Below are 282,331 nucleotides of genomic sequence, written 5' to 3'. Positions count from 1 at the left end.
CGCACTTTGGCCGGGTATTAGACGGGCACGGTTTTCCAGGCTTTGGTGCAAATGCGAATGCCATTGACAGCCTCGCCTCAGCCTCGCCGTCGGTCTTCCCCTCAACATCCCATGTGGGGCCAAGCTCCTCCGCGGCGAGGCTGAAGGTGGCACGGAGGGTCCTGGACTCAGGCACGGATTCTCCAGGAGAGCGGCCCGAGCAGAGGGGACGCCCGGAGCTGGCCTGCAGGCCACGCAGGCGACAGCCGGGCCGCCTCCCTGCGATGAGGTGTCCGAGAAGCTCAGTCTCCGGAGACGTTCTCTTAGCCATCGTGAAGAAGAGTGATGTGTGTCAGGACACACACAGGCCAGAAAAATGATGAATTTAACATGGATCTGGAAAGAAGCCCCGAAAACCAAGGAAAGTCAGCGGGAAGGCCAAGCCTCGAGAATATTCGGAGAAGGAACAGAGGACTGTGGCCGCGGAGGGTCCCAGACGGCCGGAGGGCTGCCAGGGATGCGCGCACGGCAGGCCAGGGCGCGGTTGTTCCGCTGGCCGCGGGGCAGGTGCAGTGCGGGCTGGCAGGGTGCTTCCTCCCCTGCAGGCCCCAAGTCTCAGGAGGTCCCGGGCGGGGCACTGAGCGTGGACACGAGCCATCCCCCGCGGGGTGTGGGGTCTGTAGACTGCAGCATGGTCTTCCCTGTGTTTGAACCCTGACGGAGGGCTTCTGCTGACCTGACTCTCGTGGGGTCCCACCCTCTGCAGTCCTGAGGCGGGGACCGGTGGGATTGCACGTCCCTCCATGTCCTGTGCCTGGCCGAGCAGACGTGGGACTCAGAGGAAGCAGCGCAGGGGCGCCAACCTCCCCTGAACTTTTCATTTATTTAATCTCACCTCCAAATTCTGCGGGTGTGAGCCTTAAGGACAAGGGCACTCAGTCCCTCCGTAAGCACAGCTCAACTTTGAGACTAAAATCACATGAAGACATGGTCACACAGCCCACAAGACCTTCATATTCTTGCACTGCTGTCGCATAGGACCGTGTGTAGCCAAACAACCATTTCTCCTGGTTGGGGCTCCACCCCAGGAGCCTGTTGCATGTGTTTGAGCTGTGGCAGGACACCCCCCAAATACCTCCTGGAGCTGAGGTTCCTGCTGGTACCTCGAGGCATCTGTCTGGAGGGTCAGGAGCTGTGGGCCCCACCTGCTTTAGGGCACCCGCCACGTTTCTCCATGGGAAAGCAGAGGTTGTAGTAGGTCCTGCTGCCGCCTTAACCAAGGACCTCAGACTGGGCCACTTAAAACTGCAGAAATCTCCTCTCCTGCCATCCTGGAGGTCACAAGTCTGAATCCCCGTGTTGCAGGGCCTCACTCGCTCTGGAGGCTGCCCCTTCCAGCTCCCAGGGGCCCGGGCATCCCTGGCTGTGTCTGCATCCTCTGCCTTAGCATCACGGGGCCTCCCACTGTCTGAAATCTCCCTCTGCCTCCTTGAGGAGGACACAGTGAGGGCCCCATCCGGATCATTCTGGATAACCCCCTCGTCTCATGAGGATCACTCACTCCATCACGCTCGTGGACACTCTTTCCACATAGGGCCCCATCCACAGGTTCCAGGCCTTAGGGCCTGGCCATCGGTTAGTCAACCACGGCAACTAGAAGGATTTAGTGAAATGCCTTAGGAGCCTGTAAGTGTCCTTCCTTAAATTTTATTAAATTTCATGGTCACTGGGCAGCCCAGGTGGCTCAGCGTTTGACGTGATCCTGGAGACCTGGGATCAAGTTCCATGTCGGGCTCCCTGCATGGAGCCTGCTTCTCCCTCTGCCTGTGTCTCTGCGTGTGTGTGTGTGTGTGTCATGAATAAATAAATAAATAAATAAATAAATAAATAAATAAATAAATAAATTCTAAAAAAAAAAATTTCATGGTCACTAAATGATGATTTTTTCCAATTCTCTCAGTTTTTTCCTTCACGTATCAGTGAGTGTCCTGCTGTGAGGAAGGGATTCTTTCTCCTCCGTTTATGCATCTGTATCAGTATAGAGTCTTGGGTTTTCATTTCATTTTGTGGGTTATATTCCATTACTATTACTATGTATTTTGATGCTGAAATTGTCCAGACTCAGCCAGCGGGACCCCTTCTGACTGATTTGCGTCTCTTTGACACGAACGTCATTCTTTGAGAAATTCTTTACTTTCTGTTAAAATTTTTTAAAAAGTTATTCCCAGCTTATCTTGTGCTTCCTCTGCCACAGCCCTGCCACTCAGTATTTTTTCCAAAAACCCTCTTTTTACTGGTAAATGGTCTTCAGAAACCCAGATCTGGGTGCTGGGTGTGCTTGTTGCCACTGGAGCGCTGTTTCGAGTGCTTCTCTGTGGCTTGCGTAAGAACAGGTACGAGAGGACACACCTGCATCTATACACCCTCCCCTGAGTGGCTTGAACATGCGCAGGAGGCCATGAGTTCACACCTAGACTGCCAGTTCCAAACTCAGACCTCCAGGTCCATCCTTGTTCCCTCCTTTCTCCCATAGGGAGAAACTTGGTGTCTGCTATCCTCACTGTACAGACTTACTTGCTTGATCCTGGAATAAACAGAAAGTAGTTTCAGGATTGCTAAGCCTGCAGCTGAGAAAACCAAATGTATTACCTGGAGTTTATTGTTTCTTACACTTCTTTTTGTCTTTAAGCAAAATGAGTTTTCCCCTCCCCAAACGTTACTCCTTTGAAATAGTTAGGTTCTTTTGTCTCTGTGGTCCTTGAGAGCCACCTCCACATCTTTCCTCTTTTGAGTGTGTAAACTGTGGACACAGCTCCCCGGATGACATACAAACACACTCCAAGAAGTGCCTGCACCTCTTCCAGCTTGTCACCTGCTTCCTACAGACAAACTGTCTCGTGAGCTTCTGTTTTTTTCTTCCTGTGCTTCACTTTGCAAAATTAATCGTATTTTCCTCCCTTATTTTCCCCTTCCTTTTACCCAGAAGATGACATACTATGGGTAGTCTTCTGCATTTTTTTTCACATGAGAGCACATCCCGGAAGTCACTCCATATGGGTTCACAGAGGGCGGCCTCATTCTTTCTTGCAGCAGTGTGGAGCTCCGTGTGGATGCGCCAAGCTCGTTCAAGCACAGCTCTGCCTGTGGGCACTTAGGTTAGGGTTTTGCCGTGAATGACCACATGCACATGGGCTTTCACACTATCCTAGGTGTGGCTGCAGAGCACATCCCAGCAGCGAGATTGCTGAGGCATGGTGAATGCATGCGCAGCTCCTTAGACTGTACGCGGTTCCCTCCCTAGGGATCCTGTAGGTTTGCGCTCCTACCAGCGAGCTTGGGAGTGCCCATTTCCCACAGCCTTGACAACAGGTGTCGGCAAGGATGCGTTTAAATTGCTGGAGTCCTAGACGTGAGCCTTGACTCTGCAGGGTGGTGTGATCTGTACTTCTGTTGTGAATGATGTGAACAACTTCATGTGTATAGTGGCCGTTTTTATGTGTATAGTGGCCGTTTTTATGTGTTTTGGGTAAATTTTATCTTCATGTCTTCGCTCATTTTTCTTCTGGCTCTCTGGTCTGCCTCCCACCTCAATTTTTAATAGTTCCCTCTACAGAAGGATATTATCCCTGTATTTTGATACATTATATATATATTTTTCCTAATTTGTCATTCACCCTTTGAATCTCCTTAGAGCACATTTTTTTAGAGCACATTTTTTAAACCATGAAAATGTTGCTCTTTTAAAAGTATTATTATTTTTGCTGTGTACTTCACTGAGAGATATTTTTTATATTTTTATTTTTTTAAAAGATTTATTTACTTATTTATTTATGATAGACATAGAGAGAGAGAAAGAGAGAGGCAGAGACACAGGAGGAGGGAGAAGCAGGCTCCATGCAGGGAGCCCGACGTGGGACTCGATCGAGTCCCCAGGATAGTGCCCTGGGCCAAAGGCAGGCACTAAACTGCTGAACCACCCAGGGATCCCCCTGATAGATATTATTTAGAGCACTTTCAGTTTCCCAGAAAACTTGCAGATGGGCAGCCCGGGTGGCTCAGTGGTTTAGCGCTGCCTTTGACTCAGGGCATGACCCTGGAGACCTGGGATCGAGTCCCACATCGGGCTCCCCACATGGAGCCTGCTTCTCCCTCTGCCTGTGTCTCTGCCTCTCTCTCTCTCTCTCTCTCTCTCTATCTCTCATGAATAAATAAATAAAATCTAAAAAAAAACTTGCAGAGAAGGTACCAAGATACATAATACCATAAATATATATAATATAAATATATTATATATATAAATATATTCCTTAGCCTCTCCCCTACAGGCACAGCCTCCCCATTATCAACATCCCAGCCAGAGTGGCACTTTTGTTACAACCATGAACCCGTGCTGACACATGCTAATCCCCCAAAGTCCATAGTTAACCTTTAGATTCATGCTAGGCATTGTACATTCTGTGGGTTTGGACAGATGTGTCATGACATGTGTCCACCTTTATAGCATCACACAGCATATTTTCACTGCCTTGAAGGTCCTCTGTCCTCTGTCTGTTCATCCTTCTCCAACCCCTGACAACTGCTGATCTTTCTACTATGCCTCACCTGTGGACAGTGGAATGTCAGGGGTGGGATCCTACCGCACACAGCCTTTCACACTGGCTTCTCACACTTGGTGATGCGCATTTCCGTTTCCTCCACGTCTTTCCGTGGTGTGAGAGCTCATTTCTTTTTAGCACCGAGTAATACCAACCATTGTCTGGATGGCCCACAGTTTATGTATTCATCACCTACCAAAGGACACTTTGGTTTCTTCTGAGTTCTGACTCTTAGGAATAAATTTGCTATAAACATCCATAGGCAGGTTTTTGTGGGGACGTAAGTTTTCAGTGCCTTTGGATGAAATAACCAAGGAGTGTCGTTTCTGGATCTCATGGTAAGAGCATGTTTAGTTTTGTGAGAAGCCGCCCAGCGTCTTCCAAAGTAGCCACGTCATTTTGCATTAATGAGAGTTCCCGCTGCTCCACGTCCTTGCCAGCATGCGGTGGGGTCAGTGTTGTGGATTTTGGCCATTCGGATAGGTGTGTAGTGGTGTTCCCTGACTACACGTTATGTGGGTCATCTTTTCAGATGTTCCTTTGCCTTCTCTTTATCTTTAGTGCGGTGTCTGGTAGGGCCTTTGGCTCATTTTTAAAATAGGTTTGTTTTCTAATTGTTGAGTTTTGAGGGTACTTTGTGTATTTTGGATAATAGTCCTTTATTAGATTTTTCTTTGGCAAATATTCTGTTCCAGTCCATGGCTTGTCTTCTCATCCTCTTGACAGTGTCTTTCACAGAACAGACGTTTCTCATTTCCGGATATCTTGCTGATCCGCAGTCTCTTTCCTGGATCGTGCTTTTGGTGCCACGTCTGAGAAGTCATCACTGCACCCAAAGTGGCCTGGGTTTTCCCCATGTCATCTTAGAAGAGTTTTTAGCTTTGCATTCTGCATTTAGGTGCGTGATCTATTTTGAGTTAATTGTTGGGAAGGGTGTGAAGCCTGTGTCTAGATGCATTTTTTGGTGTGGGGATGCCCAGTTGTTCAACGTCATTTGTTGAAAAGACTGGTTCTTCTGTGTCATACTCCTTGGCTCTTCTGTCATTGATAAGTCAACTTTATTTATGGGGGTCTGTTTCTGGGCTCTCTGTTTTGTCTCTGTTGACCTGTTTATCTCTTCTTGTACCAAGACTACACTGTTTTGAGTACTGTAACTCTAAACTGAGTAGTGAGCTGAGTAGTGTTGTAGAAGCCCTCGACTTTTTTCTTCTGCTTCAATATTGAGTTGGCTATTCTGAGGCTTTTGCCTCTCCATATAAACTTCAGAATCAGTTTGCCAATATCCACAAAATAACTGGCTGGGATATTGATTGGGATTCCCTGAGTCTATAGATTGTTTTGGAAAGAACTTATATCCTGACAATACTGAGTCTTCCGATCCATGAATGTGGAATATCTATTTAGTTCTTTAATTTTGTTCATCAGAGTTTTATAGCTTTTCTCATGTGGGTCCTCTGCATATTTTGTTAGAATTATACTAAGTATTTCATTTTGGGGTGCTAATGTAAATGTTATTTTTTATTTCCTTTTTTTAAGGATTTATTTTCGAGAGAGAGAGAGAGAGAGAGAGCAGGAGGGGCAAGGGGAGAGGGAGAGAGAGTCCCAAGCAGACTTTGCACTGAATGCAGAGCCTAACATGGCTCTCAGTCCCACAACCTTGAGATTATGACGTGAGTTGAAACCAAGAGTCGGTCACCTAACCAACTGCACCACACAGGCATCCCTATATATTTTTTTAAATTTCAAATTCCACTTGTTCATTGCATATATATAGGAAAGGAATTGACTTTTGTATGTTAACCTTGTATCCTGCAAGGATGCATTAATCACTTGGTTCCAGGAGTTTTCTTGTCGATTCTTTCAGACTTTCTACATAGTCATATCATCTGCAAACAGTTTTATTTCTTTCTTCCCAATCTGTATACCTCTTATTTCCTTTTCTTGTCTTACTGAATTAACTAGAACTTCCAGTTTGACTTCAAAGGAGTGCTAAGAGAGAACATCCTTACTGTGTACTTGATCATAGTGGGAAGGCTTCTAGTGTGATGTTAGCTTGTAGCTTTTGGCAGATAGTCTTTATCAAATCCGAAAAAAAAAAAACACATTATTTTCTTACTTTACTGAGAGTTTTATCACGAATTGGTGTTAGATTTTGGTCAACTATGTTTTCTGCATCTATTGATATGGTCATGTATTTTCCTTTGTTAGCATATTGATATGATTGATTACTTTAATTGATTCCTCATATTGAGTCGCTCTTACATATCTAGGTGGAGTAAATCCCACTTGGTTAAGGTGTATGATTTTTTTTTTTACACAATGTTGGATTCAATTTGTTAATGTTTTGTTTCAACATTTTTGCTTTTGCATCTGTGTTCATGAGAGATACCAGTAATGTCTTTATCTGGCTTTGGTATCAGGGTAATGCTGCCACATAGAATGAGTTAGGAAGGATTCCCTCTGCTTCCATCCCCTGAAAAAGATTATAGATTGACTTTTCCCTTAAATGTTCAGTAGAATTCACCAATGAAACCCATCTGGGCCTGGTGCTTTCTGTTTTTAAAGGTTATTAATTACTGATTCAATTTTTTAATAGATAAGACCTATTCTGATGTTTGTTTCTTCTTGTGTTGGGTTTTGGCAGATTGCATATTTCAAGGAATCTGTTCGTTTTATCTACATCATGAAATTTGTAGTCATAGAGTTGTTTGTAGGTTTCCTTTTTTTATGCTTTTAATTCTGTGTGACCTGTGGTGATTTGTTTCTGATATTAATTTGTGTCCTCTCTTTTCTTAGCCCAAGGCTTACTGATTTTATTGTTCTTTTCAAAGAACTAGCTTTTGTTTTGTGGTTTTCTCTATTGATGTCCAGTTTTCAGTTTCACTGATTTCTGCTCTAATTAGTTTTCTTTTCCTTCTGCTTACTTAGTATTTCATTTGCTCTCATTTTTCTAGTTTCTTAAGATGTAAACATAAATGACTGGTTTTACCTTTCTTTTTTCCTAATATGTGCATTCAATGCTATAATCTTCCACCAATTTTTGCTGCATTCCACAGATTTTTGATGTTGTATTTTTATTTTCATTTCACTCAAAATATTTTTAAATTTCTCTTGAGACTTCTCCTTTGACCCATTTGTTACTTGCAAGTGGGTTATTTAATGTCCACACATTTAGGGATTTTCAAGTTATCTTTCTGTTAATGATTTTTTGTTTAGTTCCATTGTGGTTTGTATTCTTCAAAAAATAAGTATTTCAAATGTGACTAATATGCCACGTAGCTCTAGGATTCTACAATATGCCTCTGGTGTGTATTGGGTTTTGTTTGTGTGTCTATTTTCCCCAGCAATTCATTTAGCTGAACAGATGCAGGCATAGTTCAGGTGTCCGACAGGGATTTGGGCAGAGTTTATACAAAGCATTTTGGTCTCTCTCTCCGCTTTTGTCTTTCCCTGGATTTCTCCCACTACGTTCCATCTCTAAGATCTCTGTAAACGTTTCCCTTGCTTTTTACCCTAGGGAGATTGTACATCTTCTATTGCAATGTTAGCTGTCAGTGTGGTGGTAACTGGGTCCTGCCATGAGGCACAGCCCCATAAAATGGAACCGACCCCGTATCATCCCCTTCCTCCATGGCAGACTCTGTACCAGCCTCTGCCACATTCAGTCCTCCCTGTTCCTTCAAGCACTGTGTTCCGTACTTTGGTGTTGGCAGTTACTTGTGGGAGGGTGAATCTTACAGGGGCTCGTTCTCCATTACCATAAGCAGGATTTCAGTTGTCTCACTTTGAACACTGGTTGGTGCTGGTCTAATATATTTGTTTAGCCTTCATAGGTTGTTTGATATTTTTGCCCAGAGGAACTGAGATTTTTTTTCTTTATCTTTAATTCTGATAGTTTCACTCAGGTGTGTCAGAGTCCATCATTCCAAGTGAGGTCTTCCAGGTACCCAGTTGATCCAGGCATGTAGATTCAGATCTCTGTTTCTGGAAGGTTTTATCACATTTTCAGAGATCCTGGTTATACATGTTGGCTGTCCCGGCCTGCCTTTTCTCTCAACCTTTTTTTCTCTGATACTTTTTGCTCTTTGACTTTATCTCACTTCATTCCCTTCGTTGATTTTCCCCCTCTCCTTCAATGGTATCATTACATTTTCATTCAAATCTGCTCTTGTTTGGGCACCTTTAATTTAGTCTTCGTTTTATTCATGATTTTGTCTTTTTCCTTTATTTCCTTCTGGAATTCTCAGTAGTTACTTCACTTCTTCCCATGTGTGTGTGTGTGTCCATTTGTGTCTTTAGTTTTTAATTTACAGCTCAAAGTGATTATCATAATCTCAAATGCTTGTTTGAGAATATTTAATTTAGTTTGGAATGTAATGTTACTGTTTTCTTCTGTTTTATTTTGTTTGGAGGGGGTGCTGGATTTTAATCATTTAAAATGTTTTGATCCTCTTGCTGACAGCTTTTAAATTTTTTCTTTTTGTTTGAAACAAAAGTTCATTTTTCTATCTACAGTTCTTTTTAAATTTTTGGTATTCTTGGGACGCCTGGATGGCTCAGTGGTTGAGCATCTGCCTTTGGCTCAGGGTGTGATCCTGGAGTCCAGGGATCAAGTTCCACATCAGGCTCCCTGCATAGAGCCTGCTCCTCCCTCTGTGTCTCTGCCTCTCTCTATGTCTCTCATGAATAAATAAATTTTTAAAAATCTTTAAATTTTTGATATTCTTTGTCACGTGGGTACACTGACAGCATGGACTTTGGGTGGATTTGCCCTTATTGAGCTGTGTGGTTTTTAGAGGGTATTTAGAAAGATTCAGATTTAGGTGGCCACTCTTATCTTGACAGCCAGGAAGTTTCAACCCTTGCCCCACATCTTTTTAATAGGGAAATATTCATATCTTGAAATGAGTAAACTTGGGGGAAGTACTGAGGTTATTTTCAAATAAAAAGAGTAAAGAACTTGGAAGGAAATACAAGGGAATGTGTGTCCACTCAAAACTAGCCTGCTCCATAAAGAGGCTGTGTTCCCTCTGAAGGGATTACGGGATCGCCTCCTGACAAGGGCGTGCGGGGCTCCTCCATGGCTCACAGCAAAGATTTCTGTTAAGAGGACGCTCTCCGAGAAGGTTCCATTCGCTTTTTGCTTCACCTTTTTGGAAGCTACAGTCTCCAGATGAGAGGAATCAGGACCGCTCCTGGTTCAAATCCATAGCCCCTGCCCCCATGACTATGGATTTCTCTGCCTCTCCTTTTACTTCTGTTGACTTTTTGTTGAATAAATACAAAGTTAGGATTCTAATACTTTTCTGCTGGATTAGCCATTTTATCACGAGGAGGCGACCCTATGTGCCTCTGGCAAGGCTTCCTTCTTTGAAGCTTCATGTGTGCAATGTTAGTTCAGCCAGCTTTCCTTGCTTACCATTTGGATGCTTTTCCATTCCACATGTTTCTCTTTCGAGCTTTCTGCCTTATAATTAAGGTATGTCTGCTGTGATCAGTGTATAGATGGATTTTGGTGTTTATAGGTTTACCTAGTCTTTAACAATCTCAGTTACTAAATTGGGCTAGTCTCTTTGCATTTAGCGAGTTACTGAGATATTTGGATTTCTGTCTACTGTATTTTTTTTCTATCTGACTCATCTGTTTTATATACTCTTTTCTCTCATGTTTTATATACTCTTTTCTCTCATGTTTCTCCCTTTTCCTTTTGTAGATCAATAAAATTTTAATTATTCCACTATTTCCCTCTTTTAGCTTTTACTAGTCCTCTAGTGGCTACTCCAGATATTAAAACAGCCACCTTTATTTATTACAGTCCAATACAAATAATCACCGCCTCCACTCCCTGTTAATGCTAGAAATGTGGAATAACTTAACTCTTTAAACCCTCTGCTTCTTGTTCATGACCATACATTTTAATTCAACACATACTTTAAATGTCACAATTCATCCTAATCATTGCTTTGTGCATCCAGGCTTTGGGAAATGTTCATTTGTATTTATCCATATATTTGCCTTTTCTATTGCTTCCTGTTCCTCCCTGAAATTCTGTGTTTTCCTCTGGGGTCATTTTCTTTTTGTCTGAAGAATTCTCTTTAGGATTTCTTTTGAGACAGCTTTTCTAGAAACAAAGGCTCTCAGTTCTTACTTTCCTAAGCATGTCTTCATGACACCTTCATTTCTAGAGGGTAATTTAAGGAGGAACAGAATGCTGGGCTGATGGATACAGTTTTAGCATTTCAAAGATGTTATCTTATTGTCTCTGAACTTCCATCATCTCCATAGAGAAGTTGGCTGCCAGTCTCATTACTGTTCCTTTGAAGATGATGAGTCTTTTTCTGGCTACTTCTAGGATTTTGTCTTTGTGATGTGCCTTAAGTGTGACTTTCTTAGTATTTTCATGCTTCTGATGTTGCAGGTTGAGGGGAGTTTGTTTATTTTATTATCTTTCTAAGCATTGCTTTCCTGTCATTCTTTTTTTAAGATTTTATTTATTTATTCATGAACAACACAGAGAGTGGCAGAGACATAGGCAGAGGAAGAACCAGGCTCCTCACAGGCAGCCTGATGTGGGACTCGATCCTGGACGCTCAGATCACACCCTGAGCTAAAGGCAGACATTAAACCACTGAGCCACCCAGGGGTCCCACTTCCTTGTCATTCTTTCTCTTCTTCCAAGACTCTCATTACTACGTGTTTACCCCTTTTAGCCACATCCTGTTTCTCTACAGCATTTTTTGCATTAATATTTTTCTCTTGCTTCCATTTGGTTGTATTCTATTAATCTGTTTTCCAGTTTACCAATTCTGTCATCTGCTCTAACTTGCGTTCTTCCTTTGTGGATACTGCATTTTTCTTCAGTTCTAGAATGCCTTCTGCTGAGCTCCTCTTGTCTTTCCTTCCATTTTCTTAAATGTACTCAGCATGGCAATGTTTAAAGTCTTTGCCTTCTAAATCTGTTATCTGGATCACTTCTGGGCCTGTTTCTAAGATCTGTGTTTTCTCTTGGTTTTTGGACATGTGGTCCTGTCTTTTGTCATGACAAGTAGTTTTTTATGGAATGCTAAGCATTGTGAGTAAAGCACATCATAGAGGCTTTTGTTGATGCTGTTCTCTCTGAGTGGTCCTCTCTTCCCTCTACCCTGCTAGGATGACTTCAGTCCATCAGTACTCTGCTAAGTTATGTGGGACTGCAGCCCTGACAGCTCTGTCTCCCTCTGGTCCCTTAGGGTTTTCAACAGAGAGCCTGGTGTGTTCTTTCGACCCCTCCCTTTGGTAGATCCTGGAGTCTATACTTTGCTGTGACTGCTACTCCAGAGCTCCCCACATATCCCATTTCCACATAATTCCAAAATTCACCCCATGACCCAAGGGACAAACCAGCCAGTTCTTCTGACCTCCCACATCTCCACTAAGTGTTCCACTGATTCTCTGCCCTTAGCAGTAGCCATCTAGGTGCAGCACCACGGGGCTCTCAGCCTCTGGCCAATGCCTACAAGTGGCAGGTGCCCCCAGAAACAAAGTGGGTATAGGAATTAGCTTGTCTCATTTGTCCTCCCTCTGCAAACCCCTCCTCCTGATGTCTTCCAGCAGGCAGTCCCGCATCCTGGAGAGGTCTCTCTGGTTGTTCTTAGCTGGAAGGGTGGCCTCACACTAGTTCTCATTCCCACCTGCAACCTGCTGTTGGGATTCTGAAGTGGGTAGCTCTATGGGCTCTGATGTGTGCATCCTTCAATGAGGCTAGGAAATACTATGGGCCAGAAGCTATGTGGGCTACATATCACTCCCCACTGTGCTGGAAAACCTTGAGCATTGCTTCTAAGTGGAAAAACTAATGGGTCTTATCTCTGCTGAGGTACCTTGGAGACTCCATGAGGAGTGAGTGTAGTGAATCCCAGACTTCTCACAGCCAGAGAGCAATCCCAGCCACTCCCTTGTCCCACCCAGTGCACTGGAGGCAAGTGACAATCCGATGAGAATTCAATGATGGGGTGCATTAGGGGCGTAGGTGAATGGGGTGTTCTCATTCAGTGCTCATGAGCTCTGGAGCTCCTTGACTCATGTAATTAATCTCATTAAATTCTTGTAACAGCTGTGAAGCAATTACTGATACATCCCATTTCACAGATGGGGCAGATGGGACAGATGGAGCATGCAGGCTGCATTGCTTGCCCAGACTCAAATTGGAGTCTGGGTCTATTGGCTCTAGGGACCGAGTTCTGAACCGCTGCATGTACAGCTCTCGGGATGGCTGTGGGCCATGAACACCCTTGAACTCTCTGGGACCTGGCCTCCCAGACCAGCCCCGCATCTTCTCCACCTCCAGCGCTTGGCTGGATTGGCTCCTGCTCACTGCTTCCTCCCTTGAGCCCACAGATTTCCACACACTTTGGCCAAGATGCCTCACCGGTCCAGCCCAGCCACCACCCTGCCAGTACCCATCCTGCCAGGTACCAGTCCCTGAGTGGTCTGGGAGGGACATCAATCAGAACACCAGTGTAGACACTGGGCTGGGATTGCCTTTGATCCACACTGCTTGGTGAGTATTTGCTCCATGCCATGGGCATGCTCAGATGCAGCAAGACATGCCCGGAGCCATGTTACACGTCATCGGTAAAGCAGAACTTGGGGTGAGGCCGGCCAGGGCTGGCTTGGCCACAGGATGCCATGTCTTCCTAGCATTGGTTTTCTTGTCCCTGAACCCACAAAACCAGCTTCCCACAGTTGCAAGGGCCTAAGGACAATGACACAGAGGAAATGTTTTGTCACTTGTAAAATGCTCTTGGTGGCATCACTGTGCTCTGGCTGCTTGGGCCTCCTCTCCAGTCCAGCAGTCTCCCCAGTCACATGCACATTATTCCCTGAGTGCTTCAGGACCAGGTACAGGGCTTCTACAAAGAGACAGGAGGTGGCCACTTGCAGAGGGAAGGGAAGACTTTGCACACGTCCTCCAGACTGTGGTACTTTCAGCTCCAGCTGGGAGCCCCTGGCCAGCTGTGTGTCCAGCTCTGTGTGTCATCTGAGGCCAGCTTGAGCCCGAGCATTCATGTCCCATGGTGACCACACACTGTGGCTGAGAGCAGCACATACCTACTCCCTCCCAGTCTGGAGCTGGAGTCTGAAATCAAGTTGCCACAAGGCTTGTTCCTCCTGGTGGCTCTGAGGAAGGGCCTGACTCAGTGTTCATTGGTTTATTTTTTCTTAAAGATTTTTTATTTAGTTATTCATGATAGACACACACAGAGAGAGAGAGAGAGAGAGAGAGAGAGAGACAGAGGCAGAGACACAGGCAGAGGGAGAAGCAGGCTCCAGGCAGGGAACCTGATGTGGGACTCGATCCCAGGACTCCAGGATCACGCCCTGGGCCGAAGGCAGGCACTTAAACCGCTGAGCCACCCAGGCTGCCCTACATGTTCACTGGTTTAGATGCATCACTCCAACCTCGGCAGCTTGTCCTAGGGCTGCTTGAGTGTCTTCTCTTTCTCTTCCTTATAAGGATGGGGAGTGTAGGGCCCACCGGAATCCAGGACGACCCCATCTCAGTGTCCTTTACTTAACCTCAAAGACCATTTTTCCAGATAAGGTCACACTTACAGGCTCTGGGCATGTGCATGTCTTTTGGGGCCTCCACTCAAACCAATATTTCTCACTTTCAAGCTTTTTGACTGAGTAAGGAATGCCTTTCTTTATCTTGAGCCTAAAGGCACACACTCACCACCAAGGATGGAGCACAGCTTCATACGCTACTACTCCCATCTTCTGTGACACGTGGCAGTGTTTCCTATTCTATTTCTTTTCCCCTTTTTCCATCTCATTGCAGACTTACTAAGTTGACCTCCACAACCTAGTCGTGGCCTCCAGCCTGGATCAAAGCCTCCTTTCGGGAGGGGCCAGGCCCTCTGTGTAGCCCCTGAGAAGTCGGTTCCACACCAAGGCAGCAGTATTGATTGGTGAGGGGGGGTTGAAGCCAGTTGTGTAAAACCTCACTCATGCAGGTGAGAACCTTCCACATAAAGGTGTTCACAGCAGCAATGTTTTTAGGAGGGAAGGATGGGGTGGCCCGTGTGCACTAATGGAGGAGGTCTCACCAACTATCATGCAGTCCCTACCCCCATGGCCAGAAGTGGGTTGGGTGAAGAGCTTTAGAGAAGGGGTGCCAATGGTCTGGCGCTGCGGCCACAGGGCCCAGAGCAGCACCTGGTGAATGGGAGACAGCTGATGGTGTTCACCGATACATCAGTGAGTCTGGCAAGCCCACCCCCTTCCTGCTGCCCCCTGCCCATCTGCCACGCTGGGCCAGCCTGGTGGGTGCCTCCTGGCCACGCCTCCAGGAATGCGGGGCATGCAGTCCTCAGCTGGGGCTCCCACAGCCCCGCACCCTGGGGCCAGCACACATGGATGGCAGGATGATGGATGGTGGCAGTTCGGATGCTTTTATTGCTTTCCTTGTTTGCTGGATGCCATGTAATGTGGGTCATTTCCTTTCAAATGGAAAGTGTTTATTTTTCTATGTTTGAAACTGAACAAAATGGCATGAAGAAGCTGTGTCCCACACCCCGCGGGCCCCAACGGGGAAGCTGAGCAGAACTCCCCCATCCCCCCGCCGGGCACACCGGCCATATGGTGCACCGATGCCCAGCACCCCCGCCCTGCCATCCCTCCCCCGCGATGCGGGCCATCCTCTCCTGGTCCCGCGGCATCGAGGCCCGATGCTAGCAGGCCACACAGACTGAGCCGGGACCCTGAAGCCCCTGTGAAGAGTCATTTCTTCCTGCTGGGACGCGGCCACCCGCAAGGCTGTGTGTCAGGCCTCATTTCTGTGGTACCTGCCGGATGGAGTCTTCCTGCCCAGGTCACACCCACTTCAAACCCTGGGTCGCCACTGCAATGACACTAACGTGTCTGCACCCTGTGTCCAGGGCCTGGACACGGTACCTCCCACACACAAACCTGTGTAGCCCTGGTCTTGTCCTGGTGAGGACAATGAGGGACAATGAGTGAGGGAATGGCAGCCCCACTGTAGCAGGGAGGTGGGGTTGTGGCTCAGAGAGGTAAATGGTCTGAATGAGGCCACATAGCAAAGGGCGTGCCGAGCAGGACCTGGAACCCAGCTTTGCAGCCAGGCCCCCTTGGCACCTCGTCCGGCAGTCCTGAGCAAAGAGGTGGGCGCCCAATGCCACCAGCTAAGCCCCTGCCATTGGCCCACACCTGCATCCTCCTTTTTGTCCCTTCCCCCTTAATCCCCAGGGTGGGGAAGGGGAACCCCAAGGTGCTGGGTACGCCAAGGCTGTGTCCTGGCAGGTGTCACACCTGACAAGGCCACAGTTCTTACAATCCTTCCCACTTGCCCACAAGAGTGCCTCCCCAGGTCAGCCCTCCGTGGGGCCATCCTCACTCACTCAGCGCTGATCTGTGGTCTGACCTTGGGGCCCAGGCAGGTTCTTGAGCTGTTGTCCAAAATGCAGAGATTGGAGAGGGGTCATCATTACAGACACAAAAATGGGTCATGCTTCCCATATGCTATGGAGCAGAGGAGAGCGTGGCATTCCAGCTCCTACCAGGAGCTGACAGGGCAGGTTGAGACAGGGGAGTCCTGGGTGGAAGGTCCCAGGGCTGCCAGCCCACTCGAGACCAGCGCAGTGGAAAAAACCATCAGTCAGGGATGCACAGTTGACATTCTGAGAAAGTGTATCCAGTTACAGCACCAGCACTCGGTCTGCGACTGTGCCTAGCGTGGAAAAAAGAGGGCATTTCAGAAAAATGTGCAGTGTTTTGTGGAAAAATCATGATGATGAGAGCTGGGTGGGAGGAGGACAGAGAAGAGTACATGTGTGCATGGTGTGTGCGTGGGTACATGTGTGTGCATTCGTGTGAGTGTATATGTGGGCATGCATGTGTGCATTGAGTGTGATCTTGTGTGTGCCTGAATGCACAGATGCATGTGTGTGTGCATGTGTGTGCACATGTGGGTGGGTGTGCGTTGTGTATATGGTGGTGTGCATGTGTGCATTGAGTGTACTTTTGTATGTGCATGGGTACCTGAGTGCATGGATGCATGAATGTGTGTGCATGTGTGAGGGTATTCACGTATATGTGTGTGTGCATGCGTGTGACCTTGTGTGTGGGTTCATGTGCATGTGGTGTGGGCATGACTGTGTGTGCACAGGTGTTTGTGTGTGCCCTGGGCTCTTGGTCCTTGACCCCTGTTCCGTGAAGCCTTCCACATGTCTCCTGCTCCTCTTGGCCACTTGCAGGAGCGGAGCTGGAACAGGTGTGTGCCCACTTTGGAACAGGAGGACACCTTGTCCTTGGTGGCAGGATGGACACCTAGCCTCTGCTGCACATCTGGGGCATCCCCACCTGTCCTTACCTGTCCCCTCCTGGTGCCCCAGGTGCTCAGACTCTCCTGGCTCTGACCCTGCCCTGATCCCCACCCTCACCCGTGCTCCCTGCAGCTTCCTTGGTCTCCTCCTTCAAGTGGTCTTCAAGTTTCCTTAAATATTTTAAAAATCCCTCTGGATGGCACCCTGGTAAGACTTCGCTACTGGCTCCCGACGCCGCCCGAATCCTGGTGGAATGCCCATGTTACTCGATGCAGATTTCCCCAAGGTTTGAACTGGAGGCACATTCTTTACTCTTATCCTAAAATCTTGTTCCGTGTACAGCACTTGAAGGGAGGGTGGAGATAAAGAGCTGCTTTGGAAAGAAGAGGATGAGGTCAGGGACATGCGGGAGATTCTCCGGCGGGGGGGTGCGAGGTGGCTGCCATCTGGGGAGCAGACGAGGGCACGGGGCAGAGTGTGGCACCGGCTCCCCACCCGGAGCACGCTTTCTCTCCAGCGCCTGGCGGGCTGCCATGTGCCCGCCCGTACGACGCTCCGTCCCCCCAGGGCGCGGACCCAAGGAACCACAGCCAGAGGCTTCCCCCAGGTGTGCGGTGAGGGTTCCAAACATCTTCCACCTCGCCGGAGCCCTGACTGTCTGGACAAGTGCTGAGGGCTGACTGGTGCCCCCCCCCCCGTGAGACACATTCTGTTCCTAACCCCCACACCTGTGAAGGGACCTCTTTTGGAAATAGGGTCTTTGCAGGTGTGATCAAGGTAAGATGGGGTCATTAGGGTGGGAGCCTTTCTGGGGAGAGTTCTCAGAAGCTCAGGGACACCAGGAGTGGTTCTTCCCGGGAACTCCCGATGGCAACCAGCCCCACCGACACCTTGGTTGTGAACTTCCAGCCTTCAGACGGGGGAATAGGTCTCTGGGTGCCGGCCACCTGGTCTGGTCCCTTTGGGGCACACCAGCCCCACTCCTCTGACGGCCCCTGGGGAGAGGATGTGGTCACTGAGACAGCTGGCCCCTCCACCCGGGCCCATGTGCCCACTGCGCCCTCCACAGAGGGACACTCCGCAGCTTGTGGCATAGACCCACCCACCTGCTTCTTCGCCTCTCCCTCCTCTGGCACTTCCGTCATATCCGCACTTATTTCCACCCCCACTCAGTCCACCTTCGAGTCTAGGGGCGTGGATTCCAAAGCAAAGGCCATCGGGAGAATGATTACACTGCAGGGTTGCAGAGTTGAAATTCCATCCCTGGGAGGGAGTTCTCACCAGCTCCAGAACACCCTGCACCCCCTCCCCTTGGGAGCCCGCACACTTTGTGGTGCGGTTCACGTGACGGTGAAGGTCCCTTTGAGGGTGATTCTGAAAGCTGCTTGTCCACATGGGGTCTACAAAGCGGGAGTCTCCTTTGTGCCTAGGGCTGGGGCAGTGCCGAGCCCATGGCAGGGGATTTGTGGAAGGGGATCCGTGGTGCTCAGAGCTGTCTGGCACTAGGTTGTCTCCACACCACGTCTGTGCAGCCTTGCTCACCTGGCCCAGGTGGTGCACACAGAGCACATCATCCCTCTCTCTTTCTTGCCCTGAGTCCATAGGAGCATCTCTGAGGGACCCTAGCCCCTTCCTTACTCGATGCCCACATGGCTTGAGAGTGTGTTGTGTTCTGGGGCTGCTGTAACAAGGGACCACTAGCTGGAGGCTTATAGCCACAGAAATGCCTTCTCTCAACATTCTGGAGGCAGAAGTCCAACATCAAGGTGTCGGCAGGGCTGGTTTCTTCAGGGTCTCAACTGTGGCCGCATTGTCCCATGGCCCGGTGCAGAGCATGCATGTAAGCCATCTGGGACCCCAGCCACGTGTCTTTGGGCCTCATCTTCCCATCTGGAAATGGGGGTCCCAGCGCCTGCACCCTGAGATTTCAGCAGGACCCTGAGAAAGGGGCTCAGCCACCACTGGATTCTTGTTCTGCTGTGAGTTGGTTCACTTGGTAGCATATTTGGGAGGATGACCCTGAACTTTCTAAACTTGCAACTTCTGTTTTCTGTAACACATTCTCCTTCTCAAATATCTGGAAAACACAGAAAAGTAGATAAAGAGCAAGAAAGACACCCAAGGACAGCCGTTATTCATACTTGTTGACTTCCAGCATTTTTCCCTATGAAATGTTTCAGGAGTGGGGACTGACCCGGAAAACAGTCTTCACACTGCCCGCGAAAGGCATGCTGGGTCAGACACCACAAACGGGCTTTGTTTTTCACAACAACATGAAGGTGTGGCAGCAGGTCCTGGTGTGCTGGGGCCACGGGTCCACGGGTCCACATTCACATCTGAGGATAGGCTGGCACAGGCCCCACAACAGTGCCCGTCCTCGACCCAGCTGGAGCTGCACTGTCGGCGGCATGTGTGTGCAGCTATGTGGGTGTGCATTCATGTGTGCCTCTGTATGCATGTGTATGGCTGTGTGCATGGTGTGTAGTTTTGTGTGCACATGTGTGATGTGTGTGCATTGTGTGACCATGTGTGACCGTGTGCGGTCATGATGCAAAGCTATGGTCTCTTCTCCTGGCCTCACCAATGTGCTGCTCCTTGGAATAGTGGTGTCTGCATGTTTCCTCTGGCTCCTCTGTGGCACTGAAGGGGCCCAGTGGCCATCCACGTGCCATACACCCCCGACCTGCTGTCCCTGGAAGGTCCCTGGGAGGGAGGGAACACGGGCAGTTGGCCCTTCCCTGGGAACACACTGGACAGCTCTGGGCTGTGTTGGTTTAGTCTGGGATTGCAGCAACAGGCCCCCTGTGCTGGGGCCCCTCCCATCTCCCGTCCTGTTCTGCCCCTACTTGGGAGACTCCTCATGTCTGTGCCTCCGAGGTTCAGTGATGACAGAACTGAGGTTTGGGTTGCAGCCCTTCTTCCTGTCTCCTCCCTGGGACTAAGGAGGAGAGGTCAGCAGAGCTGTCCCCATACCTGCAGCTGAGACCTGGAGGCGGCCGGGCCCATCACAAGGTGCATTGGCTCCTTGCAGAGAAACCACCGTGGTGGCACGTGCTGAACCTGAGAACACTCTCCTTGGCCACTGGGTCAGGCACGTGTGGCAAAATTCCCCTGAATACAATGGATGTGTCCTTGGGAAAAGGTCACCATGCTTTTTCTTCTGGAGCCCCCAACCAGGTGGCATTTGGAGGTGCTTCTCCGGGCTCTGAGGATGTCACACCCTTGTGCCAACATCCTTCTTAGATGGGTCACAGCCAGGAGCAGGTGCATGTGGCTCATGGTCTGGCAGCAGAGCAGGCCAGTGTGACCCCTCCCAGCCAAGGGCAGGCCGGCTGGGGTCCAGCTGCCCTGAACCTCTGCTAACCCCGGAGTTTGCTCAGCCTCCCGCCACCCTGCCCCTGCTCACCATCCCAGGGTGGGGGGAAGCTTCCAGGCCTGGGGGACTAGAGTCCGCACAGCTAGTAAATACCATACTGGCTGCCTACACTGCCACACGACCAGTGCACCATGGTGGGGACACCCTGAGTGCCTAGTTCTGGAGGTTTCCATGAGAGGGAAGGTGTGCACACAGGTGCCCACACAGCAGGGAGACTCCCTGGTGATTTGAAAGTGTTTGGTGAAGTTTATAGAGAACTCTCCCAGCAGGGCATGAAAGGGGAGCCCAGGCCTGAGCCTGTGACTGGCCCGCCTCCTCCCCAGGGGAAGGCAGGCTTAGGAAGTGGCCCCTGGTCTGATGTCCAGGATGCTCAGGAGGCAAGACCACCTCGGAGGAATGATTCTGCACTGTCGGTGGTGGGGCCATCCCTGATGGGACACGGGGACATGGGAAGCCAGCCAGGGCCTGTGTGCTCATCCGTGTGGCAAGGGGTGCACTGCTGTGGTCCATACCCTGCCCTCCTGTGGCCTCCCTAGTCCCAGGACCATGAGAACCCTTGGAAGTTTTGACACTCGACTTAGAGGGTTTGGCCCATTTGTGAGTGGGTTTTCCACTTGTGGTTTTTGTGAGGACTTCTGCTATTTCAGTGCTTTTCTGAAAGATGAACTGATCTTCTTTGTGACTGAGTGAGCTCACTGGTGCTGGCGGGGGGGTGGGTACACTTCTGAACCCATGTGGCCACTGAAGACTCACGAGGCAGCACCATGGGCTCCTGACTTCACTGCTTGGTGCTCAGATTAGCTTCCCCCCACGAGCACCAAGATGCTGAGAACAGGCAACTTTGCACATTCACATGGGCTTGGGTTCGGCATCCACGGAAGCCAAGAGCTGGCCTGACTTGGGCATGGAGGCTCCTGCTCTGAGGGTCAAGGCAGGGCACAGCTCAGGCCAGGGCCCAGGGTGCCAGAGGGACCAGCAGGGTCAGCCTGTGGGGACTGGGCTTCTTGTGTGGGGTCAAGTGGCCTCCAAAGCCCTAGTCTACCTGTCTGGGAAAGGTTGCTCAAAAATGCCCCGTGCACACGGGGTGTTAGTGGGAGTGTCTCAGAGCCTCGCTGTCACTGATGATTCTGTTGTGTGTCCTGAAGCCTGGACAGTCCCTGCATGGTCTGTGGAGCACATGTCAGCTCGTGGGACTCAAGGGCAGGGTATGAAACAGGAATCAGTCAGTAGCCGGGGTTGTGCTTTCCTGCTGGGCTGCCCTGCGCTGCCCTCCCTGCTCCCCGGCACGCCCACGTGTGTGTGCATGGAAGATGTGTGTGCTCAGGGCTCTGTAGGACGGATGCCTCAGCCAGGATCGCAAGCCCCCCGGCACCCCCCTGATGCGCGAGCACCTGTGTGACACTCTGGGCGCCGTCCTGCAGCTCTCGGTGGCTGCTGGCCCCAGCCCATTCCTGTCCGTGTGTCCCTTCCAGCCTGTGGCCTCTGGGGCTGAGCCCCCACATCTTCTTTCCTTTCTCATAGCTCGTGTCTTTGGGTTCATCTCCTGTCAGGATCGGGCCTGGTTCCACCCAGGAGCCACCTCCTCTGCACACACCTGAGCTCAGCCTGCCCTCGGGGTCCCTGGCCCTCCCAGGGCTAAAGTCTTTCCTGCCCTGTCCAGACCACGGATCTGGGTTCGAAGTCAGCCCATGGGACACACAACCCTGTCCCCAGCACCCCTTCCCCTTCTGCTGTCCTCAGCTGAGGGCTCACTAGAGGGAGATGGACCTCTGCCGCTGAACCAGAGCTTCAGGTGATCTTGGTTTCTGAGGGGAGACACCAAACCAGTACTCCTCGTTAGGACATAGTAGGGCGCAGGCCACGGAGCAAACCGCCGTCTCTTGCCTATTTTCCCTCAATCAATAGACTTCCTTTTTCAGACTTTCAGTTTTCCAATCAGTGAGCAGAAAGTCCAGAGGGCTCCCACATACCACTTTGGTCCCCTCCGCCCTCTGTCCCCATAGTGACATCTGGTGTCAGAGCCATTGCTGAGCGGATGGTGACAGGCTGCTGTTGGTGGTTCAGACAGGTGTGTAAGGATGCGCGTCACCATGGAGGTGTCATTCCGTGGGGGGCCCCGTGCTCCGCCCTCCCTCCCACCCCCAGCCCACCCCTCCTGGCAGCCCCTGATCCCTCTCCCACCTGCAGAAGGTCCACACTGGCTCCTCCGCACTTAGTGATACGCATTTTCCTATTTTCCGTTTCCTGCTTGCTTCTCATGACTTGAAGGCTGGTTTCTCCTTAATGTAAATACTATTCTGTGGTTTATCTGGATGGACCACGGTTTATGTGTCCATTCACCTGCTGGGGACGCGTCTTGGCTGCTTCGGGGTTTTGGCAATTGTGAATAAGCCCATCTCTCTGGTTTTCCTCTGTCTGGTTCTCTGTGGCCCTGGGGTGGGGGCTCCCCAGGCTGGGGGCTCCCCAGAGGGGTTTGGACACATCCGTGTCCGCATGCCCAGAGGCACCTGCTCAGAGGGAGACCTGGCAGCGGCTCCATCAATATCTGCTGGACTGGATGGTGGGGGATGGAAGAGAGGGCAGTCTGACTCGAGGAGGGACGGAGAAGAGGCCCGATGCCCTGGCATGGGGATGTGGAACCATGGCAGTTGCAGTCACGGAGGATGGCTGGAGGATGGGGTCCCAAAGGGAGGGGCAGACCCCAAAGAGACTCCCTTTCAGGCGGCTACTGAAGCCTCTCTCAGCTCAGTGCCAGCCCCCTGATTTCCTGGGGCTGGGGGCTGGGGTTTACAAATCCCCACTTCATTCCGACTCTAAAACGTACAGATCTGAGAGCGGCCAGGGCCCAAGGCTGCAAAGTGAAGTTGGTATTGTCCTATCTCCACTGAAGACAGCCTAGCTGTCCCTGCTCTCTAGTAGTGGAGGCCAGAGCCAGGGGCGTGAACATGACCGTGGGCAGAGCCCCCAGAGCCCACTGTCCTTATTGAGAAAAGCAAGCAGCTGTGTTTTGGAGCAGAAGCGCCAAGTGACGTGCGTGCTCGCTGGTCTGCAGACCTGGCCACCGCTCTGTGCCGCCGCCATGCCCTCTGGGGCGTCAGCAGACAGGTCCACCTCATCTGGGAAGTCAGCTCTTCTCTGATCTTCCTTGATTCAGGGTCAGAAGATGGAAGAGTGACAGGCTTCATCCTGCAGGTCGGCTGGGTCAATTGGCTGTGGCCGCTCAGAAGCTGCGTCCACGCTCATGGTGGACCAGACACGTCTGCCCTGGCGCTGGTGGGGGCGGTGGTCACGCACGAGGCTCCGCAGGATGCTCCATGCTCGCAGAGCTCCTTCTACATGTCCTTCGGATCTTTGTTTGTTTTACGGTCCAGAGCTATAAGTGGGTTGAGCAGGCCAGGAGAAAATTGAGAAATGGTTACGTTTTGTCCTCTTCTGTGGTTAGAGAAAGCAAGGAAGATTATTCACAATGATGACTCGTGCACAAGGCGTCCAGGGAACCACAGGATGCCTTTATCTGCCCCTCTGCCTTCAGATAAGGCTCGGGATGTGATGTCTGACTGCGGCCGGGGCTGCTGCTGCATTTCCCTGCGTTCTCCGTGGCCCCTGCAGGCTCGGAGCGCTGCCACCGTCGTGTCATCTCTGCTTCTGGTTGCCCAGAGTGTGGGTGTTAGGGCCCTGGTGTGGAGCAGGGGGGTCGGTGGGCTGGACTGGGAGGGGCACCTGCTGTGGAGCACTGCCATTTGCCCCCTCCTGAGCCACCTGCTCCCCATGCCGGGTGGATGCGGAGCCGGGGGACGCTGCTGTCCTTAGAGGCCTGTGGGACTGTTCCCAGCGCCCCCTCCCCACCCTGTCTTCCCCAGCTGTGCCAGTTGGCAGGGAGGGCAGGGGCGGGGGGTGAGGGGATGTGCTGGAGCGAGCTGTCCCCCACCATCACCACTCCTGATGTGTGGAAATGACCCACTGGAGGGACAGTGGGACAGATTCGAGGACTTCCTCCAGTGTTTGTGCCTTGACGTGGGGGGAGATGGGTTTGGGTGGGAATGAGAAGTGGGAGGGGGAAGGGAGGTCATAGCGGGCGGCCCCAGTGCTGGGGGTGGGCTGCCGGGTTTTCCAGTGTGAGTCAGCTGTCCACTAGGCCTCGACATCTGTTCTGCACCAACCGTGTGCCTGGACCAAAAGGGGAAGACAGTGGTCCACACAGCACAGACCCCAGCGTCCAAGGGGATGTAGCTGCTCTTCCAAAACATGCAGAAAAAAGCTGCATTTCTTCTGAAATTGGGACGGACGTGCACTTGAAAAACCAGGCAGCACAGAGGGGCCTGGGTGACTCCAGTGAACCCCCGCTAATGGAACCTGGCTTTAGGCACACTTGGAGACATGGTGCATCACCTGCCTGCAGCCCTGAGGCCTCCTTGTGCAGGTGTCAGGTCACTGGAGAGGGGCGCTGCTGGCATGGAGAGACCCTCACGAGCCCAGTCTCAGACCCTTCCCCATTTGCACCAGGAACCCTCTGGCGGTGGCACAGGAGTAAAACACGCCAGCAGCCTTCACCTGGCTCATTTGGGGGCTGGCGCCAGCTCTGTCCTCTCATAGACACCGCCTGCATCAGCGTTCCTGTGGCCTTGGAGCTGCTGCTCACATACACATCTGTCCATGGCTCACATGAGTCCTCCTCATGCACGTGTCATGCATCCACTCACAGGCACGTCTGCACACCATGTCAGCTCACACGCTCAACCGGGGACCTGCATCACAGGGCAGGGGCGCAGGTTAAAGCATTTCCATTGCTTCCAGAGAAGTGTGTTTGTTAGGGACCTGGGAGGCTCAGGGAAGGGACCCCAGACATCACATGTCCCCCCCTTGTGGCTGCCTGTCTGCTGTTAAGGGGGAATTCAGGACTTCTCAAAGCTCAGGTGAGAACCAGGGACCAGAAGATGGACATGCCGTTAGGATGGTGGCTTCTCTCATACGTGTGCCAGGCAAGTATGTGCCTGAGTCCCCCAGACAGGGAGAGGGGGTACCAAGGCACCCACATTCTCCCAGTCTCATGGCTGATGTCCCTCCCCATCCTGCCATGGCAATTCTTGGGATCTCGGCCATGCGGACCTGGAATGAGACCAGTCCTGAGGTGGACGGGAGGTGACAGGAGCAGGGCCTGTCTGCCCACCAGCTGGCAGGCTGGGGAAGGGGCCCGAGTCCTGGGGGGCTACAGGCTGCACCCTCCTCACTGCAGGAGACTGACCCACCCAGACATGGCAGGACAAGAGGCTGGAGAAGAGGTGGAGTGTTCTAGAAATGCCTGGGTTGTGGGAGGAGCTATTGGCCTATGTGCAGCCACCCTGGGGATTTTACTCAAGGAAGGCCATCCCTGGGACTCGCACACTTTGGATGGAGCAGTGTGGGCCTCCTGAAGCTGGGCTGGACATGGAGCCCGGGGGCCTCTCCCCAGAACCCCCAGTGTGCATGCAGACTCGGAGCCGACCCATCCCAAGGACCTGCTTCCAGGAATGCCTCACAGAGCAGGGCACCTCTGTACCACAGAGCCTAGAGCAGCCTGCTGGGGTCCTGGGGCTCTGCTCTCCATCCCTTCCCGCAAGGACGTGGTGCACCCAGAGACCCGTGGTGGCATTCTGTGAGCATGCCATAGAATGTTCTCCGTGAACATAGACCATTCACATCGCAGGCCAAGAGGGGATATCAGCCTCCCTCTTCATGCCCCAGCCCGGCTGTGGACAAGACAGGAAGCCAGGCCTGCTCCCCAGCACCTGATGGCCCACACTTCCCACTTCCTGACTACAGGGCAGTTGCAGCAAAGCCGGACAAGGTGTGTAGATGCCCTGAGGACAGGGCCACCCTTTCCGGCTTCTGGCCAGGCCTTCCCTTGGTGTCCCCGCACCCTTGGAGGACGGGACCATCTCCTAGAAGGACCCCACAAGAGATTCGGGGGGATGTTTCCAGAGGTGTCTGAATGTGGGAGGGGCCAGCTTGGGCCAGGCTTAGGCCAAACCCCAGGAATGCCTGGTCTACTTCCAAGGGGCCCTGGAAGTGGTGGTGACAGTGGGCAGTGAGCCTGTGCCTGGAGCTGCGTGCTTTGGGGTGGGGGTCCCAGAATGCCACCCCCTGCACAGCCCCACTCTACAGCTGGGGCAGTGAAGCCATTTGGGGCCTGGCTGAGTAACTCAGAGCACCAGCAGGGGCCTCCTTGCTGGGAGCCTTCGGGCACTCGGCAGGGCTTTGTGCAAACAGGACAAAGGCTCCTTCCCCAGGGCACAGCACCCTCACAAAGATGCTGGCTGGTGACAGGGAAACCAGCTCCTGCCATCCACTGGAAACGACTATTGTGATTATAAACCCTGCACCACACCACATAGCCTCCTCGCCCACCTGCACCATGGCCCTGCCCACACAGTGGAAGATGTGATAGCGCCATTTACTGGTTCCCTGCAGCTGCCATAGCCACAGACCAGGGTACTAGGAAACAGCACAATCTATTGTTTCCTAGGCCTAGAGGCCAGAGTCTGAGACCCAGGCGGGAACGCCCCCCCGTGAAGGCTCCTGGGAGGGCCCTTCCTGCCTCATCCAGCTCATCCTCTTCTCTGTGTGCATCTAGCCAACTCCCCTCTTCTGCTAAGGACCTGTCATTGGATTTAGGGCCAAGCTTGTCTGAATCACACCTGCAAAGACCCCATCTCCAAACAAAGCCACATCCATAGGTTCTCAGGGTCATGACCTGAACAACTCTTTTGCGGGGACACAGTTCAGCCCATAATGGGCCCCAAATGTCAGCAGGGTTGAGGCTGAGAAGGCTTGCCCTCCATTGAGAAACCTCGTCTGTGCCCGTCTCTCTTATGAGGGCTGCCCATGCATGTAACCAGGAGCCGGTCCACGGCACCCACCTGAGTCCACCGGTCCCCACCGGTAGCTCAGACCCATCACGGAAGATCATGTCATCCTCGAACAGTGGCCCCAAGGGAGGGTGCCTGGAGAGGATCGGGTTGAGTGTCATCTTTTGTGTGTGACCTATTGCAGCAGTGGGTAGCATCTGCCTTGGAAGGAGGTGGACAAGGGTCCGGAGGTCCTTCTGTTCTCTTCCCACAATGCCTAGCCCTGTCATGGGTGTGCAACTCCCAGCAAGAATGGCTGATTCTCCGTGGGAAGCCAGAGCTCCACTTCTATCCATCTGTGCCTGCCCCGTGCGATGCCACTGCTGAGTGAGCATGCCAGGCACATGTCCAGGTCCATGGCAGGGAGAGCCCAGGGAACATGAGCCCTGGTGGAAGAGAGGCCAGGCCGACACAGCTCCTCTTTGTCATGTGTTCTAGGACTTGCCCAGCTTACTCCCTGCCTGGGCCTCTGTGAGCTGCTGTCTCCCTGGGTTGGAGCCAGGCTGGGTGAGGGACTTACCACCCATTCATGAGTGTTGTGAGAGCAGGGCAGGCCTGTGACCTTCACAAAGAGGAAGGAAGGACAATGTATTAGTCAGTACAGGCTGTGTAACAAAGCACCGCACACTGGAACTTAAGCCAGAGATAGTTGTTTTCCCCCAATCCCAGAAGCTGGAAGTCTGAGATCAAGGTGTGGGCAGAGCTGATTGCTCCTCAGGCCTGTCTCTGTGCCTTGCAGGTGGCCACCTTCTCCCCAGGCCCTCACATGGTCGTTCTTCCGTGTGTGTCTGTGTCCTGATCTCTCTTAAAGGGACACTCCCTGTTATATTAGATCAGGGGCCACCCTAATAACTTCATTTTAACTTTATTACCTCTTTAAAGAACTTATCTTCAAATATGGTCATTCTGAGGTACTGGAAATTAGCACTTCAACATACACATTTTGGGGGGACATGGCTCAGCTCATAACAGGTGGATCTCAAGCTCCTGCATGACCAGTGGCTGCTTTCCCAGGCCAAGGTCCCCAAGAGTGGAGTGAGAGTCAGACCTCACCAAAACGGTCAGCCTGGCTTCCCCAACCAGGATGCCAGGCATCGCCTGAAAGCAGGAGGAGACTCCAACACACAAGTTTTGGCAGTTCATCTTTAAAAACCCAGGGTGTTTACACATTCCTGTAATGAAGGAAAAAACCCAACAAGCAAAAACCCAGAGCAATTATTCACTCTTGCTTTCTTAAGCTGCAGAAGGAGCTGGTTGGGAAATCATGAGTCAAGTGAAATCCTTTATGGAATGAACAAAAACAAAAGGAACAAAAGCCATTTGACTTGCTCACTGAGCAACCCCCCAACCCCCTGCAGGGAGACGCTGACTGGGGCTGGGAATGTTTACCATCCTTGCCGCCCCCAGCTCCCTGCCCTGTCCCAGCCCTGGCTGTCTGCATTCCCCTGTATCCTCTATCCAGATGCTTAAGTCACTGCTTATAATGGCACAAAATGTCAGGAGGTGGCTCTCGGAGTCTGGAAAAACAGTGAGTGTCCTTGGCCGGCAGCTGACTCATTGGCTCCACACGGAAGCTCCATCCCAGGGCGCCCACCTGGGGCAGTTTGTGTTGTGCCATAGATGCTGTGCTGAGCAAGTCTGTTCACAGCCTGCAAATGTTCATCTATGATCCTATCCTGCTGAGCTGTCCTGTGCCCACACAGAGTCTGAGCCCTGTCTGCAAGTGGCTTCTGACTCCATTTGAGATGCAAGACATATATAACCCTTTCTGGAAGTTTCCTTCAGTCCTTCCAGGAAGAATGAGTGCCCTTCTGTTGTGTTCAGGTTTGGCACAGGTCCCTGACTCTGCAGCTATTTGCTGATGGACCACCCAGGGACTTCATTTCTCAAGGAGATAGAGACACATCTCATCCAACCTCTGTTCAGGAAGAGCATAGATAGGGAACAGAGTATGAGTATGTGTTCCCAGTGCAGGTGTAGAAAGTAGTGAAGAATAGCTGCCTTGTATATGTTTTGGGTTAGAGGGTAGGTAAGTGGATGGATGGGTGGATGGATGGATGGGTGAATGGGTGGATGAGTAGATGGATGGGTAGATGAGTGGATGGATACATGGTTATGGATGGGTACATAGATGGATGAATAGATGAGTGGGTTGATGAATGAGTGGGTAGATGGATGGTTGGGTGGATGAACATAAAACAGTTACCTGACTGTGACAAGACCATATTATGTGTCCAGTGGTATGGGTCAGAAAGTCCATAATCTGGGAAAGCAGAGAAATTGGCCATTCCCAGAAGACCTGAAATTTACTGCCAGTGACAAGTAACACATCACTGCTAATAGGAAGACCATGAGCCAATCACATGACTTACCATAAGACTAGACTTTGCCCTCCATTCACACGCATTTGGTCTCTGAATGATGTCACTGGCCTTATTGAGGTTCTCACTGCATGAGGGAGCAAAGGAAGAGGGATGGGTTCTGAGGGAACTGCCACCCTTTCTGATGAGGATGTCCTTATGGGATCAGCAGAGGCTTACTGTGGCCCAGGGAGCTCAGGGCAGACACAAACATGGACTCTGGAATGTAACAATGAGTAAGTAGTGAGAAGACTGTGACTGGTCTCTAGCTGTGGAAGCAGGGCCATTTCTCATGGCCCAGAGAGTGGGTGAGAGGATGTGTCAGTGCCTGGCCTTTCCTACCCTGGATTGTGTCCTCCCACGGCCCTGCTACTGTCCTTCTGTGGGTCCTGGAGATGTGTCCTAAGGCTGGAAGGTCAGCTGCCCGGGAGGAATCAAAGGCCTCCAACAGTTCCCAGATGAGTCACCATATGGCAGTCACCTTCCTCATCCTCCACAAGCCCAAATAAGTCATCTCCAGAGAGAGGAATTCTGGACCTAAGTCTCCCTTCCCCCCATGAGTCAAGCCTCCTGGCCTATTTTTGGACCATTTCTCCAGATTGTCATGGCAGACAAGGCTTGTTTACCCTGGATCAAAACTGCTCTGGGAACCACACATCCAAGCATGGACCAAAAAAGAGAGTGAGGAAGGACAGAAGCCATGTGCCCTGGTGACAATGGCAACCTGACCTGACCACAGAGACTAGGGCTGGAGCAGCCACATGTCACCTGGACATCCTCCAGCAGCCAGAATGGTTGCTTTGGCTCACCCAATGAAAGTAGTTAGGAAGTGCCTGTCCAGGCACTGTGCAAACATCACTGGACATGGAAGGGTCAGTGGGTGCTCCCAGAGCATCCACCCTGAAGCCATCAACCCTGGCCCTGTGACCCACAAGGGCCCCATCCATTTCTTCTCCACCTCTTGTGATGAACTGAGAGCAACCCTTTTCCCATTCATAACCCTGGTTCTCATGCCAGAAAAGGTGCAGCATGGTCCCAGTTCTCTCACTCATTCCCTCATACATTTCTTCATTCGCTGCACATTTGTGCACCTGCTATGTTGGGTGTGGGTGCCTTTCTTAGGATTTACCTTGGAAGACAAGCAGAGACAGGAGTAATAAGTATCATAGTGGAGGAGGCATGAGGGGCTGGGGAGCAGGTAGTCACAGCGAGATCAGGGAGGACAGCACTGGTGAAGGTGAGCAGACAGGACATGAGAGTCTGCCAAAGGGTTCATCAAAACACAAATGGCTGGGCTTCAGCCCCCAGGCTTCTAAGTCACATTTCTGATGAGTTCCTAGTGCTGGTGCTATGGGTCCAGAGTCTAACTTTGAGAAGCTCTGTGGTAGAGAGAGAAAGCAGCGTGCCCAAAGGATAGAGGTGACAGCGTGAGTGAGTGAGTGAGTGAGTGAGTGAGTGAGTGAGTGAATGAGTGAGTGAATGAGGGTGTGGGTGAGTAAGTGAGTAAATGGATGTGTGAATGAGTGAGTGAATATACGAGCAAATAAATGAATGAGTGAGTAAGCAAATTCGTGAATGAGTGAGTGGATGAATGAGTGAGCAAATGAATGAATGTATAAGTGAAGGAGTGAATCAGTGAATGAGTGAATGAGTGAGAATGAATGAATATGTGAATGAAGGAATGAATGAGTGAGTGAGAGAATGAATGAGTGAGTGAGAGAATGAATGAATGAGTGAATGAGTGACTGTGCTAGGATTGGTTTTCCCATGGGGTAGCTGGGACTGTGTGGATCAGTCTCCTCCTCGTATTTGGTGGACAAGATTATGCACAGGGGCCTCATAAGGCGCTGGTGACCATGTGAACCACACAGTTGGAAGGTCAGCCTGGACTGGGTGTCTTAACCCCACAACTAAGGCCAGCACCCCCCAGGCAAGAGTGGGGGTGTGCACGCATCTGTGATGTCCCCAAGGGGACACGCAGAGCCTCCTCTCTTGTTCTCCATTAGCTGAATTTCAAGCCTGCACGTTGGGCAAACAGCATCCCTGCTTGCACTTGTTGACCTGCAGGACCAGCTTCAGGGAAAATTGTCACCAAGAACGGGAGGGCTGTGCTACTTCCCAGAGAAATCAGTGGCTCCTCAAACCAAGATAGAAATGATGAAGATGGAGGGGCGCTGGGGAAGCCCAAGGTTAGGGACCCCTCTCCTGGCCCAGGCAAGTCAATTCAAAGCAACTGTGTGTGCCCTGGGAGCAGCTGGTCCACTGCTGTCCACCTTCGTGAACTGTGACCACTGCAGTGGTTGAGGCGCCTTCACCAGACATGTTCCACAAGTTCCTAATGGAACCACTCAACAAGATTGGGGAGTAAGCCATATTTCCAATGATAAAATCTGTATTGGCCTAAAATTAAAGCTCATTTGGAAACCACAAGGCAGGACAATGTAACAAAACTTTTTTTTTTAATGTCCACGTTAAGGACACTACCCACTTGTCTCCCCAGAACAACAAAGTTACCAAGTGGGTAGTTGGCTGTGGTCAGTGTCAGACCCCAGAGACTCATGGGCCAGTGAGATCACAGAGGGGAAATATCACTGGCCACATTTCAAGGACAGAGAAAGTGCTTGCCTTGGAGAGTGAACTTTGCTGAGACATGGAGAGGCATTGAGAAGACACTGTGGAAATTATCAAGAAAAAATTTCATGGATGAATTGGTCCAGATAAAGGCAAACGTGAGTGGGTCAAGGGCCTCTGTATCTGATAACAGCCTTGAGCAGACATTCTTGGATCTTGTGTAATCCCCAGGACAGTTCCAGTTTCTCTCTCTCAGTCACAATCCTCTTAAAATTCTCTACAATTAATTTTATTTACATAAAATTTATAAAGCTGAATGTGTGCTAGAATATGTAGGCAGGCTGATTGTGAACCGACATGATGTAGAGGGTATGGCTGGAATGTCTGGGTGAATTCAGTGCAGCCGAATGCAGGAGCTGGGAACTTTCGTGATCCTTAATCTCAGCCCCTGCATGTTATGCACAAGGAAACAGGTGCCCAGAGACACAGCTACCTGTGACGGGAAGACAGCTGGGCTGAGACTGTCCCCTTCTCTCTGCAGTATGGTACCTTGAGTTGGTTTCCTTCTCCTGCTCCCATGATCTTGCCAGGGCCCCATCCATACCCAGTCCTATTGTACTCTGTCTGTCTGTCTGTCTGTCCGTCTGTCTCTCTATATTAGGTCTTCAACACATTACAAATTAAGGTTTGTGTGCAGAGTGGGGTAGAAGTTCACTTTCTTTTATCTGGATGTCCAGTTGTCCCAGTACCATTTGTTTAAAAGACTCTTTTCTCCATTGGGTTGCCATGACATCTTTTGGAAAAATAAATTAATTATATGTGTATGTTTTATATCTGGATTCCTTATTCTGGTTTATTCTTCATTCTGGTAGAACTGCTTCCTACCCATAATCCAACACAATGATTTGTTGATTATTATGGATTTATAGCGAGACTTAAAATCAGTGTAGCAGGATGCCTGGGAGGCTTAGTGGGTGAAGCATCTGCCTTTGGCCCAGGTCATGATCTTGGGGTCCTAGGATTAAGCTATACTTCGGGTTCCTTGCTCAGTGGAGAGTCTGTATCCTCTCCCCCTGACCTTCCTCCCTCTTGTGTTCTCTCTCTCAAATAAATAAATACATACATACATATCATACATACATACATAAATACATAAAATATTAAATAAAGTCAGTGAAGCTCCTCTGAGTTGTTCTTTTTAAAGACCTGTTGGCTATTCTAGATCTTTGGCATTTCCATGTAACTGTGAGGAACAGCTTATCAATTCTACCCCCCCAAAAAAGTCATCCAGGATTTTGATCTGCCTTGAATCTATAGATAAATTGGGGGGAGACTGACATGATGGCAATGGCGTTGAGTGTTGGAATTCATGAACATGGTATATCTCTCCATTTATTTAGGTTATTTTTAGTTTTTTTCAATACTATTTTGTAGTTTCAACGCAGAATTCTGCATGGGCTCCTTGAGAAATAATAACCTAAGATATGGGCCTTGTTTTCAGGTTGTTAGGGACTGGCAGGGGAGAGAAGCCCCAAACTGAAATATCAACCCCATGCAATCCGAGGCCTCTTGTCATTCACAGTGGAGTTGTGTGTTGTTCTTACCAACAAGTAGGCTGTACATGTTGCTTCATTCATTCTTCAAATACTTATCAAGCAGCAAGTTGCATCCAAACACTGAGAATATGGCGTTAAACTGGTCCCATGGGGAAGGAAAGGCAGTAACGATGATAATTCAATACCATCTGACACACACTGTGCGCACAGCATTGTCCGCGTGCCTCCCTCGTGTTCTCTCCATTAACATCTGCCATGTCATTTCTGTAGCAGATAAGGTTTTAAGAGATTGAATAACTTGGACAGAGTGCCCAGCCAATCCGAAAAGGAACCCCAAACCTTGCTGTTATCCCCAGGCCTAGGCTGAGCATGGCTTTTTGGAAAGTGAGCATTGTGTGGGACACTAGAGAAGGTGCCAGAGCCCCTTTCTTGAGTCCAGAATCTCAGACAGATGGCCCAGGGGCTTCCAACTCCGTGTGCACTCTCTGATCACCGTTCTCGGATGACACAGGGACTCTGGCGCCCTCTGTGGAGCATAAGGCAACTCATGGCATAACAAGATGTGCAGTCGCCCCAACCAGAGGTTATTTCAAGAGAACCTAGTACAGACCAATACAAATAGGCCTCAATCATTTTGTGGGGAGACAAACAAGAGACAAAGATTGTGTGTGTGCGTGTGTATTCACTATGTTTTACCTGTAGGGAAATATAATCAGGTCTGAATTACTGGGTCACTGAGGAAGGGGTTCAAGACCGAGACTTGGATAATGTTTAATTATTTTGTTCGAGGGATCCCTGGGTGGCGCAGCGGTTTGGCGCCTGCCTTTGGCCCAGGGCGTGATCCTCGAGACCCCGGATCGAATCCCACGTCGGGCTGCTGGTGCATGGAGCCCGCTTCTCCCTCTGCCTGTGTCTCTGCCTCTCTCTCTCTCTCTCTCTGTGACTATCATAAATAAATAAATAAATAAAAATTGAAAAAAAAAAATCTTAATTATTTTGTTCGAGGAAGGTTTTGTGGCAGCGGAGGGATAGCCTCTGCGTGACAGCACAGCTCAGCAGGGCCGAACGCCTCAACTCGCTGCCTGGGGGCTCCATCCTTCACCACGATCATCTTTCACAGTTGGGGCCCCAGAGCCATTGGCTGGAGGACGTCCAGCCCAGAAGGGGTCCGAGTTCACTCAAGGTTCTGGGCTTGAAACTTTGGTCATGAGGGAAGGCAGACTTCCTTAGGGGTAGAGCTAGCTTTGGGGGATGCTAAGCACTGTAGCATTTGGCATGAGTCCTCTGCTTGTTTTAGAAGCTTGGAGATGGATGAGTTTGGGTTAACAGTGATGGTGGTGAGGAAGCTGCCACCAGAGAGCTTGCTTGGAAAAGGTGCCCCCACCTCCTGGAGCTCAGAGCCTCACCGAGGGAGAGGGACCCGGAAACAACGTTCCTCTCTAGTCCTGGATACCGGTATTGTTCTCACAACTATTTCACGCCCAGGAGTCAAGCCTCAGAATTACATGGCAGGTGCTGTGGCGCTGGACTTGAGGCCCCCACCCCACCCCGCCCCGACGTCCGACAGTGGGGTGAGAGCCCCTGCCCACCGTGTCCAGGTTCCAGGAACACTCAGCTATGGGATGATTGAGCAGCTCCTTCTCTGCCCGACTTAACCCTTCAAAGGACTGGAGAATGGCGCATCTGTTTCTTCTTCTTTAAGCAAAACTTACAAAAAATAAGTTAAATGAAAGTCATGCCCACAAAGCAGAAGAAAGTCTGTCTGGGTTCCGGCCTCATGGCTGCCCACTGGCTGCTACAGGGACACTGTGCCTCCCTGTGAGGCACACAGGGACCCCACCGGCATCTGAGTCTCCCCCCAACCTCCCTGCCCTGCACCGGGCCCTCTCCCACCAGGAAGCCAGCCAGGACGTGTAAACAGCCAGATTTCTCAGAGACTCCACAAAACAAAACCACCATTGTTTCTGTCCAAGCTGCTTTCAGGAAAAACAACAGGTTTTTCCACTTTGGAGTCTTTATAGATGTAGATATACTGCATGCTTTCTCCTCTAAGGCCTGAAAGTTGTGGTCTTTTGTTCATCTGGTGAGGAAATACTCTTGGAACTTGGAACCACAGGACTCTTGGAGCCGGTGGGGGGGGGGTGCCAAACTGCCCTCAGGACAGAGCATCTGGGGACCCTCCTGCCTCCGAACGGCCACTCCCCAACCCCCGGGATGACCGCAGGCTTCTTGTTCCCTGTGATCCTCAGGATCCACGTACCCCCTAGGATCCCTGTGACCCCCATGCCCCCAAGGAACCCCCATGCCCCCCAGAATCCTCATGACCCCCAGGATCCTCATGACCCCCAGGGTGACAGCCACACCCTTAGCGCACACTCTTGTGTCCTCCAGCAGCTTCCATTCCATCTCCTATCCCTGGCTCCTCCCAGCTTGCTGGTTTGCACCTCCTCTAACCCAAGTCTCCAGGGGCACCAAGCACACTCTTCCTGCCGAAGTGCCCCAAGGCACCAGATGCCTTACCCCCGGGGGTGGGCTTCAGGGCCCTGCTGAGGGATATGGGAGGAGGACCCTGTGACGAGAAGGCCATGCAGACAGAGGCAAATTGGAGAGCCGTGCCCATAAGCAGGGGCTGCCTGTGGCCTCCAGAAGCTGGAAGAGGCTCTCTGTTGGGACTCAGCGGAAGATGGGGTCTCGAGCCAGCATATGGGGGTGTCCTGCCTGCCTGCAGGGGCTTCCTGGCCCTGTGAGTGGGGAGGGACCAGCAGAGGCTAGAGCTCGCTGCAGGGGAGCCAGTTCCGAGGCACTGTGGATGGGCCGTGGTAACTGAGGGCATGGGGATGAAGGCAGCCTCACTCCAGCCCACAGGAGCAGGAGCCCAGAGAAGCCGATGCTGCACAGGCTTCTTTCCTTCTTGAGAAAAGCCCTGGACCCTAGCCTGACCCACCATTGCCCTCTCCTTTCTTCACCCTGGCAGGTGTGGCCCCAATTCCCATCTTGGGGTGTGGCTAAGCCAGGGAATGCTCCTCCTGCACAACATGGCCTTCCTCACAGCCTCCACAGTCTAGAGGCTCCAGGGCTGACCCCCTTACCTCCTGTGTGAGTTGCAGTCATTTGGGAGGACGTGTCCACCCATGGTCAACCCAAGTCTCCACCTCTTGGAGCCATGAACCTGCCCTGTAGGTGGAAGTGTGGGCATGGAGTCATACCCCCGTCCTGGCCTCAAAACTCATTTCCACAGGATGGAAAGCACAAAGAAGGCCTGAAGCTGCCCCTTCCCAGCCCTCCCTGATTCCTACGGCTGGGAAGCCCCTTGCTGTGCACAGAGCAGGGGCTGCCAGAGGACTGCGCCATGCCCTGGGCTGCTGGGGGCAGTGGGGCCTGGACCAAGAGGAGCATAGAACGCCCTGGATCTGCCGGATGGCTACCCTTTCTTGGGGCTCCCTGTGGGCTGGAAGGGGGGACCTTCCAAGAGGCAGTTGGTGAGCTGTCTACTCCGTGAGCTGGGGAAAGCCCTCACACCGGGAGGACCGCAGAGCAGAGGCCGGAGGCAGGCTCCTCCCGAACCAGCTTCCTGCATGGCCAGGCCTGGTCTGCAGACCCAGGGGCTCATCGACCCCCACCCCCCACCCCCGGCGGGCTGGGCCACCTCAGCACCACGCCGACATTTCCAGCCGCACACCACCGCCCACCCTCACATTCTTTTGGATCGTATAGGCTATTTCTGCCCCAAACCACACTGGGCTTTATTTAAGGAGTGGGGATCGTGAGATTGTGGGAATCCAGTAAGAAGGCCGTTACCACCCCGGTGGTAACCCAATGGAAATCTGTGCTGGAAGTAAAACAGCCTGAAATAACACGGGAACTGGGCCTTCTCCAAAGGCTTTTGGAGAAAACGTTACCCAAAGTGGGAAGGGCAGCTGGTCATCAAGAAAGCCGAGCCCTGGGACATCGGGGAGTCAGTCCCACAGGCTCGGGGCTGCGAGGGCAGGTGCCCCTAGCTCGAGCAGCTGGACTTTCACGGGGGCGGGGGGAGCAGGCTGAGCTAGCCTGTACAGTGCATCATGGGAGGAAGACAACAGGGCTGTGCTCTGGAAGGTCCCTTATGGGCCCCCCCTCCTGCCCCGGGGGCTTCTCATTTGGGGCCTTGGATCCCTGAAGACCAAGAACATGCTAGTGACCTCACTGCTCAGCTGAGGTCCCATGAGCGATCGCAATGGCAGGAGGAAGCTACTGGGGGTTTTGAATACTCATAGCAGATCAAAGAATCTCATAAACAAAGGCCTAAGTGCTTACCCGGAAACTCTCGGGGGTTTATCTTAGGAAATTATTCAAAGTGCAATAAAACGGAGGCTTCTGGTGAAAGAGATCTGCGCATGCAGTGGCATGACCGGCACAGAGCCCCCGCAGCCAGGCTCCGATGCATATAACTGGGCTGGATTTCTCCGTCCAGGAGCATGCGTTTCCTTAGAGACAGCTGGAGACCACCATCCATGAAAATATACCTTTGGCCCCTAGGAGAACCCGGTCTTCCAACAATCAGGACCGTGTAAGGGCCCCATGTCTCCAAAGGACCCTGCCTGAGCTCCTGTGAGTGGGGGGCTGGCTGCCCTGTTCTACCCCTGAGGTCATGGAGACTTGGGGTTCTTGGCTGTCAGCCGTCCCCACTGCCCGAGGCCTCACTGGCTTGTTCAGCAGCAGCGTGCTGTACACCTGTCACTGGCCAGGCTCTGCGAGACAGCTGCGGTGTCGTGGGGGTCCCATGGAGGAGTAGGAACAGCTGCTCCCGTGTCTTCCCAGAGGGGCCGTCCTTGGCCTGCGTCCGACTCGCTGAGAGCTGTCTGAGCCCAGGGACCTTGAGGCCACTGCCTGGTGGATGGCAGGGCAGAGGGAGAAGGTGGCCTGCTGGGCAGGCAGGCGCACACCTGTTGGGGCAGAGGTCCCGCCCTCCTGGGGAGTTGGCCATCATGCTGTCTGCAGCTGGGAGTCCTTCGGAGCTCCTGGAGGGAAGTGGACAGCTTGAGAATTACCTCCCAGGGGACCCTGGCATCCGTCGTACGGCCTGGACCCCATCAGCGGGTGCAGCAGATGGATACAAATGCTGCACAGGGAAGCTGAATGGGGGTCCCCGAGAACAGGTCCCAGGGCTGGGGCTGTAGGGAAGCCTCTTCTGCAGAGAATCTGGCGGATCTCAGACAGGCAGTCTTTCTGGCCTCTGACAGGACCCCAGTGCCCTTCCTGTCCAGGGAGCCTGAACACATAACTCACAGCATGAGATCGGGACGGGAGGTGGGGGCAGCTTGGGGAGAGTTCTGGACTCCAGTTGAATGGGAAGCCAGGCCATGTACAGCAACTTCCTCAGAAGCCCATCCTCAAGGCTTCCCCCCAGGTGCATTTGGTCAGTGGCGGAGGGGCCCCCAGATTCCCTGTCTCCCTTGATGAAGGAGCTCCCAGTCGTGTTCCTGAGGCAGGAAGAGCCTGGGGCAGGGCCCCAGGGTCCAGGGTTGAACGCACGTGGGGACCTGACCTGCCGACACTCTTTCTGTCCCCAGGGAGCCGCAGGCCCCTGCAGTCGTCCTTCAGAGTGACCCCAGGGTCGCTGCTATGAGCCCCCAGAGCCCAGGCCCCAGTCCTGTCACATTGGGAGGTCTCGCCTCTCACCCTGAGGGAACTGCCTGCCATCCCTCTGCTTCCGGGGAGAGCTCGCTCCTCCTCCCCCAGGCAGGCACCAGCAAAGGGAAGGGTCGCTCCATTGTGCCCCTGCCCCAGCCCCCCATGCAAGCCCTGTCTTTCCCACCCACACCCACTTCCTCCATCCTGCGTCCTTCCACGGCCCCTGCACAACAGAGGCCACCCAGCCTGGTCCCGCCCTTCTGGCCGCCTGGCCCTGAGGCCCTGCACGGCCCCTCCTCCCTGGGCCCTCGGCCTGGGTCTCCAGGTTCCCATCTTCTTTCTAGAACTTGGCCCAGGCCCTCATCAGTCCTGCACCCACACGGCACACAGCACTGCCTCCTGGTGCTGCTGAGCTGCGTTTCTGGCGGGATTGTGGGAGGTGGGCACACGGCCTCCCTGTCCTTCCTTCCTTCTTTGCTCATCAGACCGACCTCTTGCCTTCCTGCAAGGCTTCCCTCCCACACTGGCCAGCCAGAGGCCCAGGGGTGAAGGGAGAGGAGGGGTGGGGAGAGTCCTGCGCACCCCCTCTTTTCCTGCATGGGACACCAAGGCGTTGTCTTGCCTTCCAGTGGGGTGTGAGGAGCTGGCCCCCGTGGGCCATCCCCGGCCGGGTCTGGAAGCACCCCATTCCTCTCGTGCAGCTGACTCACCATCGCTGTCCTCCAACAACCCCCACGTGTGACTTCACCGCCTTGGCTCTAAGATCCAATATCCTCCCAAGGAAGAGGATCCAAGTAGTCAGGGAGCCTGCCAGGCGCCCCTGGGACCTCTGTGACCCTGTGCACTGGGGAATCACGCCCGCTAGCCATCCGCCAGCCGAGCCCTGGCCTCAGCTCCAGGGCAGTCAGAGCACTGCCCAAGCCCAGCTCCTCTGAGCGTCAGTCTTCCCAAGTGAGCAGGGGGACCCTGAGACCCCCCAGCCCAAGTCACGGACCACCATGAGGACAGCCCACAGGGGTTGTGCATGGGTCTGTGCCCTCTGGGGTGGGCAGGGAGGTGACCTCAACTGCCCCCTCCAGCGAGGAGATGCACGGCTCCCCCACCTACCACCACTTAACTGCCTTGTCCAACCCCTGTGGCCACATGGAACAGGTGGAAGACCAGCCGGTGTCCCCATGAGAAACAACTCCACCAACTACAGCCATGGTACGCGGTTGGGTCCTTCGCCAGGGTTAGCGTCCAACCTTTAGTGTCCATTTCCATAGCTACTTAGGTCACTCCTCTCCTCTCCACCCACACAGGGAGACTGCTGAGCATTCGTAACACAGTCAGGTCCCCGGACATAGACCCTCCTGGGATCTCCCCCCATCCTGGTTGGTTTATTTCTACTTTGTACACATTCAAGCTCAGTCTTTGTAAACATGAAGTTCTCTGGGCAACAGGTACTTGGGGTCATGTGTGCAGCACCCAGTTTCCCTACGTCTCCTGAGACAGCCTCCTGCATGTCTCTGGAGTCAACTGCTGTCCCCCCACTGGCCCCCCCCCACCGGCCCTGGGCAATCACCAGCCTGGTGTCCATCCCTGCAGATCTGCTTTGCCACATGTTGCAAGAATGGAATCATACAATACATGGCATCTGGGTTCTGGCTTCTTCCACTTAGCAAAGCACGTTTCTGATGCATCCATGTTGGGAGTCAAGAGCTTGAGCCTATGACGGGGACACCATCCTATTGCGCGGATGCACACACTCGTCTCCGTGGATCTGAGAAGGGCATCTTGGTGGCCTCTGGTTTGGGGCCATTTCACATAAAGCTGCTATGAACTTTCACATACAAGTGTTTGTGTGAATATAAGTTTTCTTCTTATCAGGTTCAATATCTAAAAGTGCAAATGCCTGCTTGTGAGATATGTCTGTGTGTGGCTTCATAAGGCACTGCCAGACTGCCTTCTGGGGTGGCCGTGGTGTTATACCCTCCTGCCAGCAGCGAGTGAGCAAGCGAGCAAGCGAGGGCTCCTGTTGCTACACGGTGTCACCAGCCCCGGGTGCTGCTGCTTTCTTGGGTTCCAGCCTCTCTGATAGGTGAATAGTGGTATCTTCATGTTTTAACCGCCACTCCCTACTGGGTGGCGTCGAGCATCTTTTCAGGCACCACCCCTAGCTCTCTGGTCAAGTGTCTACTTAGATCCATTGGAACTTTTTCACTGGCCTGTTTATTTTCCTGTTGTTGAGATTTAAGTGTTCTTTACATATTCTGGAAACAAAGCCCTTATCGGAAATGGGATCTTGGGCTGTGGCTTGTCTTTTCAATATGCCTTTCACAGAGCAAATCTTTAAACTTTAATAAAACGCAATGTATTGTTTTTTCTTCTTTCATAGATCATGCTTTCAGTGTCCACGTTTGCATTATCCGTGTTGTGTGTGACCACGTGGAGCTGCCTCTGCACCCCTGCAAAGCTCTGCTGACTGGATGCCATGGGGCCGGAGTGTGGACTGTCCTCACCTCCCCATCCCGCCCTGCTGGTCCCTGTGCCCGTCCTCTGCCGACACACATCATCCCCAACCCCACGGACACATTACTGGGCAGCTCTTCCCTTAGGAGTGAGGTGAGCACCTCATTTCTGTGTGAAGCCACGTCTGTGGGACCCTGTGCATGCCCTTTACCCCCGTTACCTCTTATGGTGTTTTCCTTACAATGCTAGGTGCTTATTAATACATTCAGGGGATATCTATTACCTGCAGACTCAGGTAGGTGCAGCGGCTGTGTGCGAGCCCCGCGCCGTCCACGGTAACACCCCAGTGACTTGGCACCACTCATCTGCCTGGCCAGAAAGTGCACGATGTGGAATGAAGGGGTGAGCTGGGGGGCCTCTCACTTTCTAAAAAACACACAGGTTTTGCTGACCTGGTTTCTCTAATCAAAAGCTTCTCAGCAGCCTGTCGTTTTTGAAAAAGCTGGCACAGAGCCCCAAAACAAGCTCTGCTGCCCTTGTGCCACCATGGGGGAAACAGTAGCCTTGCCAGCATCTGCCACCTCCACCCGGGGCCAGATGGCAGATGCTGGAGCACGAGGCCAAGGGGGACCGCAGGCAAGTCCCACCACGCTGTCTGGCCAACTGCAGCGCTGGGTGGAGGGGGACAGAGGGTGCCTCACTCTGGGCTTCAGCAGAGTCTGGGGGCTGTGGCCCTTGGAGGTGTCAGTTAAGTGAGGGCAGGGGGACAATGCGTTGTCCCAAAGACTCCGCAGCGCGGAGCAGGGGTCCCACAGGCACCATTCAGTCCCGCGCTGCGCCCCAGCAGCGAGGCTTCCCAGGGGCAGTTCCAAGAAGCCCCGCCCACACGGCACCACCCACTTCCAGTACCTGGTCCCCTCCTTGCGGCTGCCATACCAGCTTCACAGCGCCTCAGACCCTCCAGGCTAATGAGAAGAAGCCAGGGGAGGAAGTGGCAGTGCCGAATAATTTAGACCAAATTGCCCACTGGGCTCCGAGTTGGCTCGGCCCAGGGGAGGGGACACCAAGCAGGGGGATCACAGGTCTGGAAGCGCCTTGCTCATCCAGGATGGCCCGTCCTGCAGCTTCCAGGGGTTCTGAGTCCGCGCCCCACACAGAGGGGGAGGAGGCCCTGGGTCCTCCCAGGGACGGGGTGTGGGGGTGACCACGTGCTGGACTTGGGGTAGTCTGGCGGGGACAGAACGGTGATGCAGGTCCCGAGGACTCCTGGGGGGTCTCGGGGGCGGCGTGTGCGCTGCTCCAGGAAAGGGAAGCCCACAGCCGGCCTCCTCCCTGGTGTGGACGCCACGCCTCGCCCCGAGGACCCTTGGTCTGGGTTTTCTGAGTCTGCGTCCTGGGTCCCCGACCTTGGCGCGCTGCCGCCCACACTCTGGCTCTAGCTGCTGCTGCTTTGTTGCCACGGCGCCCGACTGACGCCACGCTCACCCCCCTGTGGGTCCGTGTGACTGTGCCGTGGTGGCTTCGTGACTCCAGTCTTCTGCCGAGACTTTGCCAAAGCCTGCTGTTTCGTTAGATAACCTTTGGGGCTCCCAGTACATTTAGTGGACAACCCGAGGGAGGAGGGGGAGGCGACTGTGCCGCCATCTGTCGGGTCCTCCCCCACCCCGGGTGGGTTGGCCACGTGTCCCGGGGCTCCAGGGGTCCTGGGTTTTACTGGATTCCCATCTGGGATTTTGAGCAGTCTGCCCCCACCGACCTAAAGCCTACGAGGCCTCTGCTCGGGCACCAGATGGGGGCAATGGTCACGCAGAGGCAGCCACGCCCCCAGCCTCCCTGGATTTCCCCTGTGACTCGCTTTTTCTTCCCGACTGTCACCCTGTCATCCTTACATCTGCCTTTCCTCTGTGTTTACATAACCCCGGGAAGAGAACCGCCTGGTTCTCCCATCACCGCTGGGCTGTCTGTTCACGGTCCCTGTGTCCGTCTCACGTCACCCTGTCTGCCCCTCACCCCATCTCCCTGCAGCATGCAGTGTTGATGTCCTTTCTCTGACATCTGTTCCTCGGCATCCTACCGTAGGGAGGGGCCACCTGCCGGCCCCCGGGGGTAACCTGTGTGTCTCCTACCAGGACGGACACTAGGGTCACTGCATCCTGTGCACCGTGCTGCTGCCAACGCAGGTGCTGGGGCTCATCCTCCACCCTCCCTGCCCCAGCACTCGGGGGGACTGTCTTCTAGAACCCAAGACTGAGACTCTGGGAAGGCCCAGACGCCGCTGTAACTAAAAAGCATACATCAGGACACTTCCCCGCCGTTTTTCCAGCATGAGAACCATCGGCCAGAGTTGGCATCCGTCACTGGTTCTTTTCCTGCTCTGGAGGCAAAGTGAACACACAGAGTGGAAATCCCATATCTTGACAGCGCTATTGGGTTAAGTTCTGCTGTGTGCACCCAGCCAGCCGCCGTGGAGAAAGCGGCCGTCAGGATGAAGCTGCCTGGGGCCCTCACCATCAGCCCCACCACCGACTGCATGCAGGAGGGACATACACCCCTGCCCCCTCCAGCCCCACCCCCCCCCCCAAGCCCAAGAGGCTCAGCGGACATCTCCTCCCCCCGTACCCTGACACCTATGTCCACAGACTCCAGCTGGGTCGGTGCCCTTGAGGGCGTGAGGACACACAAACCATGGCTGGCCCCAGAGCCCCTGACCTGGGGCAGTTCCGGGGCCAGGTCTCATTTCCAGCAAGCTCCCAGGGGACCAGTGCTGTTGGTGCTGGGACCCCATTTGGGGAATCACAGCTCTAAACACAGCTCTTAGTGCGAGTGGCCAAGGGCAGTGCCCTGCTGGCGGAGGCCCTGATCCTCCTGAGATGAGAGCTGACCCTCCACCCACCACGATGGACCCCCCAGGAAAGGAAGAGCCAGCACACAGTCTCCCACCCTCAGGGGCCTCCACCCCCGGGGTCTCCTCACACTTGGGGCACCCCCCTTTAGGGTCCCCATTTTTAGGGTCCTGACTGAAGTGTTTCTCAAAGCTCAACCCTACACCACCGAGGAGGTTGAGCAAGTACAGATCCCTGGGCCAGCCCCTAGGGCACTTGCCTCACCAGGTCAAGCAGGGACTGGGTATTTGTACATTAAGGAAGCCCCTTCCCCACAGGGTTCTGGTGAGCAACCTTGCCTCCTGAGCTCACCCCATGTCCAGCCTGGGCTCTGCCCCCACCCCTGGGACTCCCCCCCATCTGGAGTCCCATGACACTGGCCCCCAATAAGCTTGGGGAGATTCTCAGCTTTTGGTAATTTGGGGGCCTCCTCCTCACCCACAACAGTGAACGAGGCAGCCCCGCACCTGGGTCCCAGGTCTATCCTTGCCCTAGTGGGACCCTGGGAGAGCAGGCTGGAGCCCCCTGCACGGTGGGCTGCTGGGGAGTGCCTGCCGACCGCAAGATGCCCCTCAACGTGCACATGTGCATTGTGCACACGGGTGTTCACACATAGGTGCATGTCACATGCATGCATGTGTGTGCTGATCTTCGAGGATCTCCCATGCACGGGCACCAGGGAGGGTCAGCAGCACTGCCTCTGAGGCCACACTCCATTGCTTGACATGCTGGGGGAGAGGCGTCAGGAGGAGCTGGTGCCAGACCCTGAAGTCCCCTGTCTCCGTGTCTGGGCCCCCCGTCCCTGCACCTGTCTGGGAGGCGCTTCCCTGGCTGGCTGTCCCTCCCTTGGCACTGCTGCCTGGGTGCCTTTGGACCGGTCAGGCATCAGGCAGAGATGGTTCTATGTGGCCTGTGATGTGCCATGGCCTTCCGACCACTTCTCTCTCGGCCTTGTCTGTGCTGTGACATGACATAAGGATGCCTGGGTCTGGGGTCGCTCTAGAGATTACAGGACGTAACACCCCATGTCTGGCATGAGAAGTGCTTCCTGGATGCTGGCTGGAGCCGTCAGGGTGCATCCGACTCCCAGCCTGCCCCTGACAGCCAGGAAGCGCAGTGCTCGGGGGCAGCCACCCTGCTTCCCAAACTCCCTGACCCTTACTTACTCTATGTCTGGTGCTTCATGCCCAGCTGACACACGGGACGAGGTCTTGGTTCCACCAAGGCACATCTCGACATGCCTCCCCCGCAAGGCCCTGCAGGAGAGCTCCACTCCTTCATGGGGAGCCCCAGAGCCAGGCAGTTCCCCAGGGGTCCCCTGGGAGGGCAGTACCTGCCCCTCAGCACCCGCATAGCAGAAGAGGGCAGGCACCTGCTCAGCGTCCTCACTCCTGTCGCCGCTGGCTGGGGCGGCCCACCAGGGCCTCTAGACAGAGCAGACATCCAGGCTTGACTGTGGCCTTCCAGTCGTGTCCGAAAGCCCAGGGCGGCAGCAAGAGTGCCCGGCTGTGTCCCCTCCCCTCGCCTCCTCGTCTCATTTTAGCCTCGCATGCTCTTCAGCCCAAAACTCTGTCCTCAGGCCTAGGGCACGCCATAGCCGGAGTCCCCGTGCTGCCTTCTGTGGACTCTCCCTGTTGCTCTTGACACATACCTCACCTCGTCACTACAAACAGAACTGCGGCCCGTGTGCAAGACTTCCCACAGCCCCTGGGGGACACTGAGGCCCAGTGGGGCAAGGCCCAACCTGGGGCTCTCGCCCCGACATCCTGACATCCCCCCACTCTGCCCCCGGCTGCAGCCCCTTCCCCAGCACAGATGGGGACACACAGCCAGCCCACCATGCTGCCCTCGGGCTCTGGGTGAGCGCCAGCCTCCCGTGCCTGCAGAGTGAGTGGGAAGTGGGACCGGCCCAGGGTCCAGGCATGGGGCCTGTTTGTCACTGTGACTGCTCCCTGGCCTCTGTTGGCCATTACATTTTGTCCTGCAGTAGGGGAAATGGAATGTAGATGACCCGATGTGTCCCAGCTGCACCTAGACACCCAGTACCCGAAGCAGTCACAGTGGCTTGAAAGAAAGTGTGCACGGCTGTGTGCCTCTGCTCAGTACACGTCTGGCTTTTGCCTCCTGCTTCTTGTCGCTCCTTTCCGGGAAGGAAAGGCGGCTGCTGGGTGGGCCGTGTCATATTGGGAGGCCCCATGCGGAGGCTGACTTCAGAGCCCTCTGGCTTTGAGACGGGGGCTGATGCCTGAGCCCTCTCTCATTCCTTGGCTCATCTATTCTGGTTTTCAGCCCCGGGACGTAGTTTGGGCGTGGTCCCTGTCCAGGGCTGGAAGCCTGGAATCCTTGCTGTCCTTACTCGCTGTGTGGTTTGGGGCGACTTGCTTTGCCTCTCTGAGCCCCAGATGAGGGGTTCTCAGGAGTCAGTGAGACAGGCCTGGAACGTCCTGCCCAAGGCCTGGCTCCCAGCAGAACTCAGCAGTGCAAGCCACCGTCATCTTGGTTGTTGTTAGTAACAGCTGACCCCATGGTAGCACTGCTGTTACAGGTTTGATGGAGCACACGGGGGAGCAGGGACAGGTGTGGCTGTCACCAGGGAGGGGCGGGCAAGGGGCTTCGGTGCCTTCAGGGGTCATGGAGTGTGAGCCCCAGGAAGGCGGTGCAGCCAGGACCAGCGCAGGCACAGGTGCACGGCCAGATGCTCCAGTGCCTGGGGAGTGTGTGCATGCAGGGCGGGCTCCTGGCTAGCCCAGGGGAGGTTTGCACTGTGGGGAAGGGAAGCCCAAGGGAGGGGGCGAAGCAGGGACTGTGTCAGGCTCTTTAAGCCACACAGACTTGCGATCCTGGGTGAGTAAGTGAATGAATGAAGGAAGTTGCTAGTGGAAGCCATTAGGTGCGATCGGCCTGAGCGTGTGTTAGGGAAAGAACTACCTTCAGAGAAAGACCAGGGTGGCTCTGACCCTGATAGCGCCTTCTCCACACATACTCACCCAACAGGGGCCGTTATGCACAACACTTGTTTTTTAGGAAAAGACAAACACCCCAAGAGGAAAATGGACAAAAAGGTTGAATATACATTTCACAGAGAAAAGATCCAAACCAATAGTAAACGTAGGAAAAGGTGCTCCCGTTATTAGATCTCAGGAAATGTGATGAAAACCCCCTTGAGACACACCGTCCACTCACCAGGAGGCCTGGGGTGATCGGCCGTCCCCAGCATCCAGGGGACACAGAGAAGTGGAAGAGATGTGCATGCCCAGAGGGTGTGAACTGGGAAGCCACACGCCTTCCCTGCCCACTCTATCCGTGGGGGGAAACACCTCCGTTAGCCCAAGCTGGACACCACCTATACGCTCATCAATAAATGCACAGACAAACTGTGTTCACACCATAGAACTTACATGCAGACGTGGGCAAATCTTGCACATGGAAAGATGCTCCACATCCCTCAGAGTCAAGGAGACACACATGAAAAGCACCGTGAGACCCACGATCATGCCCATCAGGACAGCGCTGTTAGGAACACTCCAGAGTATGGGCGAGTGTGTAGAGAAGCTCATCCTCGCATCTGCTGCCGGGGTGCGAAGAGGGGCAGCCGCGTGGGAATGGTCAGCGATTACACTTCTGGTGCACCCCAATGGAAGTGAAAGCAGGGTCTCATGTTTGCTCACCCACGTCCACAGCCTCTTAATTCACAACAGCCAACAGATGGGAACACCTGCATCCATCGATGGCTGAGCAGGTCCGCAGAGCATGCTACGCACTGGGGGGAAGAGGACTCAGCCCTAGAAGGGGAGAGGGCTTCCAGCCCGGGGGACAGCGCAGGTGCGCCCCAAGGTCATCAGGCATGCAGAGGTCAGAGCGCCACAGCCGGGCAGATCCCATGGGATTCCACGTATGCGAGGTCGCTGGATTCGTCAGATCTGTAAGCACCGGGAGCAGACAGTGGAAGCAGGGCCGGGGAGGAGTGTGCAAGCTTCTGCTTTACAAGCTGAAAAGTCGGGCTGTGGGGACCGTCAGGGGCATAGCTGCACAGTGTCAGGAATACACTCAGTGCCACCAAGTCTACTCCTAAATATGGTTAGGATGGTAAATTTTATATATGTATATTTTACCACAATTATAAATAAGAATATTGGGGTGCCGGGGGCTCGGTCAGTTAGATTTGGCTCAGGTTTTGGCTCAGGTCATGATGTCAGGGTCATGGGCTCGAACCCCATGTGAGGCTCCACACTCATCGGAGAGTCTGCTTGAGGATTGTCTCTCCTCCCTCCTCCTACCCCCAGCTTGCACTCACTTGCAATCTCTCTCTCTCTCTAAAAGAAATAAATAAAAATATGATGACTCTCACAGTGGAATGACAGGAGCCACGCTGATTCCACTAAGAACAGGGTGAGCACCCCACCCTCCATCGGTGGTGGCCTGGCTCCAGGGGGCTCTGCTTACAAGGAGCGCTCCGCGTGTGGAAACACAACATGCTGCGTGCTGCACGCTCACTTGTCTGTGCGTCTGCTACACGCGGGAACATCTCAACCACACGGAAGGGCTCTCATAGATTACAGGCTGCAGCTTCAAGGAAGACTCACCACGTTGCCTTTGGTCTCTGGCCTCCACGGACTGAGAGCATGGCTTCTTGGGGCCGATGGGGCCCTCAGTCCTGCACTGTGGGAAGCTGGCTTACCGAGCACCACCAGGCCCCGGGGAAACAGTGGGCTGTTTATAGACACATCCATGCATGCACGCACGCCCTGCGATGAAGTTAAAAGGAAGGGGGTCTGAGAGCCGCTCGCCCTCCCTCAAGGTCTGGGGCCTGGAGCCACTGGGCCCAGATGTCCCCGCCCCCCAACCTCGGTGGCCGGGAGACTATGAATTAGATGGCCGATGAGTTGGGAGTCCATACCATATTTGGGCTCTGAAAGCGGCTATATTTTTTGTTTTACTGACAGTTGAGTGATTGCAGATAAAGTAGAAGAGGGTGCAGGGAATCAGGAGCACCTGGGAGGACAGACATGCAGGCTTCATGAGGACACAGCTGAGGCCTAAAGACCAAGCCCAGAGAGTCAGAGGAGAGGACCTCTGGGGCCTCTTCAGGTCAGAGTTGGTTTGCAAGACAGGTGCCAGGAGGACACAGGAGGGGCTGTACCCCAAGAGCACCCTTGGAGCCATGGCGTCCCCAGCCACACAGGCACAGCCGGAGCTGGAGGGCTCCCAGACCGACCCAGCAGTACTTCTGGAGACCCCACAGCTCCATTCCCCCTAGTGGCCACCCTGGGAGGAGGCTGGCACAGCTCCTGTGTTGGCGTCCTCAGTGGATGCCCGGAGGCTCTAAAAGGCGGGCAAAAGACAACTCCCTGGGAGTCTACCCAGAGGCTGGATGGAACATGGGCTCCCAACTCTGAGTTCTGTGCAGGTTCAGAGTACATGTTTGTCAGGGTGTTGCTTCCCCCACCCTCCTCCAAGGCCTTCTGGAACTGTGGACAAGGACCAAGTGTCCTCTTGGCATCCAGCTTCTTGCCACTTTTGCTGTCCAGCAAGAGGATGAGCAAGCTCAGAGGACCAACCAAGAGGGTGGGGGACCCCAGGAGGTGCCCAGAGCACAGCTGCTAGCCAGGAGTTCCAGTGTTGACTCAGAATCCCGAAGCAGGGCAAGCGGGCTGGCCAAGCCTCAGAGACCCACATGGACAAGGGTCCACTTGCAGAAGCCTGCAGAAGAGCCCCTCCCTGGGCAGGGAGCCCTGCACAGGACAGTGGGTGAATGCCCATGGTGAGGGGGGCAAACAGGGACATCCCTCCTCCCAGGGACGCTGTGCATTGACCACAAGAGTACATTAGATTTCTGCCCAAGGATTTGGGTGAGAGAAAGAAGGAAAGTATGAAGAAGGCAGTGCCAGAGAAGCCTGATCAGGCTGTGCCTGCAGGCGACTTCTTATGTCTTGTGTCCACAAGTGTCTGCATGTGACGGTGGCAGCGTGGAGGGAAACACAAACACTGCTGGGTTGCAGATATGGAGTTGGGCAGGCACAGGGAGGGTGACCCTGGGGAGCGCCATCCAGTAGGGCCCTTTCCCTCTGCTCCGGGGCCTGAAGTGTGGTGGTTCTGAGGCTGGCAGGCCCTGGTGCTGCTGCGTAGGCTTTTCCATCCTAACACCAGCTTAACCTCCACAGGGTCTGCTGGTGGCTAAGAGTCAACTGCGTGGACAGTGTCCAGCGGAAGTAGCGTCTGTGACTGGGGATCACAAAGGTAAGGAGTGTCCTCTTCTCTCTGCAGTTTGATTTGGTGCCACATCCTGCCTTACTTTACAGACACTCATTATTAAGGGTTATACTATGGATGGTTATTGTTGCACCAGTGCTGGCGCCTGGTCAGCATCGAGCTGATGCTGGTATGTGGGCAGGTTTCATGTAGATGCTGGTGTGTGGTCAGTGTAGAGCTGATGCAGGTTCATGGGTTAGTTTTGTGTAGATGCTGGTGTGTGGTCAGTGTGGAGCTTATGGGGATTCATGGGTTAATTTTGTGTAGATGCTGGTGTGTGGTCAGTGTGGAGCTAATGTGGGTATGTGGGCAGGTTTTGTGTAGATGCTGGTGTGTGGTCAGTGTGGAGCTGATGGGGGTTCACACTGTAGGGTGGTCATGGACAAAGAGATGTGAGGCAGACATTTGAGGGATTCTCAATGGCATGGAGGGCGTCCGTCTTCAGCTGGGTCCGCGGCGAGTGTCAGGAGTGGCGTGGAGCAGTGCTGGCTCTGTCCGCAGGAGGGCGGAAGGCGGCCCCAGGCGAGCACTGTGGACCACAGACGCCGGCTGGACATCATGACTCTTGGGTCTGTGTTTTCACCCTGAACTCCAGCTGAGCCATGGGGGTCATGTCAAAAGCTGGGGCTGAGCACCAGGTGGCAGCCACCTGCTGCTCAGTTGAGAAGCCCCCAGGGTCGCCTCTGGGCCTGGACAGGAGGCTGTGCCTGTATTGCCTGCTGTACCCTGGCCCCTGGCCTCTGCTTTTCAATTTTCCTTGGGAAGGGAATAACCCTCTGATGTCCACCAGCTGACAAGCCTTTGGGGACATCTGGAGCTAGTGTGCATGGCGGGAGCATGTGTAAGACGTGGGGGGTGTTGCTGGGTCTGAGCGGAGCGCACAGCCAGCCCTCGTCCGGATGTCAGCTTCCGACCCAAGATCCTCATCTGCAAGCCGGTCTAAGTGGCCGCATGTGGTGGGTTAGGTAAAGCACCACGAGAAAGCACTCCACCATACATTTTTAAGGCTGTTCTGCCCACCGTGGGGGCCGGGGATCTCTGCTGTGAGCAGCAGCCGCATCCCGGGGTCCCCAGGGTACAACCCTATCCCCAGGAAGCGGCTGCCCAGGCTCCCTTCTGATAAGGTTCATGAGGGGGCACATGGGGTCCAGGGCTCCCCTACTTCCTGGCAGGCACACAGGATCCAAAGCATCTTGACCTTGAGCATAAAGGGCATGAGCAGGGCACATGGGATCCCATTGGGAATGACCCAACAGTCACTTCAGGAGACTTGCCCACCCACCTTCTCATTTCTGGGGATTCAAGACATTGCTGCACAAATAGTCTGCTAGCCTTGGACATTTGTCAGAGCAACGCTGAGTGGTACGCAAGCAGCTGGCCATGTGATGGGCCTTGGCGGGTGGTGGCTGGGACACCTCTCTGGAGCCCTGGAAACCATCCCGACCCTGGCAGGGTTCGAGTCACACCAGGCACCTCTGTCAGACCCGCTGACTGGCACACTTATAGTGCATTTCCCCTAAAAGGAAGCCTTGAGCAGATGCTGAGCTCTAGTTACGCACCGCGCGCGGGAGGGTTTGGGATGGTGCATGAGGCTGCTGCCCTTTCCTTTGAAATGTACCGAAAACTAAGATGGATCGATGGGCAGACAGGGGTGGCGAGGCACACAGATCTGTAGCAGGCGACGTGAGCTGTGGGGGTGAATCTGTGGCTCCGTCACACCATCCTTCCAGCGTTCCAGACTCGGAGCCCAAACGATGCCTTCGGGGTGTGGTTGTCACCTGCCCCCGAGCTTTGCTTGGGCTGCCCCGTGTTACCACCACCCAGGGCCAGGGGCGAGGGCCAGGCGCCTGTCTCTGGACCAACCCGTGGTCTGCGCGGAGGCCAGGCACCTGCTCCTGCACGTGGATGGGGGCTGAGCGTGGGGTGGGGCTGCAGCCACGAGAACGGCAGGGCCACAGGTGTCTGTGCCAAAAACACCTGACCCGACAGATACAGGGCCTCCTGGTGACTCACGGTCAGGCCACGCATCCTGTGTCATTTGCCTGGCCCACTGGAGACGCACAGTCTGAGAGGCCTGCATTTCCTTCTATCTCTGAACTATCTCCGCACGTCAACACCGGGTCGTCCTGGTCGGTGGGCCGGGGATGTGAGTCTCCTGCAATGACCATGCCTTGGTCCTTGGGGGTTTCACTCGTCCTGTCCCTACTGAGGTGGATGAACTCCTCCATGACATAGGTCCCCAGCTGGTCATCTGAGAAGCCCCATCCTTCCCCACAGAAGCCTTTACAGGTTAGGACTGAGGATCCACGATGCCTTCCCATGTGGCACAGAGGACTGGCTCCTTGAGTCCTGGGACCATGGTCCTAGTTGCCAAAATCTGAGGTTATGGGTGGTCTCAACCCCCAGGTGCTTTCTGCACCTGCCTATTCGTGGTGACCTCCCCCAGGAGCCAGCCCCCCACACTCCTGCTGGGCACACGGGGGCTACAGACAACTATCCCCTCACACCTGGCTTGGGACCCTGCTGGCACTTTGGAGCAGATACAGGAGAGGATGCAGCGTCTGCACTGAGGATATGGTGTCTCTTGCCCGATGCCCAGGTGAGCCGCTCTGATCTCAGGAAGGAATGAAGAAATGCCCTCATGTCTCTGGTGCCACGCCCAACAGGGCCCCGTATGCCCCCAAAGCCACCCTCCATGCTCCCAATGTGGCCCACAGCACAGGCTGCTAAAAGGTCCATGGCCTGCCCTCTTTTTACCCAGCCTGTTATGGAATGTTTGCCGCATTCAGGTGGATGCACGCAAAGCCAGGAGAGCTGGGTGCCCACCCCCCAGCCAAGACACAGACACCAACCACCCCATTGCAGCTCCTTGGGATTCACCTGCCCCCAGCTTTACCCCTGGAGGTAACCAGACTCCTAATGCTTTTCTTTGGTTTTACCGACAGTGTCCCTACCCCTCCGCACAGTCTGCCTTACTTGTTGTGAGTTCTGTTACCACGGTGTCATCCGGAGGGCGGGGGGGTCTCATTCTGGCCTCGCTCTATTGCATTGGAGAACATTTCTAAGGTGAGTCTGGGGAGCTGTCGGTAGCATGTTCACTACTGTCTACTGTCCCGTTGGGTGAATCACCAGGCTTGTTTACCCCATCCTCCCACCTGTGGACACAGGGGAGCTTCCAGTGTTTCACTGCAGCCTGCAGACATGCTAGGCGCACCCCGAGCCCCTGACGTGCAACGGTGTGTCCGGGTGTAAGCGTGCTGCAGATGCCGCATGCAGAGGACGTGCGTGCACAACCATGCCAGCCATGCCCCATGCTTCCAAAGGGGCTGCACCACTGTCCACAGCCACCAGTGGGCAGCTCCGGCTCCAGGTACCACCAGGGCACCACCTCCTCTTCTTCAACAAAATGGTGGCAAATCTCACTTTTCATTTAGTCTACCTTTTTGCTGCAATTATAAATACACGTCATTTAGGAGAGGAAAGAGTTCTGTAAGGCTTGGATGAGAAACACTAACCTCCCCAACCCCGACACCATTTCCCATCCCCTCGTAATTACACTCAGTTCATGGCGCTGATTCTCGTGGCCTTTGCCTCTGTGTGTGATGCCCTGTGGATTGCTACCCCTTGAAGTTCCTACCTGGACACTATGTTTGACCTCCTGCACCCCCGGTGAGGCCCATAGCAGTGCTGACGTCATGATGTTCACGCAGCCAAGATTCGTGGCTGAGCTTGGTCACATCTTTCCTTGTCTTACACCTTGTGTTGTGAGTATCTTGGGTTTGTGCTGGTTGGTTGGGGTGGGCTGGCTGGCCTTCCTGCATGCTGATCACTTGCTCAAACCCAACTCCCTCCCTGTCGAGGGAGTCCCGTACCAACACTGTCACACCCGCAGATCATCTCCCATCTCATCCCCGTGAGAAAATCTCTTCTGGAGGTTTTGCTGCACCAGCCTTGACAAGACATCCTCTGTACCTGGTGCCCGAGTGACGCTCTGGGAGCCTTGTCTCCCCATGTTCCCAGAAAGTGTCCCCACCTTGCTCTCCCGTCAGATCCCCTGCTTCTGAGATCCATCATTCACTTTGCACTATCCCATTGTTTTCCCGGAACCTCCCAGGGTCAAGTGGCCTGTCTCCAACATGGTTATTCCACACCGTCACTCAGGCCCCTTGGTGACAGGACCTGCTTCTGACTCATTACATGCATCTTTACTCACTATACTTCTCTTGCCTAGAACATTATCTCCTCCCCCTACACACGTCCAAATCTTTTGTCTTTCAGGCTAAATTCAACTGCCACCTCCTCCAGGAAGCCTTCCCAACTCCTCGGTCCTGAGCAGTTGCTTTTTTCTTATAATCCTTATACTTATTATCTGCATCATTCCTTTGGCGCACATGCTCGTATTTATTCACTAGTTCAGCCTATGTTTCTTGATTACCTCTTATATGTGCAGTAGTCACCATCCATGGAACCTTAGCATACACAGGCCACAAAGACTGGTGCCATCGGGGACCGGTATTACTTAATCATTTTACCAGTGAAGAAACTGAGGCAGAGAGAAGAGCCTGGCTTATGAGAGTGGTGGAGCTGGGGCCGAGCTGCAGGTGTGACACTCTGGAGAGAGGCATGTGCGGGCCAGCACGTGCCTGGGTCTCTCTTGGTCTGTGCACCTCAGGATCCTGATAGCAGATGCTAGAAGTGCACGAGCCAGCAAACTCCATGGCAGGGTCTGCAGACCCAGTATGCAACCTTCCAAACCACACGCCGGTCTCCCGTTTTTGTGTGGTGGGGGAGGGGACCCCTCGCAACATTGCCTACCAGGAAATAGTTTTCTCTGGCCAAGAAAACACTCTGTCATTGAAGGCGATGGGCATTCCTGAGTGTCCGGAGCCTGGGGCGTCTCGGAACACGGGGTGGGGGCAGCTCCCATATGGGGACTGCATGTTCCCAAGGCACAACCGCCACACGCTCCCCTGGAGCTCCGACGGCAGCAGTGGACACGGGGTGGCCATGAGTGGGGTGACTCCATCCCAGAGAGACGGGGCATTTCCCGCAGACAGGGGGCCGTGGCCGTGGGCTCCTTCACGCCAGCAGGAACTCATATGCGCTCTGAGCCATGGCTGAGGCATCCGCTTGGCTTCGCATTTCCTCCGCAGCTGATGGATTTTCAGATGAAAGGCAAAATTTCCTGTGCTCTTGATCTCACAGTTGTCTCTTGGCTACTTCCCACTTCCTCTTGAACTGTGCCCATGAGGGCGGATAAAGATACATTTTTTTTTTTTTTTTTGCAGAAAAGGGGAGGATGTTGGAAGATCTCCCTGCACAGCAGGGAACACCCCTTCCCCAATGGACCTGTATCCCTGGACTGCACTCAGTGTCACACAGTGAGCTAGTGGGGTTCGGTTCAAAGAGCCCTGAACAGCTGCATATTCAAGAGGGACTCTATTCCTAAGGGATTCTTCAAGATTCTAGGGCTCTCTATCCTTTCATATATGATTTCACTATAGTGAGCGTTGAGAATATAAACAATCCCAGCTCCCAGTGGGACACATAAGTCATTGTTGATACAGGTTCCTGTCTGGTCACAGCCCCAGGCTCTGCTGGGTCTGAGCTCATGCAGCCCTGCAGCCTCAGGGGCCTCAGCACCCCATGGGTTTTCAGCCCCCGTCTGGGGAGTGAGTGAATGAAAGAATGAAGTAGTAGCTGGTCAGGTGGGGTGCTGAGGTGTGAACCGGCGTCCCCGTGGTCATCCCAGAGCGAGAGGCGGCCTCCCTGGGCCTCTGCTCTCTGGTCGATGCAAGGGTGCTGCCAGAACTGCCACACAGGGCCACGGTGGGAAGTCAGAGTCACATGTGTGGCGGCACCTTGCAGAAAAGCGCTATGTGGCAGGCAGGCAACAGTGATGGACCAGACACGGGATGGCAACCGAGGGAAGGCAGAGATGAGATGCCAGACATGGGGATTGGTGTGGGGGAAGCGGCACCCCGTGGACCTCAGGTGCACCTCACTGAGAGGCCAGACCCGCTACTGAGGTTGCTTCTGCTGCACAGCTCCTGCTGTGTGCCCACACTGTGTCAGGGAAGTAGTGTCCAGGGCTCTCTGGTCACTACCCTACGCTATTTTTTCCATATATAAGCACCTCCAGCCTATTATAAAATATTTTCTTCTAGCTAAATTTGATTTTCATACAAACTTACTTGATTTAATTCTCTGGTCCTGGATGGATCCTTTAACCGAAACTGGTCTACTAGACACAGTCCTTCTGAAGAGCAATCATGACCGTTCCAGCCCAGGGATGGCAATCGATGGCAGGAACCCTACAGCTGCCAGAAACATTCTGTTCTCCTGCATTGACTCACACCTGTGGATGGGTAGATGGGTAGGTGGGTTGATTGATAGATTGATCAATCAACTGATAGATCAACTAGTAGATTTGTGGGTGGGCCAATGAGTGGATATATTAAGATAGATGATAGATAGATGATAGATAGATAGATAGATAGATAGATAGATAGATAGATAGATAGATAGACAGTTGGATGATTGAATGTGTGGATGAATAGGTGGGTGGATGGATGGATGGATGGATGGATGGATGGATGGATAGGTATTTGAGTCAATGGATGGAACCCCATGCTGCCTCCCTGCTTTCCCTGTGGTTTAGGGATGTAAACTTGGCCTTTTGTGCCATCTTGCAAACCCACTCATTCAATGCCCATCAAAAGCCTTTGCCCAACAATCTGCTGGATCTGTGACCTTCAGAACTCCCAGTGTAGCCAAGGACTCAGGCAAGACACACAAACTTGCGACATTGGGTGGCATGCTCTTTGAAGGAAGAAGTTGCCCATTCACAAAGCCTTTCCTGGTGACATGACTCCCTTCCCAGAGCATCCTGAGGTCCAGGGGCTGAAAACAAACACCTGCTTTTTCTCAAAGGACCCTTAAACCTGGGCCTTAGCCATCTCCACTGACTAGTCCTTAACACATAATTGTCTGTTCAGTGAGAGAGCAGGGCGGAGGTAACTTAGTACACCAAAGGTCACTTAGGCAGTTCTCTCAACACTCAAAGGCCATCACAGAGAAGACTGGCAACTATGTTTTTAGGATAAACAGCTGGTCCTTGTAATCACTGAAGAAGGATTTCCCATTGAGTACAGCCCAGGTTGGTGGGGTCATCCCGGGGCACAGTGACCATGAGAGCCCCTCAGTCCCCAGGATCAGCAGGGCCGAGGCCCATGGAGGATGTCAGTGGCTTTAGATGTCCCTCTGTTAAAGAGTTGGCTGTGACAACTCTGTTGCTCGTGGGTTAGGTTTAGAGTTGCAGTCTGAGAGCGTTGGCCTGCAATGCAGCCTCTCTGCTGTGCGCACTGACACTGTGCCCCATGCACACATGAGAGATACACATGGGGAGGGGCCCAGACGAGGCCCCCGGGGTCAACCTTGTCCACCACTATGCTTTGTGGCACTGAGAGCGCTCATGCCATGAGAGTCATTTCTCCAAGACAGAAGACAGACGTGACATGACTGTCTGTGCTCCCTGCATGCCGGACCCGGCAGCAGATATGGATTCTGCTGTCGATGCACAGATTCCATCTGGCATGGGTCCTGCAACCTGCATCCAGGCAGCCTGGGCTCGCTAAGCCTCACCTCAGGCTCTGCTCTGCAAAGGATATTGCCTCTCGAGGGCAGGAAGTGGCCCCGCCTGGCGGTGCCTTCACAACCTCCCTTCCTCAAGCCGGAGGACCCTGATGTGTTGCAATAGCCCTGAGGCTCCAGAGCAAGACATCTGCTGGCTGCTCCCAGGGCCCAGGGGCGCGGGTCTGCTCCAGCTGCATGGGGGTGGGGGCACAGTGCCACTCTGATGCGGCTCCACATGCCGCTGTTTAGGCATGGGGAAATTTGGTGCCGATTAGGTCAGAAGTGAAAACACCGCTGTGGGATCAGCATATCTCCCAAGCTCCAGTTCTCTGGAGACAGCCGCCTGTCTGTCTCCCACCCACCAGCAGCCCCCCGGCCCCGGACACCCTTTCATGGGCGAGGACCAGACTCCGCAGGAGCCCTGCAGCCTGCCCTCAGTGTGCATGCAGGCCCGCTGGCCCAGGAGGGACTGGCATGAGGTAGAGCTTGAGCAGGTGCCCCGGCCAGGGTGGCTCCCCTCGTCTTAAGGACAGCCTGGAGCACACAGCATGTTTGCAAGAGGCTGCAGTGCTTAGCAGGCGCCTGACAGGGCAATGGCCCCAGAGTGACAGGCCCACCCGCCATCCACTCCCACTTTTCCTGCAGCTTCTCCTGAGCATGGGTTCGCAAGCATGCGTTGTCATGAGGCTCCCCCTTGCGCCTCCATGTATGGCCCGGGGGTCACAGGTCTGCCCTGGGCCCTGTGTACCTCCCCCAGCACACAGCAAGCTGGCACAGAAGCTGTCTCCCCTGATTCTATCTACACCTCTCCTTCATCCTGGCACCCAGAAAGAAGGTCCTGCTCAGAGCAGGTGGACAGAGAGGGAGAAGGATGAGCATGGGGCAGTAGGGGCACATGGGGCCTGCCACCCCAGAAAGCAGGTCCTTCTCTGTCTTTTCAGATTTGTAAAAGATCCAGATCCTTTAAAACCATACCCATAAACAGGACTTTACTGTCCTCTGACCTACCACCCACACGGCCACAGCGCCCAGGGGTGGGGACTGCAGCACTCTGCCTGGAACCTCAGGCTCCCCACACAGCCCCACCTCACTGCCCCTAAATTGAGGGAGGGACTCTGGCCCAGTCCCCAAGTGGCAGCCACCCGAGGGTGGCCTTCCTCCAGGGGTGGACTCTCCAAGCGCCCTACTCAATTACAATGCCTATGGATGTCCCCGCCCGGCTCTCAGAGCCAGGTGTCACCATGCCCTCCCCCACCCCATTCCAAGGGGAGCCCTCTGCTGCCCAAGACCACCTGGGGAGCTCTGTGTAGAGCTCCATTTGACCTGTGTTGTTTGGGGAAAAAGAACTGGACTGTCTTCACTCTGTGGCTGGAGGACTTCCCTCGGCCCGTGGCCGCTTTGATTTCAACAAAGTTGATGACTTTCCTACAGAGACTGTGGGTAGCAGATGTCCGTGGATGGACCCACGTTCAGAGCAGGGTCCCCATACACACCAGCAGCCTCACTGGCTTTGGCCTCATTCTGGATACAAGGCCTTCCCTTCGGCTGAGCCAGAACCCACACAGAGCAGAGGATGCGTGTTCTTCGGTAAATCTCGACAGTGCTCGATGGCGCTGCTGGGTCTTGCACACACAGTGCTTTGGCAGTTGACCGGTTATATGTGTCCCTGGCAGGGAGGGTCGGCATCCCTTGGAACGCCTAACATGCGAGTCTTCAGTGGCTTTCCTTGTAAAGTCCCAGCCCTGTGGGGGCCTCCACAGTGACCCCAGGAGTACTCATTGAGGTGGGGGACACGGGCCTTGCCTGTGTACTGGCCAGTTGTTCTTTTGGAAGGCGTCTGCATGCAGCATGTGGAGGGTCTGCAGTCAGAAATCCCCAGGCACCATAGAAGGAACCTTTTGGGGGGTTGGGCATCCCTGGCAAGGATGGCTTGGTCTCTGCACACCCTCTCAATGGTCGGTGGGAACTGGGTCTGAGCCCCGCCTCCCTGACCTCCACAGGTCCCACCCAGGGCTCAGAGTCCCTGGCGGGGGATTAGTGTCAGGGCAGCAGTCCTAGCTCAGCAACTACTCCCAGGCACTTATCCTCACAGGAGCACTTTGATGATGGTACAATTGTACCCATTTTAAAGAGAGAGAAACTGAGGTTCAGACAAGCTCATGGCTCCATATGGGTGTGGCCAAGCCTCGCTCAAACATGGCCTCTCCCTGTGGAGCCCACGGAGAACAAATGCCTCTGGAGATCTTGACCAGGAGGAGACCCCGGACATCACCGACACCAGGGCATGCATCGGAAGTGGTGGGGCAGAGGTCTGGCCCCGTGCCGTCTGATCCACCTCCTTGCCACTGCCTGGGGAGGCCCCAGGCCCGCACACAACAGTTACATCTGCGCCCAGACGGTATTAATGGTAAAAATATTTCATCTCTGAATCTGGCTGACAGAGTCTTTCAAGATAAAGTTCATTCCTTTTCTGTTTTTCTAAGAGCAAATGTATTTAAATGTGCTGCTTCGTGTGTCCTAAAAAATCTATTTCGGCGGTTGCTTCCCTTGGCTGAGTAAGTGTGGCCCACCCTGCCGACTTCCCAGCATCCCGGCTGCCGGCTTTCTTCCATTATGAGGAAAGCGCATCCCGCCACCTCCCTCTGCTCACAGCTGCTCGTGCTCCTGGGCTCTGCGGTTGGAAAGGCGTCATCATTCTTCTGCAGGGGGGACTTTGGAACAGGACTGTGCATACAGAAGGTGCTCACAGCTGCTCGTGCTCCTGGGCTCTGCGGTTGGGAAGGCGTCATCACCCTTCTGCAGGGGGGAAGCTGGGTCAGGGCTGTGCATACAGGGTCAGGGCTGTGCATACAGAGGTGCTCACAGCTGCTTGTGCTCCTGGGCTCTGCGGTTGGAAAGGCGTCATCATTCTTCTGCAGGGGGGACTTTGGAACAGGACTGTGCATACAGAAGGTGCTCACAGATGTTTTGGCCAAGGGCGAACAGACCTGGGGAGGAAAGGAGCTGGGCACGCTTCTCTTTCCGGGCTCAGGATTTCTGTGTGGATGGCGAGGCCTGCCTTGCCTCACGGGCCCTCCATCTGCCCGCTGCCCAGAGACCCCAGGCCTCTGCCTCCCAGCCCGGCTCCGTGGGGTCTGAGTCCCCTCGGATCCCTCCACCTGGAACTGGCTGCAGCGGGGCTGCCACCAAGGCGAGGCTCAGCGGCCATGGCAGAGCAGGTGTAAGAGGGTTCAGAGCCCCATCCCCGAGCGCCCCGTCCCTAGCATGGCATGGACCGCCAGCCTCCACAGTGTCCTCGCTCCAACTGGAGGGAAATGGAGAGTCTCCTCATTCCCTTGGTCTCTGTCAAGCCAGCATTTTCACCCCCCTGAGCCTGGGGCCCCATATTAAAGCCTGAAATTCTGTCAGAGTAGTGGCCACTGGCCGCTTGTGGCTACTGACATGTAAGTGAATTACAGTGAAATAATGTTAAAATTTTGGGGGCGTCTGGGTGGCACAGTTGGTTGTGTCCAACTCTTGGTTTTGGCTCCAGTCGTGATCTCAGGGTTCTGGGATCAAGCCCCATGTGGGGCTCCGTCATCCCTGGGGAACCTGCTTCTGCCTCTGCCCCACCCCCTGCTCTTTCTCTAAATCAATCAATCAATTCAAAAATTTCTCTCCCTCAGAGTGCTTGGCTGGCTCTGCTGGTACAGCCCACAGCTCCTGAGCTCAGGGTCATGAGGCCGAACCCCATTGGGTGACATAGAGTTTACTTAATATAAAATTATAAAAAATGTTTAAAAGTTCACATCCCCAGTCACACTGACCACCTTCCACAAGCTTCATCACTCAAGTTCCACTGACTGAACAGACGGTTGAGGTCTTGGAGATGGGTGCTCTCCTGCTCTGCAGCTCTGTGAATGCCGTCTGTGTGGTGGGGGGCCCCGTACCCTGGTCTCTGCAGGCCCTGCTGCCCTGCTCCCCCAAGCCTCACAGCCGTGGACACTGTACACCTGCTTCCCAATGCAGCTCTGAAGAAACTCTCAGCACCCCACAGTTGGAAAGGATGTCCGGGCTCCGGGCTCAGCACCCTCCTCCCGGGGGATGCCTCCAGCAGGCCCACAGCCCCCGTCCACCTTGGGCTGACCTCCCTCCCTCATGCTCGGGCCGGAGCGCACAAGCTGCCCCCCAGGCAGACACAGGCTCCCTGGCCCTGGCAGCTCTCACCACATCCCACACCTGCTCACAGGAGCCACGTCCTCCTCCTGGGGGTGTCACACAGGTCAAACATGAGGTGTCATCCACTCTTGTCAGAGGTTGCTGACAACATCTGCAAACTGCCCTGCTCTTGGTGTAGAGATGCCTTTGTATGAGGTGCTGGCCAGCAGGGTGCCATCCAGGGTGGTGGGCTATGCCCGCAGCTCCAGAGTTGTAACTTGGCCAGGGTGAGCTCAAGAAAGGGTCCACATGAGACTTTGAGGACCGGCAGCCCACTCAGATGGTGTGGAGAGGGCCCTAGGAACAGGACGCACTGGGTCTATGGCCCTACTTATCTGCAGGTCATAGCCCCATAGCCCAGTGCAGTGGCCCCAGCCGCACCCCAGGGAGCAGGGGCAGCTGAGCCCACACACTCCATGCAGCAGCCTGGAGCCATTTGGGAATAGAAATTGAAGGAGAAACAGACGCCGTGTGAGCACCGGGAAGGTTGTCCAGATGCCCCCTGAGCAGCGGGATGGGCGTGAGACTTGTGTGCCCACACCCAGCCAGCTGCCCTTGTGTATGTCGCATTCTCAGCCGCTAGGGACTGAAGCCGCAGAACAGGACAAGCAAGCATCAGCCCTGCCATCCTCCTTCACCTTGGTTTTATCCCCCCAAACCACATCTGACCCTGATGTCACAAAACCAGATTTGGGCTTTGGGCTGATTCTCTAGGGGATTTGTTTTGCCTCCTCTGGCTGAAGTGGAAGTTGTAACACATGTTGTCCCTGAAGGAAGGGACCCTGGTGCTGCCCATGCCTGGAGACCGATGGACTTGTGTCTCCTACAAGGGTCTGGGGGCTGGTTCTGGCTCCTCCAGCTGCCGTTCTAAATTCTGGGCTAATACAGAACATTCCATGTTCTGTCCCAGAGACACCACACAGCTGCTGCATTGTGCAGGAGCCTCCTGGGCGCCAGGGCAGCGTGGGCCAGGCCAGGAGCAGATGGGTCTCTGACACCCACCTGAGTGGCGCCCTGGAGGGTCTAACGCCCTGGCCTGGCTGTGGGCAGGACAAGTCCAGGCGCTGCTGCATGTCCAGTGTGTGTGCACAGCACACCCACGCACACAAACATGCACAAGCATGAAACATACGTGTGCATACCACACACACATGGCCATGCACACAAGCACTCACACACACATCACTGCACAAAGATACTCCATACCCTTTAGCCGCCATGCCCCATTGCACCTCCACTCTGGCCCCAATCCCTTCTTTCCCACTTGGGGACTCTGTGGGCTCCAGCCTGTATGGAAATGCAGTATAACAGGTGCACTTTGGTGACTGGCTGCCTTCCATTTGCATGTGTTCAAGATTCTTCTATGCTGTGGCGTGTGTTAGCACCACGTGCAAGCTACACAATAGTCCTTGTATGGATGCACTGTGACAAGGTTACCCATTTCATGTACCGATGGGTGTCTGGGGTGCTTCCACTTCTTGGCTGTTGTGATTAATGCCGCTGGAATATGCATGTGCAAGTGTTTCTGTGGACCTGGGTCTTCATCTCTCTTCAGCACACACTCAGGAAAAATAACATCATGAGGAGCCGCCAGGTTGTCCTCCAAGGTGGAGGTGTCCCTTTACACCTGCCCACAGGACAAGGGTTCCGACTGCCCTGCTTCTCACCTACACTTGTTCTCTGTCTCTTTGATTCTAGCCATGCTGGTGGGTGTGAGGTGGGTCTCACTGTGGGTTCCATTTGCGTTTCCCCATGACTAGTGATATTGCACATCTTTTCACGTGCTGATTGGCCATCTGCATATCTTCTTTGGGAAGATATCTATTCAGATCATTTTGCCATCTTTGCCAAGATTTTCCATTGGTTTTTTTGCATATTTTATCATTGAGTTGTAAAAGTTCTTTCTATATTCTGAATCCAAGTCCCTTCTCAGGTAGATGTTCTGTGGGATGCCTTTTTACAGACTTGGTGACATCATTTGTAGCAAGAAATTTTCAATTTGATCAAGTCTTGTTTTTCTACTTTTTCCTCTTGCCATTGGTACTTTTGATGTCAGAGTCAAGAAATCACCGCTTAGCCCAAGGTCATGAAGATTTCTTTCTGCTTTCCCCCAAGAGTCTCACACTTTCATCTCTTATATTTTGGCCATTGGTGCTTCCGTTAATTTCTCTGTGTGGTAAGAGGTAGGGATCCAGCTTCATTCTCCCATATGTGGACAAACTGTTGGCCCAGTACCTTTGACTGGAGAGACCGTTCTCTCCCCACTGAGTCACCTGGCTGCCTTGTCAAGACTCACTTGACTATAAATGTGAGCATTTGCCTCTGGACTCTCCACTCCACTCCACTTACCCACATAGCTCTCATCCCAGCACCACACCATCGCGGCCACCGTGATCTTTGGTTAGGCTTGAAACTGGGATGTGTGAGTCTCCCAATGTTATCCTTCTTTTCCAAGATTGTTTTGGCCATTCTGTATCCCTTATATTTCCACATGAGATTTGGGATCAACTTGGCAATTTTTGGTAAAAAAAAAAAAAAAAAACCACTGGATAGGGATTGCATTTAATCAGAAATGGAACTTTACAGTTGTATGATACTTTGGGAGATTTAGGGGAGGCCCGGGGAGTCTTTCTCCAATAATGAGTTAAAACTGAAAGGTTGGTGCCCAGCCCCATGGGGTGGGTGTGCTATGCCATCTCAGAAAGAGAAACCCAAGATCCACAGGTGCACCACTGGGGGCAGCTGCCCATGGCCACAGACCCAGCAGGCTGTGGCCATTGCCGCTCCACCATCTCAGCCACATGGGTGCCTGACTCCTGGCTGGGCCCTGCAAGGTGGTGCTCACCCCAACACCAGGATCCATAAGAGTATATTTATTCCTGTGACCAAGGGAGTGACCAAGTGGCATGGAAGACAGCCAGCAGGCTCTCAGGCTTTCCTGTAGCCACAGAAAGCAGAGATGAACACCCTGGGGACCCCCAACCTGAAACACCTCATCTCTCTTTCTTGCCAGAATTTCCAGGCAGTTTTGTCTTGTTTGGTTGTAATGCTGCCATCCTGATCAGAACAGGCAGGGGTGGGTCCAGCAAGCCTTGTGAGGGGGCCAGGCCAGACACTTTGCCCCCAGTCCTCTTTGGTGGCCCTTCCATTCTCTGCCCCTGGCTTTGCTCATCCAAGAAACAGGCATAAGTCTAGTTGAGGGGCTGTTGTCCATGATGCAGAGACACAGATCACCCCCGACAGCAGGCCAGAGCACGGTCACCTCCACCAGTGAGCACAGAACACACATTTTAATGGAACACTTCATTCCCTGTCAGGCTGGGAGTCAGCTGAAAGCTGGAGCCTCTCCACAGAAAACGTATTAGCAGATAAAATTCCAATCCCTCACACATCCAAGCCCCGAACTCAGAGCTTCTGGCCTGAGCCTTCCTCCCCAGTAACGCTTAATCCAAATAAATACACCTTGGATGGCGGGGTTTGGACGGAGTCGTGGGTTAGTGGGTCGGAGAATTTAGGGGAGCGGTCTTGCTTACGGTCTGAGAGGATCAAATCAATCCCAGGGCTGAAGCCCTTTACTCACAGGCTGACCTGGCCTCTTCCCAATCAGGCAGGACGCATCCACAGAATGTCACCTCTTTTGGTCAGCAGAAGCAGAGAATTGAGGAGCCGTCCATGTGCGCTCCTCCAACCTGACAAACTTCCACTCCTATGTCAGAGCCCCAGCCAGTCATCACCTTTTCTATGCAGACTTCTTCCTTCTCCCCAAGGCGGAGCACCCACAGCCCCTGGCATGTGTCTCCTTTTCTCATGTGCAAAGTGTGGCTTTAGAGGGTCCATGTGTCCACCTCACCCCCAGTCCCGCTTCCCCTTTGCACACCACAGGCAGAGGGTAAGGCCCTCAGGAGAGACTGGCTGGTGAACTGCTGGAGATTTGCATCCCCTCAGAGCAGAGGGAGGAGCACATGTGTGATCTGCAGAGAGTGCCCCGGGGTCTGCCCTGCACACCCCCTGCCCTGCTGCAGACACCACTGTCCTGTGGTTTCAGGCCTCACCCACGTCCCCTCGTGCCAGCCCTGCATGTACTGGCCCTGCCTGGCCCCTGCCCTGCTCAGGCTTATGTTTTTCCCACTGATTCCCCGCTGCACATCTTTCCAACCTCAGGAAGTCCGTGTGAATGTTTTCCCAACTTGTCCTCACTGACCATTACCCCAGTCCCCAGGAACTCACAGGAACTTTCCAGAAATCTCCCTTTATCTCCCAGAGCCCATCTGGTTCCGTTTAAGGATTCACCATATTTCCTCCTGTTTTCTGAGCCGCTGAGCCTGGCCTGTCTCCGAGCTGAGCTGCCTCTTTCCGGGGCGGTGAGGAGCCCAGATTTCATGAGCTGCCGTGGGGGGCTCCCCGTGCCTGCACAGGCAGTGGGGCCACCTCGGGGCTGGCAGGCAGGGCTCTTCCTCCCCCGCCTAATCCAGTGACTGTCCCAGCCCCAGGCCGGACGCACAGGCCCTTCATCACAAGGATTGACCACAGATTCCAGCATCAAAGGCGTGTCCCCATAGGACGAGAGGGACCTTCCCTCCCCCACCCCAGAGGCTCAACTGCGGCCCCTACGGGTCTGGATGGCCGGCTGGCAGCAGCCTCCATCTGACCAGGCCCCCTCTGCCTCCCAGAGCTGCTGGGCCAAGCCAGGGGGACGCTCCACAGAGTTACAGCTGCCCCCCTCAAGGATTAGGACGCTGCAGCCACCCCCTCTGCTTGATGCTCTTCAGTCAGCCGGGTGAGCAGGGAGGAGCCTCGCCGGCCAGCATCCTTCTCACTGGCTTTGGGACCAGAAATCGCATCATGAGATCCAGTGACCTTCCTCCCAAGCCCTTTAGGAAGTTGAGATGCCATGGTTGTGCTGACAGCTGGCAGGAGCATCCGGGAAGCAGGCCTGCTCTGTGTTCCGTTCTCATAAAGGAGATGCCTGGGCCCATCCCTCAGCTACCTGGATGCGCTGTCCCCAGCATATAGTGGACAGGGCAGGACCAGCGTCTCAGAGTTAGTTGTTGTGCCACAGGGAGTGTCTCACGTGACCATCTTTGGAAAAGGAAAAGAAGCGTCCACGTAGAAGCATGCAGAGGCCACCTCTGGAGGGACCCGTGCCTGAGGGGGAGCCCTGCCGAGGCCCACCTCTGCACTGGTCAGGGCGTGGAGCAGACCGGCACCCACCCGGTCATCTCACGGAGGCTGGGAGGGACCTGCAGGGACCGAGCAAAGCCCAGGGATATGCCGATCTTTGCAGGGAGTCCAGGTTTATGGGGGAAATCAGACCATTTGGTGTGTGGGTGCTGAACCAGCCCAGCAATCTGGTGTCCCCAAAGGACCTGGGGACAGAGTCATGTTATTTGCTGCCAGGCTTCGGTGGGGTGGCTGGGAGCCTTGGCCTCTGGGGTTCTTTGAGGGACGCACAGCTGTGTCCTGCCTTGGGTGCTGGGATGCTGGATTTGGGGTTCCAGCTGCTGGGAGGCACACGGGTAGAGGATCTGGGGCATCCAGATAGGGTAAGCACGTGATCCCGTACCAGGTCGTCCTGAACCTTCACAGGGCAGTGGGCAGGGGTGCCTGGGGCAGGTGGCTCAGGAAAGCTGGACTTGCCGTCCCCACCCAGCTGAGGCGTGTGGGCAGGCCCAATCCACCAGTAAGTAATCCAGACTGGGAACCCGTGTCCTGTTGGCCTCAACTCAAATAGGGGCCATGGAGACAGTAGGACTGGCCCCCAGTGTTCTCTAAATAGGGTACACATGGGATCCCATGGTGCTGAAGAAGGTTAGGGAGTCCCCTCGGGCAGAGCCGTGTCTGGGGAGGAGGGTGGCTTTCTGAGGCCTCCTGAGGGAGGTAACCCACCTGGAGGGGGGCAAATGCCCACCCACCAGCCAGTCCCAGCTACACCCTGCCCCTGGCCTTGGCCAACACCCTCCTCCAGCTCCGACAAGAGGTGGCAGGGTAACCCTGCCCAGACACGGTGGGCTTGGTCCCCCTCCTTGTCGCAGTGCCCCATCCCGTCTCCCCCTGGCACTATTTCAGCCCCTCCCTGATGAGCACTGGCCCTCATCAGCATCAGCATCTGGTTCTGTCTGGATGCCCCCTGCCTGGCATGGACCTTCCTACCAACCATTAACAGGGTGCGGGACCCTTCCCGCCTTGTGGCTGGGAGACCTGAGGTTCTGCAGCTTGGAATTTGTGCCGTGGGTCAAGGGTCAGAGGTGAAAGGCCGCTCTGAGACTGTCCCTCTCAAGGCTTTTGCTTGATAGACAAAGAAACATATAAAGTTCTTTAGAGACACAGGGTTCCGTCGTCGCTAATCTTTACCGCTGCACAGCCCTAACTGCACGGAAGAAAAGGAACATGCTAGAAGATGTCCCAGGCAGTATTGTCAACAGAGTCGGACAGGAGCCCGGGCACAGGCTGGCGGTCAGTGGGCCCCATCCAGGGCGGGTCCGGTCGGCCTGAGGTGCGCAGCCCGGCGGGAGACGTCGAGGTGTCCTCTGTCAGAAGGCCAGGGGTGCGTCACGCGTGCTTACTGAGGGAGCTCGCGGAACCGCGTCACACCCCCCTTGGGATGTGAGAGTGTGAATCCCATTTTCAAAATGCCTCTGCTGCGTGGCATCGCCCTCACGGTGGAAAGCATGCACTTCTCAATACTTGGTGTTAATAGTGATGCCGTCCATGTTCATCATTTTAAAATGCGGACCCTGAGGGTCTGCACGGAGACACCGTGGTCTTGAATTCCGTGTTGGCTCGACGGCCGTGTGCATACCTGTCCGTGTTAGTGAGGGGACCTCCCCAGCCCCGGGCTGGCAGGCAGCCCCCTGATGGGACGAAGGGGATGGGGGGCAGGGGGCTGCTAGTCACACCTCTGGTAGTTTTAGAAAAACAACATAACAATAAAATAGCTAGCCAGCTGGTCGACCAGCTAGCCAACAAACACGGGCCTGGAGGTGTTGCCAGGTGACCTTGGGTGTCCCCAGAGGGCGCTGGACTGACTCATCTCTGATGTCCAGGTGGCTGTGCCTGCCTCAAGTCAACAGAGGGCTCGATCAGGCCCCGGGGCTTTGCAAATGGGCAGAGTGTGTGCAGGGTCAGGTGAGCAGTTGGAGGAAATGTTGGCCGGGAGGGTCCTCCTCACTCTGTCCTGGACTGACCAGGCTGTGGAGCGGGCCCAGCCTCCCGGCTGTGGGGAGAGGGAACACATCCCGATCTTCCAACCTCACACATATCTGATCACACAAGCCTGATCGTGAGCAAGAAGAGGTCAGGGCAAGAGGTGGGCTGCCCCATGCAGCCCTGGGGGCGAAACTGGCTCCGTGGGAAGTCACAGGGACCAGGCTTGTGTCTGGCAAGCCCCCAATCTGTAGAGCAGGGTGGACCCTCCCACAGGGGCTGGTGCTGCAGTCTGCAGGCAGGATTTCTTCACCTGGGGGAAATCTCCATGTTTGTTCCTACGGCCTTCACCTGACTGGGCGAGGCCCACCCTCACTGTACTGTGACATCTCTCAGGGTCAGCTGATGCTAGAAGTTACCCAAGCACCAGATACATCACGGCAGCACCCAGATGAGTGGGGGCGATAGCCTGGTCAGGTTGACACACAACCCTGACCACTGCACCCTGTGAGGCAGGATGGGGCAGCAGGCGGGCCAGCCACAACATCACAAGATGACAGGCCACAGGAGCCGCAGGCCCTCTGCCCCTCCCCAGGCCCTAGCCTCTCCCTCCTAGCGTCAGGTGCCATGTCCTCACATATGAGGCCTCAGAACTTCAGAGCTGGGTCCCCCCCACCCACATTGCCCCCAGAAAACCAAGGCCCCTCAAAGAAGAGACTTGCCCTGGCTGCCACAGCCGGTATCGGGCAGACCTGGGCCGCATCTGCGGCACCCATGCACATGTCGCAAGAGGTGCACGTGAGGCCAGCCTCGGGGAGCCATGCTCATCTGCTGACCTCTGCCTGGCCCTCTCTCACATGCTCTGGGCACATGGACCCTTGAGCCCTTGGCGGGAGCTGCCCTCAACTGCCCTTGCTAACAGGGAATACCAAGTCATGGCTTTCTCGATAGCAAGCAGTACTTCGTGGCTCTGGCCCCAGACGGCAGGAGCAGCCACAGCCAGTCCACTTAACCCTGAGGGGCACGTTTACAGGGAGGGTTTGTGCGGGGTGGACTGAGGCCACCACTCCCAGGGACCCGGCCACCGCCTCGCTGCTGTCCCAGCTCCGTGGCATGGAGGTGAGCTAAGCGTCTGCGGCCCCCAACCTGGGAGAGCGTATAACCGACGCGGTGCAAGTACATACAGGCCCAGGAGCATGAGGCCCAGAACTAGGTGACCCCAGGCAGTGCCCAGGAGAGGGAGCTCAGCTCCCAGGACCAGTGTCCCTGTGAGGATGAGACAACAGGACAGGCCATCTGGCTGCAGCCCTACAGCTGTTAGGGCCATTGGGGCCAGGCAGGGCTTTGGTGTGCCCTGTCTGCGGAGTGGGGACAGCCACCCCTTAGCCACTTTCTTGGCTTTCACACTGCACAAGCAGGTGCCAGGCTAAGTGACCACCTGCCACCTCTAACTCCAGGCAGCCACCCTCAGGCTCTCTGCGGGGCTCAGTGGGGATAGCCCCCGAGTCCTTCTATACTCTTAAGTCCCAGGTCTTCTGAGTCCTCTGTAAACTGTGAAGTGCCAAGCAACTGGGGGTTGAGGACAACTCCTTCTCCACCACCGCAGTGAGCACTGCTGCCTGCACCTACCACCTGCCACCACACTAATCAGGCCAGTGTCTCAGCCTTGCAGCAAGTCAGTAGGGCCCTGTCACGACCTGAAATGGCGACTGCTTAGCCAGTGAACCTGAAAAGCCTGTGACCACTCCCTCACTACCTACTCTGCATTGCGTTTGGAGAACTTCCCGTGTTGTGCAGCAGCATGAGGCATTGGGTCAGCCACGGGAGCCTTTGTGGGCAGGAGGCTGCTGCCATCACAGCAGCCTTAAGAACACAGGAAAGAGGGGCACCCGGGTGGCTCAGTGGTTGAGCATCGCCTTTGGCCCAGGAAGTGATCCTGGAGTCCTGGGATGGAGTCCCGCATCAGGCTCCCTGCATGGAGCCTGTTTCTCCCTCTGCCTGTGTCTCTGCTTCCCTCTTTCTCTGTGTCTCTCATGAACAAATAAATAAAATCTTAAAAGAAAAAAAAAAGAACATGGGAATGTGGTATCTGCAGTGCCCAGGAAAGATCAGGAAAGCAGAGGTCTCCCCACCCCTGCCCATGGGGGTGGCGGTCATGCACGAGGATGGGCGCAGTCTGTCCCAGGCACACGCCAGAGCCCCTTTCACACACCCCACCCCGACCACCTGCAAAGGCTCCTATTATTTCCATCCTACCGGTGAGGACAGTGAGGCACAGAGAGGGCAGCAAATTGTCCCGGGTCACACAGCCAGCATGATGGAGCCCCGATGGGTCCCATGATCTTGGCACTGGGGCCCGTGTCCCTCGATCTTCGCCACCTGAGTGGTCACCTGACAAAACACCCTGAAACTTCACTGCTGACGACAGCAGGAGTCCTTCCCATGCTCACCATCTGCCCGGGGCAGGGCCTGCGGGGAGCAGCCCTCCTCTGCACCACAGAGCAGCTGGACAGGGCTTATAGGTCCTCCTGCAAGACGGCGGCCCCACAGTGGGCAGGCACGTGGTGCTGGGTACTGGGGCCTCTGCAGAGTCCTTCCTGGGGGAGCTAGGACCCCAGGAGGCAGGTTTCTCAAGGCCTGGGCCTAGGTGCCTACTTGGGGCACTTCTGCTGCTCTGTTTGGTAAAGTCCAGAAGTCCCATGGAAGGGGACAGAGGCCCCCCATGCCCTTCTGTGGGGGAGTACAAGAGAACGGGAGCTGCGTCCATCTGGCCACCGACCTGCCCAGAGATCTGCGGGTGGCAGGTGGCCGAGGGAGGGCCTGGACCTTTGGTCCTATGGCAGCCTCATGCATCAGCCTTGTCAACTGTAAGACGGTGGAGGTGGGGGGCTGGACCTGTTGCCCCGCAGACAACTCGGGGTCCCAGCTAAGCATATTGCCATGTGCGAGAGTCAGAAAGGGTGGAGAGTGTCGCCGTGCCAGTGAATCTGGCTGCCACGGCCCCGCCCTGACCGCCTGCCAGGGGCTGCTGCCCACAGGTCCACCCGAGGCAGCCCACGCGCTCTGACGGAAGCCCGGGCCCTTTACCTGCTGTGTCCGGCCTCAGGCACAGTGAACTGCAGGCTCCCGCCCACACCGCAGGGAGGGGGTCCCGGAGCTCCCCAGGTGCGTGACACGGAGCCCGCTGCAAGAGACGCCACCCCCACCACCACCGAAGCCTGCCGGGAGGTGGCCACCTGCTGTGGGTGGAATCATGCAAAACCTGTTGACAAGTCTTCCCGGGGTTCATTTGGGGCAAGACCCCCAGCACCGTGTCCACTACAGGATCTCGCTGAATAGTGGCCAGAGAGGGGACACGGGCCTGGCGTTTTGTTCACTGGGGATATTTTCAGGGCTTATCTCCACCCCAGGACCAGCTGGTGGCCTCTGAGGGTCCCGGGAGGGGACGAGGCCAGGGGCCACAGAGGCACCCGTGGGGGTCATCCTCGGCTCGGACCCCAGCCCCCTGCCCAGGCGCGCTGGGCCCCTGCTGCACACCTGATGCTGCCCCTCTGCCCTGCAGGCTGGGGCCCGAAGGCAATTGCCCAGGACAAGCGTCCACTCCAGGTCCTGTTAAGTCACTTGCCACAGTGTAAACAGGAAATGGCATTAGCAGAAGGTGTGGTGCCATAGGAACCAGCCACAGGACAGCCACGGCCTCCCCGGGGCAGCTCCCCAGGCCCGGGCAGCACTGCCCACGGCCACTCAGCACCTGGCTGCCTGACCGCCACCTGCTGCAGCCTTGTGTGTCTGTCCTGGACTCTGGGTGTTGGTGGAGGCCGGGCTGGACAGCCCCGCTGCACAGACACGAGACCGAGTGTCAGAGCCTCCCACCCGGAGCCGCCATCTACAGGCGAGTAAGAGTCCACACCGCGCGCTGGCCCTGCAAGTTCCACCTGCAGCCTCACCGCTCCCTGCTCACACTCTGACCACCGGCCACACAGGGTGCCCACGCTTCAGTTCACCAGAACTTGATAAAATTGTGGCACCGCACCGGCCATATCCCAAGCAGCCACCCATAACTGGTGCAGATCTAGAACATTCCATCCTCACAGAAAGCACTGTGTCTCGACCACGGGAGAGGCCCCCCCCCGCAGCTCCATGTCCTGGGGCTCCCTGGCTCAGTCCCATCCATGACCGCAGTCCTTACTAGTGGGTGTCAGGCACCACCACCACCCCTGCCCTGGGTGAGGCTGAGGCCCAGCTCACACCTCTAGGCATCCAGAGCACTGGGCTCAGACCGGGGCCATCCTGCAAGGCCACGCAGGTCAGTGCCCACCTGGAGGTGGCTGTTGGGACCACAGTGGGAGACTCAGGGCTTCTCTCAGAACATCTATTCTCCATTTGTGCCCAAACGGCAGCAAACACACTTCCCCAGTCGGACGGCAAGGCCCAGGCGCCCTGGGGTCCAGGAGGGGATGTGGCCCAATGCCAGCCACCAGGGGCACTAAGAGAGCCTGGCCAGGGAGGGCCTGGGGGTCCCTGGCCCCAGAGACAGGAGGGGCCTGCAGGGCTGCTGGTCCTGACCCAGCTGAGGCCCTAGGCCTTCCCCAAGGCCACCGCACAAATCCACAGGAAACCAGGCCGCCTCGTTCCACGGGCTCCACACACACACGCTTTCCAGATGCAAACCTACCCTCACCTCTGTCCCATGCAGCCCACAGACAGAAAGGCAGAACTCTCGGCCCTCCTACACCGCGACCTCCTCTCCCCTTGGGCCTCGGTCCCTTGGCTGTGGGTCACTCAGCAGCAGTGCCTGCAGTCATGGAAGCTGTGAGCCCTCGTGTGTCGTGCAGTGGCTTTTGCTCCTGCCATCACGTCCCCCTCCCACACAGAGCATCTGGGGTCACAGGGATTAAGATGAGTAACCTGTGTCTGACTGCGGCACCTACGCTAAGGGCAAGGGGTGATGACAGGGCCCGGCTGCTCCCTGGGGGTCCTGGCCTCAGGGTGCAGGTGAGCCTTCTCGCACTCGAGGCTCACACTCCCATGAGGCTCTCCCAGGGCCAGCGGGGAGGCCATCCCTCGTGCCCTCCTCCCACCACAGGGCTGATGGCTCTGTGCATACACAACACCCCTGCTTCCCTCCCTGGGGCTGATGGCACCCCCAGACGAGCCCACCGTCTCCACCCCACACGCACACCCCTGTCTGGCCAGGCTGTGACCCGTGCACCCTGGTGACCCTGGCAGGAGCAGAGGGCAGGAATGCTGATGCTGGGTGGTGACTCAGCACATGGGGTGCCTTTGTCCCGTCACCTCCCGACCCTAAGGCTTCTCAGCAGCTGAGCGGAGGTGGGCCCTGGGTCTGGGTCGGCTTCTCCGCGTGGTCGGTGAGCGCATCCCTGGGTCCCTGAGCACACAGCTCGGAGCCAGTGCTGGCACGGTGCGGCTGGGACCATGTGCCATGTGCCACAGGGACAGGGTCTTTCTGCCGTGACCACCCTCCTCCTGACACACTGGACTCGTGGCTGCTCCTGAGAGGACTCAGAAGGGAACACGTTGCAGAGGGTCTGGGGTTGGGTTTCCTTTGGTAAAGTCCACGTAACGTAAAATGAACCATCTTAGTGATTCTTCCGTGTCCAGAACAGGGGTGTTGGGTACATTCATGTCACTGTGCAACCACCGCATCGCCCATGGGCAGAGCCTCCTCATCTCTCCAAACTGGAGCTGGGTCCCCATGAAGCTCTAATCCCCGCCAGCGGCTCCTCTCCCAGTCCCCACGCCCTCTGGTTTGATGCCACGGCCCCACAAGGACAACAGCGTTGGTGTCCTACCCTCCTGGCATCCTCCCGCTGGCTCTCCGGGGCCCACGCTTCATCCTGCCAGGGGGCCTGAGCAGTGGTGAGGGGGGACAGTGGGCGGCCCCGTCTCAGGTGACCTGGACCCTCAGAGAGGCTTTGTCCAGGGAACCCAGCATTCCAAGTAGACAGTTAAAGGTTCCCAGGGTTCGTTGGATGGAGACAGGATTGCTCTGATCCGGGTTCCCTCCTCGGCTGCCGATGGGGGAGCCTGACGGACCTACCCCTTCTCACACCAGGCCTGGGCTGTGTGGAGGTTTGACCCGCAAACAAACGGGGATTCAATTCCAGGAGAGAGAGCAGTAAGGTGTGGGGGTGCCCAGAAGTGCGGGAGCTGACACCAACCTGGAGACGTGTCCCCGCAGGGACCAGGCTCCCACCGGGCTGGGCCGCTTGGCCTGGGACAGCCCATCTGGGATGTGGGGGGAGAACTGGCCGTGGTTCTTGGTCACTTGAGTGGCATCATTGAGGGGCGAGATGGGGCCAGGCCTTTGTGGGAGAGGAGTGTTCACATCTGACGTCCTGGGGCCAGCTGGGGCCACACCATGTGCTGCCACCGATACGGGATGGCCAGTGTGGGAGGGGGCCACGCGGGCACAGCGAGATGCGTCCTGCGAGACTGGGGTCCCAGTCGTGGCACCAAGTCCGCTCCTCCTGTCCTCCCGTCTGTCCTCATGCTGCTCCCGCCCGCCTTATTTATGCCTTCTGAAGACCCTCAGGAGGACCCAGCACCACTGTCGGATGTGGGTTTGGGGTTTCCTTGTGGAAACAGCTGGCACACACAGCAGCAAGAGCACAGCGTGGAATAGCCGTTCAGAAGGCCAGGCGTGTGCATCGTGCTCAGCATCGAGTGTCCCTGACAATTCGTCACAGCCCCTAACCCCACCTGCCCACACAAGGGACTCCCTGTGGGGTGTTACACAGCGACAGACACACTCTGCCACAGCAGCACCTGCACATGGTGTGACTTCACGGTCCCCATGTTGAGAGGACGTCAAGGAATCTGCAGTGTGACAAGCCACCAGGAACGTCCAGGGCAGGGAGGGGCGCCGAAGGGCAGTCCAGGCATCCTGGGGGCTCAGCACCTTCTGCTTCTCGCTTGGAACAACCAGCCGAGTGGACGCCGGAGGAGGTGTGCCCCTTTCTGTATGCATGCTATGGTCTGATTTTAAAGATTATCTAAAATGTTTTTTAAAAGAAAAAAATTCTCATCCCACCATCGACCTTGACCTTGGCTAAGCCACATAACCTCTCTGAACATCCACTTCCTGACCTGTGAAGAAGTGGGAATAATGGCAATGCCTTCTTCACAGCACCTGAGAAAACATCACAGGCACCCCCCCGTCCAGGCACCCCCTGTCCAGGCGCCCCCCGTCCAGGGCCTGGCCAGGCCAGCTAACATGAACAGATTTCAGTTGCCACTGAAACAAGCCTCTCCAGCCCCAGCATGAGAGCAGCAGTCAACTTGTTCTGCTTATCAGTCTGAGCAGATGGCACCTAGGGGCCAGCACAGCATCTCCAAGGTATCCTGAACCCTAGCGGGTCCTCCCTGATGCTCTTGTTTTTGCAATCCCTGGCTTTACCTCATGGTGCAAGATAACTGCTCAGCTCCTGCCATCACAGCTCCTCTCCACTTCCCCTAATCCAGATGCAGGCAGAGGAGGACAGCACTTGGTGTCACACACATCACTTGCACACACTAACCAGAACCAGGCACATGCCATATCAGGTTGCTGGGGAAACCAGAAGATGGAGTCTTCCTCTGGGACAAGGCCTGTGGAAAGTTCTAGAACGAGAGCATGGGCAGTCGTCACACCACACTCTCTCAGTGACAGCTGCAGTTACTCCTACGACAACCACCCGGTGGTGGGCACCAGAGGAGGCAAACAAGCTCTGGGGAGCCGGGCCCAGTGGGGGAGCTGGCCCGAGGCCGGGGAGGGCTCCCTTCCAGCCACAGCGAGCACCGGTGTGTATTGGCTGGAACTCAGACACACGGAGGAGAGGCAAGGCTTCTAGGAGACAACTTCCCAGACGAGGTGATGGGTGCGGAGGATAAGCAGCTCCACCGAAGGGGCTGCGGCAGCAAAGGAAGGAGGAGAGCGGGGCACAGGGGCCTCCTCACACTGCGCGCTTCCCGCTGCTGCCTGTAGCGGGGTGGGGGGTCTTCCCAGGAAGCTCAGAGACTTCCCACCTCTAGACTTCCTGTGTTTGTTAAAATCCAAGTGTCTGGGCCCTTCTGCTGCCCGTGCCCCCAAGCCGACCCGAAACACTGGCAATGGGGCCTGGGGTCTGCTGCCTGTGCTGGGGAGCCACTGAAGACACAAGAGCTGGGCAGTGGCACGGTCACCATTGTCTGTGACCCGGCTAGGGTGGGACTGTGGCGCCCAGGCTCCCAAGGCCCAGACTGTCTGCTAGGCTCTGCTCCCTCAGCTTTGCAGAGTGTGTGGATGCACTGCTAATAGGGCAGGCCTGGTGGACGTGGGTCCCCGTGTGGACCCGGCCAGCGGATGAGAAGGCAGGATGCCTGTGATGTGATTATATCCCCCCACTGATCCCTTGTCCAGACCCAGTGGGGTCATCCTCTGGTGCCCCAGTGTGGCAGGGCTGGGCGTGTGCGGGGTGGAGGCAGGTTAGAGAAGCAGATGGGCACTCAGAGAGGGGACGCCAGGGCCTGTGCCCCTGGTCCTCAGAGGCAAGCGCTCACTGTCCCGGGATGGGGCACCCAACTGCACCTGCATCCCAGGAGCCCCTCGGTCCCAGACAAGGCAAAAGGTCGGTCACTTGGGCTGGGAGTTGGCTCTCGTTGAAAACAGCGCTCTCAGCTGTTTCATGGGCTGCAGTGGGAGAGAGTGCCCAAGGCCAGGGAGAGTTCAGAGCTTACCCAGCGTGCTTCCAAAGCGATTGTGAGCCAAACACCAGGAAGGAATGACCCAGAGGTCCGTGGACCAATGCTAAACAAAATGCAGCACATTCGTACAGTGGAATTCTATTCCATGCAAGGAAGAAAGCGTGACACAGGCCACAGCGCAGATGAGCCTCATAAATGTCACACTGTGCAACAGAAGCCAGCACAAAGGACCACGCTGTAGGGTCCCATTCCTGTGAAGTGTGGGGGAGGCAAACTCGCAGAGCCAGAAACCAGGTCAGTGGTCACCAGGGGCCAGGGGTGGACCAGGGGCCGAATGATGGAGAAGTTCTGGAATTCCATGGCATTGATGTTTGCCGTGAACTGTGCGCTTGGAAAGGGGGAGTTTGACAGTCTGCAAATGATGTCTCCATAATAAGCAAACCAAAACCAAATTAAAAGAGTTAAAACTGCATGATTGCTCATTTCTGGCAGGTCATGGGGCTATTTCCCCAGCGAGCACACCCCAGGGACCACCTGGGGCAACGACAGATGCAGACCTCCTGGCATCCTCCCTGGGCCCCTCCTGGAAGGCCCAGGGCCACCAGCACGACCCGGCCCCGCTCAGCAGGGAGGTCCCGGATACCACCTGCCTTCCTGAGATGCCCTCACGCTGCCAGCAGGCAATCAAGGTTTTGAAAATCATACAAACTGAAATAGCAATGATAAGAAGCCCTAAACTGCTCACAGCATTTCACTTGGTAGCAGAGAAGCCTCCTTTTTGTAGGTTGGACATTTCCTCCTGTGGAGTATGACTCTGGTTACCTTTAAAGTCACAGAAGAGTGAGGTCCAAGTGAAGGAATACACCCCATGGCTTTGGTGTGTGCCAGGCATCCAGCCCAGGCCTTCCAGGCCAGGTGATGCAGGAGCTCACATCCTCCTTTCCCACTCTTTGTTTTGGCAAAATAACTAGGAATTCTGCTAGAAGGAGAGAATTCTAAGAATTTAGGAATTTCTAGCCTGCATCAGCCTCTCACTTTCCTGGGTAGATGGCCTGGCACCCTGTGGCAGAGACCCAAGCACAGAAGCAGGTCCTGAGGAGCAGGTCCTCAGAGGGATCAGCTGCAGCTCCAGGTCCCGGGAGACGAGGGGCGGAGGTTGGTCTGTCCCTGTGTCCATCCTCCTGATGCCCTCAGAGGCCAGCTGCACCCAGGTCTGTGTGGCCAGGTCTTCAAGGGCTCGGTTTCAGCATCACCCTCATAACTGGGGGCATGGTACCCCATCCCAGGCCAAGGGAATAAGACCTCAGGTGCCTCTTGCAGGGGGGTTCCCTGAGGGCCACAGAAGGGACTCTGGCCCCGGTTTGTCTCCAAGGGCCTCATTCCTTGGAGACCACATCAGTTCTCATTTCTGCCTTTCAGTCAGCAAGTATCCAGCTCCTGCTCCATGCCCGGCACTTTGCATGCTGACCAGAGAGGCTTGGGCCCTGGTTACTTGGGGCCTGGCTGCTCGGGATGCTGAGCCACCTCAGCCCAGTCCCAGGCCTCTCCCCCAGTAAGCACCCTCCTGACTGGAAGCGGTTTCCCCAGAGCAGGTGGCAGAGTGGTGGTTGGTTGTTGGAACGCAGGCTGCCCGCGTTCCCTTCCCCTCACCCAGGGACACCGTCTCCAGGCAGCCCTCCATGGGCTTTGCTTCGGGAGAGCCCGTCCTGCTGCAAGAAAACCCAGATTCTGCTCTGCAAGTGCTGACATCTCTGAGAAGACTCCTGACTGGTGACTTCGTCCCAGGAGGGGCTGATATTTGGATGATTTGTGGTCATTTTCCTTTTAAAGGGACCATGACTGCTTCTAAACTGACAAGGACATTCCAAGAGCCGGGAGATGGGCTGGATGCCGACGGACGGGCCTCACTGCTGGCCCCCATGGCATCCCGGATGTGGAGACACATGTGCAAGGTCAAAAGGAGACTGGCCCCGAGGGACACAGTGAGATTCTCCATATTCTGAGATCTCTGAGAAGTCCCCCTGCCCCCACGCAGGCAGGTGGGCAGTGAAGAAACACCCACGTGACAGCTGTCGATGCGGGGACCCTGGATTGGCAGCCCCCCCTGAGGAGCAGGCCAGAGACAAGCGCTCACCAGACCCTCAGAGATGCCAGCAGGGTCTTCCCATTGTGGCGCCCAGGGATGTGGGAGCTGAGTCACTGGGAGGGTTCCAGTGAGGCCTCCACGAGCCTCCCACGAAACCATCCCATCAGTCGTCAGAGCCCTTGGAGTTTTCCTGAGAAGAGTATAGAGAACCAGATGGTATCTTGGCAGCCACCTAGTTGCAGGGGTAGCAGCCATCTAATCATGCATCCTGGGAGTGGCTGCACATGGGTTGGGGGCTGAGGGTCTTCCTCTTAGGAGCCCCTGTGGCCAGGCCATCACATCACCATCACCACCATCATCACCATCACCAGATCATCACCATCACCACCATCACTATCACCACCATCATCACCATTACCATCATCACCATCACCACCCCTATCACCGTCATCACCACCATCACCATCACCCCTCTGTGGAGACACCCATGAGTCCTGGAACCTCAGGTCACAGGCTTTGGGGCAGTCCCCTCTTTGTTCACAGGAAGACAGAGGCCCAGAGTGGCAGCACCTTGTCCCCTGGAGCTGTGCCTAGCTCTGGCCCCTTAGCCATGGGCCCTCCCCCCAACATAGGCCTTTGGAGTTCCAGGGTCTCTTTCAGCAGACAACTGTCCTCATGGTCTTGGGAGCAGGCACAGGGGATGGGACTCTTGCCCCCCCTTCTTGGTGTTTGACTGTCATCCACAAAGCCACTGAAAGAGTATTTCGGAAACAAACAAAACTGCATTTTCTGACAGATGAAGGATGGAAAATGAGTCATAGGGAACAGCATTCCAAATGCGCTGTCCCAGGAGGTATTATGGGGTCGGGTTTCAGAGTAGTGTCCAAGAATGCTGCGGCTCATTGCAGGAGGGTGACGCCGTCCGTGCAGGGGGCTGGCCGGAGTGCCTGGGGCCCAGAAACACCCGTGGGAACTCTTGACACAGCTGTTGGCGCACACTCTGCCCAGCCCGAAGGCTCTCATGGCTTCACAGGCACCTCCTTGCTGGGCACAGCCTTGCAGTCCTCATGAGCCTCGCCTGGGGCTGGCCTTGGGTTCCGCTCTGGGTCTGAATCTGGGTTGTCTTGCAGAGTCCATTTAGTAGGACAACACCCTTCTGTGTGCCTATGGCAGGCGGCCACCAGGTGCATGCTGTGGGGGTGGCAGCAGGAAGGCCTCCCTGCTAAACCCCGGGACACATGCATTGAGAAGGGGCAGACTGGAGGAAGGGATGGTGGGACCCTCTCCAATACCAAATGCCCAGGACCATGATGCCACAGCTTCAAAGTTCTCCCATGGAGGATCTACACAAACCACCTTCGATGTGGGTACTGCTACCCCATTCCACAGATGAGAAGACTAAGGGTTCAGGTTGTACCTACAGTCTGGGTGCCCAAGATCCAGGGGTCCTGCCTCCCCACCCACAGCCCTTCCCGTGCCCTCAGAGCCCCTCAGCTACACTCCCAACAGGTGATGCCCACCCAGGCGAGCTACTGTCACCCCATCTGCCGTCGCAATTTGGCTGTGATCCTCAGGATCCTCACTGGAAGGAGCCTGGATGAGCTTATATCACGCCCCCAGCCACACTCTGGCCCTAAGCAGAACAGGCATCCTCATGTCCACCATCTACCCAGGAGCCCTCGCTGCCCCGTCCTGGGGACCAGTGGGTACAGCCAGCTCAGAGAGGGCTTTTGATTTGCTGGTCATGGAAGAGGGGTCCCCAGGTGATTCGGGGTGATGGTCAAGAACTTGGGGCACTTCCTTCCAGTCTGATGGACACAGGGTTAGAGACGTGCCAGGAAAGGGGACGCTTCTGCACGACCCTCTCGGCCACACTGCCCACCTTCAGAAGGAAGGAGCTTCTGCTCCCCCAATGCTGCAGCCCGGGAGGCTCCGTGTCCTGCCGCCAGTGCTGGGGGCAGGGGCCTAGTGGGAAGGCGTGACACTTGGACACTGAGGGTCGGTGTGAGCTTGGAGGTGGTTTCAGTGCATGTGTGAAGGGGAAGCAGCCAGGACGTTTGAGCCACTTTGCTCTGTGTCACAAATGTCATCCCCTCTTCCTGGGACACTGGGGACATGAGACACGGTCAAGTACTGATGAGGCAGGGCTGGCTCCCCTGGACATCCCACGGCACCCTGGCCTCACCCTCAGCACACACCCGGCGGCCATGCTCTGCCGCACACACGTCGTGGGCCATGTCCCAGCCGAGTTGTGACAGGCCTTCGAGATGTCATGGGCTGCCTGAAGAGCCCATTCTCGCCCAGACGCTGAGCCTTTCAATGTGTCACATTTTGCTGTTGTGAAGGACGCTGTGGCCAGTCCCATGAGCTTGGGATCCTCTGTTCACCATCCGCTTCTCCAGGTGGGATTCAGATCAAGGTGTTTTAAAAGCTGCAGGTCTGCTGACCCAGCTCCAAAAGTCGTGTTACAACAACACGACTCCGCCTGGCCGCGGAGAGGCCTGAGCCCCGACCCAGCTAGTGCCTTTGGGGACTCACTGCAAGAAAGAAGGGTCAGAGGCCAAGCAGCCCAGTGGAAGCTGGACCCCCGGTGAGGCCAATGGCACAGGTTGGGCTGGCAGAGCGTGAAAGGTCACTCACATGGGACCCACTGGGAACAGTGAGGGCGTCAGCCACCTTACTTTGGACCCTCCGTACCAGGCCTCAAAATCAGTTCTGGGGGTATGACAGTAGGAAAACAGTGAGAGGGATCAACCGCCCGCTGGGGAGACGCCACCTCACCAGGGGACCAGCAATGCCACACAAGGGTGTGCATAGCCCACGAAGCTGGGAGCCATGAGCCAGACCTGCAGGGGGCCTGGGTGGAACCATGCCCTTGAATGCACGTCCAGATGGAGGCTCAGCAGGTGCCTTTGCACGGTGTGATAAAGGTAAGCATCTTGAGATGAGACAACACTGGATCAACATGGGCCCTAACTCCAATGGCAGGTGTCCTAAGAGGCAGGCAGAGGGAGCTTGAGACATAAACATGGTGGAGGCAAAGGTGGAGCTATGGGGCCACAAACCCAGCTAGGAGAGGTGGGAAGGAACCTCCCCTGGAGCCTCTGCAGCGAGCACGGCCCGGGACACCTGGATCTCAGACGTTGGCCTCTAGAACCTGGAGCAGATGAGCTTCCATGGCTCCGAGCTGCGACGTTCATGGTGCTTTCTAGCGGCAACCTCAGGACACTCGCGGGGGTCAGCTCACTCAGCCGGCAGGAATGGCCGAGTCCAGTCCTGGGTTCTCCTTGCTGCAGAGCGACCTGGGGACACGTCAGCCCCAAAAGGTCCTTGGTCCAGGATACTGTGGTAGGAGGGCCTGGAGCCCATAAACCTTGGAGGCAGCCCCCCCAGTGCTTGGCAGCAGCCGGAATCCACACGCACCTTGGGGGCTTGAGGACTTTACTGCCCTTCAGCTGCTCCTCCAACAGCCACTGCTGCTGGTCCCTCACCGGTGCCGCGGGTTGAGTCCCTTGGGTCAGGACATCAGTTCCCAACTCTCGATGACATGCATGCTTCTTGGTTTTGCTCACCCCTCTCATGAGTATCCTTCTTGGGCTGGCTGGCAGCAGGGTGTCGTTCCCATGGCAGTGGTGAAGGCCAGGGTTTTCTGAGCTGGGACAGGCCAGCTGTAGCATCCACACACAGGGTGCTGTGTGGGAGCCGCTTCAGCAAATACCTGGCCCCACAGCCCTAGGAAACAGAAATCAGCCTTGGGCTTGCTCACGCAGCACCCATGTGGCCTTACGACCCCTAATGGGTCGCCTGAGGGTGTCTCACTCCTCAGTCAAAGGAAGCAGCCAAGAGCCCAGCCGTGTAGCCACTGGTGGTGGTGTCTCTGAGCCACCAGCACTCCCGCTTTTCTTTGTCCTGTGGTGCAGATTTTTCAGTTATGCAGTGTCCTCTCCCACCTCCGGAGTCAGAGGTGGGGTCTTTCCTTGCATCTCCTCCAGCTTCTGGAGTTGCCTTTGGTCCTTAGAGTTCTGTGGCCTATGGCCTATCTCCCACGGCCTCCTTGCGAGGACACCATCATTGGCTCAGGGCCACCTGAGGTCCAGTGTGATGTCATCTTAACTGAAATCCATCTGTGAAGATTCATAAATGACACCATGCTCGCAGGTTCTGGGTGGACGTGAATCGTAGGGGGGACTTCACAGGTGTGTCAAGGGAAGATAACCCACCCCGAGGCCAAGGCCTGAGCTCCCTGGGCAAATCAGAGGCCCAGGCAAGACCAGAACCCAGGACTCTGGCCCCCAGCCTGTGACCTCACCGGCCGACCAGGCGCTGTAGCTCCCAGCTCACCCAGCTCACCCAGTGACCAGGTGCAGGATACACACGTGCTTCCGCTAGCTTCTGTGCTTGCTTGCGTGAGGGCGCGGCCTGCAATAGGAGTGGAGCTTGCAGGCCAGCCTCCCCGGGCCTCCCCGTCGGTCTGCGGCTTCACTCAGCACCGTCCTGGCAAAGTCATCAGCTCGGGCTGTGCCGCCTCTGCTAACGATGATGCCTGATGTCGGCCGGTCACTTTACAAAGTATTCTCCCAGACCTGTCTGCTCAGCCCTCAGCCCCTCCCCGTGTCCCCTCCTGCCTCCCTGGCCTCACCCCAGGCCCTGCTCCTGAGGACAATCATCACGGCCCCCTCAGGGCTGGGGGGGGCATGCAGGTGCATTCTCTTAGGCAAACCCGAAAGGACTGAGCACTAACAGAGCCACACAACCCAGCATGCTTCTACCTGCTGGAAATGGGCACCTGGGAGCCATTTCTGGAAGCACCACAACTTTAAATGTTGCATGTGATATTGTTGTGTTTTCAGATTAGTGCCAGGGATGGTCGGTCTACCCGCCAACCTCACATGGCACGGTCCCTGCCTCCACACGCAGGAAAGGAGGGCAAGCGATGGATTGGGTTCACTGCTGTGTAACAGCCACCCCAAAACTTAGCCCCATGATCGCCCATGTTACAGTATCCTTTGGTCCTATAGCAGGTCAAAAGCACGGGGAGGAAGGACAGGTTCTTCAGCTGGTGTTGGTGACGGTCACTCCGTGATGGGCAGGGGGCAGATGGGCTGCTCTGGAGGGTCCATGCACACTGGACTGGCCTGTCACCTGGGGCCTACAGCATGGGGGCTCGGCTGTCAGACCACCTCCATGTGTCAGCCAGCGGGGAGGGCTTCCTTTGGGGTCCTAGGGATTACAATCCAGAGACTCAGAGTGGACGGAAGGGAAAGTGTGTTCCAAGTTGCAGCAGGGAGAGCAGGCTGTAAACCGATGAGGTTCCATACTTGCTTCCAAGGAGTGAGGGTGGCTGCTGACAGCCTTCAACCATCCTCTAGTCGGTTGGCTGTTCAGGTGACACATGGCTGTAGCTCTGTTTCACCCCGGGGAAGGGCCTGCTTCCCCAGCACCCTCCGGACCCTCTCTGAGCAATGCCTTCCTCACCTGTCACCCATCACTTGTCACTCGGGCATCTTCTCTCACAGCAGGTGGCTCAGACTCCCCTAGTGAGCCTCCCCAGGGGCCTACAGATGACCGGGTGCTGGTACCTCCTTCCCACACCCCACAGGTCAGACACAGAGACCAGGAGGAGGGGAGGGGGAGGGGAGACCCTCCAGAGGGACCAGGGCCTGGGGGAGGGGGAAAGAGGAGCAGGGAAAGGAGGAAAGGGGGAGAAGAATGGGGGGACCCTCCAGAGGGACCAGGGCCTGGGTTGGGTAGGGGCTGGTGTCCAGGCTGGGGAACATGGCTGCAGGGCTGCTGGCTGCCACCCGAGGTCCTCTCCCCCTTGGCCTGACCGCCCAGTACCTTCCTTCCTCCTAGAGGTTGCAAACTTTTCCTGTAAAAGGCCAAGGAGTGATAAATCTTTAAGGCTTTGCAGAATACATATGGCCTCCGTCACTTTTTTTTCTTTTCTTTTTTTTTTACAATCCTTTAAAACTGTAAAAACCATTTCTAGCTCACAGGCCGTATGAACAACAGCCTTTGGGCTCATCCCCCTCCGAGTCTGCCGGCCAGCTTGTGGAGCAATTGCAGAGGGCTCACACCCTTCACCTCCCGCCCGGCAGTGACCGGCTCCCCTCGCTTGCTGCCGTCACAAAGGCGCTGAAGCTGCCCTCCTGGCACCTGCTCCAAGCCCCGGGCAGAGACCCCACCATTGACCCGGGGCCGGGTGGCCAGAGGCCATGTCACAGATGGTTAAAATGAGCCCTTTCCTGCCTCAAACTCAACCAGGGGAGGTGACAAAGGACCTAAGACTTTCCTTCCCCTGGAGTGAGAGCACCGCCCCCAGCCCCACATGAAGTCCATGGGCCGAGGGAGAGGGGATGTGATGGGGCATGTGGTGCCTTGCTCTGCACCCCAGTGTGGACGTGCTCTCTGGCCCAATAGCCCATCCAGGTAGCTGCTTCTCCCAGCAGATGTCCGGGGTGGGGGGCTATGCCAGGCCGTGGGGTGACAGAGGTTACATACCCACTGTGGTGTCGTGTGCAGCAGTGCGAGCCTGCAAGCAGCCCCAGGCAGCCAGGGAGTGGCCCAGGAAGGCTTCCTGGAGGAAGGAGTTGAGTAGTCAATAAATGGGTGATAGGGACCCAGTTCACTGCTCCTTCTAGGCAGGCATAGAGACTGCAGCTAATCTCTGTGAGCATTTCATTTCTAGAGCGTGTCTGCAGAACATTCTAGGCATCTTCTGACCAACACAGGGCTCCTGAGGCCAAGGAAGGACTGTGACTCACCTGGGACACATGGAAAGTCATGGCAGAGCTGGGGCTGGATTCCAGGTTCCGGGCAAGGGGCTGCTGGCAACTCACCGAGGGCCCACCCTGCTCAGAACCTGGGGGCCAGTTCCAGGGACCTCGTCAGGGGGTTGGGGAGACTTGGATGTGCCTCTTGCCATCCTGGTCTCACCTGGGGGGCACTGTCTCCAGCAGTGGGACCTGGGGAGTAATGCCCTAAGAAACCAAGTTGGCCAGAAAAGCACATTTCCTTCCTCTGGGCTTCCTGCCGCCTCACAGGAGGAAGAGCAGGAGACCCAATGCTCATGAGGTTACATGTCCATGAAGGGGATCTTATTTTTCCTGACAGACCTGGAAGGGGCAGCCCAGGGCGTGGGTGGGCTGCTTTCCCAGTGTGTTCTCGTGGGGATGGAGGGCTGCCGAGTGACAGCCAGTGGGAAGCTGGGCAAGGGACTTGGGGACCAAGGTCATGGCAGTGCCAGGGGCAAGGGGCTGCTGAGGGCAGGAGTGGAATCGGGGTGGCTCAGTGTTGACATGTGGGCCTGGAGACATTGGAGATGGCCGGCTGGAGAGACAAGATGGGAGAGGATGGAGCCAGGGAGGACACGGGGAGCGACGGCCTCAGGCCGCAGCAAGGGGTGGTCCTGATGCTGCAGGAACTGACCTCAGAGAGCCCCCATGCTGAGGCAAGACCTGGCCCAGGAGAGAGGAAGAAATGGGGGGAGGAGACCACAGGAGGTGGGGAGGATGGGCTCCCAACCAGGGCCCCTCCCTGCACAACGCTCCCCGTAGGAGGAAATGCTGGTGTGGCCAGCCCTGCCCTGGCTCCAGGCATGCACAGTTACAGGGTGACACACGCTCTGGCCGGAGACCCTGGTGGGAACCAGCCCCACTTACCTGGATGGGCAGTAGGACGGGCAAGGCTGGGGCCTGAGCCCCTGGCCTCCAGTGAGCCCAGCAGGCCGCTGTCCAGAGTCCCCCTGTCCAGTGGCAGGTCAGGAGGTGCGGGAGGCGGCCGGGGCATGGGCATGCTTGCCGTGTGACACACCGCGCTGGGGCCCCCAGCTGGGTGCACTCAGGCCTGACACGGGAGGCCTGCTCCTCCCGGGGAGAGCCTCTCAGTTCCTCGGCTTCCAAAATGGGCTTTACGAGCCGGGGAGGGGCTGACCCATGAGACCGGAGAGTGGCATTTCTACCAGACAAGGGACACGCATGAGCCTCATTCTCTGGCTGGCCAAGTCATTCCCCTTGGGGCTGCACGCATCCCCGGGCTGAACAAGTGTGCGCATGGCTGGCGGGCAGGCAGCCAGGACCTCATGGCTGGGGGCAGGTGGCAGAGAAGCGCAGGCCAAGCTGGGAGGGTCCGCTGGCCCTTGATAGGACTTGCAGCATCCGCGTGATGGCGTGTGCTGCTGACTCGGTTAAGGAAGGAAGTGTGGACTGTGTGTAGACACCATCAGCACACGTGTGCATGTGTATGCGTGTGCACTCGGGGCCATGTGCACGCCCGCTGCGCTGCTGGGACAGAGGGAGGACGTGTGAGTGAGGAAGGACCTCAGTGCCCCTGTGGCAGACGCGTGGCACCACCACCCAGTGGGCACAGTGAGGGAGCTGGAGGGCCAGGTGGGAGTCTCCACACCCCGCTTGCGACTTCTCAGGAAGCCAAAAAAGGTGCAGAAAGTAAATGCTTATTTAGGAGCCGGGGTTCAGGGAGTGTGTCGGGCATACGGGCCAAGGTAGGCCCTCTGCAGAAACGAAGTCCGTGAGCCGCCCAGCCTGGGGGTAGGATCCGCGTGAGGAGGGGCGCATTGCTACGGGGGGCTCAGACTGTGTGGGGGCTCTGCCTCTCACTGCTGTGTGCCCTCAGGCGGGGCCCTCACCCTCTCTGGGCCTCTGTGATCACAGTGCATGAGGAATGTGGGGACAGCTCTCCCCAGGCCATGATGGATCTGGGATACAACCAGAAAGTTCCCCCAAAGCATCCGAGCTCTGGAGAGGAGCTCCTTGAGGCTGATGTGTGTAGATGTGTGCCCCTGTCCCAGTGGTGAGGCCAGGCTGGCCCTGCAGCTTCCCCCCAGACCATCTCCCCTTGCACCCACACCTCAGCCCCAGGACCCAGGCAGCTTGATCCCCTACATACTGCCCCTCTGTCACCCTGTCTCCATCACCCAGCTTCTGGGATTTCCCGGGGCAGTCTAGACTTTGATGTGTGGCCCCGACAACCCCAAGGGGACAGCTGTGTCTGTCAGAGCCGTTGCCAGCTGGCCCAGAGACCCTGCAAGGTTCTGGAAGAGGCTGAGAAGACCACTCATCTTCTGCATCACCCATCCTGCAGGTGACAAGCCTGAGATGGGCTGCGAGCTGACGTGGAGACCACGGTGCTCACGGTGACGGAGGCTACAGAGCTCACAGTGGCCAAGGCCGCGCTGGCCCGTGGGCCCTTGGGGCAGCCAGATGGCTGGCCTGAGTCCACACCCACAGGACGGAACTCCCTGGGGTGCCAGGACTGTTGCATGTGTGTGCACTCTAGCGCGCAGCCACCAGCCACAGGACGCGTGGAGCACTTGAAGGGTGCCTGGGTGAGAGAAGAATGAAATTTGCAGTTTTATCTAATTTAATCAGTTACATTTGAATCGCCACAGGTTAGCTAGTGGCCACCATATTAGATGGTGCTGGCGCACCGGCTGAACACGTGCACTCCGGGGACACATACGTGGGCTCGGATCCCAGCTCTGCCCTTTGTGGCCACGTGGCCTTGAGCAGCTCACTTCCCCAGTCTGAGCTCACTCCTCCAGTCTCAAATGGAGGAATAGCTGCTCCACAATAAGGAAGCGGGCCTACTGGTTTAAAAAAAATGAATATATTTAAATAAATATAATTTTTAAAAAGGACATACAATCAGATGACCCCTGCAAGAGCGGGTATGCAGGAAGTGCTCTGCAGACTCTAGCTGCCCTCTCTCCCTGTGCCCACAGTCTTCACCAGCTCTCGATCGATGTCCATCAGCTCTGGCTGTGTAACAAGTAAGACAGGAGTCTCCATGACACACGGCAATAACCGTTTCTTCTCACTCACCCATCCCTGGGTCGGCCGTGATGCATCTGACCTGGACTGTGCTCGGTGGAGTGCGGCTCTGGGCTGCCCACGTCCTTGCTGGTCTGTGGGCCTCTAGGGCTTGCTCCTGTCCCAGACGAGGTCAGGAGCTGCCCAAGGAGCCCAGACATGCAGCTTCTCCTTAGAGCCCTAGGCTTGGGGCTCACGCGTCATCCCGCCCACCCACATTTTATTGGCAAGGACAAGCATCCAGTCCTACCCCAGAGGCCAGGGAGGACGGAATGCATATTCGCTGAAAAATCTGACCTTCCCATCTGGTGTATGCTGATGAGGTCAGGTCACAGGCTCCACTTTTTCATCCAAAGGATGGTGCCAATTTAGGGGGATGAAGAGTGAGGAGCCCCGAGTAGAGGTCCTCAGTGACTGCGTAGCAGTGACCAGGGCACACGGCTCCCCTGGGGACCCCAGGCCCACCTTGTAATGAGGGGCTGCTGGCACACGGTCCCAGGACCCCTCCATGTCAACATTTCGCAGCTCAAGCTCAGTCACTGCAGTCCGCTATTACCTCCCTTGGCCCCTTGGGGACCCCCCCCCACATGGCCTACTTTATGCAAATTCACCAAGAACCTCAGGATTACGACGCACATAGGGTCATTTTCCAAGAGGCTCAGTGGAACATTGGCTGGACTTCCTCGCATGCTGATGAAGCTCCCAGGGCCTGAGAGGAAGGCGGATTCTGCGAGAGAGGTTTCTGGCGGGAGCTACCAGTGCCTTCGCCCCCGCCCACCCCTGCCGGGGTGTCACTCACCCTCCCCCCCCCACCCCCGGCAGTGCCCCTCCTGACCTTGCCTCTGTTCACCTGACCTGTCCTGCTCTTCCCTGACCACTGCAGCCTTGCTGTGCCTCCCGGTCGAGCGACACCCTATGGCCTGGCCAGGCCACCCCGGAAGGACGGGAGGCAGATGGCCTCCTCCCTTCCTAGGGCTCTGGGGCGCCAGGGTGTGTGAGAGGTGGGGTTCTGGAAGGAGCCATGGTGTGAGCGCTCCACTCAGATTTCTGGCTAACGTGCTGAACTTAGCAGCCGAGAACATTAAAAAGGGATTTTTATTCCATTTGTACTCTTCCCTTGCTGGTGCCCAGCTCATGTCTCCGGGGACAGAGATTCTTGGCTCCAACCCAGGCGCGCGTCTCCAGATGATGTCCCCACCCTGGGCCCCGCCCCAAGGCACCGGGCAGGGAGCGAGGGTCTGCTACCCGGTCTGCTGGCTTCCAGATCACAGGCTTCCGGCACTGGCAGGGCGCTCTGGGAAACCGCGCCAGCATGCCAGGACCTCCCCAGCCTGACCCGACCTGGGCCCTCCACAGTATCACCTCCCAGCCAAGGCGAACCCCCAAGGCAGGGACCAGGGGCTGCATTTCCAAGAAGAAGTGAGGGCTGCCTCGCCCACCCTGTCTGGCCCTGGGGCTCTGCACACCCTGTTCCTCCTGCTTCTTGACTCCTGGTCTCCGTTCACATCTCCTCCACCCCAGGGGCCCTCGGCAGAAGCCCAGGGCACAGCCACTGCCCCTGGGCTCTGGGGACCTGTGGAATTGTTCCAGTCCCCCTGAAGAGGCTGGGAGGGAGCAGCAGGCCCTCTCATGCTTCCCAGAGATAGGCCAGCATCACCGCTGACCCCAGGGGCCTGAACGGACCTGCCACACTCCCCACCGCTGGGGGCAGCCTGGCTCAGTGGATTGTAGATCTGGATTCAGTGCCCCAGAGGGCAGCAGGTGTCAGCATTTCTGCTCCCCCAGGAGGGAGGACAGCCCCCACACTGGTGGAAGTGTCCTGGGGCTGCCTAACAGAACAGCACAGGCTGAGGCTTAGACTATGGGCATCTCTTCCCTCCTAGTGTGGAGGCCGGGGTCTGAGATCCAGGTGGGGCAGGGCCACACTCCCTCGGGGGCTCCACAGGAGGGTCCTTCCCACCTCTTCCAGCTCCAGGGGGCTCCGGACGTCCCTAGACCTGGCCACATCCCTCCAGTCTCTGCCCCGTCTTCATGTGGCCTCTCCTCTGTGTCTGTGTCCTAACCTCCTCCACTTACTGGGTCACTGGTCACAGGATCAGGGCCCACCCTACCCTCATGTGACCTCATCGTAACCCGGTCACATCTGCAGAGACCCTATTTCCAGGTATAGGCACCATCCCAGGTACCAGGAGGTAGGATGGTGACACATCCATCAAGGGCACCCACACACACACTGACCTGCCAAGACTCACTATTTGCCTTACACTTGGGCCAGGCCATGGCCCCCCGGGACAGTGGGTGAGGGGCAAACCCTGTCCTGAAAGACCAGTCAGATGAGGGAGGGACAGCCCCGAGCCGAACACAGGAGCTGGTGTGCTGACCTGAGCCCGGAACCCTCTCTGGCACCTGAGCCCCTCCCAGGCAAACAGGACCCAGGGGCCTCCTGATGGTACCGTTTGGGACTCAGGACCTGGGGTGGATGTAGGGGAGCCTTATATGCTCTCCTGCCTGACCTGAGACCCCAGGTATCCAGGCAAGGACCTCTTCCTTTCTGCAGACCCCAGATCTGTGGGAAAGGTCACAGGGGACACCACAGGGCCCTCAGCATCCCAGATGGGCACGTGCACATGTATGTACCCATGGGCCTTTCTCGGGGGCCAGGGCTAGCCCCGAGGAGGCCGGGGTGTGAGCCTGCCAGTTCCTCCCTCCCAGCTGTGGGCCCCGGGCAGATGGTCAACCCAAGCCCGGTTTCCATCACTTCACTTGGAAAGACCTGAAGGCCCCCAGATGCTGCAGGGCCAGCATGGCCCCAGCCAGAAGGCAGAAGAAGCTTCCAGCAATCTGGAAAAAGAAGCGGGGCAGCCACTGGCTGCCTGCTTGCCAACATCTCAATTCCAGATACACAGCCTGTCATCTGAGCACGCCCCCACTGGACAGAGGGAAACTGAGTCTGAGAGTGAAAGGTCCTGCATCTCACCCTAGGCGCTTCAAACACGGCGGCACGTGCCACATGCCACACATGCTATTTGCATGCACTCCTCTCCACGCCCCACGCTTGGGGGGGACCCCATCCCAGAAGCCAGCAGGGCCCCTGTCGGCAGGCAGCCTCTCCCTAGCAAACCCCATATTCCAGATGGTTCCTTCCCCTCACCCCCACCATAGGTGCTGATGGTGTAAACACAGAGCTGCTTTAGTTACTGCAGGAAAAATACTTTCCACATTTGAGGAGAAGACAGCCAGCCGCGGCCCCTCTGACTGCCTCCTCAGCTATCACTGCCTGCTCCCGCCCTCCGGGCCCAAGGGCGGCTTCCTCACCAGCCTCCCCCGACCCCCTCGCCGGGCAGCCCGGGTCCACACGAACCTCGGCCAAGCCACTCACAGCTGCGCTGGGCAGCTCACCTGGCCGCTCTGAGCCTGTTTCCCTTCGTGGAATGGCCACTCGGGAGCCTGTGGATGTGTGAGCGCTCACGCCAAACGGGCTGCAGTTAAGTGAAGATATTGAGACAGTCGTGTAGGACGGGTGGGTGCAATGTCCTCACACGGTCCTCACGGAAGACGCAGGAAGGTCAGTGTCGGAGGGAAGGACTCACGAGGATTGAGGCCGGGGTCGGGGTGACACAGAGCCACCAGCCAAGGATGCAGCGCCTCTGGACGCTGGACGAGGCAAAGCAGTGGCTTCTCCCCTGGACCCTCCAGAAGGAAGCAGCCCCCACCCCGCGGCCGCACCTTGGCGTCGGGCGAACCCGTGACACTGACTCTGGCCTCCTGACCCGCAGACAGGCACGAGAATCCCTGCGTGTTGCCTTATCCGCCTATGTGATGTATTACGGCTCCGCCAGAAACCCAGGCACCCCTGCCACGGCTGTGTGACCTCGGACACAAGGTGTCCCCACCCTGCTGGGGCCTGGTCTCCTTGTCGTCCAGGGGTGGCAGCAGGTAGGCCCTCATGGTGGGGACTCCGCGAGCCATCACCCAGTCACCCAAAGCAGAGGGTGACAGGGACTGTCGCATAGCTTCTCCTTGACCTCACACACACCCAGGCCCTCTAGCGGGGCTGCACAGCAGAGCGCCGCAGCAACGGGGGGGGGGCCCAAGGCCAGGCCCTCCCTCCATCCCTCCCCCGCTGGCCCTGGCGCCCTTAGCATGGGACGGGGCTGCCCCAGCAGCCCCTGGCTCCATGGAGCTGGCGGTCTTCCCCAGACCCCTCTCTGCCCCTCAGGCTCTGTTGGCTTCCTCCCTGGGGCCTGGGGGTTTGTTGTCAAAAAACCTTACATCAAAGGACAAGGCCTCAGGAAGGCTCTGACCCTTCGGGCGCGTGCTTGCAGACGGCGACTGATGTTCTGGTTTCTCCCCTCCGTGCGGTCAGGGACACATGCTGGTGCCGGTCACCGTTTACAGAACCAGCAGCTGTCTCTGGGCTGGACGCGGCCCCTGGCGGAGTCCACCCCCATGCAGCACCGGGCTGGCGGGGGGCGCAGCGGCTGGGGTGTACCCGGGCGCCGGGGCCTGCCTCGTTCCGCCTGTGTGCATGGGGGAGGCGGTGCATGCCTGACGTCCAACTCTGACGTCCAACTCTGCCATCCACAAGTTTCAGACCCGAGTCATCCAAGGGACGATGGACAAGATGTGGCCGACCCATACAAGGAAACACTCCTGAGCCGTCAAAGGAGCGAAGCGCTGATGCTCGCTACAGCACAGATGAGCCTGAAAAACCCGATACAAAGTGCGAGACACCCGCCACCAAGTGATTCCATGCACATGAAACATGTAGAACACGCAGGTCTGTGGTCGCCAGCCGCTGAGCCGGGAGGCGCAGAGATTAGGATCCACAGCTAAAAGGTTTGGGGTTTGCTTTCATGGTGATGAGAGAGTCCTGGAACCAGGCAAAGGTGACGGTCACCTGGCCTACAAGTGAACCTAACGCCAATGGGTCGCACAGCTCCCTTACGCTCAGCGGCAGGAGGGAAGTTTATCCGCGTGTATTTTCTGATAATAATAAAGTTCATGCAAACACAGAGAAAGAGCGAATGAAATTTCTCTCTAGCAGCATCTACAGCATCTATCCTCACCATCACCCAGAGCGCGCTGCAGAAGCAGAGACGCGTCCTCGGCATCACCAGAGGGCCAGGCACGGCTCTGCCCCATGCACCCACGGGGCTCTTCGGGCACCCAGCCTCCATCTCATCATGTGGACAACAGGGGCTGCGTCAGGGCGCCGTTGGAAGGGTTGTGTGATTGGCACATTGGTAGTAAGCGGCCCTGAGTGTAACCCACGGTGGGAACAAGCCCTTCACCTCCCCGGCTGGCAGTAGCCATGGCCTTGAGGGTCTTTGCCCCTCCTTCCTCCCTCCCCAGGCAGCCCGCGGTCACAGGAAGACGTCCCAGCCCCGAGGACTGTGCAACCCCACAGTGTGGAGTACCCAGTGCAGAGTGCTGTGCCCTCCAGCTCCTGCCCACAGTGGGTTCCTGCAGGGGCGAGGGGCCGGCCTGGCCTGGGAAGTTGGAGTCATGCTGAGGTTTAGGCCTCAGGATCCTTGGGCTGCCCAGGCAAGGGTATGGCAAGGAGCAGGCCAGAGGGAAGCCAGGCTTCGGGCCAGACCCCCTGAGCCCATGCCCTGCAGGGGGGAGTTCTGCTAAGCAGGCTACGGGGCCAGAGAGCTTTAGGAGCGGACAATGATGGCCAGGAAATGCCAGGGCACCACCTCAGCAGTCAGGTCGATGGTGTATGTGCTCAAGGTCCCAAATCCGACAGCAGAAGGGTTTTCCCAGGGCTCAGTCTTCTCATTCGGGATGCTACTCTCCCACTAGCTCCACAAGCAGCACAGGGATCCTGACCTCTTAAAACCCAAGCTGACTGGGTTCTCCTCTGGTCAGAAACCGCAGATGGCTTCTTCCCACCTCACTCAGGATACAGCCCAACATCGTTCCTCCTGTGACTGTGACCGAGGAGGCCCATGACTAAGAAGTCAGCGAGTCGGCCTCAGCCACACTGCCCTCCCCCTCAGCTCCCAGCAGCCTCCTGCTCATTTCTCAAGCCACCAGTAGGTTCCTGCCTCAGGGCCTTTGCATGGCTGTGTCCTCCACAGGACACACTCTCCTTTCACTCAGGCCTCAACAACACAGTCTCTGGCCTTCTCGGAGAGGCCTTCCCTACCCACCCAGTCTCTCCTGTGGCACTTCCCACCTGTAGGAGGCTGAACTACACCCTCTGAAAATTCATGTCCACCCAGAACCCATGGGCATCACCTTATTTGGAAATGGGGTTTTTGCAGTAGAATTACTTAAGGATTCAAAGGAAGTTGTATCAGATTAGAGTGGGCCTGACACTCAACTGTTGGTATTTTGATAAGAGGAGAGGATGCAGAGATACCCAGGAGAGACAGCCATAGAGAGACACCTGGGCCCCCAAGCCTGCCCCCACTCCAATTTCAGACTCGGGGCCTTTGCAACTGCAAGAGAATATATTTCTGCTGTCTTGAGCCATAAGGCTTGTCGTTTGTTGGGATAGCCTCAGAGAACTAACAGGCCACCACGCCGAGGACGGGGGTGTGAGGGCGGGACATGGTCCCCCAGACGGTGGCTGTGTTCTCAGGTTGGCTAACAGGTGGCCATAGCTTAGCTTTAAGGTGTCCCATGATGCTCTGGTATGCAGAGGCAAGGCAAGACCGCGATCCTGTGGATCTGTCGACATGACCCTGTCAATCGCCTCACATGTTTGCTGTTTTGGGGGTGAGAATAGGTTAAGATCCACAGGACAATGCAAGTCCACAGGACAGTGTAGTTCACTGTGGTCACCACGAGTCCCCAGAGCTTCTCCATCTTGTCTCCAGTAGTTTAGAACCTGTGCCCAACGCCTCCCCACATCTCCCTCCCCGGTCCTGGATGACCACTGTTTTTCTGTTTCTATGAGTTTGACGTTTTTAGATTTCACATATAAGTGGGATCGTGCGGTATCTGTCCTGTGTCTAGGTCGTTGCATGTAGCATAATGCCTTCCAGGTTCATCGAGGTGTGATGACAGCACATGGCAGGGTTTCCTTCCTTTTTAGGGCTGAGTAATAGCGTCTTGTGTAAATACTGCGTCGTCTTTACCTGTCCTCCCGTCGGTGGGCACTCAGGTTGGCCCCTGTCCCGGCAGCGACAGTACACAGTGCTACAAGGAGCATAGGGTGCAGACACTCCCTCACCATCCTGCGTTCATTCCTGCTGGATGTGTGGCTGGAAGTGGGATTGCTGGATCATGTGGCAGTTCTGTGTTCCACGTGCGACTGTTCCCATGTGTTTTCCTATATTGCGCATGTGGAATGTCCTGTTCCCCCCCACCGAGTCTCCATGCCCTCACCGACGCCTATTACCCCACGTCTCTTTGATAAAAGCTGTTCTCGCAGGTGTGAGGAGATAGCTGACCGTGGTTTTGATTCGCACTTTCCTGATGATGTGTGATGCACCTTTCCATACACCCGTTGATCATGTGTATGTCGTTGGGAAAACGTCTGTTGGGTACTTTGCTCACATCTTAATCGGATTGTTCTTGGGTTTTTTTTGAAGGGTTTTTTTGTTTTGTTTTGTTTGGGGTTTTTTTTGCTATTGAGTTGTCTGAGTTCATTATCGTTTTTCTATATTAACCACTTATCGGATGGATAGCTTGCAAATTTCCCCTCTTTTGCAGGTTGTCTGTTCACTTTGTTGATTCTCTCCTTTGCTGTGCAGAAGCTTCTTCATTGGATGTGGTACCAAAAGCCTATTTTTGCTTTTGTTGCCTCTGCTTTTCATGTCAGATCCAAGAAAGTCACTGCCAAGACCAGTGTCAAGGAGCTTTTCCCCTCTGTTTCTTTCTAGCATTTTTATGATCTCATATCTTACATTTAAGTCTCTTATCCATTTTGAGTTGATTTTTGTGGATGGCATCAGATAAGGGCCCAATTTTATGTGTGTGTATATGGTGTGTGGCTGGTCCACTTCCCCGACACCATTTATTGAAGAGACTGTCTTTCCTCCAGGGTGTATCCCTGGCTCCTTTGTGGATGATTAGTTGACAGTATGTGCCTGGCTTTGTTTCTGGGCTCTCTGCTCTGCTCCATTGATCTATGTGTCTGTTTGTATGCCAGAACCACAGTGTTTTGATTACTAAAACTTTGTAATATAGTTTGAAATCAGGAAATAGGATGCCTCCCGCTTTTTTCTTCTTTCTCAGGATTGCTGTGGATTTGGAGTCTTTTGTGGTTCCATTTGAATTTTAGGATTTTTTTCCATTTCTGCGAAAAATGCTATTGGAATCTTTCTAGGGATTACATTGAAACTGTAGATTGTTTTGAGCGATAAACACATTTTAACATATTAAAATAGGCATTTTAATCCTTCCAATCCATGTGCACAAGATGTCTTCCCACTTATTTTTGTGTCTTCTTAAATTTCTTTTATCAGTGTTTTATAGCTTTCAGTGTACAGATCTTTCACCTCCTTGTATAATTATACTCCTCACTATTTTAAATGGAATTTTTTCCCTAATATCTTTTTCAGATAGTTTATTGTCAGTGTATAGAAACACAATTGGAATTTGTATGTTGAATTTATATCCTCCAACCTTACTGAATTTATCTATTAGTTCTAAGAATTGTTTGGTGCAGTCTTTACAATTTTCCATCTATAAGATCATGTCATATGCACACAGAGATGATTTGACATCTTCCTTTCCAATATTAATGATTTTTATTTATTTTTCTTGCCTAATTGCTCAGGCCAGGATTTCCAGTGCTCTGCTGCTTACACGTGGTAAGAGTAGGCCCCACTGTCTTGTTCCTGATCTTAGAGTTGATGTCACTCAACTGTAATGGTTGCTGTGGCCTTGTCATACATGGTCTTTACCACACTGAGGCACAATCCTTTACTTAGTTTGTTGAGTATTTTTATCATGAAAGAACGCTGAATTTTGTCAAGTGCTTTTTCTGTATTTATTGAGACAATCATGTCATTCCTATACTCCATTCAGTTAGTGTGGTGTATCACATTGGTCAATTTGCACAGAACTGTCCTTGCATCCCAGAGATAGATCCCACTTGTTCACATGACGTACGATCCTTCCAATGTGCTGTTGGATTCCATGTGCTAGTATTCATCTGGGGATTTCTGCATCTGTCTTCATCAGGGATGTTGGTCTCTAGTTTTCTTATGGCATCTTTGTCCGAATAGGATGCGAGGCTGATGGAACGCTGGCTTTGTGAAACCATTTTGGGAGTGTTCCCTCCTCTTCAATTTTTTGTAAAAGTTAGAAAGGATTGGCATCAAATTTTACCTCAAATGTTTGGTGGACTCCACCAGTGGAGCTGTGTGTCTGGTGCTGGGCTCTTCTGTGTTGCACGTTTTTTGATTGCTGTTTCATCTTCACACTTGTTACTGTTCTGTTCACATTCTCTGTGTCTTCATGAGTCAGTCCCAGTAAGTTGTATATTTCAAGGAATGTATTCACTTCTCCCAGTTGTCTGCTTTGCAGGCATATAATTGTCCATCCTCTGTATGCCTGTGGAATCAGCTCATTTCTGCTTTTACTTATTTGAGTCTCCTCTCTTTTTTCTTAGTCTAGCTAAAGGAGCTTACTTATCTTCTCAACAACATGGCTGTAAGTTTACTTGGGCTCCCCTAATTTTTTTATCATTTCATTTCTTTCTTCTCTGATCTTCATCGTCCCCGTCCTTTTGAGCTCTTCTGAGCACTTCTAGGACAGTGCTTAGCACACGGTAAGCACTCCATAAATGCTCAGGGATTCAATTGTTGAACGAATGGAGGGATGACTGAGAAGCCAAGGTAGCCCCCCGTGATGCCCCCACACCAGAGACCTCTCTTTATGGATAGAAACAAGGCCCTGGGGTAGGGGCACGTGGAAATCTGGAGCCCTGTATCAGGGCAGCAGGCCCTTCTGGCATTCAAATTCTCATCCACCACTCCCCTATTAGGACATAAAGGGAGACAAGAGAGCACTACTTCACATCCTGGCTTCCCTGGCAGCTCTCTGAGGTCCCCATGAATCCAGGATGAGAGTCTGAAATGGCGAGGCTGGAATGAACACAGACGGGGGCACAGGCAGTCTTCACAGTGGTTACTAGTGCGTCTCTGAGAGCAGATGGAGCCAGATCAAGTCCTTGCTTTGTTCCTTACGAGACACACAGCCTTGAGTGAGCTGCACAAGCCCTCCACAGCCAGCATCCCTTGTAGAATGGGATGAGGAGTCTCCTTGAGAGCAACGTTCCCAGGATTAAATATAAGGACATGCGTGAAGGGCTTGAAGCTGTGCCAGGCTCGTTGGTGTGGATGGAATAGCAGCTGCTATTAGCAGCACTAATTCATCTAAACCCCTGCGAATCTCATTTCTATTTCTAGCCTCTCACCAAAACGAGGTTCCACAAGCTTCCTCTTCTGTGTCCTAGAACCACCTCTGCCGGCTTCAAAGGGGCTCCATAGGACTACTGCTCCCGCGTCTGATGGGCAGCTGAGAGCAGAGCGAGGTGCCGCCAGGGGAGAGCTGGAGATGAGACAAGCCTGGGGACCCGAGCAAGGGCACCTGGGGGCTGGAAAGACTTTGCCATCCAAGTTCCAGCCCGGCTTATCTCCCCAGTCCCTTATCTCCCCCCGTGATATGTGGGGAATGTGGACACACAGCCCCATTTCCCACAGATCTCAGGTGTGCAAGGCCAGGGGGGGGCGGGGTGCTGGCCAGAGCTGGATGCCGACTCCACCTGCATCCATCAGGTGAACTGCTAGCTGCTCGGACCCACGGAACCTGTCTCTCAGCTGTGCAACTGGAGCATCTCAACACCTCCATGGCATCCACAGTGTGGACACTGAACAGACCCGTGGTCTGTGGCTCTCAAGAGCTGGGCCATCTGGTTTCCCCCTCCAGCTCCAGCAGCACAATCCTGAGTAACCCCCTGACCTCAGGGGCCTCCGTTTCCCCTGCTGCACCGCACAGACACTAAGATGTGCAAAGTCTTTACATCCCTTCCCACTCCAACCTCTGCAGCGCTCATCACTCCCTGTGTGCAGCCACTCTCCTGGGTATGAAGCAACTTCACATCCACTTACCCGGTTGGCTCTGTGCCAGCCTGAGAGACTGAGCCTATCAGGAAAAAAACAGTGTTAGTGCCTCGGGCTCCTGTATGCTCAGGGGGGCTGTCACTGAGCTCAAGAGTGCAGCCTGCCCTACCTGCACCCAGCATGCATCCAGTCTGGGCCCACCCGCACCCACCTGCTCTCAGCCTGCACCCACTTGCTCCCTGCCTGCTCCCAGACCGCACCCATCTCCTCCTAGACTGTACCCACCTGCTCCCAGCCAACTCCCAGACTACACCCAGCTTGCTCCAAGCCTGTGCCCAGCCTCCACCCACCTGTACCCACCTGCTCCCAGTCTGTGCCCAGCCTGCAAGGTGGGCCAGCTGCAAAACCCTCTTGACAGAAGGGAAATCCTTAGGTTGCCACAGCTGGCAGTCCAAGCAGTGGGACAGGGAAGGCCTGCAGAGGACCAGGACAGGCCTGCCCTCCAGAAGTGTGGAGTCCTGCAGAGGAGCGAGACCCCAGGGCAACAATCTGCAGCATGATGATTGCTCTGCATGACCATGAGCAGATGCAGTAGCGACAGGTAGGAGGGAATGCCAGAGGAGGTGTTCAGGCTAGACCTGCAAGGCAGGCAGGAATTCCCGAGAGAGGACAAGAACAAGGCTCCGTACTGTAGGCACCCCCTCACCAGCTGCTGCCTGCTGCCCTTACCCTGTGCCAGGTGGGCCCTTCACAAAGGCTGGCCAAATGAGGGCTCAGGAAGAGCCTTTAGCCTTGTGAGGTCTCTGGTTATCATTCTGGGCATGGTCGTGTGTCCCACACCTCTCCCAGGGAGACAGCACCCTGCAAGCTGGGACCAGTGGTCTTCACGAGTTCTTTTAAGCGTCAACCAAACAACCTGGAGGCCCTCCCTGCTCTATTTATAGATCTGTGAGTTTTCACGAAAATCAGATTCATATGCTTAATTCCCTCACATACACGGCTCATGTCTGGGTTCCCCAAGTGGGGGCTTCTGCCTAAGGCTCGGGAGCCTTCCGTGCTCCGAGGACCTGTGCCCCACCCTGCCCCTCTGCAGGGGATCCAATGTGGGAGCCATGGAGCAGAGGCTGGAGTGGCATGCTTGCGGTCAGACCCCTCAGCTCTGGGTGACCTTGGGCATTTATGCTCTCTGAGCCTCGGTGGGCTTCCAAGGAAAGGGAATGAGCAGAGTCCCCATTTGTAGAGCAGTGTCAGGACTCAACCAACCACGAAAGAGCTGCTCTTGATTATGTGTACGTGTATGTTGGTTTGTGCATGTGCATGTGTGCTTCTGTGTGTACCTGTGTGTGTGCTGGTGTGCGTGTGTGTGCTGGTGTGTATCTTTGTGTGTGCGTGTCTGCTGGTGTGTGTGAATATGTGCATGTGCATATGTGCCAGTGTGTACCTATGTGGATGTATAATTATCCTCATCATCCCCATCATCACTATTTTCCACCAGCTAGCAATGGGTTCAGATCAGAGTTTGGGGACGGCCAAGTCAAGGAGTGGCCAGGTGAATGAAGAAAGCGGCTTGGAGGAAGGGAGTTGCCCCCATCTCCATAGCCCTGTGTCACTGACCCCGCCTGTGTGTGGTGACAGCCAGGCAGGCTCCCCATCCCTGCGGGCAGCCCAAGACCACTCCAGGCAGGAGCCACAACCAGCTCCATGAGATGGGGAGAGGAACACCAGGCCAGGGGCCCACGGTCTTGCTAATAGCTATACAAGCTTGGGCGAGTACCAGACAGCCTTCTGGAAGCTCAGTTTGTTCCACTGTGAAATGGGGGTGGAGTTGTGCTTGTTCACACATGGTGGGCACCCAGCCTTCCCTGTAGAGCCCCTAGAGGCCTCGGGCTGGGCTGCTCCTGGGGGCTTGAGCGCTCCCCATGCTATCCTCTCCCAGCAGGTGGAGGTGAGGGGTGGGGAAAGCTGGGTGTGTCCCCAGAGAGGGCCCTGTGCTCTTCAAGAGTGTGAGACAGATGGGACTGGGGGGGTGGTCATCGTGGAGGCTGTGATGACCAGATGTCCTAAGGAGCTTTCAAAGCCAGCAGAAGCAGGACCCACCACCAGTGCAGCTGGGCAGGTGCAAACACAGCCCCTCGCCCACCCGCAGGGGACAGTCCCTAAGTCCCAGAGGTGGGAGGTCTCCATTCAGGGTCTCAGCCCACCATGTGTTCAGGAGCTCCATCCTGTCCCAGGGTCTGGGGGCAGCAGCAGGGAAGTGGAGGGTGGCCAGAGGTGTGCACAGGATGGCTCTGGGCTCCGAGGCAGCAGCTGGGAAGGTAGGGAAGCAGGCATATTTGGTTTGAGTTAGCTACAACTCAGCCCAAAAGCACGCCAAGTCTATTTTGAGGCTGTGCGGAGTTATTTTATTTCCCATCCACATTTATGGGAGATCATGATTCAATTAATCCTTTTGTTGCCCGTGCAATGAAAAAAATGTGCAATGTGCTTTAAATGTTTCCCAAACTGTGTTAGTCATTAAGTGAGCAACTCAGGCCTAGTGGTGTAGACAGGGAGGCAGGAGGAAGCCGGTGGTGAAGACCGAGAGTCTGTAGCCTTCATCACCCCCGGGAGCAGCAGGCTGCCTGGAGGGGAGGAGAGCACAAGTACACACTCGGGCACCTTGGGCAGGCTCCTTGCCTGCCGGGCTCCACACAGCACCCTGCCTGCCCCGCCAGGCCTGACATCAGCCCAGGAAGAACAGAAGTGGTGTTGTGAGAAGGCCCAGCTAAGTCAACAGACCCTGGCTGAGGGCTCACACCTCTGACCCCTGGGACCCTGCCAGCTGGAAGGTCCATGCACCAGAGCAAGGCTGGCCTTCCCATTGGCCTCCCAGGGCCTCCTCAGGCGGTGCACCATGAATGGAGCACCGTGCAAATATCAAATCATTTATATATAGAAAACCACACCCCGAATGTCTCCCAAGTGAACCCACCCATCCATGTGACAATCACCAAGATCCAGACATTCCAGTGCCCCCGAACCCTGCCAACCAGGACACTCCCCAGAGTTACCCACTAGTACCCACCATCTACCCTCCATCACCAGGGGTCAGGCTCATGGTTTTGAATTTTATGTTCGTGAGATCATTCAGAACGTAGTATTTTGTGTCTGGCTTTCCTTTAACCAACACTGTGTGTCTGAGACTCAGCCACATCTCAGGGTGTATCGTAACCCATTGTGTGAAGGGACCACATTTTATCATCCATCCTGCCGTTGGCAGGGATTGGGGTAGTTTCCTGTCTTGGGCTCTTGTGACTTAACTGCCGTGAACGTTCTTGAACGTGTCTGTGGTGCTCACGGGCATGCCCACATTGGCAAGATGGTCCGGGAAGCAGAACTATGGGTCGCTGGGCAGGCTTACACTCAGCCTACCCACATGCCACCAGCACACACTCAAAGCATTTGCATCAAGCTGCACCTCCACCCACCAAGCCCATGTACTCCGGTGGCTCTGTCCCCAGCCAGCTCTTGTACCATCCGTCCTCATGCTTTGTTCTGTTGCTTTTTCTCTTTGTCATTCTGATTTATGTGTGAAGGGACACAGTGTGTTGTCATCAACACCCCACTGTTATCTAAGGATGTTCAGGGTTCTTGCATCTTGTAGGCCATTGAGATTTCCTCTTGTGAAGTGTCTACTCGCCATTGCTTCGTCCCTTCAGATGCTGTTGTCTTTTTCTTACCAATTTTAGACATATTTAAAGATATTCCCTGAATACCAGCTCTTTGTTGGAAAAAGCATTCAAATATGTTGTCTGACTGTGTGGTTTTTGTTGTTTCTTCTTTTCTTTCCCAATATTTGTTTATAAAAATGTTCACACCTAAAGAAAGCTTCAAAGAATTTCACATGAGCGCCCATAGACCTCCAGCCACTCCTACAATTCACACTGAGCACACTGACTTGGTTATACCCTCTCTGCATCTATAAATGCATCAACCCATCTTATTTTTTTGATGCATTTTGAAATAAAATACAGAGATCGGTGTGCATTGCCTAAGACACCTCAAATGTGCGTCATTCCCTAGAGCCAATGTTTGTTTAGGGCTCTTTATATTCCCTCTTCAGGCAGACTTCACACACAATGCAATGCACAGATCTTAGGGATGCCATTTAATGAGTCCCAATGAACAGAAGCTGAAACCTGTCATGGAACGGAGCTCCGGGCAGTGTCCTCATGCCCGTCCCAGGGCATCCATAGGGACAGCATACTACAGGGTACCCCTTACACAAAGATCTAACAAGCAAAGCTCCTCTCCAGTGGAAAAGATCAGAGAAGTGAATCAGAATGATTTTCATTTACCTGTTGGTGACAGATGTGGGCACCTTCCTCCGTGAAGATAGGTTCCAACTCTGCTCATTTTTAAAAAATTTTGTTCTAGTTCTTTTTGTAGCCAGGACACCTGTCCCGCATCAGATACACGTTTCGCAAATATTTTCTCTCAGCCTGCAGCCTGCCTGTTCACTTTCTTAATGATGGCTTTTGTTTTTATTTCATTGGAATCTAACTCAAAAGTATTTTTCATATATTGTATTGCTTTTTATGTCCTAGGAAACTTTTGTCCATCCCCCAAGCTGTGAAGATGCTCCTTTGAGTTTTGTTCTAAAGGCATGACAATCTTAGCCTTTCCCTTCAGGCTTGCAATCTGTATTGGATTGGTTTGGGATGTAGACATCCAGTTGTGCAGCACCACTCTTTGTTTTTCTTTGTTTTGTTGTTTTTTTTTTTTTTTTACTTGACTACCTCTCTTTATTAGTCTTGGTGAACCTAGAAAATTTTCTTTATTTTTTTTAATTAATTTTTATTGGTGTTCAATTTACCAACATACAGAAAAACACCCAGTGCTCATCCCGTCAAGTGTCCACCTCAGTGCCCGTCACCCATTCCCCTCCAACACCCGCCCTCCTCCCCTTCCACCACCCCTAGTTCGTTTCCCCGAGTTAGGAGTCTTTATGTTCTGTCTCCCTTCCTGATATTTCCCAACATTTCTTTTCCCTTCCTTTATATTCCCTTTCACTATTATTCATATTCCCCAAATGAATGAGAACATACACTGTTTGTCCTTCTCCGATTGACTTATTTCACTCAGCATAATACGTTGAAGCAAATGGTGGATGGAACTGGAGGGTATTATGCTGAGTGAAATAAGTCAATCGGAGAAGGACAAACAGTGTATGTTCGCACCACTCTTTGGAAATGAAATAACCACATCAGCATGGGTCTGTCTCTAAAGTGTGGTTCTGTTCTGTCCACCTACATAGTGATGGCTGCACCGGGACCCTGCCCCCTGGTTTCTGAAGCTTTAGGATGAGAAGTCTTGAATTTACCTAGGATTGCTTCTTGAACTGTGCTCTTATTTTTTTATTTTATTTTATTTATTTATTTTTAAAGATTTTATTTATTTGTTCATGAGAGACATAAAAAAATGCAGAGACACGGAGGGAGAAGCAGGCTCCCTGCAGGGAGCCCGATGTGGGACTCCATCCTGGACCCCAGGATCACTCCCTGAACCAAAGGCAGACACTCAACCACTGAGTCACCCAGGTGCCCTGTGCTCTTTCTTTAATGTTGCTTTGGATATTCTTGGTTCTTTGCATTCTCAAATCTGTTTTAAAATAAGCTTGTCAATCTCTAACAACAATAACAATTAACTCCCAGTTAATTGTTTACCAATGGATTACCAATGGAATTACCAATGGAATTGTGTAAATTTAAGGATTCATGTAGGATACGGAACTCTGGGCAGAGCTGTGCTCCAGTCCTCACAACAATCCACCCACATGTCCACCAGTTCTGATGCCCCCTCTTCCTTCTTTCCAGAAGATCTGAATTTCCATCCATTTTTTTTCCATCTCAAGAACTTTATTTGCATTTCTCCTAACACAGCTTAGCTGCTGATGAATTCCTTCATGGAATGTCTTTACTTCACCTTCATTCTCAAAGATTATTTTTGCTGCATGTAAAATTTGGGGTTAACAGTTTTCTATTGCCATTGTAGCACTTTAAAGATGATCTACTGTCTTCCAGATTTTAATGTGTTTAATGAGAAATTCAGTGGTCATTTGGATCATTATTCTCTAGATTTTGAGTGCCATTTACTTTTGGTTGCCTCCGAGATTTTGTCTGTATTTTTAGTTTTCAGAAGTTTAACTCTGAAGTCCCTAAGTGTTCTTTCCCTTGTATTTCTTCTGCTTGGGGTCTAGTGAGTTTCTTAAATGTATAAACCTATGTCTTTGACCAAAGTGGTGAAATTTTCAGCTGTTGTTGGTCTGAATAGTTTCTTTGCCCCATTCTCACCTCTCTCTTCTCCATGACACCAATCATACACATAATAGACCTTTCAATATTCTCTTGTAGATCCTTGGGTTCTGTTAATTTTATTTTCAATATTTACCTCTCTGCTTCCAGATTAAATAGTTTCTATTGGTTTATGTTTAAGTTCACTGACTTTCTCTCTGTCATCTCCATTCTTCTATGAATTCACGATGAAAATCTCGTGAATTTTTAAATCTCAGACATTGTATTTTTTTAGTCCTAGAATTTGCATTTGCTTCCTCTTCACAATTTTTAGTTCTCAGTTGAGATTTTCTGTCCTTTCACTTATTGCAAACATGATGTTTAATATTCTTGAGCATAGCAAAAATAACTCTGTGGAAATCCTTGCCTTCTGATTCCAACACCTGGACCACATCAGGACATCAGGGTTGGCTTCTGTTGGTTGTCTTCTCTCTTGAGAAAGTGTCATGTGTTTCATGTGTCAAGTAATTTTGGATTGTATCCTGGACATTGTGAGTGACCTGTTTTAGAAATGCTACACTCTGTTTTATTTGTTCCTTCACGTTTCCACATAAATCTTAGAATCAGCTTGTTGACTTCAAAAAGACTGCTAGGGTTTTGATTGGAATTGCATTCAATCCATAGATCAGTTTAGGAAGAATTGACATCTTCACGCAAGTGAGTCTTCCAACCCATGGATATGGTATATCCCAACATTTATTTGGTCCCTATTTAAGTTCTCTCCGTGGTTAAGTTCTCACAGTTTTTCTGTGTAAAGTTTTCTTGCGCATCTTTCATGAGTTTATTCCTAGATACTTGATGTTTTGTGATGTTTCAAATGGCATTGATTCTTAAATTTCATGTTCCAACTGTTTTTGGAGACATTGAAATAGCACTGTTTGGGGATCTCTGACTCAGGCCCCCACCCTTCTGAGTGTTAGCTGAGTAATCTTGGGCCGATCTCCAGACTTCCATTTTCTTATCTGCAGAGTGGAAGCCATGCTTATGTGCTGGATATTTGCTGAGTTTTTAACCCTCTGCATCCAGTGTCCCTTCTTTTTTGGTTTATGTTGCTCTGCTTATCTTCTGGAGGTCAGGATGGTGTTGACCTCACCCATAATTCCAGGGGTAGGCCTACAGTTCAGCCCATGCAATCAAGCATCAGTCCCCTTGGCCACCATGATTGGCATGTGACTCACTTACAGACAGTGACTCTGTGCTCTAAGGCTGTTGTAGAGGAATCAGATACCATTTGCCACTAAACCAGAATGAGGAGGGCTTGATGCGAGGGTTGTGGTGCCTATCTCACTACCACCATCAAGAGACTGCCACTGCGCTTTCCAATTTCATGAGCAAATATTCCCTTTCTAGCTTTGGTCCATTTGGGCTAGGTTTTGTGTTGCTTGCCACTAGAGGGTCCTGGCCATGAGCAGTCAACTCTAAGGAACTGGCTTAACTGCAGACTGAGCTTAATTGTGAATGTCCTCCACTATCCTTGTAATTCCTGACAAATAAGATCTGTGATTGGGGCAAGTGAGAAGTGAAGGTCCCATTTAACTTTCACAGCAGAGGATGTGTGCCACCATACAAACCCTCACAAGGAAAGCAGAATTGGGCTGCTGGGTTCAGATCCCATGTCCTCCATATCCATATAGTCATCATAGGCAGCTGATTTCTCCTCACTGTTAATGGACTGCTGCAGTATCAGTGAGATGGGAATAATTCTGCCTCCCTCAGAATTCTAGTAGGTAGTAGAATTCGACAATATATATAGCCTGGCAGCTTGGCACATGGTTTGCACTCAAGACAACCCAACTCATTCTTATCACTACCACCTCAACCAGTATATGAATGTCCTGTGGCTACTGTAACAAATAACCAGTTATCACAACTGGAGATCCTAGCTTGATTAAATCTGCAAAGACCCTTTTCCAAAGAAGGTCACAAGTTCCAGGTAGATATGTCTTGGTGTAGAAAGGTACACTTCACCATCATCATCATCACTACCACCACCATCATCATCACCATCATAATCACCACCATAATCACCATCATCACCATCACCATCATCACCGCCATCAACTTCTTTCACTTGAGGACAAGATCCACATCTTCCTTGTATGCTCTTGGCACCTACCATAGGGCCTGACTTACGGTGAGAACTCAGCAAATACCTATGGAGTAACTGAAAGAATTTAGCATATTAAGCTCCAGCTATATACCATGTTCTTCATTTGAATACTAGTGGCATTGTATAGTGAGTTAGATGTTGGGACCTATGTTATGTCACATCACTCCTCAGGACAGTCAGCATTTTGAATCCATGTTATAAGTGAGGAAATCAAGGCACAGGAGAAGCTAGGCCCAAGGTCCCAGAAGTAGTGGTGGAGCTGGGATTTGAACACAGTCCAAGTGGCCTGGAGGCCTGTACTTTATCTCCACCAGGAAGCCCATGCAGAATGGCTTTTGCCCCTCCTCCCCTCATGCTTAGGGCACCGGAGCACCTACCAGATAGCAAACATAGAAGGGGTTTGAGAACTTCAGAAGGAAGCATACATCCCAGCCGTTCTGATAAAACAGAACCGGCATTTAGGAATCAAAGCAGGCGACCTGTGGCCACAGAAGAGATCGCTGTGTGAGCGCTCCTTGTGCTGGAATCAATCCTGAGTGTGTGCTGACCACCCACTATGCGCCAGGCACCGCCATCTCCCAGGGGTGCCTTCATGAGCCAGACTTACACTTGGTCACCAGCCAGTCCCTGGCTCTGGTCTCTGGGGCCTGGGGCTCAGGGCTCCATCCAGAATGCTGAACAATCCGATGAAGAAACCAGCTTTCCAAAAGACTCACTTATTAAAGAACAAAAGCAGCCCTCTCCCAGAGTGGCCCCCACACTGGCGGACTTGGGGAACGTGGTGAGCACAAGTCCCCGGTGCCCGCACATGAAAGCACCCCTATCCAGCTCAATTCCGGACGAGCATCCTCCCTCCAAATTATGAGAGAGGAAATGCAATATTATTTTAGGACTTGCCTCCGCATAATAGCCGAGGAGGGCAGAGAGAACAATCCGGCACTTATATCAAACACAAACAAGCCTGCTCTGCTCTCCTTGCCTCTGCCCCAGGAAGGGGATTTGGCATCACGGTTCTGTGCCTTTCTGGACAGAGTCAGTCACAGCCTGATTGGAACCGAGGAGAGAAGCGTGAGGAGGAGCCCAAAACCCGTCAAAGGCAGCTGCACAGGGCTCTTCTGAAGACAGGACATGGCCCTGCCACCACCTCAGACAGGAGGCAGGGCAGCTCTGTTGTTTCTCTGAGCTGGCCTACTGATGCCCTCTGGTCGCCCCTTCTCTGAGGGCAGAGCTCAGTCATTGGCTACAGGCAGCCAGGGATGTGTGGCCTGGAGAGTGTGACTATGGGCGACCATGGCCTTTGCACTCCTTCTAGCATCTGAGGGCTAGTCATCTCCATGTTCTTCCTTGGTGGGAGCAGTGGTGGGAGGGGCCTGACTTTAGGAAGGGCATGAACCACTGACCTCCAGCCCCAATCTAGGAGTGAGCCCTTCCCCCGAGGAAGGTCCAGCATAGACATCTCTCCTGGGGCAGGGCTACCTCCTGCTGGGTGCCCACAGACAGGTTACCTGGCCTTCTGAGTCCTGGTGGCACTCCCACCAAGAGGACCCCATCCTGGCTGGCTCCAGTCTGGCAGCAAGGATCCAGAAGCTCACACAGCCTGTGACATGCATCCCACACACATCACCTGACCTAGAGGGTCCCTATTCAGCTGAATCACGTCAAAGCCCACCTACCAGACCATCCCCAGTCCCTACCCATCAAGTGATCATGGCCTTGCCTGACATGCAAGTGAAAAGCAAATGACGTGCCAATACACCCCTCTGGCCCGAGGCCTGCTGTTTCTTCCCTGGGCTCCTCTGCATTCCTCAGCAGGTAGGCAGAACTGTGTCTGTCCTGGTCGTTCTCAGGTCGGCGTGGTGCTGGCACAGGGGCTCCAGTGGGGGCTGCCCGGCAGGACGAGGATGGCAGAGGCGGCTCAGGCCATGCAGGAAGAGCACGGGAATTGCAATTGGACACAGCAGGGTTTACTGCCAGCCCATGCCCATCCCTGTGTGACCTTGGACAATGCCTTGGCCTCTCTGGGCCCTGCCCCTCGTCTGGTGGTGGAGTGCTAATGTCACAGTTCACGTAGATGTCACAGAGCACGTTCACGTAGCTCTCCCCAAGCCTGTGGATGTTCTCCCATGGGAAGATGCTGTCCCACCGCCCCATCTCAGATAAGAGCAAGCTCTCATGGACCTGGGCAGACAGGTGTCGTGGGAGGCCTGGGGAGCTCAGCCCCAGCTGCTGGAGGCTTGGGCACAGTCACAGCAACCTGCTCCCACCCACTGTGCCTGCAGAAACCACACCGCCCGCTCCGTCCTGTCCTGGGACCCCACCTCCCATATCCCCAGGAGCCAGCTGGTCCTGGCAGCAGAGGCTCTCAGCACCTGGGCTAAAGCCACTTCTTGTAACTGCATTGCTTCCCTGTTTCAAAAATAATGCCTGTTCTTTAGGCAAAGGGTAGAAACTACAGCAAAACCCAAACAGGGAAATTTCAAAATCACCCTTGATTTAAGGGCCCAGAGACCCTGGGGCCGACTCTCCTGCAAGCATGCTGCCCCCAGGAGTGTGCACTGATTTTTGTTACCTCCATCATAGAACAGAAGTCCCTCATCACTGGCGTTTTACCCTTAACACATTCGGAGCGATCCCCTAGGACAGTGGCAGCGTGGCTTCCACAGGGCTCTCGGCTCCAGCATATCTAGCTAAGCTGCTCCTATTGCGCATGTTCATGCAGACTGCTTCCGCCTTTGATCCCACCAAGCGCAGCAGGGATGCCGCCTCACCCCCCAGCGGGATGCCGCTGAATCTGATTGTTCCTCAGGACGAATTCACAAAATGAAAGAATGTTCCAGAAAATAGCAGGGCGTGCATTCTCCATGTCCCACGTCCTGGCCCGCCCGGAGCATCCTTGATGATTTGCTGAGGAAGGCGGTATCACATCACGTCCTCTGACATCTCATCACAATGGGTGCGGGGCTCTGGGTACACTGCTGCTGCTGTGTACCTGCTTCTCACCCCTGGGCACCTCAGTGTCCCAGGCCAGCCCGAACAAAGGAGCACAGATTGGGCCTCTCAGGAAAAATAGAAACCTATGCTCTCCCAGTCTAGAGGCCAGAAGCCCAAAATTAATGTGTCACCAAAGGCTCTGGGGAGGGTCCTTCTTCCTCCCCCAGCCTCCGGGTCACCTCATTTAACCTGATCACACCTGCAAAGACCCTATTTCCAAGTAAGGCCACATCCACAGGTGCAGGGATTAAGCTTAACTATGTCTTACAGGGGACACAACTGGACCTATGACATAGCACTTGTCTCCCGGTGAACGGAAAGAGAAGGCTTTTCAGAGACAACAGATCTGGGAGCCGCTCCATGCCAGGCTCTGTGGGATCTGGGAGGGGCTCAGAGAGGAAACACAAGACCCTAGCTCTCGGATGATCACAGGTTGAGGATCCCAGGGACCAACCCTCCAGTCTGCAAGGATGGGATGACCTCTACCCCCTCGAGTATGTCCCAGTACCAGGAACAGTGGCCCCCAGATGTCTGCAGAGCGACAGGCTCTGTGCCTGGCTCTCCCCTGCCTGTCCCACATGCCCTCAGCCCTCCTTGAGAGGCGGGAACAGTCACTCTGAGGTCACCCTGAGGAGGAAACCAGGTCCAGGAAGTTCAAAGTATGCCCTCCAGGTCACCAAGGCTGGATTGCTGGTTCCACTGGACTCCCTAGAAACCCATGTCCTCCTGTACACACTGCTTATTCCTTTTTCTCTGGAGATGGAGTGGCTCACCCAGGGTCACACAGCGAAGAAGCCTCAGAGCCAAGACTCAGAGGTGCCACAGATCCAGCCCCTCCCCTGACCTCAGCCCCTGGGAGTGCACTTCCCTCCAAATCCAATGACCTGCAACCGCAGCTGGAGACACTTCCACTCTGCAGGCTGCAAGCTGGCCTGTCTGTGTGGCCTCCCGGGTGCAGGCCAGCCCAGCCGAGAAGCTGCATGCTTGTCCTCTGGCTGCTGGGCCACTCCAATCACATTCGTCTGTGCACACCCAAATATCTAGTCCCTGCGAAAGAAAGAAAGAAAGAAAGAAAGAAAGAAAGAAAGAAGGAAGGAAGGAAGGAAGGAAGGAAGGAAGGAAAGAAAGAAAGAAAGAAAGAAAGAAAGAAAGAAAGAAAGAAAGAAAGAAAGAAAGAAAGAAAGAAAGAAAGAAAGAAACACCATCACTTGGGGCTGGAGCCAGGTCAGCAGAATGCCCCTGGTATCCTGCCCTGGGATGCCCTGTGACAGAGGAACACTCTGCATGTTGTCAGGCACTCAGACACTCTGCTCATGCCAGCCAACAGGCCCCTTCAGCAGGGCCAGCTGCCTGTCAGCCACAGGAAGACAGGCCGGGACAAGACAAATATCCCTTGAGGGAAGATACACCATGTTCCCCGCTCTCACCCCCAACACTAGCATGGAGAGCAAAGCTAGTAGGGGCTTCTGCCCCTGCCCCTGCTGCCTATAGAAAGTTCCAGAGCATCTGCTCCAGAGTGAACTAGAAGCTGCTTATGTCCATTTGAAGACATCACTGGCCCCTTCCTACCTTTTAAGAAAACTACGTTCTTTGCTCTGTGTAGAATAACAAAAACAATAATGAGGAAGAGGAAGGAGAATTCCTGGAGCTCTAGTTGTATGTGGGCACCGGGCAACATTATATCTCATTCAACCCTAATGTGCCCCAGGTAGAGGGTCTAGGATTAGAGACGCTAATTTGTCCTAGAATCCACGTGCAGCCACAACATGTACAATCAGCTTCACACATGGGGCTTGGCTGTTCAAAGGGCTTGGCACACATCCAGTAGTATGCCCCCCCATAATAACCTTGTGAGAGAGGCTAGGCAGGACTGACCATCTCCGCGTGACAGATAGGGAAGCAAGCCTAAGCTCCAAGGGGTGGGGTGATTGGTTCAGTCTCCAGAACACAAATCCACATGTTCTCATTTTTGTGTTGGAAAGCTATGCCATGGCTGACATGCGTTCATTGTCACCCTTGGAGCAGGTTTGGCATGAGGGATTTGATGCTCCTGGTTCCTGCTCTTCTAGGTTGTTTAACTATGAGTGAACCCAGCCAGCCACCCAGTTCCCACAGTGGAGTTGGGCTGCTTACTCTAAGTGAAGTCGATGCATTTGTTATGCTTAATTTGGGGTTCTTGGAGGTGTCAGGATACATACAATGGGGTGTCAGGAGTCTTCTGGGTGTGCATGCACATACACAGAGAAGTAACCTTGAATAGATGTGTCTCTGCACATGTCAAATGCCGATTTGTTGCTAGACGTCTGGGTGAAGGCATGACCAAGATAGGCTTTGTTGAAACACAGAAAATGCAAATGTCTGAAGGAGGGAGGACTCCTGTAAAACCACTGGATGCTATAAAAAAAAAAAAAAAGCTGTTAGTTAGAAAACCTTAACCCTAGAAGAACCCTGTAGGCATTATCCAGCTCAATCCCATGATTTCATGGATAGGGAAGCCAGACCCCAGGAGGGGAGGCAGTGGAGCCAATGTCACTCAGAACATGGGTGCCCAGTCTGTTCCTGCGGTTGAGCTCTCTGCCCTCATGCACACTCCCATACCTGCCACCCAGCCAGAACTTAGCACCCCTGTGAGGTTTTGATGTAAGCAAGGCAGGTGAGAAATAGGAGTATTCTTTGAAGGAGAAAATTTGGGAGTACTAAAAACATTATCACCATCATCACCACCAACACCACCATCACCACCATCATCACCATCACCACCACCATCACCATTACCATCATCACCATCATTACCATCATCATCACTACCATTATCACCAACATCATCACTACCATCACCGTCATCCCCATCACCACCACCATCACCATCATCATCGTCACTACCATCATCATCACCACCATCACCATCATCAGCACCATAATCACTACTATCATCATCACCACCACCACCATCACCACCATCAGCACCATCACCACCACCAGCACCATCATCACCATCATCATCACTACCATCACCATCATCATCATCATCATCACCATCCACTATCATCACCACCACCATCACAACCATCATCACCACCATAACTCTTGACCACCATCATTGCCATCAAAACTCTCATCACATAATGCGTTAGCAGTCCACTGGCTCTGTGTCACTCTCTTAGCCACTTTACACACATTATGTTATTGGACCATCTTGACAACCATATGAGTTAGTTTCTATATATTCCTCCAGTTTGCACGGGAATGAACCAGAGCTCAAACAAGAAATGTGGTTTGCGGGATCCCTGGGTAGCTCAGCGGTTTAGCACAGGCCTTCAGCGCAGGGCGTGGTCCTGGAGTCCCAGGATCGAATCCTACATCAGGTTCCTTGCATGGAGCCTGCTTCTCCCTCTGCCTGTGTCCCTGCCTCTTTGTGTGTGTGTATGTCTCTCATGAATAAATGAATAAAATCTTTAAAAAAAAAAAAAAAAGAAATGTGGTTTGCCCAAAGTTGTACAGCTGGCAAATGCAGGGTGGTCTCCCCCACTGCCCACAGTCGCACATTGCTAGAGACGCAGCGGCTCACTGATGTACAGCATGTGGGGTGTCTCCCTGTGACAGTGGGAATATGTCCCAAGGATTGGGGGCAAGTAAAGTGAAACAAAGATGTGTAGAGAGTGAACAGAGCAAGACGGGGCGGACAGTGGTCAAACCCTTCAGCAGGACAAGATGGCAGTACTTCCCCTGGCAGGGATGGGTGGGGAGCCACACAGAGGGCCTCTTGGCTTCTTGGCATCGACGCAAGATGTGAAGCCCCCTCAGAAGAGCTGGTCCAACCCTAGTTTGTTCCAAGCTGTCTCTGCCTCCCTGGGCCTCAATTTCTTTATCTGCAGAATGAAAAGTCTGGACCAGGGAAGCCCGGGTGGCCCAGCGGTTTAGCGCCACCTTTGGCCCAGGGCATGATCCTGGGGACCCGGGGTCGAGTCCCGCTTTGGGCTCCCTGCATGGAGCCTACTTCTCCCTCTACCTGTGTCTCTGCCCCTCTGTGTGCGTGTGTCTGTGTGTGTGTGTGTGTGTGTGTGTGTCTCATGAATAAATAAATAAAATCTTTTTTTTTTAAAAAAAAGTATGGACCAGGCTTCCTCCAAGAGTCTCCCACATGTCCCCCAAGGTGGCCCTAATATCCTCAGGTGCTGAGAACTGTCTGTGTCATGTGGTTACACCAGTATGAAGCACAAATGTTCCCTGGAGGGAGCAGGCTTAAAAGAAGGGGTCTCAAGTGTCCAAGAGGAGATGTACATGTGGTGAAAGGACAGATTTAAGCCACCAGGGGTGTGTGGAGCACCACACAGGGTCAGGCATCATCTGAGGAGTGGGGCATGTAAAGATGAGTAAGACCCAGCATCCCAAGGTCCGGCAGAGGAGACAGCCATGCAGACAGGAGGCAGGTGTAGGGTACAGCAGGAAGTGTGCGTGCGGTGACCATGAGATCTACAAGAGGAGGTGGCTTCTGAGTGCGTCTTGGAGGATGAATAGGAGTTTGCTAGACTGGCAAAGTGGGCAGGGGGAAGAAACCAGTGCAGGGCAAGTGAGGGGTGCTTAGAGTGACACGGAGCAGCTCAGTGAGGCCCAAGGTGAGGTGGGGAAGGCAGAGACAGGGAAGAGGAGACACAGGCCCTGGAGCAGGAAGGTAGATTGGGGCTTGTGTGGAAAGGCCTTGAGCCTCCAGCTGGGTGCGCCAGTCATCCCGTGGGCACTGGGAGGCCATGAGGGGCTGATGAGCAGGGCATGACATGACAAAGTCCATGTTCTAGAAGGACCGCCCTGTGGTGCTCATGGACGGTTCTGCAACAGGAAGGATGCAGTTCTGTTACTGACAGTCACCCACTTGTGCAATTCCCACACAACTAGAACTGTGATCACATGTGATCGCGCTGGGGTCCGGGACTACTGGTCCTGAGCAGCTGCATCCATGGCCCGGAGGCAAGCTGCTCCTTGTGGGCCTGGCAACGGCGCGGTGCCCTACATGACGCAGAAGTATTTTGTTTGCTCGAACACCTGGCAGCAAGACACCCAGACAACGCAGGGCCCAAGAGAACTGGCTGCCCTCGCCCAGACCTCGTGGACACAAGAGCACCAGCTCTGTGGGCGTAGGCGGCAATGGGAAGCTCAGCATTCCCACGTCAGTGGGTCCAGTGCCCTGGCCAGGTGGTGACCTCAGCCCAGGTGTGACCAGGCCCCAGGTGCCCGCTCCCATCTGCAGAAAGACTGGGAGCACGATGAGGACTGGTAGGTGGGAGGGCCAAGCTCGCTGGTTGAGTGGTACTGTCTGCCCTGCGTGCTGGAATGGAGCGATCTGAGCAGCAGTTCCGTCATTCAATATTTCATCTGACGCGGCTCCTGGAGGGGATGGGGCGTAATGGGGCACGTGCAGTCTCCTCTAGTGGGTATGGAGGTTTTGTAGAATGAAACAAGCCTCCAAGAGATTGTCCTGCCCCACATGGAAGCATGTGTCCCTCAGGCAGCCCCAGCACCTCGGTGACCGTGGGCTGGTCGAGTGGTCAACGCTGGGGTCAGTGCAGGAGAGAAAATGCTCTCCTCTGGCTACGGTGACAGGGGTTTCTGGGGGCAGTCCCAGCCAGGAGACGCAGCTGGTGCAGGTCCTACAGAGGAGGGACCCAGAGGCTGGAGGTGGGCAGAACTTGCCAGTTTTGGGACTCTTCTGATCACATATAAGTGACGGCCCCTGTGGAGGTGTGGGGGCATGTGAAGGAGAAAACAAGTGCCCCAGGAAAGTTACTGAGAATGGTACCAACAGGTAGCACCCATTGGATTCCCAGTTCGTGGTGCAGCCGTCAGTAGCCTGCAGACCTCCAGGGCCAGGACTGGGAGACTGAGCCAAGGGGTGGGAAGTCCCCTCGCCAAGGTCTGCAGGGCTGTGAACCCAGAGCTCTGTGATACTACATCTCAGACCAGGCCCCGGGGCCCATACAGCCTGGCGGGTCCCCAGGTACCTTCACCTGGGGCCATGCCACCAGAGAGACAGTGGTGACACGGCCCCACCCTCTCCATTGTCAACAGGATGCCCTCCCGCCATCCCCAAGCTCCTGTTCATTCATCCACTCAACAAACAGTTTACTGTGTCCAACCCTAGTGCAGGCACCGAGGTGTGAACACACACTCACATGGACATATGCACATGCACACTCACATGTGCACGCTGACACACACGTGTGTGTGTGCACGTAATCACAGACATGCGTTCACTCTCATGCGTACTCTCACACGCATGTGGACACAGGTATATGCCCACATTGGCATGCACACATGCAACTACACACACACACTCTCACTGATAAAAACACGGGCACACACATCTTCTAATGCACACACAGAGCTGAGGTCAGCCCACCTACCTGTTGCCGTGCCCTCCTGTCCTGGTGTTGGTGTCTTCCTGGAGGAGGTGTTCTTTCAGGCACCGCCCAGGGGAGGCAGCATCACCCTGTGGTGCCTGGTGGGGTGTGGGGTGGACACCAAGGACAGCCCGTGCTCGGGCCCAGGGCTGCCCGAATGTCTACCTATGTCCACAGCGGGACTGGGCTCAGCAGGCTGGTTCCAGACCCAAACCCACCAGCTCTGTAGTCAGACAGGGCCCCCACTCGCCTCTGCAGGCTGGACACCCCGAGGCCATCGGCCTATCCCTGTCCCTTCAGAGACTCACAGACATCTGACCACCAGCCTTTGTCCACCATGAAGCTGTCAGCGGGGCCAGAGCAGCAGGTGGCAGAGCCGGGGGCGCGATGTTCCTTTAATGTCACTAAATGGAAGAAGAGCTGGCCTGAGTTTGGGGCCAGAGCGGGATGGATAAGCCATTTGGAGAGAAAGTGATCCCAGGGAAACTTGCCACATTTTTTCTTGAAGAATGTTGGAAGTTTTGGTGGCCAGGTATGGAAAAAGAAACCCTCTGTACACTGAAGTCATTCACGGCGAGTGGAGCGGAGGCGTTTACACAGGCCCAGGTGGTGAGGGCACGCCGCTCGCAGAGCCGCCCCTGCTACAAGGGCCGGTTGTGTCCGCACGCCTCAGCCAGTCACCCCGAGCAACACGAAAACACACATCAATGCGCCTTTTACAGCGGGGCCTTCCTCACAGGCTCTGAATACACGACCAAGCTGAACAAAATGTAAATTTGTAGTTATAGGAAAAAAAACAAGGACAGTGGCGTTTGGAGCAGGACAGCTGGCTCCTTTCCTGCAGCCGGGCCCGGTGTCAGGGGGCGTCCAGGATGCGGAGCGCGAGGAGGCTGGACCCCGAGGCCCCAGGCCAGAGCTGAAGGCTGCTGTCCTGCCCGGGGCCTGCCCGGGGCACTACCACTCCTCCGGCCGTGCTTGGGTATCTCCACCGGGGCCCTCGCTCTGCAGCCACCCCATGAAAGGGCCCATTCATGCACCAGGCTGCTGGCTCGGGTTCCCGCGGCCTCTGTTTTCCTTTCATTAGAAGGATTCCCATATTGAAGGCCCGCAGCAGGCTGTGTCCAGGATGCTCTGCCGAATGCCGCGAGGCGCACAGCTGCCCAGCTGCCCGTGGGTCCCAGCATTTTCACGGACGAGTCTGGCTTACCAGGCCCGAGGGGGAGACTGAGGCCCAGGTCACATGGCTGGCAGATGGCAGAGTTGGGCATTGGATCTGGGCCACCAGTCGCCCGCCAGCCCTGCCGGGAGGGGCTCAGGAAACACTGGCGTTCTGAGCCAGAGTGGAGGGCAGGGAGGGCTTCCTGGAGGCAGAGGAGCTGATCCCGGGAAGTGACAGAGGTGGGCGGTGGGCTCTGGGAAGTCCTGCGTGCCCAGACCCTCTCCCAGCCTGTGGGCCCCGTGACCCTGCCCGGCCCCTACGTGTCAAAGTGTGTCAGTGTTGGTGGCATTTGTCTGTGCCTGAGACCCTCCTCAGGAAGGGCGCCCCTCCACGCTCCCTTTTTGCTCACAAATGGGGCCATTTAAAGACAGGAAGACAGGGGCAGAAAGCATCGGCTGGGGTCTGAGTCATGCGCCACCGTCAGTCTGGAATGTCTCCTTGGAAGGGCTCTCTGGGCTCTGGCCCCACCCGCCGCCACTCACCCGGCCTTGCTCCCTCCCTCCCGCCTCCTCCCTCCTCCCTCCCTCCCTTCCCATCTGCCACCCCCATCGCCATGACCGCAGACCCCCGAAAATGCCAGGGTCTTCCATGTGGCCACACAGGAGCCGAGCTGCAGTGGACGCTGTGCCTTTGGTAGGTAAAGATTTTCATTTCCATGTGTGTGTTCCTTTCTGTGCTCTAGAGCCTGTAGGTTTTTCCTGATGCCCTAGACCCCGGGGCCAGGTGCCAGAGGGCATGGGGGGCATCAGGGCTTGGCAGCGTCTGCTGGAGGACAAGCACTGGGTAAGCTCACTTGCTCCTCCTCCTTGGATGCTGCTCTTGGATCTAGCTTTCCCCGAGACCCCCAGCCACCATCAGGGAGAGCAGGGGCTGCTTCATCGTGCCTGGGGGGGCTGGCACTGCCCTCCTAGACTCTCAGTTCTCCCTGAGGGGGATGATGTCACTACTGCCAACTCCTGGGCAGGCGGGCAGAGACTGAGAGAGGTTGCTGACTTACCCAAGGGCACACAGCTAGTAGGGAGTGGGGGGCAAGGCCAGGCCTCCGAGTCGTTGGGCTGCTTGGTAATTTCTGGCAATGTTGGTTGTGTTCCTACTTTCCAGTCATCGGGGCTAGGCACACAGATAACTGGAAAGCCTCAGGTCCCATGTGCGCCCCTCTTTGCTGGTAGCTACGCTCACGTGTGACAATGTGACAAGGCATGAAAGCCTCCACATCCACACGTTCTACCCAGCAGCCAAGACACCCGGGGGGAGCAGTGGGGGGGGCCCTCTGTAATGCTGAAGTGTGCCCCCACACACACCTCAGCCAGGGGCCCCACGGCCCCTCACAGCCCTGCCCTTGACCTGGGCTTGGCAAGGCGTCAGCAGGCATAGGGGCAGCTGCTCAAGGGCCCGGATAGGCTGTGCCAGTAACTCCTGCCTCTCCAGCCTCTGTCTCCCTGGCTGGCAAATGGAGCTAAGGAGCCTGAGGGAGCCCATGGGTCACAGGTCACCTTGCCACGGAAGCTCCAGGAGGGCATAAACATCCAGCATGCCAGGTCACGGCCCCCGGCCTGCTCCCAGGTTAGAGTCCGGTCTCCCAGGGACGAGGGCCTTGGCCTCGGGAATCCCACCAGGTCTGCGGTGGACCGGCATACAGGGCAGGGGCCGGACATGGCTTTCAAGGTGTGAGGCCTCCCGCACGGATGGGTGTCCAAGGCCAAGGCGCTGTCAGTGTCAAGCTGGAGCGGCCATGTGACACTATGCCCCTGGAATTTGCCGGACGCTTCTCACTCCTCCCACCCCTGCTCTGGCTTTGAGTACGTGGTTTCATTTTGACATCAGGCAGAAGGCAAGGGGATGACTCAGGAGCACTGACCGGCTTTCCTGGCACGCGCGGGGGCCCAGGGAGCCTCTGCCCCTTGAGAGTGGCCAGTGGCGGGTGTCGGGCCCCTGGTGGCAAAGGAGGCATGGCCGGGGAAGGTGAGCTGTGCTTGAGCTCCGTGACTTCGGGCTAGTTGAGTCAGCACCTCCGCTGTGCCGACTCCTGGCGGAGAGTGAGATTCAGCACGGATGGGCATTTCCAGCCCTGTTACTTCTCAGAATAAGGGAGCAGGGACTCCCCTGGGCAAGACCCTGCCAGCCCATGCCACCCCCGCACCCCCTCCCCTGGGCAGCTCCTCCTGGGAGGGTTGGACGAAGCTTCCCTCAGCCTTTGGGAACTGGGAAGAGGGGAAGGGGCTGCCTGCACCAGGCCGGGAAGTGCTTGGGGTCCACCTCCAGGAGACTGTACCCCTGCAGTATCACTGACATTTGGGGCCACATAGATAATTCTTTGTTCTGAGGCCATGCTGTGCATCATAGGAGGTCCAGCAGCCTCTCTGGTCTCTGCCTGGCAGATGCCATCACAGCTCCATAGTTGTGACAGTAAAAAATGTCTGCAGACATTGCCAAATGTCCCCATGGGGGGCATCATCGCCCCCAGGTGAAAATTGCTGGGTTATGTGAAGCAGGTGGACCTGGAGGTTTGGAGCAGGAGCTCAGGGGCTGGCCTGGTCGCTGGCTGGAGGGCTAAGGCCCCTAGCTCTGTTGGATAGGGGCCCTGGGGCAGAAGAGGCACGTTCGAACCCTCCCTGTGCAGTGGGAAGTGTAGAAGCCCACCTCCTGGGGCCGTCAGGGCCATGGCTCAGCTCAGCACCTGGCCCAAGGGGGAGAGCCTGGCCGCTCTTCAGAATGCTGCGTGGGTGTGGCAGTAAGCGCAGCATTTGCCGACCCTCACACCCAGAGGGGCGCTCAGGTGCACCATGGGCTGCCCACGCACACACGCGCGCACACACACACACACACACACACAAATTCTGAAACCATGGACTTTCTTAGAAACAAGAAGAGGCCCAGTGGGAAGGCTCGGGAAGCAAATACCATCTGGAAACTTCGTCCGAGGCAGGGGACCCCCATGCCAGAAACATTAGGAAACCAACTTGATTGAAATACCGATTAACTGGAGGCGGGGGGTTCTTAGCCCCTTCCTGTGCTGATTTTCATGGAGAAGGAGATCCCAGGACCCGGAGGCCCAGAATGATGCCCCGGAAATGTGAGCTGAGGCTTGGGCTTTCTGAGTGCCCAGCAGGACTGGGCAGCGGGGGCCTCTGAGTCCCTTACCCCTGGTTCAGTTCAACTTGTCCAGTCCCCTGGCAGAGATGTCCTTCCTCCACTGGAGCGAAGAGCCACAGGAAAATAGACCTTGATATGCGGTGTGTTTTAGCTTATCATAAATCGAATGTGGAGGGCTCAGAGCCCCAGCACATTGCCCTGGGGCAGGGGCTAGGGGCCAAGCCATTGGCTCCTCTCCAAGCAGCATGCAGGACTCGGGCCAAAGGCCCCGTGTGTCACCTATACCTTGCTTTACATGATAAAGGTGCTCCTGAGGGGGGGATGAAATTTGAACTTGAGTAAGTTAAAGCTCCCTAGCAGGCTCTCAGGGGGACACTGTTCACAGGACGGATTCTGCAGGGATGCCGTTCCACAGAGTGAAGAAACCACCCACCCCCCGTCACCCCCCACACCTGGTGCATCCACTCTGCCGGGTTTTCTGAAGTCGAGGAGGGAAGACGGTTGTCCTCAGTGGGTGCCTCCCTGACCTGAAGGGGGCCCACGCTGGCACACCAGGGGCCAGCCAGTGTCCCATGCCCTGAGCTGTGTGGCCTTGGGAAGGTCCCTTGACTTCTCTGAAGCTTGATGTCCTCATCTGTGAAGAAAGCCATGCCACGTGTGACATTTATGGGCCGACCCGCTCGAGGGCCCGCGTGGCTCCCACTCCCCACTGTCTGTGTTCCAGAGTGCAGCAGGCCACTCTGTGGCAGGCCTGAGGCTGGGCAGGGGCACCCACAGCAAAAGTGCTAAAGATTTAAGGAACTCCAGCTCCCACCTTTGAGACGTGGGCATCTCCTCCTGGAGTGCCTTCCAGGTGCTAAACTGCAGGACCTCAGAAGTTCTCCCAGCAGGTGCCAGGTGGCGGTTGTGGCATGACCCCCACCCCCATCCTCCCTACTGAAGGGTGGGGGAGGGGCGGGGATGCTTCAGACGCTGGTACCTCAGAAGGGCTGGGGAGGGAGGCCGGGAGGGGGTGGGGATGGAGGAGCTTTGGGAAACCACAGGGATACACACGGATACACTTAGGCCCCCAGCTCTGAAACCCCTGCTGAGTCCAGCCTGGCGCATCCGCGCCCGAGAGCGCAGCGCTGCCAGCCGGAGGGGCTGCCAAGGGGGCATGAGCGCTAATTCGGCGGCTCCGTGCCTTCCCCGCCAGGGACCTCATCGCTAGAGCCCATCCCGGGAAACAGACACCTAGGAAGCGCGGGGCTGAGGCTGGTAACGAAGCCGCAGCGCCTGGGGCCGTGCGGAGGGCCTCGGGAGCACCCGCCGCCGCCGGGAGCCGGGAGCCGGGAGCCTGTTCGCGAGGATTGGCCCCGCGCGCGGCCGACCTGGGAAGCGGGTGGAGGCTGCTCCCCCCTCCCCACCCCGCCCGCAGGGGCAGAGCGCGGCGCAGCGGCGGCGGGGCGGCTCGGTGCCCGGCGGGCGGGCGGCCCGTCTGCGCGGCCCGGGCGGCCTGCGGTCGGGATGAGGACTGCCCTCCGCGCCCAGAGCGCCGGGGCCGCCGCGGCCGTGCCGGGAGCTCGATCGCGTCCGCCAGCGCGGCGACCGGAGCGGGGCCCTCGGAGCGGGAGGTGAGTGTGGCCGCCGGCCGGGCGCGCGCGGACAGGGCTCAGCGGCCGGGCACCTGGCTGCCCGCGCCCCGCCACGTCCCGGCGCCCTCGGAGCGCCCCCGGCGGGGCCCGCGCCCCCCGCCCCCGCCCCCGCCCCCGACCCCGCGCGCCCGCCCGGGACGCGCCGCGCCGCCAACGCCAGGGCGCGCCGGGGGCTCGGCGGGGGCCGCGGCGCCTCGAGACCGGCCTCCGCCCTGCGCGGCGCGGCGGGGGCCCCGGGAGGCTCCGCGGGGCTCTCTGCAAAGTGCAGCCCGAGGTCTCGCCGCTGCGTGCGCCGGGGCCTCCGGGACGCCGGGCCTGGGGAGCGGGGCCGGGGCGGGGGCGCGCGGCCGCGGGCCGGCTCATTCATTGCGGCCGGAGCCTCTGGGCCCCGAGGCCGGCCGGCCGCCTCCTCCGGGCTGCCCCCCGGGCGCGCCTCCCGGGCGCTCCCCCGGGCGAGGGCCGGCGGGGCGGCCGCGGGGCAGCGCGCGGGTCGGGGCGGGTCTCTCGGGAGGCCACGCGGCGCCCACCCCCGCCCGCGCCCGCGCCCGCGCCCGCGCCCGCGCCCCTGCCCCGGCCGGCTGGGCGCGCCTAGGGAGTGAGCCGGAGGGACCCGTGGGGACGCGGCGCCGCGCGGCGGCCGCCGGAAGGGAAGGCCCGCCCGGCCCGGCTCGAGGGGACTTCCCGCGGTCACCCAGACCCTGCCCCTGCGCCCGGGCACGGAGGCGGCGGCCCGAGGGACAGACCGGGCTTCGGTTGGACTGGGTCCTGCGCCCTGGCGGCGGCTGAGGCCGTTAACCCCTTCCAGGCCGGCCTTCAGCAGCCCTGCCCTAGGGACTGTGCCACGTGTAACTGTGTGGGAGCCTCACTCCGAGACATAGGTGCCACCCCGTCTAGTGAAGACACTGAGGCTCAGAGAGGTTAGGGGACTGGGCCAGCGCTGCACAGCCAGCGAGCAGCAGGGCCTGCTGGCCTCTCCCCACCCTGACAGAGACTTCTGCCCAAGACAGCCTGTCGGTGTATGGAGGTGCCCAACAAACGCGTATGGAGCCCTCCCGGTGCCTCCCACTGCCCTAGGAGCCCACAACCCAGCCAAGCCCCCTGTCTTCTGATAGCAAGCAAGATAAATGGGTAGAATGGCAGGATAGTGTCACCCCGGGGCAGTGGGCTGCTGGGAAGCCGGGCAGTCACCCTGTTAGGAAGGGCCACCTCTGAGGTGTCCCCACAAGAGGGCATGCCCTCGGGTGCCATGTGCCCAGCCTGGCAGGTTCCAGAACCACCCGCAGAGCGTGCCGAGAGCCTCACCTGGGAGTGGGAAGAGGGGAGGCTGGACCCCTTAGGGGAGCCCACAGCTCCCCTGTGGCACATTAGCCCCAGGAAGCGTGGGTGAGGGTGTGCAGCCCCCCTGCCTGGGCTCCAGGCCGCTGTTGCGGGGGGCCGTGTGGAAGCCAGCGAGTGCCAGGACTTCAGGGTCAAAGACAGCTTGGAAGTTCTTCAACTCCCTCATCAGTGCGAGGTCTCCAGGTTACTGATGCTGCTTGAATACCCCCAGCAATGGGGACCTCACTCCCTATCACAGCAGCCCACCCCACGGTCTCACCCCTGCAGTATGCCAAAGGTTCCCGGAAGGTTCTGTTGCACGTTGAGGGGGAAGCCTCCTACCTGTGGTTTCTGTTGACTGGTCCTGTCATCCTGAGCAGCACACAGCACGTCACGTTAACTCTTACACTCGGTTGCCTTTGGAGAATGTTAATAGAGAGATTATGTCCCCTTTAGGCCTCATCGTGTCAGGCCCTGCGCCTTTTCTGACTTGACATTCCATGTCAGGCACCATCCTGCCTCCCTTCCCAGGAGAAAGTCAGTGGGTCTCTTCCCTGGCTGCACATTTGTGGAGAACACCAGGGTGGCCTGGAAGCAGGACCTGCTCCCACCTCCTTGCCTCTGGAACCTCTCCACCCCTGATGGTGCCAAGGATGCATGTGCTGCTTGACATCAGTTCACGCTGCAAATTCCTCCAGAGCCCAGAGACTTCCCAGCCAAGCCCCACCCCCACCGTCCTCCGGGACTTGACTGTTGCTCAGATTCAGTAACCCGTCTGCTTCCTGATCCAAAATGAGGGGCTCAGACTTTGGGGCAGGTGATGTCGTGCTTAGGGGTGCAGGCTCCAGAAGCAGCTGCCCAGGGGTTGTGTGGGCAAGTCACCCACGTCTCCGAGCTTGATTTCTCCATTAGGAGAATAGGGGGACCTCACAAGTACCAGGGGTGGGCTGAGGTACAGGGCACCCATATAGCAAGGGCCTACCTACTGCAGTTATGAGCACGGCAGACGCTGGCTCCTGTGGTTCCTACACACGCAGCTGGGGACACCCCACGGGGCCTTCGGAAAGGGCTCTGCAGGTGCGAAGGGCCAGGAAGGTACACAGTGCTGGCAGCAATAGTCCAGCAGGGAAGGCCTCATAGGGCATGGTGGTGAAGCCCAGGGCCTGCCGAAAGCTGCCTTCTTGACTTCTCCATGGCCCGCCTCCACCTGGGTTCATTCTAGATGCGTGCAGGAGGATCGAACCTGGGCAGGGTATGACCAGCCCACCATTCCACCCCCTGCCTTCTAAGCTGACCGCCATCCCACTCTGCTCTCCTCCAGTGACAGCCATGGAGTCCATTCTTAGGGTGCTGCTTCCCCTGCCCACCTCCTGCCCTGGACACCCAACATCCTGTCCCCCACCTCCAGCAGCTGACCACCTTCTTGCCATAGCGGGTAGTCCTCTGCCCCATCAGAACTGCCCTATCTGCTCAACCCTCAGCCCTTCTAGCACCCCACCTTTCCCTTGTGCATGGACATCCTCACCTCTCAGCCACACAGCACCGTTAGAGCCCTGTCCCCACCAAGCCAGACATAGTGGCCCTCAGCGCACACAGCTGGGGGACTGTCACCCCTTCCCTGATAGCATAGGTTCAGGATGCACTGGAGACTAGCCTCAGCCTGGGGGAGGATTCGGGATGGAGAGGGGTGAGCACTGAGATGGACAGCCTGGCCGGCACCCGGGGCCCTGCCCTCGGCCTCTCCCTTGCTAGTGTCGCCTCACCATTTGCACTGGCAGCCGTGCCTGGGGTGGAAGACACTGTCCTCAGGGACTGATCTTGTACTTTGGTCCCACAGTGAGGTCCACCAGGGAGCCACCATTTCCCTGGGCCTGTACATTGAGCAGCTGTTCGCTGCACAAAGGCACCCAGCCCATGCCCTGCTCAGCAGGCCTCAGCACACCAAGGGGCTGTATCCATCCTAGGAGCTGCCCAGAGGCCCCAGACCCAACCGGTGGCCCCACGTTAGACAAATGTTCTATGAGCCAGGGCCACGGTTCTACTCCTGAGGATGTCACACCCCCTCATGAGTGCACATTGGAAACTGCCCCTCTAGAGGCCAGACCTGGAGACATCTGTCCTCTGTGACCTGAGATTCCTTCCCCCTCATCAGGTGCTCTCAGGCCTCCGGGACCCTCGGTGTCATTCTGGGTGGACACGGTCCCTGGGCCCAGGCGCATCAGGCCCGTCTGGGGAGGGTAGGAAGCAGGCTGGCAGGCCTGGCAGGGACGCACCCAGGGATGCTGGGGGCCGCAGTGAGCTCAGCCAGCTCCTGCCCTCGGATGTTCATCAAAGCCTGCGGCTCCGCCCCCCGCGCTGCCCTGCGGTTTCTGGTCCCGCTTCCCAACCACCAGAAAGTGAGCTCAGCAGCTACACTGGCAGGAGTTTGGGGGCTGTGACCCCAGCGTCAAACTATAGGTTTTCTGCTCATTACTCCTCCGGCTCCTGTCGGGTTTGAGATGGTCTCTGAGAATTACATCCTGGTTTAAACAGAGCTGGCTTTCGGAAGGAGAGCCCCAAATATGAGTTCCTGGCATGCCTGTGAGCGGAGCCTGAAGGTGGAGGTGGGAAGGCAGGCCTTGTGCAGGGGCTCTGGGGTCCCCGTGCCCTTCCTGGGGGGCTGGGCCCTGGCCCCCTGCCCACCTATTCTCCCCACACCCAGCGCTCCATGTAAGGCCCCCTCCCACCCCCGCCTGCCCCCAAGGGCTGGCAGCAGAGCTGTCCTTCCATCCCCCAGGGTGGCTGTCACTCCCAGTGAGGGTGGACAAGGGCCTCAGGGACAAGCAATGTGGGCTTGGGGGCGCCCCAGAGCCCTCGGTCAGGTCCCACTCTCTGGCTGCAAGGCCCCTGTCTTCCAGGCACACCCGGACCCCGAAGACCACAGCCAGCAAGGGCTGGAGGCCGCATGCATGCATGCGTGCGAGTGCGTGGACAGGTGGGCACCCACGCCAGCAGCCCGCTCCTCGTTCCTTGCCCCCTCCTGACCGGCAGGCTGGAGCCAGGGCAGGACGGGGACATTCCATCCCTGGCCGCCTGCTCACAGCCTCTGTCCCGACTCAGGGCTGCTCACAGGGCCTGTGTCCCAGCCAAACAGGCCAAACAAAATCCACATTCATGAACGGCCATTGAGGCTTTCTGGCGGCCTGGGCACAGATGCCGCCTGCAGATGTGACCGTTGCCTTTCCCACATTCCTTCGGGGCTGCTGGGCCAGGGTGGCCGTGTGTAAACAGGGCCTGCCCCTCCCGGCCCTGCGTGCGGCTGGCTGGGCGCTGCCCTCTGGGGACACTGTGGAGCAGGGCTTCCCTGGGATCCTGGCAGGAGCAGGGGTGGTCAGTGCAGAGATGCCATGACCCGGGCTGGATGGAGTGCAGGAGCCAGGACTGGGTGCCGGTACTGGAGGAAGTGCCCCCTTGGCAGGGGCCATGGTACCAGCTGCTGACGGGCATCCCGGGTTCTAGACTAGCCCCACTGGGCAGGGCCTTCTCGGGTGTGAACATAGCTCACAGAGCATAAGCTGGTGGTTTGGACCATGTGCACGAGTTCATGCAAGCACCCCCGCCATCTCCTCCTGGAACACATTCATCCCCCCAAAAAGAAACCCTGCACCCTCTGGCGGTCACCCCCCCACAAGCTCCCCCAGCCCTGGAAACCACGAATCTCCCTCCTGCCTCTGTGGATTTGCCTATTCAGGACATTTCACATGAATGAAATCACACAGTATTTTTCTTTTTGTGGCCGCCTTACTTTGCTCATCATAGCGCTGTCACGGGGTGTCCACGTCGTCGTAGGCTGCCCTGGGGCCTTGTTCCTCTTTACAGCCGAGTAATATTCCACGGGGTGGGTGGGCTACACTTTGCGCGTCCATCATCTGCTGTCAGACTTCCGGCTGTTGTGATGAGAATTGCTGTGAGATCTGTGAGGACATCCTGGTGGGACACGTGTTTGTTTCTCTAGGACGGAGTCTGGGCATGGGTCGTTGGGCTCCACTTCCCGCCCGCACCAGCTTGTGAGGCTGTGAGGGCCTCTCCTCCCCCCGTCTGTGCACATGGAAGTCGGGACAGAGAGGCAAAGGCACTGGCTCAGGGTCACATGTCAGGGCAGTGGGGCCCTGGATTCAACCTCTGCCAGAGCGCCAGAGCCGTGAGCACACAGATGGGGAAGTCAAGGCAGAGAAAGTGGCAGTCACAGCCTCAGAGACCTTCCTGCGGGAGGCTCTGCCCTCTGGCCCCTTCCCCCTCTTGAGGCTTCTCCTGGGCACTTAGCACCCACAACCCCACTGTCCTCACAATGCCCCTCAATCCAAGGGCCTAGACCCTCAGGGAAGGACCCTACCCCACCACCAGAAATGTCCATGGCTTGCTCTCCCAGCCTCCCCCACAGGGACCTCTGGCCCGTTCCCAGGATGACGGCACAGTGCACAAAAGGCAGAACCGCATGGGTCTGGGACACTGATCCCAGGACCCTCGAACATCACTCCCTGAAGTCAGGTGGTCAGTGGCTCCGGCCTGCTCCAGAGTGGGCCCAAGGGGCCCTGAGCCTGTCCCATGGCTAGTTCCACAGCTCCAGAATGCACGATCGGAATGGCATATCCACAGCTCCTACCCCAGAGAGGTGAAGTCACTTCCCGACATGCACCCAGCTTGGAGGCCCGGGTCAGACCTCCAAACCTGACACAGGGCAAGAGCGCACACACCTTCCCCAACTCCTGCGGGCTGTGAGCATGGGGACACCTGCCCTGGGTAGTCCCAGCTTGGCTCTTGCTGATAGGAGTCTCACATGTACACAACCACATCAGAGAGACAGGTGCAGGGGCTCAGTGGCCCCCCAGGGCAGGCTGACTGTTCGTTAGCCATACATAAACTCTGCTCAGAGTTGGAGAGGACAATGTCCTCCCCAGGACAGCCACAGAGCTGGGCAGTCACCTGCAGAAGCCCCTGTGGGACCTGGCCACACACCTCTACCACGGCAGGAGCTCGTGGTCTGGCTGGGTGGGGAGGGTGTCTAACGGGACCGGGGGAGCCTAGGATGAGATGCAGTAGGGGAGGAGCTGAGTGTTCTGACCCCAGAAAGAGGAAAGCAGGATGAGGGGAGGCCGGGAGATAGCACAGGTGTGGCCTGTCCAACCCCGGGATAGTCGCCACTCCCCCACTCGGTCGTCCAGAGCTGTTCTGCACACCAGTGGGAAGCTGGGCACTTGGGCAGGTGGCAGAGTGAGCACTGTCTGTCTCCCTCACCCGGGAAGGTAGGCGGCTGTAGCCACGTTACAGGAGAGGAAACAAGTACAGAGACGGGAAGGGACTGACCACAGCCTAGGAGCAGGCCAGGCAATGGGCAGGTCCTCCAGCCCCCATCCCCGCCAGCAAGAATCCATCTAAAGGGCCGGCACTGTGCGGGGCTGACCAGGACCAAGAAAGCCAGTGACCAAAGCCTCCTCCTGTCCCACCATCCACCCTGCAGCATGTGGCCATCAGGGCAAGGCAGTGTGGGAGCATGTGTGAGCATGCCCGCATGCACACGGGGCGGCACCTGTCCCCAGGAGCATTGCTCCCCTTGTTCACCTCCCACTGCACATGCTCCTCATGCTATCTAGAAAACTCCTAACCATCCTGCAGAACCCACCTCCAGTACTGTGCTGCCTCTCCTCTGGAAAGGCTTCCCTCCCAAGGCACCACGGTCCCTTCCCCTCCTGGTGCCTTTTAAAATCCTCCGTGTGTGTGTAGGTCCTGCGTGCCCGGTTCCTGGAGGGCCCGCCCTCTTTGAGCTCTTGGAGCCTGGCCAGGCGCAGGCATGGAGCAGCCTCGGAGCATAGATGCGGAATGGATTTGGGCCCTCGTGGGTGGAACGGGCTCTCTGCAATCTCAGTAAACATCTGGCCACAGGACCTGGCAGGAAGCTGACCTCGAGGGTACCACTCGGCTGGCAGCTGTGCCCCATTTATAAATACATGCTAAACTCAGAGCAGCCCACATGCATTCCTGCTCCCCGCCCTGGAGCACCCTCCCAGCGGAAGAGAGACAGCCGGCGGCCCTCTGCGCCTGGCCACGGCGGTCACTCCTGGTGAGTGGGAGCGTGCCCGGTCCAGGGTCAGCTCAGGGCCTGCGGAATCCGATTGTTATCTGAGTGCGCTCGCCGACCTGCCCAGCGCCGAGCCTGCATTTAGCGCTGGGAAAGGCTCCCCGAACCGGCAGCGTGCTTTTCTTGGATGTCTAGGCTGTATTTATGCCGGGCTGGTGCCTAGGGGAGTAATTAAAGTCTCCAAGCTCCCGGAGGGGCCTGCGCACCGTTGGGCAGTGGCACCTGGGTCTCCTGTGTCCCTCGGAGCCTGTTGGGTGAAAGGGCACAGCTGGACCCTACCAGGCAGCTCTGAGCTGAGCCCCACAGCAACCCAGGGACCCGGTCACAAGGAGGGGCTGGGGGCACAGGTCAGCGGGCAGGTGTGGGCTCCGTCACAATATGTCCCCACCTGTCCTGCCTCCCAAGATGGAGATGAGGGCCTGTGTGGCTACGAGAAGCCTGGAAATGAGCCTGGTCCATGGCATTGTTCCAACAGGAGGCGAAGTGGATGCCGTCTCCCCAGCCTATGGTGTCTTGAGCGTGTGCCCTCAGCAAGAGCGGCAGGGGCCCCAAGTGGAGGCAGCCCACCGTCTACACCAGTGCCAGCAAGAGAAATGGGATGCGGGTCACGGGGTCATTTCAGACTTCCCATGGCCACATGTGGAAAAGAGAGGGGAGCTGTGAATTTCATGATAACAGTTTCCTTAACCAACATAACCATGCACTTTCAACCCCACACATGGTCTGCACCCGTGAGAATGATCCAGGAGACGCTTCAAACCTTTTGGACTCGGTGTTGAGGCCAGGGTAGATTCACAGGCGTGGGGGCATCATGGCCTGGCAGCGGCCAGGACACCCCGCGTCTGCCCTGTGCTACCTACCCCTGGTCACATGAGTGTGTTCCCCGCTGGCCGGTCAGGCCCGCTCATTTCTTGACCCTGGAGGCCAGGATATGTGCCGTGTCCAGGGAGTGACTGAATGAGAAACTCGTTGCGCAGGGATCGTCAGCACCAACACATCCCTGCAGTCTCTGTCCTCATGGTCCCCACAGGCACCTGGCCCATCCCAGGGTGCCCAAACCTCCCGACCTATCCTGAACTCCCTCGATGCTCCCCTGGACAACCACTGTACCACACCTTGACCCCTCGGACAGCGCTGCAGCCCTCGCACCTAGGCTTCACAGCCATACCTTAGCATGGGCAGCCCCAGCGGGCTTGGGGAGCCCCCAGGCATGAGCTGACCCTGGCACCCCTCTACCTGGTAGCACACTCCATAGGCAGGGCCTCAGCAAATGGTAGCAAGGGGATTTCTCCTATGATCAGGGATAGCCAGCCTGGACAGTGGAGGTCGGTGCATTTACACATGCAGGCGTGCGTTAGTGTCCATGACGTGTGTGTAAATGCAGTGTCGTATCCATGCATGTATCACACTACACGTTACATGTGCTGCTGTGTGTGGGACTCGCTATCAACTACGTGACTGTGTGCACATGTGTGCACAGGCCGTGTAAACGGCCTGTTTGGCCTACCATGTGCCACACCTGGGTGCCAGGCGCCATGCTGGGACTGTGTCCAGGTCACTGGCGTGGCACCCATAGGACCCACCTGTGGAGACGATGCTGCGATCCGCTGCCTGGAGGCTCTGAGATGCACACGCAGCACCCAGCGTGGGTTTAAGCCCTGATGTGCAAATCTAAAGTCCCTCCTCACCTGCGTTTGGTCAGGACACAGCCCAGGGTGGCTGAAGTCTGCGCCCATGGCCCCGCGTCCTCCACGCCAGGACCTAGTTCTTATCAGTCCTGCCAAGTGGCCCTGATGGGTCAAGAGTACCTGCTGCGTTCAGATGGCCCCGCACCCCCCTCTAGACACCGGTCTCTGAGGTCACGACCCTGGGCTCTCCGTGGTGAGCTCCGCCACCCCTCCCCTGGCTGGTCAGGCCACAGCAGGCACAGGCTGCTCCTGGGGCGCTCTCAGGGGGATGGAGTCAGGCCTGCATGGGGCAGCTGCCCACAGGAATGCCTACCACCCTGCAGCACTCCCAGCTCCTACCTTCTCCTTGTTGCCCCACTGGTAGCTCGGCCTTCCGCTGTGTTTTACACGTCCTTATGCTTGGGGTGGCTTGCGAGTGAGAGACACAGTTCACACAGCATGCAAGGGATCTACTGGCTATAAAGCCCTGGAATAATAGATGGGCTTCAGGCGCTGCTGGATCCAGGTTCCCAGACAGTGCCTCAGGAGACAGCCTCTCTGCATCTCGTGGCTCTGCCTTCCTCTGCGTTAGTGCCTCTCTCGGCAGACCTTCCTCAGGCCCCCAGGGCTCCAGCCTCTGTCCCACCCCAGCAAGAGGTGCCAGGGAAACCTCTCATTGGTGGATCCATGCCCATTGCTCATCCGGTGAGCATGGCCCACGCAGGGCGTGGGACAGATCTGGGTCTTATGGGCTCACCCTTCTTTCCCCCTCCCTCATTCTTTGTCCCATTGTCATGTGGGTCTGCTATGGGGGAAGTTACGGTAAAGAAGGAGAGGTATTGACCTGGGAAAATCCAGGGCTTTCAGGGACTGGGAGGGCAGGACTGTGCATCTTCTTTGTCAGTGATCTTTGCCCAAGTGAATATCAATCCAGTCATCTAGATGGCTGTTACGTAAGTATATGTGAGACAGAGCAGCAGTGGCAGGGAGGAGAGAGATGATAGAGGCTCCTCCACAGAGTTTCTTTCGGTTGTTTGAACCAATGTTTCAGTTGGGAAACTAGTCCAGGATAACCTCAGGCTTCTCCTGGCCTGCTGTCTCTGGGCCCCTTCCTGTCTCCTGTCCCTGGCTGCCTTCCCTGGGCCTGCTTACCATGCTGGGACAAGGACCCTCGGGTGCAGGTCAGTGCCACACATGGAAGCAGGTACCACACCAGTCAGCCTGGCAGTGCAAGGCCTCGTCAGCACGCTGGACAAAGCCGGGTCAGAGAAGACAAAACAAAAGCCTCAGAAAGCACTTTCTACAGGCAGCTAACGAAAATGCCAGAAGAAGCCATCCCCCTGCTTACCCAGGTGGGGCCTCTGATCCCAGCACCCCCGGCCGTGCAATCAGAAGGACCCTCTGTGACGTCTGGCCTTTCACAGTGACCGGCATGGTGATGGGTCCGGGTCCTCCCGCCCCTCATATCCGCACTGGCTCTGGGCTCAGGACACAGATGCCAAGTCAGGCATGGGGGCCAGGCAGGCGAACAGCGCCCCAGGATGGAGACAGAACTTTCTCAGAGGAACTTGGATCTGGACCTCTTGCTCAGCCAGAGCGTCCAGGGTGGGCCTGTGACCAGACAGCCACATGGGACCCAGGACCCTTCCCTACTGCAAAGCAGTCATGTTCGTGGGTCATGACACCCGGGAACAAAGCAGGTGATGATGACACCGAAGCCGCAGCCATGTGGCGGCACATACCCTGCTGATAGCCTGACCCACCCCGTCTCGTTTCCTGCCCAGCCGCCCCATGTTTACAGATGAGAATGCAGTGGAGAGCCCTTGAGAACCACAGCTCCCGATTGCCGGGTAACAAACAACCCCAGACCCAGGGCCGTCAGACAGTTCATCACCTTTTGTGACTCCACAGGCTGGTGGCGGTGCTGCTGCTGCCTTTGCCCTGGCCACTCGGGGACTGTGTCCAGTTGGCATGTGGCCCTAGGGTTCGAGCAGATGCCAGCGGGTGTTCTGAGAGCACCTCGGCCAAGCAGCCATCTCCCCAGGCACCCCTCCGAGGAAGAGGGCCAGGCTGAGCCTATGGGCCAGCAGGAGCTCCTGGACCCCAGGACAGGGAACCCAGAAGGCAAGGGCCCCACTCCAGAAGCCCCATTGGCCCAAGAGTGACACAAACACCATGGGCCCTGACCCCCTGGGCTGTGTGACTGCAGGCAAGCCTCTGCACCTCTCTGCACCTCAATTTCCCACCGAGAAGGGGATTACATCATCACAACAGCCTTTTGAATTAGCATGAGAATCAGCCAGGGCAGTGCAAGTGGAGGGTCAGGGCAAGGTGCTCATCATCCACACCTGCCGGCACAGCCATCAACGGGCAGCATGAGCCATGTTGGGTGCATCCAGTCCTGATGCTTCCCTAGCCCACAGAGTGACCTTTGAACCCCCACATCCTTGTGACCCCACTTTGCTGAAACAGCTGAGGGAAATCTGCTGCGTGAACTCATGCCGGCATTCCAGCTCCCTCCTGGACCTGGCAGCTCAAAGCCTCTGCTGCAAAATGAGCCACCAGGGATGGCAGTGCTATTGTCCAGGAGGGGGAACCGAGGCCCCTGTTGGCAGGCTCAGACCTTTAGGGTGACTTCTGCTGCTCACAGGGGGATTTCCAGCTGGGCAGGGCTGAGGGCTGGGGGCCAGGCCAGAAAAGAATAGGCGGTCCCTACAGGCTCCTTGGAGGGACCAGCCTCCCTAGATCAACAGCTCTGTGGGAATGGCAGCAGCGACAGGCCTCGGGCTGGCCCGTGGGTCGGCTGGTGGCTACAGCATAGGGTCTCCCCTCAGACTGAGGGGAGCTGGGGGGCCAGGCCTCTCAGTGTTCTAGGCCGGTCACTCTGCTGGTTCAGTAAGCTCTGTTCTCGGGGTAGAACGGGAGAGTCTTCCAGGGCCCCAGCATGGTAAGCAGGCCCAGGGAAGGCAGCCAGGGACAGGACAGGGGACAGGAAGGGGCCCAGAGACAGCAGGCCAGTGTCTCCTAGGGGATGGAGGAGCATCTACTCCAGGGGAAGGACAGACCAAGTTGTGTGTCAAGTGTGGCTCCCCAATCCCTAGCTTCAGCTCTGGCCTGCATGGGGCCCTCCAGAGGCTCAAGCAGAGAGGGGATCCAGACTCCAGATGGCGGCGTAAGGTCTCTCCTCCCATAGGACCCCACGCTGACTGGGAGTGAGCCCAGGGCAGGGGACAGCTTGTCTCTTCTTCTAGCCATGGGACAGAAGCTGTTGGTGATAGTGCTGTGGACACCCATGCCACCCAACTCCACTCACATCAGGTCCTCTTTCCAGGTGGTGAAGGTTACATGGTGGGGCAATTGCCTACTCCAAGATTTTGCTTCTTCAGCCATACAGTGAGCCAATGGCTAAAGTATAGCCCTCAAGACCCCAAGACCTGAATTCCAGTCCTGATGATGGATAGATGGATGATGAATAGATGGATGGATGGATGGATGGATAGGTGGGTGGATGGATGAGTGGATGGATGGTTAGATGGGTGGGTAGATGGATGGATGATGAATAGATGGACGGATGATAAATAGATGGATAGGTGGGTGCATGGATGGGCGGATGGATGGATAGGTGGGTGGATGGATGAGTGGATGACTTTGCTCTCCAGGCAGTGTGCCAGGCAGAGACACAACTGTGCACCTCTCTGACTAGGCCCTGTCCCCCAGGAGCTTCCAATCTAACACAGGAAGCCAGTTAATCCAGGTGAACAGCTGTGTGGAGGACTCTGAGTCATGAACAGGCACTGCACATGTTGCTGGATAATGAAATCTCAGCAGTGTGATGAGGGAGGATGACAAGGAATCCATCTAGGGACACTGCAGTGGGGAGAGGCTGCTACATGACCATGTCAAGTTTGAAGGGCCACGTGGACAGACATTGTGCATCCCAGAAGAGCGTCAGTTTCCCCTGGCCAATGCCTGTGCTCCAGGCCTCCACGGTTACCCACTTCCTCTGTGGCCTCACAAAGGCTGGCTCTGCCAGGAACTGGGGGTACAGAGAGGGACCAGGCCTCATGCATGCTCTGGGTACCTTCCCTCCTATTCCTGGGACCTCTCTGTCCGAATATACCCCCATATGTCTCCCTCACCCAGTTCATCCCATGGTAGAGAAGCCAGCTGGGGAGGGTGGCTGGGGACGAAGCCCGGGTCACGCGGCTAGTCAGGCTTTCCTGGGTCTGCTGATTCTCCCATGTGACCAGCCTGCACAGAACAGAACGACCCCATAAAAAACTCTGCTCACCCTCGGAAGATAAAACTGTAAATGCCAACACCCAGCCACACATACCAGAGGTCAAATATGTGGGAGATATGTATAGATCAGGACACTTTCAACTTTTACAAGGTCCAGACCCTTGGAGGGGGAGGAGGGCGGGTGGAATGCAGGGGTCTAGGAGAGAAGCGCAGAGCCCAGGACCCCATGTGCCCAGGCTGGGACTGGGGCGCAAGTGGGTGCACCAGTCCCGTGGGGTCTGCCCAGACTGGTTCCTGCCGCCTGACACCCCATGTGGCTTAGCAGTCACCCCGGGTTTTTCTCTGACACCAGAGGGTTGATAGCCGTGCAAACCGCTCCAACTGGGTTTGGTAGCCCTGCCCTTATTCTTGCTGCATTTTTAAAAGCAACTCCCAGATGCCAGATCGTTTTGCCTGTAAAGACTTCCAGAAAAGCAGTGGGCCCTCCAGGGACAAACCAGTGGTCAGCAGTTGGGTGTTTCCAAGAGCATATTAATGAGTTACCCTTGCAAATGAGTCGTTGGCCTTTTTCATTTAAACTAGAATGAATCTGAGGCCCTCCCTGTGGCCATATCCCCTTTCAGCCCCTGTTCCGTTGGGTCCTCTTGGCAGGAGAGGAAGGGGAAGGTCAGGAAACCCGGTCGTAATAGAGCCGCTGGAAGCGACAGTCCCTGGAGCGTGGATGTCGGTGTCAGGTCTCATGGGAAGATCCGAAGCCTTAGAGAACTTTGGATGCCTCTGGTGCAGGGTGGTTGCTTCGAGGTGTGTGCGGCAGGTACAGGGGGCGCGCCAGTGCATAAAGGGCCTGTCCCTCTGAGGGGCAGGGTGGCAGAGACGGGGGCAGGGGGGCAGCAGGAAGGAGGCACCCACCACTGGGTCAAGTGGCCACGTGAGGAGAAAGGTAAAAAGGCAAGTCACAGGGTGGGCCAGGCCCCTCAGGACAGCCAACTGCCCATGGACAATAAGACCAATGCCCAGCAGAGTGGCCTATGAGGCCCCGGATGACGCTGTATTGGTCAGGACATTTTTCAAGCCACAAGAGAAGAGAACTCAACTCAAAATAGATTAAGCAAAAAGGAGACCGCTTGGCTCACAGAACTGGGCTACACAGACATGCTTCAGGCATGGCTGGATCCAGATGTAACAATAGTGGCATCAGAGTCCAGTCTAATGGGAAGAGGAGGGTCACCCTGCTGGAACTGCATGGATAGAGAGGAGAGGAGGGCGCGCCCCAAAGCAAAGCCAAGGTACCATTGCCAGAAACAGGAAGATGGGTGCTGGGCCCGCAAGAAACAGGTATCCACACAGAAGACCATCTGCAGCTGCAAGGATGGCCCAGGGGTAGAAATGGGGCCAAGCAGGAAGATGCAAGCCCTGAAGCTTAGGGTGCAGCCCTGTGCAGGATGGGGACTACAAGCTGGCAGCGCCGGGTCGGATCCACCCAGTATGTGTGTCTGCTTTGGCCACAAGCTGTTTTTAAAATCACAGAAGTCCACACGAATCCCCAGGCCTCTGTTGGAAACCCAAAGAAGGCGTCCCCGCTGGGGCCACGATGCCACCAGGACACGTGGGTGGGGCTGAGCAGCTCGGCGCCCCAGAGGGAGGCAAGAACGGGCCACCACACTCCCCGCGGCCACCCCTAGCTCCTGCCTCCCTTGTTTCCACCCAGCCGCTGGGGGCCTGCCGGGGTCTGTGGCTGAGGTGCCCGGCACGGCTGGTAGAAATAAGACTTTGCTGCACGTACGTGGGAGCAGAGCAGGGGCTTCGGGGAGTCCCGGGGGTTCTGTGTGTTCAGGGGCCCCCCGGAAATGCAGGCAAGGTCGGAGTCTCGGGCGTCCAGGCCAGCTCCCCCCTCCGCCCCCGTGGGGCCGCAGCGTCCTTGCTGGGCTGCGCCGGCCACCCCGGGACCCCGGCCAGAAGTGCCCTCCGCCCCGTGCTCTTGGCCCAGAAGCGGCAAAGCCCCTGCGGCTCAGCAACGCGAGCTGGCTTCTGCGGCCCCCGACGCCCGCCCCCCAAACACACACACTGGAGCGTCTTGGCAGCTGGCGGGCGCTAACGTGGCTCCGTTGCTTTGGGGGACTTTGAAGGGAACTAATTAAAACCAGCTGAGATGTGAAGAGATGGAAGGTGGCAGGAGCCAGGGACAACTTTCCACAGGGCCCGGAGCGAGCCGCCCCGCCGCCGCCGAGAGCCGCCGTGTCCGGCCGGGCCTGCGATGGGCCAGGGCCGGGCGGCTGCCCCTCTGCGCCCAGGGCGGGGGGCCGAGGGGGGCGGTGTGGCAGGAGCGTGCGCGTGCCCAGGGCTCAGGGTGGCCGCCACGGGGGCAGGTGGGCGGTGACTCGCCATGACCCCTGGAGTGGCTGCCCCCACACTGAGCTCAGCCCCTCCCAGAGGCCCCCAGCAGAGGGGATCCCTCCCGCCCACCACAGCCCAGCGGCCTCTCGGGGTCTGTGGAAGACACACTCTTCCCTGCTCTGTGCTAGAAAGCCAGACACTGACCTTTGAGTGAGAACTTACAGACCCTCCTGCCCTCGGCCTGTTAGCAACTCCGACTGCGCCGTGTGCGCTGCTGCATTGATACAGGGTGGGCGTCTGCAGGCACCCACCACTCTCCCTCCCTCCATGAGGCTTCGGGGGCCAGGCTGTCAGTGCCATTTCGGGGTGCCAGGGTGCTTTGCTTTTATGTCCTACAGTCTCCTCCTTACATAAAAATCAGCGTAGATGTTTTATTTGAGGGGAAAGGACCACCAAGGTGTGCATACAGCGTGGGAGGTGGTGACATGTCCCAGTGAGCCCCCACTGACACCCAGGGCCGGTGCACCCTGACAGCGGCTGGTGCACTCCTGTCCCTGTGACCCCTACAGGACCACAACCGAGCCAGGAGCCCAGTGCTGGTTGCAGGCCGTGACTTGGCAGGTGGGAGTGGCATGGAGACCACAGAGGCTTAGCTGGCCCAGAGGTACCTGGGGCCTCGTGTCCACAGCGTGTGCTCACACCTGGTCCATGGGGCAGCCACATCTGGGAAACCCTGGGGAGCCAGGAGCAGGGTGACACAGCTGTGCATGGGGTCCCTGCCCAGAGAGAGGCCTATATGGCCTCTGCTCCACATGAGTCTGGGAAGAGGTGTGCCCCGTCCCCAGCACTGCTGCTGCCCAGTGTTGCTGGTTTTGCACGATTCCATGTCCGAGTCGACTACCGTCTCACTGAGAGTCCACCAGGTGTCCAGGCCAGAGTAGATCCCCAACTGCGCCGTCTCTGAGAATCCCTGATGCTCACTGTCATGCTCCCCATTGTTTGCGGGGGGACATTGAGGTGTTGACAGAGGCATCATGACCCACACGGCTGGATTCCATATTTACACCAAAAATTCCACATTTGGAGAGAGTTCCCAGCCACCCCAGCCCCATCAGCAACCCCAAAGTTCAGGCAGTGGTGCCCTGGGCCCTGCAGACGCCCCTGGCTCCAAGCCGCAGAGCCCACTGTTTTGCATGTTGGGACCTTAGCAGTAGAACAGGGGAACCCCACGTGTGTACACACAGCCTGAGTGTGTGCAAATGAACACGCACACAGGCACACCCACACACAACCTGGGCATGCACACACACAGGTTCACACACACACACACACAGAGCCTGGGCATGCACGTGGCCCCACACACTGGGCACGAATACACACATAGGCTCACACACATACACACACACACATACTGAGCATGCACACACACTCCCACACACAGGCTCACACACACACACAGTCTGGCCATACACACGGACTCGCACACAGGCTCGCACACATACACACACACAGCCTGGATGTGCACACACACTCCCACACACAGGCTCACACACACAGCCTGCATATACACACGGACTCACCCACAGGCTCACACACACACAGCGCCCTGGCTCCTGCCTTCCTCAGAGCGGCCCTGAGGCAGGAACCTTGTATTAGGCACCACCTGCTGGACGGCTAAGGGGACGGGAGGCCAAGGACCTGGTGAGACCCCAGCCCCTGGGAACTGGCCCAGCCCAAGCGCCACCCTACTGGCCAGAGTCCCAGGGCTGGGCAGGCGTGGGTGATACTTCTTCTCATGGGGAAATAGGGTCCCAGAGACATTTTATAACATCACTTTCTAAATATCTAAATTCCTACCTTACGTCTAGGTCAGTCCATGCATCCTGAGGGCAGTGATTGATGGATCATTATAAAAATAATAGTAATGTGATAATAACTTTCACTGAGGCATATCACGAGCCAAATGCTTGACAAACACTGTCTGATGTGACCCAACAGATCCCATGAGCAAGGGCAGTTGTCAGACCCATTTACAGCTGGGTAAATAAGGCTCAGAGAGGCTAAGTCAGCTACCTGAGGTCACACAGCAAGGAAATGGTGGTGCCTGCCCTTTGACCACAGCTCTCTGCTCCTTCAGGCCCACTCTCCCGGTGGGGGACTGACTGGCCTGTGGCCCCCAGTCCTGAGACGGCCAGGACCCCTCTCTCTGGGTCCATTGCCTTACCCGGTTCACACAGCAGTGCGGGGAGGGCAGAGTGTGGCTTTCTTGTGTATGGAGTGGGGTTCACTCCGCTGCCCTGGAAGAGGAGGGATCCTGGGGACATGATGGGGGGGGCGGGGAGCAGATGTGGCCTCTGCTTCCTCTCCATCTCCTGCAGCAAGCACAGGCCCTGGCACCCTCACCCAGCAGCAGCAGGAGGTGCAGGCTAAGCTCCAGGGCAGGGTCACCCAGGCTGGGGCTGAAACACCTGGAGGGTCACCTTCCTGTAGCAAGGTGTGTGCTGCCCCATCCTTCCCTACCTGACGTGCTCCTCACTCATGAGCCTCTAATAATCTGGGCCTCTCCAGCGGTCCCTCCTAGTGGAGTGAGAAGCCCCCAGTGGCCTGGGAGAGCAGGACCTCATTGTGGCAGGTCCCCATGCCCACAGGACCCCGGGCACCCCACCTCATTCGGGGAGGGATCCAGACTGGGTGACTGGAGCCACCGCACCTCTCGGGCTCCTATGTGGGCCTCACCCTTGCAGATCCTCACTCTTGCCTCATCTCCTCAAAGGCCAGAGGGCGGGGATGCCGGTGTCAGGCACCCCACACACTACCAAAGAAAATCACAGTCACGGTGCCTGTTTCGGCCCCTGGCAGATGTCCTGCTTTCTTCCCACTTTGTCTCCAGCTGATGACAGCGAAACGCCCAGAGCGCCGGCAGGGACGGCCCTTCTGCGGGGTCTCAGCCCACGCCCCCTCTGATGCCAGCAGAGCCAGGGCTTGTCTGGGATCAACACCAGCTTCATTCCACTGTGCCCCAGCGGCCCCGTTCCCAGCAGCCCTTCTGCAGAGGCACCTGGGACTGGGCTGGGCCTGCGAGGGGCCATGGCAGGGGTTGCGCAGCCAGAGCCCCCAGAGCGTGGCTGGACTTGGAGGTACCTGCCCATAGACGTCCCCCCTGGCTGCCCTAGCCTCAGGTCATTGTGCTGGGAAAAGAAATCCCCTATCTCACCATAACTCAGTTTCCTTGCCTGCAAAACAAGGGGACCCCAGAGAGCCCCCCATGAAATGGGGGTCACAGCTGTGTTCATCCCTTGGTGACACTGGCAGATGGGGTGAGGGGGTCCTGAGACTGGGGTGGCCAGTTACATGAGCAGAGACCAGCCCGTGGCTATCTGGGCACAGAGCTCCAGGTGGACAGAAGGGCTGAGGGCTCCGGGGGGTAGGCTGCTGCTGTCTGGTCTGCATCTGTGAGGCTGGCTCTGGTGGCTGGTGGCCTACAGGATGGGGGGTGAGCAGGTGCAGGAGCAGGGAAGCCAGCGGGTGGAGGGGATGGAGGGGAGGGGACAGATGTGAGCCCAAGGATTTGGGCCATAGCAGGCTGGGGAAGAGTGGGCCATTTATGCAGAAGTGAGGGGTGCCACCCTCGTTGGCACCAGGGGAAGGTCCTTCCTGCCTCTTCCAGGTCCTGGGGGCTCCGGGGTCCCTCGGCTGCTGCCACGTTATTCCATCCCTATGTCCTGTTCCTGCGCCCTGACCCAGGTCACACGCACTCACAACTCCCACTGTCCCCGTCTGCCACAGCACCCCAGCAAGGACAACTCTGGGGGTGGGAGAGCCAGCCAGCCTGACCCAGACCCTTGTATGTGAGCCACTGCAAGGAGAAGACCCGCAAGCGGAGGCTTCCAGAGCCAGAAGCAGCTGGGCTGGGAAGCTTTAGGGGAAGCATTCCAGGCAGAGGACTGGCCAGTGCAAGTGCCCTGAGGTATGTGTGGCCTTGGGCTTTCTAGAAGGCACAGGGGCAGGACCCTGAGGTGCAGGGGCTGTGGACCAGGGCAGAACTTGGTGGAAGGCAGCCTTGTCAGCACCTAGAAAGATCCCTCTGGCTGCTTTGGGGAGGATAGGAAGCCTGACACGGTGTCACTGTCATCCAGGAGGGAGATGCTGGGGGCCTGCAGCCTCTCAGCTGTCCCTCCACCTCACTTGCAGGATGCAGATGGAGCCCCCACCTGAGGGCTCTGTTCCTGCCACATGGCTGAACAGGCCACAGCATGGTCCTCGAACCCCCTCCTCCCTTTCAGTGTCCTGGGGACCCAGTGAGACCCCTTCTGCCCCAGGGAGGGACTCAGTCCTCACCAGGCGGGGCAGCAGATGGCGGGGCAGGGGAGGAGCAGGGTCCACGTGCTGGTTGTTGGCAGTCGCGGTGAGGGCGAGAGGCCACAGGCTTTAGCCCGCCGCCCTTGCAACCACAGCCCAGGGAGGAGCCAGCCCACCCCTCCCCTCCCCAGGGAACCGGCCTGGCTCCTGCCTGAGGCCCCCACCACTCGGCCCACCTCCTATCTGTGCAGCCCCTGTGGCCCGAGCCCTGAGTGCACCCTCTGGGTCTGCTGCCCACAGCTGTGTGATGTGGGTGTGGGCTTCCCGACTCCTGCAGGGGACACACCAGCTCCTTTTTGAGGAAGGATTTCCCGCTCCATGGGGCTTCCGGAAATCCTAAGAACTTTCCAGGGCACAGCCTGTCTTTTGTTAGCTGTGAGGTGAAGAGACCTGTGTTCTGAGGGCCTGACTACCCTACCTGGGGCCCCCAGGGGTGTCAGCTGGGTGGGGTGACATCTGTGTCCCCATCCGCAGTCACGTCCCAGTGCCGGACAGAGGCTCGTGGTTGAGATTCCCGGAGCGAGTGAGGGAGGAACCACGGGGCCGGCGGGTGAGGGCGTCTGTGGGTGGGCACAGCCTGGATTGGGCACCGCCCGACCGCAGAGAGGGCACGGGAGACCCGCCCAGGCCCACCCCGGCTCCCGCGGCTTCAGCCCGCCCAGTAGTTAGTTTAAGCGAGTTTGTAGTCGAAGGTTGAAAATGAGCAGATAGCGCCCTAACGGCTGGGTTTCTGGCCTTTCCTGGGGCTCCAGAGGGCCTGCGGCTGGGCCAGATCACGGGGTGCACAGCCGAGGGACTTGGGAAGCCGCGGGCCCGGGGCCAGTGCAGCCGTGACCCTGCGTGTGCAGCGGGTGCCAGCGGGGTGGCCCCAGGGCCCTCCTGGAAGAAGCACGTGATCTCAGCCCTGTCCAGGCCCCGGGGACCCTGAGGCACGTGCAGGACAGAGCAGCTCGGGCCCCAGGATGAATGGCCGAGCGGGCAGGGCCGGGGCCGAACCAGCATGCCTGGGGGTGCAGGGGGAGGCCATGGGCAGGACCAGGTGGGCCCCCGGGCCTCTTCCGCCCCTGGCGCCACCCCCACCCAGGGCACCACTGTCCAGTGGCTTTGGCGGGGCAGGCGGCTTCTGGCCTCTGCCCCTGGCAGGCGGAGCAGAGCACATAAAGAGCTGGTAAATTAAAGCCCAGACAGGGCGGCTTTCAGGAGGCTGCGGCCACGAGACCTGGTGGCCCTCCTGTGCCGCAGAGGACATGTCTGCTGACTTTCTATGAAAGGAGAGCTCATCGGGCTGTGCGGAGGCCCCGCGCTGGCCGGGGAGGGGAGGCACCCCTGAGTACCCGTCCCCGGGGCCTAAGCTCACTGCACAGCATGCTGGGCCTCGGTGTCCCCTCTGCACAAGCTGGGGGGTGCTGTGACGGCAGGGGACCAGGAGAGCCAGAGGCGAGGTCGTGGCAGGCATGGGCTCTGTGGCCTTGGCCTCTGTTCCAGCCTCTGTGAAAGGGGGGACAGTGGCAGTGCCAACACAGCTGGGGGCAGAGGGTCACAGGAGCCGCAGAAGACCCCACTGCTCGGGTCCACACGGAGTGCTTGCAGGATCACAGGCCCTAGAGCGGCTCTGGGGACGGTGGGGAGGGAGCCCAGTCCTGGGGGCCCCCACTCTGCCTTGTGTGCTAGGAGGGCAGGTGATGGGCACCGTCGGGGGAAGCATTGAGAGGCCAGGGTGGCTGGGGGAGGCGAGCTGCTCCCAGGGTCCTTGAAACCCCCCTGGAGGTTGTGGCTGGAGAAATTCTGGGCCCCTTGGTGTCAGGAGTCGGGGGCTCCCTGGGGGGCAGGCAGAGCTGCAGGGCCCTCAGGCTGGCCCCTGGGGTTTATCACCCCCTCGGGAGGGGGAGAGCCCGCATGTCCCCAGGAGGGCAGAAGGCTCTTGTGTCAAGGCCCAGCAGTCGCCGCCCACAGGAGCCTCTGGGTCTGTGGCCCCCAGAGCTCCCGTTACCCACAGGCTTTCCTCGGAGAAACACTGAGTGTTGCCCTTACACGTGAGCATCTGCTGCATATCAGGCAAGAGTATGGGCAAAGGGTGGACACAGCCTGGCCCAGTGGACGGCTGGCAGGGGACAGCACGAGGGAAGTCGTGGGGCCTCAGAAGTCCAGGGAGGCTGTGGGGCTATGAGAGCCGGGACTGGAAAAGCGTCCAGGTGGCAGCTTCAGGAAGAGGATGGTGACAGGGGCAAAGGCCCTGTGGCAGGTGGGAGGATCCAGAGTGAGGCCCATGGAGCAGGGCACCCCCAGGGCTCATCAGGGCCAGAGGCTCACCCAGCACACAGCTCAGCACCCCCAGTGGGAGAGTCACCAGCCCGCAGGAAAGGCACCTTTGGGAATACCACTCAGAGGGCAGTGGTCAGCTAGATGAGACAGGCCCGAGGACAGCGTGGCCAGGCCACCCGACTGGGGCTGCCCAGACCCTGGCCAAGACCTCGTGGGGAGGACAGCGGGGCAGCTGGTCCTGGACCCCAGGCAGCCTCCCCAAGAACAGAAGCAAGAAGGTGGCTGCCCTGAGCTGTGACAAGGAGGCTCCCACCCCAGGTGCGGCCTTGAAAGGGTCACTTTTCCTGTCAGGGCCCATGTCTCTCATCTGAGCAACGGGGAGAATGGAGGAACCAGACCCTCCTGGGATCCCCCAGGCCTCCTGGCCTCCACCCAGGGACCCTCCCAGCCTCCCCCCAGGGACCCTTCTGGCTTCCCCCCCAGGACCCTCCTGGCCTCCCCAAGACCCTCCCAACCTCCTCCCGGGGACCCTCCTGACCTCCACCCAGGGATCCTCCCAGCCTTCCCCCAGGGACCCTCCTGGCCTCCCCGCCAGGACCCTCTTCCAGCAGGAATTCCAACTATTCAGCACCATCTGCGAACACAGACCCAGCTTGTCCCAGCGGGCAGCAAGAGGCCACAAGACGGTGGACGGAGCTCGAAAGTGTCATAAGCCCCGGCCCCCCACATGGCCCCCATGACCTTGAGCCCACCCCCTATACTCTGAGCCTCAGTTTCAGCTCCTGTAAACTGGGGTTCAGTGCCTATTTCCCACAGCTACGGCCGAGGGGCCCAGGGTGCGACGGGCAACTCACTGGGTAGGTTGCCTGCAAATGCCTCCCCTAGCCCACAGTCTGCACCCACTTAGGTCCCGCATCCCCCCAACGGGTCCCAGCTGTGGAGGCGAGTTACCCTGACTCAGCAGGACCTGAGCGCTCAGGCCCCTCCCCAACCCAGCTGCCCACCAGCGTGCTGCTAATCCTTTCCTCTTTGGAAAGTGAAATTATAATCACTTTTAATTGAAAAAGGAGGTTGATAGGATCCTGAACCTGACAGGAGTAATTAACGCAGCCACCGGGCCTCCAGGGAAGCTCATTCATCACGTCACTCAGGAGACAGCTCATTAAACCCCGCTGTCCCCACGTCCCCAGCACCGAGGGGAGAAGGACTCCTGTGGAGGCCTTGCTCAGCACCGGATCCCTCTGTCCACAAACGTCTAAGGTCTCCTGGCCTTCCCTGGGGGTGTCGGGGTGCTGGTGGGAATCCCGCAGCCATCTGCCAGCTCACGACCCTCCCTCAGCCTCAGCTTCCTCGTCTGTGAACCTGGCCCTCGAGGGCAGCCCCACTGGCTGGAAGCAGAGAGGACGGACCCCCGGCCCAGGGTAGCAGGAGCCAGGCCCAGACCAGCCAGCTCCCCCGCACCGGGGCCTACCCATTCCAGGGTCAGCGCCCAGCTCCGGGGTCTCTCTCTAACCGGGACCTGACTTCCGTGACCACAGGGCTTCTCCCTATGCCACAGTCAGGGTCACACAGAGCAGGTGATAGCCTGCAAGTTTCCCGAGGCCCAGAGGGTCTGGGTGACCCCCAAACTGTCCTTCCAGGTCCTCTGCCCACCACTGGCCACAAACTCTGGGAACCGCTTGTGCCCTAAAGCCCCCAGGAAAGTGAGAGCTAACAATGGACTTTTATCACCAGCAGTTGTGGGCTGAGTTGTCTGCAAGAAGGGACGATGACCATCTATCTTTCCCCCATAATCAGAGCCTTGGGAAACTTTGAACACCCTGTACCCTAGAGGCCTTCCCGGGGGGCCAAGGCCAGCTGGGGGGGGCACTGAGCTTCCTGCCCGCCCCCATGCTGGGGCCCTGATGTGGGTCGTGGGGAAGGACAGCTACCAAGTCTCCAGGAGGGGATGTCCACTCCCACAGAGTGCAGGGGGACTTCAGGTCTGCAACCGTGGTGGGGACTGAGGGCTCCAGGTACCTCCCAGCTTCCTCCTCTGCCTTCTGGCCGCTGTTCCCTGCCTGGCTGGCAGGGACGGGATCCATCAGGCTGGCAGCCCCCACATGGGGGGCAGGCCTGGCTGGTGCCAGTCCTTCTCCAGACCAGCGGCTCAGCACCCAGTGTGTCTTCCCTCCTCTGGGGGGCCAGGAGCAGGGACCCCACCCCAGCCCCCACTCCTGCCAACAGCAGCTTCCAGCTTCACTGGAATGTTACCCCTGCCAGGAGCCCAGGCCTGGCCGCTGTGTGGCCTCGAGCAAGCCAGCACCCTCTCTGAGCAGCAGCTCCCCGTCTATGAGGGGAGCACAGTAAACCAGGTGTCCCCACAGGTCCTCATTCTAGAATCATAGAATCACAAGGCCAAGCCACTCACTAGGCTTTAGTTTTCTTTTTCTTTTTTTTTTTTTTTTAGGCTTTAGTTTTCGACTGTTAGTGCGTCCTAACAATCCATCAGCCTCCACATCCTGACCCGCTGCCCTGGGGGAGCTGCCTTTCGGCTTTGGGGCAGCAGGCACTTGTTCCATACACCCCTGTCATGGCTGGTGGCTTCCTGGGGCCACTGAATCCCAGTGTGACTCCAGCGTGCCCAACCCCAGCAGGGAGGGCCCCAAAAGGCTGCCACCACCCCCACGGTCCCTTGTCCCTCTCAGCCGGTCAAGGAATAGGTCAGGGGCCAGCCAGAGTATGCCAAGTCGATCTAGGTACAGTGTTAACATGTAGGATATAGGATGTGCTCCCCAAACCAAGTGTTGGCTTTGCCACCAGACGTTCCTGCCCTCGGGTGCCAGGGCAGAGGTGGAGAGCCCAGAGCACCACCTCTCCTAGGGCAGTGCCTCCTGCCTGCTGGCGCCTCCCAGAGGAACGGGGTCCAGGGCCTGAGAGCGTGAGGCCCCCCCACAGCCTTGTGGAGGGCCCATGGGAACCCGGGTGCATGCATATGTAGAGGTGTACACGTATGTGGGGTGGGGGTGTGCTGAGAGGGGGATCTGACCCATCTCACAGACAGCCTGAGGACTGCAAGGGCTAGGCAGACCCAGGCCCTCTGCAGCCTCTGCTGGACCCTGAGAGTGGGGCCTAGACCTCATGCTGCCTGCAGTGGAGGTTGAGCAGTATAGCAGTATGCCTCGGAGGGCCAGAGAGTGACCTCGGGCAGTGGCCGTGCTAACTCCATGGTCAGGGAGGACTTCCTGGAGGAGGTGGCGTTGGAGCTACACCAGGAGAAGAGGGAAAGGAGACACATCCTGGGAAGGAAATGACCAGTGCGGGAGGCGGGAGCTGGCCTGGTGTGCAGTGATGCGGAGGGTGGCAGAGTGCGAGCAGGTGCCAGGGAGGGGGTGGGGTGAGAGCAGAGGGCAGCAGGGCAGCAAGAGCAGGGCAGTGTGGTGGATGTACAGATCTCTCAGCCATGTGGCACCTGAACCAGGAGCTTAGACACGAAGGCACAGGATTCCCTATAGCCCCTGGCGCCTGGGTCCCCAGCAGGCTGCCCTCTAGAAGACTTTCAATTCCCCAGCCTCCCTCTGTGGCCCTTCCCTGCCCCACCTGTAGGGGATGGTGTGGTCACTCCCATCCTGCAGGTGAGGGCTCAGAGGTCCCTAGAGAGACAGCCAGGCTCCTGCCACCTGGGAGGTGCCTGGGGTTCTAGAGGGCACCCGTCAGCACGGGCATCCATCAGGGACCGCCCCAGCCAGCACAACCCCATCACAGGCTGGTCAGACCCTGCCAGTCCCTGCCTGGGACCCCAGGGCTCCCACTTCTCCGGGGGCCAGGTGTGCTGCCCTGCCCAGAGGAGGGGGCGTGCAGTCTGGGAGGGGCCAGGGCTCGTCTGACCAGCGGACACCTAAAGTCGGGGAGCTGAACAGCTGCTGCCAGGAGTATTCTTGGCGGAACAAAAGGCCAGGACCGGGGGCCTATCTGTGCCACAGGGTGGGTGACAGCTCTGTCCCACAGCAAGGGTCCCTGCCACCCCACCCGCCCCCTCCCTGTCATTTTCGAAGACCTCATCTTCTCCCCACGTGCTGCTCTTATCTCCCTCCTGTTAAAGGATCTCAAATATGCACCCCAATAAGGCGGACAAACACGCTTCCCGGCCCCTTGCAACGCCTGCGTCCACTTTCCCCAAAGTAATTAAGATAAATGCAGCCGATAATTTGCACTGTATTCTTAAGCGTACCCTCGGGCCGTATCATAGATATAATTCCACCTGCACGGGTTTATCTGAGTGCTCGGGTAACAGATAGTTTTTAAGCGAAGCGGCGGCGTTTGAAGGAAAAGGAAAGGAGAGTATTTGTGGAAGGAATGTCACCGGGAGCCACGCCGTAGCACCTGGAGCCCCGGCTGGTGACGGGCAGCCCCGGCATGGCTCAGACCACTGCGCTCGGTCCCCCAGCACTCGGGGCGCGCCCGGCTGCTCAGCCGCCCCGGACAGGGGCTGGGACAGGCGTGGGCACTGGTGGTGTGGCCTCTGCAGGCAGGGTCTGGGCCTGGGGGCGGGTGGGGTGGCCCTGCTGCTCGTGGAGGACCTGGAGCCACAGGCCACACCCCACAGAGCCGGCAGCAGGGTCCCTGCCTGCCTGTCCACTGCCCTGTACCCCGGGGAGTGGCCACAAGCCAGGAGCGGGGCGCACTCAGGCAGGCGGGCAGCAGGGCCAGGGGCTGGGGCAGAGGCAGAGCAGGGACTGGCAGGCAGGTGCCTCCCTGCCTGTGGTGTGGGGGTGATGGGGGTGGGTGAGGGGAGCCCCAGTCCCCGACGATGTGCTTGAGAGGCTCTGCACCGCCTGTCAGGCCCCGTGCCCTCACTGGACCTGCTCCCACCTTTTGCCGCATCACGGCAGCTGCTGCCACATGTTCTGTCCCGGCCCCCAGCACCCCCGCACCTGCCTGTGCCTCCCTCGGCTGCCCCACCGGGTGAGAGGCCTGTTTCCCGTCTGTCATCTGTGAGGGGAGGATACAGGATAGCACAGGCCTCTCAGGGCAGCCTGGAGACCACGTGGGGAAAGGTGCACAAAGCACCAGGACAGGGTCTCGGGGGCTGAGGGCGCCGTGCAGAGGGCTGGCACAGGAACCTGTGTTGGCGGCCTTGTATGCATGTCCCGACCCGCCTGACCCCACCCCCCAGCTCATCCTACCACTGGCTGATGGTTCTGGAACTCCAGGTGAGGGCGGGCTGGGGTGCACAGAGTACCCAGGAAGGGGCTCACCCCTGGGCACAGCTACCTGGGAACAGTCTACCCCTTGTCCCTCCCAAAGTACCCCCCCTCTGAGGCCACCACACTGCACCTGACAGCCAGAACGAGGGGACAGGAGGCCAGATAGCTCTGACAGCTGAGGAGATCACCAGTAACTGCGGGCTAACCAGTATCTCACAGGTGGATACACTTGCAACCAGGAGGGCTTCTGGGAAGAGGTGGACAGGAGAGGACCACGGAGTGCAGAGCTTCTCAGGTGCCTCCTGTGTACTGGTCTGCATGGAAGATGGGATGTCCACCACCCCCTGACGTCAGGACTCTGACGGTCCCTAGTTTACAGGCGAGGGATGGTGGGCTGGCCCCACTGACCCCATCATGCACAATCTCCCTCGAAGCGGATGGGAAAGAAAGGAAGAAGGCATCCTGGAGGGCGGATGGGGGTCTCAGGAGGAACGGCCAGAGGAGGAAGGGACAGGAGAGCTCTCAGTGGACAGAGGAGCCAGGATAACATAGGGCAAATAGAATGAGGAGGGGGAGGAGGAGCAGGAGCAGAGGCCAGATACCCTGCAAGGGCTTGAGGGGTCATGGGGGGGGTCCCGGGAGGGTAAGGATCCAGGCCTATGGCAGGACCACCTCTCACCAGGAGCCACTGCCCCACACCCTGGCCAGAGCCAGCTGGCACGACCATGGTCTTGAGTTACCCAGGCAAGGGGCCGGGTAGTGTTTCTGAGGGAAAAGGAGGTGCCCGCACTCCTGGGGGTTCCCTGGGGCAGACTGCATGTGAGAGATTGGATCTCCTGACTTCAAAGGGGCCCAAGCCCGCTGAAACCCACACCAATGCACACCGAGGGGCCTTGCCAAGAGCCCAGGGCAGGGGCAGGAAACCGAGACCCTGGGCATGCACACTGCCCCGCCCAGCCCACAGCCTAAGCCCCATGAGTGCCGTGGGCATAGAGCACCCTTGGCTCCTACAGGCAGAATGGCTGGCCCCTGTCCTGGGGCCAAGTAAAGAGGGTGCTGGGTGGCTCAGCTCTGCCCATAGGCTCAGCACCCCCAGAGGGGAAGGGGTCGCTGGGACGGGGCCCACAGTGCAGAGCACGGTCTCCAGCGGGCCTGCTTCTCATCACCACGCTCCACCATGTGCTGTGACGGACAAACCGTGCCACCTTCTGTAGTTGTCTGACTGCCCAAGAGTCTCCAAGAGGCAGACACAGGAACCACCTCACATGGCATCTGGCACAAATATAAAGATGTCTGAACAAATGTGTGGCGGCACGGAAAGGTGTCATGATGTCTCTGCATTGGGCCAGCCTGACAGCTCTGGGGCCAGGCACACTTCCTGCTCGGGTGCAGGACTCAGATCAGAGCCTGGGATCACAGGAGGAATTTGAGGCGTGTAGGCAGGCAGATGAGCTGCCGTTGCTGTGTGACAAATGGCAGTGGGAAGCAACAACCATCTGCTCTCTCAGTTTCCAAGGTTGGAAATCCAGAAGAGGCACAGCGGGGCGGGCTGGCACAAGGCCTCCCTGGATGTCATGCTGGCAGGTTGGGGCAGCCGGCTTATCTGGAGGCCCGAGTGGGGCTGTGGAGCCACGTCCCCCATGGCTGCTCACACAGCTGCAGGCAGGAGGCCTCACACGCTCAGTGTCCTGCAATGTGGCTGCCAGTGGACCCCCAGTGGGCAGCTGACTGCAAGCAGGATGGAAGCCCTGGGGCCTCATATGACCTGATTTCTAAAGCTGGACACCCTCGATTGCCCCCTATTCTGAACATTAGCAAGCACTGAGTCCAGACAACGTTGAATGGGAGGGAAAAGCAGAGAATTTGTGGCTGTATTTTGTAGCCTCCACGGGGCTGCTTTGCCAGGCTCTCTCCAGATCTCCCCACCTTTTGACCGCCATCTCTTCTTCAATGTTATCACCTGCAGGCTCTTTGTCACCCTGCTGTTTGTGGGGGCTGTGGGGGGCGGGGGCGCCACAGGCATTGTCCGTTCATCCTGCGGAATATCCCGTAGCTGCGTGTGGGTGGAGAGAGTAGCAGGCAGACGCATACACAGCAGGCTCCTTGGGGAGTCCCGTGCAATTGTGTCCAAAATATGTTGTCAAGGGTAAATAGGAAGGAAGGGGACGCTGAGTGTGGCAGACCATCATTGGTTGAAGAAAGGGGGGAAATGTGAACATTACTCATATTTGTTGGTATTTACATCAGGACGCTCTGGAAGGGAACACACGCACCTGCCCCCAGTGCTGACTCAGCAGGACACGAGGCAGAGGGCACCCGGGGCCCGGGCCCGGCATGAGGCTTCTCTCTGCAGACCTTTGAGCATCATCTCGGGGTTGGAAACCACATAGATGTATCCTCTCTGCACACATTTCCTAACAGAAGGAGATATAAAGTAATCATCAGAGCTGGGGAAATGCAGGCAGCTGACCCCAGCCCTGCAGGGACCCCCAGGCTCAGCCTCTCAAGCTCACCCATCTCCCCACGGCCTCCCTGGCAGCCCGGCTGGCTCTGCACACATGGGCGGGGTTGGGGGGGACCCTACTCGGAGCCACTCCCTCCAGCCAGCTCCTCTGGGGCTCTCCACCCCAGCCACGCACCACATGGATTCTGACACACTTTTCGTTCTCTCAGCAGCCAAGAAATCCTCATTCCTCAGGAAACTGACCTGCGCAGCCTCCCAGCTGAGGGCCTGACTCCCCAGGTATGTAGCTGAGGACAGCTGGACGCTGTCAGGCCTGCACCTGGCCAGCTCCCTCCATCTCCCCACCCTACCTCCCCGAGAGACCTTCCCCCAAATTCTGCTGTCGGGAGTGGCCACGGGGCTCCGAACCACAGCCCTGAGCCCGGGAGGGGGTGTGGGCAGCAGGGCATCAGCAGCCAGGCCCCTCCTTCTGCAACATCTCCACGGCATCTACCTGTGCCAGCGATGGAACAGTTAGGGTTTTAATCAGGAAAATATGTCGGTTCCCAAACGCTTTCTGTTAGATGTCTCAGGAGGAGGCATTGACTTATCTCACCCCCTGCCATGACCCTCTGAAAAGGTTCTGGTATTACCAGGTCACAGAGGGAGAGACCAAGGCTAAGGGAGGCTGGATGGCATGCCATCATGGGGCGGGGGATCTGAGCAGGGGCTGCTGACCCTGTCGGCCCCTCACCACCCACTCACCCTGCCCTGTGGACACAGCTTGGGGCCTGGGTCTGCAGGGCCTTCATGCTATCGCTCCTCCAACCTCACCTGCCACCCTCTGGAAGCCACACCAGTGTCCCAGGGGCTGGCGGGCTCAGGGCTGTGAGGAAGGCCCCATGAGGTCAGAGGCGCTCACTCACCCATCCACACACCTGATCCCATGGGCCTCAAGGCCTTTCGCCCTGGAAGCCCTGGGCCTGGGGCTGGTGCTGGATCAGCCTGAGTCCTGCCCCCTTGGGCTGTCTGGGAGCTCAGGAGGGGAGGTCCCACAGCCCAGAGCCCTTCTCCACTCCTAATGGAGGCAGACACCAGCCCCTGGGGGTTCTGGACAGCCACCCTGAAAATGGGGACACGCTCTGGCTGTGAGGTGTCCCTGCCGTCGACGGCAGTTGGTGGGGGTACCTCAAGAGATGCCCTGGCCGGGGTCAGAATGTGCAGAGACGGTGCCACACACTTGCCCATTGAGTTCACTGGCTGCTCACTGTGGGCCCCACTTCACATCCTCCAGGGGCCACACTCACAAGTGGCCCCATTTCACATCCTACAGGGGCCGATCTAGCTCCATTGGTCGCTTCCCAGGACGCAGGACCCTTCCTAAGTGTCCCCAAGCTGCCCTGTACCTGCCTATGCCCACAGTCCCAACTCCTGGGTGCCCTCTCCATCCTGGTACCCTAAGGCTGGCCATCTGCACCAGCAGAGCCAATGCCACCTCCTCCAGGAAGCTTCCTTTGATCCCACAAGATGGCCAAGCACCCCAGCCACAGTTGGTGAGCTCAGGCCTCACAAAGGCAGCAGGAGGGAGTCTGCTCAGCAGTAGCATGAGTCACTGCTGCTCACATCTAGTGACCACATGGAGCCGTGTGGCCAAGCCTGCTGGCAGAGGAACAGGCTGGGACAGGCTGGGATGGCCCTTCTACCCCCCAGCGCCCCAGAGGGAGTCTTCGGAGCAGAGCTTGGGGACACTGGTGCCCAGAGTGAGGACCATGCCCTGTGGCTGCGGAGCCCCCAAGAGCAAGTGGGGCTGTGGGACCAGAAGCTTCTGCTCCCCCTTAAACCCCACAAAGGATGCCCAGGTAACCCAGCTCCTGGGTGGTACCACAGCCTGGGTGGGGTGGGGGGCGGCCAACAGACCCAGACTCTCACTGGGCCCTAGGAAGCCTAGAAGAAGCACTTGGAAGTCCATCAACCATTGAACCTTAAGAGAGGACCCCGTGGGGGCATCACCATGAGCCATCCCTGCAAGGCTGAGGGTGTGGAAGCTGACCTTTCCCAGCCATGAGTGCCACTGTGTGTGAAATCCCAGACCCTGGCAGGGCCAAGGTGCCGACTCCCTGCCCCCGGGGGCCCGGGATCCACGTACACAGAACTAAGCAACCACTCGAGCAGCACCCCTTCTTTGAGGGGCCTGTCCTGCATCTGGGGCACAGTGACCAATGTCATCTGCAGTGGCACCAGCCGGGGGACTCCACCGAGACCCCCACGTTCCAGAGTCCAGGAAGCTGAGGGCCTTGCCCCCAGGTCACACAGCTGGGAAAGTCCAGGAGGGGGTCGGCATCACAAAGGCCTTGCCCCCTCCCCCAGACAGCGCTGCTTTAGAGCGCAGGAGGCTCTGCAAGGGGTCCTGGCCCGGAGCACATGTCTGGACCATGTGCGGCATGGCCCAGCCTGGAAACGGGGCTGTGTGGGCATCCCTGGGACCTGGTGCCCTCCACCAGCCAGGAGGCCCCTGGCTCCGTTCCCCACCCAGGAACCAGGTTGGCAGGAACAGCTCTGGCCTCCCAGGCCAGCAAGAGAACAGAAGTAAATGACAGCAGGTACTCAGAAGGAGCACAGTGCTCCTCTTACTATCATGTATTCATTTGACAAACTTCACCCAGAAGCCTTTGCCCCAAAGTCTCCCCATTCCCAGAGGGAGAAGAGAGTCGAGGACAGCCCCCCAGCCGGCTGGAGGAAGGGGCAATGGGGTGTGGGAGGCTCCTAGGATATGGGAGTGGCACCCTCTGCCAACAGCACTAGAAGCACACCTGCCCAGGAGACCGCAGGGTGCTCGTGCCCCAAATGCCCCGACACCCCTCCCCAGGGGGCACTCCCCAGCAGGCCTCCAAATGCAGGGAGGAAGCAGACCCTGGTGCCCCTAGAGACACAGATGCAGGCCCCACCCTGGGATACTGACCAGTGGGTCCCCAGAGCGTGGGGCTTGAGGCCACCCTGGGCAGGGCCAGCCACAAGGGCCAGATGTGAGCCTGAGGCCAGATGCAGGCGTGCGCAGCCTCACCTCCTTTGTTCCCACAGCTCTGCCCCCCAAGTGAGGCCTCTCCTCCCCGTCCCTGGGTTTACTCCTGATCCTACCCAGGTTTATCCCACTCGGATGGCCCCCGGGTGCCCATCATCCCCACCGCAGGGCCTCCACAGATCTAGGAGCTTGTGTGCCATGTGGGGTCCTCCCACCTAGCAGGGCTGCTTTGAAGGTGGCCGGGGTCTTCCCGGATCCTCTCCCTGACAAAGGGAACCTCCTCAGTCTCTCAAGAACCCTCTCCCTCACCTGTGAAGATGCCACTGGAGCCAAGCCCCCCCCACCCCCAGGCAGGGGCCTCCGAGCAGCCTCCAGGGAGCCACAGAGCCCCCAGGCTCCCCCCTCACCCTGTGCTTTCCTTGCAGGCTCCATTCAGGATCATGACAGCAGGCTTCTCCAGGGGCCCCCTTGGACCACCACGTCCTCCCAGCGCCCAGACGGAGGGGCCATGCCTGGGGAGCAGCCCCGCCGAGCACCGCCCCCAACCATGACCCGAGACCTGCAGCCCTGCCAAGCAGCTGGTGGCACAGGGGGCTCCTCCCAGCCCCCTGGTGAGGACGGTGCCCCAGCCAGCAGGCCCACCAAGGCCACAGGCAGTGGAGCCCAGGCTGTGGAGCCTCCAGAAACCCGGCCGTGGCAGGCTGGGGACGTGGAGCCCAAAGCCCCACTCCTGAGAACCCAGTCCCTGAGCAGCCTCCCGGGGAAGGGAGGCGGCCCCCGGGCCCCCCCGGGAAGGGGCCATGCACAGGCCCTACCACAGCAGGCCAGCAGGGCAGACGGCAGCCCCCAGCAGCTCTACACTCTGAGCATCTCCAGTTCAAGGGCCAGACCCACGCTGGACAAGACTCCCAAGGGCCCACAGGTCGAGGACCCTGGGCCCCCAGAGGCCAAGGCCCCACCGACCCCGGAAGAGCTCAGTTTCCAAAGGTGCTTCCAGGAGACCCCCCCCAGCTTTACCTCCACCGACTATACCTCACTGAATGCCACCTCCGGGCTCCCGCCGCTCAGGGCCCCCCCGGGCAGCAGCGCCAGGCCCTGCAGGCCAGCCACCTACTCGAGATTCCAGGCCAGCAGGGCAGATGCCTGGCCTCCCACTGTTGAGAACAGCTTCCCAGGTGCTAGATTCGGGGTCCCTGCTGCCAAGCCAGAGCCTTTTCCTGAAGGGGGCAGCCCCAGGGTGGCCTCCTTCCAGTACCCCTTCCCGGCCCTGCACGGGGCCGGCCCAAAACCCTTCCCTGAGGACGCAGAGAGGGCGCTGGGGTTTGCTTTCCGCCAGCCTAGGGGAGCATGGCCAGAGGAGGCAGGGGGCACGGGCACGGCCTACCCCCTGCCTGCCCCGCCTGCTCCCCAGCCCTCACCCTGCTACCCTGGCCGGCCTACCCTAGACCCCCCTGGTGACCTCGGTTGTGCTCCCGCACATCCTGGTGCTGCTCACCCGGCCCCCAGCCCCTTCTCGGAGAGCACAGCCACCTTTCCGGACAGTTTGCACAAGAGCCTGACCAAAGCACTCCCTGAGAGACCGCCTTCGGCCCATGACGACACGCTGGGGAGCCCCAGGGGGCCCCCAAACTCTCTGCCACAAAGGCACTTTCCCGGGCAGGCCTATGGAAGCCCTGGAGCCAGCGGAGTGGGTACCAGCCCGGGGTCTCTGGACACGGAGTTGGCCACTCCAGGGCCCCTGGCCACCCGACTGCCCCAGCTGTGGGAACCTGCTGCAGCCCCTTACCCCACACCCCCCTTGGGCCCCCCAGCCACCACCAGGAGTGCGTTCTTTGAAGGCCAGCCCAGCCTGGACCCACATCTTGGCCTCCCCCGGAGTCCCCCGCTGCCCTGGCCCCAGGTGCTCCCAGCCACTGGGCCCGGCCCCCACCGAATGGAGGTGCTAAGCCAGCTGCCTTTCCCCCCAGGGGCCCCAGAGTGGCAGGGGGGTGGCCAGGGAGCCCTGGGCACCGCCGGCAAGACTCCCGGGCCGGGGGAGAAGCTGGCAGTCCTGAGAAACAGCCCTGGCCAACACGGCGGCAGCTCCCCAGGACTGTTTGCCTACAATGGGCTGAAGGACCCCGGAGCCCAGCCCCTATTCTATGGGGTGCCCCAGTCCCAGGTGTCACCCCGGGCGACCCCTGGCCTGCCCCCTCCCAGAGTGGTGGGTGCCTCTCCCTGTGAGTCCCCACTGCCCTCACCTGCCACCAACACGGCCAGCAGCAGCTCCTGCTCATCTCTGTCCCCGCTATCCAGCAGCCCAGCCAACCCCAGCTCAGAGGAGAGCCAGCTCCCTGGCCCCCTTGGGCCCTCCACCTTCTTCCACCCTGCCACTCGCCCCCAGGAGACCAGCAGCCCCTACCCATCCCCTGAGCCCCCACACGCCATCCCCATGCACTATCCATCAGAGCCCGTCAGAGCCTTTCCATTCCCCGCAGAGGGGCTGGGGGCCGAGGGCGCCTTCAAATGCCTAGAGCAGGCCCCATTCCCAGGCTCAGGCCCCAAGGTGGACAGCGGGGGGCTGGAGGACTTCCCCCAGGAGCCGCCCCCCTACCCCACCCACCACTTCCCCCTCAGCAGTGCCAGCCTGGACCAGCTGGACGTGCTGCTCACCTGCAGGCAGTGCGACCAGAACTACAGCAGCCTGGCCGCCTTCCTGGGGCATCGGCAGTTCTGTAGTGCGCTCCTGGCCAAGACCAAGGACAGCCACCCACAGCCCCCGGGGCTCCCCGGGCCCCCCACCACCCCCAAAGCGCCAGCCAGCGGGAACCCAAGCCCACTCAGCCACACCAAGACGGTCCCCTTCCTGCTAGGTGGGGACCTCCGGGCCGAAGGCAAAGATGACCCCCTGAGGACGAGTTTCCTCCCTGGCCTGGCTGCCGCCCCCTTCCCCCTCCCGGCCACCGAGCTGGACCCGGAGGATGATGCCAAGCTGGACAGCCTCATCACCGAGGCGCTCAATGGCTTGGGGTACCAGTCGGACAACCCTGAGATTGATAGCAGCTTCATCGACGTCTTTGCTGATGAGGAGCCCTCTGGCCCCAGAGGTCCAGGTGCCGGGCAGCCCCCCAAGACCAGGGTGGGGACCATGCCAGAGAACAGAGCCCAGCCCCCACTCCCTGGCGAGGCCGCCCCGCCAGAGCCCCAGGGCCCCCGCCCAGGGAACGGGGGCTGCCTGGCCCGCAGCAGGCCCAAAACCCGCTCCCTGGGCCCAGCCCCCGCACAGGTGGATGGAGTTGCCCTGGCCAGCCAGCAGAGGAGAGGGAAGCGGTTGACGTTGTACCAGAAAGAGCTGGACACACCCAGCACCACCAGGAGCCAGAGAGGCCCCAAAGCCCCATGCCTGAGGCCGAGGAGGAAAGGCCACGGGGCTGAGCCCACCCCGCCCCGTCCCCGGGACCTCAGAACCCAGGCCCCCAAGAGCCACGCAGATCACGCCCGACAGGCCCTCCCGGTGGAGACCAGGAGCTCTCGGCGCCTCCGCCTCTCCCCGGGGAAGGACTCCAGGAGGAGGAAGCTGCGTGGCAGCACCTGGAGCAAGGAGCTCATCCACAAAATCGTGCAGCAGAAGAACAAGCGCCACAAACGACAGGTGCGGTGCGGCCAGGGTGGGCGCCTCTCCCTGGTACCCTCCAGGCCCCCGCCTGGCAGTGCAGAGGACCAGAGCCTCGGAGAGCACCCTTATGCCTCAGAGTCTGAGGAGGAGGATGGCTCACGACCGCAGGGCTCCCGCAGCAGAGGCCGGCCCCGCCAGGGCTACGGGCGGTGGCGCCGAGGCGCCAAGCAGAAGGAGGTGGATATGACCCTGGGTCCCCAGGAAGACGGAGGGCAGCAGAGGCCCAGGGAGGTTGTGAGGCAGGAGGCCACAACGGTTAGGGGCTCCCCGGACCCAGAGGAGAACCGTCCAGCACTGGACTCCTCCCAAGAGACCCAGAACCCCAAAACTGCTGAGGAGCTCCCTCCAGATGCCACAGAACCTCCCAGAGGGGCTCCAGGCCCGTCTCCAGCCACCCGTGGTGAGAGCCCCCGCCCCCCAGCCCCGGAGCAGCCAGCACTGGCCAGAGACGACCACCAGGTGTCCTGTGGGGGCTCGCCAGCTCCGGGGGTGGACAGTCTGCCGGGTGCCTCTGCGTGCACGGAGCCAGCCATCTCCCCCCACAGAGAGGACCCCCCTGCCTACCGGGCAGGAGAACTGCTGGTGCCTGTCCCTCCCACTGCTGACCCCACCTACCTTGAATCTGCTGTCCTGTTTCTGAAGAGCCCTGATCTCTGTTGTGGCCCTGCTCTCTTTAATGGAGACTCTCTGGAGGATCCAATGGCCAAAAAGGGGCCCCAGTCCTACAGCAGCCCCCACAACAAATTGTTCCTTGGACCCAAAGACCTGCCTGGCTGTTTCCAAGAAGACCTGTACTCCAAGCCCTTAGCTCTGGACACTCCGCCCACCAGCAGCATGCATCCTCTCAAAGATGGTGTGGGCGCCGATTCCCTTGAGCCAAAACCACCCAGGAATCCACCCTACACGATCCACACAAGCCCCAGCAAAGCCGAATCACCCCTGACCCTGGAGTCCACGCCACTCTTCTCGGGGCTGACCGTGGAAAGATTTGACCCGCCAATCTACAGCAGCCTACCTGGAAGTGAAGGCACCCACTCATCGTTGGTGTGTGCCAACCCTCCCCCAAGGAAACCCCAGTTAGAGCCGCCATACTCCCCGTTTCTGCCCGACAAGGGTTGGTCCCTGCTGGAGGAGTCCCCAGTGCTGGCCAGCCACATGGGTCATCTTCCTGACCTCTTGGGGGAAAAGGCATTCAGTAGGAGGTGCCCTGGGGAAGGGGCAGGGGCCACCAGCCCTCCCTCTCTGCCTGGCAAGGTCGGCGAATGTGGCATTGCTTTTACGGGCAACCTGTCTGAAGACGAGTTAGAAATCAAAAGGCTGGTCGCTGAGTTAGAGAGTCAGCTGCAGAGTAAAGGTGTGCACGACACCCCAGAACTGCTGTGCACAGCTGGGCACGCAGGCAGGATGCACACGGGCACTGACGCCCCTCTGCCCACGCATCAGGCTGCCTCGCCTCCCAGGGACTCATTCCCTGAGGCCAACCTCACTGGCCTTGGGGAGTCAACTCCACACCCAGAAGGGGCAGAAGCAGCAGCGGCCACCACGGCAAGGGCTTCGAGGAGCACCCAGGAGGAGTGGCCCTCACCCCACCCAGGGGAGACATCCCCCTCCCCCCATGCGTGTGCAGATGGGGCATCTGGGGCCCTTGTAAATCTCAGTGGGGCTGACCGCAGCTTCCAAGCAGAGTCGAGAGCCAGAGTCTCCGAGACAGGCCCCCCCAAGGCTGAAGGGGACTGCAGGGTCCACCCAGAAGTCTCTCTGCCCAGCTCTAGAGAGCTCTTTAAGTCTCCACTGGACATGAGGAGCTTAACAAAGTGCAGCCCCAACCGAGAGCCTTTACTTCCAAAAAATAACAGAGCCTCCAAGATGCGGCAAAGCACGGTCCTGCTCCTTCCCGGCACGCGGACAGGTGGGCCCCTCCAAGAGCCCCGTGAGCTGGAAGCGTTCGGCAGCCCACTTGCCCAGCTGGCACCCGACTTGGCACTTCGAGGTGCCGGGGTTCTGCCTCCAGCTGCCACCCCCTCTTGTGGTACCAGTCATAACGATGTCCCCCAAGGATACCCTGTAAGCAGAGCAGGCCAGCCAGAAAGAGCTGGCCTCCCCCACTCTGGGGTGGGAGACATAGGCCTCAAGGGTAATGAGGAGTCTGTACCAGTGGGGGCCTCCCCAGGTCCTGCCTGTGTGCCCCACACCAGTCCTGGCAGGAAGCCCCAGGACCCAGCCACAAGCCCCCTGCGTCAGCTCCAGCTCCTGGTGGCCAGAGCAGCTGGAAGGGAAGAGGGTGCTGACACCCAGAGCCCTCGACACAATGAGTCTTCAGACCTGGAAGGGGACAGCGTGGAAGGTGGGGATCTAGCCTACAGCCCCACCCAGGATGTCCCTACAGCAGCCCAAGGTCAGTTGGAGCCTGAGGCTGATGGACACCTGGACTCTGTCGGCCAGGCTGAGATGCCCAAGGGCCAGGGCAGAGTCAGGGTCAGTGTCAAGGCTGAAGCAGCACTGGCCAAGCTGGCCGGGGATGCAGACCAGCTAGGAGGGCAGCTCCAGGCAAACGGAGTGGTCTTGGGCCTTCAAAAAGAGACATGGGCCACCCCAAGCCCTGCCTCCTCTGATGCAGAATCCTTGGTACCGGCCTTGGTGGTAGCCCATGTCCAAAATGGGCCTGAAGCCCAGACTGCAGAGGGGGCAGCCAGCCCGGGCCTTGAGAAGCAGCTGCTGCTGGCCAGAGAGAGCCCTGCACCCCCCATCAGAGGCCCGACCATTGGGACCCGCTCACCCACTTTTGCAGCCTCTCCCATCCCCTGCGGCCCAGAGCACCTGCCCCAGGAAGACCCTTCAGGTGAGCTGAGAGGGCTGCTCCCACCACCTTCACCCTGCAGGGACCCCAGCAGCCTGCAGCTCCCACCAGCCCCCTCTCCTGCCTGGCAGCCTCCAGAAAGGGCTAATTGCACCCCAGCCACCACAGAGGCCAGGGCTATGCGACCTCTGGCAGCTCCCCCATCTCCAAAGATAAGCCCCGGTGGCTTCAAGGGAAGCCTGGCTCACCACCCTCTCCTGGGGGACCACAGGCTCCTGGAAGACCCTCCTTCGGGCCAGACTGGCTTCATCAGTATCTTCACTCCTGCCCATGGGGAGGACTGCCCTCAAGGCAGCACATCAGGACCTCTAGAGGGTTCCAGAAAAGAGAAGCCAAGGAGATCACCTGCATCTACCACCCACTCTCCCCCACTGAGGGCCAGCTCCCCGAGAGTGACCATGGGAGCCACTACCCTGCCCGACATGTCTGCCACCGATGACATGGGGGCAGCCAGAGGCCCCAATGTCGATCCTCCAGACCGCCGCTGCAGGGGAGCTCCACCCAATGCCAGCCCCAATAGGCTGCCCATGGGCTTTGCCTCCTCAGACCTTTCAGGCAGCAGAAAAGGCCAGGGTGTGATCGCTGTGCCCACCGACCCTTCCACATGGAGGACCCCAGGGCCAGGTTCCTATACCTGCCCAGAAGGCATGGTGGGGGCCGGCCACTCTGGTGCCATGAAGGCCACTGGAGCTGCCAGCAGGGCCCCAGCTGCCACCTGCCCATCCACGGAGCTCCGCGGGGGCAGAGCCACATCTCCCAGGAGCACAGCCAGTGTCTCCAGACCCAGCTCCCCTCAGAGCCTCAGAACTGCTCACCACGCCCCCCAAAGGGACCCCATCAGTCCCCAGGGCACACCACAGAAGCCCATGTCCCCAGGAAATGCCCCCCAGAAGGACCAAGCCCCCAGCAGGCGGCTTGTGACTTGTGATGTGTGTGCAGCCTCCTTCCGCTCGGGGCCGGGCCTGAGCCGCCACAAAGCCCGGAAGCACGGGCCACACCAGGGTGCTACCACCCAGCCCAGCTCACCAGACCCTCGGGCTCCCCGGCCCCGGATCAGCCACACCCCTGGGAAGAAACGCCGCAGGGCACCTGGGAAGGAGAAGCTGAGGCAGGAGCCGAGTGGCCCCAGACGAGCTCTCAGGACGCCTCCTGATCAGGCCACAGAGGCTCCTGAGGATGCATTGGGTCCTCAGAAGGCCCAAGGACTTGGTGTGGGGGACACACAAGGCTGTTACCCCAGGGGGGATCCACACCCCCAAGGCCCAGGCGAGCCAGGAGTGGACAGGAGGCCTGCGGAGCCCGGGAAGCAGGGCCGGTTGGTGAGGGACAAGCGCGGTCCCAAACAGGCAGAGAAAGGAGGGGGCCAGAGGCGGGGCAGGGCGCCCACGGACGTCCCCAGCAAGTCGGAGGGGAAATCGCAGGAAAAGGTGAGAAAGCCGAGACCAAGAAGGTTCCAGCAGGCAAGTGGTCCTCCAGTCTGTCTGGGTGAGATTTCTGACAGAAACCACTGGGATCCGTCCACTGCAATGGCCAGTCCCCCAGGGCCTCTGGGTAGCCACCTCTCTACGGGAGCTGAGCTAGACGCCGACGCCGCCAGACCCAGGGTGATGGAGAACACAGGGGGCACAGATGCAGAGGAGACGCCAGCACAGAGGTCACCCCGGGATTGGATGGCTTGTCCTGAGGGGATGGAGTGGGTGCCTCCTGGGGACGGGCCCAGGGGACAGAACACAGCCTCGGCCAGTGGGTGCTGCGGACCCAGGGAGACCAGCATGTCAGACATCTGTGAAGAGCCGTTGAGGACAGCCAGGGCTGAGCCCACAGAGGCCTGCAGAGCAGGAGAGAGCGGGTCAGGGCAAGGAGCCCAGGAGGGGCACAGGCCCCCCTTGCACCCCCCAGGCCCTCATGAGACCTGCACTTCTGGTGGCACCAGTAGCAGCTGCCCCCAGGGCCCATTACAAGACCCAGAGGCACAGGCCGGGGTCCAGGAGCAGGAGGGCACTGGTCCTGATGCCCCCAGCCCGAGTCTTGGAAACCCTCTGAGCATGTTTGATGATGAAGCCTCCTTTTCGCAGCTCTTCCCTCTGGGCGACCGCCTGACTCGGAAGAAGAACCCCCGTGTGTACGGAAAGCGCTGTAAAAAGCCAAAGGCGCCACCACCACTGGAGCTCCATGGCAAGGTGGAGGGCAGCATGGTGCTGGCCTCTGCCCGCTTGCCCACAGACCTCAGCGACTCGGGCTCGCTCTGCCTCTCTCTCAAGGACCCGTGGGGTGATGAGGCCACAGGTCTGCCAGAGTCCTTTCTCTTGGAGGGCTTCCTGAGCAGCAAAGTGCCCGGCATTGACCCCTGGGCCCCCAGCCCAAGCCTGTGGGCCCTGGAGCCCAACCCAGAGACAGACTGCACAGAGGACCACCGGTCAGAGAACATTCCTGAGCTGCACATGGTCCCAGCATCATGGCGAGACCTGGAGCTACAGGCCCCTGCTGAAGAGATGGCCTCCTCTCTAGGAGACGTGAGCCCAGAGCCCCCTGACCTGGAGCAGGAGCGATATGACAGCGGGCTGCCCAGGAATGCCGTGGATCTTGAGATACTCAGTGCCAAACTGGAGATGCAAGACCTGTGCTTCTTGGGACCCTGTGACAATCCTGTGGGTGTCCCCAGCACAAGCTTATTAGACTTTGGGGCCGCGGTGACCTCCCGGGGGCCACAGAGCAAAAGGGCACAGGATGTGCCTAGGGCAAGAGAGGAACCAGGCCGGGACCGGCACACCAAGGCCAGGAGGGCATCGTACAAGTGCAAGGTGTGCTTCCAGCGCTTCCGCGGCCTGGGTGAGCTGGACCTCCACAAGCTGGCCCACAGCCCCTCGCCACCGCCCACCTGCTACATGTGCGTGGAGCGCAGATTCGGCTCCCGAGAGCTGCTGCGGGAGCACCTGCAGGAGAAGCACGTGCAGAGCAAGGCGGGTCGCTGGGCTTGCGGCATGTGCCTGAGGGAGGTCACCGACGTCTGGATGTACAATGAGCATCTTCGGGAGCATGCCCTGCAGTTTGCCCGCAAGGGGCAGGCACGAAGGTCCCTGGGGCACTGGGAGGGGGACAGGACCGTCACACACCTCCTGGGCAGCATCATGGGACATGCGTCCAGACCCAGTGGGGACAAACGCTCAACTGGCAAGTCAAACAGGGGCCCCGTAGAGGCATTGGGGCAACAGACAGGAGCTGGGAAGGAGTTCCAGAGGGAGAGGGTGAAGCCCAAGTCCCCTGCCAACACCTCAAACCCAGACGCTACCCTGACGCCAGGCGGGGCTTTGGCCGCCAGCAGCCCGATGGCCTGCGGGAACCCCACTCTTCCCAGCGGCTCCACCAAGATGCCCCCCAGCCTGTCCCCGGAGCCCTGCCCTGGCAGCGAGCAGCTCCTCCAATCTATCCCCATGCACGAGGGCTGCAAAGACCCCTCCCGTGATTGCCACCACTGCGGGAAGCGGTTCCCCAAGCCCTTCAAACTGCAGCGCCACCTGGCGGTGCACAGCCCTCAGCGCGTCTACCTGTGCCCCCAGTGCCCACGGGTCTACTCTGAGCACGGCGAGCTGCGAGCACACCTGGGGGAGGCGCATGGGGTGAGGGAGGAGCTGGAGCTGCCACACACCCCGCTGTATGCCTGCGAGCTCTGTGCCAACGTCACGCACATCAGCAGGCGGTCCTTCGTCTGCAGCTCCTGCAACTACACCTTCGCCAAGAAAGAGCAGTTTGACCGGCACATGGACAAGCATCTGAGGAAGGGGCAGCAGCCCTTCACCTTCCGTGGCGTTCGCAGGCCTGGCGCACCTGGGCAGAAGGCCCCGACCCGCGAGGGCACACTGCCCAGCAAACGGCGCAGGGTGGCCACACCCAGCAGCCCCCCCAGGCCTGGCGCCAATGGGCCTTTGTCCTGGGGCAGCAGCCCCACCCAGAGCGAGGGGTCACTCCCGGGCCTGCTGCAGCCCTGCCCGGAGGCGGCTCCTGGAGCCACCAAAGGGCAGCCCAGGACCCCGGAGAAGCCTGTGGATCCTGTGGGCCACCTGGTCACAGGTGGCGATGTGCCCTCTGACCTCCAGGAGCTCCTGCCCCCGGCTCTGTCTCCTTTCCCCGCAGCCTCCGCTGATGGCCAAGGTGGCCGCAAGCCGGATGGAGCCCTGGGGAGGTCTGAGAGTGAAGCTTCTCCAGGCAGCCCCAGGCCTCTTCTGCAACAGGCTCTTCCACTGGGGGGTGCTGTGCCCCGGCCAGGGGCCAGAGGCCAAGATGTAGAAGAAAAGAGGGCTACAGGCCCATTCTCAGGGAAACGCAGGACCCCAAGTGCCCCTGGCAGGTGCGCCCCTGACCGCTGCCTGGAAGCCCCCTCCTTGCTCCAGAAGGAGAAGCAGGTGTCCACATGCCACATGGTGCCTGAGGGAGGTCCAGGGGCCCCCTCCCACAAGGGCAGTGCCATCAAGCATTGGGGCTGCCGGAGTTCATCAAAGGATGGGTCAGTTCTGTCCACACCCAGCAAAGCTCCTAGGTTCCCGCTGCAACCCAAGAAGGCTGTGGCCAGTCCGACACCCAGAGAGCTAGTCCACGGCACTGAGGACAGGCCAAAGCCCATCACCCTCAAAGCCAAGCCGAGCCCCAGCTCCCAGTGTGGTGGAGGCCCACGGCACAGCACCAAGATAGGTGGCAGCCAGGCCCAGCCAGCCAGTGGGCAGCTCCAGAGTGAGACAGCCACCACCCCAGCCAAGCCCAACTGCCCAAGCCAGGGCTCCACCCCAGACAAGCACCCCCCTCGAGCCAAGGGCTCTCCCAAGGGGCCAAAGGAAGCTGGTGACCAGGAGCCCCGAGGAAACCTGGGCACGAGGGAGAATGAAGAAGTCAGTGAGAAGAAGAGGAAGGGCCGGGCCCCAGGGTCAAGCAGGATCGAGAGTGTGGGGGGCTTGGGGAGAGCCCACCTGGTCCCTGACAAGCCTCACCGGGCCCCCCGAAAGCAGGCAATGCCTAGCCGTGTGCTCCCCACCAAGGCCAGGCCCGGTAGCCAGAATGGCACAATGCCACCCCAGCCCTCGGGGCCCGGACACGCCCACGGGGACTGCAGACGTGGCAAGGAGGGGCAGGGCAAGGTCTGCCCCCAGGGGAGACCCCTGCAGAGGCCCTCCAAGAGGGACAGGGCTGTCCACAGTGCTGAACCTGCCCATTCGCGTGCCTGCAGGACCGCCGCGTCCCAGAGTGACCTGCTCAGCCAGCTCTTTGGGCAGAAACTGACCAGCTTCAAGATCCCTTTAAGGAAGGACCCTCCTGAGTAATTTGTAGATGCAAGTGAGTGCCTGGGAGCAGGGCTTGGAACGACCCGGTGAGAGGGGGCTCCTGTCCATGCTGATGGGCCTCCGTCCTCTGAGAGTATTGGGTGGCAGCCACATGGTAACCCGCTTGACTTCTGCAAGCGCCAGGTGGCTGGGATTAGGGCTGAGACTGTGACACTTCAAGTAGGGCGCAGGGTGGACAACAGTCTCTCTCTAGATGGAAGCTGAGGGTGAGTCCCTTCAACACCACGCAGCTCTTTCCTCGAGGCCAAGAACTGGAAGAGGGAGCCACCCACCCCATGTGCCCCATCGCCCCGGCGCAGTACGCCACGGACGCTCCACCTGAGGGTTTGCACGGGGTCATCCTCCCCCCTCCCCGAGTCACCTAGCAGGGAAGCGAGCCCAGGCAGCCAGTCACCGCTTCCAGTCAGGTGCTGGCTGGTGGCCCTGAGTGTTGTTGCTGCTGTTGCTGGAATCCCATTGACACCGCATGTGGGGGCAGGGCTATACCCTGGAAGAGTTGATTGTGAGCCCCCCCCCCCCCCCCGTGGCCCCAAAGCGCACCAGGCCTGGCGGTGGCCACTGTCTGTGCTGCTGATGGAAACGCTCATGCACCTCGACCCCTGGGGATGTAGAGAAAGCTGCTCGCCAGCCAGCTCCCTCCGGCTCTCCCTCCCCAGCCTCCTGCCTCTGCCGAAGCCCTTTCTAGAGCCTTCTTCCCACAAGGAGCTCTCCGCTGCAAGTATCAGCAATTTTACTCTGAATTTCTGGTGCTATTTCATGTTGTAATGTGAATTCAGGCTTCCTTGGTGTGTTTTACCTGGGGGATTGGGCGGGGAGACCGGCTGGGGAGGCGCCGCACCACGGGCCCACCAACGCGGGCGGCCCAACAAGTCTTTCACTGGCTCCCCGGCTGCTGGCAGGCTCCAGTCCCATGGTCTGGTCGCGGTCTCGATCCACCACGGTCGGAGCTGCCAAGTGGGACACTGCGGCCGGGGCGTGGCGCTGCCGCCCAGTCAGGGAGGCATCTCGTGCACTGACATGACCCAGGGGTCGGCGCGCATGTCCTGTTTATGGAATCGTGTCTTCAAAGGGGGCAGGAGGGTAGGAAAGGCTTCCTTCTGTTCTTAGGTATCTCTGAGGTTCGTGGTTTGTGTCGTTCTGTTGTTGTTTTATTTTCTTTTTTACCTTGGGTGCAATGTGTGTGTCAAAAGTTTTTATTTTGATATTTTGAAAGAGACCAAATTGGGCCCAAATTGCCTTTCTAGAAGGTGCTGTGTGCCACTCAGAATGCCTTTAGTGCTGATGAATAAAACACGGGGACTCTGAGGTTGTACTGTGCAAATCATAGTGAACTCAACCTGTCAAATATATCCTCACTATTTTCACAGAAAGTCTCCAGCTGTGGCGTCTGTCCTCCCGCCAGCCTGTCCTGCCAACCCCACGTGAGCCCAGGGCCTAGTCGTAAAGTGCCAGCCTCAGCTGTCACCAGGGCCGCATGGTCCTGCAGTCACCACCACCCCCGCCAGCTGGGGACCCCGGGGATGTCAGGAAATCGTAAGCATGGCTCAGTCTAGGGGACCAGGGAAGGCAGCAAGGGCAGTATGAAAGGTCAAGACAGGAGACACCACCCCACTGCAGGCTCAGACCCTGAGGTCCCCATGTCCTGAAGATAACCCCCAAAAACTCCAGTGTCCAGGACAAGTGCCTGCAGAGCAAGCAGGGCTGTCCAGAGTCAAGCACCAATCCCCTGCCATGCCCCTGGCAGCCCAGGGCACGAGGAGACACTCAGAGGAGGATTGTGTGCGGGGAAGGGGGGTCCACAGGTGAAGCCGTAAGTGGGGTATCCACACTTCTGCCCCAGCCCACAGGGCCCCCACCCACTCCTGTGCCCCTTCCTCAGCCAGGAACACCCCTCCCAGGTGCTCCTGCCCCTCCCCTCCGTGCACCCCCAGCCCTGGGAGCCCAGGTCATCCCTCTGGCATTTGCACCTACTGTGTGCTGGGAAATGAGGCAAATGCCATCTCTGCCCTTGGGGGCTTCCAGACAGATTCTGGGGGGGGCGGGTAGGGTTTGGTTTTCTTGGGAGTTCTCTGTAGCAGGGCCTCAGATGCGGGCACAATAGGGCACAGGACTGGAGTCTGGGGTTGGGGTGGAGTGAGCCTGGGCTGTGTTTGACAACAGCCATCTGGTGACTTGGGAATGCAGACCCCTGGCGCCCGGCAGGGTCCTCCTGCACGCCCCTCGGCTCGCAGACCTGGGGCAGCCGGGGACCTGCGGCAGCCCAGTCCCAGGGAACAGCCCAGATCGCCATCAGATGTGGCCGGCGCCCGGCTGGCCAGCAGGTGGCAGCATTGGCCCAGTGCGGTCACTAAGGCGGCTCAGCCGCTGTCGCCTCAGGCAGGGTGCCACCAGCAACCACACGCCAACCCAAGGTGTGCGGGCACCCCAGCCTCATCACCAGGCTCAGAGACCCAGGCTGACTGCACAGCTTCCCCCACACCCACCTCACCCCGACTCCCTGCGAGACAGGTGATGTGGTGCATCAGGGGTGCCTTCCAGAGGGCCTATGCACGCCTCCCCGAGCGCCCCATCTGATGCTTCTGGACAAAGACAGGGGAGGGTTGGGTCAGGAGCAGCCGGGAACAGACCCCAGACAGGGACGTGGCTCCCTGAGGCTCCCAGGAGGTAGCCGCTTCTGCCCTGGGGCTCTAGAAAGCCAGCGTGTGTGGGCTCACCCCTTCCCAGCAGGGTCCCTCCAGGGGCTGCCTCAGGCAGGCAGGGTGGGAAGGAGGAGACCATGTGTTAGCTGCAAGGTCACATAAATGACTGTACTGTTCAGTTGCATCTATACCAGGCCCAAAGCTGACCCTAGGGTCCCCTTGGCCCCACCAGCCCAGAGGCAGGTTGGAGAGATGGTTCCTGGGACCACGTGAGGGCATGCAGGTGCAGGGACTGGATGGGTGAGCACCTGGACTCGCCAGAGCCAGAAGGGGGTTGGGGCAGCTGCCTGTGGACTGGCCACCAGAGGGAGGGAAGCTGCTGGTAGAAGCAGGCTGTGGCCTCCTGCCCCAGTCCCGTACAAGGGGAGGCTTCCCACACAACCACAGGCTTCCCACGGCACCCCTGGAGAACACGGCGGGCTTCCTAAACTTCGGGGCCACAGAGAATCCTGTCTCCCAGGAGAGTGTGTGGACAGCCACACTCACATGGTGGGAAGACACGGGTCTGAAAGGACCCCACAGAGACAGAGAAGCAAAGAGCCTCCAGTGAAAGATGGAACCTTGCAGTCTGGGGCACTCCCCAGGGCTGGAGCTCCTGGAAACACCCCCACAAGGGGATGGGATTGGGGGACCCCTGGGTATTGCCCCGTCCCCTGTGACTGTGCTGTGTAGGGGCCCCAGGGATCCAGCCCTGAGGCCATGTCCCTGCACCTCATTTCTCCCCGTCCAGTGGGTGGGCAGCAGGCAGCTCATGTCCTGGAGAGCGGGAGGCCTGGCCCCTGGGCCCAGGGTCCCACCACCATAGGAGTGACAGGCTGAGCAGCTCCCTGCCTGGGCACCTGAGGCCACAGCCCCCTTCCCACCTGGAGCTCCCTGGCATGGAGGGGGCAGGCAGGGCCTTCCCGAGGCCCAGGGTTTGCTGGGCCCAGGCCTTGGTTTGCTGCTGAGAGACACCCAGCTCATCCCTGGGCCCTTGTGCAGTGCCACAGTGAGTACCAAGGGACAGCAGGGCCGGGAGGCAGAGGGTGGACCTAAACCATCCCCTCTAGACCTCAGCGCTCTCAGCCAGCAGTGGGCACAAGAATCACCAACAGCTCTTCCAGCCCTGACATCCAGGGGCTCCCTCTGAGGACTAGGAGCCAGGGCCTGTTGGACCCTCCAGCCACGGCCATCCGTGTCACCTTCCCCTCCCTCAGGCCTCTGCCCAAGGCGTGGGCTCCAGAACCCCCTGTGGATCACAGTAGCCTCCCACAGTGCCCCCTCCCCCTCCCTGCTTTATTTATAGCCCATTTCCCCCTGCCAGGAGCCCCAGGGCGCCCTCCTCCTGCTGCCCTGAGCCACGCAGCGCACCGTGTACGTGTTGTTCAGGGTCATCCCATGTTGCCTGGACTCTGCAGTAGGGAGAAGGGAGGAAGGGCGTAGGGCAGGAGGGGAGGCAGGAAGCAGTGCGGAGAGAAGGAGAAGGAAAGGCAGGAGGCCAGTGGGGACTTGAGCGTTTCCTATCTGGTTATGTCACATGACCCCAACTCTCAGGGATTGGGAAATATCCAGATAATATTTCCTGTCTGCGCCTAACACGGCCTTGCCTGGCGGCGTGAATGGCCACACGTGGGCAGCTGCATGAAAGGGGGCCTCTCACAAACCCCTGAGCCCCAACCGTAGCCCAGAGCCCTCGTGTCCCAGGATATCTGAGACGCTGGACTCACAGAGGACCACAGGCCCCAGGGCAGGAAAGGCCAGTCCGGTGGGGTCCCGGCCCCACTCTCCCTGTCCCTCAGACATCCTGGAGGTCAGACGGGGTCCCCAGCTGTGGGCAGATGCCTGAGCCACCCACCACCCTGCCAAGGAGGCGACGGAGGCGGCAGCACCCCCCCACACCCGCCTGCTGAGGGTGGCCCGGTTGACACCTCACTGTCACCAAAGCTGTCTGGGCTCCTCCCCTGCCCCTCCCGCAGGCGGCCTCCTGATTCCTAACTTAATTTATTTTGACATCCTCGCTGCCGTTTGACCTCCTTACAGAGTCACGTGGCGCTTAAAACTCATTATCCCCCCATTGCAACAGGAAGTTAATTAAACCCTTCACAGAGCCAGTGTTGATGAATGTCAGGACAGGCCAGCCGGCTGCCGGCTGCTCCAGGGCCTGCGGCGACCGGGGTGAGGCGGGGCGGAGCACTGCCAGCAGCGCAGGGTCCCCTCTCCGCCAAGGCGCCCACCACCGCCGGCGTCCGTTCTGGAACAGAGTGTGCACACTCCCTGGCCCTATGGAGGCCCAGGCTCTGCCACTCACCTGTTGTGGCCTTGGGCAAGAGACTTATTTCACTTCTTTGAGCCTCAATTTACTCTTCCAGCAAATGGGAATTCTAACAGTCCCTTCTTCAGAAGGCCATTATGCGCAGGCAACGCATTGACCTGTTAGTGCTCGTCACATGTGTGCCAGGCGCCAAGGACACCCACACCCCGCCACTGGTATAAGGTGATGGAGCTCCAGGTGCCCCAGAAGAGACGCCAGGCCCCACAAGCTGGAGCAGAGACGAGAGCTTGATCTTGTCTGGAGCAGTTGTCGGCTTCCCAGAGGAAGGGCTTCCTGGCAGCAGGAACAGCTTGTGCAAGGGCCCCTGGCCACCGAACCCCTGGACCCATAGGCGAGGAAGTTCAGAGGAGGAGGTAGAGATGGGCAGGGCTGAGCCCAAGACCATTATAAATGGCTTCTGGGAAGATCCCACTGGCTTCAGTCTGCAGCGAGGACAGCACTGACCTCGTGGGGTCCAGCGGAGTGGGCAGCAGTGGTGGTGCTAGGAGTGGGGTGATGAGGACAGGGGCTTGGAGCAGGGTGGGGTGGTGGCACTGTATCAGGGTGCATCTCACAGCTATAAGGAGGTGAAACCCTGCTCACGGGGAGGGCAGTGTCTCAGAAAGAAGGCCCCTCATCCATCCTGGCCCCCATAAATGTTCCACGGTCTGCTCCGGCCCCAGGCTCCCCCCAGCCTCTGCACCTGCTCTTCCCTTAGCGAGGATGCCCTTGGCACCACTCTTCCGTGAGCATCCTCTTCCTCCTTCAAGGGCCAACTTAGGCTTCTAGAACATGCTGTGGTTCCTTTGTCACAGCCTGAAAACCAGTGCAGGGCCTGGCTAGTGGGAGCCCCTTGCCCACCCCAGCAACTGCCCAACCTGGGGCAGCCCTCCCAGGGTCTGGGGCAGCACAGAGCACACCCTCAGGCAGCCAGCCCACAGGCCAGAGGACAGAGGTGGACGAGGACAAGAGCCCAGAACTGCAGAGGCATCCAGGCCAGAGGAACCCTGAGGGCCCCGGAGAGGGTCATACCCTCCAAAGCGGCAGAACCGGGATTTGGACCCACTTTTTCCTGGTCCTAGGTCAGGCTTCAGTATGCGGGCTCTGGAGTTCAGCAGCCTGGGGTCACATCCCAGCGTCACCCTGCCTGAGCCTCCGCGTCTTCATCACCCCCATCGCAGCCCACTGGGTCCCAGTTCCAGCTCAGCCACTTTCTGCCGGTCCTAACCACCAGAGCACATCAAAAGGACTTCGTGAGAAGATATGAACCAGCCCAAAGGATGGGCTCACAAAGGTGGGGCGCATGGGGATGATGACCACCCTGAGAGCCAGTGCCCCAGTCAAAGCCATGCCAGGAGAGGCCTGGGCCCAGACACCCTGGGCGCCTCCCCAGGTGGCCTCCGGGAAGCTTTGCAACCCCAGCCAGGAGGCAGCTGCCAAAAGCTCAGATCCAGTGAGCAGGGAACAGCCAGGGTGTGGTTGGGCAACCCAGCTCCACATCAGGCACTGCCAACCGTGCACACGGCCTGCACGCAATACTATGTTCTTCACCAGTGGCTTTGGGATGTGAACCCTAACACTCCTTGCAGACATGCAGGAGCCAGAGGGAATGGGCTCACAGTGGGCTTAACCTGCACACTCTAAGCAACTCCACACCCTGCATCTCCTCTCCCACCTGATCAGGGGCCCCTTCAAAGCTGCACTCAGATGTCACCTTCTCCAGGCAGCCTACCTTGAATTCCTCAGGCAGAGGTGGTGGCTCCTACTCTGGGCTCACATAGCCTGTCCTTTCAGCAGTGTTTCCTGCTCCTTGTTCCTGAGTATCAACAGACCTCCCCCGATGTGTGGCAGCCTGTGCCAGCAAGGTCCTATGGTATTGCCACTAGTCCTAAACAGGCTGCAGTTTCTTCTTCTGGGCCATGGGGTAATAATATCCCCACACGGGGTGGACAGAAGGGGCAAAGTACAGAAGGAAACTGCTCCAGAAACAGCTCTGTCCTGGGTCAGGACCTTTTGGCGCCTCAGGGAGGTGTGACCCGTGCAGGCATGTGGGGTCCTGCGCTTGGTTTAACGCTCTAATTTGGCTGCCCTGAAATTCTTAGTTTTTAAGCAAGAAGCCCCATGTTTTCCTTCTGTACTAAGACCCCAAAATAGTAGTGGGTCCTAGTCAGCAGTTTCTGCTTCTGGACCACCCCTGCCTCTGCGGCACTGGGAGAGGTGGATGTGTCCTTGGGAAACAAGTAGCCAAAATGACACCCATCTTTCCCTGTGGCCTAGACAGGCACCACTGAGAAAGCATGGCTGTCTCTCTTTTCCGCACCCTCTGCATCCTACTCAGCGCAGATCCCCAGCCTTTGCAGCAGCGCCAGCCTGAGTGCCACATACTGTGCATAGAGCCTCACGCCCAGCCCTGGTGCCAGCCCACAGCCCCTCCTCTGGGACTCCTTCCATCTCTCAGGTCCTCGTTCTGTAGTAAGGCCCTACTTTGGGAATGACAGCAAGGCTGTCTTCCTTACAAAAGTCTTCTGCTTAGCCCCTAGGCCTCGCTCACCCCCTATTTCTTCTGAATATGAGGCAGAGGGAGCAGGTACCAAATGCAAGTCAAGAATATGAAAATAAAAGAACACTATTCAACCTGGTGGCACAGTGCCTAATGCAGTGTGACGTGAGCTTCAATAGAAAATGGGGGCCTCTGGGAGACCGTGAATATGTCCCCAAAGACAGGAGGGTCAGTGTCCACTTCCAGGGCTGGAACAGACGATACTGAGCCTGTTTCAGGCTGGGAGGGGACGCAGGTGTTGGCTCAGCCCCGTGGCGGGGCCTCCTCCTCGGGCTCCAGCAGGGACTCCCTGGGAAGTCACAGCATGCTGAGGACAGTGCGGGGCTGGGTGGGGGAGGAGTGTTGCAGGGGCAGCAGGGAAAGGCTTCTGGCTTCTGCAGGCTAACCGACTTCCAGCCAGACCAGAGCCCAAGGGAGGAAGGCCCGAGGTCCCCATTCTCCATGTGGGTATCGCACCCGGGGATGCTGCTTCCACCTGTCTCGGACAGATCCCCACTTGGCCACAGACAACTGCACACCTGAAATCTGGCCCAAGGCACTGTGGGGAGTCGAGGCCTCGGGCTTCCTGACCCGGCCCCACCGCGCTCGTCCTGCAGCTGGACAGGGCTGTCTGGAGCGCAGGGGTCCTGGGCGGGGCCGACGGCCTGGGGCGGAGCCACGGAGGTCAGGGGCGGGGCGCAGGGGTGAGCAGAGCCAGGCGGGGTCAGACTTCGGGGCGGAGCCAGCGCCGAGGGGCGGAGCCAGGGCGGCCCGAAGCGCGGCCGGACGCGGTGCCGCGGGCGGCGGGACAGAGTAGGTGGTTGAATCAGAGCTCGGCCTGAAGACAAAGCTGCGGGACCCAAGGAGGAGCCGAGGAAGCCCGAGGTCTAGCCAGGGCCGGGGGAGGGGCCCAGAGGGGCGGGGCCAGCGCCGAGCGGCCCGGGGGGCGGGGCCAGCGCCGAGCGGTCCGGGGGGCGGGGCCAGCGCCGAGCGGCCCGGGGGGCGGGGCCAGCGCGGGGGCGGGGCCGTACCGTAGGGAACCAGGATCCTCCGGGGACGGGGCCAGCGCGGGGGCGGGGCCAGCGCGGGGGCGGGGCCGTACTGTAGGGAACCAGGATCCTCCGGGGACGGGGCCAGTGCGGGGGCGGGGCCAGCGCGGGGGCGGGGCCAGCGCGGGGGGCGGGCCGGAGGCGCGGCGCCGGGGACGCGCAGGCCCCGCCCCCTCCGCGCCGGCCCGCCCGCCCGCCCGCCCGCCGGGAGCGCCCCGGCCGAGGCAGCCCGGTTCTCCGCGCGCTGCCCGCAGGTTCCATTGAGAAAAGCCGAGCGGGTGCGGCGGCGGCGTCTGCGCGGGAGCCGAGGAGCCGGCAGCAGCCCGCCGCCCCCGGCGGTCGGCGCGCCCGCAGCGCAGGGCCTGGCCTCCGGCCTCCGCAGCGGCTCCGGGCCGGGCGCGGCGGGCTGGGGCGCGGGCCGGGGCGGCCGCGGAGCCCGGGGGCCGGGGGCATGAGCCGCCCCGCGGCCCCGCCGCGCCCCCGCCGCCCGCCGCCGCCCGCCAGGGGCTAGAGGCGGCCGCCGGGAGGGCGCGCGGCGCCGGAGACATGTCCAGGAGGAAACAGAGCAACCCCCGGCAGATCAAGCGTGAGTCAAACTTTGCCCGCCGGCCCCGACCCCCGGTGCCCCCGCCGGCCCGCCCCCGCACGCTCACCCGCTGGGCTCCCGGCGCCCGCGACCTTCACCCCGCGCCGCGCGCCCCCCGCGCTGTGCGCCGAGCGCGCGGTCGTCCAACCTCCGCCGGCCCGGCCCCGCGGCTCGGCGCTCGCAACGGGGGTCCGGCCCGCAGGGGGGCCCGCCCGGGGCGGGGGGGCCGGAGCGGGGCGGCTGGGGGTGCGGCCACCTCGCGTCCTGCCCCTCCCCCGCATCCCCGAGATGGTGCGGCGATAAGGCGGCCCCGATCTGGGCTCAGATAAAGTTTAAAATATTCCATTCTGCAAGTCCCATCCTGATAAGATCGCTCTGTCGGGACGGGCTGAAATTGTGATCTTATCTCGCAGCGCGGTTGACTCTCCCAGGCTTTGTATCTAGAGGGAGAAACAGAGACCGGGAGGGAGCGGGGGCACCCGGGCCGCGTGGAAATGCGTGCCCAAGTGGCGGAGCCGGCCGGTGCCCACCGCCTCTCCGGCTGGCCCCAGAACCCGCGTGGCTGGGGTGGGGGGGGCGGGCCCCGCAGCCGGTGCGCTCGGCTCCGACCCCGCGCCGGGCCGCCCGGGTCTCACTCGAGACTTGCCTGCCTAGGGACAGCCCCTGGAGGTCCGACCTTCCTCCCTGCCCCGGCCAAGGCCGCACGTGCTGCAGGCAGGTAGCCCCCACCCCCCTAATCCCAGGGGCTTCTCCAAACCAGGAAATGGGGGCTTCTGGGGACCCAGCCCCAGGTCATGATGGCCTCTGTGCTTTTCCCAAGTTTCTCGCCTATTCCGGCCTGCGGGTCACTCCCCAGGGGACTGCGCAGCAGCGGAGTTCAAGCTGCCAGCGCCCCATGATAAAAGCGCGGCTCACTTTGGGCCACTCGGCTGCGCGACGAGCGAGAGAGCGAGCACACAGGAAGCGCCGCTCCCCACCCCACACCAGTAACTTCGCGCCTCTGGGCCACGGCCCGAGGTCGAGGTTTCCTCCTACGGGGGTCGCATCTCCCAGCCCCGCTGGGAAGTGAGAGGGTGCCTCCAGCCCTCTGACCAGCCCCAGGCACCGGGCACTGCCTCATCGGTCCACACCAATCAAGGCCACCGGGATACCATGTGCGCGCACCTGGGGGGAGTGTCTACCCCCAGGTCCTAGCTCGGGGATGCAAGCATGAATCTGAATTTCCGTAACCCACTCCCCCAATGTGCATGCAGGACCTGTTTTCCGAAAGTCGCCTTCTATCAAGTCAACTTAAGTATTCGAACCACCCACAGGTCCCGATCCGCGCCGGGTCTCTGGTTTCTCTTTCCCCTCCTCCCCTGTGCGCCTCTGCTCGGTCTGTTCTCTGTGCGTGTGTATGTGTTTCAGCGTGATGAGAGATACAGATAGCGCGGGCAGGGAGATCTCAGGCTGGGAACCGATCGACAGCGCCGATAAGGCCTCGAGCAGGGCGAGCGCCGGCCGGGCCGGGTCGGTGGAGCGCTGCGCCTTGGGGACATGGACCGCATGGGGCCCGCGGGCCAGCCCCCGCTGCTGACCCTCTGCGCGGCCAGGATCCAGCCAGGGGCAGGGACGCGGCAGGCGGGCCGGGCACCCTCCCTGCGCCCCCCCCCCCGCCCCGGCGCCTCCTCCCTCTGGCAGATCTCGGCGCGTTAAGATGCGAGCGCTGATTGTCACCAAGCGGCGGCGGCACCCGCCCGCCCGCCCTCTGCCCGCGGCGGTGCGTGCGGCCCTGGCAGCTGCGCGCCCGCCGCGCTGGCCTCACCTGCGACCAGGCCGCGCGGGTGTGGAAGGGAGGGGGCCGGGCGTTTGGGGCCACCGCCCCCCGCGCCCTCACCGAAGCCAGGGCGCAGCTGCCCGCGCCTCCGTGCGCCTTTTGTTCCGCGCGGAGATAGATGTGCCGTGCGATAAGGCGCGCAACCGATGGCGGAGGCGATAGGCGCTTCCATTTATTAACTTCAAACGTGGGAGCGGGGGAGGGCGAGGCAGGAGCGCGGCCTTGGCCGGCCAGATGGCCGAGACGATAGGCCCGGCGGGCTGGCGGGGAGCGCGGGGCAGAGCCCTGCCCGGGGACCCCCGGCCCGCCGAGCTTGCCTCCCTCCCGGGTCGATGGGAGCTCAGATAAGCGCGGGGCCGGTCGGCCGGATGGCGATCGCCAGGAGCGATAAGAGGCCTTATCTGTGGCCACCAGGCCCGGCCGGGTTCGAGGCAACAACAGCACGGGGGAGTCTGGGCGGGGAGAGTGGGGCTCGGACCTGGGCCAGGGCGGGGTGGGGGGGGCGGGTCTGCGCCGGGTCGTCTCCACGAGTTTTCTTCCCAAACACACTTAATTGCCAAGAAGTTGATCCTCCCCTGCGGGTGGTACAGTCCGTCAAAATGAAAGGAAAGTGGCTCTGCTGGCCCCGAGCTCATGGCCAGGGGAGGGGACACCCTCCGGATTCCTAGTTGATGGTGTGAGATAGCCAGAGGTGGGGCTTGTCACCTCCAGGAGGGAGCGTGTTTCCCCTTGAATGGCGTTGGGGGTGGTGTGTGTTCTGGCAAGTGGGAGGTGTCCCTGCTTGGAGTTCAGCTGAAAAAAAATCAAGGTGGTTTCCGTTTCCCAGGCTGGGGGGGGGGGGGGGGTTGCAGGGGGGAGCCAGGGTGCTGATGGTCTTTCCAAGCAGGTCCCCCAGATCAGGGTGGGAGACCTGCCTCCGTTCGCTCAGCGGGTCTTTATTGAACACTTGCTGTATGCATGCCCTGGGTCCCAGCCCTGGCTTAGGTGGAAGATCCTAAGTAGAAGTCCAGTTGGGGGCATGTCCCATGTACCTCCAGTGAGCTCAGTAGTAGGCCTGCCATGGAGGTGCCTCCAGGGTCAATGGGCTGGCCTCAAGTTCCCCCTCTGAAAAATAGGATGATGATTCCCAGCTGTTGTCAGGGGTGTGAAGGGCTCAGAGGCACCGGACGCTAGGGAAGAGACAGATGCCTGTGTGAGGAGGTGAGGAGGGTGGTCCAGGCCTCAGGTTCCCCCTCTGAAACATGCTGACAGGAGTCAGCCACCAGGTCAAACTAGTGATGCCGTGGGGCCCACTTGGCAGGGGTCCTTCAGGGACATGGGCCTGGATGCCAAGTGGAAACCCAGGCCCGCCAGGTAGGAGGGGGCTTCTCTGCATGCCCCACCCATCCCCCTCCAGCAGCCACCCCATCTCCTGGGAGGGCGTTGTTCACACATTCTCAGAGTTTGATTAAACGAATTATTGGTGGGCACAGGATGACTAATTCACTCCATGCTTCAGACTCAGCCTGCACTGTCAAGCCGCTCAGCACCTGCCTGTGGGGCTGGCGGTACCTTCTGGTGGTGAGGCCAGTTCCAGAGAGCGGGTGAGGCCCAGGAGGGAGAAGGGGTGGTACGTCCTTGAGTTTTTGGGAACTCTGCACAGAGCCAAGCACATTCTCCTCCCAAGTACAGAAGCCCCCGGGCCACTTGGCAGTGCCTGCATCTCACCAGGATGGCAGAGGAGTGAGGAAAGAGGGAAATTGGCCACCTGGCCGGTCCTGATGCAGAGCCACCATGGGCAATTAATTCACTTGCCTTCCACGGCCTTAGTTTACCCTTTGTGAAAGATAGGTGTGACCACCTGCCATCCAGGGGTCAGCAGGGACATGAGTCCTCCGCTGACCTTGGCCCCCTCTTCAGAGTCGTGGGAGCATGGGGACCCTCCTCTAGTGAGCCAAGGGGACAAAGGGCTGAGAGTCTAGGAGGACCTTGCTCACAGGGCTGCAGCCTGCCCCCGGGCCTACGTGGGCAAGGTGGACACCAGAGCCCAGATGCGCCCCCTGAGGCTGGCTTCCACCCTGGCTCTAGATAGTCCTTGGTTTTCATGCACTCCTGGGCCTCAGGAAAGATGAGCAGTTCACTGATGCACCGGACAGTAATAATATTAACAATAGCTAACATAGACATTACTCTGGGCCTTCACATATCAATTTAAAATAGGTCCTGTTCTTATCACCTTTACATCTGGGGAAACTGAGCACAAGTTGCTTCGGTTTCTCCCCCAGAGAAGTGGGAAAGCAGAGTAGGACCACAGGTAGCCCAGCCCCGAGCTCCGAAGCAGCCTGCCTGTGGGCATCATCTACCTTCCTCTTGTCCATCTGCCCCCAGGCTTCTCTGGCTTCAGTCTCCACATCTGTGAAATGGGTCTCTGGGAGCGGAGCCACTCTGGGGTCCAGTGCAGCCCTGGCCAGGTTTCCCAAGGGCCTCCTTCCTGAGAGGCTGCTGCACGGGGGTGCTCCTTGGGGAGCCTCCTGCCAGCCCTGCCCAGGGGCCTGAGCCCTGACCGAGCCCTGCCTGCCCAGCCAGCCCCTCCCTGGAGGTCACTGGGAGCCCAGCATGGCACCAGCCCCGCCAGGGATTTAAATGGGTCACTTGGGGAAGAAAGGAGGAGGGAATGTGATGCCATTAATTGTACCCCTTATCTCCTGTTTCTATGCCAACCAGACGTTCCCGGGGCTGGACGGCCCGTGAATAATACTCTCCGCGGCCTATCTGCCATCGACGGGCCTCCTCCTGGGGGCAGCTGCTGCCCGCTGATTGGTATCGCCAAACCTGGGGACCCTGGCTGGGCTCCTGCCCTCCTGGCCAACCGCACCCCTAGAGCTGCTGCAGGGTCCCTGTTCCCATTGCACAGAAGGGGAACCTGAGGCCACAGCCCATGTTTATTCCACTGCTTCCCAAGCCGCAGGAGGCCTGGGATGGAAGGGGGTTCCAGAAGTGGGCGCAGCAACACCTGCAGAGGGAGTTGGCCTCCATGTGTATTTCCTGGAACCCTCAGCTGTGGCAGGAGGAGGCAGATGGCCTGTGGGTGAGGGCTCGGCTGCTGTCCATCTATTCTTGGTGTGTTCCTATGAGAAAAGGAGCATGGGGCTAGGGGGTTAGGGGGCTAAGGGGCCAGGGAGAGACAGCTCCCATCAGGCAGGAGCCCCTCACCAGCGCCTGTGTTCCAGCTGAGAGGGGAGGATTTCTCACTGGCTTGTTTTAGTTCCTCTCACCCCAGGGCCTTTGCACAGGCAGCTTAGATCTCTGCTATCTGGGAGTGGGGACTAGGTCTGTCCTAGTCCACAAAGTGGGCTTTCCAGAACTCTGTCACATAAATAACCTAATGGACATGCAGTGTGAAATGGACGTGGGACTATGGGCAAAGTCCACCCTAGTGAGCCTTGGTTTACCCATCTGCAAAATAGGGATGATGGCACTGCTGGCCCTTGAGCACAATCATGAGAATCAAGGGAAATTCACATCCCACCTCCCCTCCCCTCAACTTCTCAGCTGAGTGACCTTGGCGAACATCTCTGTCCTTCCCAGTCCTGGTTTTCTCATCAGTAGAATGGGTATGACACGGCACCTGCTCCTGTGGCTGTGCCGAGTGCCCAGGCAGGGCTGGGATGCTGTGGTACTCAATAAACAGCAGTATTTGGAGCACACCCAGGGGCCCAGCTCGGGTCCAGAGCCTGGGCTGTTTGTTGCTGGAGGACATGTTGCTTCCACCCACCCCTGCTGACCGGGGGCCAGTGGGCAGGCTGGGGACAGAGACTCTTCCCCCTGGGACCCCAGAGCTTCCATCCCCCCATGTCCCCACATAGGGAGCAGAGGCTGAGGCTGCCCTCATATCCAGAGTGTGAGGCTACCGCAGTGGGGGCCACTGCTTGGCCTTGGCCCTGGCCCCGCTACGACCCTGTGGACAAATGACTTCTCTCATCCCAGTTCTCACTTCGGAAACAAGAGCTTAATAACAGCACCTCCTTCCCAGGGTCTTTATATGAGGTCTGTGAGATCCCGAATGCGAACTATAAAGTGCTGTCCCAAGGTCATGTCCTTGGATGTGGCAGCCCTGGGAGCTGCTGGTTGCATTACTAAGATTTTGCCAGAAGCCCGGAGGGCTGGACACTTCACACAGAGTCCTGTCTCTGGCCTTCCCCCTCCTCCTGCCTTCGGGTGTTAGTTTTTGAAGGGCCTTGTGGGCGGGTGCCCTGACTGTACCACACCCCAGGTCCGACCAGGCCAGACACACACCCCCATTGGTCCTCTCCCTGCCCAAGGATCTTACCTGCCCTTAGCTCATCGGCATTACTGGCTCACCCATCTTCCAGGTAAGACATCCAAGGCCTAGGGGCTTGTGACGTGCTCGAGGCCACAGGGGAGCTGGGTCTGTGGACCCCAGTGGTGGGCAGGGCCTCTCAGCCCCCCCAGGCCACCTGTCCCAGGGCCTCACCAGCCCCCTCCACCCCTCCTCCTTCTCCCTCTTCCAAGGCCCCATGTTTGGGAGAAGGCAGTGTCCCCGCTGGGTCAGGAATGTGACAGCTGACCTTGGGCCAGAGCTGGGTTAGGCAGATAAGCTAGCCCCTCCCCTCCACCCCCTGTCCCTCCTGTCTGCCTCCCCTGGACTAGAGGCTGTGGACTCCCAGGGCCTGGCTTTCCCCAGCTGCAAAAGAGGGGACAGGGTGCCGGTGTACTGCTTCCAGGAGCCCAAGCACAGTCAGAGCTCAGAGCAGCCCTGCTTTCCCTTGGCCCAGGAGCTGCAGAAACCCAGCCACCCACAGCTGATAGCTTCCCACTGCTAAGCGTTTTGCAGGCATCCACCCCTACCCCTCAACCCCCTCCCTGGTGATTCTCCAGGAGGCCCTCAAAGGCTGAGCTTCTCAACCTGTTACTCACAGAGAAACGGAGGACCAAAGAGGATGGGTGACTCCACCAGGGTCACACAGCACATGAGCAGAATATTAATAGGTTTGAGGAGGTGGTCAGCAGAAGGCCTGCCACAGTTTCCAGGCCGGGGGTCCTGTGTCCAAGGCCCCCCAGAACTGGCAGGCACGCTGATTCCTGGGCAGGACAGGATGGCCACAGTGTGGACTCTGCACGTGGGTGCCTCTAGGAGCTTCCCCGTGGGTGGCCACAGCCAAGGACGGGCCAGAATCCTGGGGTTCAGGGTAAAATATCACCTGCCTCCCCAAGACTCAGGCTTCACCTTTGCAAGACGGGGATGTTGTGGGGATGCCCAGCTGGGCTCTGAGGGTGCCTACGCCTCCTGTAAGTCGCTGAGCTTCAGTTTCCCCCACAAGTGGAACATTGATGCTGATGGTGCAGAGTAGGGAGGAGGATAAGACCTGGTGTAGGAGGTGCAGCCTGGCCCCGGGGTTGGGGTGCCATCGGGGTTGCCTGGCAGGATTAAAGTGGACAGACGGTCATTTCTCTGCTCCTCAGTCCTTGGGCCTCCTTCCTGCCACTTTTCCCTGGTGTCTGACTCAAGCTGTCCAGCTGTCCTGGTCTGCCCTGCTTGCCCCTATCACAGCATCCTGCCTCAGTTTCCCTTTTCTCTTTCAAGCTCCACCCTGCGAATTAGACCCAGGGATCAGGAGGGGAGGAGGGCCAGGACCAGGGGGTCACAGCTCCATCCTGCAATGGGCCTTCCGCTGGGAACAGGGCCTCACAGGCTGTGGCAGTTCAGTCCAGGGCTCTGCTGGATCCTCAGCCCCATGGTGGGCTTTGGGGACCACTTGGGCTTCAGGTGCTTGGACGCTTGAGACCAAAGAGAAGGTGTCTGCTCAGGGCCTCAGGCGGCCACGGGACTTCATATGGCTCCGCCAATCCTGACCCAGCTTGTCTGGGGCCCTGGCTCACCCAGCTATCAACCCCAGCTATCAATCTTGGGCTTGCCAGGCACTGTTATCCGTAAGCACCACCTGAACACTTACTATGTGCCTGCTGTGTACCCGGGACCTGCAGACACTTGCTCCGGCCACTTTGAGGGATGCTCAGTGATTAGTCCAGTGCATGGGGGCGGAGACTGAAGCTTGGTTGGTTTAAAGGTCAGATGCAGGTCTATAGCCCTGGCTCCCCACTCTGGGGAGGGGAGGAGGATGGCCACAGGGCTGGTTTCCAGGGGTAGAGCTCTCCTGGCTCCCTGCTGGCCTGGTAACATCCATGCTCAAGTCCAGGAAACCGAGGCCTTCCTGTGGTTCCAGGCAGTGTCCAGCTGTGGTCAACAGGCTATTTCTCACTGGCTATATGACCTTGGGCAAGTCCGTTCCCTGCTCCGGGCTCCGGTGTCTGCTGCCCTGCCCTCTAGCTGGAAGAGAGAGACCAGAGCCCCAGCAGATGAGGTCCATACTGGGACAGTGCCTGGAGCCCTCAGAGTCTGAGGGGGGACTCACATCGGTGGGCAGCCTGTGGGGGAGACTCTTGCTCCGCACTGAGACACTTGGCCACAAAATCCTCAGGGGGCTGGAATGCGTGGATTGGGGCCCCTTTCTTTGAATGAACAGAAATATTCTTTATAGGCTGTGGGTGCCCTCCCCCGGGGTGTCCCATGCAGGCAGCCCCAAGGTGGTGGGAAGCCCTTTAACCTTTGAGGGGTGCATTGAGTGTACCCCAGGCTGCCAAGGGGCTATGAAGCCAGCCTCAGGTCAGGGCCTGCAGGGCAGAGCCCACCAGGATGTCCCCACCCTACTCTCTTTGTTACTTACATTTCCTGCTCCTGGGCTTAGGGCCTGGAAGAGGCCTCAGGACAGAGCCACAGGTAGGAGTCATGGTGTTCTCATCCCATCCCCACCTGTCGTTCCCTCATACCACACTCTTCAATTCATGGGCCTGGCACAGCTTGGGAGGGCCTGGGACCCCTGGGACCCTGAGCTGACTTCCTGCCTCAGTTTCCCCTCCTGTGCAACACGCCCATGTCCAGCTCTGCCAAATCCAAATATGTTCCCGGGAAAGAGGGATTCTCGATGTTCACTGTGGTAGTCTTGCTGGTCAGGGGGCACCCGGGCCCTCAAGGGCCCCACCCAGGCCAGCTGTCCCCCTCCCTCGGCTTTGCCAGCTGAAGCCCAGTCCTCCCGGAACTGTCTGCCGGCCGGGCCTCTGGCGGGCGCAGGTTTCAGCTCCTGTGATAACTCGGAAAGTTGAACTGGCCCCATTACTGCGCTGAGATGGTTGGCGAGATACGGCCTTGATAATGGGGGAGATACGGTGTCTCCGTGGCCAATAGCCCAGCCTCTCCACCCATTAACATTCCCTACCAGCGATCCGTTCCTGCGGCCTATCTCCTCCGTTTCCACTCCTCCCGCAGATAAGAATGGAAATTCTGACTTCATAGCTCACTGATTAAAGTGTCTGGATTTCTTGATAATACACAGATAAATTATGTTTTTGAAAAAGAAGGTAGGGAGGAGGGTGGGGATGGTGGGGGCCCTGGAGGGGAGCCCTTGGCCGTCTCTGCCAGCCTGTCCTGGCCCCCGGGGCCAGCCATGAACCTCTGCGTGCCCTGCCTGCACCTCCCAGGCCTCTGCACCGAGGCAGCAACTGGGGGCCCAAGGAGGGGACAGCTCGGGCCTCCCCTAGAAATGCAGCACCAGGAGGAGGATGCGTGTTGGGGGGAACAGTGCCTCTGGCCTAAGGGGTGAGGCTCTGGGTGGAAGGGAGGATTCAAGGCACCGCGCTACAGCTGGGCGTGCGTACCAGCCGCCCGGCCTCTGACCCTGGGCCGTCTGCCGCACTTCCAGCCCTCAGATTGGCCCCAGCTGTCCAGAAGATGCGGCACCCCAAGGCCAGGGTCCCCACTGTCTGCTGGCACCTAGAGCAGTACCTGGGCACAAAGTACGTGCCTGGAAATGTTGAGCAGTGGGGTGGGCTCCCGCTCCCTGCCTTCCCCGGCCCGCCAGCCTGGCTGCCACTTGTGACGGTCGACGCCCAGATGGGACTACGGTGCCATCTCCGCGTCTGTCTGGATAAAGCCGCCTCCTTCAGCTGATCCGAGATCCTGCGGTGATGGTGGTGCGATTAGCAGCGATTAGGGCCATGCGTGTGGCTAATCCTCCTGCTGAGGGACAGGTACAGTGGCCTGTGGGCGCCAGGCTCCCACAGGGCTACGCCCACCCCCAGCAGTGCCAGAGGGGACACCGGGGCCTCAGGGGTCATCACACCCCCTGGGCAGTGCCTGGGGCCCCTCGGAGGGACTGCCTGGGGCTCCCAGCAGGCACAGCACCCATGGCCATTGTTCCCCCTTTCTGTGTTAAATTTTTTAAATGACTCTCAAGAAAGGAGATTTCTCTGTGATCCCCGGAGACAGGAGGCCTGAGTGGGCAGTCAGCAACATTTCTGAGATGTTCTAGGACTGCACAGTCCTAACAATCCTACTGGTGGCCATTGTTAGCTGGTAGCTCCCCTCCCTGAGCACTTTCTGTATGCCAGGCTTGGGCTTAACCTGTGTGACCCTGTAGAGTCTCAGCAGCGCTAGAAAGACCACCTCTGACTTCATTTCTTCTCAGAAGAGGACTTGAGGCTCAGAGAGGTTGAGCAACTCATCCAAGGTCACACAGCACAGAAGGGAGCAGTAAGACTGACCTAAAGGCCTAGTCAAGGTCTAGGTCTCCATCAGAGCTGGTGGTTCTGGGGTGTTTGTAGCCATTGCCCCTCCCCTCCCCTAAGAGGTCTGCTCCCTCCATTTAGGGGAGAAAGGCCCAAGCACAGAGAGGGTGAGTAAGTACCTGGGAGCACACAGCCCTGTCTAGGATCAGGAGATGATGGGGTGCCTCTACTTCTGCTTCTCTCTGGGGGTCATTTCATCTGTCCCCAGAAAATAGGTCCCTTTGGTGATAAAACTGGTTTCTTTCTGTCTTTTGGGTTTTGTTTTGTTTCAATATTCTAAAGGAAGTCAGCTATTTCCAGTAAAATGGGTGCATGTGTGGGGGAGGAGGACAAGCGTAGTATGGGGTGACCAGGGTTCAAAGCCTGCCCCTTGGGGTGGGTAGCCTGGGTTAGAGACTTAATGTCTCTGGACCCCAGCTCCTTCACCTGTGCTCTGGGCACAATCATAATTCTGACCAGAGACAAAGGCAGGAGAAAAGGGGGAAAGCGTCCTGGGCTTGTGTGTTTTAGGGACTGTGTTCTCCAGGGACTTGGCAGGGGTTGGGGTCTCCAGGGCTGGGACTGCCTCCCCAAGCCCTCCCTGCCGGCTGCACTCCCTCTGTGAACCCCACCGGCAGCCTTCTTCCTGGCCTGATTTTGGAAATAGCTCTAGGGTACAGAGGTGTGGGGCCCGTGTCACACAGTGCTGTGGGTGGTTCTGGAACACGTGTCCTGTGGCCTTGGTAGCCAGAGGAATACAGAGGGAATGTGGGGGTCCAGCCTGCCCCTGCACCTCTGGCTCACAGCCATATTCCTGTTTTGCAGCTCAGTTTCTACATCTGTAAAATGGGGCTGAAGATGCCCAGTCCTGCCCTAGAGGCCTGGAGCTGGGGGGGGGGGGGGTCTCTCTGTCCTGCCCCACTGGTCCCAAGAGGGCTCACAGGGCTTCCCAGAGAGAGGGGCCCAGCCTCCCAGTCTCTCAGCCACTAGCCCCCAGGCACACCCCTCCCTTGCCCATCACCTCTCTGGGCCTCCCTGCCCTCATCATTCCCCCTAGGGCCCTCCGTGAAGCCATGAGGGCAGAAGCACCATGCTGCTGCCTTCCCCGCTGTGACCACAGCCCTTGGGACCCCCACCCTTCCGGTCGGGAGCTCTGGGCCAGGGCTGTGGGTGTGCTGGACACAGCAGCAGGGATGTGAGCAAGGGAGGCCCCCACCCCAGTTCTCCGGCTTGGGGGCTGGGGGTGGGATGTGTTCCACCCTACCCACCCACCCCCCAACAAGAAAGAAAGAAAAGGGAACTCTGATAAAAGGCGATAGGCCTGTGTGGTGGAGGAACCCTATCGCCTTATCTATCTGCCTGCTCTCTCTGAGCCGGTCTGTTGTTCCCCTTATCTCACCCCACCAAAATGCCAGGAACAAAAGCCCGTGCACACTCACACTCACACTCGCGAGCCCACCACCCTGCAGTTCCCGGAGCCCCAAGAAAATGATGCCACTAGATCTGCTGGGGGAGGGGAGGGGGGGAGGTGCTGGTCCTCTTAAAATCCTCGTGATCCTCATCATTATTTTTCAAAGGAAACTAAAAAATAGCCCTCCCTGAGAAGAGGCAGCTGTAAATGAGAAGTTGCCCTGATGGGCCTTCCCTGGAGGGAAGGAGCCCAGTCTTGGGATGAGGGGCGAGGTCCCAGCTGCGCCGCCACCACGTCCTGGCTCTGTGACCTTGGGTCAGTATCTTTCCCCCTCTGAGTCATTCACAATGGGCGGGGTTGGGGGGAGTTTGAGGATTTAACCGAGCTTTAGAGGAAAAGGAAGAGCCTGTACTATAACCAAAGTCCTCCCCGTGTGCAGGTGGCCATTTTGTGTCCCAGACCTGGGTCCGGGGCAGGTCATCCAGAGCTTGGTACTCCCAGAATCTGCTGCCTCAGAGGCCAGAGCCCGGCTCCCCAGCGCCCAGCCCAGCCCCCTCCAGCACCCCTCGACCAGCTACCCCAGAGCCCAGCGCGCAGCTCAGCCCTCTCCAGAGCCCCTAGCCCCGGCCCCCCAGAGCCCAGTGTACCCCCAGCCCCCACCAGCGCCCCTCGTCCGGCCCCCCCTCAGTGCCCAGCTCAGACCTCTCCAGAACCCCTAGCCTGGCCCCCCCAGATCCCAGAGCACCCCCCAGTCCACATGCCCCCCAGCGCCCAGCCCGGCTCCCCCAGTCCACACTCCCCCGCCCCTGGCGCCCGGCCCAGCACCCCTCGACCAGCTCCCCGGAGCCCAGCCCCACAACTCTCCCCAGGCCCCGCCCCCGCGGCCTGGGAATGTCCTAATCGCTATGCCTGCAGCCAATGGAAATAGACATGCAAATGAGTGGGAGTGAGGCCTGCGGATTGGCTGAGCTCCATGTGTGAGGCGGGGCGTCTCTGGAGGGGGCGGGGCTCCTCTAGGAGCAGCCCTTAATTTATGGAGGCGGCCGGGGGGGGGGGGGGGGGGGGGGGGGGGGGGGGCAGTGTCTTGCCCAGACCTTGATCTCCTGATGGAAATCCCCCCCCAGCTCTGGAAGGGCCAGCCTTTCCGTGGCCTTGCTGCTGAGGCCATCCGTTTGCCCAGGCGCATGGGGATGGACAGTTGGGCCTTTGGATGACCTCCTGCTGACCCTCAGCCCAGACCCCACAGCCTGAATTGGGGGGCCAGGACTTGGTCGTTCCAAGATCAGCCCTGCCAACTCTGACTCCCAGATGAGAACACTGAGTTCAAAAATGGGGCGGGGCAGCTCAAGGCCAGCCAGCTCCCCCTCCCCCAGTCTGAGGCACCTCCAGACTGTGCATGTTGACCACCATCTCTGCCCACCCCCACCCCACCCCCACTGTGATCTTTATCCAGGACCTCACACTACCAGGCTCACTGTGGCTCCAGGCTGGGATGGCCCCCATCCATTTGCCAAACCTACCTTCCTCCCAGTGCAATGGGAGGATCTGCTCTGGCTGCCTCCCAGGGCAGGGTCTGCGCTCTCCGACAAGCACCAGCTGCTCCCTGGGCCTCAGTTTCCCCGACCACACAATGAGGATGGAAACAGGAATATCTCAGGGGGTTCCTTAGTCTATCCGTGGCTGTGGTGTATCCTAGAAACCTGGGGTCTTTCGGATTTTCCATTTTCAGAAATTTACATGACCAGAGACCATGTCTGCAGGAAGTGCTCAAGAAACTTTGGGGGATTCTCATGTGTTCAAGGTCACTTTGCACCCCACAGATTGGTCGGTGAGATGGGGTATAGGTAGGCCCAACTGCCCCAGGGCCTGGCTAGAGGCTCCCCCAGTTCCACAGCACCTGCCAGGCTCTGTGACCTGAAAACCAGCCACAGGCGTGGGCGTTTCACAAAAATGCATAAGTGGAAAATAGTAGAGGGGCAAGGAGGGGACATGTTGGCTGAGATCTAAGGGGAGGAAACAGGGTGGGGGCTATTGGACCAGAACCAGACTGCTGCTGTGTGACCTCAGCTAAGTGCCTTCACCCCCGGCACGATGGGGTGATCTGTGTCCCAGGGCACGGAGCAAGAGGGGCCCAGCACTCAGGAGTGGAAGGACAGCACCTGGGGAGGGGTCCCTCCAGCACCTGCCTCAGAGTCTCTCCACGAGGGCCCCCATTCTAGAGCAGCTCTGTCTCTCCCAGGACAGTGCAGAGCATACAGTTAGGTGCTCAATAAATATTCCCTTAGTTGATTTCAAAATCTCCCCACCCCAGCCTCTGTGCCAGGATAGCAAAGCAAACCCCTGGGAAAGAGGAAAGTGGAGAAAAGTCAGTGCCTTCCAGCCAGCACTGCCATGGGCAAAGCTGTAGAGGCCAGGAAGTCCAGGTCCTCACCACCGCCAGGGAGGACCCCCGCCTTGCAGCAGGGCTGAGGCTCACTTCCTGGGGGTGCTGTGTGCCTGGAATAGGGACCGCGGGCTGACTTCTGGGTGTCTGTGCTCTGTCCTTGCTGTCACAGAGCCCCTGGCTGCTGGAGAATAGAGAAGGAGCACCCGAAATGAACTTTAAGGACAGGGACCCCCTGTAGCTGGGGTCTAGGGTAACGAAAGCCTGGCAGCCTCTGGAGCTGACTGGTGTTGTGTGTAGGAAAGAGCCATCCCAGCAGAGAGAACAGCAAAGGCAAAGGCTCTGAGAAGCGATGAGCTAGCACGGTGGGGAGAAGTAAGAGCCCCTGCCACGCTGACCAGCTCAAGCAGGGCTCGGCTCCCATCCCAGCGCTGCCCCAGGACAGGCCCTCCCTTCCTGTGTGCCCTTGGCAGCCACATCACGGTCAGGCCCAGGATGTGAGGTAGGACCCAGGAACTTCGAGGCTCCTCCTCTCCCTCCTCCTCCTCATGGACCAGACTTTTCCTCTCCACTTACTCTGTCCCAGCCAGCTGGGCTTGAGGAATCCAGATGCAAGCAGGGTTCTTGACCCACCCAGGCTCATCCTCAGGCCAGCAGCCAGATTTGGCTCAAACGCTATAATGTCCAGGCCCTGAGATGACCACCATCACCATGGCTCTCATTCAGCCTAAAGGGGTCAAGGCCATGGGCTGTGGAGCCACACAGCGGGCTGCAAATCCCAGCCCCACTGCTCAGCGGGTCCCCTGGGGCAGGTCACTAGGACCCCCCAAGCCTCAGCCCCCTTCATGAGAGACCAACAGGGCCAGGCCCTGACTAGCAGCAGAGGCTTGCCCAGGACCATCCATAGCATAAGCCAGTGCTTTAGCCTCCCTCCTAGCCTTGATACAGCCCCTGGCATCCCCCAGCCCACCAGCAGTGCAGGGCCAGACCCCTGCAAGCCCTGGCCTCAGTCTCCATGGCCAGCAAGTGTCCTGAGGCAGAGAGCTGGTGGGGAAGGCCATGTCACTGTGGAGGGCTGTGCACACGGATAGGGATGTGTGTCTCTGCATCCCCTAGGACAGGACCAGGCACTTAGGGAGTGCCTGCTGTGTACTCCTGGGCACTGGGCTAAAGACCTTTTTTTTGGTTTTCGGGTTTTTTCGCTGTGGTCAAAGATCCCAACAGAAACTGTCCCCAACGAGCACTAAATCCCCCATGCTGTCTGTCTCTCCTTCCTTCCTTGGCCCCTGGCAGCCTCTGTTCTACTCTTTCCAGAAATGTGAGGCTGATTTTCAACCCTTAGTTTTCATTTGAGGCAAGGGGCCTGCCTGGTAGGGTTTGAGCCCAGGTGGACCAGATCCTGTGGCTGTCCTGGCCCCCGTGGGTGCCTCGGTTTCCCTATCTGTGCAGTGGGAACAGGGTAGAGTCGCTGCTTGGGACCTGTCCACACCGCAGAAAGGGCTAGCCCAGAGGACCCCACTTCTGCCTCCCTGCATGGCATCCCCAGGGGCTGGAGACACAGCTCGGGATAATGGTCACCAGTCTGGACACTGGTCTGCCCGGCCTAGGTGTGCATCCCGCCCCTGACCCCCGGGGCATCGGGGCCAGCCTGGAAGAGGGGCTGCGGTGCCCCGGCGGGAACGCAGTCCTGGACGTGGGGCAGCAGGGCCCAGAGTCCGCTCCACCGTGCAGCAGCTGAGGAGGTGCCTAGGAGGCCCCGTCCCAACCCCCACCCCCGCATCCCCCGCCCCCCCATGGCAGGGTCCCGTCACCCTGGAGCCCTGGCCCCTTCCGGGAAGCCATCTGCCAACATCCAGCTGACGCGTGGGCCGCGCCGACGGCTCCATTAGCCCGGCCGCTCACATCCATCAGCCTTATCCGGCCATCTGCAGAATCAGTGCGCAGCCCGCGGCGCCCTCGCGGGCGCTACTTCCCTGTCTCCGCCCCAGGGCGGCCGCGCCCGCCTCCTCCCCGGCCTCCCGGGCGCGCCGTGGTCTCTGCCCGGCCACGTGGTCCGCGCCCCGCCCAGGAGTGTCCGCGATCGGCTGGGGCTGCGGCAATCTCGGGTAATCTATCAGCGGCTATCGGGCCCATCGGAGGGCCGGGAGCGGCCGGGCCCAGAGATGGCGCCAACCCCTAGCGGTGATAAAGTCTCCGAGTTCAGCGGTGATGAATGCCGAGTGAGTGCAGGCCGCGGATAGGATGTGGACTTGGCAGCCCGCAGCTCCGGCTGAAACCAATCTCTCCCTATCAGGCAGGCCGGGCTTTCCCAGGCCCGCTCCCCTTCTCTCTGCGTCGCCTGGCCCAGCCCCTGTCCCTGGGGAGGGGGCGGGGGCTGGCCCACTGGCCCTGGCCAGAGAGAGGATCCATCCTAAGCCTGAGCCTGGCCGAGGGCTGCCTGGGGCGGTGGCTGGCCTGGGTCTCCCAAAGCCCAGCGCTCACCTTGCTTCCCACAGGGGAAGGATCCCAAGCAAGGCCATGGAGGTGGCACCCAGCTGGGGGCTGCCTGGAGGTGGTGGCTGGCCTTGCTTCCCTGGATGTGAGAATAAAACCCTGGGGAATGAGATCCCCCTGCCTCTTCCCCACCCATCCTTAGCCAACACGCAGGACCCCCTGGCACTCTCAGTTCTGGGGCTTGGTCCTGGCAGTTCCCTCTGCCCCGGGGCATTAATGATCGCAGCATAAGCAGCACCTCCCCTGAGAAGCCCTGTTCTGCATCTTGCACCTGTCCTTGCACATCATGGTATCTGGGATGGGTGTCCCGCCCTGGTGGGCCCCATGTGCTCACCGCTGACCCAACACAGCACAGAGGAGCCCTGGTGGAAGAAATCCCAGTGTGCCTTTGGGGGAGCAGTGGTGGGAGGCATCTTTACCTCCCACAAAGCCCTCTCCCTCCCTCCCACCAGCACCTCTGCAAGGTTGGTGGGTCAGTCCCTGTGTGTCACATGTGTAAACCAAGGCCTGGGTGGGTCCCCTAGGCTGGCAGCCCGAGGGGCCTCCATTGCGCCCTGCCCTGCAATGGCCGCAGACCACTGATGGGGCAGGTGGGGTCTGCGGTGGCTGTTCTCTGCCTGTTTCCTCTGCTCAGTGGAGCCTGTTTCCCTACAGGCTGGTGCTGCTGAGAGTCCTGGTGGAGCTTTGTAAACTGTCGAGGGCTGTGCACACGAGTCCATAGCTCCTGCCAGGAGAGGGCCCCAGGTGCTGCCCCTGCCAATGCCCCTCCCCCACAGCAGAGAGGCGGATGGCTGTGCCCAAGTGGCAGGGAGGGGTGCGCTGGCCTGGGTCATGCAGTGCATAGCTGGTAGAGCCTGGGTCCTCCTCAGGGAACAGACGTCAGAGGGAGGCCAGGCAGTGGTCACGCAGCAACCCGGCAGGGAGTTGAGAATGAGGAAGGCAGGGAGGGCTCTATGAGCCACAGTGTTGCAGAGCCAGGAAAGGAAACTGAGTCCCAGTGAGGGGAGCCACGAGAGATCTGGGTCCTGACCCCCTCCCCCAGCAGAGGAGGATGGGTGAGGCCCAGGCAGGAAACACCACGTGTAGGGCAGGGCTCAGGACGAGGAGCAGACAGGCCACTTGTCCGCTGCCCAACTGGGAGACCTTGGGCACGTCCCCATCTGTGTGGCTGTGTCCCCAGAAGCAGGCCTGTTTCTCCTGCCCAGCTGCCCGTAGGCCTTCCTGCCCTGAGAGGCCTCCAGGGGCAATGTCTGCAGGGAGTGCCGGGCTCACCCTGGGCCCCCGTGGGGCGTGGCCATGGGGCTGGGGCAGTTGAGCCCCCCCGGGTTCCGCCTGTCGGTTACGGGGCTGGCCACAGGAGGAAGTGGTGGTGGCTGGGGCTGGGATATGGATGAGGACCCCCCCGGGTGTCAGCACCCTATCTCCCTTTGTCTCATGTCCCCAGCCTGGAGTCCCCACACCTACCCAGGCCCTAGAGACCCCAGGGAGGGCCATCCTGGCTTGTGTGCTGCCCCTGGGGACCGGTGGCAGGCTTCTGCCCCTCCCCCCAAGCCTATAGGCAGCAGTGCTCCCCGGGCACCTACTGTGTGCCACGCGCCACCCAGAGTGGGGTGAAGCAAACACTCTGTGGACACGGTGGGGGCAGTGGCGTCGGCAGAGCCAGGCAGGGGTGGAAGCTCAGGCCAGGATAAGATGGGTGCTGGTGTGGGCTGCAGTGGGCCACGGCCCCGTAAGAGTTTGGCTTTCACTCCAGGAGAGACCTGGAGCTGGGGAGGTGAATGAGCAAAGGTGGGCAGGTGGAGGCGTGGCTTGGCAAATGTGAGTCAGGAGGTGGGTGTGGTGTTAGAATCCATGCTGACGGCCCCAGGAAGGGGTTGGGGAAGCTGACTGGTGCGTGCGGGGAGGGGTGGCTGCAGGGTGAGGGGTGCCTGAGGCCCCAGGACGTGGTCTTCCCAGCGCTCTTGGTTACAACACCCCAGGCCACACGAAGACACAGAGACATGGGACAAGACAGCCACATGAGCGCTTGTTGGCCTTCCCCTGCCTGCCGTCTGCCCAGGAAGGTTCTTTTGTGTCCTGGGCACCTTGCAGTGAGTTCTGGTCATTGCCAGCCCTCCTGTAAGGGAGGGTCAGAGAGGCTGTGGGCAGGAGCCCTGGGAGGGTGTGAGGACTGAGGTCATGGATGGTGGCAGGGGGCAGGTGCTGTGAAGGGCCCCCAGTTCTACCTGGCTCCTGGAAAGTGGGGGGCGGTGGGCGACGCCCCCACTGCTGGCAGGCCCTGGCTGCATGGGACCCCACCCGTCTTTCATCAGCGCTCCTTTGCAAGCTGAACCACCCTGCAAAGGATTCATCTCTCTGTATGTGAAGGATGTCTCAATAAAAGACTTCCAATCCACTCAACGCTGAAGTAGGTCATAGCACTCTTGCTCCTGGGTTCCCGGAGAGTGTGGGGCCGCGGCACCATTGGGAGCACCATAAGTTCTTTCTTGATGCTGAGGGCATTTCCTCGCCCTCCAACGGCCCAGCTTGTGGGGACAGCAGCCTGCCGGCTGCCCGTGGCCCGGCTCATCTTGGACAGCACCAGCCCCCCACTCACTCCCCAGCGTGACCTGAGGGCTTGCTGGCCCAGTGGCTATGTGTTGGGGTCTGGCGCACAGACCAGGAGCAAGGCAAATAATCGTTTATGCACAGCCTCGATCAGGATGGCCTGACCCGCCCCTGCCAAGGTGGGAAGGTGGGGTTGGCTAGGGAGAGGCCTGAGAAGCAGAGGGTCTGGGACTCAGATGTCTGGAAGAGGAGTAGTGAGCTTCCCATTGCAGGGCACATGTGAGCACCATCAAACTGACCCTTAGTGGGAAAGTAGAGAGCCCAGCTGCCCAGCCCTGACCGCTGCAGGCGGCCCACTCAGAGTTGGGAGCAGAACTGGTGTGGAAGGGTAACCCCCAGCACACGCGGAGGTGCAGACGCCTGGTCCCCACTCTGAGCCAAGGTGCCTGCTCGAATAAGCCAAGATTATCTCGCCAACATCCTCTTGTGGTTGCCCTGAGCTGTCAGCGGGGACTGACCCTGGGTTGAAGAAGCCGCTGGCGGGCCACTGTCAACCTCACGGCCCTGGGGCAGGCAGGGGTGGCTTCACCACCTCCCCGTCCCCCCACCCTGGCCAGGAAGAGCCAAGCTCCAAGCAGGGTCTGTGCTGGGCCTCCCCAGAGCTCCAGCTCCCTCTCCTGGGTGCCTGCCCCTCTCCCGGGCGGACCCTACCCCTTTGGGAACCTGCCTCTGATCTAAACCTTAGAGAAGCTTCTTAAGTTCTCCGTGAAATGGACTCCTCCCCCGTCCCCGGCCTCTGTAGCTTTCACTGGGGGCCTAGACCTGCCCCTTGTCCGCCCCTGCCACCTGTGCCCACCCATTGCCCACCATGCCCCTGCCACCCACCAGCAGCACAAGCCCGACCTCATGGGACCCAAGCTGTCTGGGGCTGCTCTGCGCTGGGCTCTGGGGCTTGGGTGTGGAGACACCTTTGCCTTCAGCGGCACCTCATATACCAGCTCCCACTGCTCCTCCTGGGCTGGCCTCACCCCCAGCCCTGCTCCAAATACCCTGCTTCCACCTTGCTTCTCTCTCTCCACCTCGGCCTGGGAATCAGCTCAGCTGCTTGTCAGGATTGTGTGTGAAGCACAAGTCCCTGGGCCCCAAGGGCCAAGGGTGCCAGGCCAGCACAGCTGCTGCCCCTGTGGTCTGTGCCTCAGTGTCCCTGTCCATCAGACACCAGCTGCATTAGAGACCCTCCTTCCTGGGAGGGGACTTAGGAGTGTCCCATCCAGCTCACCAGGCCCAGGGAAGGGAGCACTTCACCAGAGGTCACCGTGTCTCCTGCCAGCAGGTCGGGCTTTCAACCCAACCCTGTGTGCTTAGGGGTCCTGGGCCCCTGAGATGGCCAGCCATGGCCCCCAGCCACCCAGAGCTCCAGGAGCAAGGCCCCCTCGGGGGAGCAGGGTGTCCCCACCATGGCCTGAGCTGCACCCCCACTCCCGGTGGGAAAGGCTGAATCTGTTGCAATTTTCCCTGTGTTATCTGGGCCTTATCTGGCCACCATGTGCCACCCAGAGGCCAGGGTCTCTCTCCTGGCAGCACTGTGCCCCCAACCGCCCACCGACTGCCCAGGGCCAGTGAGACAGGAGGCCAAGGCCTGCCAGCACTGCCCCCTTCCAGCCCCCACCCCCAGAGGGCAGGTGTGGCACACCCCCCCCCCCCCCCCACCGGAGAGTTGAAACAGTAACAGCAGTTGTAATAATAACCTGTCTGTGCTCAGTACCAGGGCACCACCGTGCTGAACCCTGACCCCAGCCCTGCTTTCCATGTGGAAACCAGGCCCAGGGAGGTGTGGCCTGCACAGGGCCACCTGCCTCCATGTCCTGCTCTACCTTCTGCCTGGAATGCTTTTCCCTGGCCCAGTTCCAGGCCACTCCCTATCCCCTTCTAGATCTCTATCACTTGTTGCCTCCTCCAGGAAGCCTTCCCTGACTGGCACCTACACCTCTCCTTCATGGCAGTGGCCGCACTTGCATTTTTAAATTTGCTTTCTTGGAGAGTATGTTCTGGTTACCCTGGGGTCTCCAAGACCTGGGACAGAGTCCGGCCCTCGGACCCAGGAAAGGTTGGCTGGGTTAATGAATGAGGGAGTCAAGGAGGGGTGAATGAGAAAGCAGTGGTTGAGGATGAGGCCCAGGGTGAGGGCCCCAGGCACTCCAGCAAGAGGGGCAGGGCTCCATGGCCCATCAGCGTCCACCCACCCCCAGGCCAAGGGGCCTGCCTTCAAAAGCCAGCCCTGATGCAGGAGGGCCTCTGGGGCAGTTGTGTGCCCCTCTGTCTTCTCTGTAAATGGGATATAAGAAGCACCTCCCCAGAGGGGCATAAACAACCCCAGTGCTAGGGGGGCACAGGTCAGAGCTGCAGGTAGACTCAAGTCTGTGGTCAGGCCCCAAGTTGGGTAGGAGGCTCCAGGGGATTGCTGTGGTCATGGAGTGCACGTACAGTCACCTCCACTGGATATGGGTATAGTGTGTGGATCAGCCAGGACCAGCAGGAGGCCCGGGGCCTCTGGACTCCCCGCCCAGTGCTCAGAGACACCCTCACCAACTCCCTGCCTGACAGGTTCACCCAGGGCCCAGCATCTGAGGGGATTTTACTCCCTCCACAGAGACCAACTCCGGCTTCCTTAGAGGCGGTCATTCAAAGGGCCCCCCCACCAGCTGCCTCGCCATCAAAGCCAGGAGGGGCCATTAGCTGTGCAGCTCGGGGACTCGGAAGGGAGCGGGGATCATCCCACTGCACAGAGCCTGTCTCCGTAATTCAGTCTTAAAGCATGAAGAACGGGAGTTGATGAAATTCTGCTATCAGCGCCCAGCCAATATGCAAACTATCTCGCCCCCAATCAAATAGCTATTATGTTTTCATTTCCATTTCCACGTCCGGCTTAATGAGCAGGAGACGGATCGGCGCGGGGCGTCTGCTCGCCATGATAACTGAGGGGCTCCGGGCAGCAGGGGCAGCGCTGCAACTGCCATCATTACCGCCGATGCCCCCAGACAGGGTCCAGCCTTGGGCACTGGCCTCTCTGCCCTGCTGGGCCATGTGGTTGGTGTCACCCTCGATCCAGGTACCCAGAGGGAGAAGGGAGGCATGGGGCCACCCCTGTGCAGCAGAGGGCTTTGACTGAGCCAGTGTCTGCAAGGGGGCCGTCTGTGTTTGCAGAGGGTCCTGGCCTGCCTATCCCCACCACTGCTTCCTCAAGGGCGCTGTGGACAAGTAACCTCGCTTGCTGGACCTCAGTTTACTCGTTTGCAAAGTGGGCGTGACCTCTGGGCAGTGTTGAGGGGCCTCAGAGGAGATCTGCCCATGGGGACTGGCTCAGGGCCCTGCCTGCCATCCACACACACTTTCCCCACCACCCCTACACTCTGGACCACCAGGCAGGGGTGATTAAGGAAGAACACTGTAAATGCTGAGCACAGGGCTGGTGTGTGACAGTGGTGCTTTGTAAGAGCACGTGCCACCCCAGGCCCCGACCCCATCCCCCAGGCCCTGCTGCACAGCAGGCGGTGACAGCTAATGATGTTTAGTGCTCACTATGTGCCAGGCCCTGAGCTCAGACGCTTCACCCTGTGAGGTAGGAGCTGTTGTGGTTTCCGAGCACCGAGAGGTAGAGTGCCTAGCCTGAGGTCACACAGCAAGGACACTTGCCGTGTGTGGATTGGCCTAGCTCTTGAGGTCTTTGGTCAGAGAGTGCCCCCAGGGGCCAGGCGGGGGTCATTCCTGGCACAGGGCAGCCAGGGAAGCAGCAGTGTCCCCTGATGTGTGACCAGTGGAGGGACCTTCCTCCCTGAGCCGTGGGTGGAGTGGGACCCCAGGGTGTCCCGGGGGCGAGGTGGCATGCTCTCGGGTGCCGAGGCAGGCATAGCACAGCCTTTGCCATGGCACATCCCGCTCGTGGGCTTGGAGCGATTTGCTGCTTGGCGGCTGTCTCTGGCATTATCAGAGCGGCTTTAATTGTGCTGGAACTGAATTAGCGGCATTAGAATAAATTGCAGCAGCCCGGCAGCCTCTTTCTTCACGCTCGTCGTCACGCCTTTGTGCGGAGCGGGGGCCTTTGTTCTCTCATAAACGGACCCGCCACAAGCTTGGGGCCTCCCTGGGTGGCGGAGGCCCACCTGAGCGAGGCTCCGGGAGTCGGGGCTGTGTCCCCAGGGTCAGGCCCAGGTGGGGAGGGGGTGGTGGGCTTTGCCCCGGCATCTGCCCCCGTGCCCTGGTCCCCACCGGCCCTGAGAGCAGGGGGCTTCATACTGGTCCAGCAGAGCAGGCGGCCAGGTCCTACGGCCATTCAGCAGGAGGGACCGCAGCTCAGGCCCATCCGCTTGCAGCTCTACACGGGCCACAGGAGGAACGGGAAGGTCTTGGAGGGTCCGGCCGGAGGGCTGACCCCAGAGGCCAGGGTGGCTGCAAGCCTGCTGGCCACTGTGACCAGCTCAGGGCCAACCCCAGCTGGAGGCCAGCCTCCACCGCAGCCTCTGCTTCCCTGCCCAGATCACGCCAAAGGAGGTCACAGCAGGTCAGGCCTCCCACCTGCCCCAGGGGCACAAGGTGGACCGGTCTGGGGTGTGCCCAGTCCTCCTCAGAGCCTCCTCGGTCCATGTGAGTGCGTTGACAAGAAAGCAGGAGACTTGACCTGGGGCTGGTGCTGGGCAGTCTCAGCCCGGCCACTGGGTGGAGAGCACCTGCCCATCTCCTGTAATTACGGCTCTGGAGTGTCCCAGGGGGTGGGACTCAGGTTGGGAGCTAGAATCCAGACGGCTGCAGCTGGGAAACACCCTGCCTGGGACTCTCTATGGCTCCCCAGTGCCTCTGGGACTAGGACCTGCTCCTCCCCCAGCCTCTCTCCAGCCTCAAAGCCTAGCTCAGTCCATCCCCAGGGCCTCGGCCCAGAGCCCTCTTCCCACTGTCTGCCCCTCTGAGCCCTGCGATGGCATCGCCCCTGTGCTCTCCTCCTTCATTTACTCCCATTCCTCACTCAACAGCACTTCCTGTTTGAGGCCTGTCTCTGGTTCTTGATGGTCTTCCCAGGGGGCCTGGGAGTACCCTCCAGAGTCCAGGTGTCCCGGGTACCCCTGCCCCCGGATGTCAGCGGGAGGTAGGAAGGGCGTCCACCCCGCTGTGGACACTTGGTTTTCCTTGCTGAGGCCGGTCACGTCTGCCTGGGACCAGGGATTTGAGCTGAAAGGCAAACAAAACGAGCTTGCCCACCTCCCTGCTCCATGGAAATTGCTAGACTGGGAGAGTCAGGCTGGAGCCTCATTTCTCACAATATTACTCATTCCATCAGAGTCTCCCTGGACCACTGCCACGAGCCAGCTCCCGTGGCCCGTGGTGGATGCTGGCTGGCAGCAGCAGGCTTCACCCCTGGGTAAATGCAGCAAAGGAAGGGAGTGAGACAGGGCTCCAGGAAGAAGACTAGGGGTTTGGTGAGAAGCCTCTGAAGCTGGACGAATTCTGGTCTCTCTCGGTGTTTTCTGGGGAGGAGGCATAGGCCTTCACCAGATCCCCACACGGGTCATGATGCACAAGAGGTCACAGAGGCATGAGTCCTGTCGGATCTCCATCGACCACTGCTTGCTTGCCTCCAGGGACGTGGAGCTCAGCCTCTGAGAGGTGGCCCTTCTGTTCCATGTGTCTCGGGTGCCATCAAGAGCAAGCCCTGTTCCGTCCCTCGGGCACTCCTGACGAGTGGTTTGCAGGTGTTGTCATGGCTTCCAAATGTTTCTTCTTGCTCTTTCCTCAGAGCTGGGGGGCCTGGCTGCTATGGGGTTGGCATCCAGGCCCCAGAAGACCCTGCCCCAGGGCCACACCCAGATGACAGCATCATCTCCCAGACGACTGGGGGGCAGAGTAGGGGCAGGACAGGTGGCTAGAGGAGCAATTTGGGAAGGTAGCTAGGGCAGGAGGCAGCTCTGGGCCACAGGCCCAGGCTGAGAGTGTGGGATGAGGAAGGGCACCTGCTCACCACTGTTCCCTCTGCCCGCCCCCTGGACACACGGCTCTGACCTCAGGGATGGAGGCTGCTGTCCTGACCAGCAGTTGGGGGTGCCCTGGCGGGGCTGGCCTCTCAGCTAGCTGTAAGGCAGGCTCTGCGAGCACCCCCTGTAGGAGCCCCCCAGGGAAGGTGGGGGCTGGGATGAGGTGGCCAGGCCTGTGCCCCATCAGCCATTTCTTCCTCCTGTCAATTTTTCTGAGCACTTCCTGTGTGCTGGACATGGGGCCTACCCTCTGGAAACTCCCAGACCTCAGCACCTAAGTGCGGGGCTTCTCAGAGGACCTGTTCTGGGCCCAGGCTGGGGGGCTTACCCTCATGTCTCAGGGGCTATGGATGTGCTTTGGGGCTCTGTGCACCCCAGAAATGTGTACCTATGGGTCAGGCAAGGGCTGTGGTTCATGCAGCCCTCAGAAGCCCCCAAACCAGCAGAGGCACCATTGCTGGTCTCACAGCTTAGAACAGAGTGGAGGGGATAGCGTGCCATCCCCTGGTTCTAGTGAGACCCCAGGAGGGGCCAGGACTACCACCCTGGCAGGAGGGGGTCAGGGGGCCAGCAGAGATACAGAGCTGGTGGGGGCAGGCAGCTGGGGTGACCCCAGGCGCTGGAACCGTGGCAAATATTGGGGTTGATACACAGGTGGGGTGTGAAGACAACCTGGGGGTGCCCCCTCACAGCCTCTGGCCCTGTGGGGTGGGAAAGCCTGTGTGCCCATCTGTGCCCAGGACGGGGTCAGGAGCCCAGGTGCCATTGCCCCTCAGAGCCTCATGGATGCCCTCCGGGCTGTGTCTGCAGGTTCCCTTGGAGACGTGGAGGCTTCAGAAGAGGCCCAGGCCATGGACACCAGCCTCCCAGAGCAAGAGGCAGGAGCACCAGAGCCCGAGGCCGTGGAAGAGCCCGAGCCCCTCAGCCCTTCCAGTCCAGGTGAGTCAGTCAGTGGTGGGTACATGGCAGGCCAAGCCTGATAGCCTGCGCTGCCCCAAGCCTTCCCATGTCCTCACCTGTGCCTTCACGGGAGCTGGGTCCTTCTGGGGACGCTGTTTCCTCCTCTGTGAAGTGTGCGTGAAGCCTGCTGATGTCTGGCGCTGGCTGCTGGGCAGCGGGTGGCCAGGGGCCTGACCCTTGGGGGCCTGAGGGGCCAGGGGCAAGAGATGTGTACACCCACACTACAAGGGGCTCTGGTACAGATGGGGAGATACAGGCCCCGATGGAGAAGGTCTAGCCATGGCCACAGAGTGACCTCAAGAAAGCCACACCCCCCCAAAAAAAAATTAAAAAAAAAAGGGGGGGGATCCCTGGGTGGCGCAGTGGTTTAGCGCCTGCCTTTGGCCCAGGGCACGATCCTGGAGACCCGGGATCGAATCCCACATCGGGCTCCCAGTGCATGGAGCCTGCTTCTCCCTCTGCCTGTGTCTCTGCCTCTCTCTCTCTCTCTCTCTCTCTATCATAAATAAATAAATTTTTAAAAATTTAAAAAAAAAAAGAAAGCCACACCCTCTGCTAGCCTCCATTTACCCACTGTGGGAGCGGGCAGTGGGCTTCAGCACACATGGTCTCAGAGCATAGCAGGTTCTCCTGCTGTTTTACAGACGAGGGAATGAGGCCCAGAGAGGTTAAGTGACTTGCCAATGGTCACACAGCCTGTAAAGCAACAGTGCAGCAATCCGGCCCCAGGTCTGGGTTTAGGTTGATTTCCCTCCATATCATGTCTGCTTCCCCCGCCCCCACCCCTGGCACCAAAACCTTTCCTTGGGCCTCCTTGGTGGCAGTTTCAGGGGTGGGGGGTGGTGCTGGGGAGACACTGGGGGTGAATCAACCTGACACCAGGAAGCCTGCTCTGGACAGGTCCCCAGCGGACCTCAAAGGGAGGGCAGCTTCTCTAGCCAACTGTATCCCAGACGCCCCTAGGAGGAAAGAGCTCCCAAGGTGGAGGTGGTGTGGGAGTGGTCAGCACCCTCACCCCTGTTTCCCTGAGGAGTAAGTTTGGCATGGGGGATCCAGTCTGCCTGCTGAGCCCAACTTCTCTCCCTGCCTGCCTGCTGTTGACCATGGCCGGGGTATCTTACCCCCACTCAGGGCTGGGATGCTCTTTGCTCACGGAGGCTGAGTGACCCCCAGGCCGTAGTGTGGCCGTAGATGTAGCCCTGAAGTGAGCTGTCTCGGAAGGCCATGGTGGGTGGCATGACCAGGAGTGCGGGAGAGAGGGGGTAGAGGCTGGTGACACTGAGCAGAGACTGGAAAGATGCCCAGAGAAGGTGTACCAGGTGGCAGCCGACCCCTGCCAGTCCCCTCGGGACCTTTGCTCTGGCGAGTGGGTGGCAGAGCTCTGCTGGTGGGGCTGGGGTGCAGAGATCTCAGGCAGTCTGTGCTCACTCCGGACACCCCACCCCCAGCATTTCCCTGTCTCGAAGCATCTGCCCCCCCACCCCAGGATGGCCACAGGCCAGGCGCCCAACAAACCCCATCCTCTGAGATCTGCTGGCCCCTGTGCCCCTTTCCACAGTGGCAGGCTCATTAGGAGTGGGGACTGAGGCTTCCATCCCCCAGTGCTCCCAGGGACAGTGGCCGGGGTGTCCTTGTCATTCATGACTATGCCCTCTGCCACCTGCCTCATCATCCAGGCTGGTGGTGCAGCCCGTGTGCCCCCAGCTTTTCCCCAGGACCCGAGCCTCACTGTCTGTGTCCATGTCTGGGTGGCTGTAGGAGTGCACAAGGGGCCCCTTATCACCACTGCCATCATTGCTGCTGTGAGGTGCTGTGCACTAACGGGGGCGCCCTGATCTGCCAAAGGGCAAGTGGCTCTTACTGGTGGACTTTGACCCGGTGGCTTTCCAGGGGAGCCAGGCCCCTTATCTGATCAGCTAGCCAGGGCTGTGCAGGATGGGGGCGGGGCCCGGGAAGGAGCTGGAAAAAACAGCCGGGGTTGCACCTGGCACAGGCCGTGGTGATAACGCAGCGAGCGATGGGGGAGATAAGGCGGCGGGAGCAATATCTGCCTCTCGGGCGGGCCCTGCGCGGCTCCCGCGCGATGGCTGGAGCTCAAATACCAGCCACGTTGATTTATAGCCAAAAATAATAGGACTTTTATACTGTGTGATTGATTTATTTGATGTTAATCACAGCCCTTATCTCGGGTATTAATAATCTGCCGGGCGTGTGACGTCACCAAGGGGGGGCTTTTATGGGAGCTCATCGATTGGGGGCTGCGGGAGTTATCTGGCTCAGCAGGGAAGGCAAATATGCCCTTTGGGCTGGAATTGGGTGCAGGGCCTGGCTTGAGGGGCCCCCAGCTGCCGATGGAGGAGACCAGGGAGCCAGAACCTGCACGTGTGCCCGCTGGCCTGGGTGTGCCTTTGAGGCCACCCTGCCCTCTAATTATTAACTGCAGCCGGAATAGCAACCACAGCTGCAATTAATGAGGGGATGAGGGGTTCTAAAGGCTGAGGACAAAATTGAGGGGTCTCTCCCCCCTTTAGAGCTAACCTGGGTACGGGGTGACCTTGGGCATGCACCCACCCACTTGGGCCTCTGTGTCTCTCCTGGCCACAGGGTGAGGTGGGCAGGTTGGGAGAGTCGGCGCCCAGGGATGGCAGGGCCTGACGGTCTTCTCTGTCTGCAGACGCTAACCCCCCACCCCCACCATCGCCACCGCCCCCCACGCCCCCAGGAGGCCCTGAGGAGATGGAGGGGCAGGAGGAGCCAGAGACCACGCTGGAAGAGGAGTCCGGTGTCTCCTGGAGTGGGCCAGGTAAACCACACCTGTGGTCAGGGGTCGGGGTCTGGCAGCCCCAAGACCCAGTCTTCTGGGAGTCCTGATGGCATGGGTAGGACGGGCCTCCTTCGCCTTCTGGCTGAGGAGGTTACTGGCGACCCTCTGGGCCAGGACCTGTACTCATTCCAAAGTCCAGCCAGCCTGTGGGGCCAGTGACACCGCTGGGGGCCATACCAGTACGCCGAGCTACACCCCATGCCCACATGTCCTGAGGGTTCTGGAGAGGCATTCCCATCAGATTGGAAAAGAGGGCGGGGAAAAGCACGAATGGAACTGGGGACAGCCAACGCCAGGGAGGTGGTGTGCCTGGAGAGCCATCCCAGGGTGCGGAGGGGAGTTTGGCAGTACAGGGTGCAGGCCTTGGCTCCACCTGCCCAAGGCTGCACCGCAGGGAGCGTCTTGAGGGTGGTTTTGTGCCACCGTTGTCACCCTGACCACCAGTTTGCAGCCAAAATTCTGACTGTGGCAGTTGTGGGAGACATGTCCTCCCTCCTACCCATTGTGAGGAGGGGGATCCTGGGCGTGCCATGTGTTTCCATTCTGCATAACTCTGGGGAATGTGGGGCTGCATGTTCCATCTTTGGGCACCCGTATGGCTGGTCCTCAAGGGCTTGGGGCAGGGTCTTTGGGGAGTGGAGGCCGTGTACTCGGGCCAGGCGTGTGCAGACACAGGAAGCATTCATTGAGTACCTGCTGTGTACCAGACACACAGCGTGAGCAGGTGGTCCTCAGGGAGTATGCAGGCAGGTATAATAAGAGTGAGGCTCAGGGACAGTGGGGAAGAGCCCACGGTAGGGCCTTGCCTTGCTGTAGGGTCAGGGGACCCTCATTCCTCCTTTCAGGCCATGGGAGGGACAGGTTGGCCTGGCAGTCACAACCAGCATAGTGACCCCCACCTCATGCGGAAAGCACGTCTGCTCTCAGCCTCTCTCACCTGGATGGGCCTGGTGTTGCCCAGGAGCAGAGCATCCTGAGTAAGACAATCCTGGGGGGATCCCCTCTTCTGCCCCAGCAAGGAAGCAACACTGCTGCCCCTCAGGTCCCTCAAAAGAGATGTGGCTCCGTGTCCCTCGGCCCCTACACCCCCCATCTTGGGGTCCCACTGATAGCAGAGGAGGGGCCCGTGCCCTGGCAGAGAACATGGCAGCAGTGTGTCCTGTCTCCACCGAGGAGCAGCTGGCCAGGGGCAGGACATGGGACTGTGTGTCCTTAAGGCCCTCAGTGCCTAGTCAGGCACCACTAAACCTGACACCTGTGGGTGCTGGGGTCCACCCTGGGGCCTTTCTGCACAAAGGGCAGTGCTATGAGGCTGGGCAGGGACCCTGTGGTCAGGCTGCCTCAGTTTCCCCAGCTGCAGATGAGGCAATAGCAAGGGCCCCACAGAAGCTAGGTCAGCCCTGCCCCGGGTCCAGTGGCCTGTCACATTCCAGTCTTTATCAGGAAACTTTGTGCTGAGATGGGGGGGAGGTAGGTACCATCTACTGGCCTGAGAAACCCTGACTGGCCGCTGGGCAGGTGACAGGCTGAGGCCGCAGCCGTGGAGGAGAGTGGCCGTGGGGAGGAGAGCACAGGAGACCCCACACCAGCCTGAGGTGGGCATGGGGGTAACCTCTCCCAGTTTATGGAGGACACTTGAGCACAATGTGACCAAGAGGCTTATCTGTGCTCACCCAGCTGGGAAGCAGCAGAGTAAGGGACAGACCCAGCACCCGGCTCCAGAGCAGGGCCCCCCTCACCCTACGGGGTTAGAATCATCACCCCCGTTTTTATAGATGGAGCCACAGAGGCCTCTAGAGACTGGAAGCTGACCCCAGGGCAAGGTTGGCCAAGGGTGGCTATGGTTGAGGGCTGGGGTGCATCCTCTGGGGCCAGGGGGCTCCCTATCATCCTCCGCAGATAGAAATTTCTGTGCAGTGGGCAGCGATGGGCCGATAAGCTGCCGCTGGCCAACCGCCGTGGTGCCTGCCCCCTATCAGACCCCAGACAGGCCACACTTATCGTCCGCCAGGGAAGCCAGAGAGGCCCAGCGGGTCCTTATCTCAGGGGGCCGCCCGTGCCAGCGATGGGACAGTGGGGCTTTGCCAGGGCCTGGCCAGGCCGCTGTCCCCAAAGACAATGCCCACCCCAGTGACCTGCTATGGGCACGGGGAGGGCAATCGTGGCCTCTGCCCACAGTCCTGGCCTGCCCGCCCCCCTTCTCTGAGCCTGAACCGCTCCGCCCATCCTGGGAGAGCACCTCCACTCCCTGTGTCTCAGGGTCTGTGTCTTGTCCCTGGCTTGCAGCCACTGCTCTGTCCCCACCACCCAGCCTGGGGACCTGGCTTATGAAGGCAGCCTGGGGGACATCAGCCAGCTTGAGCCCCAGTGCACCTTGCATTGTCTGGCTTTAGAGCAGTGACTGGGCCCCTAGCATCTCCCATTTGGCCTGCATGAGGCAGGACTCGGTCACCTCCCAGAGTCTAGGGCTCAGCACACATCTGGCACAATGTGCACTGCTTACCTACACCTCTCCTCTATGGCTGTCATCTGCTGGCCAGGGTCAGGGTTCACGGGGCTTTCGGGGACCCCGTCCTTTCCCCCTCTGTGGGACCCATCACCCAGGGAGCCCCAGGAGCAGGTGACTGCAGCCCAGCAGAGTGACTGGGCCTCAGGGCCTCTCTGCCCCAGCACAGCAGGTCCAGTGGGGCCCACCCTGCCTGAGGTCAAGGCCCAGAGCAGATGGCCACGAGCGCCCCCAGGAGGCACCCCCAGGGCACCAGGCAGGACACACCACAAACAAAGGGGCGGTCCTAGATGTGCAAGGGCGTCAGAAACACTGGAGTGTGGATCTGGGACTCAAGAGGGAATTCACTGTCTCCTTGATCTGTTCCTGCCCCCACCTGATACCTGGTGATCCCAGAGCCCCAAAAACAGTCTAGGGAGGTGCTCAGGGATGTGTCTTCATTTTAAAAAGTTGTGAGCTGTATTGGCAGCTGGTGACTTAGTTCTCAGGAGTTGCTGGTCACCTGGGAACCCCTGGCTGTGCTGAGAGGCAGGGTGTGCCCTGGACCAGGTCCAGCTTTGCTGAGCAACTGTGGGCTGGTTGCTGACATCTCAGGGCCTCTAAGAAGAGCAGTAGCTTCAGGGCAGCCTGTGAAGAGGTCATCCCCACAGCACACAGAGGGCAAGCCCCAGCATTCTCCTCCTGCCCGGGTAGCCTGGGTTCCTCTGGGAGCTGAGGTATAGGCAGGAGCCCCAGGAAGAAGGCACTCAGGACAAAAGGCACTGCACCCCTCAGCCAGCCCAGCCACATGGCCCCAAGGTAGGGGAAGGCCTCTGTTCGCAGTGTGGTCTCGTCCCCCTGGACACTGTCCCCTGCCCTGGACACAGGAGTCCTGCCACTCAGGAGCCTGGGGCCAGGCTAGGCTGGAGACCCAGCTCAGCACTACTGTGTAGTCTCAGGGGTGTCCCCTCTGTCTTCTGAGCAGTGGACAGTAGCTGCCACCACAGTGGGTGAGGGCCTACACCCACTGCTAGATGGATGCCCTCTGCAGTGAAACGGGTTGGTGTGCTAGGATGTCGTCCATACCGTGAGCTCAGACCAGCCAGTCAGTGAACTCGGAAGTATGCGAGGAGGGAGGCGATCCCGGTGGGAGGGGCCCCCCTGCACAGCCCTATAGGGCAAGGAGAACCTATGGTACAAGTGGAGAGCCTGTATAGGGCCTCAGGGGTGCGAGGGAGGCCCCGGGCCTGAGCGAGGTGCAAGGAGGGCAGGGAATGGGTTACAGCCCAAGGTGGCAAAGGTACCCCCAAGGGCTCGGGGAGGGGGTGCTGGGCTGGGGGCTTTGAAGAGAAAAGGAATTGGAGGCAGGAAGGGGACAAGCTCAGTATTTTTATCTTTGAAATGACCTTGTGCGCTGGAGGGGCTGGCTGTTTAAAATTCTGATATGCAAATGCCTGAGAGCTGTAATCTGTAATCCCCAAAGCATGTCTGGAGGGCAGCTGGCCAGGAGCTCTCTGCCTGTGAGGGGTCGGCCCCCCTGCCACCATCCCATTCCCTGCCCCCCGTCTCCCCACCCAACATCTAGAATAGAAAGAGCAGGAAGGCAAGCAGGCAGGCAGCCCCTGTTGGACTGAGAGCCTCCAGGATCCCATCCTGAGTGAGAGTCCCAGGCCCATCACCTATCTCCTGGTCCCCATCTGAGCCTCTGTCCAGTGGCAGTTAGTATGCCCTTGGCCTGCCTGGCCAGGTCCCAGGGAACTAGATGAAGGGAACAGCTGTGTGTTGTGGGGTGGGGGGTTCCAGTGGCGTCCTGGAGCCTCCTCTGCAACCAGCCTTGTGGGGTACCCCCCGGCCTGAGCAGACCCTCAGCCAGCAGAGGGAGGGGGACATTCCCTGGCTGCCTGGGGCGGGGTGGCCTCCTCTGGCCTCCCTCCCTCCCTCCGTCCCTGCCTGCTGTGCCTGGCACAGGGCAGCCAAGAACTGCTCTCCATCTGCCCCCCTGGGAGGCAAGGTCCAGATGCCCTGGATGGGGAGCAGCATCACCAGGTGCTGAGTGCAGGGCTGTCCGCTACAGGTGCCATGCCAGGCAGGGAGCCGACAGTGAACCTGTAAGACCCACAGGGGCTCCCCACCAGCTCTGGGGAAGGAAGAAGGCAGGCGGTGGTGAGGGGCACACACGGTGGCCAGCTTTGTGATCAGAGCCCCAGGAGTGGGGTTTCATTCACCCACAAGTGCCTTGGAGTCTGGAACTCTTTCCTAATGACCACTGTTTATGAAACAAAATCTGATTGGCCAGCATCAGGTGTTACTTCTTTTGTCCTCATCTCAGGCCCTGGAGGCAGAGATGGGGAGGCAGGCCATGTCCTCAGAGCCCTGCAGGTCAGCAGAAGCTTCCCCACACTGAGGCCTAAAGGACCAACAGGAGTGGTGTGCTGGTGTCCAGGCAGTGAGCTGACATGTGCAAAGGCCCTGAGGTTTGAGCAGCGTGGGTGTGGCTGGCACATTAGACAGGATGGGTGCAGACGGGTCAAGGTTTGGGCTCGGTGCCATGGAGCATAGGGAGATGCCATTGCTGTCTTGCCTATAAAATGAGGGACTGGAAGGTTTTAAATGAGCTGTTTGGTTTGCTGCCTTGCCGGGGGCACAGTGCTGTGAGGGGCCAGAGGAGGCAGCTGCTTCCTGCTGGAGCTCTGGAGTCTGTCCCCACCGACCCCTGGGGTCCTGGGGAGCCTGCTGGAATCTCCACCCCTGGAGTGTAAGCAAGGGCGTTGGGCTGGCTATCTGGGCCGTGCTCGGCTGACTAATCTCACTACTGGAGTTTCTAGGCAAACCTCAAGGTTTGTTATCGGGCAGCGGGCGGTCGGGCTGCCGAGGCAGGACAGGCTGTCCTGATGGACAGCCCGGGAGATGGACCGATAGGGCCTGGCCGCACATCCCCTCCCACCAGCTCGGCATGTGTGGGTGGGAAAAATCATTTCAGCTATTTGGCGTTATCGTGGGGCCTGGCACTGCAGCCCGATAGGCCTATTTGTCTTAGATTAACGAGTGGGGGAGGGGTGAGGGAGAGGGCAACGGCGGATGGCAAGGGTCAGCCTGGGGTCAGCTCCATGACCAGACTCAGGGGCTGGGTCAGGAGCCAGCTCTGGGTGTCCCAGGGAAGGGCGTCCACACCATGGGGCCCCTGGGGGACGTGTGCCAGAGACCCACGCAGCAGGCCCTCCCCATATTCTGAGCCTCCCCTCTTCACAGCTGAGCAGACTGACTCCAAAAGATGGGGGGCAGTCCTGAGGGGGAGTGTTGTGTACCTCTGGGTCGGGCACGCCGCAGTTGCTGGTGACAGTGGGGATGGTTCCCCCTTAGGGGTGTGTCATGGGGGTGACACAGGCCATGGAACCAAAAGAGCACAGTACCTATGGCCCAACAGTAGGCAAGAGGAGGCCATTTATTCACTCCACAAACACTTGTACGTGTGTTAAACACCTGCCTGGAGCCAGCAGTCAGGTGGCTGGGGAGACGGACTGCCTGGAATGGGGGCAGTGATGTCACGCGAGGGGGAGCCATGCCCCACCAAGCCCACCCTGCACCCAGACCAAGAGGCGAGAGCCACTGCTCTGAGGCTGGTGCACCAGGCAGAGGGCATGGTCAAGGCAAGAGCCCCAAGGCCAGAGCATGCCCCACTAGGTCCAGGGTGAGTGCAGGGGTGAGGAGGGAGGAGGCAAGCTCAGAGCAAGGGGGCTGCATCACAGAGGTGGTTGTCTTGGAAACGGAGTTCAGCTGTCACAGGTTCCGCCAGCACAGGCCCAGGGTGGCTGACTGATCGATGGCCACCTTGGCTGCCCACCGCCCCTGGCCCTGAGCCAGAGCTTTAGTCCCTGGGCCAGGGGAGGGGCCTGAACCCTCCGCCTGTCCACCTCTCTGAGCAAAGCTCTGTGGACAGGGCCCCCAGACCAGGGCTGACGGAGGGGCCATGCATGAGCCGGGGGCCTGTAATCTGTGGCTGGCCGGGCCCACACACATGCCCGGTGGGCACTGGGGGCCGGGCGCCAGGCTACACACAGCATCCCGGGAAGGCCAGGTACAGAGGGGGGTCTGCAGCAAGACCTCCTTGTCTCCCTCTAGTGGGGGCCCTTGAGGCATGGAGCTGGCCCCAGTTGCCCCCGGGGCTGGGCTGCTGACCCCTTGACCTGGGGCAGCTCCTCACTACGATTAGTGGCTCCTTACCACGGAGGTGCCACCCACCTGGCATCCAGATGGGCCCTTGGCTAGTTCTGTCTTCCACCCCCAGCAAAGACACCCGGGTCCCAGGTCCCCTAGGGGACCTATGAGGGGGCAGATGGCCAGTGAGCAGCTCTTCAGCAAGACTCAGACCACCATCCTGCCAGAACTCATCCCCATTTGCTCACTTGCTTGTGCTTTGGTTCATTGAGCACCTACTACTAGACTACCTACTGTCACCTACTATCTAGCCCCTGGACTAGACAATGGGGTCACAGCATGAATAAAACAGCCTGGCCACTGCCCTCCCGGAGCCACAGCCCATGGCAGAGAGACAAGGACTAGACACTAACGCCAGGAATGTTGACCAAAGAGAGCAGAGGGAAGGGGGTGGCACCCACGGGGATGTGCGCAGACCACACACGGCGACCGCACACAACGGGGGAGCCACCCTATGGGGTTCAGCCCAGCAAATGCCCTGCATTGGGTCTGCGGGGTGGAGGGAGGCCTGGGGGCTGGGGCTGACCACTGTCGGGGCTGGACTGGATGGGTTCAAGGGTGGACTTGCGACCCCTTGAGATGCTGCACTCTGTTCTACAGATGTGGACACTGAGGCTGCCCCAGTGCTACCGCTGGACGCTAGCACTGGAGGTGCTAGACCCCCATGGGGGGACTGAGCCGCCTCCTGGGGAGTGGCCCTCTCCTAGCCCCATCACACACAGTCCTCAGGGACTCTCCCAGCCCCTCCCCTGGTGTAGACACTGCCTGATGGAGGGCAGACGGGCAGCACAGTGGCCGACAGGGAGCATGGTCAGGGCCTGAGTCCTCCGCCATCCGCAGCGCGTGGAGGCCCAGCCTGGCCGCCTGCCCTGTACTGCCCGCTGACCTCACCGGCCTTCCGGGAGTGGCTATCTGTGGCCAGGGTGGCCTATCTCGGCCGCAGGCACTAATCGAGCCGGCTTCCTCCTCCGCCCTCCCACCCGGCTTCCTGCCCCAGCCAGACCGCCCCCTGGCCCCAGGCTGTGTCTGTGCTGCCGCCTGGGCCCTGCCAGCGCCTCCCAGATGTCAGGGCGCTGCCAGTCTGGGTCTGCCTGGCTGCACCTGGGGGGCCCCTTCCAGAACTTTCCTTCCCTGTCCTCCTCCTAGACCCAAACCCAGACTCTCCCCAGCCAGGCCATGTGGCTGAGCTGCATCAACTCAGTGTGCTCAGCCTGTGGCCTCCACAGTGAGTGGGCCACAGACATGGGCCTGGGAGACACCCAGGGGACAACAGGGTGGCATCTGACACAGGCCCTTCCTGCCACAGCCTTGCTGTCACCTACGCACCAACCAGCAGGGCTCCCACCCTGAGACCAGCACTGGTCCTACCACTTGGACTCCTCTTGTTGGTGTCACTATTGGCGACACTAACGGTGGTACTGTCCCTATCATGTTAGCCCTGGCCAGTGGGGTCCCCACCATGAGCCTCCACCTGTCCCCCCTCACTGGGCTCCTAGGCCTACTGTGCCCGTCCGTGGGCTTGGGCTGCTCCTCGGGGACAGGGACAGGGTATCTGGGCTGCCTGGAGGCATGAGGAGGGCTGGGGCTGGGCTGGGGTTGGCGGGCAGCAGAAGGGCCACACGGGCAGGGTGCAGCAGCCCCTGGGCACGGTGTGGGCCCTCCCTGTGGCCATGCAGCCTCTGCTGGGGTGGGCCAGCATCTCCATCAGGCTGTACCCCCTGCCCCGGGACGGAGACCAAGGCAGTGCCGCCCTGGTGCCAGCCACCGGCTGTCACAGGATCCACCCCAGCCCAAGAAGTGGGTGTCAGTCGTGCCCATCTGACACATAGGGAAACTGAGGCTGGGGGACATGCAGCGGCCCTCTCAGAGCCAGGATGGGAGCCGGGCCCTGCCTGCAGCCCTCCTGCCCGCCCCTCGGGCTTTGACACGCCGTTCTCCGAGACCCCCTCCCCTACTGCCAGCCAGGGCTCGCTCTGTATTTATTTATTTATTATTCCTCTATCTTTGTACGTAACTTCTGATTTCCTCACCGTGTTTTTCCATTACGGCGGCGGTGGACGCGGCCGATAAGATCGGTCCCCGGAGATGGGACAAAGGGGCCGCCATTGGCTCAAGGGCTGGTCATATCCTGCCCGAAAGGGCCGGGCTGGGCCCGAGATGTGGCGTGATGCTATCACTGGGGCTTTTGTGTGTCGTCGTGGGGAGGGGGCCCCTCGTCCGCCCACCCCCCTGCCCCAGTCCCGCCTTCACCCCCACAGACAGAAGGCAGATGCCCCTCCTCGCCGCCTGCCCCCAGAGGACCAGGCCGTGGCCAGGCAGGTGCTTGTAGGTCAGGGCCTGCACGGGGCGGGCTGCTGGGCCCTCGGCTTCCCTGAGCCTGGGTCGTACCCCTGCCGCCAGCGCTCACAGACACCCGAGTGCTCTGGCTGGAGCTCCAGCTTCTAGGAGTTTATCCCAGAAGAGTCCCCTCCCCATGGACAGGCCGAGGGTGGCGAGGAGCACCCTCATGGCCATCTTGATGATAGGAAGCCATTATTTATTTTTTGCTGACCTACGAAATCTCTGTGAGAAGAGGGAGAAATGATTCTAAAAGAAGCAAATTCCCCACGAATCCCTAGACGTTTGCCCTTGTGCGCACCTCCCCGCACACGCTCGCATGGGTTGGCCATGTGCAGCACTGAAGGCTGCAGGCAGTAACAGCGGGTTTGGGGCTGACGTCGGGTGGCCGCGCTACCGCTGCCTTGGTCCCCACTCTCCCAGCCTTTACTGGTTCTGCTGAATTCCCCTTGCCCCGCCCCAGGCCTGGGGCAGCCGCAGCCCCTCCCCTGATGGCCTCGGCACCTTGCCGGGTCTTCGAGGGCACGTGCTGCCGCCCTGGCACATGAGCAACAGGCAGGGGTGGAGGTGGGAGTGAGCCCCGCACTGCTGAAGCAGAGACACCCTCGGGGTGTCAGCCATGGGCTCAGCGAGAAGGTGCAGAGCCCCGATTTGGGGCCCTCTGGGGTGAAGAGGTGAGGTGGAAAGGAGCTGTATGTGCTTCATGTGGAGGGCAGGGCTTTCTGTGTCCAGGCCTCTCGCCCCCCTTTCCCAGGCCCCAGCCCAGCCCTGTGCCCTGTCTCCCCATCCACGGACCTGAGGGACAGAGCACTGGATAGGGCTGGACCCCTTGAACTCAGCCACCCACCTTTCCATGTGGCCAGGTCCTCTCTGACCCTCGGTCTCGCCTGTGAAGGGGGAGAACCACCCCCACTATGGCATGGTGGGAGGGGGAGGGGGCCCTGAAAGCAGGTGTCTGAAGCTTCCACACAGTGCGGGCCTCTCCCTGGGACCCAGCTTCTCTCCCATGTGCAGGGGCGTCCTTCGTTGGGTGGGACCAGTGAGAGATGCAGGACTTGTAAAGGATCTGCAGGTGCTCCGGGATTATTGCCTTTTCTGGGAGGATCTCCATAACCCCAAGGGGTTCACTGGGCCATAGGCAGGGGCTCTGTCCCATTCTCCATGACAGCGGCTAACCTCAGTGCTTGCTGTTACTCAGGCCCCACCCCTGGCCCCTGGCAGTGGCAGCAGGAGGAGGGCTGTCCCTTCACCCTTGCACCCATCTGCTTCTGCCCAGACCTCTCCCTGCCCACCCACCTACCCGTCCACTTACACAGGAGAGTCTGGGCCTGGACCCCTGGCCACGTCCCAGCCCAGGCAGGGAGCAGGGTGGGCTGGCCAGGCTGGAGGCCAGGAGCTGGTGAGCTGGAGGCCAGTTGAGAAGGAAGGGCCCTCAGTGGCGTTGGCCCCTGAGGGCCAGGACACCGATAGGAGCCAGAGGAGCTGTTTGCACAGGAGGCATTTCTTTGCCTTATCACACATCCTGCTTCCAGCCTGCTGCCAGGACAGAACAGGGCTGGGAGGGCCGGGGACCCCCACCCTGGTTCCCAGGCCTCAGGGTCTCCCAAGGCCAGAGTAGCCAGGCCTGGGGGCTGATGGGACTCCTTCTACCCACTTCCTTGCTGGGAAGACTGAGGCCAGGAGACCCAGGGCAGTTGGCTCTTCATGAAGGCTGGAGGGACTGTGAGTTCTCAAACAGTGAGGTGCCAGGAAGGTGACATCTCAGGACTCTTCAGAAACCTTGGGGTGATGCAGGGCAGCAGCCAAGGCCCAGCATGCAGACCACCCCCTGTCTCCTGCCCATTGAGCTGCTCCTGGCTTTGGGGGGGCGGGGGGGGGAAAGGCATAGTATCTGGGAGCACAGCCCTCCCCCAGAAACCCTGGGTTGGATGTCCAGATGGGGCGACCAGAGCTTGAGGCAGCCTTGCCATAACGTCCCCCAGACCCCCCTCTGAGCTGCCTGCAGGGCCCCTTCCGAGGCTCGCCCTGTCCGAGCCCTGCAGACCCCCTTCCCTTAGGGCCGTCACCCCATGGAGCAGGATCCCCACAGGCCCCACCCTGCACTGCCCGAGGATCCCTGGAGGCCCCAGCTCCACCATTAGCTGGGGCCAGGGTTCAGCCCGATAAAGATGGGCTGTTGTTCTGTGTCAAAAAATCAATACTTTCCAGCGATGTTCCAGCGATAGGAAGAGAAGTTCCCAGGCACCAGCTGGTGGGTGGGGCGGGGGCAGAGCTGGGGGCTGCAGCGCCCCGGGCTGCCCTCCCTGCCCATCCTGCCCCCTGGTCGGGGCTGTAGACCCACAGAGGGGACCTCAGTGCCCAGCCTCCCGCCCTTGCTACCCCGGGGCCAGGCAGGGTGTTGTGGGGAGGTTCTGGGCCATGGCCCTTCTCCCAGACCTATGGCTCGTCGGCTGCTCTGGGGTGTCTGGCACTGGCTCTGCTTCATGCCACCACCCTCCAGCCCAGCTGCCACTGGGTCCCAGGCTCTGCAAGGGCGTCCCAGACACAGCCGTCCATAACCCCGGCCTGAAGGTCCAACGGCCCACGGGAGAGGCTGAGTGAATGGAACAGAGCGTCCCCCCCCCACCCCGCCCCAGCCTTAGGTCAGAGGGTGGGACTCGGGGGCGCAGCAGAGCAGGATGCCAGTGACATCGCCCCCACTGCCAAACCAGGGGACGGGCATACAGAGGTCCCAGCCAGGGAGGGTGTCGATAGCCATGTCCTGTGGTGGCACTGTGCCCGGCACCCGCTGGCCCACAGCAGAGCCGACCTCTGTGTGCCCCGGCCAGCGCCCCCCACAGCTGGTGCCCAGGAATGTCGCCTGCCTGCCAGCTCCACCCCCAGGCTCAGGCCCGCCCCACGTGATACAGCCAGAGACACGCTGGGCTGGGCTGGGCTGGGCGAGCCTCACTGGGCGGCAGAAGGAGGGTTAGGACACGTGGCACCACGCCCAGTGGGCGGGCACATGGGATATAGGGCCACATCCAGTGGAAAGTACCCCCAGGCAGGTGCAGTGGGCCAGGCAGGCCACTGGGGGCTCCTGGCAGACAGGCCCCCGCCCCAGGGAGGAGCTCCTGATGAGGCCTCAGGGTCTGAGGGCTGGGACCCACCGGCTCCAGCCTCGCCCCGCTGCTTAGGAAGGAAGGTTCTGGGCTTGAAACCCTTTGAAAACCTCAGGCCTGGATGAGAAAGAAAGCCTCCTCCAGGGAGGCCTCAGGCTCTGCACACCCCACCCAGCCTGGACGCTTGGGGTGCCTGGGGACCAGGTGAGGCTAGACACCTACAACCAGGCCTAGAGGCCAGTGGGGGGCCTCTGAGGGCAGAGGGCACCAGGGGCCAGGGCCAAGAAGCCAGGAGGCCCTGCGCAGTGGGTCAGGATGCTCCCCGGGAATGATCTCTCTGACTCCCCATCCAGGACATGGGCACTGGCCTCGGTCTGGGTCATATCCCCAGTGTCCAGCACTCCGTACGGAAGCTAACACAAAGATGGCTCAGGACTGGCCCTGTGGCAGCACCCAGAATAGGTGCAGGGGGTGGGCCGTTGTCCCCGGGAAAGGCGTTCACTCTCTGAGCAGCCACAGCCCTGCGGGAATGTGAGCCTGGCTCTGCCACGCATGAGCCCAGAAGTCCCAGATCGTAGGGGAAACCTGATTTTTGAATGATGACAGCCAGGGTCCTTGTTTGTATACGTGTTCTCAGGTCACAGGTCCTAGCCCTCCTACCGGGGTCTGGCGCTCCCAGGCATGCTCTGTGGGGCAGCCTGGGTGGACAGCCTCACCCTGGGCCCCTGGGAGCCACTAAAACTCTGAGACTTTAGGTGACTTGAGCTGGTGATCCGGTGTGCATCTGTGGCCCCTACCTGGTCTGATCTGGCCGGCAGCGGCGCACATCAGATGCCCTGGGGCCTGGGCATCAGGATCCTCTCCCATCTGCCCCACTCCATCTCTTGCTCCTACCTGTGAAATGGGGACAGGGCTGTGCTCCTGGTCTGGGGCGCCCCACCACTTGGTGTGCCAGGTTCACTGTGAGTGAGGACATGCTGCCTGAGTTGGGGTCACTGGGCTCTGTGGCCTCAGACAATCCCTCAACTTTTCCAAGCCTTGCTTTTCTCAGCTGGCAGAGAGCAAGGGAGATGGACCCCAGCACTTTATCCCCGTTGTTCAGGTGTGGGAGCCTGGGGCCTGAGGTGGGGTGGGGTCTTCCCAAAGGTACTATGCCCCCTATCCCCATGACAGGGAGGGCTCCGCCCCTTTCTTCCTGTGGCATTCAGGTGTGGCTTGATCCAGGAGACATGCTGGCTGGCTGGTGCCCATAGCTCTGAGTCTCCTGATCCTGGGGGCCCAGACTGTGGCCTATATGCACTCCCCGTGCCCTGCATGGTGGGGTAGCACTAAAGACAGCCCCAAGCCTGTCAGCACCCTGGGGCAGGGGGTTCCCATTGCCCCAGGTCTAAAGAGGCCAGCCCAGGGGAGAGGCAGCAGCAGGACAGGCTCCTATGCAGCAGCTGGCAGCCCACCATGCACAGAAACATTGCTGATCCCCCTGAACATGCCCCACACCTTCCTTGTGCCCCCAGACAGGGGCCTCCTGCTCAGCCTGCCCCTAGCCCCCTCCTCTGGCCTCATTACCGCATCTGTAATTAGGAAGCAAAATAGCAGCCAATGGTGTAGGCCCAGCAGGTCAGGATGTTCCCAGGAACTGATGGGAACTTGCCCCCTCCAACCAGATCAGGGAAGGACTGCACACGCTGTGGCACCATCACCCCCATCCCGACTAGCAGGCTCCGTGGCCACAAGCCTGGGGCTCCTGAGCTTCAGCTGGTGCCCACCTACCTGGCTGGGCTCTCAGCTCATCTCAAGATGACCATCCAGGAGGCAGCCCTCCATGCCTGCCCATGGCCCCTGATTGGGGCATGCACGTGACCAGGCTCTGCCCGCACCCCTCATGTGCAGGTCCAGGTCTCCCCATGTGCTGAGCCAGGGGTACCCAGGTGGGCTGGTGGTGGCTCAGAGGCGGGAGTGGGGGCGGTGTGGTGCTGTACCTGAGCCCATAGGAAGCCCCCTCACCACCCAGAGCAGGCTCTGGTGTCGTCTGTTTTAAGAGTGGGTCACCCCATGGCCCAAAAGGCTGAGAGCCCTGACTGCTGGGGGGGCGTGCTCGCTGCAGTGCTCACGGAGCGCTCGCTGTCCGGCCTGTCCTGGGCTCATCTCACAGCGGCAGAAACCAGGGCTGGGAGGAAGTGACCGTCCAGCAGGAAGATGGCCATGGTGGGACACAGACCCGGGTTCTAGAGCTCTTGGGGCTGGCAGAGGCTTCACCACGCCCACCTCAAAGTAGCGCCGTTCCAGTAGGATGGTCAGCCCCTGGACAGTGGCCACATGGGGCAGGAGGAGGAGCTCCCCGGCTCCTGGGCTCTGTGGCCTCAGACAATCCCTGTCCTCCTAGGACCCCACCTGCCACCGAGCTCATGGCTGTCTCAGGAGGGTTATGCTGAGGGCCGGGAAAAGGACTTTCAGCCAGGAACCTGGGCAGGTCACCCCACGCGCAGGCCCCAAGGCTGGTGCTCCAGGTCACCAGGGTCCAGGGAGCAGCATCTGCAGCGGGAGGGGCTGAGCGAATGAGGAAGGGGTCTTCCCGGCTCCTTGTCCTGGGACAGCGTGTGCTGGCTGACCCCGGACCGCCCTGCATCTGCCCTGTGACCTTGGAGAGCTGTTCACCCTCTCTGGGCCTGGTTTCCATGCTGGCACAGGACGTTTGGAACCACACATGGCTTCCTAGCCTGCCCTGCTCTGGGCCACACCCACAGAGAGTTCTGGAACCCCACAGGGTAGGGCCAGCTCGCTCCTGGGGCTTTCTTCCTTTCCTTCTCCCTCTTTTTCTCTCCCTTTTTGGTGACTTTTATCAAAGGCAAACAGCGTGATCCCTGAGATAGGGCCACTCCTGACAAGGCTGGGGCCAGCTGGCCCATGGGAGCCAAGGGTGGGGCCAGGCGATGGGCCGGTTAGATCAGTGATTGCTGGTGGTGACCCGAGTCCAGTGTGAGGGCTGGGACTGCAGGGCAGCTGGACTCTGTGCTCTGCTCTGGGGGCCACTGGCCATTAGCACGAGCGCAGCCGGCAGGGTACAGAGGCAGCCCCCGAGCTCAGACACTCCCACAGACCACTGGGCTCCCCCTGTCAGAGCCACAAGCTAGCCTGAGGCCTGGCAGGCTCTGGAGCCTGGTGGTCTGGGTCGGAGCCCGTCTGACAGGGGGAGCCCGTCCATCAGCAAGGTCTGGTCAGGGCTGGGCAGGATTCTGCAGACCAGAGCATCCTCACTGGCTCACCCTGCACGTTGTGGAGGCTGGCGCCCAAGGGCTCTGTAGGCTGTGAGGTGGGGTGGGGCGGGGGCTGGGGCTCAGTGGCCACCCCGGGCTGCGCCACACCACCTGGGACAGCCCAGGGAGGAAGAGCAGTGCTGGCCTCAGACTGACATGCTCGCTTTACCCAGAGCTACCAGCCCAGCAGGTAAACTGAGGCCGGCGGGCACAGGGCAGAGGCAGGACCTGGCCCCGGCCTGCTGATTCCAGACCCTCGTTCTCTCTCACGACACCGGCTCTGTCAGGACCCCAGAGGTGGGCCTGGAGCCGGCCTGGGGTGGCCGGCAATGCTCAGCCCGGCCTCCTTTGTCCTCTCAGGACGCCGTCTGAGAGCTTTGGGACCCAAACAGACGTTAAATCGTATAAATATGCAAGGGCTGGATCTGTCATCTGCTTCCTCACAGATGCTTGGGGGGCGAAATTGAATCCCCGTGCAGCGTGTTTGTTCTGGAAATAACGTGCGTGGGGTTGTTTGCCGGCATATATTAGTCTTCATCCTGATGCTGCGTCTGTAGTGATAGCCTGACCCCTGTGGGGCCCCTGTGGGGCAACCCCCTCCCCAAGGAGGCCCCTGCAGAGGGGAACCGAGGACAGGGACAGGGCAGGTAGGGGCCCGTCGGCTGCGCTCCTGCCTCCCGCCCAGCAGTGTCCCCGCCTCCCCCCTGCAGCTGTGTCCCCACCTCCCCCCCAGCAGTGTCCCCACATCCCTCCCAGCCATGTCCCCAATTCCCCCCCCAGCCGTGTCCCCACCTCCCCCCCAGCAGTGCCCCCACGTCCCTCCCAGCTGTGTCCCCACTTCCCCCCAGCCGTGTCCCCACCTCCCCCCAGCAGTGTCCCCATCTTCTCCCCCGCAGCAGTGACCCCACCTCCCCCCACAGCAGAGTCCCCGTCTTCTCCCCCCCAGCAGTGTCCCCATCTTCTCCCCCCAAGAAGTGACCCCGCCTCCCCCCACAGCAGAGTCCCTGTCTTCTCCACCCCCAGCGATGTCTCCCAGTCACCACCTGCATCAGCACAGGGAAGGGGGTCAGGACCTGACCATGAGTGTGGCTGGGGCTCTGGTCCCCAACTCCCCTCCCTGTTGCAGGTCTTGAGCCAGCAGTGTAGCCGCACTACGCCTCAATTTCCCCCTCTGCACCTGGGGGAGAGCTTGAGTGTGACGGGGAGGACTCCTGCAGACGGTACCAGGCACAAGGCTAAGGCTCAATAAAGGGGGGCCAGGGATCGGGTTGGGATCACGCGTTCTCAGGGCAGATGGTGTCACCCCATGTCTGACTGAGCGGGCGGAGGCCATGGGAGGACGTGGGGGGATTGGGAGGCTGTGGAGAGCCAAGGGGGGATGGGGGGACCTGGAGGGACAAGGGGGTTGTGGAGGCCGTGGGAGGACATGGGGGAATGGGAAGATGTGGAGGGTCAAGGGGGGACCTGAGGGGATGAAGGGGTCGTGGAGGCCGTGGGAGGATGTGGGGGGATGTGGGAGGACCTGGGGGGACGAGGGGGTTATGGAGGCCGTAGGAGGATGTGGAGGGATGTGTGAGGATCTGGGGGGATGAGGGGGTCATGGAGGCCGTGGCGGGACGTGGGGGGACGTGGGAGGACCTAGAGGGATGAGGGGGGCTGTGGAGGCTATGGGAGGACATGAGGGGATGTGGAGGCTGTGGGAGGACATGGAGGGCCATGGGAGGATGTGGAAGGATGTGGAAGGACCTGGGGGATGAGGGGGTCATGGAGGCCGTGGGGGGACATGGGATGTGGAGGCTGTGGGAGGATGTGAAGGCTGTCAGAGGATGTGGGGGGATATGGAGGCTATCAGAGGATGTGGGGGGATATGGAGGCTGTCGGAGGATGTGGGGGGATGTGGAGGCCGTGGGAGGACATGGAAGACATGGGGGGATGTGGAGGTAGGATATGGAGGCCATGGGGGGACAGGGGGGCCCGTGGGAGGGCGTGAGAGGATGTGGGGGAACAAGGAGGACATGGAGGGCCGAGGGGGGACGTGAAAGGATGTGGGGGGATGTGGAGGATGTGGGCGGATGAGGGGGGCTGTGGAGGACGTGGGGGGACGTGGGGGGCTCGGGAGGACCTGCCTGGTGCAGGAAGAGAACCTAGGGATGGAAGGAGGCTGCCTGGGAGGAGGACACCGCCACCGGGAAGCCCACCCCAACCGGCCCACCATCGCAGCTGCCGCCGCCCAGGTTTCCTGGGAGACGTGGGGCAGAGAGGCTCTGCCTCCCTCATCCCCCTGCCAGGTGCCCCCCTGGGGTTTTGTGAGTGAGTGAGCACTGAGCCAGAGTCCAGAGACGCAGCCTGCCGTGTGGCTCGGGAGCTATGGCCACCACGGGTCCTCTGGCTCTTCTCGAGGCTATTTAAAAATAACCATGTCTCCCTGCCTGTCGGTCCCCCCACCCCCAGCCCCTGCCAGCTCCCACCCCCAGCCCCATGTCCCCCACCCCTAAGCCCCTTGCCCTCACTCATCTACACTTTTATTCCTTCTTGCCCTTGAGCTGAATTCACCTCATGAGGTTCCCCGCCTGCCAGGATTGGGTGGCCCCAAACACCCCCACTTTTCTGATGCAATTTCGCTTCTGGTTGAGAGAGGGTCTCTGGTAGGTGCCAACTGGGCTCTAATACAGCTTGACCCTATTTGTGCTATGCAAGGGATTGGACAGGAACTGTTTGCTGGAAATAAGTTGTCTGAGTAGATGGATGTGAAGTGTCGCCAGGGCCACCACGTACAGTTGCACAGGTTGTGCACTATAACAAGGGCTCTTGGTGAGCTGGGGCTGAGATCCAGCCATGTTCCCTTCACCCAGCCTGGTATCTGCCATAGCCCTGCATGTCCCCACAGGGGGTGCCCTTCCTAATACACAGCACCTGGGAACCGGCCTCCCCGAAGCAGGAAGTGGGTTTTCACAGGAACCATTACTCTATTCCCAGCCCAAGTTCCTGGGCTCCCTGGCCTCCTCACCTGTCCCAGGCCTTAACCAGCCCCCAGCAAGCCCTGAGTGGTGGGTTCTGCCCTGAGGCCTGCAGAATGGCAGCCTTTATCGGGAGCCAGCCCTCCCTCTGGCAGTGCATGATACCCAGAAGATGGAGTGGCTGCCGTGGGAAACGCCAGCCACGCTGTTATCTGGGAGGCTCGGCCCGCCGGCCCTGGGGCTCCGATTAGGCAGCGTGGCTGTTTGCCTGTGGGTGCCCGCGTGGGCGGGGCGGGGCGGCACCCTGGCTCGCTCCTTCCCTGCATCACTAGGAGGGCCAGGCCCTGAGACAGAAAGCTCAGGACAGCACAGCCTGGGAAGCCTGGGGCTGCCCACATCCCCCTCAGCTCTTGGGGACCCCCCGGGCCAGCCCCCCACGTGCTGAGGGATGGTGGGCCTCCAGCCTCAGTAGAAGGTGCCCTCTCCTGATGGGGCCTCCCTGTCCCATGAGTCCTTCCACATGTTCTGGACGCTGGCAGGGAGCTCGGTGGAAATGGAGGGGCTCCGGGTCACCATCCGTGTGGTGTCTGTGGTCCCAGCAGGAGAGATGCAGCCCAGAGAGGCGCGCGGGCTTCCCTGTTCTGATGCCCACGTGCAGGCAGACCCCCGGGTTCTTAGAGGCTTCTGGTCGCCTGCAGAGGGGCAGGCCACAGCATGAGGACACTGGACGATGCCCCCCTGACCTACCGCCATGAGCTGGGAGCCGGGAGTGTGGTGCCCAGCCAGGCTCAGTCCATCGTGGGCTCCCACGCATCAGTTGGCTTGACGGCCGGCCGGGTGGACAGACCATGCATCCCCAGCCAGCTTGCCTTTAGATAGCTTTACGCTCCTCCCTCCGTCCCTCACACATGCCAGTCCCCTGAGGGCCAGCCGGGCAGGGAACCAGGGACCCATGTACACCCAGGGCCCTGGGTCAGCGCTACAGCGGGGTGGCCTGGGTTCAGATCCTGACCTCCTGCTGCGTGGCCTCTCGGGACCTCAGTGTCCTCATCTGGATCGGGGATGTGAAGAGAGGACCAACTTCGTGGGACCATTTGAGCGGGGGTGGGTGACCTTGTGGCAGCTAGACATACTCCCATCCCTGAGGATGGGCCCTGCAGGGCCAGGGAGGGGGTGGCCCATGGGCAGAGCCCTGGGCTGGGGCCCCAGTGTCCTGGCAGGCTGGCAAGGGACGTGGCCCCTCATGGGCAAGCTGCAAAGTGACAGAGCCTGCCTCTGCCCCCCTCTCTGGGGGGCTGATAAAGGGGCGCCGGTCTCCTCGGCCTCGTCCTGGTCCCCTGCCATCTTATCTGCCCCAGGGAAGACAAGGACCCAGTTAGAACGTTTTAGCTGGGCCTCCTGGCGTATTTACACGTTATCTCTGCCATTAGGCCGGCAGTTATCTGATAATCGGGCCCATTAAGGCCACAGCCTGCCCGATCGGGGCTCCAGGAAGTGGGGCCGCCGCCACAGCCTCGCTTGGGGACCAGGCCAGGCCACGTGAGGCCTCCATGGGCCCAGGCAGCCCAGATGGCACCCGATGCACGAGGTTGCCGGGCCTTCCTAGGCAGAGGGTGTGGGATCTGGAAAGGGTCCCCCAATTGAGGGCATGACCACCCCGGTCCCCTTGTCCCATGAGGATGCAGAGGCTCAGGCAGGGCAGGTAATGTGCCAGGTGTGAAGCTCCCAGGGCAGCCCTGACAAATTCGTAGGATCCTGGGGCCTTAAACTCTGAGAAATCTGGGCCAGACATCCCCGATGGAGGTGTGCCAGGACTGTGTGCCCTCTGGCAGCTCTGGGGGATGGTCCTTCCTGGCTCTCAGGGCTCCGGGGGCTCCTGAGCAGCTTCCTCCTTGCCCGTCACGTAGTCCCTGCCTGTCTGCATGCAGCCTTCCCCCCATGTCTCTTCTGTGTGTTGTTTATAAGGACATGTGTCTTGGGATTTAGGGTCCCACCAGGTAATCCGGCATGGTCTCCTCTCGAGCTCCTAATGTAATTGCATCTGCAAAACCCTTTTTCCAAATAAGGGCTCGTTCACAATTTCAAGGTGGTTGTATCTTTGGGGTGCTCACATTCATGTGGGTCACATGGTGAGACTGGGCTAAACCAGGAGCCTGACTGCAGACCCTCTTGGACCCCAAGTCCCACCCTAGGGAGATTGACTGCCTCCGGGGCTCACACAGAGGCCCATCTGTCTGTTTTAATGTAACTACACTTTGGGGTGGCCCTGCAACAGGCACCATGGGAGCCGCCGCCTGGGCCACAGGTGCCGTCAGAGCCCAGAGAGTCTGCTGCCCCCACGTGGCACAGGCAGCTGCAGCCCCCCCACCCCACCCCGAGCCTCTTACACCCCTAGGAGAGGCCAGGCAGAGAGGCAGCACGACACAGGACCCCAACCTTTCCAGAAAGTGAGAGGAGGTCCTGGGATGGGCAGCCACACTGGGGTCCCTGCTGGTCCCCGACCCTGCTGATTCACAGGGAGAGAACGGAGCCTATGTCAGGGCCACCCAGGTGCAAATTCTGGCTTTGCCGAGGGCCTTGGGGTGGAGCATGGCTCTTTGACTTGGTTTCCCCTCTGTGAGCTCTGTGCTGAGCATAGTGGTGGGTGAACAAGCCCTGTGCAGCCTGAGGAGGCAGGGAGTGCTGGGGTCCCCACCTTAGAGATGTGGAAATCAAGGTCCAGCATTTCCACGGCCACCTCACAGGCTTGCTCTATGGATCTGGGGGCTCCAGCCGATGGGGAGGGGCAGGAGGCAAGCCTCATCAACGCCGCCGTCCACCATGTGCCTTCCATGACATAAGCTGCAGGGATGAGCCGGCTCTATGCGCACGTTCCGGGCGGCCTCGTGGCCGCCACCCTGTGCTACATGAGACATGTGTCCTAACAGGGCAGTATGGTCCACCTGCTCAGTCCAGCTTCAGGCACCCCATCCTGCCACCTGCTGTCCCTTCCCAACAGGGGCTTGCTGCAGGCGCTGGCTGGGCTCCCAGCATCCAGGCACTGGCCGCTGTCCCCATACCACAGGCCCAGGCCACAGGGCGCCCACCACCACCCGGGCAGCTGCTCCTGGTGGGCCGGGGACTGCACAGCTGGACCACACCCGGGAAGGTGGCAGGGTGGGATGGTCCCCTCAGCTGGGCATGATTCACACCCCTGATACTTCTCCCCACAGACGAGCTGGAGCTGGTGCTGCAGGACGGGCAGAGGTGCGTGCGAGCTCGACACAGCCTCTCCGAGGGCCTGTCCTGGGGCCCCTTCCATGGGAACATCCAGAGCAGAGCCTCGTCCCCTGGGCAGGTGGAACCGGTAAGGAGCCCTGACCCCAGCAGCCCACCCACCAGCTGCAGGACAGCAGCCAGGGCAGAGTCTGGCCCAGGGCACAGAGCCCTGCCGCCCCTGAAGCCTAGCCCCAGTTATACTCCAGCCCAGAAGTGCCTGCCCCTCTGAGTGCGTCAGGAGATGGGCGCCTAAGGCCTTGGGACCAGGGCAGTAGGAAGCAGTTGACTGGGAGTACAAGGAAGGCTTCCTGGAGGAGGTGGCATGAAGAGGGCTTCCTGGAGGAAGATTCTTTAAGTGGGCCCTTAACAGAGGAGTAGAAGTTGGCAAGACAGAGAAAGAAGCAGGTGTTTGAAGTAAGGAGGCAGCAAGGGGCCACGTGGTGGCTGGATGTGGCCTTTGTGGGCAGGGCAAGTGATGAGGTTTTCCAGGAGCTGCAGCAGAGGCTGAGGTCCGCAGAGGCTGAAGTCCATTCTGTCCCTGTGGGTCTTTCTGACGACGGTGGGGGGCGGGGGGATGTTACCTCCCCCTGTAACTACGAAGCCCGCCTGGGCAGTGACCTCCCGCTAGGCCCTGCCATCACCAAGCAGTCACTCGTGTCAGGGTTATTCCTAGGCTGCCTCTGGACAGCAGGGTGGCTCTGCATCCTCTCACAGGGGCGCAAAGGCTCCTTTTAACATAGGTTTCAGTGAAGAAAGGGCACCGATGCACCGGAAATGGGTCAGCACGTCAGGCAACCGAGTGGGCAGCACACGGTGAGACAAGAACCAGGAGGCCCCTCCCAGCCCTGACGCCGGCCACTCGAAAGGCTAGGAGGCACCCTAGGTGGGTCCCCTAAGTCCAGGCTCAGGCACCCAGACATGCAGGCATAGCCATGGCCCAGGCCCTCCCTGAGTCCCGATGTGGCATCCAGGTGCACCCTGTGGTGCTGGCCTCTGGTCAGCAGGCAGTGGCAGGACTGCAGAGAGGGGTCTCCCCACATCTAGAGGCCAGATGCTGCCCTGACAGTGACATCCAGCTCCAGCCTGGCGCTCCGAGCCCCATGTCTCAGCCACAGAAACCAGGGCCCGGGAACCCGGCCTACAGCAGCATCCCAGGGCTGATGGGCAGTTGCAGGCGCTCAGTCTGCCATTCACAGTGCCCACCGCATCAGAATCTGGGCTGGAGCCTGGGCCTCCGGAGATGGGGCAGTCTCCCAGGGTCTAAACGTGCAGCCCAGCTGTGCCCCCTCCCCCGGGCCATCCACGCAGCCCATCACAGCCAAGTGCCCAGGCTCAGAGGGGTACATGCCGGCCTCAGCTGCTCAGCAAGAGGCTGGCCCAGGACCAAGGGCCCCCACCCCCATGACCAGGTCATCCCTGTGGCACAGGGTCCGGATCCCAACACTTCCCTCATGGCTGTTTCCTTCCCCGGCAGGCTCCTGAGCTACTTGAGCTTCTGCTTCCTGAGCCCATGGGGCCTCAAGGGGACACAGGGAGCCCCTGAAGGGTCCCTGGGGCCCAAGCCTGCAGACCCTCCAACGTCCCTGCAGAGAGGGTAGGCGGGCAAAACTGCAGCTTAACTGCAAAGTGGGGCAGCTGGTGGCATGCCCACCTCCCAGGGCAGCTGGGCAGGTAAATGAGGTGGTGCCTGCAAGGTGGTTACCACAGGGCAGGGCTTGCTCAGCTTGCTCTTGTCCTGTGGCCCAAGCAGAAAGAAAATAGCGGAAATCAACTGCAAGGCATGATTTGGCTCCAAGGAGGGAACGGAGACTATGGTGTTCAGAGCAGTTCCTTGAGGCAATGAGCTCCCCATCACTGGAGGCATGCAAGCAGCAGTTGACTTTTCAGAGGGTGGGCTGCTGGGGGGCAGTTCAGGGCTGGGAGGAGGAGTGGCTGGCTGGGCTGGAGCTCCCTGGCTCTGAATTCTCATAAGCAGTGACAGGATAAAAGTGTGCAGCTGTGTGTGGCCACACCCCTCTCGTCAGCTCCCTCCTGTGGGTCAGTCATCCCCTTCCAGGACAGACAGGTGTCACTCACTGCACACACTAAGGAGCGCCCATTCTTATGCATGGGCCCAGGTCTTCCCTGCCTGCACCCTGTGAGGCATGCTCCCCATTTTACAGATGAGGAAACTGAGTCTCCGGCAGATTAAGTGACTTGGTATACTCACCAGGATCAAATAGCCAAGTAGAATTGCAACCCATCTGCCCAAGCCAAGACCCCTGCAGGCTCTGTAAGGACAGGGCGGAGCTGGCCCCAGGGTCTGTGCCCAGCCCTTCTCTCTGAGGGTTTTGTCCTCCTTGGGCCCAGGGCGCAGGTCAGCCTGGGGAGACTTGGCACGAGGTTGGAGACGCTCTCCAGGCGGAGAGATAATGTCCACAGGGAGCGAGGGACCAGCGCCAGGGAAGCCAGTGGCCTTTGAGGCTCTTGCCGAGGAGCTGAGGGAGGAAGGAGCCTCGCCTGCTCTTCCCTGCAGTTTTATCTCCTACAGAATTAAATCCTTGATTAACCCTTATCTCCCCAGCAGGCGCTATCTGCGCCTTGGCGCCGAGTGTCCAGACACACCGTACACGATGATTGATTTCTTAAAGATAGCGCGCTTTTCCGATACTTCATTTATTGTCTAAATATTTTTGCTAACATTTCAGCGAGCCCCTTATCGAGCTCAGCTGATGGGTCCCAGTTCTCTCCCCCATGCACCTCCCGCCCCAGATGGTCCTATCAGCCGCCAGACGGTTTCTTAGCTGTTTGGAAGGGAGAAGGGGCCCTGATGGAGTATGGCAACCCTTCCCTGCTGGTTTCCTTAGGCCAAGAGCTACTTGCAGGGGATGGGGGTGGCTCCTCCCATGAGACTTTGGGGATGGGAACCCCAGGAAGTATGCAGAGCAAGTGCACATAGCCTGGCAGGAGTCAAGAGTGGTTCCTGCACCAACTTTCAGTGTGACCTTGGGCTGGTCCCTCCCTGATCCAGCTGTGGCTTCTACTTCCCAGGGTTTGGAAACCCAGCCAACTCTAAAATTTGCAATCAGATACAAAAAAAAATGTTCAGGATGGTTGGGTGGATGGATGACTGGGTGGGTGGGTAGGTGGACAATGGATGAATGGATGGATGGATAGCTGATAGATGGATGAGTGGGTGGGTGGATAGATGGATGGGTGGGTAGGTAGGTGGATGGATGAATGGATAGATAAATCGATGGCAGATGGGCAGGTGGGTAGATGGACAGATGGAGTGGATGAATGGATGGGTGTGTGGATGGATGAATGGACAGACGGATAAATGGATGGCAGATGGGCAAGTGGACGGATGGATGGATGAGTAGATGGATGAATGGATGGGTAGGTGGATGGATGAGTGGACAGACAGATGGATGGATAAATGGATGGCAGATGGGCGGGTGGACAAATGAATGAGTAGATGAGCTCATGAAGAGTGAGTGAATTCTCATGCCCAGCGTGGTCCCCAGTGGTTTGGCCCATCTATCTGTCCAGTCATCCCCCCAGGACTTACCCACTGTAGCTAGAGGCCACCATGACATCAGTGAGACCAGGAAGGCAACAGGTCGGCTGGGGAGAAGCCCCTTCCAGAGCAGTTGGAATGAGACCAGCTGGGCCCCACCTTGCCTTGCATCTTCATGCAGGCATCAGCATAGAGGGACCTTAGGTGAGTCTCCTGCATCCTTTAGCTAGAGATAGGGTGGGGCTGGGGCCCTTGGGGCCCATGGGCTCTAAACAGCCCTTGTGCAAGAAGCCCTGAGGCTGGCAAGGGGGTCATTGCCTGACAGAGCCCAGCCTCCCATCAGGGCCACCCAGCTCTGCCTCTCTGCTCTTGTAAGGACATTTGTCACTGGATTTAGGACACACCTGGATAGTCTAAGAGGATGTTCTTTGGGTTGTCTTTAATCACATCTGCCAAGACCTTTTTCCAAATAAGGCCATGTCCACAGGTGGACATATATTTGGGGATCATACAGCCAACTCCAGAAAGCTAGCAAGCTGCAGAACCAGGGTCCAGCCCGTGTTGGCCCCTGACCCTCCATGGGGCAGCCCCTGAGGGGATGGTCAGGTTGGGGCTCTGCTGGAGCACCAGATAGTGAGGAGGTAGTGCCCTGAGGTGGACATCCTCTGGGACAAGCCCCAGAAAGGAGGCCTGCCACTGGCCTTCTGGGGTCCCTGACTCCCTTCCTCCCCACGCCTCAGCCTCTCCACCGGCAGTTGTAGGAGCAGGGTCTGGGAAATGCTGTGGGTGCAAAGGGCTGACTCATACCAGCCTCCTGGAGGTCTAGGAGGAGCAACCACCTGGTCTCAGAGACCCTGGGACCCCTCCCACCACACTGGAAAGACCGGAACTCTAAGGAGTGGGAGAGGCCTCTCCTCCTGGGACCAGGAGAGCCATCTGCACCAGACCCACCCTTAGAGCTGGCTCCCTCCCTGGGCCCAAGGGCCACCCAAAGAAGAGGGCTGGGGGCCATATGGGAGCTGTCCAAGCAGCTCACTCCCACCATACCTCATGTTGTTCTCAGCTTGTCTCTCTAGCTCGTTCTGCCTCCAGCCTTCCATCGGTGGTTTCTAAACCGCCTCCCCACTCCAGCATCCACACTGGGAGACCAGGATGGCATGTTCTGTTTATGGCACCCACATGCCAGGCACACGCCAGGCTCTGACTGTTCAACAAATGAGCAGACAGATGGGTGGAGGCAGAAAGGGAAGGATAGGTGCATGGAGGTAGATGGTAGATGAATGGGTGGGTGGGTGGGTGGATAGGTAGGTAGTGGAGGGGTGAATAGATGGTGGATGGAAGGAGGGAAGGGTGGATGGGTGGGTAGGTAGGTAGATGGGTAGATGAGTTAGATGGATGTGTGAATGGGCAGGTGGATGGAGGGGTAAATGGATGATGGAGGGAGGGAGGGAAGAGTAGATGGTTAGGTGAGTGGATGGATGTGTGAATTGGGTAGGTGGGTGGAAGGGTAAATGGATGGTAGATGGAGGAGTGGGTGGGTGGATAGGTAGGTGGTAGAGGAGTGGGTGGGTAGATAGATGGGTAGGTGAATGAAGGGGCTAATGGATGGTAGGTGGATGGAGGGAAGGAAGGAAGGAAGGAAGGATGGATGGATGGATGGATGGATGGATGGATGGTAGATGGAGGGAGGGAAGGTGGATGGATGTAAGGAAGCTGAGATCATGCAGACCCAGGTTCTAGTCCTGTGTGCACACAGCCACTTTCTGTGACCTGGGCATCACTCAGCTCTGTGAGCCTCGGTTCTCATCTGTGAAATACTTTCTTCTCAGGGTCTGGGGGAGACAAGGAGCCAAGGACAGAAAGGCGGTTGCCTCTGGGAGGGTGAGCAGGACAGGGACAGGACATCTCAGGATAAGCTGAAGGAGGGAGGTGGGTGGGGGCCCCCATCAGAGCCCAGACTGGGCCTGCCCCAGCCCTGACCTCCCGTGAACCTCCCCACAGTGGCCCCGGGGGAGGCCTGGGCAGCCCCCACTGCCCTTCTGCAGGGCCGTGTGGCTTGCTCAGTTGGGCCACCCCCTTCCCCTGTCAGAATGGGGCTCCTACCTCCCCTTAATGCCGCTCCGTGAGATGGCCAGCAAGGTTTGGGAACAGCCTCAGATAAAGTCGCAGCGGATGGGGCCGAGATAGAGTTTCCGATGGTTATCAGCAGGCACAGAATCCAGACACTGACCTCTTTGTTGGGGGAAACAAGGAGTGGTCTCAGATGCACCCGGAGAATTTGAAGTGGACGCCCGTTATCTCAGGGCCGGGTGGGGCCATCCTGCAGCTGGCAGGAACAGACAGCACCCCAAAGGGCTGCAGGCAGGGTGGGTGGAGGGGCTTCTTTTGACCCTGACACAGCCTGTCCAGGGTGAGCTGGACCCACACGGGCACAGGGGTGGCTACAGAGGGGGAGGGTGGCTGGCAGCACGCACATCTCTGGGAGTTGGGGCAGAAGGGCTGGGCAGTGGGGTGGGGGGGTGCCTACCCCTCCCAGGCTTACACCCCTCGTCAGTGCCCACAGGCAGCATGGGGTCAGCTAGGACGGGGCCTGCAACTGCCCAACGCCTGCAACCAGCAGAGGAAGGGACTCCTGTTCCCGGGCCACTCCAACTAGAAGAGGGGAAAACCGACAGGCGGGCAGCCGGGCGGGTGGCGGCCCCAGATCTCCTCTGCTCCTGGCCTGCCCGTGCCCCACTGTGCCCCCTCCCCGGGCAGCTGCCGCCACGCAGGCGCTGGGCCCGGGCGGGACTGTGGCGCCGCCGCCTTCGCTCGGGGGAAGTACACGGAGAACTAGGGTTCTGCAGTGTCAGCAAAGCCGTGCGCGTTTTTATCATGCCAGGAGCACGCTGCTCCTGCGAGTGATAAGCATTAAACCTACCGGGAGGCTGTCAGTCTCAGTTTGAGGGTTAGAAATATTGGGACGAATAATTAGATTTCATATCGTTACCACAGCGCCAATCGGAGAATCAGGCAGATTAATTTTTTTCACCCTCCTCTGCTCATTAATATTCATTAGAGACTCAGGAGGCCCGGCCCCGCCTTGCTGCAGGCTGCTGGCCAGGTCGGCCCAGCCGGAACATGGGGGCCACCAATCACCTGCCATCATGGCAGTCCTGCCAGCCACTGTGCCCCCCCCACCCCACCCGTGGCTGTGACCCACTGGAAGCCTCCTGAGCTGGCAGGGACCCCCAGCCGACGTCCTGTTCTGCCGCTGTGGGCACAGCGAAAAGCAGGGTGTTGCCTGTTGCCAGCCTGCCCTGAGCAGGCTCCTTGGTGGGGACATTCTCCCCAAGCTGACAAGTGGCAGCAGCTGGCCTGGGGCCCCAGTGGACCCCACCCTTCCGGGCCCAAATGCACAGTTCCTGCTCGCTGGGTCCTGCTGGCCAAAGGGAAGGCAAGAGCAGGGGGCGGGGGGCAGGCTCCTGTTTGCGATGTGCTGGTTGTGTGCCAGGTGGGCACCACTGGAAGGGAGGGCTTCACACAGATGGGTACTTCCCAGTGCCCTAGGAGGGGCTGAGCTGCAGAGAGAGAGAGACTGAGCTCCCCAGCCCTACCCCGAGAGCAGGTGGCAGGACGATGGCAGGTCTGGAACAAGCATGTGGGTTGGCTCACAGCTCCAAGCAGGAGGGGCATCACCCGTTTGCAGAGAGGGCCAGCATGGGTGCAGGCTGGTCTGCTCCCAGGGCCAGGGCTCTCCCTTCTGACCACTAGTCTCCACTTGCCCCTCCCATGGCCAAGCCACATAGCGGCTCCACTGGCCACGATGTGCCAACCTCGTTGGGAGCTGTCCCCAGGAGTGCTGGGCTTGTAGGCCTGATCTTGCTGGGTCCTTGGGTCGGCTGCAGGGTGGGGACAAGCAGCCAGAGTGCAGAGAGGGGCCGCCTCGGGTTGCAGGGTGGTACTTGGCTCAAGGTCACAGTGAGGGAGGCCAAGCCCAGACTGGACCCCAGTGCCCAGCTCTGGAGCCCATGTCATCCCTGAACAGTAGGCAAAGGCCCTGGCCTTGGACCTGGCGAGGAGGTACCCAGAATCTGTCAGAGGACACGTCACACACCATCATTTGACTGGCTGTACCACCAGGGTGGTGTCCCGGCCGGCTGCTGTGTGTACCCCTGGTCTAGGTGGCAGCATTTCCAGGTGACAGCAGGTGATACTGGTTCTCCAGATCAAGGTCCTGATGCACCATTTCTGAATAAAAGGTGCTTATTTGCATAAAACAGAAGTACCCAAAGTGGATACGTACTGTGCCTTTGCACACGGTACCTGGTGGCTGAGCTTGGGCACCCCTGGTCAGAGCAGCCTGGGGCCATGGGCCTGGGTGTGGCAGCCATCACCCCAACTTCCTAGTGCAAAGCAAGGTCAGGGTTTTACCCCGCCGCCAGCCCTTCACAGCCCTGTGCCGCTCTCTCCACATCTGACCAGGGCTGGGCCACTGAGTGGGGCCGCAGGCAGCCTTGCCCTCCCCAGCACCAGGCTGTTTCCTCCCCTGCTGGGGTGGCCCTGGGTGTCAGAAATCAGACCCCCCCCACCCCCACTCTGCAGGCCCACAGCAGCAGCCTCATGGGCAGAGCCCAGAGCACTCTTGCCCTGTGGGTACTATGAGGGCCCAGCTTGCAGGGAACAGGGGAGACAACGTGGCTGGGTAAGGTGGTACTCACCCCACGCGCCCACTTCCCCCTCCCCCAGCCCACTTCCCCTCCTCGAGGCGGGGGAAGGGCTAACCCCAGTGAGGGCAGCCTCAGGGAGCCCCGGGGAGGTGACCAGGTGCTGAGCTGCCTTGGCCTGGGGAACTCAGAGGATGTTCTGGTGTCTGCTGTGTGCTGGCCTTGGGCTAGAGGGGACAGAGGTGGGCCTGCCATGCCCTGCAGCAGGCAGGGACCCACCACACACACACACCTTGGGGAGGACACAGAAGCCCCTCTCTGGGGAGACACCGTCTCCCCAAGGCCAATCTCAGCCTCTGTTCACGGAGCTCGCTTTGGGGGCCTATGCAGGACAACCTGTGTGCGGGGTGGCCTATGCACCCCGTGGACCACCAGAGGAAGGAGGCAGGGAGAGAATCCCTGCTCTGCAGCCCCCTGGCTGTGTGACCCTGAGTGAGTAGTTTGACCTCTCTTGGAAGAGCACCCAGTGCCCCGTGCAAGGAAGATCAGCTCCCTGCTGCTGCTGCCCGCTCCGCGGTGCTGAAGGGGGAGCAGCGGGCTGCAGCCCGGCCGCCCTGCTGGGGCCTCTCAGGCTCTTCCCTCTGCACCACGCGGGACCCCTGGCCAGGCTCTTCCTGTGCTGTGTCCCTGACAAGCCCCCTTGCTTCCCCACCCCCAGGGCCCGGCCCTGACCCTGCTGCTGGGGGATGAGCCCTGCTGGCTGAGGACGCTGCCCCAGGCCCTGACCGAGGCTGAAGCCAACGTGGAGATCTACAGGAAGGGTTGGTATCGTGGCGCTTCCCTCGCGGCCTTCCGGCAGGTGGGGGTCACTTAGCTGTCCCTGCGCTGGCCCTTAAAGGGAAAGCAGCCTGCTTGGGCTGAGCAGTCGGCACACTAGGGCCAGGAGGCAGCCGACGCCAAAGTCCTGATGAAAGGAGCGGCCCTGGGGTTTCAGGGCCAGGATGCTGCTGCTCCACTGCTCCCAGGGCCTCTTGGAGATCACCAGGGTCCAGAGGGAATCCCAGGATTTGGAGACCACCAGGGTCAGCAGACAGTCCCAGACCAGGTGGGCTGAGGTGCTGACTAGACCACAGCCCATTCCGGGGAAGAGCAGGAGGGCCACGTTCAGACCTAGCCACATGGGGCCTGGGCCACATCCCCTGGCCTTCTTGGACATCTGTTTCTTTAAGAGACTGAGAGCTCATCCAGACCCAGGGGCTTCTGCGCCTACCTCCCTGCACCGTCTAGAAGGAGCATCCCCCCTGCCTACACGCAGCCAGTTCAGAGGGCTCAGGAGCTTCCATTTCCAGAGCCAAGGTCCTGCCTGCCTGGGAGGTTTGACCCTGAAGTGAAGTGTGACACAGTCTTCCCAGTGTATGTCAGGGCAGTGGGGACCCCCGACCACCCCATCACAGACAGGAAGGCTCAGGCCCAAGATGATATAAGCACAAAATTGTGACAATTTCTCCAACCAGGCCAGGTCTGTCCGCCCCAGCGCAGCCATCAGGAAGGTGTATGCCCACCACCCATAGGAGATGGCCTCATTCTCCTGTGGGGGCCTGCGCTCTGCCGGAATGTTCAGGGTGGGGGGCACAGCCACATTGCCTCCCTGCATGCAGCATGTTCAGCTGAGTAATCCCAGCAGAGGCATAGCTTTGTCTGAGGGCAGCTCTCATTTCAGGAGGAGCCAGAGGCCTTCGGGGGTAGGGCAGGGGACACGAGGTCATGGCATCCTCTCACTCCAGCCCATGCCCACCTGGGGCCTCCCCAGCATGATGGACTTACAGCACAGGTGCTGAGCCCAGCATCTGGGAACCTGGCCTGCGCTTTGTCCTCTGTACCTGCTCCCCCCGCCCTCCTCCCATCGAGGTGGTGCTCAAAGGACCCGGACAGCAGCCAGAAGGGACTGAAGGCCCCAGTGTTGGCAGTGAGTGGCCAGACATGTGTCTGTCTGCCCAGCCAGGACACGGGCCATTAGTGCTGCCTGGCCCATCCTCCCGCCCCGGTCAGCAGGGCTCCAGCCACAGTGTGCCAGGCAGGACAAGGTCCTCACGGAGCTGACGGGGTGAGGCTGGCCTGGGAGGTAGAGGGCAGGGCCATGTTCCTGGCAGCCTGGAGGTGGACGCAAAGGTGGGCAGGCGGGTGCCTGGTGGCTGGCGGAGGCTGCCCCCTGCCGGCTACTGTGGGAACAGCCGCTCCTAGGGGAGCTGTGAGAACACCTGCTTAGCAGCTGCCTGCCCTGACCCTGCCCCTGGGCCCTGCTGTGCCTGGCCCTCAAGCCACCCCTCTCCTGGACAAAAGGGCCGGCACTGCCGTCTTTAGGGCCCTCCTACTAGGCAGGAGCAAGCAGACCTGAGAAGCCACCGGTCGGGTGAAGCAGGGTGGCTTATTATAGAGACAGGCCTGACACACCCCCTGACCAGGACCCTGGCTCTATCCCCCACGTCGGACCTCAAAACCCTGGCCTCCAGGAGGGGGCAGTACAGTGGGGCTCAGGACAGCAGGGGGTGGGCAGCACCTTAGAAGGGCAGTGGTGAGCCCCCAACGGCCAAGGCCCTCCCATCACTCAGGATTCCGCCCCTGCAGATGAAGCCCTCTGGTGCAGAGTCACCAAGCCGGTGCCGGCAGGCGGGCTGCTGAGCGTGCTCCTCATGGTGGCCGAGCCCCGTGGCACCCCCAGCCACCCTGTGAAGAAGGAGCCAGCAGAGCCCGAGTGCCCGACCCCCGCACACGCCGACATCCAGCTCCTGCCCCAGCAGGCCGGCATGGCATCCATCCTGGCCACAGCAGTCATCAACAGTGAGTACGCTATCGTGCCACCTGGGCACGTGACAGTGACAGGACCACCCCCAGGACCTCAGGGTACACAAAGATAGGTGACCACTGGGGTCTGAGCAGGGTGGAGGGGTGTGCTGCAACAGCTGAGCATGGGGGGACGGGGCAGGTGCCAGGCTACCCCAGCAGGGTCCCCACCAGCTGGACAGGCAGCCAGGCCCAGCTGGGGAGCAGAGCAGGCTTCTTAGCTGCAGCAGCATGGACATGCCCAGGGTGGGATGCTGAGCAGCAGCCTGGTTCCCGCCCCACAGATGCTGCGGCCACATCCATACCTGCCCCTACCTCAGGACAGAACTGCCCCATGAGAATAGCTGGGGTGGAAGGACTGCCACTAGCTCCCTGCCACAATGCACATTAAGGGTTTATTCTGCACCCTCCACATCCACACTCAACCCAGTGGTCCAGGACCCAAAGTCACCATGGTGGGGGTGCCAGCCTGCCCCCACGGCACCACCACCCTGAGCAGCACAAGGCAGCCTCACTAGGAGGGGGCGGTAGCCTCCAGCATGGCACATCTCCCCAAGCGCTTCCAGGCAAGGATTGCTTCTCAGAAAAACAGAACACAACAAGGGTTTAGATCCAAGTGCTTTAATATCACCCTGGCTGCTAGGTGACAACTATAAAGCTGCAAACTTGGGGAAAGTGGGCTTTTGGGGAAGTCAGACAGGAAGATGGCTTGAAGCACGTGGAAGCAGCTGAGGCCCAGGCCCAATGGGGCACCGGAGCCCACAGGGACCAGCCCTGTCCCCTTAGTATCCCCACTGTGAGCATCCTGACCCCCAGATGCCTATGGGACACTGAAGGGGAGGCTTGGAGGCGGCCAGGGGACAGGCAGCAGCAGCTGAGGGCAGTGGGGTGCCTTCATCCTGGCCACGGACAGACCAAGGGCAGCAGCATGACCACTGGGCAAACCTGACAGAGCTAAGTGAGGAGGAGGGAAGAAGTGTGCAGAGGGGACATAGTTTGCATTCCTGGAACTCAGGTGTGAGGTTGTGGGTTGGCAGAAATGACTCAGGGACACCAGAGTTCACAGGGATCAGCTGCAGCTGTGAGATTCACCCACACACACACACCCTAGCGGGAACATGGGTCCCCAGGAGGACTGGGTGCAGGCCCGAGGGGGTTCCTGAGCAAGCAGGACCCCACTCAGACACTGGGGTGGCAGGGGAGAAGGGAGATGGGAAGGGGCTCTCAGGGGCCAGGACAGCCGCCTCATCAGAACAGACATGTGTGCATCTAAAGCCCATAGTGGCACAACAGGCTCAGTCGGGTCCCCAGGGCTGAGGCGTGGGCCCCTGTCTTCTCTGTCCAGGCTGCTCCAAGGACGTTAAGGGAGTCCCAGGCAACAGGAGGGCTTTCTGCCTTTGGTCTGAGGCTTTGGTGTCCACGCCTCACTGGGAAGCAGCAAGAATGCTGCTGTCGTGGGCTACACACCTTGTTCACGATCCACCCCCCACCCCTCCACCCCACCCCCACCCAAGCATGGGCCTGTCTGCCTCTGGGCCTAGAGAAGCCTTAATACAGAGTCCATCATACCTCGTTTCATTTTTGAAACGCGACCACTCTGGGCCTCTGTTTTCTCACCCATGAGATGGGGGCAGTGGTAGCACCAGGTTACCTGGCACAACCAGAACGTGGCCCAAGGTCAGCCCTGGGGCTGTGGGACCCTAACAATCCTCACTAAACCTCAGGGCTATGGCCAGGGCCTGGATGGGCCTGAGGCCCTCACCCTTCTCCCTACCCATGGCCCAAGGTACTGTTCCCAGCCCTGGCCCCCAGGTACAGAAACAAGCCCACCAGTGGCCTTTCATCTCCTGTTCCCAGCTCAGGGCCTCAGTGAACAGGACAGAACTAGCTTGAAGCCCCCAAATAAAAGCAAACTTTAAAGGGAGGAAGGGAACCCCCTCTACCTTAACTGTGGACCCAGAATAAACATCAGAAAGGCCAGGGTGAGAAGCACATGCTAACATGCAGTCAAGCCTGGAACAGGCCACGGAGACAAACAGCATTCCTTTAAGTTCTGCCCTAGACACTGAGGACCATCCCTTAGAGAAACCAGGGAAACCTCCACCAGCCGCAGTGCGAGCTAAGTCACAGTCACCTGTCTGCGATAGACGGGGTGAATTAAGCAATTTTGACGTATCGGTAACAGACGTGAAACCACTGGGGGAGGAGGGGGGGGGAGACAGCAAGGGCTCTTCCTCCTCTGCAGCCCCCAGCCCCATCCCCACCCTGGAGGCCACCCAGAGCAGGCTTCGAGACTCGGGCACAGGGGTTCCCTGTGCACCTGCCACTCATACCTGCTCAGGGAAACACACACGTTTCCTCTTCCACGGGGACCCAGGTCCATGCCATCCGGCACGCTCCCCACAGCACACGTTCACCCACATGTACCTACCTGCGCACACCTACACATGTGCCCCTGCCCCCCTGCCGACTCGTATACACACCACAGGAGCCAGCCCCTCCCCATTCCCCCCCCCCACCAACCCCCCTCCAGTGTCTGTGAGCATGACCACACCTCTTCTGCCGGGATCCCATGAGGCGACAGCATCTCTTTTTGGGGCTCACTGTTGGGAGGTGGTGTAGGGCCCAGCCTGGGGGGTTATGCCAAGACCCCATCCACGCAGTCCTGTGGCATCCTGGAGAGCTACACAGAGAGAAGCCAGGTTTCCGAGGAAACCAGTGAGAGTAAAGAGCTGTGACCAGGAGGGGAGGCCCCGATCACAAACCTCAGTCCTCAGCATGGCAGGGGCAGGTAGGGCCAAGTCCTCCATTTTCAGAGGCAGCCGCCTCCCTGCCGCCTGGGTGCGCCCCTCAGCCTGTGCCCCCCTCACCCCTGCAGAAGATGTCTTCCCCTGCAAAGACTGTGGCATCTGGTACCGGAGTGAGAGAAACCTACAAGCCCACCTCCTCTACTACTGCGCCAGCCGCCAGAGCACCGGCTCCCCAGCGACCACCGCCGCAGACGAGAAGCCCAAGGAGACCTACCCCAACGAGCGGGTCTGCCCCTTTCCGCAGTGCCGCAAAAGCTGCCCCAGCGCCAGCTCCCTGGAGATCCACATGCGCAGCCACAGTGGTGAGGCCCCATGCCCCCTCCCCAGGATGCCCACTGGTGCCCACTCAAGCAGCGCATGATGCTGCATCTGCCCGGGGTGCCCACCCTGCCACAGATGCCCGTGTGATATTCCCGTCGCACCTCACGGTGCGTCAGAATGGTCAGCTCAGGACCAGGCCCTGGCCATAGTCCCAGGAGTCAAGGAGGCAGGGTTTAAACAGCCCCCCCCCCCCACCCGTCACAGGTCGTTGGCCAGCTGGGCTCCAGGAGCCCACCCCTCACTCAGCCCTGTGTTCCAGGAGAACGCCCCTTCGTATGTCTCATCTGCCTGTCGGCCTTTACCACCAAGGCCAACTGTGAACGGCACCTCAAGGTGCACACAGACACCCTGAGCGGTAGGTGAGGGCTGGGAAGGGGCTGGTGGAGGGGGCACCCCACCCCAGGGCCCTGATACCACAGCCTGCCTGCAGGTGTCTGCCACAGCTGTGGCTTCATCTCCACCACAAGGGACATCCTCTACAGCCACCTGGTGACCAACCACATGGTCTGCCAGCCCGGCTCCAAGGCGGAGATCTACTCGCCCGGGGCTGGGCACCCCACTGCCAAGCTCCCCCCAGGTGAGGCCCTGGGCTTCCCCTGAGGACCGGGAAGGTTTGGGGTTTGTCCAAAGGGCAACCAGGGGTAGATTTGAGTGTTGGCCTTCCACCACCTCTGCCCAGGCCAGCTCTCCGCCCTTCCCCCCACCCCTGCTCAGGTCTGGCCCAAGTAGGTCCTGCTCCCTCCCCCACCCTTAAGGGTGGCTCCTGGGGTCTCCCCGCAGACAGCCTGGCCAGCTTCCAGCAGCACACGGCCCTGCACGGCCCCCTGGCTTCTGCCGACCTGGGCCTAGCGCCCACCCCGTCGCCCGGACTGGACAGAAAGGCGCTGACCGAGGCCACCAACGGAGAGGCCAGGGCCACCCCCCAGAACGGGGGCAGCAGCGAGCCCTCGGCAGCACCGCGGGCCATCAAGACGGAGGCGGAGGCGGAGGCGTCGGCGTCCACGGAGGAGGCGGATGCGGAGCCACGACCCCCGGCCGCGGCGCGCACACCCTCGCCGCCCAGCCCCGGCCCCGGCCCCGGCCCCGCCCGGGTGAAGGCTGAGCTGTCCAGCCCCACGCCCGGCTCCAGCCCGGGCCCCGGCGCACTCTTCCTGCCGCAATTCCCCGCCGCGCCGCCGGCCTCCGAGATCCTGGCCAAGATGTCCGAGCTGGTGCACAGCCGGCTGCAGGCGGGCCCCGGGGCGCAGGCGGGGACGCAGGCCGGCCTCTTCGCGGGGGCCCCCAAGGGCGCCACCTGCTTCGAGTGCGACATCACCTTCAACAACGTCAACAACTTCTACGTGCACAAGCGCCTCTACTGCTCGGGCCGCCGGCCCCCCGACGACGTGCCCCCGCGCAGGGCCAAGGTGCCGCCCGGCCCCGCCCGTGCGCCCCCGCCCCCCGAGGCCGACGGGGGGCGCGCATCGCCGGGATGCGGGGCGCGCGAGGACGAGGCGGCGGGCGCGGCCACCCCCGAGGCCGAGGCGGAGGCGGAGGCCGAGGGGGGCGGCGGCCGGGGTCGGGAGGGCAGCCCGGGCAGCCCGAGCCCGGGCAGCGGGGCGGACGAGGACGACGACCCCCGCCGGACGCTGTGCGAGGCCTGCAACATCCGCTTCAGCCGCCACGAGACCTACACGGTGCACAAGCGCTACTACTGCGCCTCGCGCCACGACCCGCCGCCGCGCCGGCCCGCGCCCGCCGGGACCCCGGGCGCCCCCGGCACCGCCGCGCCCGCGCCCGCGCCCCCGCCCGCGCCGCCCGCCGCGCCGCCCGTGCGCACGCGCAGACGCCGCAAGCTGTACGAGCTGCACGCGGCCGGCCCGGCCCCGCCCCCGGCCTCGGCCCCGCCCCCCGCCGGCGGCCCCGCCCCCGCGCCCGCCTCGCCGTCGCCGTCGCCGCGGCCCGGGAGCGGGGGCGGGGCCGGGGGCCCGGACGCCGCCGACGGCCCCATCGACCTGAGCAAGAAGCCGCGGCGCCAGGCGCCCGTGGCCGCCGCCGGGCTGCCCGCGCTGGCCGACTACCACGAGTGCACGGCCTGCCGCGTCAGCTTCCACAGCCTCGAGGCCTACCTGGCGCACAAGAAGTTCTCGTGCCCCGCCGCCCCGCGCCACCTGCGCGCCGCCCCCGAGGACGCGCCGGCCGGCGCCGCGCTCTGCCCCTACTGCCCGCCCAACGGGCTGGTGCGCGGCGACCTCGTGGAGCACTTCCGCCGCGCGCACGGGCTGCTGCTCGGCCCGCCCCCCGCCGGCCCCGGCCCCGGCCCCGGCCCCGGCGCCCGGACGCCCTCGCCCGCCGCCCCCAGCGACGGCCTCAACGGCCGCGAGCCCCGGGAGCCCGCCCCCGGCGCGTCGGACGGCGGCAGCCCCCGGCCCGGACCCCCGCCCGCCCCGAGCCCCGAGCCCGTGCCGCCGCCCCCCTCCCACTCGGACAAGGGCGTGCAGACCCCCGGCAAGGGGCCGCCCCCGCCCGCGCCCGCGGCCCCCGGCAGCCACCGCTACTGCCGCTTGTGCAACATCAGGTTCAGCAGCCTGTCCACCTTCATCGCCCACAAGAAGTATTACTGCTCCTCCCACGCGGCCGAGCACGTCAAGTGAGCGGGGCCGGCGCCGCGGCGGACCGGACCGAGGCACCCGACAAGTGGAGCGGAGCGCGGGGCCGCCCCAGAGCATGCGCGTCCGCCCCTCCCGCCGGGGGCTCGGGGGAGCGAGACCCGGGCCAACCCCAGGCCAGCCTGAGCCGCGGGGCCAGGGGCGCTAGAGCTGGGCCGAGCCCCAGGTCAGCCCGAGGCTGCGGCACAGCGTGGTAAGCGCTGCCCCCCCCCCCCCCCCCGGCTGCCCTCCAGGATGCTACCAGCTCGACTTTGACCACCACATACCAAAGGGAAGGACTCCATACTGGCCAGCCGGCAGAGGACGACCCGGCCTTGTGCTTGCCAAAGCTAGTGGGGCCAGAGGGGACACCATGGGCAGGGGAGGGGACACCAGGGCTCCCCGCAACCAGAGAAAGCAAGTCCTCAACTGGAGCTAGCATGACACCTGGGCTGGTACAGCGCGTGGGAGGGATGGGGGCACCCCACCCCAGTTGGCCAAGCTGGCGCCGTGGGGGGGTGCGGACCAGGGCTGGCCCTGAGCGGTGCCGGGCAGCACCCAAGCAGAGTCCGGCCATGGTCTTGCCCCTGTGCAACTGGGTACCGTGGGCACCCTCAGCCTGGTGTCCCCACTAGAAAACACCCATCAGTCCCTTTCCAACTTTGAAGGAGCAGAGCATTTCTTCCAGTTTTACCCAGCAGCCTCTGGTGGATGACGTGAACTCTTCAACCTTCCTCTGTTTTGAAATCACGGAGGTGCTTCCTGCCATCCCCACCCCCCCAGGCCCACTTTCCTGCCCAGTCCCTGTGGAGCTTCAGAGCTTCGCAGCTGTTTGGACAGGATCAGTCACTGGCATCACGCACAGGACCCTGCCCACTGACAGACATCCCGCGCTGGCCCTGAGGACCAGGGCCCAGTAGCCAGGGCCCCCACACCCTCCTAGGGTCTGCTCTAGGGAAGTCAGTAAGGGAGGGTCCTGGGGGAGCTAAGCCATCTCCTTCGAGGATTCCCAGGGCTCTGCCAGGGTTGGGGGTTAGGGGCTGGGGCAGAGGAAGCTCAGGGACCCTGGGCCTGGCTCTGCATTTGCATTGTTCCGCATGAATTTGCATGGACGGTTCAAGAGGCTCAGCTTCTGAGTCAGACCACCAGATGGAAGCAGACATGACCGATGTCCACACGTACTGTTATTAAAAAAAAAAATTAAATCTAATACAGAATCGATTTCACTGTGTATAAATTGTAAAATAAAAAAATTTTAAAAGGTGCTGGGACACAGCTCCCAAGGAACAACAGATGCTGAAAGGGGAAAATTCAAAAGATGGGGTGGCTTGAGGAAGGTAGGTGCAGAGTGAATGGGAGGGCCTCACCTGGAGAGGGCCTCGGGGTCGTGCCTGTAGGTGAGGGGACGGGGCTCCATCATTCGGAAGCCTCTTCTCCGGGTTCAGGAGGCAGACCCTGTGACTCCCATTGCAGGACTGGACAGGGGCAAGACTGACCTCTGTCCCCAGGGAGCTCTTGGGCCCTGCAGCCCATGCCCCCACCCGGGTCTCAGGAGCCCCCCTCCCACCAAAGAGGCTGGGCTTGGAGCCATGAGGCAGCACCACAGCCTCCTGGAGGTCTCTGCACAGGGGTCCTGGGCCACATCACCCCCTGATGCTCCCCCAGCAGAGGACTGGGCACACCCACTCCCCTCACCCAGCTCAGTGCCCCCAGTCCCACACCCTCCCTGCCCCAGACTCCAGGTTTCCCACCCCTGCAGACACCACCAGTGACCATGCCTCCTGCTTGAGCCCCCCTCCACCTCCCTTGCCCCCACGCTGTCCCAGCTGCTGCCCAGGGCTTCAGAGAGCCCTCTCCAGGAAATGGGACGCTTCCTGCCCCCAGACCTGCTGCTTCTCTAACTAGGAGGTTGTGAGGCTCTCTGTACCCATTCCAGCCCTTCCCTGCACACTGTCCCCGGGAGGACGCATGGATTGCGGTGCCCCTGAATCCCTCTCTAGCCCAGCCTCCTCTGAGCCCCAGACCTACCAGTCCCTCCAGAGCCCCACTCCCTCCCCTCCTGCTGCCCAAACACAGCCATTGCCAGCAACCTTTGCTCCTTAAGCCAGTGATGTCACCACTCTCACCCACTCACACCTCCCTTTCAAAAGCAGCTCTAGATTTCCCCAGGCGTGCCTTCCTCTGTCCACCACCTGCATCTGGCTCCCGCATCTGCAACTTGGCCTTGATCCTCCCTCAGCTTGCAAACATATCCATGAGTCTGATAGGTTTCTACCTCCCGGGACAGCTGCCGCTTCTTCTGTGCTCCCAGCTGCATCCCGCCCAGTGGATGGGCCACTGCCCCAGCAGCTGCTGCTCTTCCCACTGTGGGGAATCCCATGGCCTCCCACCCGGCTTCAGGCTCTCAGGAGTTCCTGCCATAGAGAGGTGGTGTCCAAGCCCTGCTCACCCACTGCGCCCCTCCACATCACCTTCAACACCAGGGTCTGCTCCCCAGGAAGGGCTGCACTTCACATCACGTGACTCAGCTTAGGGACCTTCCCTGCTCCTCCATCCTGACGGTAATAGTCAAGCTCGTTGCCCCGCCCCTCACCCCTTCCCCACTGTCCTTGCCTGCCCTGACTGGTGGCTCCTGGGCACCTGGCATCTGGCCCGGCACCAGGAGGGGCATTTGGATCACTAATGTGATGAGGGGCTGAGAGGCAATCAAGTGAGCACGTCCTTCCCCCACATCCGGAAGCCAGCCCCGCCTGTGCATACCCAGGACACCTTCCTGATCCCGATCCTGTTCTTCCACCGGCCTCCTGCCTTTGGCTGCCCCTCCTGCTGCACTGACTGCATCCCCTAGAGCCAGCTTTGACCAGACATGTCCTGCCACAGCTGCCTGGCACGCACAGCACAGAGTCCACATTCACAGTCACCACCTGACCCCATCTCTTCCTAGAGTCAGACATGCAGCCCCGGGGCAGACACCGCCATCCACTGCCCACGCTGCCTGCTCACCTGCTCACCCCGTGGGCGGGCAACAGCCCCGCTCAATGGCTCTAGCAATTGCTGCAGGTGGACATTCCTGACACCAGGGGTCAGCAGCGACTCATTTCTACAGGCCAGCGGGCAGGGTGGCAGGAGCCTCCTGCCCTATCATGCACTCCAAGTATCCTGCCCCGTGTTCTCCCGCCATGGGGTGGGAGGCAGTGTGGTCCCAGCTGGGATGGACACAGGGGAACACAGGGGGGAGGCAGCAGCGGCCAGCACAGGAGGGTCCAAGCTGGGCTTGGGTCCTGGTCAAAGGAGCACTGGAAAGGGAAGGCCAGGCAGTCATAAATGCTTCCACAGAGTCCCTGGAGGTCAACCTCTGATGGAACGGGCGGCAGGACGAGAGTGTGGGGACAGGACTTGCCATCACATGAGTGGCCCCTGGAGCACACGCAGCCCCAGTCTTGGCACACCAGACCCTCCGCCAGCCAACACCCCATCTGCCACCAGGGTCTCTTCTGAACCCAGGACCCGGCCTTGCGCAGCCGGCCTGCCCCTCCCATGTTCTCATTGGGTTTCCCTATACCTCCCTTCCTGTCCTGCCAGAAACAGCCTCCTCCCTCATCTGACAGCCACCCTTCCTTACTGCCTAGGGAGAGCATCCCTGATTCAGGAGAATACAGGTTCCAGCCCTTCCTGCTGGACTGCAGAAGCCAGTGCCTGGCATTGTGCACTTCATCACCTCCCAGCAGATTCCTTTCCTGCAAATTTGAGAAATGCCCACACAGCAGTTGCTCCGAGCTTGTTAGCATCGTTTTTTTTTTTTTTTAATAGAAGAGGAGGGAACACTTCCCTTTAAAAAAATTTTTATTTACTTATTTATTCATGAGAGACACACAGAGAGAGGCAGACATAGGCAGAGGGAGAGGGAGAAGCAGGCTCCATGTAGGGAGCCTGATGCAGGACTGGATCCCAGGACTCCAGGAACACGCTCTGGGCTAAAGGCAGGCGCTAAACCACTGAGCCACCCAGATGTCCCAAGTTAGCACCTTTCTAATCAGCATAACAGGAGCCTATATCAGGAGATAGGGAGGGCAGGGAAGGGGAGGGGGAGAAGGAGGGTAGGAGAAGAGGGGGAGGTGGGAGGAAGCAGAAGGGGGAGGAGAGGGAAGGGAAGGGGGCCCAGGTGTCAGCTCTTGGAAAGGGAGAGGTGGTGGGAGGGGGGATGACAAGCCCGCAAAGCCTGTGCTTGAACCCTGCCCCCTTCCAGCGCCCCATCCCACTACCACTCTGCTGTTCATCCATCCTACAGCTGAGCCTTCAGAAGTCCAGCCTCTTCCGGGGAACAGAAGGGCTAGGGGGCAGCAGCTCCACCCACAAAGCTGGAAGGACACCCTCCCTCAGCACCCGGCTACCACCCCCCCATCCCCAAAACACAACCTCTGAAAAAAACCGGAGTACTCCCATAGCCCTAAGCGTTGCTCATGGGAGCCCTGTAAGGTGCCAGCCTGTGTTCCCAGCCTGTTAACACCCCGTGGGTAAGACCCCCCTGCACGTATCCGACTCTGTCAGGCACCTACACGAGCTCCGCTAGTGGCAACCCCACCCAAGAGGAACCTGGGGAGAGAGGCACTCCCATGGAGAGGACAAGAAGCCCCTTCTGACAGCTTTGTTTGCGGGCAGCACCGGGACTCATTGGAGGTAGACAGGGGCAAGCTCTCTCGGGAAGGCGTGGCTCCCACAAACCCAAGAGTGGCCATGGCCCATGGTCCGTCACTGCCAGCCTTGGGGCTGTCACACTCACCCCCTGACCACACAGGGCATGGTGGGTCCCACCCCTCTACGTGGGGGCACAGAACTATTGGCCTGACAAGCCAGTGCCTGTACCACCTCACTTGCCCAGGGAGGCCTGCCAGTTCCTCACTAAGCGTGGAACATCCACAGAACATAGATGGGGCCCAGTTTACCAGTGCACCAGAGCGCTGGCTGTGTGCTCTCAGGTCTGCAGGGGCCAGCCCCAGTGACCCCGCTGTCCCCACGCTGGAGGCCACAGACCCTGGTCCCAATGAGGCTGACCAGCACAGTCTGGAGAGGGAAGTGGCCATGTAGAGTCTGGCCATCAGGGATGGCTGCTGCACAGCTTCCCAAGGTCAGAGGTCCAATCAGTGGGGATAATAGAGAACTAGAAACAAACTCCAAACCGTATGCATATCCAGACCCAAAATATTTTACAAGCACCTGGCTGGCTGTGTGCTGCGTCTCACGCCACAGAAGTACAACAATGCACTGTATTTCCAAAGACCCCAAATGCATAACCATGTACAACCCCAGAACCTGAGGACCACAGTTTTTAAAGACACGGGTGACCTGACCGCCCCCACCCCAGGGGGGGGGGCCGCCCAGGTCCCAGGTCACTGTGTCAATCAGAATCAAAGCAGAGAGAGGCTGCATGATTAGGGAGAGCCACGCATGTCCCAGGCACCTCAAGACACAGGGCAAACCCCTTCCCCTGATTACGAGGACCTGTATGGTCAAACCTGCCCCATCTCCTCTGAGTGACTAAGGCAGGGACTCAAAGCCAATGGAAGACACGGGATGAAGCCAGCCCCTCCGTCAGATCTATGGTGGTCCCATAGATCTGTCACTTCTTTGACCATAGCAACCAGGCTGCCCCAATTTCACCACAGTGCACAGGCCGCCCCAATTTCGCCCCACCAACAGCAAATCCAAAGAATTCTCAGCAGTCCCTGGTCCAACACTTAGAATTGCATCGTTAAATGCTCTCTGGTCAGACCCGTGGCAAGAAAGGCATCTGACATCCCAACCTGTCCACAGATGCTCAGAACCCACCATGGCTACCACCCAGCCTGAGCACAGGCCATGCACAGAGTGTGCTCCATGGAGAGGACGCGCTCCTCAGCCCATCAGCAAGCCCGCGAGGCACCCACAGCCAGCTACCATCCCCACACTGCGCACCCCTCCAGTGGCCTGCTCTCAGCCAGCAGAAAATGCAGCATGGCAGGTAAAAGGAAGAAAAAGCCAGCCTGGCCCCCAGTCCACATGCAGGTGGTGGGAGTCTGCCCATGCCCCATCCTCTGCCCATGCCCTGTCCTCTGCCTACACAAGCCACACGGTTTCTGAGCCGGTCAGCAGGGACACGGCACATATACACCCTGCCTGTGACTACGAAGGGCACAGCCAGCTGGATTACCTCCTTGAAGGAGCACTGTAACCAGAGCTCCCTGTAGCTGTGGCTGGGTCTGCACACACCTCTGTGGGTTTTCCTGGGCTTCCTGAATGTCCCCTTCCACTCCCCCAGGGGCCCTTGCAGTGACATCGCTTGCAGGCAGGTTTCCAACACTTAACAATGAGAAAGTGGAAAGATCTCGGAGGTCCTGCAGCCTCCCCAGGCTCTCTGCAGCTGACATGAGAGCCATTTATCATGTTGAGGCACGAGCCAAGCCAGACCAGCCACTTCATTAGGTCCTGTGAAAACAGAGGCAACTTTTGGCTCCAGAGACATCACATCTCTATGCTCCAGGGTGTGATGGGGCTGGCTCTGTGAGTCAGCACGGGCAATCTCAGCAGCGATGCTAAAATGGAAGTGCCTTTTAGGGGTGCAGAGTTGCCTACATAGCTAGGGATTCAAGTGCAGGCTGCCAGGCTGTGAAAAACTGCAAGGAGCAGGGTGCAATGGGTCGAACACTGTCTGCAGAGCTATCCGCATCCTACTCCCCAGAACCCACAAGTATGTTGCCTACACAGAAAACTGGAATCAAGGTTGCTAGTCAGGTGGGAGGTCAATCCCAGAGGGACAAGCATGTGCAGTAAGCAAGGCCCAGCAAGGCCCAGGCAGACTGGCCAGTGAGGCAGAGCAGTGAGCCCCTGCTGACCCAGGCTTAGCTGGGATAGGAAGAAACCAGCCACACTTGCCACCAGCCATGGGCCACCATAACATATCTGAGCCTGAATGCTCCCAGATTCAACAGTCCCTCCCACCCCAAGGGCTCCCTGAGTTTGCAGCCAGACTGAAATCCTGCAGTGGACAGATGTGTCCTAGGCCCCTGCAGAGCGCAGTGGTGTGAGCTCGCCTTCCAGATGTCTGCAGCCCCAGGCAAAGGGAGCAGGGCTACCACCCAATCCCGGTCCACTTCCGCTGCTAAGGACAAGGGCATCTCCCCTTCAGAGGTGGAGAGACATGGCCCCAGACGCTCTGCGCTTGGATCTGGAGCTCTGAGGGCCCGCAACCCACAGCCAAAGCAATTCCGCACTGCGGAGCAGACGGACGATCCAGCTGCCCAACAGAGACCACAGCGGGAAGGAAAAAGAAAACACACCCCTGCCATGTCTTTACACCAGAGCGTGCTCCAGGGACCCCGAGGGAGACCCAGAGCCCCCTTGGAGGGTCTGCGGGATCCCATCCTGACCCATTTCTGCACAAACCTAGTAGGCCTAACAAATGGACCTCTGCACAGATCGAGGCTGCCACCCAGACCGTGGAGGTGGCCGCCTCTCTCTGTCCAGTGCTCATGGTAAAACAACAAAACCCGGTTTGGGTTAAGGAGGTCTTTGATGAAGCAGTAAAAATGATGAATGATGTTAAATCTCAATGTTGAGCACACTGTATTTACTATTTGTGTGATGACCTGCAAAGCTCAGGAAAAGCCCCCGGGAGACTTGGCTGAGCATCGAGTCCCTGACATCCCTGGGGACTTGACAGAGGGACAGAAGACAGAGCCGACTCGGGGGCTGAGGGGGCAGCAAGATATTTTCGAAACCTGACCACCCACCTGTTGCTTCGAGGGAAACAGTTGGTGGTATTTGCCGCACGTTGAGATTGGAGCTTTCAGATGAAGATGAGAATTTGGAGATGCAGCCACCCATCACTGAACAGCTTCTCAATATTTAAAGACTTTCCTGATGAGGCAGGTAGAGATACCAAAGTTTTCCTTTTCTTACGTTGTGAGATGAAGGTGCTCCTCTTGGGATGTGCTGGGTGACGCAGAGCCCTCGTCTTCCCCACAACAGATGCAGGGTGTCCGAACAATGTGGGGGTGGGAGACGTACCACAAGGAGGGAATGGACCAGCCAGTCTAGGGTGATGCCGAAGACCATGGCTGGCTTGTCCTCGGATGAGGACCTGGATGAGTCCAGAAGACAAAACTGTCAGGTCTTTAAAGAAGGGACGGAAACCGTCAGTGTCCACCCGGGATTCTAGACTCACAGAACGTCCTTCCAGAACGGGAGCCCGACGGTCATTCTGTGATATGTGAGAGCAGAAGGTGGACCCGTGAAGTTCTCCCAGTGGCAGGGACATGAGACCAGTAGGGACCGGGCTCCACAGGATGAAAGGAAGCAGACGAAAATAAAACCTTACACTTCCTAAAGGTCAAATGCTGAAATCACAAGTGACGGTGACATCTCAGGGTGCGTAGCATACACAGAGGCGAAGCTACACTTCTCCTGTGTGAAGTGCCCCAATTCTGGGAGCCAGTGAGCCCACCTCAGGACCCCGCAGTGAACATGGGGGACAGTGCTGTGCGCAGAGGCTGCCTTTCCTTCCCGTCCCTGGGGCTGCGAGCGAACATCAGCGCCCTTCCCAGGTGACTCCACCGTCGTCGTAGGCAGGCGCCTGGGGCTCGAGGAGGTGATGAGGCACACATACGACTATGCGGCACGTGGTCCTCTGGACGCTGCAGCCCTCACCCCGGAAGAAAACACATGTCCTTCCCACCCAAAGGAAGATGAGGGTGACAGTGCCCGGGGGCAGTTCTGGGGAAGGGCCTGACCAGTAGCGGACCAGCTGCCCTCCAGAAGCAAAGGATCAGCACATTCAACACTCAGCTGGTCACTTCATGAAAGAGAAAACCAGAGTGTTGGCATGACTGCCCGAGTCACCAAATTGGGGGATCCCCAAGGTGCTGGCAGGCAGTTGAGAAAAGCACTGGATGCAGGAGGGACCATCTGGCTGGAAGGGGCGTGTGGGCAAAGGGCCTTGGGGTCTGGAGCCTCAGGAAGATTCTAGAAGGCTCCAACTCCATACCCTGCACAGCCCAGTAACCAGGCATCTGCCTGAGCCACACCCCTCTGCGGATGCCGTGGGGAGAGGACACAAGGCCAGGAGTCAGCCTGGACCACAGGGCTGTGCCTCACCTGCCTCTGAGCCCCTCCCTGTGTAGCCCCCTTCCCTGATGCGTATCCTGGGCCAAAACAAGAGACGTACTGTCTCCCAGTTTGAAGCCAGAGTCCAGCATCACAGGGCAAGCAGGGACACCTCCTCTGGGAAGCCTCCAGGGCCAGGTCTGCTCCAGGCCTCCCCTCCCAAAGCTGCCCATGGCTGTCATGTCCTGTGGCACATAGGCCTGTCCCTCTGCTCTCTGCCTCTGTGTCTTCAGGTGGTATCCCCTCTGGTCCCTCCAAGTCTCCCCTGTAGACACACTCACTGGACCTCAGCTCCATCCTTACTTACATCCAAATGAGGACACATCTGAGGTTCCAGGTGCCCATGAATTCGGGGAGCCACCGCTCACCCTGCTACTCCCTGAGGCCGTGAGGGGGACAGAGGCTTCCCTGCTCCCCAAGGAGCTTCTGAACCTGCAGGAGTCCTTTGTCAATGGACGGCCTCCAGCCTGTCCTGACCCCATGGCATATCCAGGTTGTGAGCAGGACAGTCCTCAGACACCTGCTGGAAGGTGGACAGTGCTCACCAGGCCACACAGGTGCTGACAATCCCTCACTCTCAACACTTGTGGACACGGCCACGTTATAACGGGAGGAACTTGGGAGGAGTTCCCTTGGCTTTCGACCACACCAGTGGTTTCCAGACTCTGCTCCCATGAGGTCCCTTGGGTGCTCTGGAAAGAGACAAGGAGGCAGCCCACCATCAGGGACAGGAAGAGCCCCAGTGATCCCATTGCCCACAATGGGCTGCACGTGGCTTCACAGCTAATGCAGAGGAGAACCAGGCAGGACACTCGCTAGCCAACGTCAGGTGCACTGCCTTCTGTGAGGCCGTTCACAATCTGGACCTCCACCTATTGTCCCGGCAGCACTTCAGCATGGGTCCCATCGGCGCCAAGTCGCCACCAGCGAATGGCCGCAGCTGCTGTCCCTGTGCGTGTATTTGCGTGTCCTGGTGTCATAGTCAGCCATCTCTGTGCAACCTTGGCCATGCGTGAGCTCTCTGCACTCCTGACAGCCATCATCCAGGGCTCTACCGCAGCCCTGTTGCCCACAGGAAAATGAACTCTGCCCCCACCGTGGGGCACAGAGGGTGGTTTCCCTCTTCCTCCAGCCTGTACCTAAGTGAGTTCTGAGTCTACTGCCAGCCAGCACCACTGTGAGGGAGGAGAGGGGAATGAGGGAGAGAAGAGGAGAGGGAGGGAGAGAAGGAATGGGAGAAGGGAGAGGTGGAAGGGGAGGAGGGAGAGGGAGGAAAGAGGGGGAGAGAAGAAGAGGGAGGAGGGATGGGAAGGAGGAGGGAGGAGGAAGCAGGGAAGAGTGAAGGGGAGAGGGAGGAAGGAGGTCTCACAGAAGAACATGGGGTCCCTCCCACCCCCACTACTAGAGGTGACAGGGTAAGGGGCACAGAAACATGGTGCCCTGCATGGGGCTGCAGGATCATCCTAGGGCCCTGGGGGCAGCCATCCACCCTCCAGAGCCAGGGGCTCACTTCCCTCAGCTCCCAAGGGACGGCTGAGCACCCAAGCCCTGGCTGGCTGTGCCCTGGACCCTCCGGCATCTCAGGGATCCATCATACTGACCCTCAGTTTCTCAGAATGATCCCCAGAGGCTGAGGCAACAGGTCTTTCTAGCAGCTTTACTGAGATGCCTCTTACCTGCCGTATCATCCACCCACTTAAGTGGACAACTGAGTGGCCATCGCCTGTGCCCTCAGCCATGGCCCCTGCCAGTCCTCTCCCCTGCCCTGGGCCACCTGCCTTCTGACCCTGTGGACCTGCCTGTCGCAGGCACCTCGCACACGCAGGTTCCACAGCCCACCGCCCCTGTATCTGGCTCCCCACACCGTAGAGAGGGTCAGAGTTTCACTGGTGTGGGGCTGGACGCTGCTGGACCACATCTCGCTCATTCAGTAGGTAACAGATGCTTGGGCCTTTCACACGGTTTTGCGGTTATGAATGAGGTTGTCACAGATGTCCATATGCAGGTGTTCCTGTGGACATGGCTCTGGCTTCGCCATGGGGGGACGTGCGGCCGTGGGGCTGCTGGGTCAGGTGGGGACGCAAGGGTTCACCCTTCACAGGACCCGCAGATGGTCCTAGGTGGCGGCTGCCCCAGTTCACATCGCCAGCAGCCATGTGCGAGGGTCCCCACCCCATGCTTGTGGGTGGTGGGGTCTAGCTGCAGTTTTGAGATGTGTTTCCCTGATGGCTCAGCCACCTCTTTGCCACCCATGTAGCTTTGGAGAAATGTCTGTGCTGACCCTTTAACCATCCCTACAACTATTACATTCATTTTGGAGGTGAGAAGACAGGAGCTAAAGATCATCTGAGTCTAGAAATTATAGGAATGACCTCTGGCCACAGATTCCGCTGGATCCTTCCCACCCTGGCACCTGACTTGGACCGTTCACCTCCTGGACCCCTGGTGCCCTCACCAGTCCAACAGGTAATGAAGACGTGACCCTGTCCAGGTCTGTAAGCACCAGGCAAGTGGGGCACCCAAAGCCAGCAGGTACAGATTGCTCCGTGGCAGAAACAACGCCTTTTCCCACGGGGACAGGAGCCACGCTGGGGGAACACCTGACCTGAGCGGTCCCATCTGGGGGGGCCTGACTGCCCATTGTCCCTATGATCCAGCCGCACTGGCAGCCAGGCCCCCAGCTCCTCTGGCACCTGGTTCATCTGAGTAGATCAGCACTAGCTCTTGGAGTTGGACGCTGGAAAGGACAAGCCCCTACAGCGGATCTTCAGACTTTAGAAATTCACAGGCCAGGGACTCCTGGGTGGCTCAGCATTTGAGCCTCTGCCTTTGGCTCAGAGTGTGATTCTGGGGTCCTGGGATCAAGTCCTACCTCAGGCTCCCTGCATGGAGCCTGCTTCTCCCTCTGCCTATGTCTCTGCCTCTCTCTCTCTCTCTCTCTCTCTCAAATAAATAAAATCTTTTAAAAAAAAATAATTCAGAGACCAGAGAACTGTCAGCAACTACTCTGGGGTTACATGGGCCTGACCTGTTCCTGTTTTTCCAGATACTGACTCTTTTTTTTTTTTAATTTATTTATGATAGTCACAGAGAGAGAGAGAGGCAGAGACATAGGCAGAGAGAGAAGCAGGATCCATGCACCAGGAGCCCAATGTGGGATTCGATCCCGGGTCTCCAGGATCGTGCCGTGGGCCAAAGGCAGGTGCCAAACCGCTGCACCACCCAGGGATCCCCCGATACTGACTCTTTAAACTACAGGTTAATCACCTTGGTATTTCCTAATAATGCAGTTTAAATCACAAATGTTAGGAAGACATACTCCAAACAAAGGACAGTTTTTTAATAAGAAACTAATTCAATTTCATGAAATCCTCAACCTTTCTTTTTCTCATTTCGTGACAGATTGATATAAATGTTCACACAGAAAAAAAAAATGTTCACACAGAAGCACAGGTCCACAGACCGGGTTTTGGGAACATCTGCTCCCATCCAAATGCTTTCAGCCTGCTTTGTTTCACAGAAGAGGAGACAGAGGGTCCTAGTGGTTAAAGGCACAGGCAGGAGCTCCTGTGCTGCTCTAATGCATCGCAAGTGGGCAGTCAAATCTTTCTGCTTAAGAAACCACGAAAACTCCCATGACGGAGAAGAGGCTTGGGTTTCAAAATACGCTAAAAATACCAAAGCAGAATAAAGTCAGTTTCTCCGTCTAAAAATAGGTCCCATGTTAGAGTCAACTGCATAAAAGGAGTCATCATGCTGTCTCATTCTAACTGTAGCATCTAAAATGCTTCGGCTCTAATTCTAAAGTGCTCACTCGAAACAACAGAGGCAAGTGGCTCTGTGTCCACCCCACGTTAGATGGTCAGTAATGTAGTGTCTGGGGAACACTCATTTAAATAGCAGCTCACACTTCTGGGGTGGTCTGAGGTCTGGGGAGGGGTGAGCTGGTCCATCTTGGGTGTCGCGGGGCTGTGGAGACCAGATCAGGGCTGGGCACTCTGCGCCGCACTCCTGGGGCCGTCTCGGTCCTGTCCTGAGCCTGCAGTCCCCTCCGGGGCCCTGATCAGAACCCCACCGTCTGGGAAGACACAGGACTCTTGTGTACTAAGCCCCTACCAAGCTCTTCCCTCTCCCCAGAGACACCTGTCCATGTGCTACCTTCCTGAGAACCCCCCACCCCAGCTCACTCCCTCAAAGCCAGCTCTGCACCCCTCTGCACCCCCTCCTCAAAGGCTCAAAGGAAGGGACCTTCCTCCGTGTCTCCTGTCATGAAGTATCTCCCACCCCCAGCACCATGCGAGCCTCAGGGGTGACGACTGTTCTATCCCCTCCCACCTGGGGCTGGTGCCCACTGAACTCCATGCTGCCACCAACGGGAGGACAGGGCCAGCTCCAACAGACCCCAGCAGGGCACAGGTCACCCAGGGACACACCCCAGCCTCCTCTTGTAACATCTACTCCCTTCATGTGCATGATTCAGCGGCATTCAGCAAATCAGCAGTGACCAGCGACACCACCTTGAATTCCATCACGCCCCCAAAGAAACCCTGTTCCCACTGGCATCACTGTCTTGTCCCCACGCCCTACCCCCAGTCACAGGTCATCCACTTCCCAGCCACACAGCTTTCCCGCTCTGGACGCTCCGTGCATGTGAAATCAAGCGCCCAGGGCCCCCGCGCCTGGTTCCCTCGCTGCCACGCTCCCATGTCCGTCCGGCTGCAGAGCGCCAGAGCTTTGTTCCATTTTAAGACTGAGCGATATTCCATCGTGTGGACAAGCCACATTTTGCTGGAGCCCATGCGTGGACAGGCATCTGTCCTGTTTTAAATGTGCTCGTAGGCAGTTGGCAGGGACAGCTCTGAGTCATGAGATCAGTCATGCCTAGGTGTCACCCACCCGAACCCTGGCTCTCCTGGCTCCCTGTCCTCTTCTCTAGGGACGGTGTACACAGCCAGGCTGTCTCTCCAGGAAGCAGTGAACTCGTGCAGGGCTTCTGTTGTGTGACACCCAGCTGGTCCAGCTCCTCTGTGACTCAGGACACCTGATCACAAGACCCAGCCTGCAAGCCCTCACTGCCCCCACAAAGCCCCCCCTGCTTTTCTACCTGCTGTCCCCTCTATCCAGGCACCCTTCCATATCTTCTCCACACCAAACTCCCACCCATTCCTCTGAAGCCTTGTTTGGGGGCCAAGGTGGTTGGTATGTCCACATCCTAACCCCCAGCACCCATGACTGTAACTCAATCTGCAAAGAGGATCTTTCCAGAGATGATCAGGTCAAGAGGAGGTCATGCTGGAGTAGAGGTGTCCTCAGAAAAGGACAAACACATTGCACTCCGTGGGACAACAGAGGCAGGGCCAGCGGCCTTGAGCCAAGGATGCTGAGGACAGCCCTCCCCACGGGCACCAGGAGAGGAAAGCCGCAGCCTCCCTGACAGCAGCCTGCCCACACCTGGCTCGCGGCCTTGCAGCCGCCACCACAACCCAAGAGAGGAGAAAACATGGTCCTGTGGCATCTTACTGCCTGACTGTGTGGCCCTTTCTTACGGCAGCTGCAGGAAACACTCGGGGGGCCCATCACCTCGTACCAGGAGTGACTGCTGTTTATGTGCAGATTTTACCTCCTGCAACAGACATAGGATCCTCGAAGACAAAACCTGCATTTCCAATCATTACACGGGCAACTGGCACAGTACACAGCTGCAGGGCGGTGGGGGAGGCTCACTCCACAGATCTAGCACCACACACAAGGACCGACGCTAGGAGGCTCACGGTCCCAAAAGTTATGGTTCTCCTACACCTTTCCTCAAAGCCACACTTTTTCAGCAATACTAGTGAAGAGACACTTTTGCCCTCAAAGCTGCTATAGAACACTGGCCAAACAGGCACATGGAGGCCGCGGCCTTCGCCATCCGAGAAAGCCACATGCACAGACATTGTGCCAGCCACAGTTCGCAAGAGTCAGGAGCTTGAACGCTTCCAGCTAAAGGATAATTTACGTGGAAGGAAAGGTTGTGCACGGTGGAGGACCCATCCCTGTGTCTGGAGGACCCAGGGAGGAAGGTCTGCTCCCCGGGCAGAGTCTGGAGCCCATCTGGATGGACACATGCCATGTGGAGCCAGAGCCACCGGGATGGGAAGCCCATCCGGAAAGGGGCAGACCTCCACTGCACTCAGAGCGCTCTCTCCCACTGATCCTCCCTGGGGTGGATGGGCTGGGAGGGCTTCTTGGGCCCATCTGAAGAGGTGACAGGCAGTTCTGCTCAATGAGAAGCTGTCTCCAGGGACCTCTGCTCAGGATGGTCTGGACACTCGCCCGCTGAGGGACAAAGTTCTCCATCCCTTGCTGGCGGCCTCAGCACAGATACAATGTTGACAACCCTCCAGCAAGGAGATGAACCAGGGTCCAAGTGGGTCACCGGGGGCCCCTGGCTAGACCAGACAGTGTCCCTGTGGGAGTTTCCTGTGGCCTCGCCCCCGCCCCACCCCATCCAGGTCAGGCCTCGGCCTGACTAACACGGTACCCAGTATCCCTCTCCTGCCACCAGACAGGCTCCACTAGGACAGGTGTGTGTGTTTCCCCTCATGGCAGGGTTCACGTGTGGGAGTCAGTGAGTGAGTGAAGGACTCCCACTCTCGGCTGGGCCTCTCCCCTCCGCTCTGTCTCCAGCTCCTTCTCCTGTGCCTGTCACCTCCGTCTGTCCGTCTGTCCGTCTGTCCATCCATAGAACCTTTCCATCTTCCCAAACTCCATCCCATGAAACACTGACTCCCCAGCCCCAGATCCCCCATCTATTCCTGGCTCCGTGGGTCTGACTCCCCAGGGAACCCATGTACATGGGATCCTGCAGGGTCTGTCCCCTGTGACGGGTTGACCTCATAAAGCATGGTTCCCCCCAGGCCCACCCATGGCATGCTGTGGCAGGCATCATGGTGTCCTTCCTTCTCAAGGCTGTGTGTGGATGGGCACGCATTGCTTTTGGGTTCATCCAAACATGGGTGCTGGGGTTGCTTCCACTATGACTGTTGTAATACTGCTGTGAACAAGGGGTGCAAAGAGTTCTCCAGGACACTGCTTCCAAGCCTCATGGGCATGCACGCAGCCGCGGAACTGCCAGGTCATGTGGTAATTCTGGTTTTCCGTATTTATGTTTCTTGGGAAATGCCACACTGTTTTCCATGGCAGGGCAAGGAATTCTCAGTTTCTCCACATCCTCACCACACTGGTGTTTTGGACAGTGGCTGTGTTAACGGCTGTGATGCCCCAATGATGGGCAACATGGAACATCTTGTGTGCTCACTGGCCACTTGGACATCATCTTCAGAGAACCCTTTACTCAAGGCTTTTGCCCATATCTGTGTCGGATGTCCAGTTTTGCTGTTGGGTTTTGTCTTTATTCTGGGTGTTGATCTCCAATTAGCCCCCCATGGTTTTCTCCCTTTCTGTGGACCACATCCTGGACAGCTCCCCCTGGACCTGAGCAGACACACCTGCTGGGCCCACCAGGCATCTGAGCATAGGCAGACCAAGGGGCTCGCTCGGATAAGCAGGCCTCCTGGACATGAGGTGGCTACCAAAGTGTGCCATCAGGCCCCACCTCAAGGCCCCCAGCCCTACCAACACACGCACCATGGTTGACAAAGCACTTCCACCAAAATCTGCTCCTCTGACCTCACAAGGAGGCCAGGCCTTCATTCCCATCCCTGTTTTATGCCTAAGCTCCCCATTTTTTGGAGCTCATAGCCGCCAGGCTGCTATCAAGTGCTCTGCCTGCAGCATCTTGTTCCAGGGCACATTGGTGAGGCCCTATTTACAGGAAAACCAGCAAAACTCAGGTGGCTCAGGTAACTTGTCACCTGGCTCATTAGTGGAGAGCCAGGACAGGGGGTGATTCAGATGTCGGCCCCAGCCTGAGCTAACCACGGCACTGCAGGGAGAGAAAGCAAGGCACAGACACACCCAGAGCCACATGAGCACCCACTAAGGGCCGCTGTTCTTATTCCTCCTCCTGCTAACCTTGTGGCATCGCACATAGACCATGGGGCAGCCCCGATCAGATGCTGGTCTTGATGTTCACACATGCTGTGGTCAGTGTAGTAGTGGCCCCTAAAACAGAGCCTCATCCCCAGAACCTACAAATGTGATCTTATTTGGAAAAGGGGTCTCTGCAGATGTGACTACATCAGAGGTCTTGAGACGAGGCAATTATCCTGGACTCTGGGAGGGCTCAACTCCATTCCATGTCATAGGAGGGAGGGCAAAGGAGACTCCACACATATCGCATCAAGTCGGCAGGAAGGACGAGCAGCTCACAGGGCCAGTTTGGACTCTGGCTATGTTAACACTTAGAATTGGAGCTGCCCTGCTGTGGACGGGGCTGTAGCTGAGCCCCCGTCCCCTCCCTGCCCTGGCCTCAGAGTCCAGCTTCAGGGACACTTCAGGGCCAGGCAGCTGAGAGGCAGGCAGGGGTGGCTGCCCTTTATGGGCTCCAGCAGGACCAGGAACCCTGTCTACCATCCAGGGTTACAGAACCCACAGCAGATGCCTCCCCATTGCTGCGGACACACAACGCTGCCAGCAAGCCGAGGGGGACCCCTGGGGAGTATCCTGGACTCAGTGAGGCCTTGCTGTGACGGATGCCATCCATGAGCATCAGGATAGCCAGGCCTGGACCACGACCTGTGTACAACCTGGGCCAGTCCCTTCCTCGCCTGGGACCCCAGTTTCCCAGCTGTGAGACGAGAGCTCTGTTCTTCTTAGCCGGCGGGCAGGGACGAGGGCCCTGGGCTGCTGGCCGTGAGTCCTACTGGCGTGGTGGCCGCAGATGCAGCTGGGCTGTGTTCAAGAGACACCTGATGAGTATTTTGAGCCCAGGGCAGCTCTCCTTATGCCTCACGGACATTCTTGTTCAGCAACCATGTGGGGAGGTACTCACAGTTGACCTTTCAAAGATTCAGAATCTGAAGAGTGGAGAAGGCCAGGAAAGCTAGGATGTACGGAGGACCCAGGAGGTTGGAGAGTTCAGAGCTGCAGGCCCTGCTGGGGAAGTTGATTTGGCCATGTTGCTCTATGACCTTCTACTCCTGCCATCAGCAAAGCAGCGGCCTCCCTGCCTCCAGGTCACTGGGAGGGACACACAAGCTCATTGGCTGGACCGGGTTCATGCTGGGAGACACTAACCCCCTGATGAGGAGGTAGTGCTGTGCACACAGAGCTGAGGTCAGAAGGACCCACCAAGCTGACTTCTGCAGGGCTCGGAGCCGCAGGTGACCACACCTGGTACGGGAGGGGCTGCCACAGCAGGACTTCATGCATAATGGCCCTCTGCTCTTCCTCTTTCAGACTGAAACTCATATAAGATTGCCTATCACAAAGTGAACGGTGCCGTGCAACCGCCACCTCTAGTGAGTCCAGAACATTCTCAGCTCCCCACAAGGAGACCCTGTGCCCATTAACCCTCACTCCCGTTCCCTTCCCACAACTGCCAGCCTGCTTGGCATCTCTGGGTGTCTTTTCTGGACATTTCCTATAGATGGCATCATGTGCCACGTGGCCCTTTGTGATGGCTTCTGTGACAGTTTCTGTGGCCAGCATGTCATTCGCCCCGTGTGATCACGTGTGTCCGTGCTTCGTTCCTCTTTTCAGCTCTGCAGCATTCCGCCGTGTGGCAGAGCTCGCTGCGCGTTCTGCATTCTACTGTCTGCGGACGGATGCTGGGGCTAAGTCCCATTCTGATGCCTACGGACAGTGCACATGAACACCTGGGCACAAGAACCTCTTTGTGATACTGGCTTTCGGGTCTCTGGGGGGCCAGCCAGGAGGGGAGTGGTGGGGTCACGTGGCAGTTCTGTTTCACTTTCCCAGGAAGTCTGTACTCACTTGTACTGCACGTTTCACTCAAGCAAACAAGCACACCGCTCGCAGGAAAGGAGATGAGGAAGTCGCAGGGTCACTCCTGGGGTGGCCCCAGGCATGACACTCAGCACCTCGTCCTCCTGCTTTGCAACCAATGGTAAATGCTGTACACTCTGGGTGACTTCCCATTTTGTCACTACAAAAATATTTTTTTAAAAATTCGAGGGACACCAGGGTGGAGCATCTGCCTTCAGCTCAGGTCATGATTCCGGGGTCCTGGGATCCAACCCACATCGGGCTCTCTGCTCCGTGGGGCATCTGCTTCTCCACTTCCCTCTGCCCTTCCTGTCACTCATGCTTGCTGTGCTCTCTCTCTCTCTCTCTCTCTCTCTCTCAAATGCATAGATAAAATCTTAAAAACAACAACAACAAAAAGAACTTAAGACTGGAAACCACTTGTATTTGTCACTGCTCCGTGTAGGCCGGTCTCAGGGGAAGCCGCGTTTCCTTCCCCGTGCACTCGGAGCCCTGAACGCAGCCTGGGTTGCAGCCACTTTGCCCCCACAGGACAAAGGTCAGCTTGTGGAAAAGACAAGGCGGCTGTTCCCGATGTCACAGACCTTGAGGGTTCTGTGGGCCACACTTTGAGAACTGCTAGATTAAACACTTCCTGGCCCCCACCCCTGACCCCCAGGTCATAGGATGAGCCCTGTTCTGCCAAAAAAGGAACTGGAGGCTGAGTGATGTTAATGCGGTATGTGCAGAGCCTGAGCCTCATGTCTCACATGCCCGGGGGATCCTGGATTCCTACCCTTCCAGTCTCTGCGGCAAGAATCTGGGAAGACTGCCCACCTTGCACAGGGCCAGGCAAGGGGCATCTCTGCAGCCCCCAGTCACACGAGTCCAGTCCTTCATCCTGACCCCCCACACCTCTCTTAGGGCCTCCTTTCCAGGTCACCTCTTTAGGGCTGGGGTCCCCCACGTAGGAAGTAGCCTCCACTGGCCCAGGTCACTGAGCCAAGTCCTGATGCCCCCCCCCCCCCCCCACCAATGTGAGTCCTGGACTGCCTTCTCTCATCCTCAGACCGCCAAGAGGGCCGTCCAAGTAGAAAATGAGGGATGGGACTCAGATGGGTGCTCGGGCCACACAGCCACTCCTGCCCCTAGAGTGACTCTAACCACACTTCCCCCACTTCTCCCCAGCCTCTGTCCCCCCAGGCTCTACTTTGGGGAGCCACCACTGGGAGGGATCAAAAGAGGGCTGGGGTTTCACGTCACCACAGGCACCAGTCCCCCTTGGGCTAAGAGTGGCACATCAACCCCAGGCTCCAGAGTCCCTGAGCAGCACGTGCTGCTCAACCACAGGACAGGTTGAAGTCTGGCCAAGTCCCCAGGCCCTCCTCCACAGAAGACTAAGGCAACTTCCCACCCCCCAGACAATTCCTGTGGACTCACCAAATCTCTCTGTGTAAGCCAGATGGAGTCAGAGGCCTCATGGAGGCAACCTTGCTCTTCTGATAAAGTGCAGGGAACTCCATGCCCAGGCTGGGTAGAGTGCACCTGCCTAGAGCCAACCCCTCCTCCTAGCGCTCCATCACTCATCCCTGCCCAGCCACTCCCGCAGCCCACTGGTGTGGTCTGGACCAAGTCAGCACCTCACTTGCAGGGAGGAGGAAGAAAAGGTCACCTCCGCTCATAACAGCAGACAGTGGGTACAGGGCGACAGGAGCCTTCAGAAAATGCACTGCCTCCAATGAGCAGCGGCACGCACCAGGGCACACTGGGTAGTAGAGTATTCTGAAGCTATTTGGGCTCGGCAGGAGACAGTCAATGTGTTCCCCCGTGGGAGGTGGGGAGGGTGCTGTGGGCAGGTGCAGATGGCCTGACAATATTCCAGAACCCAGCGGGGAAGCCTGTGTCCTGCCTACTCCCAGCCCGCCCCTGCGGTGGTTACCTGGCTCCTAGGACAGCATGGGGTGATCCGCAGGTGAGCAGATTTAGGAGCAAATCAGGTGCTATTTACATGTGTTTGCATGTCATTAATCAGTCTCCTGGAGGAAGGTTCTGCGCCATGTTCTCCTCTGTGATTTAATTCGTGGAATCTCAGGCCCTCCAGGACCAGCTCTGTTCACAACGCAGGGCAGTGCAAAGTCCCCAAGGCCTTGCTGAGGGCAGGGCCCCACCTCGAGGGCTCTGACCCAGGCCACTGACCCGACCCCACCTGGAGCAGTGAGCCTGTCTCCACCCCTCACCAGAGCCCCCAAGGAAAGGGGCCTCCCCGTGCTCACCCAACCACACAGACCACCCAGGGTGAGACCCAGACCCAGGGTTAGGGGACATCCATGCCACCAGCACTAGAGACAAGGATTCAAAGGCACGAGCAAACTGGTCACTACCCCCGGGCAGTTTCAGTCTCCAACAAGAGCCGCCACAAAAGCCCACAACCGAGCACAGGTGAAAAGTCCCGGGGCCTCAGAAGGGCTGGGAAGAGATGCCACATTAGGCTGGGAGCTGCCCTAGAGGAGGCCTTCCTAGAGGAGGTTCCTGGCAAAGGCGACATAGGCACCACCCTGCGGAGCAACCCCCCCCCCTCCAAGGGCTGCTTGTGAAGTTCCCCAAAGCAGAGGACGGTCACCCCCCACCACCACACAGTGCCTGCTCCCCTGGACCTCCTGCGAAAAGCGCTGAGCATCTGCACGAGGGACATGGAATGGCAGACTGGCGTCTTACCTCCACTAGGGCCCCACTGTGTTCCTCGGGGACTTCAGTCCGCTCTAAACGCCAACGGCTCCGCACATCCCAGGACCACCACTGTCCTGAAAACGCCCAAGACGCGGGGGCAGGCAGACAATGGAGCTTGAGAGGAAAGGGCTGCGGTGCCTGCTGGGGGCCTGGGCTACTGAGTGGACACAGGCCCACCTGCCAGCCCCACTGACCAGGGGGAGGGGTGAGAGAAAGGGCCACATGGGTCCCCCCACACTGACCCCCAGAATGTCGCCTGCCTCCAACAGAGGCTGCGGTGCAGACGGGGTAGAGGCTGGTTGCAAAGGTGAGACAGGCCAAGAACGTCTTCAGCTAGATGATGCCAGACACAGAACCAGAAGAACCTTGATTCCACTCAGGCCATTACAATAGGGAAGGCTCCGTGGGGGCTGAAGACCTCCCGTCCTGGCAGGTGGTTTTGCCTGGGGCTCATGTGGGGAGGAGCAGACAGGTAATGTGGGGGGAGAGTACAGGTGACAGGGGGTGACGTACAGGTGACAGGGGTGGTGTACAGGTAATGGGGTAGTGTACAGGTGATAGGGTGGTATGTTGGTGACAGATGGGTGGTATACAGGTGACAGGGGTGATGTACAGGTGATGGGGGTGGTGTACAGGTGACAGGTGAGTGGTGTATAGTCGATGAGGGTGGTGTACAGGTGATGGGGTGGTATGTAGGTGACATATGGGTGGTGTACAGGTGACAGGTGGGTGGTGTACAGGTAATAGGGTAGTGTAAAGGTAATGGGGTGGTATATTGGTGACAGATGGGTGGTGTACAGGTGATGGGGTGATGTACAGGTGACAGATGGGTGGTATACAGGTGACAAGGGTGGTGCACAGATGACAGGGGTGGTGTACAGGTGAGGGGGTTAGTCTACAGCTGGGCTTGTCTTGCAGTCAGGGGAATCTGGGTCAGCTAACCAGGAAATGGTCTCCTCGTCTAGGGAGGGAAGCTGGAGGGTCTAGCCTGGCCTGGTGCCAGGTGACCCAGGGGTTCACCTGTGGGCCTCACAGAGCCACAAGGAAGAGCAGACTGGAGTGTCCTGTAAGTCACCAGGGGAAGAAGTTCTCTGCAGTAAACTAGCCCCTGGGGTACTTTGGAAAACGAGAGGTTGGTGAAGGCTTGACCGTCCCTGTTTTCTGGATGCTCTGGCACAGGCGAAGCTCCCCATCATCCTAGGAAGGCACAGAGGGGGCCCAGCTTGGGAAGCCCACTGCTGCCCAAGCCCTACACTGTTCCAGAGACCACACAGCCCCTCGCACACCCTCTGTTCTTAGAGCAGGGTGGGGAGGGTGCGGGAAGGAGGCCAATGCGGCCTCTGCCAGGGTCATGTGGTCATGTGGTCTGCCTGCATGCCCCGGGCCCTGTCCCCTCCCCACACAGGCCACACCCACCAGAGAGCAGGAGCACCATGCCCCAGGCCTCCCCTGGCTTCACCCCCTGCCCTGTGACTCCGCATCACGGACACTCTGGGTGCAGATTCTGGGCCTGTTCCCAACACACGCTCACCCTCTGAGGGGGGAGCTGACTGCTGCGCTCACCCTCCTCTGGCGGTCGTCACCGGGACAGTGCGCATCCGAGCTGCAGCAGAATGAATTTCATGCAGAAATCAGAACTCCATACACATCTGCGGATTTCGCAGCCAGCTGTGACCACTGGTCACGCCTTCACACACCAAAGCTTTTCCACTGTTTTAGCCACTTGGGGTGGGGAACTGACCCCGGGCATCGCACACAGTCCAGTTGCACACAGTCCAGTTGCTCGAATGGGGCCTTGCCTATTAGTGGGTGCTGGCACAGCTTCAGGGGTGGGGGGCCCAGCTGCCAGCCCACCCCATCACCCCCTCCCTGCGTGCTTCTTTTTTTTTTTTTCCCCTGCGTGCTTCTTAACGCAAAGTTGGTTGTCCCAGTTTTCTGCTTCATGGAAGCTGTGGCTTATCACAGCTGCCACCAAGCAGCTCCTCATCCATCTGTCACAGACACCCAGGACTCGAAGTCCCGGCTACACTCTGCGTTTCCGACACAGTCCCCAGGAGACCCCTGGCGATTGCTGTCCTGGTCCACGCATGAGAACCAGCAAACAGAAGCCGGGATGAGTGAGGGCCTCCACTTGAGAGAAGTAGCAACAGGAACGAGGAGGGGCTGGTGCGCATGAGCTCCAGAGACCCCTGAGAGCTGTGTGCAAAATAAAGGCAGGAGCAGGGGACTCACTCCTGGGCATCACTTTTCGTTGGCAGAGGGGTGGTAGGCGGGCTGCATGAATTATTTCTTATGTCCTGGGTAAGGGACAGACACAGCCTCCCTATCAGTAAGATGTTCCCATGGAAAAAACTGACTCAGGACTGGCCTCAGAGCATTTAGGATGTTCCTCAGCCTTGACAAGCTGGAGGAGGTGCTAACATCCAGATGCCTTTGCCCTCTGAGTTGGGTCACAAGGTCACAGGCATGGGTGCCTGTTGTCTGGCAAGGCCTCACCATCCCATCCCCTCTTCCCCTTCTGACCTCTGGGTTTAGTCCAGCTAGAGACACATCTCCTCACAATCAACTCCACAGAAAAGCTGCTTTTAATGGACACCACAGAGGCCAGGAGGAAAGCAATCTAGAAAGGAGTGGGGATAGGGTCGGGGGTGCAGCGGCTCACCCACAGGAGGCCAGGGGCTGCCTGCCTGGAGGCATCCAGGCCTCATGCACACATCAGGGACAATGGGAGTCCCACTCAGGCTGTTGCTGGGGTGAGAGCAGCAGAGCCCAGAGCCCTGGCTCTAGTACCCAGAGCCTCCCATCATCAAGTACCACCAGAGGGATGTGGTCCTGCCTCCTCCATGGCTTCCTGCTCACCCCGGTCTCCCCAGCTCCTGCTTAGTACATTGGCAGTGACAGTAGCATGGCAGTGGAGCAGGGAAGGGGCCACCCTGCTGACCCCTCCAGGGGAAATGTTTTTCAAGCTGGGGCACCAGGGCATCAGGGTGACCTGGGTTCAGGGCTCCCCTGCCCTATGATGTATCGCTGGGTGTCAGCAGTGGAAGCTGGGTATCCTTTCAACGTGGCCCCAGGTAGTGTCAATCTGCATTGGAATACGCCTTCCCCAGGCAGGCTCCACACACAGCTGAGGATAATGTTGACAAGGACTTGAAGCTTGGTGCTTTAATGCTCTCAGGGCTTTCCCCTGGAAAAGATGCTTAACACAGTGATGATGGGTAGGAGGTCGTAAGGTCACACCTTGAAGCCTTTGACACTCTGTGCGCCTGACTCTGCCTCTCTCTGTCTCTCTGTCTGTCTCTAGCTCTGTCTCTCTCTGTGTCTCTGTCTCTGCCTCTATCTCTCTCTCTCCATCTCTGTATCTCTGGCTCTCTCTGTATCTCCATCTCTGTCTCTCTTTCTCTGTCTCTTCATCTCTGTCTCTATCTCCGTCTGTTTTTTCTCTGTCTCCATCTCTGTCTCTGTCTCTGTCTCTATCTCTATATCTCTGAGTGTCACTCTCTCCTCTCATCCATCCGTGGCTCAGTCACAGGTGTCTCCTTCCCTCCATGTGTGCACCTGTCTCAGGCTCCCCACGTGTGGGGCTCCCACTTTCAGAGCCCCGTGGCTGCCCCTGCTTCCCTGAGGTCAAAGCCACGAGCCCCCGGCCATTCACGCTGCTTCCAGCCCAGCGCACAAGGCCTGTGTCTGTCTCCAGGCCTGGCGCTGCCCCCGCCCCCGGGCTTCCAGGCACATGCCTGGCCGCCTCCTGGCCAGCCTCAGACCTGTATTCAACTGTCACCTCCACGAGGCCTCTCTACCTCTCCCTAAGCCCTGTCCCGCATCCTCTGGTCCCCCAACCCCTCAAAGGCCATGCGTGAGCCTGCACCAGTGGCCCTCAGTCCCAACACCCAGAACCAGGTAGGGACGAGCACCTGCATCCCCTCTCTACCCTGCTCTGCCAAGCCACATCTCTGGGCCTCTCTGCCCACCAGCCCCTCCTCTCCTGCCCTCCAGCTCCCCTCCAGCCACCCCAACCTATCTCCACCCGAGATCTCACCCACCTGCTTCTTGGAAGATGTGGGGCCTCCACTGGCCCCCACAGCTGCCTCTCTGGGGTTCCTGCCTCCTACCAGGCCTCGCCACGCTGGCCCCAAGTGGGGCAAGTGGGGCAGCACAGTCTGGAACAAGATTCTCCCAATGAGCCTATAGAGGACTGTGGCTACCAGCTCATGGCCCCACTTGGCCTATCAGGTTCCCCATGTGGTCCTTTCATGAAAGGACTCAAGGGCCGTGAAGTTTCAGGGGGCCGGGTGGCTGTGTTGAGGGCGTGGGATGTGCTGCCACTAGGGGAACCCATCCCTGGAGGCCCCCAGGCTCAGCCATGACTGCTGCAGGGCCAGGGACCCCAGGGCCCTTTCAAAGACTTTTGGCCTCTGTGAGAACCCCAGAGGTTTTTTAATTACCCACTTCCGAAAGTCATCAACTGAGGCAGCCAGTGACATCACATGACCCTAATGGCCAGGCTCATGGCTTAGACCCATGTCCCCACACAGCCATAGCCATGGGGTCACCCAGCATGGGCAGGAGATGGCAGCCACTGGAGCCCAGAGAGCCACAGCCCGCAAGAACCAGGACGGGCCAGTATTTGGATGTCAGAAGGCCTCAATTGGGTCTCAATTCTGTGTGGCCCTGGACAAGCCGCCTAGCCCATGGGCCAGCCTCCCCAAGACCATGCAGCTAGGAAGGGGCAGAGATGGCTTTGAATCCAGTCAGCAGGCTTCAGAGTCCACATGCCTAACCCTGGGCTACACTGCCTCTTGGGGCTAAGATCAGAGCACGCAGGAAACCCCAGAGAACGTCCAATCCAAATGTCCACTTCCAGGCTGGAAAATATAAGATTGCCTTGGCATCTCAAGGCAAGTTAGCAGCAGAGTTGAGAGACGAGCCCTTCTGACCCCTGCTACCTGGGCCAGGTCTTCTTCTCCCCTGCGTGCTTCTCACCCCAGCTCCCCTCTCTGGAGAGGGGGACTTCTCACCCCAGCTCCCCTCTCTGGAGAGGGGGCATAGAACCACAGCTCAGCTGAGGCTTTTTCTGAGGATCCCAGCCAGGAAGTCCTGGCTGCATTGCTTTGTGTTGAGGGAGATTCATGCAGGGCAGGGCAGGGCCAGGGAGCACCCATTTCTCCACGGTGAATGCCAGGATGGAGCAGGAGAAGACGTTGATGCCCAGGTACTGCAAGTAGGTGATGCCCAGGCAGCCGGCATGCCCATAGGCCCACTGCCCAGGCAAGCTGTCAGAGACATTGGACAGCCCCGTGGCCACCAACACAGTGAGGTCAGCCAGGGCCAGGCTGACCAGGTAGCAGTTGGTGGGGGTGTGCATTGGCCAGGATCCCCATCACGCACACCAGGAGCACCAGGGAAGCTGAGACCATCTTGTACTTGGCCAGGCCCAGGACAGCCTCTCTGCATGCCAGTGACATGTTGCTGTCCAGCTTGCTCCTGCTGTCCATGCTGGCTGACCAGCTGCTGGAGGGGGCAGGAAGAAGGAGCTCCAGGAGGGGCTCATGGTGGTGGGGTCAGGGCTTTTGCACCTGCAGAGCCCTACAAGCCAAGCCCCCAGGGACACGCAGGGACCAGGTGCTTGCCCAGCCTGGGGACAGAATGGCTCCTCTGAGGAACATCAGTTAGCCACTCTGCAAGCTGTTTCCCAGAGCATCAATATAGGTGACAACCATACCTCACACAGAAGATGGAGGGCAGGAGTAATCCGGGGAAGTGCATGTCAGGCCCTCAGCCTCGCACACCCAGAGTGCTCAGAAGTCAGCATCCCTGTGCTGGGAGGAAGCCGCACATCATCTCAGTCTCAACAAGCTCATCTGTGAGATGGGGAGACTAGACATCCCTGCTTTGCAGGGACTTAGTGAGTTTCTTAAGAAACACAAGGCCCAGAAAGCTGTGGTCCTGGTGCCTGGTTACTATTACAGCTCCAACCTCTCTGAGCCTCAGCATCCCTGTCTGTCAGCAGAGATGACAACAGCAGCTCCCTCCTTGGGTGCTGCAGGGAGTGAGCTAGAGCAACACACCTAGGGGTCACGGAATGCCCCGTCTGGGTCTCCCAGGAGCAGAGCCAGAAGCCAGTTACTGGCTCTTGCCCAGGCCATGGCCACGGCAGACCCTTGCTGGAAACGGCCCAGGATCATCCCTCCTCTCCACTGGCAGCCCCACCCTGCCTCCCCACCAGCCAGGCCCACCCACTCTAGGACCTGAAACAGGGGCAGGTGAGAAGCAGGTGAGGTTGAGGCAGACCACACCCAGAGACGGTGGCCAGGCCAGGTTCCTGGCCCACAGCCACCTGGTCTGAGAGGTTAGAAGCCCCCACTGCAGCCCCCATGGGGCAGAGGCCAGGGCACAGAATTAGGGCAGGGCTGGGAGAGAAGTGGTGGGCCCTAAGATGGTGCCCACACACCTGCACACACACAATACAGGCAGCACACACCTGTACATGCAGCCATACACACAGGCTTCACACACCTGTAAGTGCACCTGCGCACACAGGAGGCACACACCTGCCTACATACACAACATACAGACACGTTTCCAGGCATTCACACAAAGAGGCAGCCCGTGGCTGCCCCCACATACACCAAGACGCAGATATGCAGACATACAAGCACACATACACATACAAACATTCATGAACCAAACTCCCCTCCACAGCAGACCCAGCACAGGTGGCCGCACACACAGACACACAGACCTTGACACACACACACGCCACACACACTTCTTCATGGACACAAGCTTGAAGCATTCCCCCCCCCCACTCTATACCTAAAACACACAGACCCAAATGCACACGTGTGTGTAAATCACAACATATGCTCACTCACATCCCCATCACACAGGTGTGCATACCTTAACTACAGCTACACCATGCACTCTCTTGCAGAAATACCTAGAATACACCCCCCACACCTGGACTCATAGACACCTGCATACCCAGACCCACATGAGGCCCCCAGGCTCCTTGCTATCCTGAAAATGAGCCTCCCTTTATGTTTAGTCAAAATGACAATCAGCCCCGGATCCCAGCACAGCAACTGTGGGTACCCCCCAAGGGCCTCACTTGCCCCCTGCTGTGGAGGACAGCAGCCCCAGGACTGAACCCACAGTCCTCACAGCAGCCCCCCTGCAGCTTGGGGCTTGCCCCATCCCTGCCTCCCCAGCATCTCAGAGGACCCCATCCTCCCAGCTCCATCACCCAGCCCCACCTGCGTGCTAGCCTTTCTGCATAAAACATTCAGGCAGGTGCGAGGCCACCAGTGCTGGCTCCCAGCCCAGCCCCCAGGAGAAACCTGGAAGTTCAGAGAACTTACTCTATGAGGAGCCTTATCGCCTTCCTCCTCCTCCAGAGACTGGCAGAGGGGGAATAAGCCCCGACACCTCAGGCTTTCTGCGGATGGAGGCTGTTCATCCAGCAGGCTGCAGTGCTGTGCGCAAACGCATGGTGTACACTCATGCACACGGCCCTGCCAATTTCTCTCTGCTCCCCCACACCCCTCGCCCGCCCCCTGCAGGATTGACTGCCAACCCTGAGGCTGCTGCTGCGGCTTCCCAGCAGGAGACCCCTTCTGCCACCCTTGCCTCCCCTCCTAGGCCAGGGGAAGGGGCTCCCCGGGAGTTCATCAGGCTGAGGAGGACCCCGTTAGCCAGATGAGCCATTGGCAGTCTAACAGGAGAAGGCAGAAATCCAGGGAGGAGGTGGGGAGGGCATGGACAGGCCCTCTCACCCTGAGAGGCCAGACTGGGAGTCACTGGGAAGCGCCCCAGTGTCTACAATCTGCAGGTGAATCTGGCAAGGAGTCCACCCACCGAGGACCCTTCGCAGTGTTGTGGGGAGGAAGGAATGATGCCCTCCCTATGCACCAGTGTGAGTCAGCGGGGACACAGGCCTGGCGGGGGTAGCACTGGCTCAGGCCGAGAGGAAGGACTACAGCCTGAGTCTGAGGGCTCTGAGAAGCAGCGGTGCCCCCAGACCCTTGCTGCCATGTGCCCCACAAAGGGTCATGGTTGGCACACCTTCTCTTGGCTAGCCTTTAGGTAGAGACCATGAAAGAGCCCCTGAAATGGCCTGGGAAGCAGAAGTCCCAGACTGTTTCCCCCACAAGGCCAGGGCCTGGCTCTTCCAAGACATTTCAAATGCAGATTTCAGGAGCACCTGGCTGGCTCTGTTGGTAGAGCATGCAACTCTTGATCTCAGGGGTCCAGGATCAATGAGTTCGAGGAGTCACAGGCAAGCACCTCAGAACCAAGAAAGGACCCAGTTAGTGTATGAATTCCTGACCATGAATTGAATGACCAGCAACAGTGCCCTTGCATATGTGTTTTAACACCTTCTCTCCCATAAAGTCTGATGACCCCTAGTGATTTTCTCTCTTTAATTTTTTCACTTTGAAGTATAATAAACATACAGAAAGGTACACCAAACATAAGTTAATGGTTGAATGAATAAGGTGAGCCTGGTCTCCTAGTCCCTGCCCACTCTCTGCAGATGGTCACCATTTCCCTGGCCTACAGGCCCAAATGCTAGCCTTTATCTTGCCTGCCAGGGAGCTTTCTGTAGCCAGAACCACACATCATGATTTGTGTCCTGCTTATTCTCAGCCTCACTTTGAGAGATTCATCATTGCTGAGTGTGACTGTCACTTATCCGTGCCCATAGCTGTGTGATACTCTGCTGTAGGACCCACTGCGATGTGTCCATGTACAATGGACTGTTGATGGACTTCTGGGTGGTTCCCAGTATGGGGGAATCACAGGCCACACAGTGAGAACTTCCTTGCACGCAAGCTCAGGCTGAGTGGCATTTTCACCAGCTTTTTCCCAAAACTGCAATTTCCGGCACCTGGCTGAGCTCAAGACTACAGAGATCAGGGGAGAGTGCTGACGGGTGCAGAAGACACCTGTACTCAGGCTCAGTCCCTCGTGCCCCTGAGCGTGGCACCCTAGTTCTGCACCCCTGGGAAGGCTGTGATCCTGCGAGCCACCATCATACGGCAGGGTCCCTGCTCCCAGGTGCAGGGCACGTATCTGTGTCCCACCATCCCTGCGGCAATGGCCCCACGGACCCCACGTCTTGGGGCCCACTTCCAGTGGGCACCCCCACCCGTGAATTCAGCCCATGGACAGCTCCGGGTGCTGTCCTCCCTCGCTAGTGCTGAAGCCACCTACTGCCTTATCTGCAGCCTTCCAGGAGCCTCAGGCATGGTGACCTCAGGAGAGAACCGAATCAGGTGACACAGAAGAGCCTAAAAGCCCATCACCACCAAGGCCCGTGGAAGTGAAAACAGGTACAGAGAGGGAAGTGGCTCGCCTGATTGTGCAGTTAACAACAGCAAATGCGATCGGCGGTGGCGACAAGTATGATTCTGGAAACAATCACTACCCCACATGCTGTGCTGTGTGTGCACCACACCTTGGCCCATCCTGAAGGGCAGGATGCCCTCAACAGAGAAGAAGCAGCAGAGCTGGGGCGAGAACCTACCTCAGCCTCACTTGGGGCTCCTCCCCATTCCACCCCCCTTGGCCTTAGTCTTGGGGTATCAGAAAGAGACGGCACCACTGCCTAGAACCTGGGCACAGAGTGGGTTCTCCCAGCCACTAGCTCATCAGTAGACAGACCACACTTCACAGATGAGTCTCCACTGTCTGTGCTCCAGGGGCCCTGCAGCCAACAGCCTCTCAAGAAAACCCCAGTGGATCTCCTGGGGTTATGTAGCAGTTACACAGCTTTTGTTTATAATAAGACCCCTTACTGACAACTTAAATGTCCATTCAGAGTGGTAAGAGCAGTAAGATGCTCTGTCCCCACAACAGAACATCTGGCTGTGAAAACCGATGTACTGACTGTCATGGAAAGGAATTCACAACAGAGTGAGAGGAAGGGCATCCATAAGGAATAGGCGAGAATGTGTTCATCTCTACTTGCAACCACCGTCAGGAGCATGCCAGGTGCCAGGTGTGAGGCATGGCCCACGGTATTTTATGTGGCTATCTCAACCATCCCTGCATGCTGGCAACTGTTAACACCACTGTTTTTCAGAAGAGAAAGCAGAGTCTCAGGAAGGCAAGGAATGCCTCACAGGGAGACTGGCAGGCTGAGGTTGACAGGGTGGCAAAGCCTCACCCTCTGTGCAGTCAGGGGGCCTCGCTTCTCCACGTGGCCATGCCAGCAGAGAAGCTGGATGTCCTACAGCAGCCCAGGGCCCCAAGGGCACACAGTGACTTTCCCCGCCCCTGCCAGCTCAAGCCATCATGGGCCAGCACAGATCAAGGGCCTGGTCCAGAGCATGAGTCCCGGTAGCCAGGGCTCCCCGGGGCCATCTTGGAGACTGCCTACCACAGTCCCCTTGTCTCCAGAAAGGGCTTCACTGACAGCTGGGATGGGTAAGCCACTGATTGCATTGCAGTGTGGAACGAGGATGCTGTGCCCACTCTGTCACTGTGGGAAGAAGTCCTGGCCCCAGGTAAAGGTTGCAAATTGGGAACTAAACTGACATTCATTCATGCAATCATTCGTTCATTGATTCACTCATTCATCCACACCAGAGAGGAGAGAGCAGGCAGCCACTGCTCAGCTGGGGCTGAGGGTCATCCCTGGATGTATCCAGGAACGAAAAGGGAGAGGCCAGGTGGGGTCAGTGATGGGCAGCCTTTGGGAGTCTGAGACAAGGCCTAGAGGGGACAGGGGTCCCCCACGAATCAGGGGGGCCCTTCCTGCAAGCCACATCTGTAGCTGTCTCCCAGGAGTAAATTTCAAATACAGAAAAAAGCTGAAAAGAAATGTGTACTTCCATTAATTTACTCATGAAGCTGGAGAAAGAACTTCTGGTCAAAGATGAAAGAAAATGTGTGTGCATGTGCATGCCCCTGGCCAGGTGGGAATGGACAGCACGGGAACATCCAGGAGCTGAGGCCTGCCCTGCCTTCCTGGCATCATCAAGGGGCCACCTAGAGAATGAGAAGGGCTGAGGCATCCAAGCGGCTAGAGCAGCATCCGCCAGCCCCCACCCTGTCCCACATCCCGCCCGAGGAGCAGAAAACACCTGGGTTAGCGTGCCCTCTGGTGGCTGCTTGAGAAAATAGCAGAGGTTCATGCGCAGGCATTGCCACCTTAAAGAAATGAGAACGTCTGTGACCCCCAACTTTGGCCCCTCCACCTGCTAAAATCACCTGTAAAAGCCCAACGTACTGATACAACTGCATATACGCATTTGGAGGGCAGCCAATACAGGCAGCTTGTGAGGCTGTGACCTCTAAACAAAGAGAAACAACAAAGTGAGCCCCACATCCCCCTAGGGGTGGGGGAGAGCAGTGGGGCATGGACAGCAGCAAGCGTGGCCTTGTTGAGCTGAGGAGACAGTGTCTAAACCGTCTGGAACTTTAGAGGAAAGCCTACAGGGAAGGAACCCAGAATCCTCAGGTGGTGGCAAAGTGCTGTGCTGCTCACCTAACTGGGGAAACTGTGAGAACTAGCAGAGAAGGGACCCTGGGGAGACAAACAGGTGACGGAGCAGCGTGAGAGCAGGAGAAGCAGATTGCAGATCAAGCCTGAGGACGCGGAGCTGGGGCGGGTGGCGCTGACCATCCTTTAAGAGCACAGGCACTCCACTCAGAGGAGTATGGAGGAAGCCTAGAAACTAGATTTAACTGGGCCCAGCAATGGGCTGACACCACCTGCCTATGCGAATAAAGTCTCACCCCCTTTGGGAGAAGATAAGGCCATCCCACCACCCCACAAAAAAAGTATCCACAATGTCCAATGTCAAATAAAAAGTACAAGGCATGCTATAAATGGGACCAGATCACTGAAAACCAAGAGGAAAAGCAACGGACCTCACAGGTGACTCAGATGTGGGAGCTTCAGATGAGGCTTTAAAATCACCAACATGTCCCTGTCGTCATGTCATGTCCCTGCTCCAGAGTCTACCGTGGCTCCCCATCACTCCTTGATGGAGCTGTCAATGCCCTTCTTGGAAGCAGCTTCCCGGGGTGGAAAGTAAACAGCTTTGTCTGCATCTGTATCTTTACAAATATAATATATCTACACTTGACATTCATATATTACAATGTTTAACATGTTATACAATATTGCAACCCACTATAAACATTTGAACCACTTCCATTCTTTCCCCTTTGTTCTTCTGGTTATTACTGAGAGTGATTATCCTTGTCCATGTCTCCTCGTGGCCACAGGCAAGACAGTCCCAGGCCAGTGGTTCTTGCCCTCCACAGGGCACTGGATCCCCAGGCCTGTGACAAGGCAGATGGCCGGCTCCACTGCCAGAGCTCCCGACCCCAGAACAGCTCAGGGCAGAGCCTCACAGTCCCATGGTGTTGCTCTGCCGCTTGGGGACTCCACTTCTAGGATGCCTGTCTTGGGTTGCCTTATGGGTCACAAAGCACTTCTTTCATATGCCTGGTATTTTCCAAAGGGGAATCACTCTCTGTAATAAAGTGGCTGTGGACCAGTGTAGACTGCCACCCTTGTTAAACTTAGACCCCATGCCCCACGATCCCTGTGCAAACTCCTGTCATGACTTGGTGTATGATGGCAGCTCTCTCATGCTCTAAGTGGTGTTCACGCAGGCCCATTGGCTTTGACCAACCCAGTGGCCCTGGTCACATGGCACCACGCCTGTCAGTACTCTGAACATTTGGGGAGCCTGCCAGCTAGCGTCAGAGCGGTCACAGCCAGAGTCACCTCAGCTGGAGACACAGAACGCCTGGGGTGGGTGGTCTGGCTTCCAGGGTGAGGTCCCAGTCTGCCCTTCACAGCTTCTATTTCCTCTACTGTGAAATGGAGATCTCAGTGGGGGCCACCTCCCAAGGATGTCACGGCTGCATCCAGCATGAGGCCTGCCCTGAATGGAGAGCTGTGACCCAATGACCGGGTATGCCTGTCACCTCGTGGCCTCCTCCCTCCCTCCAGAGAAGGAGGCAGCATGAGTGAATAGCCCCACTCTACAAAGCAGAGAAACTGAGGCACATGGGCTTACACCAGGGGCCTGCAGCTCAAAGCACAGCAATCCAGGCCCGTAATATTTAGACCCAGAGAGACTGGGTTCTGATCCCATCCCAGGCATTTTCTGTCTTTCTGAATGCTGTCCCCCCAACACACACACGCTCCAGTTGCTGCAGATACTGTGATAGGAGCTCAGTGCCTTACTAGGAGCTTGTGGCTAAGCTGTGGAGACAGGCAAGCCTCTGGGAGAAGGTCCATCCCTGGTGAAGCCTGAAGAATAATCGAAGTTCAGTGGGGAAGTGTGGGAGCAGCATCCCAGGCAGCAGGAATGGCATGTGCAATGCCATTGCAGGGGAGGGGGCACGAGAGCTGGGGAGGGGGGAGGCAGGGCAGCCTGGGGGTAGTCCAGAGAGCAGGTGCAACATAACCAAGCGTTCAAGGGTTCAGAGTTTATGTGGGGGCAGAGGCTAGAGCGGTAAGATTATAGTCAGTGGCTCTCGGTGTCTGAGAGAGGATGGGAAGCAGGGGACAGCGACAAGCAGGGAGGCAGGCGAGGGCTGGAGCCATGGCTGAATCCTGGCAGGTGGTGATGGTAGATGGAGAAAGGGGAGGTAGCTGGGATTCCTTTAGGAGGTGGACGGTGGACAGAGTCGGGGCCCTCCCCCTCTCCCGCAGAGCCCTCTGCCTACCTCCCCAGCCCTCGAGCCTTCCCTCCTCCCACTGCCTCTCAGCTCTCACCCTGCATCGCCCCCCACCCCGCCCTCTGCCTCAACTTCTTATCTTTCCTTTTTTTAAATAATAGCTTTGTTGGGGTATAATTCATATGCCATAAAATTCACCCTTTTCAAACACCCAATTTAGTGGTTTTTCGTACGTGCCCATCACAGCTAATTCCAGAACGTTTCCGTTACTCCAAAAAGAAACTTTGTTCCCAGGAGCGGTCACTCCCTGTTCCACATCCTGCAGCCCCTGGCGACCACTCAGTCGACTCTCTGACATTATGAATTTGCCTCTTCTGGATG

General features: G+C 58.4%; 2 protein-coding genes and 1 long non-coding RNA gene across 4 annotated transcripts; 2 read left to right on the top strand and 1 right to left on the bottom strand.

The window, feature by feature from the left end:
- Positions 1 to 149,907: 149,907 nt before the first annotated feature.
- On the bottom strand, positions 149,908 to 181,126 carry LOC140594783 (uncharacterized). Its single transcript, XR_011996093.1, has 2 exons — positions 180,964 to 181,126; positions 149,908 to 155,106 (listed from the first exon to the last, which is right to left on the bottom strand). It is a non-coding gene; the product is annotated as an uncharacterized lncRNA (long non-coding RNA).
- Positions 155,364 to 171,366, top strand: ZNF469 (zinc finger protein 469). Its single transcript, XM_026004968.2, has 2 exons — positions 155,364 to 155,435; positions 158,580 to 171,366. The coding sequence occupies exon 2, from the start codon at positions 158,663 to 158,665 to the stop codon at positions 169,973 to 169,975; it is 11,313 nt and encodes a 3,770-aa protein (XP_025860753.2). The 5' UTR covers positions 155,364 to 155,435; positions 158,580 to 158,662; the 3' UTR covers positions 169,976 to 171,366.
- On the top strand, positions 178,298 to 247,786 carry ZFPM1 (zinc finger protein, FOG family member 1). Of its 2 annotated transcripts, none has more exons than XM_072731368.1 (10): positions 178,298 to 178,409; positions 205,241 to 205,369; positions 208,065 to 208,193; positions 229,776 to 229,909; positions 238,685 to 238,787; positions 240,592 to 240,804; positions 243,686 to 243,919; positions 244,198 to 244,293; positions 244,369 to 244,515; positions 244,719 to 247,786. In XM_072731368.1, the coding sequence occupies exons 2-10, from the start codon at positions 205,282 to 205,284 to the stop codon at positions 246,569 to 246,571; spliced, it is 2,997 nt and encodes a 998-aa protein (XP_072587469.1). In that variant the 5' UTR covers positions 178,298 to 178,409; positions 205,241 to 205,281; the 3' UTR covers positions 246,572 to 247,786. The 2 variants fall into 2 exon arrangements, with proteins under 2 accessions (XP_072587469.1, XP_072587467.1); XM_072731366.1 differs by lacking the exon at positions 178,298 to 178,409 and adding an exon at positions 178,775 to 179,159.
- Positions 247,787 to 282,331: the final 34,545 nt, after the last annotated feature.

This window comes from Vulpes vulpes, chromosome 12 (genome assembly GCF_048418805.1).
Source record: "Vulpes vulpes isolate BD-2025 chromosome 12, VulVul3, whole genome shotgun sequence".
Taxonomy (NCBI): Eukaryota; Metazoa; Chordata; class Mammalia; order Carnivora; family Canidae; genus Vulpes; species Vulpes vulpes.
This window is presented reverse-complemented; position numbering and strand designations above follow the sequence as displayed.

Excerpts from the sequence above, each read along its gene's own strand:
- ZNF469 (XM_026004968.2), top strand. The coding sequence starts at position 158,663 with ATGCCTGGGGAGCAGCCCCGCCGAGCACCGCCCCCAACCATGACCCGA.
- ZFPM1 (XM_072731366.1), top strand. The coding sequence starts at position 179,120 with ATGTCCAGGAGGAAACAGAGCAACCCCCGGCAGATCAAGC. Across the intron at positions 205,370-208,064 it reads CCTCAGCCCTTCCAGTCCAG|ACGCTAACCCCCCACCCCCA; the intron begins GTGAGTCAGTCA and ends CTCTGTCTGCAG. Across the intron at positions 208,194-229,775 it reads TGTCTCCTGGAGTGGGCCAG|ACGAGCTGGAGCTGGTGCTG; the intron begins GTAAACCACACC and ends TTCTCCCCACAG.